General features: G+C 40.5%; 1 protein-coding gene across 1 annotated transcript; it reads right to left on the bottom strand.

Moving 5' to 3' along the window:
* Positions 1-25,285: 25,285 nt before the first annotated feature.
* GNG2 (G protein subunit gamma 2) lies at positions 25,286-159,986 on the bottom strand. Its single transcript, XM_059915702.1, has 4 exons — positions 159,911-159,986; positions 133,949-133,989; positions 51,064-51,179; positions 25,286-28,530 (listed from the first exon to the last, which is right to left on the bottom strand). Exons 3-4 carry the CDS (start codon positions 51,148-51,150, stop codon positions 28,402-28,404), a joined length of 216 nt encoding a protein of 71 aa, XP_059771685.1. The 5' UTR covers positions 51,151-51,179; positions 133,949-133,989; positions 159,911-159,986; the 3' UTR covers positions 25,286-28,401.
* Between the last annotated feature and the right edge of the window lie 90,886 nt (positions 159,987-250,872).

Raw genomic sequence — 250,872 nt, 5'->3', positions numbered from 1 at the left:
ATTCATTCATTCATTTAGTTACTATATGCCTCCTACATAATAGGTGCTCTTCTAACACTGCTAATGCAAAGACTTTTAGCAAGGTCCCTTTACGACTCGTTGGGAGTGATCCACAGGTAAACATACAACGGTAATACTGTGTGATGGTTCCAGACATCACCAGCAGCCACGGAATCTTGAAGCCAGAAACCTGGACTTATCCTTTACTCCCTCTCACTGAAGTTACAACATCCAGTAGTTCATTGATTCCTGCTGTTCTCTCTCATGTCTCTCTCAAATCCCTCATCTTCTCCCAACCCCATTGATGCTGCCTCAAATCAGGCCCTCATCATTTTTGCTTACTCTAATTGTCTGATTTCTTAGGTCCAGTCTTGCCTTCTCCAATCCATTCCCCCACACAGCAATGATACTGATTTTCTAAAACAAAAACCTGTCCATAACAGTTTAATGCTTAGTATCTTTTAGTGGGTCCTCGTTGCCTTCTAGTAATAATCAAAACTTTTATTTAACACCCTTTCGGATCCAGTCCCATCTGCTTTCAGACACTGGAGAGACAACAGTGAGCAAGACAGACCAAGCTTCTACTTTCATGAAGTTTAAAAGGCCCTTGAGGGAAAACAAGCAATAAACAGACATACAAGTATGAACTATGGCTTGAAGATGGTGAGGAATTCACCATGCAGTCAAAAGGGTAACTTGTTTTGAGGGAAGAGGACGTACAAAGGCAAGGAGTGAGCAGCAGCACAGCCCAGAGGGGCTAGAGCTTATGGGAGCTGGAGGGTAGGAGAGAATGACAGCTGATGAGACTTGGACAGAGGCAAGGACCCGATCGAGAAAGACCTTTCATGCCACACTAAGGTAAAAAGTGGGGGAAAGCAGCTTTTCAATTTTATTTTCTGGAATTGACTCTTGAGTGCAAAAAAACTAAGTTGTTTGCTCCTAACCATGTCTATTTCAGGCCCAAAGTTATCAGCCACTTGAAACTCTGGTCATCATCGCCAGGTGTGAGAAGATTGGAAGAGGATTCAGACACAGAGAAGGCTACAGGGACCACCAGACGCAAGCAGGGGTTAAAGCTAATTTTGGAAAAGACGTATAGCAGATTATAAGCATTCAACTTCTTTTTTATTTACAAACCATTTTGTCTTTTTTTCCTGCATTTGAAGGAGTCCTTTGGCCTATCTTGAATGAAGTGTCCAACAAGAAGTGAATCTTAGACCCTCCCATTTCTGAAGACTGAGCCCTCTATGTATTTACATCAAGAAGGGGAAGTCGACTTTTATTATCAAACGACCTGAACTCCAATCTAATAATTGACCAGGGGGTTGACAGGTCATTAATCCATCTGTTTAATTATTCAACAAAGTTGTTCAATATTGTCTGTGTGCCAGGCAGTCTTCTAGGTATTTTGGATGCACCTGTGAACTTTACACAGAAACCTCTGCCCTTGGAGAGCTTGCCATCTGGCAAGGGAAGATGAGCAATATAATTATAAATAAGTAAATTATTTCATATTTTAGAAGGCAGTAAGTCCTATGGGAAAGTCATAAGATAAGAGGAATAGGAGGGGAGGTGGGGACAGTGGGGGCACTGGGAAACGATGCAGCTTGCAGTTTTCAACAGGATGGTCAGGTTAGGCCTCGTTGAGAAGGTAAATGTAGAGATGTAAGGAGGTAAGGGAGTTAGCCACATGAATAAATGGGGGAAGACAGTTCTAGTACAGTACTCAGTGCAAACGAGAGATGGGGAAGGTTTATATATTTTTAAATAATTGAAAAATCAAAAGAAGACTATTTCATGACACATGACAATTATATGAAATTCGAATTTTGTGTCCCTAAATAAAGTGGTATTGGAACACAGCCACACCCATTTGCTTACTGGTTGCTCTGGTGCTATAAGCGTAGAGCTGAATGGTTATGACAGAGACACATGGCTCATAGAGCCTAGAATATTTGCAAGAGTTCATATGGTTTCAGAAATGCGGAGGTGGCAATGTCAACATTATTACCAGGCCAACGCATTATCAAGTCAGACAACAAATCAGAGATACAGGTTGCTCTTTGAAGGTTATTTTCACAACTTGCAACATGTTTTTAAAGTCTTAGCAGTTTTTACTAGACCCCTTTTTTCAAATTATTCTTCCGAAGACAATGAACAGAACAAGTTGGTAACACATGGGTATATCTACAGAAGTCTCTATCGCATAGAAAGACAAGTTGGATATTCTAATGAATGCTATCAATTTAATGCCCCGTTTGATCAGATCTTTTTTAACAAGTTGTAAATACAGAGAGGTCTTTATTCTTCCTTGGGAGAGAACATCTCCTCCATCTCTTTCTGAGACTCTTCTGTTAATTATGAAGACTTGCGCTTTTTTTTTTTTAGGTCAGGCTCTGGAATTTCATGATTTAACATTAAAATCAAAAAGCAGGCCAGTGAAGCTCAATTTTAATGGTAGAAATGGAATAGGAATGAATAGGAATTTCCTTAGTCCTATACAGGGAGCACGAAGCATTCACCTTCCATACTTGATACTCAGGAGAAAAGCTTGCCTGACAATGAAAGCAACACAAAGAAAACAGAGCCAAGAGGTAGAAAAAGACAATTCCTGAAAATGTCTTGCTTTTCAGATATGTGAGCCCATAAATTCCTTTGGGTGCTTGATCCAGGTTGGGTTAGGGTTTTGTCACTTATGATTGAAATAGTCTTAACATGAGGCCAGAGGCCAGAGAGAGTTAAAAGAAACAATCCAGAGCTGGTGGGACTCAGCATGGGTTAAGCTGGGGATGGCTTAAAGGTGACCTCGGGAATGTCACACATCAGAGAATTGAAGAATGGTGGATGCAGGCATAGAAACAGGAGCACTGGTACAAATGACCCAGCTGGGGAACATGAGGAATCAAGTTCAGGACCTACTGAGTTTGAGGTGATGGTTGATGTAAATGAGGTGATGGTTGATGTAAATGTGAAGGAAACCAGAATATGTCACCACAAAATAGGTGTACCTCTTTGACATAAAAATTATTCTGAGCTGAAGGCAATTGAGAAGCAGCAAACCCAGAAAAAGCTCCCCTTTTTTTGCCTAAAGGCGGGTTATAAATTCTCCTTTTACTAGAGATAGACTCTCATCAGCCCAGAGATGCAACAGAGAAATCTGCAAACAAACCTTACTCCATTAGTTTCCTCCCATGTATTTATCTTCCCTCCTTAGCTGGCCGCCCTTGGAAGACTAAAACTGCTCTGTCCTGTTATTTCTCTACAAATGTACTGTTCTCTGTCGAAAATGCTCTGTAAGCTGGAATTCTAAGCTGCCATTTTGAGTTACTTTTGGTTTAGGTTCTCCTGCATGTTACGTGCTGCACGTGTTAATAACTGGATTGGTTTTCTCTGGTTAATCTGTTTTTGTTGTTGTTGTTGTTACAGGGGTTTCAGCCAAGAACTCAGAGGGTAGAGGGAGAATTATTATGTGTCTTCGCTTACACCCGTGAACACTCCTGAGATTCAGGAGTGAGCTTGAGTGAGTGGTCCAGGCTAGAGATGTCAGCTGAGGAGCCGTCAGTATAAAGCTGTAGTTGAACCATGAGGATAGGCTCCCTGAGAAACCACGGAAAGAAAAGAGGGTGCTGGTGACTGCATCCTAGGAAAACCCGGTATTCATAGTTAAGTGGGAGTAAGAGGAAAAGTCACGGAAAAGTGACTTTCATGAGAAAAATGGTTGGAAGGAGAAAGAAAACCAGGAATATGTCACGTTCCAAAAGGCAGCGAGGAAAGGGTTTGGAGAAGCAGGGTTTGGAGAGGCAACGTTGGGAGCAGGGCAATGGAGACCAACGTTTGCGTGACAGAATTTTGACGAAGCTTCCCCTAAACATTATAGAAGAGCCAATTCTGAATGCTTGAAAGCAGGTAATGAATAAGGCAGAGCTTATGATCTCATATATTAACATATAAATTTAAATAATCTGCTTTCCAGATCTCCTGTGGATACTGTTATTCCCTCTTTCCTCTCCTCGACACCCCAGTGAACCCTCAGGTAGATTTGCTAACTCTCTGAATCACCCACAAAGGCTTAGTCATTTCCCTTTTTTCTAATATATTTAATTATTATTATTTTATTGAGGTGTAGTTGAACTACAATATTGTATGCTTCAGATGTATGACATAGTGATTCACAATTTTTAAAGATTATACTCCATTTATAGTTATTATTTAATATAGGCTATATTCTCTGTGATGTACACTATATCCTTGTAGCTTATTTATTTTATACATAGTAGTTCGTACCTTTTAATCCCCTACCCCTATCTTGCCTTTCCCTTCTTCCCTCTCCCCCCTGGTAACCACTGGTTTGTTCCCTATGAGTCTGTTTCTGTTTTGTTATATTCACAGTTTGTTTTATTTTTTTAGATTCCACATCTAAGTGATATCACACAGTATTTGTCTTTCTCTGTCTGACTTATTTCACTAAGCATAGTACTGGCTAAATCCTCCTTTTTTCAAATTTCTGAGAACTGGTCTCTCTCCAGGATACTAGGAGTTGGGCAGGGGTCCCTATAGTGTTGTGAAGTCAGGTTTCTCAAAGGCCCTTTGATCATCTTGTAAAGGGCATTGTCCTGACAAGTGGGCTCCAAATGCAGGCTTCATGTTGGAGCCAGACTTTGCAGGGTTCCTCTCTGCAAACCACAGCACTGGAGCTCAGCCTGCAAGCTGTAAAGAAGGGAGGAGATGGGGAACTCCTCCAGACTTGCCCTAATCCTACACTGGCTCTCAGATACGAGGACATTTTATGTAAAATTTTATTTTGATGCAGGAACACAAGATTCTCTACCTTGTACTTCAAAGTCTCACAGAACTATTCTGTGCTCAAATGACATGTAAACCCCAAGTAACTCACAGTGGGTCAATCTAGGAGGAAGTCAGACCTGGGTGAGGGTGGAGAGCATTCATTCATTCATTCATTCAGCAGATATTTATTGAGCATCTGTTCTGTACCATGCTAGATACTTGAGATATACTGATGATAAAGACAGACCTGACCTTTATCTTCATGGAACTTATAGCCCAACAGGGAGACAGAAAACAGCAACAAGGCAAAGGAGATAGAGACAAACAGAAAGGTCTCTGATTTAGACAGGGTAGTCAGAAGAGACCTCTTGAAGGTGGTGACCTTCGGGCTGAGTCATAAAATATGAGCTATTACTGGATGTCCAAATGAGAAAAAAGGCAGATAAAATAGCATGAGCCAAAAATCCCTTTGGCAGGAAGGACATGATACTGTGGAACCGAAGACAGAGCAGGGTGGAGGAGGGCATGAGCAAGGTGGATGGTGGGTATGTTTGTCTTAAGTGGGGAGGGAGTGATGGTAGGGAAAGGACAGGTGATAAAGATTCTCTTCTCAGCCTAACTTCAGCCACTGCTCCTTGGAGCCCTCTCCTCGACTAGGTCTTAAGCTTGATCTATAAAGACTTGAACAAACACTAACATATTTTCTAACAGCTCAAGGCCACATCCCTAAGATAACCCTAGCCCCCACCCCCACCCCCGCCCTGCTTAAAGTACCTACTTAAGAAAACTCAAGGCTGTCAAAAAATTTGCTGTCTGTTCTGGCCATGACCTGAGGATAAGGCCTCTGTCTCTCAGTCTCTATTGGAAGATAGTATCCTAACTTCCATAGTGGCCAGCCAGCAGACACAGCTAGTCTAATTGCACTTATACTGACTAGCGCTTTGTAATCTTGCACTTCCTTGGCAAATCCAGGTTGAGTTCCGTTCATGGTGGACTCTTTCTTGTTGCAAAATGTATTGCTGATTAAAATCTGTCCTTACCACTTTAACTAGCGTCTGACTTTGTTTATCTTTGACACAGGTCAGCAGGGCCTTGGAGGCCAAGAAATCTGGGTTTTCTTCTAAGTGCAAAGGAAAGCCACTGATGGTATTAAACAGAGGGTGACAAGCTGCGACTTGGGCTTTATGATCCTCCTGGCTGCTGGGTGGGTGGAGAATAGAATGTACCTGGTAAAGCATAAGAAACTGGGAGGCCAGTTCGGAGGCTGCTGCAGCGGTTAGGGAGCAGGGGGTGAATTTCAGAGCAGGCCGTCTGGTGTATTTTCATGTATATGAGAGGCGATTAGCTATTGCAAATTACCCTTTGCCCTCTTTTCAGCCATGTTTATGGATGATGGAGCGTCATCCCTATAAACTATTCACCCTCATACCTCCTGTTTATTACTCAGCGTTGCTGGAAGAGCTGGAGAGCCATTTGGATAATTTTTCCATTATAGTAAAATACATTCTAATGAGCAAGAGCACATTGGATAGAAAAGGAGAAATACAGCCCCTGTCAGTCAAGATATATTTCTCAGCTCTCCCATTTTGACTCTGAATTCAAACAGATTTTCCTATTTTCCAGCGAGATGCAGGCCCCAATTCCTCTCCTCGGTTCAGGAAAAGCTTTTTCTTTTAAAAAGCTCCCTGGAAAATATGGTAAATGTGCTACTACATTGGGTTTTAATAATAAGGAGGAAAAATTTTGCTTTTCACTCTCATCCCCACTTGAACACTTTGTTTCTCTTTATTTTTCATGTTTGCTGCGTCATTCTTACTGAGCTTTGGCCAATGAGAGCAGCGGCAGAAGCCTCCTGGGAATTCCATGTTCGGTGCCTAACATCCCATGCTGGGCGCGGGTGTTAGCCTCGGGGACCGGCATTCTCTCTCACCCTTTCCTCTCCAGCTGTCACCACGAAATCTCCCCAACGGTGGTGTTGGAACCTGAGACCTGACCTCACTGGTCCCACTAATGACTATGCAGGAATAAATCATTTAGGTTGTTAATGAGGGTTTGAGCTATTTCCCCAATGAACCCAACTTTCTGGCAGCCTTAGTCTTCAGAGTTCAGCAGAGTGTGTGTTTTTAAAAGTGCTGCCTTTTTCACACTCTTTCCTCATGGTCAGGAAGTATTTGGAATTTTTGTTTGTTTGTTTTTATAAATTTTATTTATTTATTTTTGGCTCTGTTGGGTCTTCGTTGCTGTGCGAGGGCTTTCTCCAATTGCGGTGAGCTGGAGCTACTCTTGGTTGCGGTGTGCGGGCTTCTCATTGCGGTGGCTTCTCTTGTTGCGGAGCACGGGCTCTAGAGCGCAGACTCAGTAGTTGTGGCGCACGGGTTTAGCTGCTCGGTGGCATGTAGGATCTTCCTGGACCAGGGCCCGAACCTGTGTCCCCTGCATTGGCAGGCCGATTCTTAACCACTGCGCCACCAGGGAAGCCCTGGAATTTGTTTTTTTTTTTTTTAAAGTACAGATCTGCTTCTGACAATGGGCCTCTGATAGCGCTCATGGGAAATAAAGTACCTGCCAGCCTGTCCAATCCAAGCATTGCTGGAGAAAATGAAATAAAACAGTTCCCAAATGTGAACCGAATTTCTGCTTGAACCTCCTTTCTGCTTGTGGTAGAAGCTCAATCACAGTCAACTTACGATATGATGAGTCCATTATGAACTCGTTTCCAAGGGTTATGCCTGAATTTGGGGGACATTCAGAAATGCCAAGGAGTGGGTGTTGGATCAGTGTCCTCACAGACCACCTCCTCCACCCCTGGTACCCCAGGATGTTCTCATTTCTGCCCAGTCTTTGGTTGTTGGTGCACAAGTCACTGCTGGCCCGCTTCATGCCCACAGCCGAGTCTCTAGGTTCTCTGTGCTGTACTGCCCTCAGTTGTTCTGGAACATCTCACTGCTCTTGCACCATCTAAGTGACAGAACTCCACTTCCATGGCCTCTGGGGCCCGGGGGACTGCAGTGCTGATCCTCTGCTGTTGCCTGTTTAACTGAGTAACTCAGCCCCATCTGCCTATGTCAGACCGCAAACCAGTGGCCCACACGTGGTCCTCAGATATGTTTTGTTTCATCTGAACTACTAAAAAATTAAAATTAGATCCAACACTTAGAAGTCAGAAGATTTCACATGTTTCAGATCCTCCTCCCATCCTTTCCTGTCTCCTTGCCTTCTCTGAGCCCACCGATAGACTTATATCACCTTTAAAAAGCCATCCCAGGGCTTCCCTGGTGGTGCAGTGGTTGAGAATCTGCCTGCCAATGCAGGGGACACAGGTTCGAGCCCCGGTCTGGGAAGATCCCACATGCTGCGGAGCAACTGGGCCCGTGAGCCACAACTACTGAGCCTGCGCGTCTGGAGCCTGTGCTCCGCAACAAGAGAGGCCGCGATAGTGAGAGGCCCGCGCACGACGATGAAGAGTGGCTCCCACTTGCTGCAACTAGAGAAAGCCCTCGCACAGAAACGAAGACCCAACACAGCCATAAATAAATAAATAAATAAATAAATAAATAAATAAATAAATAAATAAATAAATAAAATTAAAAAAAAAAAAAAGCAGAGCCACTATCAGGATTGACTTGGGAAAGGAGAACTTAAAAAAAATAAAATTAAAAAGCCATCCCCTGCAGTATGCCTCAAAATACCACTTCAAGCTTACTTTTTCCAGTTCTGCTTCACATTCGACACTTATGGAGCTAGAGACTTGACATTCCCTGAACCCCAGTGCTTCTTAAACTATTCGTGGTGAAGGACCAATTTAAAAATTTCCAATTGATTGCAATAGTAAAAAACAAAAGAGTTTAACAGTAAATGAAAAATGAAATAAAAGGACATAAACACAAGCTCAATTTTTAAAAAAGTATTACTTTGAACAGAAAATTACTCCTTCAAATTACTATATAAATTTTTTAAATGCTTACTCTCAGCTTCTCTACTGAACTCACTGTGGATCAGTAGCAGTTGTAAGCACGGCCCTGAACAACTCTCAGATTTCTCTGCTTCTGTGCCTTTGCTTATGCTGTTCCTCCACCTTGAATGCTGTGCCCATTGCTGTCCACCCTCCCTGCCTCCCCTGGCCTTCAGTACCATGCTCATCTTCTCAAGACCTCCTGATCTTTCAAGGTCCTTTCAAATGCCACCTCTGCTGGGCGGCATCTTTCCTGCTCTTTGAGGCCCCATGGAACACAGATTGACTGTCATCCTTTGGGCTTTGTATTATGATCATGGTGTACTGGTGTCATTATACCCTCGCCTGATATTCCACTTCCTGAGCTTGACGACTTTCTTTCCCATGGTACTAACACAGAGCCTTGTATCTAGTAAGCTGTCAACACATACTTGCTGATTTGATACTTCAGTTAAAAAAATAAAGATACCAGGACTTCCCTGGTGGCTCAGTGGTTAAAAATCTGCCTGCCAAAGCAGGGGACATGGGTTTGATCCCTGGTCCGGGAAGATCCCACATGCCGTGGAGCAACTAAGCCCATGCGCCACAACTACTGAGCCTGCGCTCTAGAGCCTGCGAGCCACAACTACTGAGCCCATGCACCTAGAGCCTGTGCTCCGCAACAAGAGAAGCCACCGCAATGAGAAGCCCGCGCACCGCAACGAAGAGTAGCCCCCGCTTGCCGCAACTAGAGAAAGCCTGCGCGCAGCAACGAAGACCCAATGCAGCCAAAAATAAATAAAATAAAATAAATTAATTTAAAAACAAAAGACGACAACAAAAAAAAACCCAAAAAACAAAGATGCCACTGGGTTGCTTGCATAGCATTAGTGGCAGAGGTGGGAACAAAACTCAGGCTCTTAGTTTCATTCTCAAGAATTCTCAAAAATATAGCCTTAAAACTTGAGATCTCTATTATAGAGCATCACAGAAAAATCTGATTAACAGAAGAAAACCACAGGTCTATTTATTATTGCCAAATGAAATTTGGCAACCTGAATGTCTTACTGAATTTGAATGAAGGCTCAGGCACCTTGAGGAAGCACATGAAAAGGCTCTGGAATTAAAATCCACATGTTCTTTGACCTTGGTTCACGTTCACCCAAGATTTGGTCATTCCTGATTCTCTTTCCAGCTTAAAAAAGGGGGCGGGGGAAGGACTCCAGAGGACTGAGAAATCCAAAAGGGACATTACTAAGGGGGCTGCTGGCAGGAGTTCATCCAGCCTCAGAGAGACTGTTCTTGGAAAAGAACACCCTGGAGAGCTGGAACAATGAAGGAACCAAACAGCTTGGGAGGGATAGCGAGGACGTGGAAAACCCTGCCTGCCCTTTCAGGGCCTCTTTGAAGTTGAGGGAGGTCAGACTATTTCTAGTTTTTGAAGTTTTAGGTGTGTTTTTAAAATCAAGGACCACCAAACCTTGTAAAAATTGTGGTATACGTTAAATGTTTAATGTACAGCAAATTAACTTTTTGCACATGTGCACACACACACACACACACACACACACACACACTGTCTCTCTCACAGATAAGAAGATTGCATATGTAGCCTCATGTGGAAATTTAGCTCAAAGTCTGTATGTAAGGCTGTTTGTGAGTATGAGGCCTGGGATGGGGGTTGAGGTTGGTGGTAGGAAGACCCACTTCTGACGGTTTATGGCTGATTTCCCCTCCTTTCTGCCCCAAAGAGTTCAGATATTTGCCTCCTATTCTACCTTGGGAACCATTTGCAGCCATTTTCTCTGTCTATTCAAACATTCCCTGACAATCTCATTCATTCTTAGGGTTCGAATTGCCACGTCTGCCGACTGTCAGATCTATACCCTCAGGTCTGGCCTCTCTCCTGAAGCCCAGAGCCTTGTATCCGATCTTTGTACCCAATGCCCACTGGACATTTCCATCCCTCTTGACACCTCAAACTCAATGTTTCCAAAAATAAAGCCCACTCTCTCTTCCTTTTCCTTTCATATTCCCCAATTTCTGATTCTGTGCTCCAGATCCAGTTGACCATGACAAGGCCCAGCCTGGAACTCCCTCTCACCTTTCCCCGCCATTTCCCTTTGCCCAGTTCCTGCCTACGCAGCCCTAAGATGGCATTTCCCTTACTCCGGAAAGCTGCCACTAATTCCCTGGAACAGGCTGGGCCCCTGGCCACACACTTTCATCCAACTGACCTGCTATTCTGTTTACTTACCACCATGGTCAGAAGTTAATTAATTGTGGACTTTTTCTTTTTATGACTGTTCCCACTGCTAGCAGATAAGCCCCCTGACTGTATGGGTCGTTTCTACCTTGTTCGCTGCTCTATTGCCAGGGTCTGGTATATGGTACCCAGAATGCTGTAGGCACTAAATAATTATGTATTGACCGACTGACTGAATAAATGAATCCTGTCTCTCCTCTGCTTAAAACCCTTCAAGCTGGCAGTCTTAAAGTCCCATCCGTTCAGCATGGGGTCTGAGGCCCTATATGTCTGAAGCCTGCCTACATTCCTTCCCACCCTCATTCTATTGGTCCTGTATAGTCTAGTGGGTAAGAGTTCAAGTTTTATAATCTGATGGCCTGAGTTCAGGAATCCCAGCTGTGCCACTTACTAATAATTTTCCTTGGAATATTACTAATAATTTTACTACTAATATTTTTTCTACTTACTAATAATTTTCCTTGGAATATTACTAATAATTTTACTACTAATATTTTTTCTACTTACTAATACTTTTCCCTGGGAAAATTATTAAAGCTTTCTGTGCCTCAGTCTCCTGTCTTTTTAAAATTAATTAATTAATTTAAATTTATTTATTTATTTTTGGCTGTGTTGGGCCTTTGTTGCTGTGCGCAGGCTTTCTCTAACTGCAGTGAGCAGGGGCTACTCTTTGTTGTGGTGTACTGGCTTCTCATTGCAGTGGCTTCTCCTGTTGCAGAGCACAGTCTCTAGGCACACGGGCTTCAGTAGTTGTGGCACAAGGGCTCAGTAGCTGTAGCTCGCAGGCTCTAGAGTGCATGCTCACTAGTTGTGGCGCACGGGCTGAGTTGCTCCGCGGCATGTGGGATCTTCCTGAACCAGGGCTCGAACCCGTGTCCCCTGCATTGGCAGGTGGGTTCTTAACCACTGCGCCACCAGGGAAGTCCCAGTTTCCTGTCCTTTAAATGGGAATAGTAATAGTACTTACCTGGTAGGCTGTGAAGATTAAAATTATCTTTATTCATCAACATATTACATATATGATACACATATACACGTGTATATGAATTTATATGTATCAACATATAATGCACATATATCGCATATATGTGTATGATATGTGCATATGTTAATAATATGTATACATGTATATTAATTCATTTGTTCATGTATGTGTATATATGAATTGATATGCAAAGAGCGTGTGTGTGTGTGTGTGTGTGTGTGTGTACACAGTGCTTGCAGCAGTGCCTGGCACATAGCACACTTTGTGCTATTTTCCTATCATGCCCTCCCACACTCAGTGCTTGAACCACGCTGAACCAATGTTGGTTCCGCAGTGCACCATGACCTCTCTTCTCTGCCCCTTTGCACTTGCTCCCCTCTCAGCCTGGAATAGCCTCGTATCCTCCCTCTACTTGGGGAAGTCCTCCTGGCCTTCAGGTCAGGTCACCACCTTTGGGGTGCCTTGGACCACCCTCTTTCCACCTGGTGGTGTGCAACTTCCCTCAGCGCATCATGACTCCGTGTAATCATTTCTAGTCTGCTGCCATCAGTGACTGTGAGCTCCTTGAGGGTAGGGTTTGTGTTTCATTGTTTTGTATCCTGCATCTAGCACAGTGTCCTGGCTCCAGCAGTGCTCTAGAAATATTTGTTGAACAAGTGTAAACAATCAAAATGACTTATAGGCAGGACTTGTATATACATATGTACCCATGGGCCAGTGACCCCTGTGGAGGGCCTGGGTCATCCATAGGAGAGGAAGGAGGACCCAGTGTAGGGCCATGGCACGAAGGAAGAAGCCCTTCTATTTCTGGGGTTAGAGGTTGTGTGGAAGGAACAGCGTGAACAGAGGAGTAGGTCCAGCTTTGCATGTGAATATCCTGGGCACATTCTGCTGTTCTTACCTCTGCAGTGCTCTATATGTTCTGGTTGTAGCTTTGCTCCTAATTTGACTGTGATCTTGGGAAACAAATTCTTACAACTTCAGTTCTCTCATCTATAAAACAGAGACCCAATCAACTGCCCTGACTGGGTTGATATTTATCTGCATTCCCTTCTACGGCAGAACTGACTGCTTTTGACCGTGTCTGTTCTGACTGTGCAGTGTCCATGCCTTTCTATTTGTTAATTTTTGAACATCACCCTGACCCCTAACTACATAGTAAGTATAAATGTAGGGTCACTTCCTTTTGAAGTTCATATTTACTAAATATTAGTCATTTTCATACCACTTTCTGATTTACCCTGTATTCTCATTTTACCTACACTACTTTTATGGCTAAGTATTTTTATTTAAATTTGACTCACTTTTTGCTTATACCCACTTTAGCCTTGTTCTAAACCAGAATATTCTTAAAATCATGAATTTTATAGGCATAATACACACGAAAATATATACACAACTGTTTCAGTGTGTAACATTCCCCTATATACCGTCTACCATCATCCTGGGTAAAGGTATGCACACTACCCTTTGGGGATCTCATAGACCAGTGGTTCTCAAAGATCCCTGGACCAGTACCGTCAGCGTCCCCTGGGAACTCATTAGAAATGCACATTCTCCAGCCCCACCCCAGACCTACTGAATCCGAGTCTCTGAGGGTGAGGCTAGCAATCTGTGTTTTGACAAGCCCTCCAGGTGATGTGCTCAAGATTGAGAACAGCTGTTGGAGACCTTTCTGGGCTCTCATGAGCTGATCGCTTCTACACAAGAGTCCCTAACTTAGACCCGTTCCTAAGCCTTGGCTCAGCCCTGCCTCCTTCAGGGCTATTCATCTGTCCTTGTTCAACCACTGAGACTGGAACAACCATGAGAGCACACACCTGCTTTTCCTGCAGCTCACTCAGCTGGATCCCCACAGAGGCAGCTCCTTTTGGTACAATTTCCTTCCCACTTCTATTGTTTCCCAACCTTTCAAGCATTGAGTTGATCAACTTCAGAGGAAGAAATAGGTCAAATCCTCTGTTCCATAAAAACTAATTACCTTCACTGTCCTCCTCGTTCTGTCCTGTGAGATGCGGGAGTCCTTGTTCCTCTTTGACCCAGCTTGGTCCTCCATGTGGTTGATGGCCTTCTCATCACTGGGCAGGTGGCAGGAGGCCCCAGATGTCCACAGATGCTCTAAGACACTTTCTTGTCCTTTGACAAGAGCCTCCGTCCCTGGAGGGAGAAGCATAGGACCTTGTAAGGATCTGGCTTTGCTCAGCTCCTGACACTACAGCAGAGGTACCACTGTTTCCTTCAGGGATTTTTCACTTCTGTTCTCCACTTGCACTCTCTTCTTTGCTGACTTCAGCTATTTTGTAGCTTCAGCTGTGAAGCCTAAACCTGTCTGTCCAATCCCCACCTCTCAGAGAAGCTCTAATTCTGCATTTCCCAGGCTAGCCCCATCCTCTGTACCCCATAGCCAGCAACTGCAAAGCTGAACATGTCACCTTTGCGGGGAAGGAGAAAACCTCTTCCCTCTAGCCTTCTAAATTCTCAGCTGGGGCCCTGTTACAAAAGAGATTGATTAATGAGAGAAACACAAACAAGTTTATTCACAGGTATACCTTGTGTATACGTATATGCGAGACACCCAGGAAAAAATGAGTAGCTCTCCAAGAGGTGGCTTAGAATTCAGGCTGAAATACCATCTTCACTAAAAGCAAAAAACCGGCGTGGGGAAGGCCAGTCATGGGGGCAATGACCAGGAAAAGCACGGTGGTTTGTTACGCAGATTTAAGTCCCTGCCTTCTCCATGGGTAAGAGTGTCTTGTGATTTAGGGTCACCCTTCTCTTCCTGGTACAGAGAGGGAGACACCCTTACAAATGGAGAGTTCCTTTATAAATATAAATTTCCCATACGAAAGGGTAACCTGTACTCTACTTTCAGAGCTTATCTGCTGTCTGCTGTTTTAAAAAACAATCAGCTCAAAATAATCCTTATACCAAAGGGGTACTGTCTGTGATGAATCCACCTGTTCTCTTGCATTTCCCATCTCAGCTTATGCAACCAAAGTCTACTGTATCATCGAAGCTAGAAAACCTTCTCTCTTCCTCACTCCCACATTTAAGGGGTCTTCAAGGCACGGTGATTCTACCTCTTCATCCTGAATCTTTCCTCCTCTCCATCCTGAAGCCACTTTCTTAGTTAGTGAAGGCCCTCAATCTGTTATTGTTATTACAGCTTCCGGGCTGGAGTGGAATTCTAAATAACAAGTAAAATCATTAGCACATTTAGCACTTTGCTGCTAAAGCTTTTTCAGGGGCTCCGTACCACCTCCAGGATCAAGTTCAACACCTCTGCAAATAAGGCCCTCAAGCACCCGGCCCCAGACTTCTTTTCCTGCCTTCATCCCAAAGCACACTGGACATGCTGGGAGCTTTCTGGCCTCCCGGTCTGGGAGGACTTCCCGAAGCCTCTCCTTTCTCACCATCCCTGGAATCCCAGCTCTCATGTCAACCTTGTGCAGGTTCCTTGACTTTTCCCTGCATCCAGCCAAGCCTGGGCCCTGTCCTCGGCACCATCAGGATCTCTTCAGTGAGGGCAGGGCTTCTGCAGAGGAGGATGGGGTGGTCTCTCACTCACCCTGGCCCCCTCAGGGCCCAATGCATATACTCCTGTGAAACCAGCACTCAGCAGCCTACAGAGATCAACCCTCTTCCTGACAGGTGATGGGAAGGAGAAAGCTTTCCTTGACCCTCTTAAGGTCCCTGCATGGGTCTAAAAATTAAACTGACAAAGGCAGATTAACAGGAGAAAAGCATATGAATTAAAAAAAATTTTTTACATGTACGTGAGATTCCTCACAAGAGAATGAAGACTCAAAGAAGTGACCAGAGCAGGAAGATTTTATATTTTTTAGACAAAGAAACAATACATTTGTGAAGAATTGACAAGACAAAGGAGTTTGGGCTAGGGATGGTTTAACTAGGCCAAGGTAGTCCTTATCTTCCTTAACCCTTATCTTCCTTAACAAGGATAAGTGTTAGTTTAACAAGGTTTGTTTACAGATTCCTCTGGTGCCATCTCTGGGCTGATAAGAGTCTATCTCCAGTAAAAGGAGAATTTATTTCCTGCCTTTAGGCAAAAAAATAGGGAGAGCTTTTCCTGGGTTTGCTGCTGCTTAATTGCCTTCAGCTCAAAATAATTTTTATGTCAGAGAGGCATATTTTGGGGTGACATAGTCTGGTTTCTCTCACCGTCTCCCCTATAGCTGCAGAGTGCCCACATCCAAACACAAAGAGTTATTGACACAGTTCCATTCACCCCAAACAAATCTGGAAGTCCAGAGCAGGCCCAACATTTTGTCTGAAGTCACCAGGGCCCTAAGCAAGCATGCCCACCTCCCATCCACACTAGACCTCTTAGACAACACTGGCCATCTTAAGAAGTGTGAATGAAAAATGCCACCCGCCGTATCAGTAAATGAAGGATGTTGCAGCCATCAAGCCAATACAGCCGCCCCAAAAGTGATCCCTGAGGGGACTCAGGATGGGAAAGAGCAGGATAGTGGCCCTACATAGCTAAGGTGCATATCAAAGGAATGAATTCAATGAGCCCAGACTCTCACATGTTCCCATACATAGAAAAGTGCTGAATTCATTAACTTGAGATATCTGGTTGTTTTTATATTAACAGTAATCTTTTGAAGTTCCAACTTCCTGGTCTTTGTTGCAAAAAATTATCCTGGCTTCTCCCTGACCTCTTTGGAGCAGTCCCTCAGAGCTATCTGAGAGGCTGCGTCCAGGGCTTAAGTCCTCAGTTTTGTCCACCAAATAAAACATAATTCTCAACTTTTAGGTTATGCATTTTTTTTCAGTCGACAGAACCTAGAACCCGAACTAGCGTCCCTCCTAACCTCCACAGCTTCCTGTCTACATTATGTCACTTTAATTAGCATAACTTGACTAGTCCAGAGACTCTTACCTTGGAAAAGCAGGTTGCAAACCTTTGTTTCATTGTAGAAATTTCTGGCAGGTCTCAAGTCATCAGTAGACAGTTTGCATTCCTCGACTCATCTTACCCTGTTGTATCTGCCAATCCTAACCTGTTATACCACAATCCTCTCTCAGTCCTAATCAGGCCTCTCTGATCTGCCTGTTTACCAGACCTCAAAGTCTTAATAAATCAGACCTTGCCCTTCCCTTATCAAGACACTATCAGCCTTCCTTAGGGTGGCAAACAATGAACACAGCTTTGCCATAGTAACGGGTGGTTTGAAAGCCAGCATTCATTCAACAAGGCTGTGTGTAATCTCCTGCCTAACTAGGGGATTGTTAGTTTGCATTCAACGCGAGTTTTGTTCCCTCACCAAGTTCAACGATGAATAAGTTCTATATCTTCAGATGCTAATGCCCATGTACTGTGAAAAACTTGGCCAGGCATGGAGACAGTAACCAAAATGCTTTTGTCTCTAGATCAAAACCCACCTCTGGCTTCTTCCTGGCATCAAAACCCACCTGCAGCTGTAAACGTGATGATAAGGTGCCTTCTGAGAACTGACCAGCAGAGGGTGCTCTTGAGAAAGAAGAATCCTTTGGAAGCTTCTTCCTGTCAGGGATTGGAAAATTCACACACAGGAGGCACCACTTAATTTTAATTATTGTAATTAATGGTGAATGCAAGCAGAGCTTCCTCAGGACATAAACCAGAACAGCCACGGAGTGATAGAGGTGCCAAAGGTGGGAAACCCAGAAGAAGAACCTACCCAAAGTGGTACTCAGACGAGAATTTGAAGCCTCCAGTAGGGTTTTGCCTTCTTAAAGATTCCTGCAATAACAGGATTTCCTCCCCAGTACTTCTGAAACCTGCCACATTTAGGTCATGCCACGCTGAAGTCCTTCGGAACTGCTTACTCTGGGTTTCTGAGAAATTATTCTCAATATTCAAGCAGAAAGTCACTCTAAGCCAAGAGTTGGCAAACTTTTTCTGGTACTAATAGGCATTTTCACTTTTGTAGGCCATATAGTTTCTGTCACAACTTCTCAAATCTGCTGTTGTAGCTCAAAAGCCGGTACAGAAAATACAAAATGAGTCGGCGTGGCTGTATTCTAATGAAACCTAATTTAGGGACCCTGAAATTTGGATTTTATATAATTTTCACAGGTCACAATTTTTCTTTTGTTTTTTTCAACCATTTAAAAATGCAAAAATTATTTTTAGCTTATAGGCCATACAAAACCCAGCCGGGTTTATCCCATGGACTGTGGTTTGCCAACTCCCACTCTAAGCCATCTCTCAACACAAACTTTTAACTCCATCTGTAATTTCTATATCTCTTTGAGAGAATACCCTTGTAAAGTTTTCTCCCCGGGACCATCTAGAAATATTCAGCCTCCAAGAAAGATGAAGGAACCAAACATCTCTTTGAGGTCCTGCTATGTCTGTTACTGAGCAAAGAGCTGTTGAAAATTCAGAAGTTATTAAAAACACATGATTCTCACCACAGCTACTTTTTCTGGTGTGAAATGGATTGTAAGAGCCTTTTGAGAGCAGGGTACACACCACGTTCATCTCTTTCTTACTCAGTTTAGCTCAGTGCTTGGCATCCAAGGGGACCTCAGTTGTAGGGAAAAACCTGTGCTTCAGTGGAAAGTACGCTCCTTTGAGTTATTCAGTTCTGGTTCCCAGGGGCTCTGTCCCTTTCCTTGCCTTTGAGCTATTGTATGACTCTGTGAGTTGTAGATAACTGATAGCAATGGGAAATAGCTCTTGGTTAGACAAGCAACTACGCTCTGTCTAGTGAAGGTTCAATTCGCTTCTCTCCCTCTTTGTGAAAGAGGCTAGTTTTACATCCATTTGCAAATCCACTTCAGTATTCCTGATCTGTAAATGTCTCTGCTGTTTGACTTTTCCTTTGTACCTATTGTAACACCTGCCTGGTTTCCTTATCAGCAATGAGTTAAATCAAATCTTTGACATGTGTTTATTTTACACCTGTGTGAGTCATGATTCTTTTTTTTTTTTTTTTTTTTTTGGTGGAAAATTATCTCCTAACACGCTGTTTAATTGTGAAATTGAATTCAGGAATGTTTTCCTAGAAGACATTTGAACAGCACCCAAGGGGACAACCTAAAACACTCCTATCTCCCTCTTTTGAATCAAATCATCTTCTCTCCTCAAATTCTACTCACGACTCTGCCACAAGATAGCTGCATGATTTTAAATGACGCTTAAATTTTCCCACCTGCCAAAGAAGGGGTTGGACTAGAAAACTATTGATAAGGGAGCATTTCTCAAACTTTATGGTCTAAGGACTCCTTTTCACTTTTAAAAATTATTGATAACCTCCTTGAATTATGAAGACTTTGGTTTAGGTGGATTGTATCTATTCTATTTACCATATTAGGAATTAAAACTGAAAATTTTTCTTAACATATGCATCTATTAATTCATGGAAAATAACAATAACAAACCCATTACACGTTAACATACATAACTATGTTGTCCAAAACAAAAAATGTATATAATGAGAAGAGTGGCTTTGTTTTACAATTTGCAAATCTTTTTAGTGATCAGCTTAATAGAAGAGTGCTGAATTCTCATGTGTGTTTGCATTCAATGTGCTGTGACATCGATATCATTGTAGCCTCTCAAATCTCCACTCTACATTCATGAATGAAAGTAGAAGAGGCAACATCCTAGTATTATGATAAAAATAATTTTGACCTAGCGGATCCCCTGAAAGGATCTCAGGGACCCTTAGGAGTTCCTGGAACACTCTTTGAGACCCGCTGTTGTAAAGTAAATGGAGATAACCTGCAGGTGGGAGTCGTGATTTTTTTGGTGATGGGATGTACCTGTACCTCATGCTGACCCCTTTCTTAGGGTGCCAGTTTGCTTTTGCAGGCGTTCTGGAGCAGTAAGCTTTTCCTCCCGTGTGCGTGCGGATACCAGTGCAGCAACATCTGTTGGCTCTGTGCTGGGATTCTGCATTCCGAGCTTGAGTGGGATACTGCATATTCTTGGAGTAGAGACAGGAAATCGGTTGGGGGTGGGGGAAGGAAATGAGCACCATTCTCATCCTTTCCCAAAGATGGACTGGGTGAGACCTTGAAGCTACATTTGCAAGAGCCTTTTTCCTGGGCTTCTTCCCTGACCCTTTTCTCCAGTGAAACCCCTGGAAGCCTCCACTGCCACTCAGACCCTGCTTCTGACCCTTGGAGGGTTACTGGGCTCTGAGATCACAGGGCAGCAGTTGCTAGAAAGGGAAGGGATTTTCCCCTCCCGAAAGTCCTGAAGGAAAAGAAACACTCCGACCTTCCCTGTTAAAATCACCCTTCTTGGTTTTCCTTGCGCAGGCTTCTCGATACCAGGATATATTTTCTGTGCCAGGTGAATACTTCCTAGGTACCAAATGACTACAGTGAAGAAAAGCTAAGTATTGACAAGAAAGAATTCATTGATTTCTTCATTCCAGAGAAGTGATTCAGAGGCTTGACGTTTACAAACAATCTGCTTGTTCTATAGATAAGAGCAGATTCAGAATTTTTTTAATCACCTCCCTCTGATGCACTTGCATTCTAATTTATATTATAAGATAGAAATTGGGAGTTAAGTTTTTGGAATCAAGGCAGATTTAGGTTCATGTCCTCCATCTCCCGCTTAATAGCTGTGGGAACTTGGGGAAATGTCAGCCGTTCTAAGTTTCAAATTCCTCGTCTATAAAATGGGGGTGAATTCGTTTGAGTCCCCTAATGCAGAGCCTGAATCAAGGACTTGGATGCAGGTAATTCATTGGGGCTGGTGGTGAGAGTGATCTCAGAAAGCAGAAATGTAGGAGGAAAGAAAATGAAACAGATAAGGAGGAAAAAACCAATATGATGTGTTATTGGGCTGGTTTCTATTCTGGTCAATTAAGACTCAGACCTGCCAGAGACCATCCGAGAAATCCTACAAAACGTACCCTTAAATTAGCCTCTGCAAGGTGGGCACCTCATCCCTCATTGGTTGAGGATTGCCCCTGAGGGTATTCATTCTCCCCTCCCCCCCACCCCCTCCGGGCAAGAATGAGTCTCCGCTGCAGCTATGGCTGAAATCACAAGTGGGTCACCAGATGTGACATGAGGCAACAAAGATGTTTGCTACGCGAGAGCAGTAATATCCATGTCATAGACTTATTGTGAGAATTAAATGCAATGACGTCTATGCAATGTCTAGCATCATGCTTGGCACATAGTTAAGTGCTTAATAAGTGTTCACTTTACTGTTGCTGCTGCTGCTGTTATTATTATTATCATCATCATCATGATTATTATCACTGCACTTTCTTGAATGAGAGAGACTGGGGTAAGTTTATGGTTTAGAGGACTCTAGGAATGATCATAATCTACAGCCTATCTCTTGATTTACCATGACCTATGGCCAGTTGTTATGATTATTGTGGATTATTACAGTATTTTTACTTTCTCCCTTTGTGTGTGTATGTGTGTGTGTGTTGTTGAAATTTGGGTACAAGGAGAAGGCATATTCTGTCAGTTGTGTGGGGTGGAAAAAAGTTGCTAACCATTGCTCTGGAGCAGTGCTTGCCAATAGAACTTCCTGAATGATGGGAATGCCCTATGTCCCTGCCGTCCAGTACACTAGTCACTAGCTGCACATGGCTACTGGACACTTGAACTATGGTTAGTGTGGCAGAGGAACTGAAGTTTTAATTTTATTCAATACTAGTTAATTTGAATCTAAATTTAAAAAGCCACATGGAAACAACAAGGACCTAATGTGTATCACAGGGAACCATACTCAGTATCTTGTAATAACCTACAATGGAAAAGAAACTGAAAAAGAATATATATATATATATGTATGTATAACCAAATCACTTTGCTCTACACTTAAAACTAACACAACATTGTAAATCAACTATACTTCAATTTTTTTAAAAAGTCACATGTAGACACAGTGGAGGGCAATTAGAGAAAATGTTCTCAGGGGAGAGTGGAATGGACCCCTCCCTGGGGCTAAAATTAAGGTGACGCAGTTAGCAGTGTTTCCTCTGGCCCCTGGGCCCACAGGGGCCCCCAAATCTCACTTCCAGGTTGGAAAGTGGTGGTATCTTCTAGGTCAAGGGGCTACTAGCTAAAGAGAATGCAGTCGTGGGGACATGGAGCTGGCACCAGCTAGAGAGGAGAGGCCACAGGCACCCTGCGACTTGGTCCATCACTCTGTGCACAGAGCCGACTGCTGACCATCGGGGGTGGGGGGCAGTTGGGGGTGGAGCTTCATTCTCAGGCTCACAAGACGGCTTTTATAGTTATGCCTCTGCCTTGTCCCATTTCTCTGCAGGCATTTGCCCTGTGCTCAATCCATCAATGATCATTGCTGAGTACCTCCTGTGTCCTCAAGTGCTGTGCTACACACCGAGGAGGATTAAAGAGAGGCCTGCTCAGCTGGTGCTCCCTAGAAAATGACAGTTTACCCTGGGAGACAAGATTCTCATATAAGAAGCCATTAACTCCAACGTCACCTCCTCAGGCTGGCGATCCACCTCTGCCCTTCTCCCCTCGGCTTCCTGTGTCCTAGAACTTCTCACCGTGACTGATAATTACTTTTTACTTGCATATATCCTCCACTAAACCAGGAGCTCCACAAAGGCAGGGCCCATGGTGTCTACCTTAGCACAATGCCTCAGACTCAGTCAAATACTAGATTTTTTGGTGCCGACGACAAGGGCAACAGCAGTTGAGCGAGGAAAGAGATGAGTAGTCCCTGAAGTCATTCACAGACAGCGTGGAATTCAGACTTGGCTTGAAACCGAGCGAGATTTGTTTACTTGAGGAGCTGAGTAATGGCATTCCTGAGGGGGTAACATCATAGGCAAAGGCATGGAGGTAGGGTTGAAGATCTTACATTTACAGGAGACAGGATGAATCAGAGGAGAGTTTAGAAAACAAAGTAGGAATAGTCGGGTGGATTTGACTCCCCAGGGCCTTGCCAGCCAGGCAGCTGCGTGTGGACCTGATGGGTTGATAAGAGCTCCATGAGCCAGATTACTCTGGGTGGCTGCATGTGGGGAGGCCTGAGTTACATCAATGAGTCAGGCAAGATGTGGTTGGCACCAGTTATTTTTGCCTTTAACCTTCAATCTCTGATCTCTTCAATACTGATCCTCTAGTACAAGTACTTTTGCCTTTAACCTTTAATCTCTGATCTCTTCAGTACTGATCCTCTAGTACAAGTACTTCAATTTCCTTGGAACCACTGTTCTGCCTGTGTGGCAGAGGGATCTCTATGTCCAGGTTCAGGGATGGGTGGGCACATGAACCAGATCCAGCCAATAAGAGTCTTAGGAAGTGTTTCAGGGATACAGCCAGGGACTTTTGCTGGAGCTGCCACTATCTTTCTTCTGTGATGGCTAAACTGGTGGGATGTAAGCCTGGAGCTGCAGACACCATCCTGTTGCTGCAGGGGAAGAGTCTGTCTGAGAATTAAACCAGCACAAAAGAAAGTAGAGCCAAGGAAATGAGAGAAACATCTGATGACATCATCTGAGCACCTGGATCCAGCCGAGGCTGAATTGGGATCTGTTTCTGAGCTCTTAGGTTATTAGCCAGTTTCAGCTAGATTTCTGCCACTTGCGTGCAGAGGGCTCCTGATTAATGAATGCTCAGGGGTAAGTGGGATGACTTAGAGTGGAAGGAGATGAGAGAGTGGCTACACCAGTGGGTGGACATGAGGCATTGAGGGTTTGAACCACAGAACCCTGGGGTAGAGAGAAAAGGCAGTGAGTCAAAAGGCAAGAAGGAATGATCTAGACTTTTCCTCTCTTCGAAAGTTGTGCAAGCAGGGTCTAGTGATTCTTTATCACCTCTTCCTTCACGATGCCCTTTATCTGCTCTCTTTCATTTGGCTTAGACAACTGTGTGAGGAAAGTGAATCAGGTACACTGTCCCCATTTTATAGCATGGAGAGGTTAAAGGACTTGGCCAAGGTCACATGGAACTCTGGGGCCTTGTTCCTGTTCTCCAGCTCATGCTGGCTGGGCTCTTGCTTGCCTACAGTATGAACTGAGGTCACCAGGCACCATCTTTCTGTCACCCTGGTGTGGAGGTACACCCCGCCTCTGGGCTTCTTTTATTACGGACATGGAGAAGCAGTAGGAGTTCTTACTGAGGAAGGCCCGGGAGCCCGTGACCCTCTTCATTAAAAATAAATTCTGCCTGAGTCTCCTGGTTCTAAATAGAAGAGAATGTAGATTTGGGGCAGAACCGAAGGGAAAGGGATTTCCCTTGGCAAATTATTTGCAATTTGTGGATTGGAGCTGACCCAGCTCCAATTCCCACGTCATTGTGCTGTGTAAAATGTGAGCAGCTTATTAAAGAACCAGAGCTGGAAGCAATCCTCCCCCGGGGGCACAACAGAACAGGAGCAGAGTTAAAACCCACCAGCTTCCTCCTCTCTGCGTCTCACGTCTGGGAGCTGCCGAGATTCTCAGTCGCGGGTCACGTGTTCACTCCAGAGCAGCCACTTCCTGCAGCTGTGGGAATAAGAGCCAGCATGTTGACAATTAGTTTGTGCCTTTCGTGAGGCGTGATGAAAAGCCAGCTGTCGTAAGTACTTAAATTAGTGGTCCTCAATAACATGCAACGGAGTGCACGGTCTTAAGCACCATTGCTAGCAATTCTGAGTTAGTGGGGGGCCCAGTGTCTGCCTTTTACATCGGCATTCCAGGTGATTCTGAAACAGGTGATCCAGGGATCACAGTCTGAGAAACAATGATGTAAGTGGACAAATGCACAAACTCCAAGTGGCCCCTTCACTGGAAGTTTAAAGATGCTTTTGTCGCAGGCACGAATCCTGAGAGATCCAGCATCTCCTTCTTACAAACAGGCTCTGTTACTCACTGGCATAATTTGAAGGACATACAGAAGGGTACCTTGACTGAGAAATCTCCAAGAAGCTGTGAATCTAGAGTTCTAAGCCTTTATCTTCTCTAGTACTCCTTTTAAATCACTAGCAGCTTATGGAGAACAGCATGTTTTCTGTTCAATTTTTTTTTTTTTTTGTAAAGGAGAAATCCCCATGTGGTATACCCATAACATGTTCAAGTGTAAATGCATCTCATGTATCTTCACGGTCCAGCCTGCCAGAGCCTGGACTCTTCCCCATCACCTTTCTCTGTCCCCAGGCACTGTACCAGGGAGAAAGGCTTTTAAAGAGCCTCATGTGAGTTTTTCCCTCCTTAGGTGCCTCTATTAACAAACCCCTAAAGAAAATTCATGAATTCCTATTTCCTCATCCATCTTGTTATGTGTCATCATCCTTCTCAAATTAACCATAGAATTGATGGGCGAGGTGGTCCATGGGCTTTCACAATAAAATCGACTGCATAGGAAATGAATCTGAAAATTCCATTTATTAAAACAAATACATTGTCCATGGGGGATGAAAATGTACACATCACATTCAGGTTTTTCTGCTTTAACATTTCTGTATTTCCCTCTCTTTGAAAGATACACTCCATAGATCTTATATAGGAAAAATGTGAACAATTCGAGGGCTGGGAAAACATTAATGTATACGCAACAATTCACCATTGCCAGGAGCAGCTAGAAGCAAATATTAAAAAAAAAAAAAAGTACAAAAATCCCTTAAGACAGCATGCTTCTCAAAATTCCTTTTGTAAATATGAGTACATGGAGAAATGGTTTAAAACTTTTCCTTGGTGAGCAATCTCTTTCAAATATTATTAGCAAAATTAGCCTCAGTTCAAAGTACTTATTCACATGCTCTGACTTAAATAGCACTTGGTTTAAAATGGAAAGAAAAAAAAAGAAAACAGATTTAATATTGAGGATGAGGCAAGATTGGTTTTTTTCTTAATAGAGTTTGCATTCTAAATATGAGCGTTATTATTACTGTTTAAAGAATTCCATGGCAGATTTTCATTACTACCCAATATATTATATATGTAAATTAGGGCCTTGAATAATTAAGCTAAGTTTTCCTATTAGTTACCCCTTAAGGTAAAATTATGCTGGTGAAAATGATTGTTAAATTTCTAAAAGAATTAAAACTCTTTAGAGGTATAAGTAATCAAAAGATAATTTCCCCCTTAACAAGTAAAAATACCAATAAATCAAAACTCATAGAAAAACTCTGGGATTATAATTCCCTTCTGTAGCACATGAAGTTATGAAAAAGCCAAACATTTTTCTTAAATTTAATTTCAGATGGGCTGTGTATTTTCTGCCTTCTTTCTCCTTTGATAAACAAGGGCACATGCAGTTTGGAACTTCCTTAACTTTTAATTAACAGAGCTGTATTCCTAAAAGTTTTAATTCCATTTTAATTTCTCCAAAGACCTAGCTTTACATGAAAATATAGAGTCCTTCTGAGAAAAGTAAATGGTATGGATTATGAAAAGCATCAGGGTTTTATAATGACGCCTTAATCACCACCAAAGAGTGCTTTATTCACAGTTGTTTTTATGTGACCACATATTCAATTCGTATTTCCGCACATTTTAAAAATATGGTTGGGTTTTAGCTGATTCCACAGTATTACTAAGCCAATGGTACAATACTGTAGTTTAATAAATACTCTGCCAGGGTTTTTCTCCTCTAAATCTTCTTCAGTGTCCCACTGACTGTAGCAAAATCCCAAGGTTTGAACAGAAGTATCTGGTTATAGGAGTGCATTCATACGTTTAACAATGTCTTAATATTCTCTTCCTCCTCCCCAGGCATGAGTTTTAGTTGGATGTATTTATTCTTTTACCATCATGCCCATAAAAGGAGCTAAGGAGAAAGTTTATCAAGTCTGTTTCAAGATCTGTCCTTGGCATATTACATCTTTTTATCTTCTTTTTTTCCTTCCTTTCTATCTTTTTTTTTTTTTAGTGGGAGGAAGAGAACGGAAAGAGAATAAAATTAATTCAGAAATGGTCTTTCAGGATTTCAAAGCAAACAAGGAATTGTAAGAGAGCCCACACCTGCCTGGGAATGACACAGAAAAAAGTGAGACAGACTTCCAGACCTGCAATTACTGGTGGAGGCTGGACCCACAAAGAAAAATCACTTTCAATATCATTTCTTGGGAAGAGAGAGCTCAAGCTGCAAGGAAGTTTGTAAATAAGACTCTAACAAACAAAGCAGAGAACAAAAACAAAGAAAGGATTCTATTGAAAATTTTGGTGGGTAAAAAACAAAGGTCATTTCAGGGGCAAAAAGAGCCAGAACGCTTTCTGGTGGAGCTGCTGGGGGCAGCAGCTGCCCCCTTCTCCCTAGCCCGTGAGCAGCCAGATTCTGAGAGTGGGTCTGGTCTGGAGTTGTGGGTTTATTTCTCCTGATATTTAAACAAACAAGGGCCACGTTTTTTCTTGTTAAGAACAGCACAGAAAGGCTTCTTTCAATCTACAATTTCTGTGATTCAGGGAAAAAAGGGAATTTGCTCTGACTCTTCGATAAAAGCACTTCCCAACTCAGGGTGAATCCTTGCCTCTGTCGCTTGGCGCTCCCTGTGCTGCCCTGGGTCCTGGATCAAACCAAAATGCTTTGGATTCTGGAAAATATGTTGAAGAGGTGTTGACGCCACTGTTAACTAAGGAGGTATTTTAGGCATGGCTAAGGCTCTGAAGTAATCTCAATTTTCAAGATACTGAGTTTTTCCTCCCCAGCTTCCTTTCTCTTTCGTTCTTTTTCTAAACTTTACAGTAAAACTGAATGGATGTAACATGGGGACATTTTCATGCAGTATTACTCAAAAATTGTCACAAATATATGAAAGCACCAGTCACAACACATGATTTACTTTTACTTGCAGAATCAAAGCTATCATGTACAAATGTTAGGGACAGTGATAAAAGAATACAGACAACCGGCATTTTTTGTTGTTGTTATTACCATGAGGATAAACCACGGGGAACATCTCCTTAAACCCTTTGGGTGTTCATCTTTTGAGCTCAGTCTTACAGACAAATCCAGCCCAAATCTCTTTACTACTCTAATGGGGACGGGTGGAAGGAGGGGTAGGGGAGAAGGGAGAAGGGAAAAAGAAAAAGAAAGGCACAAAGACGAAACATCAACTCCATTAAACCGAACCGTGCCTACACTGGACGACCCAGCTCGTCAAAGGGTATTCTAAAGGCAATATTCATTCCAAGAAGGTCATACATATCTGAGCTCAGTACAGCTGTCTGTTTTATTTTTTAAATATGAAGCAGAAACATAAGGTTTGGGAGGGATAGCAGGAAAGAAATGACACCGATTTTATCTTTACATACTCCCCTCCTCCAGGCAATTCTGCAGACATCAGATCTCTTAACTCGGGGTGTGGATCAGCTCTCATTCTCATAAAGGGGACCAGTTCTTTAAACATGCATAGCCTGGAGTCTTCAGGATGGTTCTCCTCCCTCTCTTTAAATGCTGTGGACTAGAAAGGCGCCCACTTTGCTAAAAACTCTACATCAGTGTCCCTGGAGCCCCGAGGCTCCTCAGGTTCCTCTTGAAGACTTAAAGGATAGCACAGAAAAACTTCTTCTCCCTAAATGGGTTCTCTGAAGCCGGAACAGGCGTCAGGAGGGGATCTTCCTTGGCATGCGCTTCACAGTAGGCCATCAAGTCTGCAGCTGCCTTGGACACCTGGAAAAGATGACAAAAACAACCAAAACTTGAGATGGGGCGTCGATGAAGGCATTGATGCAGGTGCAACGAGTCAAGGCTCAGGCCTGGGTGTCCAAACTGCCTGGGTTCAAGTGAAGCAAGATACTCATCCCCCATAAGCCTCTGTTTCCTCGTCTGCGAAGAAAGGAGCTGATGATCTTGACCTTACAGGATTGTTACAAGCAGGTCCGGGATTAGGGTGAGGTGAGGCTCTGAGGGTACAACACTGAAGGAGGCGTTCAGGGTCATGCAAATATCAACCTTGTATTTGTCCAGCCCTGAGAGTGGGTGTCTCCTTAAATTCTGTGCCCCAGGTAGGTTGCTTCCCTCGTCCTAGTCCCAGCCCTGGCTGCAAGGATTAAGTGAGGTAATTCACATAAATCATTTAGTGCCTGGAACATAGGAAGATTTCCACATAGGCTGGCCATCCTTATCATTCTGTAGTTGTGTCTCTCTGCTTCAGAAATTGTGCTAGGGATGCCTAAAGCAACGTTGATGTCCTTTTTTAACAAACACATCAGAGATATTATATACTTATACATACACACATAACCTTATACGTTATGCATTTTTAAATTTTATATATATTATGTATGATAATATATTAGTATGTTATAATTTATTACACATTATATATATTACTTCAATCAAGCATTGCACCCTTTAGGGAGTCCCACGGGGAGGCTGGTCAGTGATCTCAGTGATGCTGTAGTTTCATAACACTTCTCACAACACTTCTGTAGCTCCTTGTTGGTAGTCTTCTGGAGTACCTTCCTTTGATCAGCTTTGACAGTGGCAAATTTCCGCTACTTGAGAGGGGATTTAATTTGGGGAAGTAAACTAAAAGTTATTTGTAACCACATCCGGGGACTAGGTGGATGATGATCTATCTGGGGAATGCCACTGGGGGTCAAAAACCATAAAGTCCAGAGTCAGTTTCTTATGTGACCTCATACGTTTGCTCTGGAAATCACTCCAAACATCTTCCACATCACTGTACTACTAAAATAGCCTCTCAAAGTGACTACTGAAAGGATAATACTCTGTAAGAGTGGGAAGATTGTAGTATTTCTGAAAAGATTCACTGCCCCTCCTATATGTGGGTTATACATACCCATACAATGGCATCAGACTTGCTCTGGCCAATGAGACATGAGTAGAGGTGATGTGAGTCACTTTGGGGCAGAAGCTTCAAGAACCAATGCATAGTTTGCCTCTGCCATTTTGTCTAACTGAAATAATTTACTGTAAACCACCTTAATTGATTCAGAGGTTTTAGTAAAACATGGTGGCCATACTCTTGATTTGTTCCTTGTCCCAGGTTTGAGTTGATTAGAACTTTGTCACTTAAAGGCTTTTCAATATTATAGTTTACAGGTTGGAAATGAGAATCAATTTCATCTTCTAATCCCATAAATCTCTGAATGTTTGGACTCTATGTTCCATTTTTCTCAGACCAGATAGAGGCAATATTCCAGATAGAGGTTGCTTGAAGGTAACATGGTGTGGAGTGGTAGCTATCTGTGATGACATGTGGGTGAGAAGAAGAATGAAAAGTATATCTTTGCTATCGTAGCCTCTAAGAATCGGAGGAGAGAACCTTTTGTTACTGCAACAAAACCGAGTCTATGCTGACTGATATAAAGAGGTATAGGTACTGACATGTGTGTTAGTTTCCTCTTTCTGGCTATACAAAACCCAATCTAGGTGGCTTAAAATAACAGTAATTTATTCCCTCAGTCAGTGCTAGAGGATAGAAGGTTGAGATCAAAGTGTCCGCAGGGTTGGTCCCTACTGGAGGCTCTGATGGAGAAGCATCTGTTCCATGCTTCTCAATCAGTGTCTGGTGGTCGCTGGCACTTGGTGTACCTTGGCTTTTAGATGCATCATTCCACTTTCTGCCTCCACCTTCACATGGTATTCTCTCCTGTGTGTCTCTGTCCTCACATGGCGTTCTCCTCTTTGCCTATGTCCAAATATCTTACCCACCAGTCATCAGATTAGGCCCACCCTAATCCAGTATGACCTCAACTTAGCTTGATTACATCTACAAACACCCTACTTCCAAATAAGATTGCATTCTAAGGTTCTAGGTGGGCATCAATTTTAGGGGGTTCTCTTCAACCCAGTATAGCATATTTGTGTAAAAGTCAGTCTCACTATTTTTAAATTGTAAATCATTTTTTATTTATCTTTTTCCCAGCTCCACTGAGATATAATTCACATATAATGTTGTGTGAGTTTAAGGTATACAGTGTAATCATTTGATACACTTCTATATTGTGAAATGATTACCACAGTATGGTTAGTTAACACCCCTAACACCTCACATAATTACCTTTTCCTTTAATTGTGGTGAGAACATTTAAGAGTTACTTTCTTAGCAACTTCAAGTATGTAATTCAGTATTGTTAACTACAGTCACCACATTGTACATCAGCTCCCCAGAACTTATTCTTCTTATAACTGGAAGTTTGTATCCTTTGACTGACATCTCCCCATATCCCTCACCACCCTCAGCCCCTGACAACCACCATTCTACTCTGTTTCTCTGAGTTCAGGTTTTTTAGATTCCACATATAAGTGACGGTATTCATCTTTCTCTGTCTGACGTGTCTCACTAACATAATGCCCTCTGAGTCCACCCAAATGGCAGAATATCCTTCTTTCTCATGGCTGAATAATACTCCACTGTAAATAATACATCTTCTTTCTTCATTCATCTGCAGATGGACTTAGGTTGTTTCCATGTCTTGGCTATTGTGAATAGTGCTGCCATGAATATGCAAGTGCAGATACCTCTTTGAGATCTTGATTGGATATATATACTTATCAAATATATATATATCTCAGAAGTAGGATTGATAGATCCTATGATAGTTCTATTTTTAATTTTTTTAGGAACCTCTGTACTGTTTTCCATAGTGGTTGTACCAATTTATGTTCCCATCAATAGTACACAAGGGTTCCCTTTTCTCCACATCCTTGCCAACACTTGTTATTGCTCATCTTTTTTGGTAATAGCCATTCTAACAAGTGTAAAATGACATCTCATTGTGGTTTTAATTTGTGTTTCCCAGATTAGCGGTATTGAGCATTGTTTCACACACTTGTTGGACATTTATGTCTTCTTTGGAATAATGTCTATTCAGTTCCTCTGCCCAGTTTTAAATCAGATTGTTTGTTTGCTATTAAGTTGTATGAATTCTTTACATTAACCCTTTATCAGATACAAGGTCTGACATTTTTCTCCCATTCCATAGGTTGCTTTTTCATTTTGTTGACTCTTTCTTTTAATGTGTGGAAGCTTTTTAGTTTCATGTAGTTGCACTTATTTATTTTTGCTTTTCTTGCATGTGCTTTTGGTGTCATATCCAAGAAATCACTGCCAAGATCAATGTCAAGGAGCTTACCCTCTATGTTTTCTTCTAGGAGTTTTACAGTTTTAGATCTTATATTGAAGTCTTTGATCCATTTTGAGTTAACTTTTGTGAGTAGGATAAGGCAGGGGTCCAGTTTCACTTTGCTGCATGTGATTATCCATTTTTCCCAACACCACTTATTGAAGAGACTATCATTTTCCCATCAAGCACTCTGGCTCCTTTGTCAAATATTAGTTGATGGTATATGCTGGGGTTTATTTCTAGGTTCTTGATTCTGTTTCATTGTTTTATGTGTCTATTTTTTTTATGCCGTACTGTTTTTATTACTATAGCTTTGTAATATAGTTTGAAATCAGGGCGTGTAATGCCTCCAGCTTTGTTCCTCTTTCTCAGAATTGCTTTGGCTATTTGGAGTCTTTTGTGGTTCCATATGAATTTTATGATTTATTTTTTTATTTCTGTGAAAAATTCCATTGGAATTTTGATAGAGATTGCCTTGAATCTATAGATGGCTTTGGGTAGTATGGACATTTTACAGATGTAGAGAACAAACGTATGGACACCAAGGGGGGAAAGCCATGGGGTGGTGGGGGTGTGATGAATTGGGCGATTGGGATTGACATGTATACACTGATGTGTATAAAACTGATGACTAATAAGAACCTGCTGTATAAAATAAATAAATAAAATTCAAAAATTAAAAAAATATATTAATTCTTCTGACCCATGAACACAAGATATCTTTCCATTTATTTATGTCTTAATTTCTTTCATCAGAGTCTTATAATTTTTAGTGTACAGATCTTTCAACTCCTTGAGTAAATTTATTCCTAAGTATTTTATTTTTGAAGCTATTGTGAACGGGATTTTCTTTATTTCTTTTTCAGTTATTTCATTGTTAGTGTACAGAAACACAACTGATTTTTGTATGTTGATTTTTTATCCGGCTAATTTACTGAGTTCATTGATTAGCTCTAACAGGTTTTTTTTTTGTTTTTTGGTGAAATTTTTAGGATTTTCTCTATATAAGATCATCATCTACAAACAGAGACAATTTTACTTTTTTTGTTTCTGTTTAAATATCTTTTATTTTTTCTTCCTTGACTGTTCTGGTTAGGTCTTCCAGTACTATGTTGAATAGAGTCATGAGAGTGGGTAACCTTGTCTTATTTCTGATCTTACAGGAAAAGCTTTTAATCTTTTACCATTGAGTACAATGTCAGCTGTGGGCTTGATATATATGGACTTTATTATGTTGAGGTACGTTCCTTCTATACCCAATTTGTTGAGCGTTTTTATCATGAAAGGGTGTTGTATTTTGTTAAATTTTCTTTCTGCATCTAAATGAGATGATCATATGATTTTTATCTTTCATTCTATTAATGTGATGTATCACATTTATTGACATGCATACATTGCACTATCCTTGTATCAAGGAATAAATCCCACTCGTTTGTGGTATATGATCCTTTTAATGTGCTGTTGAATTCGGTTTGCTAATATTTTGTTGAGAATTTTAGCATTCATATTCATCAGGGATATTGGTTTACAGTTTTCTTTTCTTGTAATGTCCTTATCTGGCTTTGGTATCAGGGTAATGCTGGCCTGTAAAATAGTTTAGAAGTGTTCCCTACTCTTCAATTTTTTGGAAGAATTTGAGAAGAACTGGCATTAATTTTTTTAATGTTTGGTAGAATTCACCAGGAGAGCCATCTGGTCCTGAGATTTTCTTTATTGGGAAATTTTTGATTACTGATTCAATTTCCTTATGAGTAATTGGTCTGTTCAGGTTTTCTATTTCTTTTTTTAATAATTTTATTTATTTATTTATTTTTTATTTTTGGCTGTGTTGGGTCTTCGTTGCTGTGTGTGGGCTTCCTCTAGTTGCAGAGAGTGGGAGCTACTCTTCATTGTGGTGCACGGACTTCTCACTGTGGTGGCTTCTCTTTGTTGCAGAGCTTGGGCTCTAGGCACGCGGGCTTCAATAGTTGTGGCTCGTGGGCTCTAGAGTGCAGGCTCTGCAGTTGTGGCGCACGGGATTAGTTGCTCCGCGGCATGTGGGATCTTCCTGGACCAGGGCTTGAACCCATGTCTCCTGCATTAGCAGGCGGATTCTTAACCACTGTGCCACCAGGGAAGTCCCCAGATTTTCTATTTCTTAATGATTCAGTCTTGGTAGGTTATGTATTTCTAAAAACTTATCCATGTCTTTTAGGTTATCCAATTTGTTGCATGTGATTGTTCATAAGTAGTCTCAGGATCCTTTGTATTTCTGTGATATCAGTTGTAATGTCTCTTCTTTCATTTCCAGTTTTACTTATTTGAGTCTTTTCTTTTTTTCTTAGTCTAGCTAAAGGTTTGTCAATTTTGTTCCATCTTTTCAAAAAACACAGACCTTATATTTGCTGATTTTTTCTGTTGTTTTTCTGGTCTCTATTTCATTTATTTCTGCTCTTTGTGTTTGCTTCCTTCTGGTAATTTTGTGCTTAAGCTATTTTTTTCTAGTTCTTTGAGGTATACAGTTAGGTTGTTTATTTGAAATCATTTTTAGTTTTTTCTTAATGTAGGTGTTTATCACTGTAAACTTCCCTCTTAGAACTGCTTTTGCTGCATCCCATGCATTTTGGTATGTTTTGTTTCCTCTTTTTGTTTGTTTCAAGATTAAAAAAAGTTTTTTGTGTGTATTTCTTCTTTGATCCATTGCTGGTTGTTCACAAGTGTGTTGTTTAATTTCTGCATATTGGTGAACTTTTCAGTTTTACTCCTGTTACTGATTTCTAGTTTCATACAATTGTGATTGGAAAAGATTCTTGGTATGATTTCAAGCTTCTTAAATTTGCCAAGACTTGTTTTATGACCTATCATTTGACCTATCCTAGAGAATGTTCTGTGTGCACTTAAGAACAAGTATATTCTGTGGCGGTTGGATGTGATGTTCTGTATATGTCTGTTAGGTTAACTTGGTCTAAAGTATAGTTCAAGTTCAACATTTCCTTATTGATTTTCTGTCTGGATGATCTATCCATTGTTGAAAGTGAGGTATTAAAGTTGCCAGCTATGACTGTATTGTCTATTTCTCCCTTTAGGTCTGTTAATATTTGCTTAATGGTACTAATGGTTAATATTTGCTAAATAGGTACTCTGATTTTGGGTGTGTATATATTTATGATTATTGTATCCTTTTAATAAATTGACCTAGTTATCATTATATAATGACTTTCTTTGTCTCTTGTTACAAGTTTTGACTTAAATTCTCACTCTTTAATAGGTATTACATTGCTTATAAAAATATTTTTATTGTGTTTCTATTTTGTTCCAGACATTAAGTTTTCTTTATTGATCTACAAAATAATCCTGAGGTAGGAACTATTTTCCTCCTTTTATAGATGAAAAATTTAGGCTCAGTACATTGCATGAGTGGTTCAATGTCATATAGCAAAGTATACAGCAGAAGAAGAACTTGAACGTTAGTGTTCTGCCATTAAGCCACAGCCATCTACATACAAACTACTCAAATGCAAGGGTAGTTCCAAAGGTTGATTGAAATTCTTTGTGCATCTTTATGAAATGCTATTATGACAGAACGAAAGGAAACAGCCTGTTCTTGTCTTAGCTCCTTTAAATGAAAGCAAAGAACAGACTTTCAGAATCTCAATTATCATTTTTGGTTTTGTTTTGTTTTTTTAATTGTTTGAGCTGTAGTCATTATTATGCCAAATGGGAGCTTAGCTGCAAGCAGCAGAGACTGGACAATAGTAATATGTAAAACTTTCTTGTTAACAAGAGATCCAACAGTATCCCTACTCATCTGCAATGCTCACATACAAATATGTGGCAGGAACTGTCAAAATCTTTTTATGGTACAGAAAGTACTATACTGGGCAAAATTTAATAGCTTAGAGTTGCTCATGTCTTGTATTTGAACACTTGACTCTGAACAGTTTCCTTCTAAAAATATACCATGTGTTTTATCATGTTTCCTCAACTAGATTGCAATCTCCTGTGGGTGATGGTCCAATACAATGTCAGAATCCTAGCAGTAATTAGAACAATTGCTAATATTTATCTGCCCTTGCTACATGTCAGAACTGTGCTAACCACTTTACACACAGTATTTTATTTAATCCTTACAACAACATTATGGGTCACAAGCTATTATTATTATCCTCATTTTTAATATGTGAAGTGGAGGCTTCATTAGGTAAACATTTGCCCTAGTTCTCACAGCTCGTGAGTACCTGAGTCATGAGTCTCAGTGTTCTTGACTTGATCTTTATGAATGCTCTTTCTTTCGAACCCATAGCTTCATCCTTGTTCCTTACTTTTCAGTGAGTCACAGCAATAGTCTGCCTGGCAAATCTTCTTGCTTTCTAACTATCCCTGCTAACATTGTGCATACAGATTCTTTTACGTTTCACATTCCTAGGCCTAGTTCTTCCATGAAGATTTCACCAGTAACTCTAGGTAATCTCTCCCTTTTCCATCCTGTTGATTCTTCCTACAAAAATATCTCAAATTTGGGAGGTGATCAAGATGGCAGAGTAGGAGGACCTGGAACTTACCTCTCCCCACAAATACAACAAAAAAACACCTAAATGTGGAACAATTCTCACTGAAAACTAACTGGAAACTGGCAGAAAACTCCTGTACAACCACGGCTGAAAGAAAGATCTACACGGAATTGGGTAGGAAGGGAAGAGAAGCAATCAGGTCAGGACCTGTGGCCCAGGAAGGGAACTCAGAAGAAAAGGGAGATTATAGGGGTAGAGATCCTCCCTGGGGAGTGAATGGTTCGAGCTACATACTGTAGGCTCCAGTCCTGGGGTCTGGCACAGGGAAGACAAGCCCCCTTGGCTGACTGGAGGGCTGGGGGGACTAACACAAGGGCTGTGGGAAGGCCGGACTCTGTCTACTTGTGAGGAATGCACATACGTGCTTGATTTCTCCTGAGGCAGAGTGGAGAGGGCTGACTGAAACTGCCTGGGTGGCTGACTGGTTTCCCATGACTGCCTGGTGCTCTCCAGCTTGAGGAGTGAACGCTCCAGCCCTGCTTACTTCATGTCGTAGCTCCACACTGGAGTGAGGGCTGCCATGACAGAAAGAACTCAGCTAAGAGACACAGAGGTGGCTCAGACCTGAGGCACTGTGTGAGCAGGGTGGGGGCAGCCATTACTGGCACTCACACAGGCAGTGCATCAGAAGCAGCCTGGAACTCTGTGGCTGGACCACTGCAGCTTGTACCCTGTCAGATGCTGAGAGCCCAAGTGGGCCCCTCTTGCTCCAGCACTGCTCCCAAGGGTGCTGGTGCTGGGAGAGGGGAGAGTTCACACTTAAAGGGAACAGAGACAGCTCAAACCTGACCCTCAGAGCTTCTACTCCAGCAACTTGGGACCTGCCTGCACCCCCATTAGGGCAGTAACAGCCACTGAGCAGACAGGAAGCCCTGGCTCGCACCTGGCTCTGGCCCTAGCCTCTCCACCTCCAGCCCCACCTCCTACCAAGGTGATAGCTGCCAGCACACCCTGAGGAAAGACATGACTTGTGTTCACGTCAAATCCAGCTCTCCTACCAAAGCCATTGAGTACATGCAGACTGTATAGGGATGCTCCCAGAAAAATATCTCAAATTTGTCCCCTTATTGTCACCTCTCTTGCAACTACCCTGGTCCAAGCCTCCATCTTCTTTTCCCACAATTACTGAAATAACCTCTTAAATAAAAAATTCCAAGGGATCTTTTATAGACTGAATGTTTGTGTCCCCCCCCCCCCCCAATTCATATGTTGAAATCTAATCCCCAGTGTGATGGTGTTTGGAGTTGGGGCCTTTGTGGGGTGACTAGGTCATGAGAGTAGAGCCCTCACGAATGGAATTAGTGCTCTTATAAAAGAGACCCTGGAGAGCTCCCTTGCCCCTTTAACCATGTGAGGTCACAGAGAGAAGGTAGCCTTCTACAAATCAGAAAGCAGGCCCTTACTAGACACCACATCTACTGACACCTTGATCTTGGACTTCTAGTCTCAGAACTGTGAGAAATAAATATCTGTTGTTCATAAGCCACCTAGTGTATGGCATTCTGTTATAGTAGCTCAAATGGACTAAGACAGGATCCATGAATAGAATGCAGGGTGTGGTCTGTTAAGTTCAATGATTAAAAGAAAATTACATCTTTATTTTCACTAATCTGAAATGGAAATCTAACATTTCTTTCCATTATAGATGTAGGCAACACAATTAGCATTAACAGTTTCTGTGACTTAGTCACCAGTAAAAATCAGGTATTTTCCATCACATTACAGTTACTGCAGATATCTCAACATTTATTTATGTTCTTTTGCTTTATAAGTATAGACCCACTATTACATCCTATATAATCAGTTAATAAAGAAGTATATATATTTAGCTGTACCACAAATATTTTCTGATAAACTATATTTTAATATAATTAGTTTTCTTTGTAATTTAAAAACATTATTCTGAGAAGGAGATCATATGCTTTGGCAGACAGCCAAACAGGTCTAGGGGCAAAAAAGATTTTAAGAATCTCAGTTGTAAATAACTTCTCTACTTTTACAATTGTGCCAGGAGTAGTACTCTCCATACTACAGCTAAAAGGATATTTTTAAAATATAAATTGGCTCATATAACTCCCCTATTTAAAACTTTCAAGAGCTTCCCATTGTACTTTGTGGAAAGCCAAGACATCATAAAAACAGCCTGTGCGTCCTGCTTACTTTGGGCCTGCCATCTCTCCAATTTCATGTTGTAGCATTTTTTTCCTCCCACACAGGTCTCCTCTCTCTAAGTTCGTGAAAGCTCCAAGTTCTTTTCTGCCTCAGAGCTTCACATATACAATTCCCTGGAATGGTCTTCTCCCCATCTCCTCACCAGGCTGGCTCCTTCTCTTCCTTCAGGGGTGAAATACCATTCTTTGCAGAGTCTTTACTAACTACCTCATCCAATAATGACTTTCCTCATTAGGCTCTTTCAGAGCACCCCATTCTTTTCCTTCACAGAAAAACATTTATTACAATTTATAATTACAACCATTGTTTGTTTATGTGATGTTTGATGTTTCCCTTTTGGCATTCTGCTCTATGAAGGCAGCGATCGTATCTATTTTATTCACGACTGTGTCATCAGTGCCAGCACATAGGAAACACTCAAATAATTGTTGAAGAAGTTCTCAAATACAATCTTAATCAACAAATACTCCATTCATCTAATATTTACTGAGTACCTAATTGCCAGTCACAGTTCTGGGGGATTGGCATAATCAGGGAACAAAATAAACAAAGCTTCCTGTCCTTGTGGAACTTATGCAGTATTCTAGACTTCCAATTCTGATGATGATGGAGGAACAGCAACCAATTAAACCCTCCTGCTTTAACTTAAAAACTGAAAAAAAAAATATGTGAACAAATGTTTTTTAAACAGTAGAGAACAGGCAGCAGAGGACAGTGATCCCTGAGAGAAGGGAGGCAAGAAAAGCCCCAAGAATGTTTCAACAGTACTGCTTGAAAATGGTTTCTAGGCCACAGCACAGGGAGGGGCTACCCAAACAGATTTCATGAACCTCCTTGAGTTGAGGAGAGAGTGACAGAGTAGAAAGAGCTACACACATACACAAACAAAGAGAGAGAGAGAGAGAGAGAGAGAGAGAGAGAGAGAGAGAGTGAGAGAGAGTGAGAGAGAGTGAGAGAGAGTGAGAGAGAGTGAGAGAGCTATCTGGAGGCCTCCAGAGGATTCCTTCTGAGTCTTTAGCTAATTACTGATCAGCACATATGTGGGAGAAAACTGCTTGAGGCTGTGCAAAGAATTTCAGAAAGCATCAAGTGAAACAATCCCTGGTGATCACACAGGGCTGGAATAGTTTGTGTTTCTACTGGCTAGAGTACATAGATCTCATAACACATAGGGGATTAAGTAGAGTCTTAAAAAGGGTGTGTTCAGTAGTGGTGCCAAGTAGGCCTTGGTTAAAGGCTGTTGTGGACCCACCTATCAAAGTTTAAAAGTAAGCCTTGAATAGATCAAAATGTTTCCAAGTAACTTAATTGGACCACAGAACAAAACCCCCAAATATTTAAAGAAACAAGAAATTTCAGTATGCCACAAAATAAAATTCACAATGTCTGGAATCCAATAAAAAAAAAAATCCAGACATACAGGTAAGTAGGGGGAATAAATCTATCCCATAATGAGGAGAAAAATTAATCCAAATTGATTAATCTCATAATGAGGAGAAAAAGACCCAGAACTGACATAGATATAAAATTAATAGATAAGGATGCTGTTAAAACAGCTATTGTAAATATTTTCTATATAATCAAGAAAATAGAGGAAAGCAAAACAGGATTAAAAGAGACATGGAAGATATTAAAAAGACCCAAATCAAATTTCTAGAGATAAAAAACACACTGAATGGAATTAGCACCTGATTAGACATTGCAGAAGAAAAGATTAGTGAACTTGAAGACAATAATGGGAACTCTCCAAAGTGAAGCACAGAGAGAAAACAGACTGAAAACAATAAAAAAAAAAACCCCAAATACAAAAAACAACCCCCCGCAAAAAAACCCCAGAACACACTGAGCTAGGAGACAACTTCAAGTGGCCTAATACACATATAATTGGAGTCTCTGAGGAGAGGAGAAAGATGGTGTGTGGAGGAGAGGAAAGAAAAAATATTTGAAGACATAATAACTGAAAATTTCCAAATTTGATAAAAACTACAAACCCACAGGTTTAAGTAACTCAACAAAATCCAAATGAAAAAATATGAATCAAACTACACCAATGCACAGCGTAATCAAATTGCTTATATAGTATTTGAGTAGGAGGATGGAGACAAGAAAATGAAACATAATAAATAGCTATAGAGGATGTTAGATAGTAGTAAGTTTTATAAGAAAATGAAAAGTAGAGCAGGGTAAAAGGGATTAAGAGTGTATATATGGGTGGGGGGGCATGGAAGACAGGTTGCAATAGTTAGGCTTAATTGAGAAGGTAATCAATCTTTGAGTAAAAACTTATAAAGTTTATGGTAAGAGAAATGGGGAAACATTGATGTATTTTAAAGAAGCATTCTGGATGCTATGTTGAGAATAGGACTCTATGGGAGTAAGGGTAGAAGCGGGGATTCCTGGAGACTATTGCTGTAATCTAAGTGAGAGGTGACAGTGGTTCAGAACAGAGAAATAGCAGCAGAGGTGGTGATGAGAAGTATAATTCTGGATAAACAGCATTTGAAACTAGAATCACAGGATTTTATGATGGATTAGAGATAGTGTGTGAATAAAAAAATAAGAACTAAGGATAACTCTAAGTTTTTGGACTGATCTAATGGAAAGATGGAGTTACCATCATTTCAGCTGCAGGGAGAGAAGATTTGGGGAGGAAGACTGGGAATTCAGTTTTAGAAAGGTTGAAATTGAAATATCTGTTAATGAGATATACAATGCTGGAGTTAGAAGCAAGATTTAGACTAGAGACATAAATTTGGGACTTGAGGCCATACAGATGGTACATAAAGCCTTGGGAATGAGCAAGATCACCAAAGGAGTACATTTAGATAGAAAAGAGAGGAACAAGGATTGAACCCTGGAACAACTTCAATGTAAGAAGTTGGGGAGCCTAAAGGAACAGCAAAGGAAATTTAAAAGGAGTAGCTTGTGACAGTGGGGAGTACTGAGAGTCAAATGAAGAAAGTGCTTCAAGGCATAAGGAATCATCAACCATGTCAATAGGTCAAGTAAGATGAAAACTGAGAATGGACTACTAGATTTAGCAATTTGAGGTCATTGGTGACCTTGATGAGAGAAGCTTCAGTGGAATGGTGGAGTGAAATGGGTGTAGAGCAAATGGGGCCTCCTCCTCCTTCTTCTTTATGAACAATTCAATCTTAAAGGCTTAGGGTAGAACCAAGCAAGGTATTATAGTTTCCACAGTAGGTCAGGGGCCCGTGGTGGGATGTCAGAGCTGGAGCAATGTGAGGAGAGCATCTGTGAAGGGGGCAGCCTGGTGAGGCGTATGGGAGCCCAAGTGGGATGTGAAGGCATCTGCATCAGGGAGAGAGGTTATGGAGTGGGAGCTTGGTTCCATACATGGGAGTTGATCAAATAAGGATAAGGGGAGTCAGGTTTCTCACCAACAGTGAGGGGAGTTACAAATATGGAAAGTAGAAAGCTGGAATGAACCCTGTGGTGTAGGATAGGACCCAGTGGTGTTGATGTGAACTCATGGTTACATATACACATATTTACAGATAAAGAAATATAGATGTAAAAGTGTGTGTGTGTGCACACACATGCCCTTGTGTGCATGCGTGTGTGAATTCTCTAGCTCTGTCCACTGAGAGGACCCAGGAGCAGCAACTCTTCAGCAATGAGTACACTTAGCATCGAGATCTTGATTTCTAAATACCATTCTCAAGGGAACTAGTGCTCTTGGAGAAAAGAATGATTCCAGGGCTGGGCCAGGGAAATAACAAGAGGACCCTAGAGAATCTTTTTGTGCCGAAAACTAAGGAAGTACTCAAAGAATGAGGGAGACATTTCAAAGGACACAGTAGCCAACGATTTAGTCTGTGCCAATTTAAACATAAAAAAATTAATGATGACAGTATCAGATTATAAATCATTCAATAAAAGAGGAAACCACAAGTGCATAATAAATTTTAAAAAATAGAATGTTTGATGAGGAATGGGATAGTTATATAGCCTCAAGATCCTTCCCTCAAACTACAAATATTTATTAACTACAAAGGAAAAAAGAATACCTTTACATGGAGACACCACCTTAATCAAATAATTAAGGTTAATATCACCATTGACAATTTGAAATCATGTGCCACTGATAGAATGCAGTGAGATGGACACCCCATCAGTTCTCTGCTATTAATGTTTTGTTACTTTAATTAAATCATAAAGAAATGCAGACAAACCTAAATTGAGTGACATTCTATAAAGTAATGGCCTATAATCTTAAAAAATGTCAAGGTCATAAGAGTCAAGGAAGTCTACGGAACTGTGCCTGACAGGACAGCTAAATGCAACTCATGATTCTGAACTGGGTTCTTTTGCTCAAAGGGACATTATTGGGATGATTTGCAATACTTAAATGGGGTCTGAGGAGTAGAAGGTAGTGATGTATCAATGTTAATTATGCATGATGATTATATTATGATTATATAGAAGAATGTTTTTACTTGTAGGAAATATTAAAGTATCCAGAGGTGATAGGGCACCTGTTGACAACTTTTCTCAAATGGTTCAGGGAAAAACAAAATTCTTTGCCTTGTATTTGAAACTCTTCTGTACCTTCAAGGTTATTTCCAGAGTAAAAATATTTTTTCTAAAGAAAGGGAAAAGAGATATTAGAAACAGTGAATATGGACAACTTTCTCAAGAAGTTACGTTGCAAAGCAGAGCAAACAAATGAGGCAGTTGCTGGAGGAGGAAATGGGGGGTTCAAGAGCAGAAATTTAAATTTTATTTAAGATGGAGATATAACACTACGTTTGAATGTTGTTGGAAAGGATGAAATAGAGAACCAAAACTGGTGATTCAGAATGGGCAGTGAACTGCTGGAGCGTGTTCCTGATGAGGGAGATGAGATCTGATGTGCAGTGAAGGAATTTACTTTTGATAAGAGCAAGGATCTCCCTGGATTGAGAACTGCTGAAACCCAGCTACCCAGCAACCTCACCAAACTAGACTGGGACTGAGAACCAGGGAGTAAGGGGAGGGGGACTCTAGACAGTCCCAGTAAAAGCCACCAGATTGTGATTTTAGGCTCTGAAAAAATAGGAACCCATTCTAGGCAAATGCCCTGACAGCTTTAAGAAGAAGCAGTTGCCAGTAAGTATAAAAACCAGACCCAAGAATTTAAATGGTGAGTAAGTCTACAGCTCCGTCTTTATTACATCCTGAAATTGAAACACATCTTAAAATTAATGTTGCAAAATGCTTGCAAGCCACCAGGCCAACAAGCAGTGATAGGTCGTCACTGCCTGTGCACGTGGGCAGTTGCCTGTGTGTTAAGGGTATCAGTCATTCAATCACTCCTTCAGTTGAGTTGCCTGTACTAATGGAGCCATCAAGGGTTGACAACTTTAAATTGATGCTTAAAAGGACTTGAAAGATCACGCTGGGATCGAGGCTTAGAATGAGAAGTTATTGTGAACATCGAACATTGCCTGTCACAAGCCTGGCAAGATAGCTGAAGGCAAAAGAAACTGCCACACCTCTGGGAAGAGATCATAAGATTTTCACACTAGGAGAGATTGACCTGATATTTGTCTACAAAGATCTTTTTACTCAGGTCAAAAGCTGCTGGCTACTTTAAAGTCTTTATTTTTCTTTGAATCATTAATATGTAATTCAAGTAAGGGAAAATCAAAACATCTAGTTTGATCCTTAGTAAATGCAGAAGAAACATCCGTATTCTTTGCTATGCCTTGGAATTATACTGAAAATACAACAGGTGGAATGGTCAGCAAGATTAGGAATGCCAGAAATGGAAAGCACCATATCACCATGATGTCCCACGTCACCAGGTGCCCGCATCACTGCTGGTGGCCAAAGGTGAGCTTAAAGGATCTCTCCACTATTATTGTGAAAAGCACCCAGGATCAAACTTTGATTGTGATATAGAGAAAGTATAATTGTATGGATAAATATCTACTATTTTAAATTTGTAAAATAAAGTGAATATTCTAAATTATCTTGCCCTCCCTGTTCCTCCAAGGAGATATTAAACTGATGATACACATCAATAGGATTTTTTAAAAAAAGGAAATAGAAGAATTAATTTTCAAAACAAGCATCAAGTAAAGTACATGATATTTAATTGATAAATCTCAATAAATAAAGAAAAGACATCAAAATTATCATCCAAAATTTTTCAAGAAGGGAGAACTCCATCTGGCCTGAAAACTAGGCTATTCAGAAAACTACATTTCCTAGGGATTTTGAATTATCAAGGTTTAACAGTACTGCTTCTCTAGCTCCTAGGTATAATGCACAAGGCTAAGAATATACTTGGTGCTTAACAAATATCTACTGAATTTTAAAAATTATATCAACCCTCATAAAAATGAAGTTTTATGCTCAATTATTAATGTATGCCTGGGTTCAAATTAAATTTTTTGCTCCACTTTCAGCAAATCAAATGAATTAAGACTGGATATCTTTGAACACAACCTTTTCCTCTATAAGTCCTAGACATACTATACCTATTTTATTAACCCTGAAAATACTCTCAACTGGCCTATAAGGAAGGTTGAATCTTACTGTTCCTAATAAGTTGAATGCAAGCATTTTAGGGAAGAGATGTTAAAACTTTTGATTCAAATGCTGGAAAAGTATTTGAAAAGTCCCAAACCTAAGATGTCTGTCCACTCTCTAGAATGAAGCATGATGTCTACCTGGCTTGTTTCTCACTACAGCTTTCCCTGAAGTTCAGTTCCAATGTATTATGAGTCAATTGTCAGAAAGATGATTTACTTATTAGAAACGTTTATATTTGGTTCCATAATTACACATATTTGTCAGTTATGAAAATCAGTCTGTTCTTTTTATGTTGAACTGTTTTTGAAAGAAGGTATACTATAAATGCTGGCTACTTATAATCATACATTTGACATGAAACAATTTACCTGTCTTAAAATGATCAATTACGCCCTTCTTTTTGGTATTTCACTGAATTTTATCCTGTTACAATGAGTTTTATTTGGCCAGTGACATCATGCTTGGAATTTCCCAAACTATAAATGTAATTGGAAATGTCATGCAAAATATAGTTCCTAATGTCTTGTTATATGACACTCTTAGTCCATGAACTTAAAGCTATCCACTAACAAAAATGTTTTCTGACTGCCTGCATATCTCATCACCAAGAAGTAGACAACAAGGTCTTTGACACTGAGGACTGTGTAGTCTAGTTTGAAAAATTATCTGATGAAGGTAAAATTATTTAGTAAATTGACTAGTAAGTAGGATCAGAATGGAAAAGGAGATTCATGAGCAAGTGGGGATTTAAGCTGACCTGTAAGAGAGGAGTAAGATTTGGATAATGCCCTAGTCTAGTTGGGCTGCTGTAATAAAATACCAAAAATGGGTGGATTGTAAACAACAGAAATTGATTTCTCATAGTTCTGGAGGATGTAAAGTCTAAGATCGAGGTGCCAGCAGATTTAGTGTCTGTTGAGGGTCTTGCTTCCTGGTTCATAGATGCCTGTGTTCTTGCTATAACCTCACATGGTAGAAGGGGCAAGGGAGTTCTCTGAGTCTTTATAAGGGCACTAATTCTATTCCTGAGGGCTCTGCCTTCATGACCTAATCACTTCCCAAAGGCCCCACCTCCAAATACTATCACATTGGGTGTTAGGATTTTAACATATGAATTTTGGGAGGGACACAAACATTAGGTCTATAGGACATAGGAAAAGAATAAGAGGAAGGGTGTTCTCAGTGAGGGATCCAGAATAACCAGAGAGATGGGAATCTGCATAGCATATTCTTGAGATAGTAAGATGAGCCAGTTGGAAAGGTCTATTGGAACCATTTGGGAGAAATGAGAAATAAGTTTGACATTTTTATGTGCAATTTAAAGAGCATCCAACTAGATAAGAAGCAATCATTTCACCCAGGCTCCTGGCCTTGGCTTTCTTTTGCACTTACATCTACATTATTCATGATGTCAACAACACCCTCTGTTAAAGGGCATCCTTCTAGCTTACAATGATTCTCACCCCTCCTTAACAATCTGTCCCCTTCCCAACCATATGGGTGGGTTAGTTCCTAGGAGCCATTTTTGTGCAACGTGATTCAATTCTAGCATCAGTTGATTGAAGCTGCATGGCTCATCCGTGGTAGAACAAATATACCACTCTAGGAATATGGGAGTGAGACTAAAAGGGATGACATGAATCTATCTGTTTCTTCATGGAGCTGAAAGTATGACATGTGATCCTCGGAGCCATGGGCAGCCACCTTGTGTCTGCCATATGGAACAGGCAGCTGAGGAATCTATTCCTCCCAGGAAAAGAAAGAGGCAGATATACAGGGAGAAACAGAGGGATATCACAGAGCACGTGCAGTTCCCGCTGGCCTTCCAGCTCTCACTCCCTCTGCTTAATCAGCTACATTTCTGCTCTTAGATTCTGAGACGCCCTGTATTTTTTATAATCGATCCCTTCTTTCTGCTTAAGTCAGCTTGGGTTAGGTTTCTATTATTAGAAACCCAGAGTCCTAATATAGTGATGAATAAATAGATTTAACTGAAGTCCTACTGTCCTTTGCTTTTACACATGCTCTCTCGACTTGCGCTCTCAGGACAAGCTTTCTTTCACTGGCCTTTGCTCAACAGCAGTGTATCTTGTTGTTTTGTACATCTGAGTGTCACAGTTTCCACAACCTCTCTCTGCCTCTTTCCCCAGAGCCCTTCCCAGCTTTCTTTGGTTTCTCTTTCCTTTCTCTCCTTGAATGAAATGCTAACAAAGAAACACAGAGAGGCTGGCAGTATCATTTATACATGCCTGCGGCTTATGAACAGATAATGGGTTCATTAGCCCAAATCTCTCAGGATCTGTGATGCAAAGGGATAGGAAACAAGAAGGTTTAAAAATGAATATGCTATTCAGACCCTCCCTCTCAAGGTAGGGCCTTCTCCAGGTTATTCTGGAGGCCAAAGGAGGGATAAGGCCACCCCCTGCTTAAGGGACCCTTGACAGCTCCAATGTCAGCTGTGTCCCCTTTTCCTTGTTCTTTTTTTTTTTTAAATTATTTATTTATTTATTTTGGCTGCACCGAGTCTTACTTGTGGCACATGGGATCTTTAGACGCGGACTTCTTAGTTGTGGCATGCGGACTCTTAGTTGCGGCATGCATGCAGGATCTAGTTCCCCAACCAGGGATAGACCCTGGGCCCCCTGCATTGGGAGCACAGAGTCTTACCCACTGGACTACCAGGGAAGGCCCTCCTTTTCCTTGTTCCTTGTTGCCTCAGCTGTACTAGGCTCTGCCAGATGGACGTAAAGCCACTGCCACCTTTATAGCTTGAAGAGGTCACTACTCTAATTGGAAAATCAGAAACTTGAGATCTTCAGGGAGAAGCCCCTTCTTGCTGACGGGATCATGTACCGAAAGTAGGTGGAGAAGCCTGACCACTCAGAAGCCTGGAAGGGACTCCAAAAGGCAGATAACCAAGCCCTAAACCACCTAGCTGCCAACAGTGTCAACACAGTCGCAGTTTTACCCAAGAGCTAAACTAAAAATAATCTGACACTTCACCACAGCATGCCTGCCTGGCTCTGATGTGCAGAACAGATGCTGAGATACAGGCTGCCACTGCATTTCCAACAATTTCAGGTCTAATGGCGTCAGAGATATGAAAGTGACGATCATGTAAGAAGGCAGTCACTCATTGTTCAGCTCATTAGGCTAATGCTTTGTCGCTCTAAAACAGATAGTGATTTATTTGGTCTCTTCAGAAGCAGTATTCAAAGGGAATCAGGGTGTGGTGTTGACTTCTTTCTCATGATATTTGGTAATTATGCTTTTTGGATATCTTATTTGTGTTAATAATAGGTCTTGTTCATTTTTTTTGGTAACCTCTTACCAGACTAGGAGATCCTTGAGAGCAAGAATCATGTCTTCTTTTTCATCTAGCTCTGTATCTCTATAGAGATACAGAGATCTAACAAGGCCTGGCAATTTAGAAAGCTCTCAATAAAATATTTATTGGATAAAGGAATAAATGAATAACTGAAAAATAGCAAAAATCCAACCTAATGATGAAGGTTTGGGAAAGTGTCTTAAAGGATATAATGATTGAGTCTTCAAGGAGTCACTGGAGTTGCTAAAGCAGAAATGTAGAGAGGAGGAGAGTGAGTGTTAAAGGCATTTGAAATTGTCATCAAGGGAATTAAAAATGGTTCAATATAGCATGTGGGTGAGAGGAAGGGGATGAAGCTGAAAAGTGGGGCAGGGGTCGGAAGGATGTTGTATGCTTTGCTATAGAGTTTGAATTTCATTTTCCAGGTGATGGGAATCAAGAAAAGATCTTCAGTAAGAGAGGAAACTAATGAGGTTTTCTTGTAGAAATTTGTCTTTGGCCACATGGAGGGTAAGCGATGGCAGGGATGGAGATGGGGTTGAGACGGGATTGCAAAGATCAGCTAAGAGCGCCTTTCAATCAGTAATTCAGGTGAGAGGTGATGAAGGTCTGACGTATGGCTGAAAAGGTTGGTTTTTGTCCTGTTCTTCCCACTGTCAGCTTTTCATCGCCACCAACACCATCACACCCTCCTTCAGGATGTGGGCCTGGGGATGCTGAGTAGTAACAGAAAATGCCAACCACAATAGTGCTTTTCAAACACTTTTTTCTTCGTTCGGCCATGCCAAAAGGCAAGGTGGCATTTTCCAGAAGGTCCATGGACAGAACCAAAAAAAAGAACCGAATGACTCTTTTTGGTGCCACAATCTTTGGGCCACCTCACTCCTCTCAGCAGGTACTGTGCGCACTTGCCATATTATACTTTTTTAAAGAAAGGAAATAAAAAAGAAGAGGCAAAAAAGGAGAAGAGGAAGGTAAAAAAGGCACAGGACAGATGGTGAAGACCCTTTATCATATTCATAAATAAAGAATTAAAGCTATTGCAAGAAAGAAGAAGCTGTTTACATTTTGTGGTCCATTACCAGGACATGAATTTTACAAAGGAGATTCAGGATAGATGGAAATTTGCTCAGTTTACTTATGGAGGAAGACCAGCTCTCCCTTCATGCTCTAGGCCAGACCTGATGGGAGTTATAAGGAGCAAACCCCTTCCTATAGGACCATGGTTCCCAACCATAACTATACATTGAAATTAACTGATAATTAAAAGAAATACTGCTGCCTGAATCATACCCTAATAGATTCTAATTTAATTGGTCTACAGTGTGGTCTTAGAATTGGTCCTTTTATAAAATTCCCTGGGTGATATGAATATACAGCTGGGCTGAGAACCACTGCTATACACCAGTGGTCAGCAAAGTTTTACTCTAAAAGGCCAGAGAGAAAAAATTTTAGGGTTTGTGGGCCACAGGGTCTCTGCTGCAACTACTCTACCCTGCTGTTGTAGTGTGAAAGTAGCCACAGACAGTATGTAAACGAATGGGTGGGGCTGTGTTCTAATAAAGCTTTATTGAGAAAAACAGTCAGTGGGCTGGACTTGGCTCATGAACCATAATTTATTGACCTTTGTTTTAGAAGCACCTTCCAAAGGATGGCTGGATTGTTCAGATTGCTAAGTCAGGAATGGACAAATCTTCCAGTTTAAAAAAGGCATCTGAAAGAATGTTCTAATTTTAGTAAAATGTTGCTGAGTTCCATTTCATAAAATGCTCAGGTCTTCTGGGAAAGTGAAGCTTTGATAGTTGACATAAATTTACTTTACTACCCTGCAGTAGCTATCTGTGTGGGTTAATTTACATTGAAAATCTGCCAACAAAAGGTTTGGATTTAAAGTCCTGGCTTAATATGTTAGGTCCAACTTAAGACAAAGCTGTCAGGTTTGATCTGGGGAGTAAGAGAAAGAAAGAAGTGGAATATTAAGTTCCATGAAACCTCTATGCTGTTTGACTTCTCAGGGAGACCACGTGTGGTTTTTGCGTTCTGAAGAAAACAATCCAGTAAGGTATAAAGAAGAAAAAAAATAACATGCAGTGGTGGATCGAAGGATTAGACGTGAAGATAGACACTAAAAATTAGAAACGACATAAGGAAGGACAGAAAAAATTAAACCCAAGTGAGAAGGCGGTCTTTACAAGGTCAGAGAAGTGAACTGGTGGATTTCTACGTTTCATGGGTTTTCCAAATCCCTTGACTAGAATTCAGCCATGAGCCTAAGTTTCGTTTTGACGTCCACATGGAGAACCAGTTTTAATTTATACTATCATTTTATTCTGGAGAAATCCAGAGGAGGCAAAGACACATTAGAAAAATGAACTTTTGCCTAACCATTAAGTTTCTCTTCCACCATCACTGGTTTCATCTCTCTCCATAGAAAAGTAGCCAAATGACACATGGCTGCAAGTCATGCTCCTGACAATCAAGGCTAGCTGAGCTGTGTGGGTTACGCCATCCTCACCTTTATCCTATCGATGTTGGCTTCCATCTTCAGCTGTTCTACCAGTTTCCTGGCTTGAGCTATGCTGGCGGTGTTGTTGCTGGCCATTGGAATGCTGGGTGGGTTTTTCAGACACACTGGGAAAGAAAACAAGGAGGAAAAATGCATCAGAGAACTCTCCAGCTGCCAAATGTGCAGATTCATCATAACCGGGGGATCCCCCCAAAATGGCTATAGTCAGGCCAGGTTCCTCCAGCCATCTGCATCCCCAATCCAGCACTAAGTCTGAGTGGCAGGCAGGCCAGAAGATGAGGTTTGCTTTTCCAACTCCCTACCTCTGCCCTTCCATCCTTCTTTGGGGGAAAAAAAAGGAAGAATGTTCATCAAATCAAATAAGATATGTTGCCACATTAAGAAAGCAAGTTATTAAATTTATGTCAATTTATGAAATAAGTTCAAAATGGTAAGGGTGATAGTATGCATAATTACTGTTGTTATTTATTGGATACTGCTATTGTTAGATACTGTGTTAAGTGCCCTCAGAGGATGAGGAATGAAAGCTGAGCAGAGGCAGGAATGGTAAATTATATAATCCCTAAGGACTAAAAACACTATGTTTACCATGTTCTCTTGATGGGCTCAAATGCTGACTCTTTGGTTAACCGTAAGCACCTCAGTCTATTATACTGCAGAGACACTGCAATAGGACTTGTGGCTTTTTTGTGTTGTTTATCCAGCACCGTTTTAAATGGTCCTTTCTCTCCAGTCTATTTGAAATATGGCTTGATTCACAACCAATTACTTTACTCATAATTCTTCAGGAATAATCTATAATGTCAAGGGGTAGGCGTTGCTATGTCTAAATTGTTACTTGCATTGATGAGTAGACCAGTGGTATTCTAAATTAAGTACAACAGATTTAATACTTTTATGAATATGGAATGGAACATAAATGTTTAGAGAGTGGAGTTCTGTACCTATGTAGATGGTGAGATGGTTTCTTTGTCTCTGGCTCTACCAGACCCACTCCCATCCTTGTCCCCCAATCCCTTCAAGTCCTATCCCAATTTCATTTCTCTTCTAATTATTTCTTGACCCACCATCTCACTTTATTCTTGTTGTTCATCTCAGAAAGTACCCTATTTACTTTCAGTGCTCACTTCCCCCACATTCTCATCAGGTCTTGCTCCATGTCAAGGTGCCATATACTATTTCAGGACCGTCAATGTAAGTTTGCCCCTTGAGGTCACTGACACCCTATAGTGAAGGAATATCTGAGAGCTGCAATTTAACTAGAGTGTACGACCCAAGAAATGAGAAACATTAAACACTGCTTCAGTCACCACCAGTCATATCTTGTTCTGAAGATATTATATTAAAAACCGTGACTTCTACTAGCTTTGGGGAATATTTTTATCTAGGGATAAAGTAGGATCAGGCTACTATCTCAAAAAGGAAAGAGGACACATAGAAAACCTACAGAAAGAAAAATAACCCATAATAAGTTCAGTACATAGGTTTTTACATATCCATGAAAATCAAGAAACAATTTTTATTTTAATTACCAAAAAAGCAAAAGTCTATAAATTATCTTCTTTGGTTCTTATTTCTTGACATTTAACTCTCTGTAAACAAAGAGGTCCCTTCATGGATAGTGTTATTTTATAAAGAATACTGCAAAAGCCAGCCCAACAACATTTATAGTATAAATTGGAGGATAGTAAACTGTTCCCTCAATTTATTTTCAAAGGGTTTGGAGACAATAAAATGGGAAGGAAGACTGAAAGAATTTTGAAGCCACAAAGATCTCTGAACTCTACTTTCAAATGCTTGAAGATCAAGGGAAGGATCTTGCATGCAAAAACAAACACAAAAAAGGAGGCTTTAACAACAACTGCGATTTCATCAGCATGGTTAGGGACCTAATCATCTTAGCCCCACAGGGAAATTATGTGCCCCCAAATAAAACGGACATCTACCAGCCTTGCAAAACTTCATAGGGCCAAGATGGAGTATTGACTTACCCAGTAGAGTAGCCTAACACTTCCAGTGATCCAAAATGGAAAGAGTCATGGTCTACAGGCCCCTGGACACTGCTCTGTAAAGTTCATGTTTCCTCCAAACTAGAATTTATCACACTAGAATACAGACTATCACAGAATTTCCAAATCCTCATTGGGCCTGAGGGAGCTCTGAGAGTCTGGTCAGCTATTCTTCTGCCCTTGAATCTAAACCAGATAGTATAGTAACTTGTGGCAGAGACCACTGCTTGCTTCCAATACCCCTTTTCCTCTTCTTCATTAGTGATAACAATTTTTTTTTTTCTTTTTAACAGAGACCACAAGAACCCTGAATTTTAGTTGGGGACATTTTGCTGAAAGATGCATTCCCAGCCTCCCTTGCAGCTTGGTGTGGTGATATGACTAAGTTTTGGCCAATGAGACATAAGCAGAAGTGTCCTGAAGGGAAGGGATGTGCCCTTTGCTTCCCCTTCCTCCTGTTACTGGCCTAGAAGGTAGTCATATTGACCACAGAGCTCCATCTTAAACGTCTGGGCTACACTCCAGGAGGAGCAGGAAGGATCTGGGTCCTTACTGACACTGTAGAGCCACCATGCCAGCTGTGAACTGGCTGCCATCTATGTGAAGAGAAATAAGCACCTATCTTGTTTACACCACTATTATTAAGGGTTTCTCTACTGTTGGCTCACAGATCTGCCATTAACTGATAAAAATGACCCATTATTTTTATTTGAGTATCCAGGAAAGTCTATGTCCTAATGCCTGTTAATGTTCCCTGGAAAAAGCTGTAGCTGTCCTGAGGAGGCTGAGATGGAAAGTGTATGAGCTTTCTATTGCTGCTGTAACACCTTACTACAAATTTAGTAGCTTAAAGAATATAAATGTATCTTAACAGTTCTGGAGGTTAGAAGTCTGAAACAGGACCCACTGGGCTAAAGTTATTGGCAGGGCTTCATTCCTTCTGGAGGTCTAAAGGAAAATGTTTCCTTTCCTTACATAGTTTCTAAAGGTGTCCAGCATTCCTTGGCTCTTGGTTTTTTTCTTCATTTTCAAAACCAACAAAGGTGAGTTGACTTCTTCTCACTCTACATCACTCTAACCTCTTTGGTAGTCACTTCTCTCTCTGACTCTCCTCTGCCTCCTTCTTCCGCTTTTAAGAACCATTGTAACCACACTGGGTCCACTCTGATAATACAGGATAATCTCTGTACCTTTAGGTCAACTGATTAGCAACCTTAATTCCATTTGCAACCTTAATTCCCTTTGCCATGTAACATAACAATCTGCAGGTTCCAGGTATGGGGCCATGGACATCTTTGGGGGCCTTTATTCTACTTACGATGGAAAGAGACCTCTGTGCAGGTAGAGAAGGAAAGTGGAAAGGTGGGATGTTGAGGTGGGAAAGAAGAGGGATGGGGAAGGACGTAAGTTTAGAAACGCTGGGGAGAGAACACATAAAACCTAAATGGACTTAAGAAAAAAAAGTAGACAAAGGCTTTGGTTTGTGCTTCTACCTTTAGGAAGATCCTGTATGTTTTTCTTTTACCATATGACCCAACAAAATCTAGGGCCACTTTCAGAATCACTTAGTGCATTTTCCTCTTTTTTCACATCCGGCTGCTTTCCTGTAAAAGCAATGAAGAAATCCCCCTCCTGAAAACTGAAAGAACTGTAGAGTCCTAGACCAGTGTTCCAAAGAAGTATGTGATATTGAGATTTATAAGAAATATATATTTGGTCTTCGAACTATTCTTGGCACAGAGCTCCTAAAACCCTTGGAATCTCCTGCAGTAAGACCAATAAAGGTCTTTTGTTATGTTAATGAGGTGACTTTTGGAAAGTCCTTAGGCAACCTGAGGATGGGGGAGCTGTTTGCCAGGAGAACCAACCATGTGATTAGAGGGTTGGAACTTTCAGAACTCACCCCCAACCCCAACCTCCTGGAAGGGAAAAAGGGCTGAAGGTTGAATCAATTGCCAGTGGCCAATGATTTAATTAATCACAACTATGTAAAGAAGTCTCCATAAAACCCCAAAAGGACAGGGTTTGGAGAGCTTCCAGGTTGGTGAACACATGGAGATGCTGGAAGAGTGGCCCACCTAGAGAGGGTATGGGAGCTCTGCACCCTTTCCCCATACCTTGCCCTTTGCATCTCTTCCATCTGGCTGTTCCTGAGTTACATTCCTTTATAATAAACTGGTAACCTAGTATGTAAAATGTTTCTCTGAGTTCTGTAATAGTAAATTAATCAAAACCGAGGAAGAGGTCATGGGAATCTCTGATTTATAGCCAGTCAGTCAGAAGTACAGGTAAAAACCTGGGCTTGCAATGGGGGGCCTGAATTGTGTTTGTGGGTAGGGGGAGGAGACTGCAGTCTTGTAAGATCAACCCTTAACCTGTGGAACCTGATGCTATCCCTGGGTAGGCAATGTCAGAATTAAAGAATTAAGTTAAATTGTAGGACACTCAACTGGTGTCAGAGGATTGTTTATTGGTGTGAAGGGAACTGCCCCCCTCCACACACTGGAATTGGGTCCTGGAGCCCTACTGAAGTATGTATTTTCCTAAAAAGTGACTATGGTAAATAAGAAAAAGTTAGCTTATCTTCTAAGCTTGAAGCATTTGGACAATGCATCACACACACTCACACACATACACACACACACACACACACCTCTTTTCATCTTACAAATCTGAAACTCTGTACCCATTAAACAATAACACCCATTCCTTTCTCCCCCAGCCTGGGAAACCACCATTCTACTTTCTGTCTCTATGATTTTGATTACTCTAGGTACCTCATAGAAGTGGAATCATACAGTATTTGTCTTTACATGACTGTCCTGTTTCACTTAGCATAATGTCCTCAAAGTTCATTCATGTTGTAGCATGTGTCAGAATTTCCTTCCTTTTTAAGGCTGAATAATATTACATTCTATGCATATACCATATTTTATCAACTTATCTGTTGACAGACACTTGGGATGCTTCCACGTTTTAGCTACTGTGAGTAATGCTGCTGTGAATATGGGAGTACACATATCTCTTCAAGACTCTGCTTTCAGTTCTTTTGAGTATATACCCAGAAATGGAGTTGTTGGATCATATAAGGTAAGTCTATTTTTAATTTTTTGAGGGACAGCAATACTGTTTTCGGTAGTAGCTGTACCATTTTACATTATCACTAAAAGTGCACAAGGGTTCCAGTTTCTCCTCATGCTCATGAACACTTTCTTTTTTTTAATAGTAGTCATCCTAATGGGTGTGAGGTGGTACCTCACTGTAGTTTGATTTGCATTTCCCAAATGAGTAGTGATGTTGAGCACCTTTTCGTGTGTTCATTGGCCATTTGGATATCTTTTTTTGGAGAAAGGTCTATTCAAGCCTTTTGCCCATTTTAAAATCAGGTTTGTTGTTGTTGAGTTTTAGGAATTTTCTATATATTCTGGATACCAATCTCTAATCAGATATATGGTTTACAAATATTTTCTCCCATTCCATGGATTGCCTATTCACTCTGTTGATAGTGTACTTTGATGCACAAAAGTTTTTAATTTTCATGAAGTCCAATTTTTCTATTTTTTTCTTTTGTTGCCTGTGCCTTTGATGTTACAGCCGGGAAATCACTGCCAAATCTAAAGGTGTGAATGCTATGCTCCATTTTTTTGAAGGAGAAAAGAATATGCCACTCCAAGATATGTCACTATGGCATACTGGTTATTTTGAATTGAAGTTAGTTAAGAAAATAGCCAGTGCAAGAAGAATACTCTCACTCTCTTTGTCCCCCTGAAATCAGGAAATAAATCTCCTGTGTGAAGGCACCCTCCCTCTACCAGGAAGGTAGAAGGCATCCTTATTGCCAGAGACAGGAAATTCAGGGCCGAGAAGGCTGTATCAATAAACCTTGTTACTTCTTCAGTAATTTGCTATCCCAAGCCCAGATCCATTCATCTCGTTGATTCTTCACAAACATATTGTTTCCCTGTCTAAAAGGTATAAAAGCTGCCTGCTTTGGTCATTTCTTTGAGTCTCATTTCTTTATGGGCTCATGTATATGTACCAAATTAAATTTGTTTTTCTATTAATCTTATGTCAATTTAATTATTAGACCAGTCAACTGTTAATCTTATGTCAATTTAATTATTAGACCAGCCAACTGTTAATCTTATGTCAATTTAATTATTAGACCAGCCAAAGAATCAAGAATGGAAGAAGGGGAAATTTTCCTCCTCTCCAGTTTTGGTGCCAAAAGTAGGGCTCTGCCTGGCCTGGACACCGTTCACCCTTGGGCTGCGGCAGCTGAGAGACCCTGGGACCTCTGGTAAGTGCTGGCAGAAGGAAAGAATTCGTACCAAATCAGTCTCCCAGATCTCTGTCTGCAAGGTCTCATAGAGGGGAGAATGGTAAGAATCCTTTTCTTTTGCTAAATTCAGATTAGTAGGAGAAAATATTTTTATGAATTAGTTCCTTGGGTATGGCGACTTGTAAAGATTTGTTGTGAGTACTCTTGTTATCTATTTATTCCTTTTCTCCCAGAGATGGTCATTGTTTTCCTTTTTCTCTGCCTTTTGTGTCATTTCTCATAAGGAGAAAAACCATAGGGCAGAACACAGGCATAGGTTCTAGAAGCCTGTTGTCTGATCTGGCTTCACACATTGGTGAGTTCACGGTTCTCATCAGACTGGCATCTATTTAGACAAACTTTGCTCTGGGTCCTCTCATGTAAAAACTGGGTGAAGTTTTCCTTTCATCTTGTTCTATGTCCTGAAAGCATAACTCTATGACCAGTAAGAATATTCTCTGGTTTCTGCTAGCCGGAGAATGCAAGTAATAGCTTGCACTTGGTGGCCAGTTGAATAGACTGGATTCCAAGACATGAAGTCACAAGCAATGTTCTCTTTGTCCAACTGTGCCAGCTTTCAGGGAAGTTTGTCATAAGGGGCCTTTGTCATCTCAGCCTTCGTTGTCTTGCTAGTGCTGGAAAAGTCTCATTCTATTAATGCCTGCCTGGTGTCATAGATTAGTAGGTCTGTGACTAGAGCGGCCTCATGTTCTTGTGAGAGACCAGAGACACTGTTTGCACTATACCGTTCTTACTACCTATGACAACAATGGTCTTTGCTTTCTTAGGCTAAATCTGGAATGAAGTTTCTGGATCTTCTGAGGACTATGTCTTTTGTACTGTCCTTTGGGATGCCTCTTGCATCCATGGTTAAACTGTAAAAAAGACTTACTGGTTTGAGTAGCTATTGAGATTAATGTAAGTTCCTACTCATCAATGGCCAAAGGATCCTTTGAACTGGCAATATTTGAAAGAAAGAGATTTTTTAAGAGCGCTCTCATTCTTAACGACTGTCTTACTGCTACCTATGGAAAGACCAAATTAAAAAGAGAACACAAAGGAATATAATGTCTAGCCTTAGGGACCCTCTTAACAAGATGAAAGAACAGACATTAGGCTTAGAAAAAAAATTAAAGACCACATCCAACATAAATTCCCCCTTTAAAAAATCTGGCCCCATCTCCTCAGTAAATTCCCTTAGCTCCCCAAACTCCTCCACCTTCCCCTTCAACACCCAGCTGCCTGTTTTAACTTCCCTTTCCCTAAAAGATTTATAGAGAGCACTCGGATCTCTAGGCCTCAAGTATACAGGTTACTCATGCAAATGCTGAAAGTCGGGAAGTAAATTTAACAGATGCCCCCAGGATGGAGAGTAAGGCTTTCTTTGCTATTCCTTACAACTCCTCCTACTTTCCAGGGCTCCATAATCAGGCTCTGCCAGCTTCAGGTCTTTCTATACAATGTCCTTTGTAGAAGTATCCTGAACCCCTCTACCCAACACCACAAAGAATTCATATCCCCTGGAAAGCAACAGATCTTTTAAATTACAAAGCCCTTTATCTCCACTTTCAGAAGGTTCTACCAAATTTAAAGACATATTAAAAAGATTATTGGCCATTTACAACCCTTCTCACTGAGGAAACAGATGACCAGAATTTCTCCCAGCCCCTCCTATAAAATGGTCAATAAATGGATTAGCTGGAGGCTGATGTTTAGCAAATACTACATTTATATTATATATTAAATATTATATATTATATGCAAAGGTAGAGGCTTTCCCACCCAAGGTGAATTGGTCTAAGATTAAATTGTACACTCAGAAAAAGGAGAACATCTAAAGGCCTTTATAAAATGCTTTGTACAGACTTTTCAAAGGCATACTGCATTAAGCCCTGAAGCTCCAGAATATAGAAATCTTTTAATTTCCTCCTTAATATGAAATTTTCTCCTGAATTTAAAAAGGCAAATTCAAAATAGTGTGCCTGGGTGGGCTAATCAACCTCTAAGCATTATGATGGAAGCAGCTACCCAATTCTTTGAAGATAGATTGCAGGAGAAAAAAAGGAATTATAATCAACAATACTTGATTTGCAACTTGAATCTTCAGAAAAACAAAAGCATAGCTCTGAGAGCAGCTCAAAGTCCACTCAGACCCTTTCCCATTTGCCTTCAGGTATTTGCAGATATTATTAAAAAATCAAGACATTGGAAGTACAATTATCCTGACTTAAGAAAAAGAAGGAAAAAATTAAGTAGTAATTACCTTAGACTGCTGATAATAGATATACTCCCAAATTCCTACATTCTTTCCCTGTCCCTTGAAGATGTAAATCTTATCACGTATTTATAAAGCAAACAGCTCAAGAGGTAAATAGAACACTGCTCACAATTGCCTGAGACACAAGATAAAAAAAGGAGGGGGGAGGCTTTTAAAAATACAAACTACTATAAACTCACTTGCCTAAATCTAGTCCACATCGTTCATAAGATTACTTGTCAAGGACAAACACAAATCTTAAAAGTCTCCTGCACAAACATTAGTAAAAAGCTTTAGCCATTTAAGAGCGTAAGCTTAACTTGTTCTGTCCTACAGAGATATAATTTGAATTCAACTGTTATTTATAAACTAGTGAGTGTTATTTTATTGGACCTGATTCATGGCTAAAGTTTTAGAACAAAAGCTATAAAGTCTCTGTGTCTGTCTGTATGTTTACATATGTCTATAAATCTATGTTATGTATATGTGATATTTTTCTACCTCTGTATGGTATTGCCAAAATCATTTTGTAAATGAGCTCTATTTAACTGGCTTAAACTTAAGCTCTTATGAATTAAGCATTCGTACAACTCAGAAACATAGAAACTAACTCAAATGTTTTTCAAGTTCATGTGATGTGGGATACCCTTTGCTAAATAAATGTTAGTTTAAGTTTGTTGGTTTAATTAAAATAGACATGTCTTCAGAGTTATCAGCATTAAATATAATGCAGACATGCAACTTTTATTCTACCTGGGTTTACTAGTCAAGTAAGCTGATGTTATCTCTGTTGCAAAATTTGTAAACAAGAAAAATAACTTAAAATGATGACTGGCCACTTTGATGTCTTACGAAATTTTCATGAGTGATCTAGATATGACTGTTGGGAACAAGTGAATTAAATAAATGTAAGTGGGATAAAAAATTTTAAGTGAACTTTTCAATAATAATTATGTTTTATGATGTATACTTAAATAGTTTTCCAACTCCCTTTGGTAAATTATACCCTTAGAGTTTTGTTAAGTTAAATTAAATGATAGAAATTTATGGAATATGTAGATAATTTCCAAATAAGATAAGACACAGAAACATTAATTATTGAACATGGGTTTATCCACTTTTGGTTTCTGATTACAGAGAAACTAAAGATATTTGGATCTATTAGTAAATATTATGTACCACATTGAAAGGTTACAATACAAAGAAACATATGTTTTTAGAAATTATAAAATGTATTCATAAATTTGCCAATCCAAGAATGCTGGTATAATGTACAATTCACAACTGCTTACTTCTTGGTTTTTACTAGAAATTAAGGTTTCTACAAATTAAAAATTCTAATTAATAAATGCAATTGGAACTACTAAAAATAATAAGAAAAACATTTCTGTGCAAGAAAAGTAGGTTGTGTTTAGGGTTAAAAAAGGTATGAGGTATGAAGATGCATTTTTCTTAAGGGAAATGAAGGTAACTTTACCTTAAAGTAAGGCTGGTTATTTCACAATGGGAAAAAGAGAAACAAAGGACAAACTAAATGAGAATAGAAAGTTGGGAAGTGAGAGAGAAAGAGAGAATTTTACCTTGGGTAATGGAGCTGGCTAAAATGAATTGTTAATGTAAGGGTTTAAAAATAAGCTTTAATATCAACAGTGTGCTTATGTAAAACTAAAGTTTAATTTTCTGCTTAAAAGAGCAAGTTTTATTGAACTCTTGGTCTGCTCCTGATAAGAGATTGTGAAAGGTTTTTCTTTACCTTGTAAGTAATCTGCCTAGGAAGCAAAGATTTTATATTTTACTAAAATAATTTTCTGTGCTTCATGTTGTCTTTATCAGGTCTTTGATTACCTAACTGAGTCTTAATAATAAGAGCTAAGTTTTGCTTAAAACTATGTAACCTTCTGTGTTTGCCTTTAAAATCTTTTATCATTTTAATTAAATAATTATTGTTTCCTAATTATCTGTGATCCTATTTAGTCAAGTGTCCAAATCCTTTGATATTTTTGATGAACTTCCCCAAATCAAATTCTAAATGAAGTCTTTTGATCTGGAAGTAACTTGGGATTTTCCAGAGGTTCCCTGGAACATCTCAAAAGATTTGTTCTCTCTACTTATTAAAAAAAAGGGAGATGTTTAACTAATTAGGCTTATTTGATATGTTAAATTACATGGGAAGCATTGTCAAATTATAAGTTAACACAAGCCTGCTTTATGTTATATTTGTATAGGTATATAAGTGTTCCAGAAATTATATGAAATTCCTAGAAATTTGATATGTCCAGGTATAATGTTATCACTAGTTATTACCTTAGAATGTATGTCACAGAACTAACCAAATTTCCTTGTTAATAGCATTGTAATGAGCTTTCATTAGATCTTCAACCCTGGACATTTTAAAGTCTTTTGTCATTTATACTTACTGTTTTACTTTGATGAATTTTGCAAATGTGTTTCATCTTCGGAGAAATTCATGGAAAGGACTCTGAGAAGTACTGTGGAATACAGACTTCTGATAACTTTTAGATCATACCACTTAACTGGGTAAGGATTTATAGAACTCTAAGGAAAACTGGATTCACAAAACTGCTAACAAAAGACAAAGATCAACGAGAATTAATTATTATACATGGAACTGAATGAACTGAAGAGGATGATTATAATTTTTATGACTTTTCATTTGAGACACTGCTGGTTCTTTAATGTTTTGTTTTTCCAGATTTAAGGAAAAATTTTCCCCTTTTCTCTTAAGCTACCCATGACTTAGAGCAATTTGGTAAAAGTATACCTCTGTGGACAAAGATGAAACATTTACTTTTTCTCCCTACTTTGTCCCTCAGGAATTAAAAAACTCTCAATGAGTATTCTTATTTTCATGGCAATATAATTATTTGCATAAGTTCAATAAGCATCTGTTTTCCTTGTAACAGGACACAATTGGAAACATTCGTCCAAGGCTTTGACTGGAATGTCGTATTTGAGAGAGACATACATAGACTCAAATATGACCAGAAACCTTTAAGGAACTAAAGCTGACTTTATGGAGCCAATAAAGCGCCTTGGAAAAATCAGCCAACCCTGTTTACAGGCTTCCTGGCAGCCTTACCAGGTGAGTAAGGAACGTCACCTCCTGGCAGGTCTGGGAACCTTAGGATATTTTGCTGATTTCAAAAAGAGAAAAATGCATCCAAATCTATAGGTACTGCAAGAAAAGTCTGACAGCAAATTCTCTGCTTCGCTTCCTAGCCTAGAGAGGCTTTTAAGAGTTTAATCTGAGATTTCTTATAAAAAGTTCCAGCAAAGCAAACTTTGAAAGAGTCTCTATGGTTAATCACTAAATAATCAGGCCAAGTTTATTGAAATTAGACTTAATTTGTGAACAAGTTAGTCTTATTGTGGTTATCTTTGTTAGAAATGGAGGTAATTATAGCAAAAAGTTTTCCTCCCTTACATTTTCTTCTAAGAGTTTTATAGTTTTAGCTCTTATGCTTATGTTTTTGATCCATTTTGAGTTAATTTTTGTGTATGGTGCGAGGTAAGGGTCCAACTCTATTATTATTATTATTATTATTATTATTATTATTATTGCATGTGGATATCTAGTTTTCCCAACACCATTTGTTGAAAAGATTGTTCATTCTCTATTGAATGGTCTCATCACTGTTGTTGAAAATCATTTGACTATATATGCGAGGGTTTATTTCTGGGCTCTCTACTCTATTCCATTGGTCTATGTCTATCTTTATGCCTGTATCATAATTTTTTATTACTGTAGCTTTGCAGTGAGTTTTGAAATTATGAAGTGTGAGTCCTCCAACTTGTTCTCTTTCAAGATTCTTTTTGGCTATTCAGGGTCATTGACCTTCCACACAAATTTTAGGATGGATTTTTCTATTTCTGCAAAAATTATTGCTGGAACTTTTATACAGATTACATTGAAACTGTAGATTGCTTTGAGTAATACTGATATTTTAACAATATTAATTCTTCCAATCTATGGACATGGGATGTCTTTCTATTCACTTATGTCTTCTTAAATTTCTTTCAGCAATGTTTTGAAGTTTTTATTGTACAAGTCTTTTACCTCCTTAGTTAATTCCTAAGTATTTTATTCTTTTTCATGATATCGGAAATGGAATTGTATTCTTAATTTCCTTTCCAGCTTGTTTATCATTAGTGCATAGAAATGCTACACCACTGATTCTTTTTTTTTTTTTTTTTTTTTTTGTATAAATTTATTTATTTTTGGTTGTGTTGGGTCTTCATTTGTGTGCGAGGGCTTTCTCCAGCTGCGGCGAGCGGGGACCACTCTTCATCGCGGTGCGTGCGGGCCTCTCACTGTCGCGGCCTCTCTTGTTGCGGAGCACAGGCTCCAGACGCGCAGGCTCAGTAGTTGTGGCTCACGGGCTTAATTGCTCCGCGGCATGTGGGACCTTCCCAGACCAGGGCTCGAACCCATGTCCCCTGCATTAGCAGGCAGATTCTCAACCACTGCGCCACCAGGGAAGCCCTACACCACTGATTCTTAATGGGGAAGAGGAAGCCTTTTGCCTTCCACCCCTACCTGAGTTGCCTGAGTTGAGAGTAATTGCATGCAATGAGAAGTGTTGTTGAGGAGAGGGCATTGTACCTTGTGAACATAACGGGGCCAAGATAAAGTGTTGACAGAATCCTGTTAGATGCACAGGCTGTTTCAACAGGCAAGCACAGATAGTCTTTGCTAATGTTTCTGTTTCATTTTACATGTAACCCAAATTGGGCTGAAATTATTTTTCTAAGAGGGAAAGAAATGGTTTAAATACACTGACAACTGAAATAGCTAAAAGAAAAAGTAAAATTCTCCTAAAAAGATCATGTAGACAAAGCTTTAAAATACACACACATACAGATACAACCCTCTTAAAAATAAACAAACAAAAAAAATACCCTTTTAGTTAATAAGAAAGGGTGATTAATTTCTGGACACCACTCCCCCTGACCCCATCAGCCTAGTCTGTAGCCTGCTTTGTGATGCACTGGAGTTTACCTTTGCAGTGGCCCAGACTGGCAACCAAGTTATGGCACAGACTATGAGTGGTTACACATCTCTGAATTTGAATCAGGAGCTATAATGCTGCAGATTACTTCTTTCAGAACCCTACAGCTCTAAAAAAAAAAAAAAAAAAGAACCCTACAGCCAATATCTCATTTTAAAATTCTAAAGTCTACTCTCTGGAAATTCCAAACGGGGTTCCATTTATTCTCCAAGCCCCACACTAGAACCACCGGCAGTAGTTCTCAGCCAGGGGAGATATCACCCAGTAGGAGCCATCTGGAAATGTGCGGGGGTGGACTGGGTTATGACAATAACTAGGGGGCTACTGACATTTAGCGAGCAGAGGCAGGAACTCTGATGTCCTGCAGAATGCCAGGCAACAATGAATCATGCTGCTCAAAAGGTCCACAGGACCCTCCATGAGAAAGGACACTGAAAAAATAGCCGTAGAGCCGTGAATGAAAAATCTGCTCAAAGAAAGTACTCCATAAGAAAAGGTTCAGGGGCTTCCCTGGTGGCGCAGTGGTTGAGAATCTGCCTGCCAATGCAGGGGACATGGGTTCGAGCCCTGGTCTGGGAAGATCCCACATGCTGCGGAGCAACTAAGCCCGTGAGCCACAACTACTGAGCCTGCGCGTCTGGAGCCTGTGCTCCGCAACAAGAGAGGCCGCGATAGTGAGAGGCCCGCGCACCGCGATGAAGAGTGGCCCCCGCTCGCCGCAACTAGAGAGAGCCCTAGCACAGAAACGAAGACCCAACACAGCCATAAATAAATAAATAAATAAATAAATATTAAAAGAAAAAAGAAAAAGAAAAGGTTCAACTCACTGGGCTTTTATACTTATGTCTTATGATCCCTATTACCTTCCCAGTGATGAATAAGTGGTAAGTGCTCATAATTCTCATTAGCATTATTACGCTTTATGGATGTTTAGTCCATGTTCATTTCAAAAAAGAGCACAGTCTCTTTCTTGCAATGCGCTGGTGGAATGAGATTATGCTGAGTTATATCTACCAGTGAGGAAAAAAAAATTACAAACAACAAAAACCCCTAGAATAATTACGGAGCTTGTGTGTTAGAGATTGATGGAAGAATGTCCTAATTATCCCACCTGAATTCCCAACCCATGAATAATAACAGACGACATTTTATTCTTTTCAACTGATGAGACTTGTTCCCCATCCCCCAAAATGAGGGACACGCCTGTTATAACCATCAGATGAGTTTTCTTCTTCTAAAAATACATCCGGTATTTTAATTTCTTTCAGGAGGAACTTTTCTGTTAAGAAACCATACATTTTCTTGTCATTTAGTGTTGGGAATCAACACACCACCCCTTATTTCTGTGGCACAAAGATAAAGAAGTGTTTTGATTGAGGGATCTTTGCCTTAGAGACTGTAGGTTAATTGTGGAGGATTCCATTCTTTCCATACTTTAATGGTGTTTTTAAAGTGTGGATCCAGGCAGACTTCCCTATGGCCTTTCATTTTAATTACAACTGTGTGTTTCTCTGAACTACATTTTGATATTTGCAGTAGGGGCTGAGGGGGTTTGATTTATTTGTTTTGTATATTTCCAGGTTAGGATTACAATGGCAATAAAACAAACAATTTCTAGGTCTAGAAAACAAATTAGAGGTTTATAGTCTCCCAGTCACTTGATGATATCTTTATTATTCTCATTTGTCAGTTAGCCCTAGCATAGGTGATTGGTTAGTAGTTGCTTTTAAGTTAGAGGACTAATTCCAAACTATTCCAATTTAGAATTCTTCAGAGTTTCTACAATTAGTCACCTGGAAAAATGTCTTTGTTAACTGTTCAGACACACAACCCAAGTTTGAGCTTGGTCATTCTGCCACTCATTTTTTGATCCCTACTGCAATTTATTCTGCAACAAGTAAGTACATCATCATCAAATGGATTAGATTCTATATAGGGAGGACATTTAATATCCTTTCCTGTGACGGGCTTTCAGAGTCAGAACACTAGTAAATGTATGAACAGTGGCTGCACTGTGAATCAAATAGGAATTGTAAAATAGCCTGCCAGCTTTCAGGGTTGTTTTTTGTCAGGCATTATCCTCTAATACCAGTTGGCCATTTTGACTTGAAAATACCAAAATAGCACATTGCAATCTCTACTCCTCAGCAAACATGAATTTCCTTTTGGTTCTCCAGCCACTAGGGACATTTAAAATCCATAAGGGATTTATTTGTGAAGCTCGTTGCTTTTCCCTCAACACTTTCAAGGCCCAGGGCATCAGGAGTGGAATTCATCTTGCTCGCTCACTTTTTTCCCAATCATGTGTTTCAACAACTGGAGACGTCACAAAGATTTCTTTTGGGTGTCACAATGTCGTGGTTTCCTCACTTGCCTTTGCTCATTTTTGAGGAGCAGTGTAGAGGTTAGAGATGGAGAATAAAATGGAGAGATGGGAATAAAATGGAGAGATGGAGAGCAAGTTGGGGGAATAGGCAGGGTGTAGGGTAGGGTATGTGCACATAGGCCTAGGAACGGAAGGGCTTGCATAGGATGGACGCTGTGGAATGATCCCGGAGTCCAGGAGGCACTGGTGAGCATAGGAAGAGGGAGGGGAGCAGGGAAGGAGGCACGGGAAGGTATCCTCCCCAGGGAGCCTCAGGGAGCTCAGGGGCGGAGAGGATGCAGACAGTCAGACATCACCACCATGCTGGCTAAGGTGACGAATTTGTAAACAAAACCAAACAGGAGCCTTCCAAGTGACTTACCCCTCCTCCTGTCTCCCCTCCACATCTCTGAGTGTTTTCCATTTCCCAGAACTCGATTTTCCAGGCCTAAAGCTCTGTTCTTTCAGCAGAGGACCAGGAACTCAGACTCAAAATCAATATTAGCTTATAAATCAAGGGCTTGCCATGTGTCAGGAACTGGGCCAAGCACGTTAAAGAATTATCTTATTTAATCCTCACAACAATTGTAGGGAAGTAAGCACTGCATCCCTGGTTGGAGGAGACTTAGATTAAGTCAGAACGTGAGCGAGAAGACTGTTTCTAAAGCAAGGTCCCCAGGGAAAGATTTTTTCCTTCAGCCCATCTCAATTCATGTTTTTAGAGGCAGCAGACTGATCCTAGCTTGCAGACTATGGTATAGGTTGGCCATTTTCACAAACATAATAGCAATTTTTACTGTCTGTGTAGCTACAGGGAGAGGTAAGGCGAACGAGGGCTGATGTAGAAGCTGTACTAACCAAAAGTGCTCTGGGGGCCAAGAGGGAACAGAATGAACCAAGGGAGCAATCAATCCATTCTGTACTATTTCCATGTGGTTTGCTGGGATGGTGCCACTTACCAAATGGGAGAAAGACAAGATGATGTCTGACTTCCTCAAATCAGCATGGGAGCCGTCTAGGCTGTGTAGGTGGAGGGTAAGACACAGCAAGCTTCCCTGTCTCACTTGCTGCCAGAAACCATTCATTGAAATGACAGCTCTCCGCTTTCCAGCAAACCATTGTTTTCAAAACAACACATGTCCACAGATACAGCTTCCTCTTGGAAGGAGGATCATCGGTTAGCCACTTTTAAAGACCTTGACAAACACATAACCCTGGAAAAATGTTGACTCAAAGCCATGGATTTCACGGATTTTGTAAAAGGCCACAGGAGTGAATAGGCCATGTTGCAGCTTAAGAAATGACATGTAAGCTTTTAGTTCTTATCTGAGCCTTGGACAAGGAAATGGCTTGTGTCCACAAATGGGAGCTGGCATTTTTAGATGTTAGATGGGCCTTGTTCACTCCAAGGAAACAAGATTATTATTTTATATGGCGTATGTTGGGTTTTCTTTTCTTTTCTTTTTTTTTTAATATGGAAGCCCAGACCACGAATCAGTAGGGTTCCAACAAAAGAAAAATAATGAGCCTGTTTCCACAGAAATGGCTCTGTGAACCTACTGATGTCTAATACTCCACAACAAGAGGCAAGGCAGATCTGACAGGCAGCAGCCCTCTGCCTCTCGGTAGGAAATTACCTATCGGTTAATTAATTTCTTTAAAAAAAAAAAACACAGCTTTAATCCTAAATCCTTGGTGGATCTGAAGCCTTAGGCAGCCCCTGGAGTCCAGGAAGACTCACCTGCCCGAGCTGCCTCGCCACTGCTCAGATGGCTCCTTAGGTTTACAAAATGGTAACACCAGAAGTCCCTTGGCTGAGCTCCCCAATACAGTCCCCCCAGTAAGAATCGGACCTCCTCCATTCAGGTTAATTTTTAATCACTGTGTAGTCTGGGGATATTCCCAGTGATGCAACTGAGAGATAGTACAAAAGTAGAAAAACAGGTACTAGGAGAAGACCTGGATTCTCGTCCGGGCTGATACTCCCAGCTGTTTACAGCGGGGAAATCTTTGGATCGTTCTTGGACTCAGTGGCTCAGCTGTCGAGTGGGGATAACAACGCCCAGACTGCACCTGTGTGTCCAACATTTGTGAGTGTTTTGTAAATTCTGGAGTGCTATAGAAGGAGCAGGCATGAATAGAGAGAATGACCACCACCATTTATTGAGCAACTACTAAGCACTGTGACCTGGAAGGAACATGGAAAGGGAATCAGGGACTAAGAAAGGCAAAGGGGAAAATCTACGATCATGACTAACTGTGACTATTAATCAAGACCTTAATCATAAGCAAGAACTCAATAAACAATCCAAAGAGTGGGGGAACCTTGTTTTTTGGAGGGGGAGGATGGGTAAACTTTACCCATCTTTACATCCAATTTTGAAATTTCCAATTTGTGTTGACAACCTTAAAGAGATTTGATTTTTTGAAAATCAACTGTGATACAAAATCAGTTAACAAGGATTTATTGAACGTTTAGTGTGTGTGGCCCAGAAGCATGTGCACTTGTTACACATAGTAAGTTTCTAAGGAAACCGGCCACTGGGCGGATGTGAGCACGCTGTGGGCCACCTCAGTAATTCTAGGACGGCACTTTGTTTCATTGGGATCTTCTGGAGGGAAAGGCTCACATGCACATATAGTGTTTGAAAGGTTTTCTGTGGTCACAGAATTAAACTTGCAAGCCTAGTATCTGAGGCCGACGGGCTTCTGCCTCCGCCTCAGGCTGATTTAATTTCCTGTATGCAAAGCCAGCAGGCGTCCGTGCACACATAGCAACAATTTCCATCAAAATCTCCACTGCCTGCTCCACATCACCAGCCCTAATCGTCAGCCAAATCAGCCTGTTCTCTGTTCTCCAAACACAGTTCATCCCTCAGCAGCCACGGCTTTGCCATCTCTCTCGTCCCTCACACACATCTATATTGTATAGCCCAGCTCAAGCCTCTTTTCTGCCAAGGAATGTTCCTCGGTGACTACAGTACCCTCCTCAGCCCCTCAAGGCCACACCAGCCTACGAGCCTGTGCTATAATAATGCAAGCCATTTCTCTGGCTTTAGAAAGTACAGCATGCTGACTGGTGTTATTAATTATCTTTATTTTATCCAGCCATTGTTCTCATAAATATTTATTAAACCTGCTATTCTAGCTCCAAAAATTGCTCTAAATCTGTCTGTGTTTACTGGTTAAACAGACTCAGCTAGGTTTCATCAAGGGGCCCTTGTACTTGTTGTCTCCCCTGTTTGCAATGCTGCAAGGCCCCCAGGTGGTGCAACCCATAGCTGTTACTTTCTCCTTCTGGCCTATATTCAAACACCAAGTCTCCTCGTGATCACACTATCTAAAGGACCCCTGTCCAGTCCCTGTCATTCTCCTGCACATCACCCTGCTTATTTTCTTCAATGTATTATAATAATCTGGAATTATCGAATTAATTTATTGATGATCAGCCTCTCTCCTCCTCTAGATGTAAGCTCAGAGCAAAGACCTCGTCTGTCGTGTTCACAGTAGGCGCTCAACAAATAACTGTTAAAAGAATGAAAGTCCGCCATAGCACAGCCAGCACCCCCTAGGTCCTCAGTAAACGTTTGCTGCTTCTGAGGATGAGTACCTGGCACACAGCACCATCCATGCCCCTCACCACAGCCCCACCAAACAGATGCTCCTGGATACAGGTTGCTTACACTGGCTTTCGTTTGGTAGCGAATGGGCTTACAAAGCATGTTCCCTGAAAGGGCGCCTCCCAGACTCTTAGCTATATCTCATCTGATCTTCAAGTATCCGCACATTCTTGGGCCAAAAAAGAAGCTTGAGACCGGTGCACGTCCTTCCCTCTCACCATTTTTTGGTTGTTTTGGGCAACATCTAAATCATCAATAACTTTTCCCAGGTGCAAAGTTACACACAAACGCAGTTTGAAGGCGTAAACATCAGTCTGATACCGAGCACTCCTTGGTAGCACTGGCCCCTTGACCAATCTGTGACCACTCATCTCAGACAGAATCCCACAGCCCTGAGAACATAAACCAGAAGGGCTCATCTCCTTTTTATTAGTTGAGTTTCAGGGACGGCAGGGAGCGATTCACTTTTTTAAATGTATTTTTTTCTTATACAAGACATGCATAGCCATTATTGGAAAGCTGGAAAAAACAGAGATTCAGAAAACAAAAATTTCCTATAATCCTACCACCGAAAGACAGCCAAGTTCACCTTCACAGTAATCTTCAAGTGCCTTTCTCCCACTTGAAGTGTTTATTTTTGGTGTGTAATATCATGCGGGAAAGATAATATTAACTAATATACATAATCATTTGCTGGGTCCTGCGTAAATGCTGACCTTCTGAGATGTTTTCTCATTATCCATTCTGCAAGATTTATCCTCGCCCTCTGTCCCCCACATTCTTAAGAAAATGAAGTTATTTTAATGTTTCCCCATTACTCAAGTGTCAAATTTTATATCATGTCTTTTAAGGCTATTACACAGCTCTGATACATAGTACAGAGTCATTTTTTCTTCTTTTAATCAATATTGTTTTTAGAACTCCTGCCCTAGCTGCATAAAATAAATTGCCATACCAATATCCCTTTGATTATATGGAGTGAATAGAAGAAAAATGTAAGAAATTAAAGAGAAAGGGACAAGTTTTCTTTTACTTTGTCACAAAGTAAGGACAACTGCCCACACTGGTTCAGAAATACCCTGAGGCTGGAGGGGAGTAGAATCAAGAAAGGGACTCTTCTCCCCAGGACAGCTATTTATTTGCCATCTCCAAAGGGTGAAAGGAACTGTCTGAAATGTTGACTTGGGAATCAGTCATCTTATAGATACTATTTTTTTTAAAGTCAGATTTATCAAGGTATAATTTATACACATTAAAATTCACCCTTTTTTCATGTGCTGATAAAAGGGTTTGACAATTGTGTATATATAGTCCTGAAACCACTTCAACTGTAGATACTATTTTTAGGAGCTATTTAACCACCTTGGCGCTCACTTTATTCCTTTTCTAGCCTGCCCTCAGAATGAACACTTTTGAGACCAGTCCCCAGGTACTAAGAGCAGTTCTGAGAAAGGAAAGACTGTGAACTTAACTGGCCTTACTTAATATACCATGGAGTTCATGGCGTTTATTAAATCTCAGAGTTTAGCAGGACCCAGAAAGCTACCTTGCAGAACCCTCTACCCAAAACAGAAATCTGTTTTATAACCACTGAACTAATACACTTTAATCATTGGTGACACATGTTAAGAAAATATCTATAAACATGTGGAACCCGAGTGGCCCTATGTTTTATTTAACAAGTTTGGTCCAGCTTTGGCAACCCCTGGGGGCTCATAAAAAGGAAGGCCTCTTCAGCATTAGGGTTGAGGATTTTTCTAGGAATGAGCAAGTTAGAAAATGGCTCCTTTGCAAATTTGTGCCACTAACCCTTAAAGACAAGCTAAATATGAGACATTTGAAACCCTCTAAACCAAGACCCTAACTTCACAGATTAAAAAAAACCAAAAAAACAAAATAAACTTAAGGGCTACAGTGATTAAATGAATTGCCTTAGAAAAGGTAGCTATAACCCAGTGTTAGAATCAAGGACTTAAATCTGGGTTTAAGATACCTGGTAAGATGCACTTTTCACTGTTTCTTGAGTATTTCTAACATTTTGGTACCCCCTAAATTGGAAGCATTATTAAGGTTCAGATTTCTTACTAAATTCCCCACCTACCCCACATACCCTCCCATGCGTGGTCACCATTAGAAAAACCCTATTAGGAGAATGTGGGAGGGATCAATGAAATAAAAATAATATCCTACTCTCTCTCCTGACCCCTCAATACCCTATGGTGATCACTACCCAGCAGTGAGACATTTTAAGTTATTTAGACTAGAGGAACTGGGCTTGATTTTTCCACCTTAGTTATTTTTTGTACTATTTTTGCAAAGAATGTAAATAGCCAGCAAATGTGACTACAAGGGTTCCTTGATTAGTGAGTGAATAGTATTTGCTAAGCAGATCTCTACATTTTAATAAAATAGGTTTAATGTTATGTGGAAGGAGAAAGAGATAATTGTGTAGATTTCCAAGGAATTTTTTAGAAGCTATCTCCTTTTAGTAAATGTGTGGTGTCTTTTGATGAAAATGTGAAGGGAAAGACAAAGGGGCATGGAGGTAGCAGAGCCACACGTATGCTTAATGAGCTGTCAGTCATGGCTCTCCAAGGTACTGAACTGATGTTCATGAAGAAAATGTGAGAATCAGTGGAGGGTATTAAAGAGAGCTGTCAGTTCTGAGGCTGGAGGTCTGGATTCGAGTTTCAACATGGCTGAGTAATCATAAACAAGTCTTTTCACCCCTCTGGGCCTCAGTTTCCTTTTCTGTAAAATGAGAGGATTGAGGTGGATGACTGCTTGATTCCTTTCTAGTTCTTTTTGCTTGTTGCTCAAGAGATAATAACGTAGTTTCACTCTTGTCACTCTATCATTAAATCCCACAGCTCTGGGACTCTCTCAATGTAGTTAAGTTTCAGCCCAAATTCCAAAATTAAATGTCCAAGGGAAGCAGATAAATATGAAGAAAAGCCCTGTGACCAAGTGGACACCAGCTGCTTGAGAGAAGGGTTTCAAGCTTCCCATTCTCTCATGTTCATTTCCTGTCTTTCCAGATTACTCGCACTGCACCCTGATTCTAAGAATTCAGGACACCTATCCATTGAGTCTGCTGCCTTTTCACTGTCTCTCAAGACCCCCATGTCCTCATGTGCCACCTTACCTGGCTTATCTCCCACAGTCCATCATGTGGCCACTCCCTTTAAACAAACAGCAACTCTGCCTCTTTCTCCCTCGATCACACCAGCTGCTAAAACCCCCAACCCTGGTTGAATCCAACTCCCAATCTACCCTTGAGCAACTAAGAGTGTTGAGTAAACACATAAGCGCAAATTCACAGATATTAACTTCAAGTGGGTCCTTAGTGCTGTCCAGATTTTCTTCCACATTTCCTTAGTCAACTTCCACTGACTTTTTTCACACCTTCTCCTTTCTCCTTGAGCCTCTAATACCTCTTCTCTCTCTCCATCGTCATTCTTAGCTGGTGACCTTACTTCTTATTTCACTGAAAAGTCAGCAGCATACAGAAGAGAACGCCCTTATTCTACCATGACCAATCCCACCAACCTATGTGCATGTGCACTTCTATGCTCATAAACTCTGCCTTCTCTTCTCTTGTGATGATGAACTGCTTGTGCCCTGTTGTTTTCTCTGTGTTGGTGAGGAGTCTTCAGCCTGGGATCCCATATTTCCTTATCTATTAAAGGACTTGATCCTTGCCCTTTTTTTCTCATTTTCTCCTGCATCACCAATTTTCCTCTCCTCTTTATTGGAACAATCCCATCAGCATACAAACATGCTAAAATATCTCCCATCTTAAGAAAAACAACAATAACAAAACCTGTCCCTTGACTCTGCACGCCTTCCCCAGCAAGAAACCCATTTCTCGGCTTTCCCTTACAGATGGCCTGGAAAGCTTGTCTGGCCTCTCTGTAGATACTATTTTTCCTGCAGTTCCTTCCTGTGCTCACTCCAAATAGCCTTTCCCCCACCACTCTATAGAAACTACATTTGTCTTGGTCACCAGCAGGTCCAGCTCCCAGTTTGCCGAGCCCAATGGGCATTTCTCAGTCCTCATCTTACTTGACCTTGGTCTTAGTTTGCTATGGTTGCTGTAACAAATTACTACCAACTTCATGGCTTAAAACAGCAGAAATTTACTCTCTCCCAGTTCTGGAAGCTAGAAGTTCAAAATCAGTGCCACTAAGTGGAAATCAGGGCCATGATTTACCCTGGACTTTCCAGGAAAGAATCCATTTCTTGCCTCTTTCAGCTTCTGGTGGCTGCTGGCATTCCTTGACTTGTGGCCAAATCACCCCAATGTCTGCCTCTGTGGTCACAATGCCTCCTCCTCTTCTGTGAGTCACCTCCCTCTGCCTCTCTCTTGTAAAGATAATTATCATTGAATTTAGGATCCACCAGGATAATCTAGGATGATGACTTCATGTCAAGAACCTTAACTTAATCACATCTGCAAAGACTCTTTACCCTTATAAGGTAATAGCAGATTCCAGGGGTTAGGACTTGATATCTTTGGGGGCCATTATTCAACAACTATAACCTTCTAGCAACGTTTAACACAGTGCTTTGCTTCCTTTTCCTTAAACACTTTCTTCATTTGACTTCAGGGATGCTGCCCTTTCTTTCTTGATTGATTCATTCAGAATGGTGGTAAAAGGCACATAACAAAATCTGCCATTGTAACCATCTTTAAGTGTACAGTTTAGTAGTGTTAACTATATTCACATTGTTGTACAACAGATCCCTAGAACTTTTCCATCTTGCAAAACTGCAACTCTATGCCCACTGAACAACTCATTTCCCCCGCCCACTACCCCTTGGCAACCACAATTTTGCTTTCTGTTTCTATGAGTTTGACTACTTTAGACACCCCATGTAAGTGAAATCATACAGTATTTGTCTTTTTGTGACTGGCTTATTTCATTTAGCATAATGTCCTCAAGGTTCATCTGTATTGCAGCATGTGGAGGGATTTCCTCCTGTTTTAAGGCTAAGTAATATATCATTGTATGTTTATATCACATTTTGTTTATCCATTCATCCACTGATGAACACTTGATGAACACAGATGAATATCCATTCATCTTCACTGATGAAGAGGTGGGTTGCTTCCACCTCTTGGCTATTGTGAATAATGCTGTTATGAACATGGAAGTACAAATATCTCTTCAAGATCCTGCTTTCAATATGCCCAGAAGTGGGATTGCTGGATCATATGTTAATCTTATTTAAAAAAAATTTTTTTTAAGGGACAATACTTTATTTTTTAATTTTTATTTATTTATTTTAAAACATCTTTATTGGAGTATAATTGCTTTATAATGGTGTGTTAGTTTCTGCTTTATAACAAAGTGAATCAGTTATACATATACATATGTCCCCATATCTCTTCCCTCTTGCATCTCCCTCCCTCCCACCCTCCCTATCCCACCCCTCTAGGTGGTCACAAAGCACAGAGCTGATCTCCCTGTGCTATGCGGCTGCTTCTCCATACTGTTTTCCATAGCAGATGTACTATTTTACATTCCCACCACCAGTGCAGTGCACAAAGGTTTCAATTTCTCCACCTCCTTGCCAACACTTGTTATTTTCTTTCTTTTTTTTAATATTTTAAAGTCTTTTTTGAATTTGTTACAATATTGCTTCTGTTTTATGTTTTTTTTGGTTTTTTGGCTGCGAGGCATGTGGGATCTTAGCTCCCAGACCAGGGATCGAACCCGCATCCCCTGCATTGGAAGGCTAAGTCTTAACCACTGGACTGCCAGGGAAGTCCCATTTTCTGTCTTTCTTGATTCTTATTTTACTTTACTGTCAGTTCCATCTCAGTCTCCCTTCTTGGTTTTATTCATCTCCTCAATCCCCAGGTCTCAGTATGTTTGCACTTCCTATGTTTACATTCAATAGCCATCGCCATCCTGCCCTGCTAATCTCATTCAGACCCATGGCTGTAAGTATGATTGTTTTGCTTACACCTCTCAAATCTATATCTCAATTACTAGTTTTGCTCCTGAACTACAGACTCATATATTCAACTACCTACTCACTACAGACTCATATATTCAACTACCTACTCAATCTCTCTACTTGAATGGGCATCTCAGACTTGATATGTCCCAAACCAAATTCTTAATTTTTCTCCCCCGAGACCTGCTCCACCCACAGTGTTCCTCATGCAGTCAATGGCAGTTCCATTCTTCTGGTTGCTCAGATTAAAAACTTCGAGGACATTCTTGTTGCTTCTTTGTTTCACATCTGACCTCCAATCTCCCAGCAAATCCCTGAACTGTTCCTTCAAAATATATCCAGAATCACCCCTCTCTCCTCCCTTCCACTTCTGCCATACTGGCCTAGCCACATTTATTTCCTGCTTGAACATTTCAATATCATCCTGTCTTCCCTGATTTTGCCCTTGCTCCTTTCAGTCTTCTCTTCATGTAGCAACCAGAGTGTTTGTTAATAAAAGGTATGTCAGAATGATGTCAGTCCTCTGCCTGTAACTCTCCAATGGCTTCCCACCTCACTCAGAGTAAAAGCTCAGTCCTTTACATGGTCTACAAGAGCTGAATAATAAGCTCCATGGGCATCTCTCTGATTTCATCTTTCATCTTTTCACTCTAATACAGCTACAGTGTCTCCTTGCTGTTTCTTGAACATGGTGAGCCTACTCCTGTCCCAGGGCCTTTGCACCTCCTGACCCCTCTGGAATGCTCTTCTTATAGTTCACCTCCTCACTTTATTCAGGTGTCTGCTCAAATACCAACTTATCAGAGGCCGTCCCTGGCCTTCCTGTCTAAAAAATCACCCCTCCTTCTTACACCTCTCATTCCCCTTACCCAGTTTTATGTTCTTTCTTAGCACTTATCACCATCTGACATATTTTATCTTTATTTATTTCTATGGCTTGTATTGTCCACTAAAATATAAGCTCCCTGAGCACAGGGAATTCATCTGTTTTGATCATTACTGAATCACTGGTGCCTAGAACAGTGCCTGGCTCACAGCAGGCTTTAAATAACTATTTGCAGAATGAATGAATGAATGAGGCACCTATAATACCTTTGTCCAAAAAGTCATTTCCCAGAAGGGAGTTTGCTTTTACTGATCATTTATAGATGGGCTTTGAGAGCTTTGGTATTTTGGAACTTAAAAAAAAATTACAGGAAGTTAGCTTTAAAGCAGGTTTCCTGATGGACACTCTAAATGTTGCCTTTACCTGAAGGTTAGGGGATTTGATACTAACTTCTAGGTGATATTCCTGAGGCTTATTTGTTCCATTTAATTTTAGGACATCAATATAGAATGATAAGTACAATAGTGGAAGCTTACCTTCAAGAACTCATATTGTATTTTCCACTGTTTTGAGGAAAACACCTCTGAGGCAAACCAGAATCAGATTTGCAGATGAAGAAATAAAGAGATCAGGTGACCTGACGAAGGTCACAGATGGTGACTACAAGCCAATTCTTATGTCTCTGAGAACTAGTACTTTCACTAGAAAACCCCAGAAAATAGAATCCCTTTTCTTACTAGGTCTTTCCTATGAAAACGACTAGTTTCTTCCATGAAGCAGGGCCAAGGATGGAGCTCACATCCAGAACATTTTGCTTATGGTGGTGATGGATGGGTCAGGCTCATGGCTACTGTGTCCCCCATCACCAAGGAACAGGCAGGACAGGGCTGATCGAGCAGTTTGTGGTCCTGAAATAAAGCAAAGCTGATTCTGCTGCAGAGGAATGAAAGTGTTCAGACCGTATTTGTACAGTGTGCTAACCAAACACATCAAAGGAAGTACGCACAGAAGAGTCAGAAGAGCGATTCATGCCCAGTTAGAGAATTATTCGCTTGGCTGAGGGTTATTTACACTGTCATGCAGGTTGAGGCTAAGATAAATGGGCCACTTCACAGACAGGGGTGGTGATTAGTCATATGTGTAGAAACATATTCTGGAATTTCTAGAGATAAATGCTTTCATTACTGGCGAGTTTAAAACTAGGATGACACATTTACTTCTGGCTGGAGAGAACAGATAGTATCACCCTAGCAAATAGTTTTCCAGAGGCACTGAAACTCTGCTATGAAGACTTTCATTTATCTGTCAAACTGGCATCAGAGCAACCTACTTCAATTACTACTGCCAGCCTCATCTCTCAAAACCAGCCTCACCTCTTCCTTGTGTTTTCCACCCTACCAAGCATAGAAAGATCAAGGGATTTGGTCTTCTCTCATCCTAAGGAATATTTCCATGAAAATCACACCAAAACTGAGAGAAAAGAGAGGTAGACGTACTTTTAGTTGCAACATGTGGATGTTCATTAACCTCACCCACACTCGATTACTTTGGGCTGTAACACACAAGGCTTATATTTATGACTAATGCCTGTGTATTCTTTCTTTACCTTTTGTCTCGCTTGGAGAAACAAATTCTGCCAGAGCTCCTAGAGAATTCTGTGGTTTATGGATACTCATTTTCAGAAAGCCTGTGTGTCCTGAAAGGCTGCTTAGTGAGTGACTCTAGATTCTTAGCGCCCTCACACCTTTTCACTTCTTCGGCAAATGTTAAATGGTTCCTGCGGATGTGTGCTGCATCCACCATCGGGGAGTAGACAGGAATGGGACGAACAGAAGTGGTCAACGGCCCCATTAGAGCAGCTATTTCAAATAGTTGGAAAAGAAACAACAACTAGCCCTGTATCTACGCCAGTTCGCTTGCTGGGCCATCATTCAGGTGACCCCTGATTAGGCAAATGAGCCCAATTCATTTTACAGAGGTCTCATTAATACTCTGGCATTACAGATTCATTTGAAATTCCTGGGATTTGGTCCAAAAAACCCTAACATCAGTAATCCCACTTGCTTGTAAAATGTTTCTTACTGTAAATAAAAGTCCGTAAAAGTGACTAAAGTTATGGTCTGGTAAGAACAAAGAGAGTACATAAATTATATGAGACTGTGGTTCAGTTCCTACCGTTTACTGTGATGGTACAAAGGCTGGCAAAAGCCAAACACCCAGCAGGGACTTCAGAGGAGACTTGGTATTTCCACGAAGTGTTTTGGTGTCATGATAAAACCTTACGAATCTGGTTACACAAGGGGATCGGTTCATTATTTGCTAAGAACGCCGGAAGGCGTAGTTTCAAAAACATTGTCTTCCTTTAAGTAACAGATCATTCTTTCTCAACATCTGGGTGGCCTTATTTAACGTAACTGGGCAACTAAACAGAAATCTTGCCAGCCTTCTGGCACTAGTTTCCTTTCAAATCTCAGTATAATCAAGAGATTTCGAGCTTGCCTACTTAACGTGTCAGGCGGTACCGGGAGCCAGGGGTAGAACAGAGAACCAGACGCAACCCCAGTTTCCAAGAAGCCCACACTCTATAGGTAAAACAGACCCATAAATAGGTAGTTTCAACATGGTGTCTTGTGTGCTAAGATAGGAGAAAGCCCAGGGTATAACGGAAGCACCTAGGAAGGGTACCTAACCCATTTCTTTTCCAGAGAGAGAAAGAAAAAAAATTAGAGTTTACAGTACTACTGTGAAATACAGTGATGTGTTAAGTAAGAATTTCTCTCTAAGTAGTAAGATGGTGTTTGCCAGGGGTTGGGAGTGAGGGATATGGGGAGATGTCAGTCAAAGGGTACAAACGTCCAGCTACAAGAGCTACAAGATGAATAAGTTCTGGGAATCTAATGTACAGCATGGTGAATATAGTTCTATAGTTAACAATACTGTATTATATACTTGAAAGTTGCTAAGAGAGCAGAACTTACATGTTCTTAGTGCATACATACACACAAAAAAGGTAAGTATGTGAGGCAATGGATATGTTAACTAACATTACTGTGGTAATTACTTCTAAATATATTGCATCGCACATCTTGAACTTATACAATGTTACATGCTAATTATATCTCAATAAAGCTGGAAAAAAAAAAGAGACTCTGATACATAAAGGGTCCCCCTGGAAACAAAATAAGTACTAATATAAACTTGTTTTGTAATACCTGTGTAAGGAACATTATGATTTAATCTTGAATAATAAAACACTGAAGTACAAAAAATAATTTTTCTCTAGCTAATAAATGCAAAGCACTTGAGGGCATGCTCAATATAGAAGTATATGATTGGTCCAAGTCATATACTTAAAGGTAAACGGAACGGTCCAAGTGACAGTGAGAAAGGCAAGGAACTTAAGTTAAGTATGTGACAGAAGCTGACAGCAGAAGCAGAAAAGAAAGATGCCAACAGTCTTCTCCAGCTTTGGACATGAATTGATATTTGATCCTTGGCCACATACATGATCAAGACAAACCGAACTCGTGGAAATGCAATTTGAGCCAATGACACAAAGAATCCGACCCGCCTGACTTCAGAGGCCTGATAACTGTTTGCTGTTATTTATCCAATGGCAGCTGGGTCTTAATTGAACTAGAGACCCTGACTTACAAAAGAAAATCTGAATATGAGGAATTTTAATGCTATTAAATTGGGAAAAGGGATCAGAGGAAAGAAGAGTGGTGATTATAATTCAACATGACCTCAGCTCCAGATAAGCAGTAGACATTTGATCTCAGACAAAATTATTTCCCATGTTGCTGGACTGACTATTCACTCAGATAGAATTATCTTACCAAATGGAACCGCTAATGGTCAGGGGGGGACAAAAAATGAGAAGGCCAGCACAGCCCAGGCAGGAGGGAAGACTCTTCTCTTCATTAAAAGCCCAAGTAAAGGAATCATTGAAGTACGTTTGGCACCCTGCCCCAATTCAGACAGTCGTTATCTGCCCCAACTGGCTGCCTCTTTCTGATTGGACAAGAGCTTATGAAAGGTGCCCACACATTGAGTTATTGATTGGGCCATGAGTGAAATGAATGAGTCTGAAGATAGAGAAATATAAACATCTGGCACTTATATCCAAGTGTTTTCTCAAACTGATTACTGCCTTGGTGACTTTAATACCTAGACTATTATAAATGTTAGTCTATTTTTTATTGACTTAAAAAAATAATAGTTGGTGAAGGATAACAAAAGTAATCTTTCAGAAAGTTAGAAATCTCTGACAGGGAGCAGCATTGGAGCCACAATGCTCCTGTGTCAATGGTCATTTTGGGTCGGTCATGTGCTAGAACATGAAACTTTGGCCTACATTTCTGCCCACTGCACCCCCCTCCCCCAAATTAGTCCAAAGCTCATTCTAGAGTCAGATATAAACCCTCTGTTTTTTCCCTAACATAAGGATCTACTCTTGCCTGTAATTTCTATGATTTGTTTAGAAGGGAAGAGATGGGATATTGTTAAAAGTTAAGATCTAAAATCCACTATTTTGCTTTGCTCTTCATGACTTTTCTCTAAATAAACTTAAATGCGTCTCGGTGAAGCAGGGAGTTAGAAGCAAACATAATGTCAAACTGAGGATTTCAGAAGATTTGGAAGACAGCAAAACAAGCCAGTGCCAAGAGCAGATTTGAGAGCTCACTAAATACTAACAGATCACTTTTTTAAAAATGGACATTTTCGTTCCCTAGATCTCTGTTCTTCTCAAATCCTTATTCAACTTTGAAAACAGAAGCACAACTGGTCACTTCCTTGGAGGCTTTCCCTTTCTGGCTCTACTCTGTCCTCACCTCTCCAAGTATATTTAAGGCTTCAATGTCAAGTCTTGCAGAAGAGAACTTGAGCAGCAGGCCCCCAAGAAGGGCACGTCCTCTGGTTTTCAGAGGAGCAGACTGCGAGTGCTTGCTGTCTTCTGCACTTGGTCTGCAATGGCTATGCCATCGGTTGGGAGGAAGTACAGGGAGACACAGAATCTATCCAGTTCTATAGTCACACTACCGCCTTTCAGTTGGACCTTCTGCCCGATACGAACTGGTCAAGTTTCTTAAACACTCGGCCTCAGTTTTGTCAACTGTAAAATGGGAATATTTAAAGCATCTAGTTCTTCGGTTGCTGTGAGGTTAAAATAAGATGAGTCATATATGCACAATGCTGGAATAGTGCCCCATACATAGTACATGCTTAGAAACCTCTGGCTGTTATGAGGATGACCACCAGGGAGGAGACACAGGCTGCACCAGACAAGAGCATTGCTTATTTTGAAAGCTAAGTGGGACCAGCGTTGACCTTCAAATATTTGCACTTTGGGCAGATCCTCGCTTTGAGAAATACTATACTTAGAACTCCACAGTCTGTGTCTTGGGGGTTGCCTAACAACTGAAGATAAATGTCATCTATGGACTTTTTCCTTTATAGCAACTTGGGTCATCAGGGGCTGTTTTGACCTCAAGTTCCCTGTGCTGAACCACACAGCAGAACTTTGTTCTGGCATTTACTCACCTCTTTCCTCTTCCTTCTCTCCCCTGTGATACTTTCAAATACTGAAATCCTTCACTGAAGTAACGCTGTCGGTCTGATCTTCCTAGATGACTACTGGGAGGGCCAAAAAGTTTGTTCCGGTTTTTCCTGTTACAGGAAAAACCCGAACGAACTTTTTGGCCAACCCAATATTTCAAAATTACCTCTCCCGACACCATTCTTCTTCATCTGTTGACTAATACATTAGTAAAATGCATTACTAAGCATGATAATGTGCCACTAATCTCAACTAAAATTATTCAGAGAGATGACATATTTATTTTATCATTTACTAGAGGTCTTCCATGTACATTATGTCATTTTGACTCCATAGCTGTTCTGTGATGGCAAAGCAGGTGCTATTATGCCTATTTTCATTTAGGAAACTGGGGCTCAAGTGAATGAACTGATTTGCTCTAGTCCACAAAATTGTTAAGTGACCGTACGTTAGGAACTCACGGCTTCTGATTTGGTCTGTGAAGCTAATCAGCACAGAAAGCCAGCTGTTTAAAGTAATTCAACTTAGTAAAACTAAGATGAGAAGGACCAACAGCGTAAATCAAGAGACATATGCTTTTAAAAAGAGAGACGTGAAAAGGCTACTGAATTTACAATTACAGAATGAAGGTAGGGGCGGAAGATTTAACTATCTTTGATCAGAGAATCTTTCTGTTTTTTGCTGCCCAGTGTCTCAGGGTATCTTCTGAGGCTGAGAGAGGAGAGGAAATCTGTGCCCCTAGGGAATCTGAGCCTTTCCTTCCACAAGCAAGGGTTACATTCCATTTTTGTCTTAAATCCATATCCATTTTGCATTGTATTCCATGTTTAATGTAAAATTTTAAAAATAAGAAAGAGTGAAACTTTTACCATATTAATCCTGGTACATTTATAAAGATGCTATGAAATTCATTTAGAGTCCCACATACAAATGCCTTTTCATTTAAATCTAAATCATGTATACATAATATATAAATATATATTTTAAATATTTGCATATTTATATATAAAATTTATATAAAAATATAAAATATATTTATATAGTTTAAATATATATACAAAATATATATATTTACCAATGCAGAATGGAAAAATGAAAATGTGTATACATATGTATCATATATGTATGGGGAAAAGTGAAACTAACCATTTGATTTCACAGCTTCAAAAAAAAGTTGTGCATCACTAAACCGACCCTCTCTTTACCTCCACAGTTCCGATTCAACGTGCGGACTGTGTGATGACCTCTATGTAATTCTAACCTAAGACCGGAGACCGAGAGGGAACTCTCAGAATAGCTCCGCCTCTCCGTGGGCACCACCCTGATGGTTGCAACAGGAAACGCCGCAGGCTGGCTTACCAGGGTACCACTTTGCAGGCCTGCCACAGAAAGAAACCTTAGGTTCCAACCATTTTCTACTTAATGCCTATTATTTTCTCTGCTCAGTTGTTATTTTTAAGTAAGGGCATTTTGTGAAAAATAAAACCACCCTGTACATGGCAAACCATACAGAAAGCTATTTGGTAGAAAGGACCGCCCTGCTCAGGAAATGCGCTTTGGTCTGTTTAAAGGCAGAGCTGGTGGCTCTGGGTGACCTGGGAGAGCGTCTGCAGGGCCACGCGCACCCTTTCCTCCCCCTCCCCCTCTCCTCCCCCGCGCAGCCTTGGATGGAAATTAGCAGTTGCAGCCTGTGACTGAGCTCCATTGAGCCGTCCCACCCGCGGCTGCTCAGGAAGCACAGACCAGCAAACAGAATGAAAGGGGCCTTTATAAACAGAAGTCGGTTATTTCTTAAGCAGACTCCCACATAAAGACGTTTTTGTTTCTTACTCTTTAGGAAAAACTGAGCTCCTTCTGAACAGTCTTTGGAGAGGGAGGAGAAACCAAAGATGGGGAGGAGATGCGACACGACTGGGGACGACAGAGGGGCAGTGGGAAGCAGCAGAGACTTTTCTGAGTAAAGGCTCCCGGGTTTGGTGGATGATTGGGAGTGGGGTCTGGCTGTGTGGTCAGGGCTAAGAGGTGTTGGCTCTCACAACCGCTTGGGGTCTCCTCCCCCAGAAAGGGATCAATCTACGCAAGGACCATTTAGAAGGAATCCTAGTGCCCTGGGTCTCCAGAAAAATGTCAGGGAACTATGTTTTCTCTAAGTAGACTTAATTTCTTTTCTCTTTTTTCTCCTTTTCTTTTTATCTAAAAAGCTATATATATTTTTTTCTTGCTGCACCACGCGGCATGCGCGATCTTAGTTCCCAGCCAGGGATGGAACCTGTGCCCCCCTACAGAGGAAGCATGCAATCTTAACCACTGGACCTCCCCGGAAGTCTCTAAAAAGCTACATTTTATATTTTACAAGATTCACAAACAATTTTCTTCCCATCATACTATCCTAGTTTGTCTCTCTTTTACTAAAGAAGTATAATCTTCTAAACTATTTCAGATATCCCCCAATCTAAGGAGTATGTAGGAAGAGGCTAGAGTTTTACAGTTTGACTTATTTGGCTGTCACATGATTATACACACAAGCACACAGGAGAAAAAAGAAGAAGAAGAAGAAGATATATAGTAAAGTTTCAATTTATTCTTTATTAATTGAACATTTAATAAAAATTCAGGTACCAACTGAATCCAGGGAGTACCATTTATGAAGAAAGTGCTAAGGAAACTACTACAAAGAAAAAATGACAGGGTTTTAGAGATTTGGATGCATGAAGAAATGAAGAGAAAATGATGCTGCTTATTACAATTCTTCATTAGCTTCATTAAAACAGAGTCTCTGCAACAGACAGAAGTTAAAGCTTATAATATTTTAATGAATTTTTTCATGACTTGAAAACTCCTTCCCTAGTTTAATTTATGAGGTCTCATTATGTTGCTTAAAAAGAACAAAAACTCATTGCCTTAAGAGAATCCACATCTCGGCACCTTTGGTCACGACATTTATCTCTGCTGCTTTGTGGTCGTGGCTGCAGGTGTGAGAGCATTATGAAGTAAGCACTAGTTTAATATCCTGTACACACCTCATACCCAGAGGCTTAATTACTTGCCTGTGTCCTAAGGGAGAGGAGAGTCCCTGTGGGTATCCAACAGAGCATTCTATGGTTGTAGCTCCTATTTCAGCAGTAAGAAGTTGCCCCTTTAAACCGTGCTGAAACAAAGGGAAGTGTGATAGGAATTGTGGAAATGTAAATCTTGGTTCCTACACACTGTTCTGTTTATATGTTCACTCCAGTGGCTTGAGTATTCTGCCTCTATTGGAGTCCCATCCTTTAAGGCGGTAACTTCCTTTCAGAGGATATTAATAATAGTAACACTTAAGTACTTACTATGAGGCAGGCAGTGTTTTAAGTTCTATAATTCATTGAATTCTCACAACACTATGAGGTGGGTACTAATATTATCCTCCATTTTACATTTTTGGAAATGAATGCACAGAGAAGTTAAGAAGCTTACTCTAGGTCATGCAGCCAGTAGGTGACAGAGCTTACAATCTGGTTTCAGAGTCTGTACTTTCTATCACTATACCATACAGTCTTTCAGGACTTTGGATCTAAAAGGACCTCAGAAATTATCTCATTTCAATTCTCTCATTTTATAGAAGAAAGAATGAGATTCAATGAAGTTAGAAGACTCATCTTGGGACATACAGCAAGTTCTTGGCAAAGTCCAGAGCAGAACCAACATCACTCTAATCCTAATGAAATATGTAAATATTGTCCTCCTCTCTCTCCACCCCCATCAGCGACCCTTAGAAGAATTCAGGTCTTCCTAAGGAGATCAGTGCCCTTTTCAAGATTCCACATTGCCTTCCATGTTTCCATGACCCCAACGATTGCACTTTATCAGGCCTCTGTAAATTCATTATATCTTGGTTAAGAAAGATCAATATTGGCAGTAACACAGGAAAAATTCATGGTTGGGGCATTCTTGTTATCTTCCATTGTCTAAAAAGGATGAAAGGGAAGGAGAGACTAAGAACCATTCAATGGAGACTATTCTAAGAGCTCAAAATCCCTAATGTTCACCTGGACCCTTCCATTTATAAGTTCTATCCAAAGGAAGTCTTCCTATTGTATCTCATGGCAGCCTGTTCCCATCCTTCCGAACACTTCTGTATCATAATTTGTAAATATATATATAGTTGTGAGTTTACTTCCTATCTCCCCAGCTAGACTGTAAGCTCCATGAGGACAGGGGCCATATCTTTTTTATTTGCCTATAAATATCTAGAATCTGGTACATAATAGGTGCTCAATTAATATTTGTTAAATGAACTCACATCAAAAACTCAACAACACAGTGTTAAAAGATAATATTAGGCTGCTCCATATTTTGCCTAATAGACATCTACGCTTCAGTGCCCATTACCTTTACACAGTCAATGGACCATATCCATTACCAGGGAAGAACAGGTTCTAACAGCCAAAGTCTCAAGCAGCAGAAGCCTAGTTGGCTTACAAATCTACCTTTCATTCAGGGTCCAGGAACCCACTGAGTGGGGCTGGCTATACTGTTAAACATCAATTATCAAACTAAGTAGAAGGAAAAACCAGTCTAAAACATCTAAATTATGGGATATATTGGGAGGAAATGTACAGCTGACCCTTGAACAGCTCGGGGGTGGGGGCACCACCTCTCCTCACAGTCGAAAAATCCAAGTATAACTTATAGTCACCCCTCCATATACATGGTATCCTCTGCTCCGAATCCGAGGATTCAACCAACTACGGATCGTGTAGTACTGTATTATTTACTATCGAAAAAAATCTGCTTATAAGTGGACCCATGCAGTTTCAACCCGCATTGTTCAAGGGTCAACTGTATTACTTTTAAGTTCCAGGGTAACTTAAAGTACGTGAGCAGAGTTTTCTGCTAGATACTTCTCTGAAGACCTGCCTAAAAGACCACATAAAATAATTTGTATTTGGTATGTTCATTCTTTATATGTAAAGAGCTATTTCAAAAGACCTTAAGGATCTTCAAAAACAAATTATTCTTTTAATATTTTAAACATTACTCTTACAAGCTTGTTTACACATTACTGCATTATAATCACTTGCATTATTATCCACAAAGAAGAGGTTTGCTAAGTAAAATTAAATGTCAATCCAGTCGCTACTGGAAACAAAACAAACTGGGAATTAATGGAATTTAAATTAACAAAACTTTTACTCGAGCTGAATTATAAAAAGTTTTCTAACTTCTATTTTCTTAATGATGATATATAAAAATGTCTCCAAAAAATAACACCTTGTCTTTTAACACTCCCAAAATGAAGAAAACAGATTCAAACCAGTAGCATTAATTTTGTGCCTAAGTAACTAATCTGCTTTAGTTTCTATTCTATAGCTGAATCCAAGTAAAAGCTGTCTTATTTTTGTGCCATATATGTTAGTGCATTTATTTATTTACTTACTTATTTTGAAAAGCATAAATTATTGGAAAGAGAGCCTGCAAAACACAAGGTGAAGTGCTCTCTCATGGTGACCCTGCCAAAGATGAAGAGTTGCTCTTTTTTTTTTTTTTTTAATTATTTAATTATTTTATTTTTGGCTGTGTTGGGTCTTCGTTTCTGTGAGAGGGCTTTCTCTAGTTGTGGCAAGCGGGGGCCACTCTTCATCGCGGTGCGCGGGCCTCTCAGTATCGCGGCCTCTCTTGTTGCGGAGCACAGGCTCCAGACGCGCAGGCTCAGTAATTGTGGCTCACGGGCCCAGTTGCTCCGCGGCATGTGGGATCTTCCCAGACCAGGGCTCGAACCCGTGTCCCCTGCATTGGCAGGCAGATTCTCAACCACTGCGCCACCAGGGAAGCCCAAGAGTTGCTCTTTTATTTTTAGAAAATACCTCTGATTTGCTGTACAGTAGAAACTAACACAACATTGTAAAGCAACTACACTCCAATAAAAATTAATTTGAAAATTTTTTTTTAATTAAAAAAAAATACCTTTCAGTAAGTTGGGATTAGTTATTTTAAAAATTTAGATTCAACCCTTAGCCCTATCTCATCCAGTTGACACTGAAAAATCTGCTCTCTTTTTAAAATGAAGATAAAAGCCAACTTTGTATTTTTAAAAGTGCTCTCTCTTGGGACTAATGTCTACATAGGAACCATTAAGCAGTAGAACTGGCCGAAAACTGCTCTGTGCAGTACAGAGATAGTGCAGCTCTTCACCAACGTGCATGACTACATCTCGATGACGTGGCTAAATCTTATTAGGTCTCAACCTTGGCAGCTGCCTTTGACGCTGTCAAATAAGCTTTGGGGATCGCTCCTATCCCACTGTCTCCCGCTGTTTTTCCCCATCACTTCTGGTTCATTACCCTGTAGCTTCAGTCTTTTTCCCTTTTCTGGAGAGAAAAGTGGGGCTTGTTTGTTCATTTTTAATGTAATATAGCATGTCTGATGATTAATAAATGATCAAAGAGGGTTCCCTTTTCTCTCTCCAGCATTTGTACCACAATGTTAATTGCAGCACTATTTACAATAGCCAGGACATGGAAGCAACCTAAGTGTCCATCGACAGATGAATGGATAAAGAAGATGTGGCACATATATACAATGGAATATTACTCAGCCATAAAAGAAACGAAATTGAGTTATTTGTAGTGAGGTGGATGGACCTAGAGTCTGTCATACAGAGTGAAGTAAGTCAGAAAGAGAAAAACAGATATACCATATGCTAACACATATATATGGAATCTAAAAAAAAAAAAAATGATTCTGATGAACCTAGGGGCAGGACAGGAATAAAGACACAGACGTAGAGAATGGACTTGAGGACACGGGGAGGGGGAAGGGGAAGCTGGGACGAAGTGAGAGAGTGGCATGGACATATATACATTACCAAATGTAAAATAAATAGCTAGTGGGAAGCCGCTGAATAACACAGGGAGATCAGCTCTGTGCTTTGTGACCACCTAGAGGGGTGGGATAGGGAGGGTGGGAGGGAGATGCAAGAGGGAGGGGATATAGGGATATATGTATACATATAGCTGATTCACTTTGTTATACAGCAGAAACTAACACAACATTGTAAAGCAACTATACTCTAATAAAAATTAATTTTAAAAAATTTTAAAAATTAAGAAAAAATACCTTTCAGTAAGTTGGAATGGATAGATGTTTTAAAAATTTAGATCTAACCCATAGCCTCATCTCATCCAGGTGAAACTGAAAAATCTGCAATTATACTCCAATAAAGATGTTAAAAAATAAATAAATAAATAAATAAATAAATAATCAAAGAGATTTACTTTTGTGATTGAAATAAACATGGCTAAATAGCTCAATGGTATGGTTTTTATTTTTGTTCTAAAGCCTGATTTTTACTTTCAGGGAACAAGAAAACACCCTTGATTAATCCTAGCTACCTTTAATTAGAGGACATCAGTATGTGCAGGATTTATACCATTTGCCGGATATTAAGTAATAAAAAGACATGGTTCTAATAAACTCGGCACCAGGTTAAGTTTCTGGCTCTAACCCGCTAGAGGATGTTGAATCCTAAAGGAAGATTCCAGAGGAGACTGCAGTATGAAGGAAACCAATCACATCATCGCCGTCTGACAAATGGGATGCAATTTTCTTGTGTTTTCCTCCTGGGGCTTAGCAAGTACATCTATGGAAAAATCACCCCTTCTCCGTCACTCTTCCTGACAGTGGCTAGGTTTTGCTGGGAAGTGTTGTTACTGCTGGTATTTTGACTTCAGAGCATTTGGGGACTGTTTTCACTTTTTTTTTTTCCTTTTCACCGCGCCTCACGGCATGCGGGATCTTAGTCCCCCTACCAAGGATCAAACCCGTGCCCCCTGCAGTCTTAACCACTGGACCGCCAGGAAAGTCCCAGGACTGTTTTCACGTTGGATGGAAGAAATTTCAGAAAGGCAATATCATTTTGAAAGGGAGACGGATCAGCTGAAGTTGCACTCACATGCCTAAGGACTACCAAAGGTTTAGGGCAAGTCCGTTAGGCCAAGTCTTCCCTAGCCCGTCCCTCCTCCTTTCCAGCTACCAGCTGCTTTCTGATTTTTAGAAAATACCTTTGTATAAGTTGGGATGGATAGATATTTTAAAAATCTGCCTTACTTTTGGCAGACTCTGCCCGCCTGGTACCCAAGCAGCCCTGGCAGTGTATATAAAATCAGATCTCCAGCAATGGGTAAGGTCTGAAATAGATTTTGCTTCTTAAGCCTTATGGCCAGGGAACTGGGGAACACCTGGGCACTCAGGTAATGTTCCCTGCATTCTGCCCATTTAGTTGGGCATTCTGCCAGGCCTCAACCCCCGATGGCCAGACCTTCCTTCCTGAATCTTAATAAATGCTATTAGAATGTAGCATCGAAGCTGGCAGATGAAACCCTGACTCTATTCACTACCTGACATCCTCTGTCCATCACACGGCACCTGGGATACCTACACCAACCCGAGTGTGATCCCAGGCACCCTGCATTGTCCCCACCACACTGCAGGCAGCTGGGTCTCCCTGGGTCGCACTCTTCTGCTCCTGGCTTCCTCCCCTCTTACCGACCACCGCTGATGCTGCACCAGCTACAAATTCTGTTCTCCCAGGAGAATGTGTTTAATTTCATTAATTTCCATTTCTTTTTTTTTTTTCAGAATTATTTTGGTGGTGAAATTTAAGTACTTTAAGATGTTATAACATTGGTATCCTAGAGACTGAAATATGAAATAACAGCACAAAATAGGTCCTTGTGGGAAGCCAATGTGCAAATTTTCCCACCATGTTCTGCCATCGGTGCACTATTCTCATCTACTCCATACATCTTCAGGGGGCAATTAATGGAGATGTTCCAGCACCCACTCAATCTCTGTATTTTCTTCTGGCTAAAATAACACTAGATCTAAAACATGGCTTTCTATCTAAAATTAGCCCTTGGTTAGACACTATCAGCTACCACTCAACACAAGGAACTTTCATACAGAAATAAAATGATTATGTAGATAGAACGATGCCTGATTTTGTTAATAGAATCAATCATTCTTTACTCATTTGGTGCCTACTCTGTGTAGTATGTTGTAAAGTAGGGAACAAAGAAACAAGAAGAGGTCCTGTTCTCAAGGAATTTATCTTTGAGGTTGACTTTTATATCAGTCCCACTGTATCCTTTGTATTTCTAATGCCTCCCTCTCTGAAAAATGACAGTAATTATAGGTTATTCTTACAATAAATATTGTTGTCAATTGTCACCTACTGTCACACTCCCAGGAGAATGAAAAAGCCCAAAGGTGGTATTCTGCAGTGTGTTTCCACCTGAGAAAAGAGTATACTATTTATTTCCAAAGTTCTAAGCACATGACCTTTAATTTACATATGTAGGCAAAAATGATTATTCCATGCTAAATATGTGTACCTTTCAAAGAACTAATTCAGAGCAATGCTACTTTTTTTAAAATAGCATTTTGTCACAAAACATTTTAGAAAAACATCATTTTTTTTTGTTCAGGAGAAATTATTTTAAGGGCCTAACATTCATAGAAGAAGTTTTTCTTTTTTTTTTTTTTCAATAGAAGGTCACTTTAATCTGACTGGGGGAAAGGTGTTGGCAAGGATTGGGGTTTGCTTGAAGGGTGGTGTGAGCCCCGCTGCATACTGACAAGTCTACTACAGAAGAAAACAGGGAGCTGTTAGTATATCATATTTACCCATTTCACCCTAATTTTCCATTTATCCCAAGTTTAATTTGTTTTCCTGCTGCTTCTCTAAATCCTCCCATATCCTGAGAGCAGCTTAGGTGTCTTTTATGAATTAATTTATAAAATTATACTTTGCTCTTTTCATTTTATTTGAGGCAGTAACAGTTTACAAGGAACAAAACACACTACATTAGAAATCAGTCATAATTATTACACTCAAACACTTCCTTTTCTCTCATTAATGGAACAAAGGCACATTAAGATAAAACATAAATTTCTCAACCAAAATTTGCCATTCTTATCCATAAGCTAGTTAATGGCCTTGATAGGGCTCTTTTCCTGTAAGGATGATGCCCTTATTCTAAGAAAAGAACAAAGATGAAAGGAAGCATAGGGAACAGATAATTGAACTGATTAATATACTCAATTTCTAAACATGGCCAAAGTTTCTGAATAACAGAGGCACAACTGTGAGTACTTTGGGTTACATAGTTTCCTGACGAGGTAAAAGCAAAGCAAACTCACAAGTAGAAAGAAATGCCCCTGAAGTTAAACCCAAGGGGGAAATCAGGAAGTGACAGGCTCTTTGGCCCTTCTTGATGGCAGAGGGCAAGGCAGTAAGCCACAACAGGAAGCCATGTATATCTTTTCTCCATTTCCCCTCTCTTATTGAAAGAGCTGCCAATCATATTATCTTCAGGTTTCTTCCAAGACTATGAATATGTGAGTGACTCAGGTCAATATTAAAGACCAATTCCAACCTGTATTACACTTTAAAAAAAACAAAACAAAACACATTGTTCAAATAAAGTGTGATCAAGCTAACTAGCCCATGGGAATCTGTCCAACAAGTTTCATCTGCCAAGAGTAACATCTCTCTCTGTTACTGGACCCACCAGATCATGGCTGCAAAGGAGCTCCCTTAAACTCCTTCAGTTAGGTATTTCACTTACAAATGAATGAATGAATGAGTGATAAGCACCCGAAGTACATTACGCACATGGTCTCTTTAAAGCTTTAACTAGATAAAAACTGAGGTCATCTCATTACTCTCAGATAGTGTTACATGGGGCTTAGCACCCAAGATGATTTACCAAACTTCCTGTCAAAACAGTTTCCATTTATTCTACTTTCTTCTTCACTCTGCACCCTTAGCAGGAAGGATTCTTCAAGAAGATTCAGGGAGAAAGGATTAAGCAGGAGTTATGGTCACTGTGGTCAGTGTTTCTTTGGGTCTACCAAAGCTGCCCAAGATGGCAGTCCTCTTCCATTTTACCTTGGTCTGATATCCATTTCTTGTTGCCCAGTGACCCCTATGCAATAATGCTGCCATGTCTGGCAGCCTCTAGCTGGAATAAAAGTGGAGACAGACACAAAGAAGAACAAAAATGGAATCACTACAGCCTCAAGAAACAGAAGATGATCGCAACTTAAGTACCTTCTGCAAAAGTATATAAAAAAGCAAACAAGCAAGCAAACAAAAAACCTTGAACTTTATACTCAATACAGTGACTCCCAGTATTAAGCACATATTTGGAAATTCCTACCTAAACATGGTTCAAATAGACCTACTAAATATGGCAAATTGGGTAAAAATTTGAAATTAGGCCAGAAGGAATTTTGTGAGTCCTTTATAACATTCATTCATGCAAATTAAAAAAATATCATTTGGTTATTTGTAGACATAATATGGGCCTACGGATGAAAATATATTTGTCAAGAAACTAAATGAATTATTGGCATTGGTCTTTATTGAGGAAACCACTGGGGAGATTCTGATCTGAAAATAATCTTGAGAAAGAGAAATGTCTGAGCAAATAAGTCAAACAGTGGTCAATGCACATAACATTCTCGACCAGACTAACTGCCATCTAGAGAAGTTACCAGGCCAAGATGTTTTTGCTCAAGAGTTTTAAAGAAAGTAAGGGTGAAATTGTGGAGGTACTGGCCAAAGCACTGTTAAAAATCAGTAAATGTGAAAAATTCCTCAAAATTGGGCAAATTATTAAGGTGGTCAAGACTCATAATATTAAAAGTATGAAGAAAGCCATCAAATGTTTATTTATTAACTCCTGTTAAGATATAGGGCAGACTCTCTGGAAATTTCTCACTTTAATTTCTAAATAAAAGAAATACATCCCATTCAATGTGGTAGTTAATAGTGATAAGTATAGAAGACAAGTTACCTAGAGATACTATCTATATGACATTTATTTTTCATATAATACTGACTTTTTCCTGATTATAAAATAATATGTGTCACTTGAAAAAATCTGGAAAATTCAGAGAGGTAATATGAAAAATATAAAAAGCATCTGTAATCCCACCATGTAGAGATAAATTTTTAATGAGGTTCTTTTCATTATTTTTCACATATATGAAATGAAACACATCAAGGAAAAAATATTTCATATATATGTGCAACATTTTTGTTGATGTTGCTGGATCAGTTTCAAGGGAAAATACGGAGGACCTTGATCTTAACATTAGAGTTAAAAATATAACTTAAAGGTTGTAAACTTCACTCCCACAGTAACTTAGAGTTCTGAAGCAGTATTAACAGCCATGGGATTTATTTCTTTATCTGGAGCACTCCTTTTCCTTCTGTTGCCCCTGCCACACACAACCTCTCCAGGTCTCTGCTGGTCCTGTAGATGATGACATGGGAGAAAAGGCCACCAGCCCTTCCATTGTACAGACCCTACCAATAGCAACTGTGTTTTTTAATTCTTGCCCATAAACCTTATTTTTTTAAATATGTTTATTTTTCCCCAACTTATTGTTTTTAAATTGAAGTATAGTTGCTTTACAATTTTGTGTTAGTTTCAGGTATACAGCAGAGTGATTCAGTTATATCTTTTTTTTTTCCAGATTCTTTTCCCTTATAGATTATTAAAAAATATTGAGTATAGTTCCCTTTGCTATACAGCAGGTTCTTGTTCGTTATCTGTTTTATATATGGTAGTGTGCATACCGTATGTTAATCCCAAACTCCTATTTATCCCTCCCCGCCTTTCCCCTTTGGTAACCATAAGTTTGTTTTCTAAGTCTGTGAGTCTATTTCTGTTTTGTGTGTAAGTTCATTTGTATCATTTTTTTTTAAGATTCCACATATAAGCAATATCATATGATACACCCAGCTTATTTTTAAAAATTGGAAACATACAGAAAAGTTGAAAGAATAAAACCATATACCATCCACCTGGATTTAACAACTGTCGCTTCTGCTTTCTCTGTGTCCCCACCCACCGTTCAAAACTAGACAGCAGACATCAGTAGGCTCCATGTCTGAACATTTCATCAGTAGCTTCCCTTTGAAAGCAAAACTATAAGATTACAGGTTAAGCTAACTCCCAGCAGAGTTAATGAACTTCAGCAGTTTTACCTAAATATTTATTTTAGCCTTTCCTAGGCAATCTCCCACCTCAAGGAAATGAAACAAAACCAAGCCAGGCAACTGAGATACGGATTGCAGCATAGTATCTGGAGTAAGGATTTTAGAAAGGACTGCTCACATGATGTTCCCCTGTGTGGTGACTTTGGTCTTATATTAGAATTATTGACATATTAGAAGAAAGAATCTAGGCTGGTAACCCTGCAGGGAATAACTCTTCTCTAGAATGTCAGATTTGGTCAATCATACAATTCTGTTCTGAGAATTTCACCCCAGGGGAACTTCTTCTGGTCTGAAGAAGCCCATCAGTAATGAAAGTGGACAGGACTCAACCCACAAGAGGGGCTCTGCCCTGGCCATGGTTGCAGGTACCCCTGGACAGACCCTTGGCAGCCTTCACTAACCTGGGCAGCTGTAGCAACAGCAGGAAGTGACAGTCTCTCCCTCACCTAAGCGGGTTCAGGAGGTTTCAGTAAGGGTGTAACACTCTCAGGTCACACTCTGTATTTAGTCTGACTCACTGGAATTAAGGGATTGGGGGGTAGAGGGTGAAAAGGGCAAGAGGTGAGGGCGTGGAGAGCAGAGAGGCTCACGGTCTTGCCCAAGGTACAGGGAATTCAGCACTCTCACCTTCCTCTCCTGGCCATTTCTACCATATTTCCCCCATCCGTTCTTCCCTCTCTCCCAATAATAACGAAAGCTAACATTTATACATGGCTGAGACGCAGTGTAGGAAAGCGGTTAAGAGCTTGGACCCTGAACAGTGGTGCCAGGATCTGAGCTCAGACGGTGGATCTCCCAGGCCACTTCCTTAGCCTTTCAGCTCTGTGGCTTCCCAGGTCACAGGACACAGGGACACCAAGGTAATGCTCAGGGACTATTCCATTCTCCAGGGCTGGGGAGCATTCCCTTTCCTGCCCCATAACAGAATCTGCTCATTCACTGTCCCCATCCCAAACACACACACATGCACAGTTTTTATAAAGCCTGACATTAAAGGCATGACACCATGAAAGCAGCACACCGAGCCATAGGATACTTTTTGTTTTGCACGCTTGCAAAAGCTGAAGCTGAGCAGCTTGGTAAGTAGCACCGACAGGCCCCTGGCCCAGTTCCCAAGCGCCTGACCACATTCCCTTCTCACCCCTCAACCGCTGGACCAACCCTGAAGCTAGGAGCTCTCAACCCTACGTCTCTTTGTTAAATAATGACTCAGAACTGACTTCAGCGGCAGCAACGCATTTCAGAAGTTCAAAAACTAGAGGCCAAAGGGAGGGAAAGTAGGTTGTTCTGGAAGCTCTGCCAGCTAATTCCATGCAGACAGGTGACCCATATTATGTCAATTAAGTGCCGCTTTAGAGGCACGCTGCACTGGGCTTTTTAAAACATGGAATGTTCTAAGGTAATGTGGAGTTGGATTAAGGTTTGCTGAATGCACTAGGGCCTTTCCTCTGTAATTCAATTAATAGAATCAGAGATGGACTTTTGTTGGAATCCTCCCAGGCGGCTGAAAGGCAAAGTGGGGCACGGACTTTTAAGTCCATGAGGGCAGGAAGGTGGGCCCTGGCAAGCCTGCTCCACCCCTAGAGTGAGTGCCAAATGTAGAGCAGGTCCCAACCCGAGAGTGCTCTGCCCACGAAACCCAGGGGGACAAGGAGGGGAAGGACAGACGTGGCCAAGGGAGCTGCTGGGGCCTTCTTACCCAGCCGACATCTCTCCCCTCCAGCCCAGTGTCCATCACTTCCCCCTCCCCTCCCTATCTGCCCCTTTGAACATTTCCAGATATGTAGGCCCTGTATGCCCTGGCCCCCGGGCCCCTTCTCCAGCCTCATCCCCCTGACTATGCCTTCTACTGGCCACACTGGCTTTTTACAGTTTCTCAGAACAGCCCAATGCCTTCCCACCTCAAAGCCTTTGCAAGCATGCTATTTGTTGCTTTGTTTTCTGCCTAGCAGAGTCTCCCCTACTGACCTCAACTCATCCTTTAGATTTCCAGTGTCCTGGCTCATTCCTAGACAGAATTACAGTTTGTAACTATATTGGGGATTATTTGCTCACCGTCCAGCCCCTCCACTAGACTGACGGCTCCATGTTGATGCCTGTTTTGGGTCACGATTATATACCCAGGGCCTATGATAGCATCTGGCCCTCAGCGGGTACCCAATCGGTATTTGTTGAATGAACCCATGAATGAGTGAATGAATGGCCTCTTCAATGAATGTGAAATATTAACCTCAGCTTACACATTAGTGGCTGATATCAGTACATTACTTTTCTCAGACAGTTTGTGTGCTGTTGAAAGGATCTTGAGTCCAAGGTGTCAGGCAAAGCAACAGTGAGGTTTTCAGCAGGAATGGTGCCAGGCTGTCGGGGAGAACTGGGGAAGCTGCTTTCTACAACCCCCTTATCTTCTCGTCTATTCTATTACCACCCTCACCGATGCACGGACAGACACCTGAAGACATCAGAGTTATCTCGTTAAGGGATACACATCCCCAGTGTTCATACTCAAAGCGGAGAAGCCAAACTTGGGCTCTGGATCTATGTGCAGAAGGGCTTCTGCTACCTAGGGACCAGCCACTCATGGGCTCCTTTTCACTCTCCCTGATGGTTGCCCTGATCTCACCACAGACCTTTTCTCCCCTTCTTTTTGTCAGGTTTCTCTGCCAAGTGCAACACCATATGCCTTCCTCAAAAATCACAGCAAGCTGTAGCAAAGGGAAATAATGCTGACATTAGAAGGCAGGTGTTTTCGGTGCTTTTGTCACCACTGGAAAGAGTGTAAGTACACTATTTTTAGCAGACAACTCAGTGATATCTAGTAAATTTTTAATGCGCATACCTTTTTTACTCAAGAATTCACTTTGAAAATTTACCCTGAAGAATTCTCAAACAGCATGCAAAGATATGTGTACAAACACGATTCTTATTTTGTCAAAAAATGGGGAAAAACTTAACTGTCCGACAGTAGAAACTGGTTAGATAATCCTGATACAGTTATCCTATTTGGTACAATCATTCAATAGAATATTACGCAGCTAGTAAAAAGAATGAATTTATATCCTGACATTGAAAGAGATCTACAATATACTATTTAGCGAACAAAGTTTAAATAATTTTTATAGTGATATTTAAATGTATTTTATTAACTGTGGTTTAGAGTGTTGTATAAATATATATTGTTAACTGTAGTTTTTAGAATATGTTTTTATAGTGATATATAAATATATATTATTAACTGTGGTTATAAGGAGTTTACATGAAACTTTAAACTTCTACATTGTACACTGTTATCTATTATTTACAGGCTTTATAACCGTATATTACTTAACTATAATAAAAATCAAGTTTACATTTTAAGCCTAGATATAAAATTTGTTTTCAAAATATGGTAGATCATTATTATTAACTTGATCAAGTAGCCTTGCTTAGACTTACAAAGAATGCAGCTATCCAATCACGGTTTCTAGAAAAGCTGGTCATTTGGACCTGTGGTAGCCAGCCTCCATGAGGACCTGCCTGCAATAATTCCTGCCTCCTGGTATTCACACCCTTGTGAGACCAACAGAGTGTGGCAGAAATGATGATATGTTACTTCTAAAATCAGGTTCTAAAAGACTATAGCTTAAGTCTTGGGCTTTCTTTCTCCCAGATCCCTTGCTCCAGGGGAAACCATGTCATGAGCAATTGTACAGAGAGGCCCCTGGGGTGAGGAACTGAGGCCTCCTGCCAACAGCCACATGAATGATCCTGGAACCAGATGCTCCCGTCCAGTCAAGCCTCAGATGACTGCAGCCCCAGCTGACACCTTAATTGCAGCTTCCTGAGAGCACCTGAGCCACACACACACAGCTAAGCCACTCCCGGATGCATGACTCACAGAAACTGTTTGACAATAAACGTTTGTTGTTTGAAGACACTGTGTTTGGGTTAATTTGTTATGTAGTCATAGATAACTAATACAGGACCTGACCAACTATGTAATTTTTAGTGCCTGTTTCCCAATCTACACATATAGCCTTTTAAATTACCATCATTATGCTCTAAACTTAGTCTCACATTGGTTCCCACTTTGCACCAACCTCAAATTGGTAACGACTGGTAACTAAAGTCAGTATCGGGCATTTTGCTCTGTCCTTGGGAGGTCTCCACAATGATGAAGGGAGGGGGACTGAATCCAAGAGAGGTCACCGGAGCCTGGAACTGACTTGGTCTCAAAACTTCAAGTTGAAATCCTGTGCTTTTAAAAAGATTTCTGCCTTTTCAAACCATTACTTTATTGACTCAGGCAGTAATTCAAATGAAATGTCACAAGAGGACACTCCCAACAAAGAGAAAAGGACAGAACAGCTGAAAGAGCCGTCCATTATTTCCTTGTAAGTGAGGGTCTCTGATGAAAGAAATGAACTCCTTTCATACGTGGGTTTAATTCTGCTCAATGTCCAGTGCAGTGAGGGAAATGAGCTTTCACTGCTGTAGTCTTTTCTGCTTTTATTGTTGGTGTGTTTCCACTCAAGACCCTTATTTTCAATGGTTTTTAATCCAGTCATAAGCATCTGTTTAAGTTGTTCTAGGAATGGCTTTTATTTTCTGTTTTTAAATGGTTTGCACTTGTATTGTGTATTTCTGCATAACTGAAAAAAAACATGTGTATGAACCACCACCTCAAAAATCAATGAGAGGTTGGGAAGCATGGCCAGCATGTTCAGGGGGAACCAATCTCTCCCAAGGCACCATCAATTCGCTGCCAGCTTGGGCCAAGGAGACTTGGCAGTGGACGCCAGCCTGAGTACAATCCAGGAACTGTCATGCCTGTGCCTCTAGTGTGGCTTAGTAACAAAGTCACGGAGTCCTGCAAGGGGTTCTCCGACAGGCTGCACGTAAAATATATTCTACACATATGTGTTCTTCCGCTTTCACAAATACACGTAGATGACAGTGTGATACATCAAATGCAAATTCATTTAAAAACACTCTTCAATTAAGAGCTTTCTTAACGGACATTAAAAGTATACCTTCTATTATATAATATACTGAGATTTGTAAAATTTTATTTAAAAGAAGACTTTTCCAATTGACATGTTGAGAATCATTGTTCCAGAAATGCTACAGGAAGATAAAAAAAATTCTTGTTCTCCACTGAAATGTAACTGCATTCTGATTGTTTCACCCACTGCCTGAATGTGAAAATCTGGTACACTGACTGAAGCAACTCATGCTCCATGCATAAATTTACATTTACAGAATACACATTTTAGAAAAGAAGAAGAGCAGTTTCATTATAAAGGATGGTATATAAAATGTACCATCATAATGTCATGATTCCTACCGGGTGAAAAAATTTTGTATGAAATCGTAAAATAAGGAAAGAGGAGGAAAGAAGAAACAGAGCAAGGCCTTTGAGGGCCAGGTGTAGGAAAGGCAGGGAGTAGAAACTTCTGCCTCATATGGAAGATTCTAGAAACTTCAGTGGACCAGTGACAGCAATAATCCCTTTGTGTGTACTGTCTTAGACGGGTGAAGGAAAATGTGTCTGTATCAGGTCTCTGTCGTATTTGATGGCACCCCCTCTGTAGTTATGGGTGACCCATTTCCATGGCAAGTTCGGCTTCCATTCTTTCTGAGCTTGTCTATGGTTCAAAGTGAAAAAGTAATTTAAGTGAATCCAATTTCTCTAAATTTATTTTTATTTTATACTTTTAATCTAAAGGTGTGTTCAGAAAAACTCAGCTAGACCATGTTGACGAGGAATTCAGGGTGAAAATTTGATTGCAATTTTAACCCAGATAACTAATATTTTTATTTTAGAGCTACCTACCCACTATTGTTTTCAATTCTATGGTGAATACCCAGAAATGACAACCACAACTGTGTTAGTAAAAATTCAAAATAGTTAAAAATTGTTCTGCCAAGAAAACTCTTTAAAATGAAATATTATTGAATCTCAAATCTCTAGAAAACAATACCAGAGTTTCCTAAAGATGGGGCCACAGCAAAAGGTAAATAATTATTTTGGAACAACTACTTCCAGTCCCTGGATGATGGAGCGCCAGAAATCACAGAGAGCACAGCCTGCCTACCCCTGCACCCCTTCACACTCATGTAACAAGGAATTTATAGTGAAAGATAGTAAATAAGATGGCAAAAGAAAAACATATAGATGCAGATGTATTTGCTGGCAAGGTCTATCCAAACCATGGTGTTCTGTGTGTCCCCAGCTATCTGGGCAATCAGGTAGATGCAGAAACTGTTTGAAGACGTCTTCTATTATCAATGGGCACAAAGTGCCTTCTGAAGAATAACTTTTTAAGGAAATAAAGCTGATCAAAAACTTGCCAAGACACAAATATGGCCCTGAAAATCGTATTTGAATCTCACAATGGATGCAGAGGTAGAGCCTTTTAGAGCCTAGATTTTGGGCATCATTTGGGAACAGGCATGAGTCAAAAGGCTTGAGATTTGTTTGGTTGTTCTTTAAAAGTGACTTTTTAAAATCCCCCTCTCTCTCCTAACAGTAGAGTGAAAGGGGGGTGTACACAGAGCAGTTGCAGCAGTCCGGCAGCCCAGGCACCCACATGGATCTTGCTGGAATAGAGCTGTGGGCCAGACAGTAGATAGAGGTGGGAACAGAACACAGTTCTCTGAGCTCTTGAGTCTTCGTTATATCCAGCATGGGTCATCTGATTAGGAGTCAGGTCACAGCCACCCTGTCACTATCTGAGTTCTTCCCAACCATAGAATTGGTTGTAGTTGTCAGTTTCTAATCTCATGGGGACATAAAGAAAAATATTGGATACATCTTCTAAGGTTCTTGCCATCTCCTTAGGATTTATTGTGCAGCTCTATGCTACTCAAATAAAAATATTCTTGTTGATCTTAGAGGGAAAAAAAGGGAATAAGAAAAACTCTACAGGGCTTCCCTGGTGGCGCATTGGTTGAGAATCCACCTGCCAATTCAGGGAGCACGGGTTCAAGCCCTGGTCCGGGAAGATCCCACATGCCATGGAGCAACTAAGCCCGTGCACCACAACTACTGAGCCTGCGCTCTAGAGCCTGTGAGCCACAACTACTGAGCCCGTGTGCTGCAACTACTGGAGCCCGCACACCCTAGAGCCCGTGCTCCACGGCAAGAGAGGCCACCGCAATGAGAAGCCCGCGCACCGCAACAAAGAGTAGCCCGTGCTCTCCACAACTAGAGAAAGTCCCTGCGCAGCAGCGAAGACCCAACACAGCCAAAAATAAATAAATAAAATAAATAAATTCAAAGAACAAAACAAAACAAAAAAACCCGCATAAACATTGGTGGTGTTAAACTCCTTTTAAAAAAAAGAAAAGAAAAAGAAAAAAGAAAAACTCTACAAATGACTGAAAGCCATGGAGGTCTGGAAAGGTGTGTGCCCACTGCCATGGGGGAGTAAAAATTACAATAACCTAAAAACAGATGTCTTTTTCCATCTTACCCAAGATTTTGAATATCACTGATGATATCTGACCAGATGTGAACATGTAAGTCTATGCTCCCACTAGAACCACATACAGTCAATTCTTATTATTCATGGCAGTGTGTTCTCTAAGTTGCCACAAACAATAAATGAGCAAACACTGAAGCATTGCACCCAGGGGAAATATAGGGTTAGGTTCCTGGGACCCTCTGGTCACAACTAGTGGTCAATCAATCAACACATAACCTTGTTTTATGTGTGTTTCTGTTTATTAAGATGCCTTATCTAATATATATTGTTGATTCATTAACATTGAACTCAGGGGCAACAACACTACAATTCATGACTGAAGGAAGCTTATCTAACACATGTATTTTCTCCATAAGGCACATCACAGACTTCTTCCGCTTAGGAATGCCAGACAGCACGTCAGCACTATGCTTTGGGGAACATTTTAAATAGTATAATCACCACCAACAAAAAAAAGGGCACAATAATGTGAAAAACTTGGCACTAAATAGACCATGAAAAGAACACTTTGTTTAAAGTATGAGAGCTGAAACAAAAAGGCAGAGTGTTGCTTTGGTTTGGCCTAAGCTGGGAACATACATACACGCTGAGCAACTCAAATTTTTTCCCTCCTCTGCTTATGTCTGTGAATGACTGTGAAAGTGCCGTTGAGTTTCGATTGGGGGGTTACAAATAAATTTTAGTAAGTAGGCCAATTCACAAATATGGAATTTGCAAATAGAGGAACAACTGTATACTTCGTTCACAGAAATATTCCTGCGTACCATGAAACTGCTTTTGAACACTGTTATTACACGCCATCCTTTTGAATTTATCTGTCGTGAATCTGTGGGGAGCAATATAAATTGCAAAGAGAAAACAATCTTCAGTTTTGAGAAAATTAATTTGGGGCTAAACTTTAATGTGCTAAGAACGATCTGTAGTGATTTCTACAACAATCTATAAGGGAGGTAAATGTTTCTTTAAAATTTCTTGTTCATTCATTAGCAGAGCAGCTTAATAAAAATTACAACCCAACAGCTTTCCATCTAGATGCTCTCCACTTCCCCTCAAATTTTCATTCAATAGATGTTGCTTTGTTTTTAAACACAGCTGCAAACAGAATATGCATATTAGTTAACATTTCTTCTAAACTTCTATATGTAATATTCACGTGTATCATTTCAAATGAGTGCACAATATTCCACTGAGCTGTCGGACGTTTTTTTTTTTTTTATAATGTGAGTTGTTTTTTTAATTTTTATTTATTTATTTATTTATTTATTTTTGGCTGTGTTGGGTCTTTGTTTCTGTGTGAGGGCTTTCTCCAGTTGCGGCAAGTGGGGGCCACGCTTCAGCGTGGTGCGCGGGCCTCTCACTGTTGCGGCCTCTCTTGTTGCGGAGCACAGGCTCCAGACGCGCAGGCTCAGTAGTTGTGGCTCACGGGCCTAGTTGCTCCGCGGCATGTGGGATCTTCCCAGACCAGGACTCGAACCCGTGTCCCCTGCATCGGCAGGCAGATTCTCAACCACTGCGCCACCAAGGAAGCCCTGTCGGACGTTTTGATTGCTTCCAAGTTTTGCTATTTTAAACAGCTCTACAATAAACATTTTTAAAGAAAAGTTTTCATTTTTTAAAAAACATTGTTTTCTGAGGATAGCTCCCTAAAATGGGTGAAGAAAGTGAGCATCCCTGATTACTAGTAACTATAAATGAACTAAGTCCTTTCAGAAAGTGGTGACAAGCTTTCCTGTTTCCCCAGTGGTTCTTCCGTATTGGTTTTATTCCTTTAATTTGCTAAATTAATTGCTGTGAAATTGTATCTCATGATTGTTTTAGTTTGTATTTACTTAATCACTGGTGAGGATGAAAAGCTTTTTCATATACCGATTCAGTTATTCACTTAGTCAATTAACATTTATCAAGTCCCTACCAGACACAAGGCTTATGTCAGATACTATCCCTGCCCTTGGGGAACCTCCCCTCTGCCTGTCTTTACTTTTATACAAACTTCCTATTAAAATTCAGCCATCTGACTATTGGAGGCTGTGTCATCTTTTAAGCTTTGAATAAACACTTTACTTATTTAAATTCAGACAATAAATCTTTACCTATTATAATGCCAATATCCTCTCAATTAATTTTTTCCTTAGTTTTGATGGTTGAGTTGAATAATTTTAATTTTTAAATAGCCAGAAATGAGTCATATTCAAAATATTTAACAACTGGCAAGATAAAAATATTAATACATAACATAATAACTCAAAAATATTTAACCAAAACATATTTAACATTCCTTTTAGTTGCTGAATTAACTATATCCTAAAATATTCATAAATGATATGCTATAGAGAAAATGATTCACCAAAATAGTCTAGAAATTTCCAAATCAATTGTTAAGTTTTACAAATTGTTGTGGTGATCTTAAGTTGATGTAGCTGTCACCTAGATAAGTGATGCCCCTTTTCAAACCATAGAAGAACCACATCAATGACTTCACCATCATATTGACAGTCACGCAACCTCTGGTATCTTTGTTGCAGCTGAACATACTGCAGGCCCGTCACAACAGGCATAGACCAGGATGCCAATGCCTCCCAGAGGGCCTGTGCCAGCTCTGCCACCCCTGCAACTCTAGGCAGCCCTGGCCCAGAGGGAGGACAGCGTGCACACCTCCACTATTGCCTTCCAGACCACTCAGTGGCTTCTGGAGCCACCAGCCTCTAGCTGGCACTCCTCCCAGGTCCATTACCACCTCCATGGCCACTGGTGGGTGACATCATCAGATACCTTATAATCTCAATCAAGAGATAATTTCTCTTTACTGATATGAAAACATTATAGTATTTTAACACTCAATGCAGCTCTACCACAATGTACCAGCTGATGGTTAGCCCTGGCTACCCCATAAGAAATGTTTTACATGAAATTATTATTCAGAAATATAATTCCTGCAGATCTGACACCTGCTTAGATAACAGATCCTAAACACTCCCAAATACTCTAGACGGTCAACTTGGCAGGATGTAGGAACACATTGGAATCATCCTTAAATGCTCCACATTTGAACTCTGCATGCACTGGCTGACTATCTAACCCAAATGAACGAAACCCAAAGTCAGCTGACAAGAGCATTTAAATGCCAGGAGGTACATTTACACCATCACTTTTATTCAACTGTGAATACTGAGTTCCTCTTTCTGGCATTCAGACAACCAATAGGTCCAAATCTCTTTAAGGCCAAGTCCCTCTGGCTGGGAAGAACTTAGAACAGTGAAAGTTAAGTGACTGAGAAGTTTCTCTCTGTTATCCCCTAGACGATCTCCACCCTCTTCCAGAGAACCTGGAAAGAAGGAAACAGGATTGCTCTCTGAGACTAAAACTATTAAGTCTGTTAAGAAAAATCTTCTAAAACTCAGAAATAAGGCAGAATGATTACTGTGTACCCTTCAATGTCACACAAGAGCACTGTCTAACAAGCTCATTCAGCTTCATCTGACACTGCAGGAGAAGGACAGTTTTTTGACTCACTATTGATTAGGGCCTGACTCTGTAAAGCTAGACATTCATGTGTAGAAGCTTGATAAATTATAAATGATTTTTTTCTGGTAGACATGCATATTAGTTGATTGAAAAAATAACCCCAAAGGTTATTTCTTTATTGCCCTATAGGACATTAACCAGTTTCATATATAACTTGGTAACATTATTTCAGCACTCTTTCTCTCATTGACTATATATACTTCTTTAATCAATTTTTTCATTTGCTATTTCCTTTAATGAGTTAATGAAATCTTTGACATGTGATCACTATGTATTTGGATGAGACTCATGTTTTTAACTTTTTCAAAATTGACTTTGACAATCATAACTTAATGGGTTGCAATGGAGATTTGCAAAGACATCATCAAAGAGACAGAATTACGTACTTCCAGACAGATCTGACTAGACTGACGGCAGTGACTCGACTGAATTAATTTCATCACCTGTCAGTTAGGAAGGGGAAATGCGTGGACCAGCAATGGAAGCTTCGTAAGTAAATGTCCACCCATCTAAGCACTGCCCAAGGGAAAGTGGGCCACTTGGCAGGTACATCCCTATGTCTTCAGTAGGTAACCAGCCTGATGCCACTAACATACAAACCATATATTGAGCTCCCTTCTTTCCATTTTCATGCTCACTGAGTAACCTATTATAGGATGGTTTCTCAGGCAGGGAAATGACTCACTGGTCAGGCCAGCATGAGTAACCCAGCCAGACTGTAGCTTCATTTTTCACTGTAAATTAATAAATTGTCATTGGCATGTGGTTTTAGATTCCAGTTCTTTGTGGAACCTGACAGCGTGTATCTGTGTTGTGACTTCAATCAACTCTGGTTCGTCAACTAGATCGAGTTTCTAGGCCTGCAAGCTGTGGCCTACCCCAGACCACGTGATCCCACCAAGGGAAATGCCAGTTGGTCAGAACTCTGGTGACAGTGCTTCTCAAACTATCTGTGGTTCTGGAGACGTTTTTCGTTCATTTGTTTGTGTTTGATTTCCAGTCCCTGCGGACCAATACTTTTATAAAATGTAATAAAAACACATTACCAGGAAGATGCAATTTTTAAAAAGCCATAGAAAATGAAGGCCCAATTTTTTTTTATCACTAGATTCAATAAAATCCAAATTACTCCTCAATATAAAATTTCCTTTTAAAAGTAGAAAAGTTTCTCAATTTATGTACTTATCTCAGGTCCAGGGATTTGACTTCATTTGGGAATTTGTTAGAAATGCAAATTCTTGGGCCTCATCCCAGATCTGCTGAAGCAAAAACTCTGGGGTGGTGCCCAGCCACCTGTGTTTTAACAAGACCTGAGGTGACTGTGATGCTTGCTCGTTTTTACGAGACTCACTCACCTAGAATGAATACACATCCGAAATCACAAGCCTAAATGGCAAAGCGGCCAGGCAGGGACAAAAATGAAATTTTGACAAGATGAGGATTATAAGGAAATGTAGAGTCTCTGGCAAACTGTAGCCCCGATGTCCCACATAGAAGCATTCAAATCCAGACACACACAGATGCATACATACACACACACACACACACACACACACACAAACACCCGCCCTGGTCAAACAAAACTTCTACTGGTAAGTGTCAGACCCCTGTCTATTACCTTTTCTACATGTGGATTTATAGTAATCTCAGCCTTGATAAAATGATGAGTTGCTTTTTCCCAATAACTGTTTACACTCAGAGTATTCGATAGTAAATCCTACATATACGAAGCCTTGTTCCTGAGGTCTTTTCTGTCTTAATAATCTACGTTTCCATTTTTAATTCTGTATCACACCATTTTGAATTGTGAGACATTATAATATGTTTTAAATCATCCTTGACTATTTTTCTTTGATAGTTTGAAAATTAATTCTCACCCATTAGTTTTAAAATAATTTTGTTACAGTCCATAATGTGTCCTGTCAATATTTCAACTGCAAGTGTTAACTTGGTTAACTATTAGTTAAGTATTAGTTCACTTGGTGATGGGTTAGAAAAAAACAGCCTTTGGGTTCCCATTCCAGCTCTGCTGCTCAGTAACTCTGCGGCTTTAGGCAAGATACTGAGCCTTAGCCTATGAAATGGTAACAGCAATGCCTCCCTCAAAGTCTGCTATAAGAAATTAATAAAATGACATATGCAAATCACCTACCAATTTGCAGATGCTCCAGAATGTCACGGCCTTTTCCCTTCTTCTTATTCTCAAATATGGTAGCCCCCTTCTCTTTCCTATCCGATTAACAGTTTTCTTTATTCCACAGAAGAGAGAAACAAAGAATAAAACAATCCTGAAAGTGACAGATTTCTCCCTTTGTATTGCCTGTCTATGACCTAATTATTTTATACATAGTATTTTTACTACAAATATTTTTGGGTGAGTTGTACTATGGTCATAAAATATGACATATAATTGCTAATTTTTTGTTCTTATTGAAAGTTTCTATGTGTGGAGGTAAATAATACATTTTTATAACTCCCCGTATATCTGAGAGAAAAAATATGTATTTTCCACTGCCAACAAAAATAAAAATAGATAAATTGGATTACATCAAAATTTAAAACTTCTGTGCAGCAAAGGACACAATCAACAGAGTAAACAGGCAACACCTAAAATGGAAGAAGACATTTGTAAATCATATAAGGGGTTAATATCCAGAATCCATAAAGAACTCCTATAACTCAATAATAACTAACAACTCAACTAAGAAATGGGCAAATGACTTAATATACCTTTCTCCAAAGAAGATATAGAAATGGTCAACAAGTACATGAAAGGATGCTCAGTGTCACTAATATTTGCTTTTGCTTGTGTACTTTTACTGAGAATATAAAATGGTACAGCCGCTGTGGAAAACAGTATGGCTGTTTCACAAAAAATTAAAAATAGAACTACCATATTATCCAGCAATCCCACTTCTAAGTACATACCCAAAAGAACTGAAAGTAGAGTCTTGTAGAGATATTTGTACACCCATGCTGATATCAGCTTTATTTACAATAGCCAAGAGGTGGAAGCAAACCAAGTGTCCGTCAGTATATGAATGGATAAACAAATTGTGATACACACACACACACACACACACACACACACAATGGAATATTATTCAGACTTAAAAAGAAATTCTGACATGCTACAACATGGATAAACTTTGAGGACGTTATGCTAAGTGAAATAAGGCAGTCACAAAAAGACAAATACTGTATATAAATACACTGTATATAAATTCTTATATGAGGTACCTAGGATAGTGAAGTTCATAGAGAAAGAAAGTAGAATGGTGGTTTCCAGCGGCTGGGGGCAGGGAGGCATGGAACATTACTGTTTAATGGGTACAGAGCTTCAGTTTTGCAAGATGAAAAGAGTTCTGGAGGTGGATGGTGGTGATGATTGCACAATGAGAATGTGCTTAATATCACTGAACTGTACATTTAAAAATGGTTAAGATGATAAATTTTATGTTATGTGTATTTTACCACAATTTCAAAACAAGAAACCTCAAAAAAACCCCAAGATGTGTATTTTCCTTTCTCTACCCTTAATTTTGTCATAAATCATAATAATTCTGCCTTGCTGTTGGTACCATTCTTGCTTTAGTTCCAGCTGAGGCCTGGGCTGATCATGGCCCGAGTCCCAGGGAAGGGGCTGGTTCAGAGCCTGTGGGTTCAGCCAGAGGATGGCTGGACCTTGGCTGAGGCAAGGCCAAGCAAGAGCTGATGGGCAGAAACGTGCTGGGAGAGGGAAAAACAGTGAGTTCCCCCCAAAGAGCCTAGAAGCAAACTCTTATTTGTCAGCCAGGTGTCAGGGTCAGAAGTATGCTACAAGACAGAGGAAAGTCTCATAAACAACCTAGTCCTTGAAGATCAATTCTAGAGTAGAGACAGGTTTCCAAAAAGCTGACAAGGCACTGACAGAGATGGAGATTTTATCACAGCTACCCTTCCTCCTCTTTCTTTTCCATCTTTCCTCACAGCTGCTGAAGAATCTTAAGGTCTTTCTTAATTAGCAGTCTGGATCACCCTACCTATTTTATTTTCACCAAATCCTCATGACATTGCAGCTAGAACCTAGAAGGCAGAGTTGACAATGTCTAAGGGCTATAGAGGACTACCAAAGAAGGTAGGAGGAGGGTCCTCAAAAAATTAAAAATAGAAGTAATATGATCAAGCAATTCCACTTGTGGATATTTACCTGAAGGAAACAAAATACCAACTTGAAAAGATATCTGCACCCCCATGGTCACAGCAGCATTACTTACAATAGCAAAGACATGCAAACAACCTAAATGACCATCAATGAAGAGATAAAGAAAATGTGATACACACACACACACACAAGCACGTGTATACAATGGAATATTACTCAGCCATAAAGAAGGAAATCTTGCTATTTATGCCATCATGAATGGACCCCAAGGGCATAAGTGAAATAAGTCAGACAGAGAGGACAAATACCATACGCTCTGGCTTATATGTAGAATCTTAAAACAAAACAACCCCCCCCCCCACCACCAAATTCATAGATGGAACAGACTGGTGATTGCCAGAGGCAGTGGGGTGGGGGGACACTATGTGAAATGGGTGAAAATGGTCAAAAGGTACAAACTTCCAGTTATAGGATAAATAAGTCCTGGGGATGTAATGTATAGCATGGTGACTACAGTTAACAATACTGCATTGTGTATTTGACAGTTTCTCTTTTTTATAAATAAATAAATAAATTGATTAACTTATTTATTTATTCATTTTTGGCTGCGTTGGGTCTTTGCCACTGCACGCGAGCTTTCTCTAGTTGCAGCGAGTGGGGGCTAATCTTCGTTGCGGTGCACGGGCTTCTTATTGTGGTGGCTTCTCTTGCTGTGGAGCACGGGCTCTAGGCGCACGGGCTTCAGTAGTTGTGGCACGTGGGCACAGTAGTTGTGGCTCGTGGGCTCTAGAGCGCAGGCTCAGTCATTGTGGCGCACGGGCTTAGTTGCTCCGCAGCATGTGGGATCCTCCTGGACCAGGGCTTGAAACCGTGTCCCCTGCATTGGCAGGCAGATTCCTGCACCACCAGGGAAGTCTCTATTTGACATTGCTAAAGAGTAGATCTTAAAAGTTCTCATCCCAAGAAAAACAAATTTGTAACTGTGTGGTGATGGATGTAAACTAGACTTATCATGGTGACAATTTTGCAATATATACACATATTGAATCATTATGTTGTATGTTGTACACGCGAAACTAGTGTGTTATATATTAATTATATCTCAATTTAAATAAAAAGAAAAGAAAGCAAGGGACAGTGACCTGGCCCTAGCGACACTTGTCTGGGAAGTGCTTCCCTGTGGTGGCAGGGACTGCAAAGTTACAGAGCTGAAGGACTCTGCAATGAAATGAACATTTGTATTCAATGCACCTCTTACCATTTTTTGGTTGTTGTTATTTTTAATTCATACAAAGAACTTTCCCTGGTCCTTTGTGGCTATTTTGTTTGTTCCATTGGGCTTTTGTTAGAGCTATTATTTTCACAGTTTTTTCTTTCTTTCTTTCTTTCTTTGTTTTTTGGCCACGCCACGCAGCATATGGGATCTTAGTTCCCTGAGCAGGGATTGAACCCATGTCCCCTGCAGTGGAAGCACAGAGTCCTAACCACTGGACTGCCGGGGTAGTCCCCTCTTTCTTTTTTTAGTGAGTGATCTTTTCAGCTTTGTTTCATGTTACTTTCTTGTATTTTTCACTTTTATTAAACAGGAATGAGGAAGCAAGGAAAGAACTCTGAGGACAATCCTTATTCCTGGCCAGGTCTGTGGTGTTCCTTCCTATACTTACCCCAACACACATCTACATCAGACCCAGAAAAACCTAAATGCAGGGGCACTTTCTACCCTTAAAATTGTTCATGCAAGTCATTCAAAAGAACCACTAAGAAAGAAAGAAATTCTCTGTCCTTTCCTGTATAATTTAAATATTTCACAATCATTTGTAAGCAATAATATTAGCCTCAAAGGTTGGAATAATACCACTCCAAATTTTTCAGAATTTGAGATGTAAAAACGAGAATCTGTGGTCTCTAACATAGGTAACCACAGTTCAGAGACAATTCACTTGAGAAACCAGGGCCTTGGAGGGAAAATAAAATAAATGGAAAACAATACCCTGAGAGCAAGAACCTTCCAGAGAACATTCAGAGTGTTAAATCCACAGTCAAAGGATTGAGCCCCTTTCATACTGACCTGCCTCCCAACAACCTCATTTCAAGGCAGGACTTGGAAAGACTATTACTATTATGCAGATATTTCCCATGGTCTTCCTTTAAAACATTATTCCTTCAATACATTGTAGGACATGCAGCTGTTATAACCCTATGGGACCCTGGCCTCAAACATGGCAGGGCCAAGGACATGTTCTGTCTACCTGGTCCCAGTCAGCTCCATCTAGCCTTTAACCAAAGGAGTCCCCTGCCCTCCCAAAACCAGATAAGATGAGCAGGGCCCCAAACTATTTGGTAATCTCTTCAGGGAAATACAGACCATATTACAGACAGGCTTCTGTCCCTGGAAAGCAAATTTGATCACTGATTCCCCCACCCAATAAATTTTTCATCAAACTTCTTAATCCATCTCTCCTTCTTGAAGTGACCACTAGAGTTCTGATTCAATTGCAAACTTGGTTCCATCTGTATAACCTGCTCAACTGATACCTCTCAATTCTAACATTATCCTTTTTACATCACAGCTTCATGCTCACAACTCTCTCTGGAGTTGTGAGTGACATAACCCTGCCACATCTATCCTCATTCTTGTTAGCTACAGGAGCCATCAGCTGCATGACCTCAGGAAGTCTCTTTCCTCCCCAAGACGATCAAGCCAAGGAAACTTACACATTCCCTAACTATAAGTGAATGAATGGTTTGACTCAACTATATCCACTCCAGATAAGGCCGGATTGTCCAACTCTACTCAGTGTTAGTAAACCAGGAGGTATACAACACTTACTCCCAAATTTCAAAAGGCCAAAGCTTTTCCCTGGCCCTGAGAGCTCCTGGAATATACCCTATGATGTCAACCTTCACTCTGGGAATGATGCCCCCCCAAGGAGAAACCTCGCTCTAATACCGCCACTTGTACATTTTATCATTATTCGCTTGTTCCGTTTGTTTCTAACGGTTTCCCCCTTTATCCATTTTGTTGTGATATTCTCAGATATTATTATTCTCCCTTTCCTTATAATTTGTTTAATTAATGTATCATAGTCCTGACTTGTATTTTAATATATGACCTTTTGTTTTAAGTACATCTGTTTTATGTGGCATAATTAAATTTACATCTGTTATGATTGTTATATTTGGACCATCAGCTATCATTCTTTATTTCATCTTATTTTTGCTATTATTTATGCTTAATACATGCCATTGGTATTAATTAAACGCTGTATATATACTCCTTTCTCCTTTCTTTTGAAATATGTTTGGAAGAAAACATTGAGTAAAACTATTTTCACTTAAATCAACACACACACAACCATGACGACAATCAACAAATTCATTTTTCTGTTGTTTTCTAGTTATAGCCATGATAATAAACATCATATACTTAGGCTTTTTCTTTTTTTATATGAGTAAAAAAAAATATGAGTTATTGGCTTCAGCTCTTCCCTATCTTATCTCATTCTTAGTTTTTGGCGTGTTACTCTGAAACTTCTACTTTTCTTGGGGGTTCAGAAAGACATAAATTCAAATTCCAGCTCTATTACTTACCAAAGCGAGTTCCTTAACTTCTCTGAGACTGTTTTTTCATCTGAAACCAGGGGATCATACCACTAGGAATTTTTGAAGATTAAATGAAACAATGTATAGTAAAGAACTTGATACACAGCAGTTGCTCCCTAAATATTAGTTCCTTTCCTCTCTTCCTTTTACACTTTAGATCACAATCCCATTCTGAAATAGGATGATATGGTCAGAAGCATTGATCCCTCCTAGTTGATGTTTTTAGTCTCATATCTTGAGTTAAGGCAGCCACAATATGAAGAATTCTTGTTTTGGATCCAAAGTGTCAGTGACATTTTGGGGTTGGTGGGATATGTGAAAATCTGTCTTTAAGCTTTCCCAAATGAATGACATCTTGCCTGAATCATTTTTTTTTTTCTTAAAAAGAGCTACAGATGTTGTTTCATTTCCTTGGGGAGTTCATGTTCTCAATTGTGGCTACATCTGAAATCACTATTTGAATATTATCTGGACTTTCTTTCCAGATGTTTTAAAATTTCTTCCTCACTAAAGACTGAAGATGTTATAAGTAGTAAATGTCTTGATATCTTTCTCTGGGTGTTCATTTCCATTTATAGGCCAAGTCTTTAATCAATTCTGAAAACACTTTTACCTTAAATTGTTGATTATTCAAAATTTGTTTCTTTTCTTGGCTCAAGTACTTACTCTATTATTTTTAAGTTAAAATACTATGCTCAATTTTCTAGAAATGAGTCATTTTGATCCACCAATATTTATACACGTTTACTTAAGCCATCTAGTTTTGGATTTCATTCAGTAGTTAATAAGCATACTACCCTAATTAACTATTTAGCAATTATCGATGTAAACTCTTCACTACTAGAAATGTCCTTATTTATGGTATTGCAATTTCACTGCATGGCTTTTGCTTCATGGCCTTATATCTTCTTTCTTATCATTTAGAGTATATTTGAGTCATCTTTTTTTCTTTTACAAATTTTTTTTTTAATTTACTTATTAATTTGTTTTTGGCTGTGTTGGGTCTTTGTTGCTGCGCGTGGGCTTTCTCTAGATGCGGTGAGTGGGGGCTACTCTTCATTGCAGTGCGCGGGCTTCTCATTGTTGTGGCTTCTCTTGCTGTGGAGCACGGGCTCTAGGCGTGCGAGCTTCAGTAGTTGTGGCACATGGGCTCAGTAGTTGTGCCTCGCAGGCTCTAGAGCTCAGGCTCAGTAGTTGTGTTGCACAGGCTTAGTTGCTCCACGGCATGTGGGATCTTCCCGGACCAGGGCTCGAACCCATGTCCCCTGCACTGGCAGGTGGATTCTTAACCACTGCGCCACCAGGGAAGTCCCTATTTGAGACATTTTTTGAACTCTGACTGAGACTTTTTGCCTGTTCTGTATCAGACAATTTCAAAGTTTATTGTTCTTTTGTAATTTTGTTCTTTGGAATTGCAACATTTAAAATTTAGTTGGGTTATTTTGAAAATTCTTCTTTGATTTGCTTTTTGATTATTGAGGTTATGCTATTGAAGATGTTTGTTTGAGACATTTTCATTGGTATTTTAATGGGTTTAATATGAAGAAGGCTGTCTACACTGCTACTTAGGCTATTGGTTTCCAAGAGGTAAAAATATTTCTACTTGTAAATTCTAGTCTTTAAAAGTAAATATCGGAGTACCGTAGATATTTTTTAAATGGATGATAAATCATTATCCAATAAGTAATATTCCTCATCTATTTCATATCTTGAGGTTTTATCTTCAAATAAGCCTCTGTACAAACATAAAATTATGCTTCAGAGAAAACTGAAATGTAAATATAGTAATTAGTTTCTTCTAAGATCCCACCTTTAAATAAGTCATGTCTAATCCAGAACTAAGAGAAGAAATGACATGCCTAATGACACAAAGCTCAGAGCGCAGCCTTCGCCTGCCCCAAGTTAGCAAAGTTGGAATGAGGTCAAGTAGCACAAAGCTTTTTTTTTTTTGGCCATGTTGGGTCTTCGTGGCTATGTGCAGGCTTTCTCTAGCTGCAGCGAGTGGGGGCTACTCTTCGTTGCAGTGCACGGGCTTCCCATTGTCATGGGTTCTCTTGTTGCAGAGCATGGGCTATAGGTGCACGGGCTTCAGTAGTTGTGGCACATGGGCTCAGTAGTTGTGGTTCACGGGTTCAGTAGTTGTAGCTCGTGGGCTCAGAGCGCAGGCTCAGTAGTTGTGGCGCACAGGCTTAGTTGCTCCTCAGCATGTGGGATCTTCCTGGGCCAGGGATCGAACCCGCGTCCCCTGCATTGGCAGCCGGACTCTTAACCACTGCGCCACCAGGGAAGCCCCACAAAGCTCTTCTTTAACAGTCTTTAAGTCAGCTTATCACATCTGTCCCGGGGGATGGGACCTAGGAACTCTTCTGTATTTTAGCCTGAGAACAAGTTTTACCCTTAAGAAGAAAAGCTATTTATATTTATCTTTTATCTAGCCATTTAACCAAATTTCCAATTCCAAAAGAAAACAAAAACTCTTATATACTGAGGAATACATTTTAAAAGAAAGCTCAGTATTTATTTGAAAACCATTATAAAGTGTTTTTAAAAGATATAAAACAAGACTTGAACAGAGAGACTTCCTGGATGGAAAAAACTGAACATAAAAAAAGTTGATCCTTTCCAAATTAATATATAATTTTAATGCAGTTTTAATCAGAATCTCCACTGAGATTTTAGATTGTAACAAAATGAGTCTAAAATTTATATGGGAAAAAATGCCATATAACACCAAGAAATATTTTAAAAGAAGAGTAAAATGGGACTCAGTTGCTTTTCTATATACTAAAACCTAAACTATAACTACTGTAATCAAGATAGTATCGTATTGATACAGGAATAGAAAATAGACTCAGGAAATATAATACAAGGTATAGAAATTGATAGAAGTATATGTGGAACAATATATGACTAAGGCAGCATCTCAATTCATAGATAAAGTAAATGGTGTCATCAAACTGGTTATACATTTGAAAGAACATAAAGTTACATTCATATCTCATACCATATACAAAATATATTCTAGATGAATTTAATATATGTATTTTAAAAATAAATCAATCAAGGTATTAGAAGAAGAGTTAGAAGGATACTGGCTTGGATGGATGAAGCCTTCCTAAGATAGAAACCATAAAGGAAAAGATAGATATATGTGACTAAATATTGGGTTGGCCCAAAAGTTCATACCTTATGGAAAAACCCGAATGAACTTTTTGGCCAGCCCAATATAAAAAAAAATTGTGTATGGCAAAAGAGAATATAAACAAAATCAAAGACAAATAGTAGACTGGGAAATATATAACTGCATCATATAGAACAAACAAAATATTACTATCACTAATAAACTAAGAGCTCCCTACAAATTGAGGCATCAAATCACCTTCAAGAGGCATGAGCAAAGGATATGAAAACAATTCACAGAAGAAATGCAAAAGAACAATAAAACGTGAAAATATGCTCAACCTCACCAAAATTCAAGGGAATATAAATGAAAATAGAATATACCATTTTTCACCCAGTAGAGTAATACTCAATGATGACTACAACATAGAAAACAAGCAGTCTCGCACTTGCTAATGAAAGCCTGAACTGGTACATTTTTGGAAAGGAATCTGGCAACATACTTTAAAATTTGAGATGCATGTGTCCTTTGACTCAACCCCTTGTCCCCTCCCCTTCCCCACTTTTGGGATTCAACCAGGGTGAAGCACTGGTATATAAGGAGAGGTTAGTTAGGGGAAACACAAGCACAACCAAGGGAGACAATGTTAATTTCTCTCCACAGGGGTCAGTGGAGTGAACGCAATGCAATCATTAACATGAGTGAGTTAGAGCCACACCTATGAACTGGGTGAATGTCTGTGACATTTATCATGAAAACATAGCTGCATGGGAACGCTTACATTCGAAAAATCCTCAAAGATAGGATATGTGTGATTGAACTGTACAAAACTGCTGATATTCAACTCTTTTTGATCTAATAAAATGGCAATTTCATAAATCACAATCTAACATAAATTTTTATATATTTATGAGCATGAAAAAAATGTAGAATGATACACCCCAAGCATTAACACTGGTAACCTGCCTGGGGGTGGTAAGGGAGGAAAGGAGAAATGAACAACTTCTTCATACATCTTTGCACTGTTTTACTTGTTAAAAATTTTGTGAATTAAACATATCTAATAAATAAAAATGTAAAGAAAAAATAGAAAAGAAACAAGACTCTCAGGCTGGCTATTACCTGAAAATATATCTAGGGGCAGAATCTATAGCAATGGTCCATTTAACTTTATCAAATGTAGTGAACAAAAACCAATTTATTTCCTTGTCTCTTTCAACAAGATGGTTCAAAATAAAAACCCAACCGATTATTTGTTACCTAAAACAAATTTCAGAATTTGCAGTAAGGCTAGGAAAAACAAAAATTTAGAGAACATTAAGTATTGACAGTTGGAGCAAGAGGACTACTTGTACACTGCTAATGAAGAGTAAACTGATGTCATCACTTTCAAACAACTTGGCATCACCTAATAAAGTTGAGCATTGCATATTCTATGACCCAGCAACTGAATGCCAAAGTATATGTCCTAGAAAAACTCCTGGATGAGGACTAGGACACATGTACAGAGTGCAGCATTTTCATGAGAGCAAAAGGCTCGAAGCAACCCAAATGCCCCAAATGGGTAGAATGGATAAAATACGGTATATTTCACACAGAGGAAGAAGAATACTGATGTACTAGTTAATACTAGACAGCAGTGAAACTGAGTGAACTTTAGCTGCACACATCCACCTAGATAATCTCAAAATAAAATGTTGGGTAAAAAATCTAAGCCAGAGATAAAGTATGATTCCATTTCCAAAAGAGGTGACACTAAACAATTTAAGAAAAAGCAGGGAAATGACAAATAAAAAGTCCAGATTACAGCTTTCTAGGAAGAGGCAGAAAGGAGGAAGGGGTCTGGGAGAAGCAAACAGGAGTCTTTAACAGTGGTACTCATCAAGGGGCTGGGGTTTCCCCGGTGGTCCAGTGGTAAGGAATCCACCTGCCTTCCAGCACAGGGGATGCAGGTTCGATCCCTGGTCGGGGAACTAAGATTCCACATGCTGCTGGGCACCTAAGCCCGTGCCCCTCAACTAGAGAGAGAAAGCCAGCATGCCACAGCTAGAGAGAAGTCGGCGCGCTGCAACGAAGATCCCGAGTGCCTGAACTAAGGCCCGTCGCAGCCAAAAATTTAAAACATTTTTTAAAATAAATAAATAAATTAAATAAATATTAAAAAAAAGTGGTACTCATCAATAAAGCTACAGGGAAAAAAGACAGGGAATGTATGTATGTTTGTTTTACTAACAGTCTTTAATGTGTATATGTGTGTATACATGCACATATTCTTTGGATGTAATGGTATGTTTCACTCACGCACACATGTGCACACACAGGAAGAATCTAGGGCAATGCCTGCTCGTGCCTACAAAGCCTACCCTAGTACTGGAGAAGTCACTTAACCATCTTGCAGGTATGCTTTGCATTGTAAGTGCTTAATATATAAATGAATGGATATATTTTAGAGTAATACTCAAAGGAACAACCCTGGAAGCCATGTTCTTTCAGGGCCAGGGTAAAGTGGAAATTTCTCCCAAGCAATTTTTTTGCAGTGTACCAGAAGCCGGAGAGACTATAACAGAAAAATCCAAGATGAACACACACACTGACATAAAATTTTTCAAGTCACCTTGGGAAAACTGTATTTGTTAAGTTGCAGCACAAAACAAAGGTAACATTTCTGGGTAGAGTTACATGGGTTTTACTTTCACCCTGGGTTATCCTTTTCATCCACTTTATGATTTAAACTAAATGACACCAAAACTCAAACCTTGGCTGGTAAGATTTTCAAAAGCAGGGGGAAAAAATGCTTTTTCTTTGGCTACAAATCTTGAGTACCTAGGAAATACTGATTTATTGGGAGTAGACCAGATGGAGCTCTGTTTCCAGATATTACAATGTTGGTCCTGATTCACTGCAGTGGAGCAGCTAAAAGCCTTCTATATAAGGCGGTGTTTCACCAGGTGAAGGAAGACAATTAGAAAGGGAGGAAGTCTGTCCTTACTCTCATCCTCCACAGCTGTTGGAAATCAAAGTTGTTCCTCTAATTGAATCACTACTAATTCTAAGCTACTGGCTTCTTTCCTTTCCCAAGGATTATTTTGAATACTTGGACGTCTACTTTACTCACTCTGTTCTGTCTACTGCTGTTAGGAGTTTGGTAAATAATCTGATTTAGCTAAAATGCTTTACTGACAGGATATCCTGTATCTGGTTAACTAAGGCTAGAGGAAAGATGATTAGACAATCTGAATGCACGTTATTTTTAAAAGGAAAGGAAAAGACAAAAAAGTCAAAGTGGCTACAGGCCCTTCATCGTCTCAAGGAAACCAAAACAATATGATGCCAAACTACCTCCCCAAATATGACTTATTACAGATGCGACATTTCTACTTCCTCATGCTGGAAAGTTCCATTTTGTGCTCATGACCTGGAAATGCAGGTGCAGCATAATCAACGAGGTAAATGGCTCTAAGTTTTCTCTTTAGCAAATGAAAAATGGGAAATTAAATTAATTGCTGTTCTTGAATGCTTTTCCCTAAGCAAAGTTGCACAGATTGCTTTTTTAAATATGAGCTTTATTGAAATATAATGCACATAAAATTTTACCCTTTTAAAGTATACACAATTCAGTGATTTTTAGAAAATTCAAAATTGTGCATCCATCACCATTATTGAATTCCAGAGCATTTTCATCACCCCAAAAAGAAAATCCATAGTTTTTAGCAGTCACTCCCCATTTTCCCCTCCCCACTCCGCCCAGCTCCGGCAACCATAAATCTACGCTCTGTTTCTATGGATTTTCCTGTTCTGGACATTTCAATAAATGGAACCATATATCACATAGCCTGTTGTGCCTGGTTTCTTTCACTTAGCATAGTGTTTTCAAGATTCATCTATATTGTAGTATTGAATCAGTACTTCCTTTTTATGGCAAATAATATTCCATTGTATAGATATACCATAATTTTATCCATTCATCAATGGGCATTTGGCTTGCTAATTAATGATAAAGAACAAAAGAAAGTCTAGAAAGCAGAAGGAATTGGCCTTCAGCTCAGAAACTCAACCTAAGCCCTGGACTAAGACAATTACTGTGATATCTGCATTTATACCCCATTCTTGTAAACCATGCTATTCCTAGAGATTGTTACGAGAAATATCAGCTGTGGTAACACGGATAAGAAATTTTTTTTCTTATACTATTAGGGAGGGAAAAAGAAGGGAAACAGAATTAAAACATAATTGAGTAATATCCTTCAATAGGTGAGCAGATAAACAAATTGTGGCATACCAATATTCTAGAATACTACTCAGTAATAAAAGGAATAACATATTGATACATCCAACATGGCTGCATCATCACGTAATTCTGCTGAGCAAAGGAGGCCAGACAAAAGTGAATACATAATATATAACTGCATTTACATAAAACTCTAGAACATGCAAACTCTTCTAGAGTGACAGAAAGCAGATCAGTGGTTGCCTTAAGATGGGAAAGGGGAAGAAGAGATTGTTATTGGGCATGAGGAAACTTTTGGATGGGTTTGTTCATTACTTTGATTGTGGCTATGCTTTCATGGATGTATGCAGCCAATATTCATCAACTTTATATACATATCATTTATTGTATGTCCATTATATTTTATGTCAATTATATCTCAATAGAGCTGTAAAGAAACACTGTTTTTTAAAAAGTAAGTATACTTCCCCCAAACGAGTGTTTGAATATGTGGAAAACACTGCCTTTATTTTGCATATATGGTTTCAATTAATTTTGTAACAAGTTAAATTACTCTCATTTTACACACAAGGAAATTTGAGATTGAGAAAGCACAGAAATTTGCCAAGATGGTCACAGTCAGTACCAGGCTGAGATCTCAAAGTCCATGCCCTTTTCACTACACCTCACTGCCTCTCACTGTTTCTGTTATAGACCCAACTCTTTGTTCTGGAATCCTTGGGTCCCAGCATTTCCCAACTCAGGGAATTTTCTGGTCCACAGAAGTTTATGCTTTAGGGTGGTATTCCAAGTTTGTTTTCTTTTGCCTATCATTTTATGTTGCCACAAATACCTCTCTAATTATGGGGATTTATCCGATTCAGTTGATTGATTCATTCTCAGTGGATCAGAGTAGTTAATCTGGATTAGATCAAGGCAAGTAATACTGGTCCCTAGATCAAAGGAGTGAAAATAATTCATCTGAGATTAAAAGCAAGCTGGACAAAACGAAAAACTGGCTACTCAACCCACCAGAAGTGGACATTGCACTTCTCTGGGACAATAGTCACTCCTTTGATTATGGGAGGCCCACAAATGTGGACTATTCAGAGTTGCTCTGAGGTATCTAATTACTTTTTACCACCCCTTCCCCTAAACTTGAACTTCAAGTCGAGGTTGCCATCTAAGTCTGAGCAGGACAAGCACTAGGGTGGTTTCGTCACCTCTGTACCTCCTCCAGATCGTGCTTCATCACACAAACAAGGGAATGCTCTCCAAATGCTACCAATCGCATTTGGGTCCATTTGAATATGGACCATGAACTTGATTAAATACAATTAATGAAAAAGTGAACGTTGGTTAAAACAATTTTTTTTTTTTTGATAAGACAGCTAGATTTGGGGGAGAAAGGGGTACTATTTCTTTCATGCAAGACTTTCACAATGAAGGTTATCTGTGCTGGATACCTTTCATTTGCCCCTCCAAACCCATTCTCCATCCTGTTCTACCCGGCTCTACACCCTAGGAGACTGAACTACAGACTCAGAGGCAGGCTTCCTTGTTGTCTTCCAGTTAGGTATGGTCAATGGGGAGCATAAGCAGATAGAAGGAAAGAGGAGAAGCATTTCAAGGTATTTGTTTCCTGGCATCCCTGCCTGCAGGGTCATTATAAGCTGGCTACAGCCCTTTCCTGGAGGTCACAGCTCCACTGAGGAGGGTTCTCTCCTCCCAGCCCTCATCCCTTCCTGTCTACGGGTGGTAAAGGAGCCCTGAAAAAAGTACACTCTCCCTTGCAGTTTCCCTATACTCTGCTCACGTCCTTGTAAATATTCTCTTTATTAAGCTCTCCTAAAATTAATTGATTTGAGGATGCCAACTGTTTTCAGTACAGTTGACATTTTCTGAGGGTTAAGAGCATGCTTATCCAGAAAATGAACTTATTCCAAGTCCTCCATTTATACAAAAACACTGACATTCATGGGGTTGATATCAAGCCCAGACAAAGATAAACAATGGCTAGGTGAGATGTGGAGTGGGGTGGTCAAACAGCACTGATTCAACCTTCCTGCCTCGGTGATTTTGTAAGGCAAAGGTTTAGATTTGCAAGAACAGTGAAAGTGGTGGATATATTTCTCAGATTTTAAACTGTGAGAGATGTAAGACATTCACGTTGCTATATCATGCTTCTTTATGCTTACAGATCATGTTTCCGTGGTGACTTTGACCTTTTTGCACATGCTATTCTATTTAGATTGAGACTTTAAACCACTTTTTTTTTTGGTTTTAATGATCAAATATGAAGAAAGATATGTTTGCTACAATAAAAACTGCCTAAATGGCAAATCTAAGAAAGAGAACAAATTTCTGTTCTGTGCCATCTGTTTTCTCTCACTGAGAAATATTATCATATATAGTGAAAAATGCTGTAGAAGTGAAGTGACGCTTCCTGTGTCATGCATAAGATGTAATTTCAAGTAGATTTTGGTTACTTAGAGTTCATATATCAAAGATATAAGTCCATTAAGGTAAAAGATGGATTTTGATCCTATCTAAGCCCAAAATAACTAACCTCCCATCCCAAGAATCACCTCAACTGTATCATTCCCAAATGAAGTACTAAAAATAGAATAGCCACTTTAAGGTTGATTTTCTTTGATGATGCCAAAATGTCATTTATAAATCTGTAAAGTTCTTTTAAGTGAAAAAGCTAAAATGTTGAGATATTAATATGATGTGTTTATTTTTGTTTGGTTTGTGTTACTGTGTGTCTGTTTACCATAGATTAGGACAGGAGATAGAAAAAAGGAACTCACTGAATTAACCTGAGCCAGTGAGGTAAGATCTATCCCAGTATTTATGATGGGTATCTATTAGAACTTAAGAGTATATGAAAGGGGATACCCAAAGAAAATCTGGGAACTCTGGCAGCTTTCATTTACTTCGGCACAATACCAGATGGCTCTTACAAAGCTCTCACTTCCTATTTTCCAAATGATTGGTAATTTCATTCTTTCAACTTTTCCTAGTTCAGTGCAACATATTAATGAATAATACCATCTTGCATTTGTACAGCGTTTTACAATGTACAAAGTACTTTCCTATTCATAATCTCAACTCATCTTTACAGTAGTTCAGATATACAGTACTTCAGGGAAAATATTAAAACTCTCATTTTACAGATGAGGAAACTAAGGCCCAAAGATATCACACAGGATTCCTTTAGTAGCTACTTGGCTTAGGTTAGGTAAAAAATGGGAATATATTGGCTCACATCAACTGGATTGATGGACTCCAGTTCCCACTGGGCTATCTCTTTCCTTCCCTTTATCGCTCTGTCTCTCTCTCTCTTTTGCTCCCCCTTTGTGCGTCAGACTTTACTCTCTCAACAGACTGAAACATGGCCTTACATGATTCTTACTACCTTGAGACTAGAAGGGATGGGACCTCTCCTCCCTCCACTTGAGTTGGAAAATTCCAGAGAAAGAATCTATTGGCCCTTGCTGGGTTGCATGCCCACCCTTCAAACCAACTCCTGTAGTATGGTGATGAAATACTATGGCGTCCCCAGCTTTAGTCAAGTCCCCATCCCTCTGGCCAGTACTACCCAAACAAACAGAACAGGAATAGACATAGCCAGTGAGGAAACTGTGAGGAGGGCATACGGACTGCATTAAACAACTTGCCCAAGGAGCAGAATCAGAACAACTTCTAACTGGACCTTCAGACTGCAAGCCTCCCCTTCGCTTCCAGCCTCCCACTACAGGGACCACAGTGGTATTACCGAGCCCCTCTCTTCCTCATGGTTGCCAGTGTGGTCTGGTTCAAGGCTAGAACTTGGAAAAGACTTGATTCTCGTCCCGATCCTGTCACTCGTCAGCTGTGTTCATGGGCAAGTTACCTAACCTCTGGGAACCACAGCTTCCTCCTTTGTAAAATAAAGTAAACAATTTCTGTGTCACAGGGTCACCAAAAGGATAAAGGAAGATAACATACTCCAGATGACTTTGAAAATGATGAAGAACTACCTTAAGGTTTATTACTTACATTCTGTATGTAACTCTTACAGAAGCTAGAATTCACAGTAACAGTCTTCAGTTGTCACCCTCCCTACCACCAGCCCTCTGTTGGCATCACTTTGGTTCTGACATTTTTACTCTTTCGGTTTTAAAAAAGCACATGTCAAAAATAAGCATCAAATGGTGTCTCAAAATGAAGAGATTTGGTCCAGAAGAGAAATTTACGAACAGACGGTTTAATGGCACTTATCATACTCACATTTCAATACAGATTAACCAGGAGATGGAAAATTTCTGGAGGGCACACAAGATACTATTAACAGTGGTTATCTCTAGGGAGTGGGCTAGGAGTTGATGTTTGGAAAGAAACTTCTCTTTTTCATTTATTCCTGTGTCTACTACTTGAATTTTTTAAAATCTCACATATACATTCCTTTCATAATTAAAAAAAACTAATTAAAAAATTAAAAGCTTAGTTATCGCAGAAAAGGAATATAGTATATACCTAGAATAGTGTCTGACACTTAAAGAGCTTTCAATACATTCTGGCTTATTAATCAAACTAGGTATTTCTAGTTACCACCTATCCAACAAAGTAAAATCAACTTCACTAGAATAAAGTCCACCTCTCATCTCTGTGAATGTACATTTTCCATTAATCACATTGTGAGAAATGCTCATTACCACCTGCTGAGGATATGGTTTTAAACTCTTACACCTTCACACACCAAAACTGAAACCTACCTTCTTAACGTCCAATTATAAAACACAGTACATTTGGCTACCTCTTGACTCTATTACTGCTGTTCTTGTAAGCACATTGATTAACATCAGACAGAGCATGCTGGGGTTCTAGGAACCATTCTATCTTACAGCTGGGGCTTTGCATGATATTTTCTAAGAAATTAAAGGTTACATGGCAGCATATGCCAAAGCTAAAAGACAGATTTAAACAGCATTTAAAAAATGATGCAATGGCTATGAAGTTTGGATGCTGTGCACCAGTTAAGTGCTATACTGGTTGCCTAGTTACATCTCTGCAAAAGGCCAAAAAAGTTGTCTCTAAATCTAGAAGTAATTAAAAACCTTAAAGTTTCACCATTAAACCAATGATTATGTGTGAAACCCTATGCAGTCATCCCTTAAAATAAGTGCCCGTCAGACTTTGATCAGGTGGTAGCCTTTGGGAATGTCCAAGGAGATATTTTAATAAAAGACATTTCTATATATGAAATTTTTTACCATGCTCACATTTCATTAAAGTTACCACAACTGGACTCCTTCTGTTTTGTCATACCCAATTGCAGTCTGCTACTATAGGATATTAAAAAACTTTCCAGCCTAGTTGATATAACTTCTATCCCATGAGAGGTGGAAAAAAGTCCAGTGTTTTAAATTGTTAAACTTTAAAAAAATTTTTTTTATTGCAATCAGCTTTGCAAATTATAGGCCAGTTTATAATCCAGTAACAAAAACTATGCATCTTAATACTAACAACTAGTGTCTTAACTCTATGAAATTTCCTGATTGGTTCTGCCTGGCAGACACTTTTAAGTCCAAATATCTTCTCCCAGTAATGGGACAGGATGAACAACAATTTTGGTCTAGAAATTTAAAAACATGAGTGTATTAAAATGGATGAGACTTCCTCCAGAATTTGAAGATAGGGAGAAACAGTCTTTTTTTTTCTTCCTCTTGAAGCTCAACATTTTTTTTTTGAGGTAAAATTCACAAAACATGAAATTAATCATAAACCACTTTAAAGTGTACAATTCAACAGCATTTAGTACATTTACGATGTCATGTAGCCATCACCCCTATTTAGTTCCAAGACATTCCTATTACCCCCAAAGAAACCCTGCACCAGAGTAGCTTGGATCATTTGGATCTCCTATTTACATTTACTCTGTAATTTCTCTTTGGAAAGGAGTAAAAGAATCTGAGTTTAAACAACAGCAAAAGGATTTCATCTCCTTTCATTTCTTCTGGAGCTTGTTTGATTCACAAAAAAAAAAAACAGCTGAGGTTCAAAGCTGAAAGGAGGCTAGTCTTAACAAAATGAAACCAGGATTGAGAGTCCTAGAAGGAAGGAACCCCAAAAAGGGATTGACAAGGATATCAGAATAACTCACAATCTATCCAAGCCCTATCCTCATCAGAAACCCAGATCTTACCTCCAAGACTGATAGTACTCAATCTTTTTTTTGGAAGAAAAGAAAAAAAAGAATTGAAAGAGAATTCCTTGTACCTACCAACTAGAACAGTTTAGAAGATAGTAACGAAGCATTAAAAATATATATATATATATATTGCCAGCTCCTAAAAGTCAAAGCCTATTCTAGAGAAGCTAATGTACTGCCCTTTCAAGTACACTTACAATCTCTTTGTCCCAGTGGCTTAGAGAATAAAAATCTCCAAATGAAGGTCACAGAAATGTAAGAAATGAGGCTCCTTCTGTATTCCTGTTTTCCTAGTCTGGTTTGCTGTGGGTGAGGGCAGGGCAGAGCGTTATGGAAGCATGGAGGAAGCGCTGAGTACGAATCTTCACCCAGATGCAGCCACTTACTTACATCAGGGTAAGTAGCTCATGCTCTACCACTGGGAGTCAGAGAGCACCAACCTCTTAGAGCTGGATAAGGCTCCAAGACATGATCCTCTCCAATCCCCTCCCCTTGGGCATCAAGATAGTCTTCCTAATACTTATCTATTCTTGAACATTCTGTGCTGTCTCTTAGGGGGGGGAAAGTTCAATTTTGTTATACAAAAGGCAGGATTCGAACTAAGAGAGCACCATGCTGCTTTGGCAAACTTGTAATTTCCATACATGCTGACATGCCGAAAAAGATTCAATGAGGTTCTGTGGTCACCTCACTAAGAAAGCTATTAAAGCTGTGATCATCAGAGATGCCAGTGATACTGCGGAATTAAAAGAGTGGGCCATGAAATCTAATAACACTTTATAAATGTTGCTGGTTCTTCTGATTTGGTTTCGGGCAAACATGTATATGTAGATACAGATTTTTCCAGAGTTAGATTCACCCTTATCCTCAGCCCAAACCCTGGAGGTTACTGTCATTATTTCATTCAATCAGATTTTCTATTTTCACAATTCAACGACATGACAGTCACTTTCCGCTAGAGTTGTTTTTAGACATCTAGGCCCCCAACTGTCCCAAATTACCCAGAACTCCAGGAGTTGTAGCAGTGAAGCTCCCAAGTCCCAGGTAACCCCCCAGTCTTAGACAAATCAGGATGCTTTGTTACTCTAGAGCTAGCCCTAAGTTTGGCCTTCAGATCTGTATTGCTGACCTGTCTTGAAGTGGATAAAAAGGGGACTCGCTACAAAAATAGCTGCAACATTTAAAATCTCCATCAAAAATTTCTGGCTAGGGACCTCCCTGGTGGTGCAGTGGTTGAGAACCTGCCTGCCAGTGCAGGGGACACGGGTTCGAGCCCTGGTCTGGGAAGATCCCACATGCCGCGGAGCAACTAAGCCCGTGAGCCACAACTACTGAGCCTGCCCTCCAGAGCCCACGAGCCACAACTACTGAGCCCATGTGCCACAACTACTGAAGCCCGTGTGCCTAAAGCCTGTGCTCCACCACAAGAGAAGCCACCGCAATGAGAAGCCTGCGCACCGCAATGAAGAGTAGCCCCTGCTCGCCGCAACTAGCCCGCACACAGCAATGAAGACCCAACGCAGCCAAAAATAAATAAATAAAATATAAATAAATTTTAAAAAAATTCTGGCTATATTCTACCCTGGAGATGGTTTTTAAAAAATAACCCAGTGATCCATTTCATTCACTAGGCGAGCAATGGTTTCTTACTTTGTGGGGATGACTTACCTAATGTATAGTGGAAATTAAACCATACTTAGAAATTAGCTATAATAAATACCACTACAGTAAGGTTCTAAAATATTATGTTATTTTTCCCTCCAACTTCCACATGTTAGAGCCTAATAAATAAAGCATAATGTGACAGGCAGACATAACAGCATAAAATAAAAATCTCACATTTCTTTGGTGCCATTCAAAGACCTTGGAACCTGCACACTGTAAGCAAACTCTCCGGAGTTGGAGAAATGCCAAAAGCAGCACGCTCTCTAGAGGCCACACCCACAGTACCAGAAAGTCTGGCCAAGGAAGGAGACATTGGACTTCAACCTGTCCACTTGATCCAATGCCAAACACTCCAAGAAAACTAAAAGCCTTCAGTGCCTGTATTTACAAACAGGTTTTGCAGAGTCAAGACAAGAACTTGCTTCATCAACTTGGGAACCCTAAACCTTCTCAACCCTATATAATGAAATGTAAGATAATCCTATCTCTGCTACCTGAGGCATTTCTACCTTTCTGAACAATTAATCTCTTTTACTTTGTAGTAGGCAGAATAATAGCCCCCAAATAGGTCCATGCCCTAATCCCTGGAACCTGTGAATATATAAACTTATGTGGAAAAAGGGACTTTGAAGATATGATTAAATTAAGGACCTTGGGATGGGGAGAGTATCTTGTATTATCTAGGTGTGCCAAATCTTATCACATGGCTCCTTAAAGTCAAAGAACATTTCCTGGCTCAGTTCAGAGGAACGAATATGGTGGAAAGACATACGGAGATGCAAGGCTGTCGGCTTTGAAAATGGAGGAAAGGGGACTCGAGAATTCTTCCCTAGAGCCTCCAGAAAGGAACACAGCTCTGTCAATACTTTGCCTTTAGACCAGTGAGATCTCTACAGAACCTAACTTGCAGAACTGTAAGATAACATATCTGTATTTGGTGGATTTGTTTTAATCCACCAAGTTTGTTACAATTTGTTACAGCAGCAAACAAGAAACGAATACATCCTTCATCACTGCTGTTCAATTTGCATAATGCCTTAGCAGTATTTTGCTTTAAATCTCAATATTTGACCATTTCTTGCCTAGTGTTTAATTTGCTTCTCTGTACAGACATAAATAGATTTGGTACTAGAACAAATATGCTCAAAATCCCTCCAACAGTGCAAAACAATATTTCCTTTTACATGTCTATTTTGTTTAGTTTCTTTCTTTAGTTTTTTAGCACAGAGACCACTTACATAAGGAACTACTTTGCATAACTGAAACCAGTAATTTTGCATGAAGCAAAAATGCTTGTACGTAAGAGTAAAATGACAAATAACCTCTTTAAAGGTGTGTAACGACACAGTAGTTCTCAATGTCTCCTTAGGGCACTCTGAATACCATGATGGCTGGAAGATGCCACTGGCCTTTTGTGAGCCAAGGACAGGGATACCAAAGAATACAAGGAAGAATTGCCCCATTCAACGTGTCAGCAACCCACACTGAGAAACTCTGCTTGGATTGATTTGAAACATTTAAGTACAGTGATTAGTATGAAAGAAATCAACACCAACATCAGACAGAGAACATGAAAAACTTATTTTAAAAGCCTTCATTATTAATAATATTTGGTAGAGCGTAGGGATGGCTTAGCCCTCACCTGAAAGATATTAAGTACTTAACTCCAAAAGAACCTCACGATGGGGTCGCAAAAGCTATACATGGCATTAAAAGCACACACCCCCACAGGCCTTCCTTCTACTAAGCTCTAGACCAGAGATTCTCAATCGTGACTACACATTGTAATCACCTGGGGAGCTCTTATAAACTACAGATGTTCAGACCCCTCCCCAAGGGATTCTGACTCAAGTGGTCTGGGTAGGGTTTACATATGAGTGTTTTCAAACACTTCCCTGGAGATTCTGATGTGCACCCAGGACTGAGAATCACTGCTCTGTACCATCCATGCGCAGTCTATTGGGCATATCCATCTGGATGTGGTCACTCCACAGATTTGAATCTGTTCCTCTCTTCCTGTATCTGTAGCCCAGTTATCGTCACCCACTGAATTTCCCAAAAGAGAAATTGGGGAGTTTTTCTAAATATCCTCCTCTCCTTCATCTTCAATCAGCAATTTCATCAGTTCTCCCATATCCAGCCCATCATTTGCAAATCCAAGACGTCTACTGGTCTCCCTTCCATTAGTTGTTCTCTACTTTTTCTCCTAAGAAGGTTTTGATACTAGTAAATACTAAATATTGGCTGAATGAGTACATGGTTAAATGGCTAGCTTCTGCAAAGTAAGTTAGGTTAAAAGCAGGTTTTATTTTTTATTTGCATTTTGCTGTAGCCACTAAATAGTTGTATAAACAATTAAAAATCCAACAGCCAAATTCAAGCCATCATCATATAATCCAACGCTCCAATGGGAAAAGAAGAGAAGGGGTGGAGGTATAAATGAAACAATACTGGTCATGAGTTATAATTGTTAAAATTGAGTGATAGGGATATGGAAGTTCATTATATTATCCTCTCTATTTGCTATATGCTTGAAATTTATCAGAATGAAGTTAATTTTTAAATGGGGGGAAGGACTTCCCTGGCGGTGCAGTGGTTAAGAATCCACCTGCCAATGCAGGGGACATGGGTTCGAGCCCTGGTCTGGGAAGATCCCACACACCGTGGAGCAACTAAGCCCATGCGCCACAATCACTGAGCCTGAGCTCTAGAACCCGGGAACCACAACTACTGAGCCCTCGTGCCACAACTACTGAAGCCCACGTGCCTAGAGCCCATGCTCCACAACAAGAGAAGCCACCACAATGAGAAGCCCGCGCACCACAACGAAGAGTAGCCCCCGCTCGCTGCAACTAGAGAAAACTCATGCGTAGCAACGAAGACCCAACGCAGCCAAAAAATAAATAAATAAATAAATAAAATAAAGTAAAATAAAATGGGGGGAAGTCCACGTCAGGACTAAAGGAAACTGCATCTTGGTTGGGGAGAGAAAACACATTATCACCTGTCTCAGCAATGTGGTGACCTTTCAAGGCTACAGCTAGATTCAAATGGCTTTACTCAGTTTCAAAAGCCAAGTCTGTTTCTTCAAGAAGAAACCCCACTAGTATTAAATTGACCTTTTATTGTGACTGTTGTTGCTGCTGAAAAAGCCCTTATAATGCCTACAACCAATCTGTTAAGAACAGGGTTTACACTTCTCCGGTCTAATCTACTCTGACATCTGTCTTTCACTGTCCTCAATGGCTGCCACCAATTAATCATGTTCGGTGCCATAGAGACACATTTTGTTAAGGCAGTGACCTCAAAGACTTCCAAACTCAGGTTTTTAGAAGAAAATGGGTGAAATCTGAGTGAGAAATCTGATTTTTAACTATCATTAAGGAGAGCCATTTTTTTTCCTTTAAATCCTAAAGTCATGTCAATATTGCTAAAGACTATGAATGTTTCTTTTTTTTTTTTTTTTTTTAATAAATTTATTTTATTTATTTTTGACTGCATTGGGTCTTCGTTGCTGCTCGTGGGCCCTCTCTAGTTACAGCGAGCGGGGGCCACCCCTCGCTGCAGTGGGCGAGCCTCTCATTGAGGTGGCTTCTCTTGTTGTGGAGCACGGGCTCTAGGCACGAGGGCTTCAGTAATTGTAGCACGCGGGCTCGGTAGTTGCGGCTCAGGGGCTCCAGAGCACAGGCTCAGCAGCTGTGGCGCACGGGCCCAGCTGCTCCGCAGCACGTGGGATCTTCCTGGACCAGGGCTCGATCCCACATTCCCTGAATTGGCAGGCGGGCTCTCAACCACTGCGCCACAGGGGAAGCCCTGAATGTTTCTTTTTGATCAACATCACATGTTAAATGCTTTCATCTCTAGGCTTAAGATTTTTCTTTAACTCTTAAAGTTCTGATTAGATTTAAGATCCTAGAAGAAAATATTTCAGAATTCTTACCTCTTCAGTTCCCAAAGCCTGAGGCTCACTGGCAGATCTGGCTGTTGAGAAAGCAGAGAGGAGAATGTATTGGTTTTTTTTTAAAAAAGAAAAAGGAGAAATAACATGATACATAAAAGCTGAACAAGCAAATAAATGTTTCTGTAAATAGGGTTTGGTGGTGATGGCTGAATAGCTCAAAGGGCAGAGGGGCTCACAGGTTTACCTTTCTGAGCCAAAAAACAAACATTTTGTTAACTCTTTTTCTTTGAAGAAACATATTTGTGAAAATAGGAGTCCCTTTCTTTGTGACCTTCCCTAACCTGCAAGAAAACATGAAAATATCAAGTCGGCTTGGGAACCGAGGGCAAGCACAGTTCTTGGTGACAGAGGCTGTGTACCGGTGAGATGAGTAAGAACAAGCTTTCCTCCTGACCTAACTTGATTAGCTCCCAGCAGGACCAAAGTGCCAGATACACTCTTTCTCCAGGTGTTAGGGACAGAGGTGGGGCTCCATTCGTGTATATCTAACCCTTTAAGAGGGTAGATTGGACAAGTTAATGGTTAAAAAACATCGTTAGCATCCAAAGCTGAAGGCTGTTTAGAAGTAGAAACACCTATACCCTTAGCCACTAATGACCTTTGAGTATGCTGAACAGAGTTGGCCTAATTCTGCCTAGTGCAGAGTGTGGTTCATATCTAAGAAAGTTCCTGTCTTTACTTCTGAAAAGATATCCGGCAGCCAGCTCAAAGGGAACTGCCTAAGCCTCAGGGAATGCTTTACCATTCATATTTCGCTGTGTCTCAGAACTAAGAGTTACTTAGCATCTAGAGTATTATGACTGAGAGTGGAAATCAAATTCACGTTGGGCCCTGAGACCAAATGAACATCAGCGTCTCTAGAGATCTCCCATTGCTTAAGACTGGCACGTGTGCTAAAATCTCAGCCCAACTGATTATATTCCCAGATGACTATAAGGGACCATATGTTTTTAAATGAGCCAACATTATTAGAAAACCATTATCTCATGATTAATGACAGCAAAGGAAACAAAAACAAGCCAAGGGCAGAAAACAACCTATTTTCAGAGAATAAACCCTAGGGATAACAATGATTAGTGGGACTTGCAAAATAAGCCTTGAAGGGAGCTCTGAGTCCAGCACTCTCATACATTCTTGGGAGAGAATAAATCAACACAATCTCTCTGGAAAGCAGTTGGGCAATATTTATCAAGATCCCAAATATGTTCTCACCCATTGTCTTGGTGATGTCACTCCTTGACTTGATCCAAAAAATGCAAAGTATAGACAAAGAAGTATTACCAAGGCGTTAGAAATAGCCTAAATATTAATAACATAACCTATTAAGTAAAACAGAAAAATTCCACACGATGGAACTTGGAAACAATAAATACAAAAAATTTAAATGATGAGGAAAAATACACACGGAATAAAGTTATGCGAAAAGAGAATACAAAATTATATATAGAGTATGACCTCAGCTAATTTTCTAATATCTATATATTATATATATGCATTTTTCTAATACATTTTCATATTTTTCATATTTAATATTCTAATATATCACATACAATATTTTCTAGTAAATATTATACATATCTTTCTGCTACATATTTTTCTAGAAAAAAGATTGGAAGACGGTATGTCAAAATGTTAACAGTGTATTATCTCTTTTGTATAGAAAATGGAAGTACCAGAAATTGCTAGATATGCCCCAGTATCTGCTTTCCTCTTCTTCCATGCTTGTGATAGAATCTAAGCTAGGCACATACATGTCAAGAATAACTGCTTTTCTCAGCCTCCCTTGTTGCTAGGTGTGTGGCCATGTGACAAAGTTCAAGGGGATTGCTGCAGCAGTGATGGGTGCAACTTCTGGGTCATGCCCTCCCCTTTCCAACTTCCTCCCTTCCTACTGGTTATAGTGAGGTCCTTATGGTAGGAAGCCACTTTAGACCATAAAGCAAAGAAAATATGCTTGGAATGATGTAACAGTATGATAGGAGGAGGCTGGATACCTGGATGATCTTGTGGAGGAGAGTTACCTTACCAGCCCTGGACCACACACCTCTGGATTGTTATGTGAGAGAGAAATAACTTCTAACTTCTGTAAGCCACTGTGAAATCAGGTCTCTGTTATATGTGGTTCAACCAAAAACCTAATTAATGGAAGGGGTCAGTCTTAATTTTTTTTTTACACTTTAAGTATTTTCCAAATTTTCAATGATCACCATGAATTACTTTCACCATCAGAAAAAAAGTTTAAGTTAAGCATTGTTTACTAATCTTTAAAAAATTAAGACAGCATAGAATGAAGTTTGGGTAACATGTGACTTCTTCCCACATATGAGAGGAAAAATGAAACCCACAGTTTTGAGGAATAGTTTTTACACCATATGCCAGGGCAAAATCACACACAAACTCCCTGCATTTGCATGACCCTTTAATCAAAATCCACGGCACTTTATTTCAAGGCTTTTGAAAAATAGTTTTAATAAGGAAAAGTTGTAGAAATAAAATCTGCATGAGGAATACTCTAAAAAAACCTCTAGTCAATGTATTATACTTATCCATTTAAGAGGATACCTAGGCTTCTTAAAGTAAATCTTAAATCATTCTTAAAAACCAGTTTTGTAGGTGAACTAACTCATACCTTTAATTTAAGGGTGTTGTTTGTTCTCCGTACAGAATCATAATGAATCACTCCTCAGTAATCCCACTTTGTTGACTGTCCATCAAAAAAGCATGTATGTTGGGATTTCCCTGGTGGCGCAGTGGTTAAGAATCTGCCTGCCAATGCAGGGGACACAGGTTTGAGCCCTGGTCCAGGAAGATCCCACATGCTGTGGAGCAACTAAGCCCGTATGCCACTACACCACTATGCCACAGTAGCCCGTACGCTACTGAGCCTGTGCTCTAGAGCCCACGAGCCACAACTGCTGAGCCCACGCACCACAACTACTGAAGCCCGTGCTCCACCACAAGAGAAGCCACCGCAGTGAGAGGCCTGCGCACAGCAATGAGGAGTAGCCCCGGTTCACCGCAACTAGAGAAAGCCCGTGCGCAGCAACAAAGACCTAACGCAGCCAATAAATAAATAAATAAATGGGGGAGGGCTTCCCTGGTGGCACAGTGGTTGGGACTCTGCCTGCCAATGCAGGGGACACGGGTTCGAGCCCTGGTCTGGGAGGATCCCACATGCCGCGGAGCAACTAAGCCCATGAGCCACAGCTGCTGAACCTGCGCGTCTGGAGCCTGTGCTCCGCAACAGGAGAGGCCGTGATAGTGAGAGGCCTGTGCACCGCAATGAAGAGTGGCCCCCGCTCGCCACAACTAGAGAAAGCCCTCTCACAGAAACGAAGACCCAACACACCCAAAAATAAATTAATTAATTTTAAAAAATAATAAAATAAATAAAATAAATTAAAAAAATAAAAATAAATGGGGGAAAAAAAAAAGCACGCATGTTGATTTTACTTTCCCCTGGAGTGATGAAAGATTTGGCAGAGCTCACATAACCTCCTTGGTCTCCTCTGTGACCCAGGGGCCTATATTATAAGATGACTGTCCAAGATAAAGGAGTCATATCTACTCCATAAAATAGAGAAAAGAGACCTGGTCTACTTGGGGATCAGATCTGAAACAATGGCCTCACTAAAACCCGTCTCTAACTGTATTAGAATAATGCACTGAGGAGCGTTTAAATCTGTAATAATATTATGCCAGTGTCATTTTGGCACCTTTTAGAGGCTCACTAAAGCCCTGTGCACCTGCACACCAGACACTTACCGGGTAGATCTGAGAGACTTATATGTAATTATACAGCAGATAAAGGACCAATTTTCCCCCCTTCTTCCTGAGAGAATGCCAAATGGCCCTTTTCTCCCCTGTGAATCACAACACCCAACACTAAAACGACTAACTTATATTCAGTAACAAAGGGAGGATGCCAGAGTTTCTTCACTTCCCTCTCAGGACAACTGTGCCAGTGCATTCTCAAGAAACCCTACACTCTCTCTTGTGATAGTCAAATTGAAGCCGATAGTCAACGCTCTGAATTCTCAGTTTCTCTCCCCCTCTTCCCTTTACAAGAACATAAGCAACCCAACTCCACAGGCCTAATTACCATGGTAACACCATGCACTGTGATTATGAGTGTGTTTGTTTTTAAAATGACTCACAGATTGTTCCCCCAGAAGCCCCAGACACACAGGTTTCTGGCTGGTTTATAAAATCTATCCAAAGTTTTCTTGCAAATGTCTTGCTCTTCATAGCACAACTGGTGTGACGGCGAGAGAGTCATCAAATCAATATGCCCATCTCCTTAAGGATGAAAAAACCCCACTTGGTTCCTTAAACACTCCAAGATTAATCAATTTAAAACTCGGGTTAATAATGAAATTAATTTGAGTTTGTACACTGGAGAAAATTAATCTGTTTCTAATTTAAATAATTGAGGTAGTTCATAAGGTAGTTTTAGGGACCCAAATGAAATTATCAGGTGAAATAAAATCAGCAGTAAAACTTATCAAATAAAATAGCCTACATCGGTGCATACATGGGTGATCACATGTAAACTGTTTTAAAAGAATAAATGTAAGTCCTTTTTTTTAATTAGAAATGCATTTTCTTTTCCTTAACACTGCCTGATTGTAACAATATAACTTGATTCTAGGGTAAATGTAAGTCTTAATGCCGAGATGTTTTTAAACTAAGATCTAAAATAAAGAGATTTATTTTTAAAAAACAAACATGAAAGAGTCCAGACATTGGGAAGAACTGTGGACTACTTCCATCTATTTATCAATACGTATTATTTAAGACCCTCTATGTACTAAGCACCACTGTTTATAACTGAACATTGTAATAGGACTTAGGGAAGACTATTTTCATACTGGAGACAAAGGTCATGGGCATGGCTTAGTCCCTCATCTTCTCTCAGAAGATCCTTTGTGTCACAAGGCACCATTCTGGATGAGCTTTTAGTGAGAGGGAACATGATCCAATGATCACATCAGGCCTAGAACTGAGAGTCCTGACTTGGGCATCATGGGTAGCTCTCTCCAAAAAAAATAGATGTTGGTAATTTTGGTATATTGATTTTCCTTTGTATGAAACGGAAATAAACCCGATTTTAAAAGAAATTTAAATGAAAAATTTTATATAAATCTATATAAATTAAAATGCTTAGTACCCTGATGTTTACTTATGGTACAACATATGATAAGCAGACACACACGCATACAAAATTCATTAAAAATGACTATCTCCAGGACTCTGGGAGGGCTCATGCCAAGGAGTACTTCCCAGAACTTCTGCTGCCAGTGTCCCTGTCCTCACGGTGAGACACAGCCACCCCCCGCCTCTGCAGGAGACCCTCCAACACTAGCAGGGCTGAGGGCAGACAGCAGAAGCAAGAAGAACTACAATCCTGCAGCCTGTGGAACAAAAACCACATTCACAGAAAGACAGACAAGATGAAAAGTCAGAGGGCTATGTACCAGATGAAGGAACAAGATAAAATCCCAGAAAAACAACTAAATGAAGTGGAGATAGGCAACCTTCCAGAAAAAGAATTCAGAATAATGATAGTGAAGATGATCCAGGACCTCGGAAAAAGAATGGAGGCAAAGATTGAGAAGATGCAAGAAATGTTAAACAAAGACCTAGAAGAATTAAAGAACAAACAAACAGAGATGAACAATACAATAACTGAAATGAAAACTACACTAGAAGGAATCAATAGCAGAATAACTGAGGCAGAAGAACGGATAAGTAACCTGGAAGACAGAATGGTGGAATTCACTGCTGTGGAACAGAACAAAGAAAAAAGAATGAAAAGAAATGAAGACAGCCTAATAGACCTCTGGGACAACATTAAACGCAACAACATTCGCATTATAGGGGTCCCAGAAGGAGAAGGGGGAGAGGAAGGACCAGAGAAAATATTTGAAGAGATTATAATCGAAAACTTCCCTAACATGGGAAGTAGCCACCCAAGTCCAGGAAGCGCAGAGAGTCCCATACAGGAAAAACCCAAGGAGAAACACATTGAGACACATAGTAACAAACTGGCAAAAATTAAAGACAAAGAAAAATTATTGAAAGCAGCAAGGGAAAAACGACAAATAATATACAAGGGAACTCCCATAAGGTTAACAGCTGATTTCTCAGCAGAAACTCTGCAAGCCAGAAGGGAGTGGCATGATGTACTTAAAGTGATGAAAGCGAAGAATGTACAACCAAGATTACTCTACCTGGCAAGGATCTCATTCAGATTCGATGGAGAAATCAAAAGCTTTCCAGACAAGCAAAAGCTAAGAGAATTCAGCACCACCAAACCAGCTCTACAACAAATGCTAAAGGAACTTCTCTAAGTGGGAAACACAAGAGAAGAAAAGGAGCTACAAAAACAAACCCAAAACAATTAAGAAAATGGTCATAGGAACATACATATCGATAATTACCTTAAACGTGAATGGATTAAATGCTCCAACCAAAAGACAAAGGCTTCCTGAATGGATACAAAAACAAGACCCATGTATATGCTGTCTACAAGAGACCCACTTCAGACCTAGGGACACATACAGACTGAAAGTGAGGGGATGGAAAAAGATATTCCATGCAAATGGAAATCGAAAGAAAGTTGGAGTAGCTATACTCATATCAGATAAAATAGACTTTAAAATAAAGAATGTGACAAGAGACAAGGAAGGACACTACATAATGATCAAGAGATCAATCCAAGAAGAAGATATAACAATTATAAATATATATGCACCCAACATAGGAGCACCTCAATACATAAGGAAACTGCTAACAGATATAAAAGAGGAAATTGACAGTAACACAATAATAGTGGGGGACTTTAACACCTCACTTACACCAACGGACAGATCATCCAAAATGAAAATAAATAAAGAAACAGAAGCTTTAAATGACACTATAGACCAGATAGATTTAATTCATATAGGACATTCCATCCAAAAACAGCAGATTACACTTTCTTCTCAAGTGCGCACGGAACATTCTCCAGGATAGATCACATCTTGGGTCACAAATCAAGCCTTAGTAAATTTAAGAAAATTGAAATCATATCAAGCATCTTTTCTGAGCACAATGCTATGAGATTAGAAATCAATTACAGGGAAAAAAAACATAAAAAACACAAACACATGGAGGCTAAACAATATGTTACTAAACAACCAAGAGATCACTGAAGAAATCAAAGAGGAAATCAAAAAATACCTAGAGACAAATGACAATGAAAACAGGATGATCCAAAACCTATGGGATGCAGCAAAAGCAGTTCTAAGAGGAAACTGGTATACAAGCCTACCTCAAGAAACAAGAAAAATCTCAAATAAACAATCTAACCTTACACCTAAAGGAACTACAGAAAGAAGAACAAACAAAACACAAAGTTAGCAGAAGGAAAGAAATCATAAAGATCAAAGAAGAAATAAATGAAACAGAAACAAAGAAAACAATAGCAAAGATCAATAAAACTAAAAGCTGGTTCTTTGAGAAGATAAACAAAATTGAAAAACGATTAGCCAGACTCATCAAAAAAAAGAGGGAGAGGACTCAAATCAATAAAATCAGAAATGAAAAAGGAGAAGTTACAACAGACACTGCAGAAATACAAAGCATCTTAAGAGACTACTACAAGCAACTGTATGCCAATAAAATGGACAACCTGGGAGAAATGGACAAATTCTTAGAAAGGTATAACCTTCCAAGACTGAACCAGGAAGAAATAGAAAATAGGAACAGACCAATCACAAGTAATGAAATTGAAACTGTGATTAAAAATCTTCCAACAAACAAAAGTCCAGGACCAGATGGCTTCACAGGTGAATTCTATCAAACATTTAGAGAAGAGCTAACACCCATCCTTCTCAAACTCTTCCAAAAAATTGTGGAGGAAGGAACACTCCCAAACACATTCTATGAGGCCACCATCACCCTGATATCAAAACCAAAGATACTACAAAAAAAGAAAATTACAGACCAATATCACTGATGAATATAGATGCAAAAATCCTCAACAAAATATTAGCAAACAGAATCCAACAACACATTAAAAGGATCATACACCACAATCAAGTGGGATTTATCCCAGGGATGCAAGGATTCTTCAATATATGCAAATCAATCAATGTGATACACCATATTAACAAATTGAAGGATAAAAACAATATGATCATCTCAATAGATGCAGAAAAAGCTTTTGACAAAATTCAACACCCGTTTATGATAAAAACTCTCCAGAAAGTGGGCATAGAGGAAACCTACCTCAACATAATAAAGGCCATATATGACAAACCCACAGCAAACATCATTCTCAATGGTGAAAAACTGAAAGCATTTCCTCTAAGATCAGGAACAAGACAAGGATGTCCACTCTCACCACTATTATTCAACATAGTTTTGGAAGTCCTAGCCATGGCAATCTGAGAAGAAAAAGAAATAAAAGGAATACAAATTGGAAAAGAAGAAGTAAAACTGTCACTGTTTGCAGATGACATGATACAGTACATAGAGAATCCTAAAGATGCCACCAGAAAACTACTAGAGCTAACCAATGAATTTGGTAAAGTTGCAGGATACAAAATTAATGCACAGAAATCTCTTGCATTCCTATACACCAATGATGAAAAATCTGAAAGAGAAATTAAGGAAACACTCCCATTTACCATTGCAACAAAAAGAATAAAATACCTAGGAATAAACCTACCTAGGGAGACAAAAGACCTATGCAGAAAAGTATAAGACAGTGATGAAAGAAATTAAAGATAATACCAACAGATGGAGAGATATACCATGTTTTTGGATTGGAAGAATCAATATTGTGAAAACGACTATACTACCCAAAGCAATCTACAGATTCAATGCAATCCCTATCAAATTACCAATGGCATTTTTTACACAACTAGAACAAAAAAATCTTAAAATTTGTATGGAGACACAAAAGACCCCGAATAGCCAAAGCAGTCTTAAGGGAAAAAAATGTAGCTGGAGGAATCAGACTCCCTGACTTCAGACTATACTACAAAGCTACAGTAATCAAGACAATATGGTACTGGCACAAAAACAGAAACATAGATCAATGGAACAAGATAGAAAGCCCAGAGATATCCCATGCACCTATGGTCAACTAATCTATGACAAAGGAGGCAAGGATATACAATGGAGAAAAGACAGTCTCTTCAATAAGTGGTGCTGGGAAAATTGGACAGCTAAATGTAAAAGAATGAAATTAGAACACTCCCTAACACCATACACAAAAATAAACTCAAAATGGATAAGAGACCTACTCTAGACCTCCTAGAGTAATGGAAATAAAAACAAAAATAAACAAGTGGGACCTAATGAAACTTCAAAGCTTTTACACAGCAAAGGAAACCATAAGCAAGACGAAAAGACAACTCTCAGAATGGGAGAAAGTATTTGCAAACAAATCAACGGACAAAGGATTAATCTCTAAAATATATAAACAGCTCATGCAGCTCAATATTAAAAAAAACAAACAACCGAATCCAAAAATGGGCAGAAGACCTAAATAGACATTTCTCCAAAGAAGACATACAGATGGCCAAGAAGCACATGAAAAGCTGCTCAGCATCACTAATTATTAGAGAAATGCAAATCAAAACTACTATGAGGTATCACCTCACACCAGTTAGAATGGGCATCATCAGAAAATCTACAAACAACAAATGCTGGAGAGAGTGTGGAGAAAAGGGAACCCTCTTGCCCTGTTGGTGGGAATGTAAATTGATACAGCCACTATGGAGAACAATATGGAGGTTCCTTAAAAAACTAAAAATAGAATTACCATATGATCCAGCAATCCCACTACCGGGCATATACCCAGAGAAAACCATAATTCAAAAAGACACATGCACCCCAATGTTCATTGCAGCACTATTTACAACAGCCAGGTCATGGAAGCAACCTAAATGCCCATCGACAGACGAATGGATAAAGAAGAGGTGGTACATATATACAATGGAATATTACTCAGCCATAAAAAGAATGAAATTGAGTCATTTGTTGAGATGTGGATGGATCTAGAGACTGTCATACATTGTGAAGTAAGTCAGAAAGAGAAAAACAAATATTGTATATTAACGCATGTATGTGGAACCTAGAAAAATGGTACAGATGAACCGGTTTGCAGGGCGGAAATTGAGACACAGATGTAGAGAACAAACATACGGATACCAAGGGGGGAAAGTGGTGGGGGGGTGGGTGTGGGGGTGTGATGAATTGGGCGATTGGGATTGACATGTATACACTGACGTGTATAAAATTGATGACTAATAAGAATCTGATGTATAAAATAAATAAATAAAATTAAATTAAAAATTTTTTTTTAAAAATGACTAACTCCAAATTGCTACATATTTTATGTATTGTTACCAATAATATTTTTTTCTCTAGAGTTTGAAGGGATAACCAGAGCCTATTAGTCAGGATAGGCTAAGGTTATACTGTGGAAACAAACAACCCTCAAATCTTTTAAGACAGAAAAACTCATTTTTCACTCTCACTATGTGTCCATTGCAGGTCAGTGGATAGACCATCTCTGTGTGTCTTTATTCTAAGACCCAGGCTTAAGAGCTCAGCCACTGTTCCTGTGTTTTCACCACTGTCAATTGCCAAGGAATGTGCTCACATTCTGGCCATTATAAGCTTCCTCCTAGAGGTGACAAACATCACTTCTGCTTTCACTTCACTGATCAATGCAAGACACATGGCTACATCTAACTAAAGCAGATGGAGACCTGTAAGCCTATCATGAGTTGGGAAGGAAAACCAGAAATATTTATGCCTAAGCACATGCATTGGTGAACAAATAGTGCAAGCCTGAGACTGTCACTTAACTAAGTCAGAACACTGACGTCTGACTATGCTTAGGAAGCAGCCTTCCTCAGGTGATTCCTTACTCCAAGTTCTGAGCACCTGTGGTTCATGCTGGGCCATAATCATTTCTGCTAAAACTGGCTAAGAACCCCATGGCTAGAGCTAAAGATACTCTATTCCATCTTGTGGTAACAATAATAATTATACTAATAATAGCTACAATTCTGAATAGTTAGTTACTACATGTCAGGCACTATGTTAAATAAACATTTTACATACATTATATTATTTTCCCCTGACAATTTTGTGAAGTAGGTATTGTCATTATATCCCAATCTATAGATAAGGAAACAGAGGCACAGATAGTTCAAGCAACTTGTCCAGGACATTCTGATTCCAAACCAATGTTCTTTAACTACTATGCTCTCCTGTGTATTAAGCCTTAGAATGTTATTTTTCTATACTGTAGTATTTTCAGATTATTTTAAAACATAATAAAAAAATCAAATTTTTTTTTTGCTTAGAAATTTTCACTTTTTTTTAACTTAAGTTTTTTATTAGTTTAATTAAAAGAAAATTTGGGGACTGTTTGATATCAAGTTTTCTTTTCCCCCAATGGAAAAAAAATAATAAAACTGTTAGCGAAATTACTTTAATGCTTATATACAGTAATGTTCTCTAAACACAACCATCATTCATGAAGTTTAAAAAATAATGGCAAAGGATCCATTCAATTCTCCAAAGAAAGACTAAAATGACTGTTAATTTTTTTTTCTGTGTAAATTTTTTCACAATTTTTCTCATATGGTTCTGTGCAGATCAGATAAACACCCTTCTTAAACACAGCTCTGTTGGCAAAGCTTAGAAATGAATTTTTACTTTCCTGTTTAAAAATGCAAATATAAGAGTAGGAAGCATTCGATCATTCATTACAGAGAAGGTATTCCTACCATTAACACTTAATCTGTTACGATGAGAATGCACAGAAATACACCTAGAGGCAAGCAGTCAAAACACTGTAATGACGGCAGCTTCACTGCAATTTCCCTTTTTCACTACTGCTGCCTCACAAACGTAGTCTCTGTAATGAAATATCAGAATGAAAAGTAGGAACCATGAAGACAATGCAACAATAATAGAACTGCATGTTGCCTCTGCAGTTGGAAAGTGGAAAACTATTTTCAAAATAACTCATAATCAGAAATTTCAGAGAGTATTCTTGCTTCTCTTACATGTGCTGTAATCAACAAAATGCATACCTCTCTAGAGAAAACAGTGTTTTCCTTTAAGTCTGATAGACATCATACACAGAACCCTTGGCCTCTCTTGCTCATTTCTTGGCCCAGAGTGGATTTTATTTAGATCAAATTGATTTAAATGACGAGTCAGGAAGACTCAATTTAATTATATATATATGTATTTTACAATGCAGAAATGCAGGGCTAGTTGTCTAAATTAAATGCCATTCTTATTACTTACTAGGACCTGATGTAATTTCTTCTGGAATCATTTGTTTAGAAGGTGATTCTTTGCTTCGTCTCACAGGAGCCATTTTGTATTTTTTTCCAGGACTCTTTCTCCAGTCTACCTAGATCATCACCATCAACTAAAGCAAGCTTTCCATTTGTGTGTATATGTGTATGTTTGTTTTTCTGAAAGGAGAATGTATGGAAACACTGTTCAACTCAAAGTTGTATGATCTTGATAAGTTTTTTTAACCTTTTGGGCCTTGATATCCTCATGTATAGGATGGAAACAATAATAGTGGCAGACTCTGTTGAACACCTGATAACCATTCACCCCTTCTTCCTTGCTAATAGAGCTAGACCTTTTTTTGGAGTCTGGTGACCATGTTCTTCAGAGAGGCAGGGCTGCGCCATGGCCTCACAGGACACTTGAATTAGCCAATCACAGCAGCTCTGTCTGCCTCGCTACTAATAGGGAAGGCACATGAGTTGTGAATGTCATCTCAGAGAGGCCTTCAGGGATTACCCAACAAAGGTAAAATACCCATGACCACACCATCATACACACAATCTCTATCATTCAATCTGTTTCTATTTTAATCCCCCTCAGCACTTATCACTACCTGATATTTTCTTGTATTGTAATTTGTTTCTGTCAATGGGGTCCAATCCTGGCTGATTCTGATCTAATTAGTCTGGGTTGAGGCTGGGCCATAGGTGTTTTTTTCTAAGTACCTCTCAGTGATTTCTTATGTGCAGCTAGATCTGTAAACCACTGGTTTATGTGTTTTCCAGGTCTCTCCCAATAGAATGTAATTTCCAAGAAAACAAAGAACTGGCCTGTTTTGTTCATCCAAGTGTCCCTGGCCCCTCGAAGGACACATGGCACATTGCAGACATTCCGTTAAGACTTGTGGACAGACTGACTGTATTGTAATTCTGTCAGTATTTGTCTGTTTTCCCAGTAGTTTTTGAGCTCCTAGAATATCTAGTCCACTCTGCATAAAAAAATAAGTGACACAAGAAAGTTCATTAAACGTATGATAAACAAACTGCATTTGTGAACCCAAATGTTCTCACCAAAAACAAACAAACAAACAAACAAAAAAAGCAAAAACAAAAATCCCACAAATATATGTGAGGTGATGTATGTGTTAATTAACTAGATGGGAGGAATCCTTTCACAGTATATATGTATATCCAATCACCATGATGAACGCTTTAAATATCTTATAATTTTATTTGCCAATTACACTTCAATAAAACTGAAATTAAAAACAAACAAAAACCCAAGCTGTATTTGTGTGCTGTAAGGAAGACAAAGATGAAACTGGGTGTGGCTGCTGTCCTCAAAGAGCTTGCAAAAGAAAAAAAAAATAGCAGATTGCCATTATACACACGAGAATGCACTAATTGCTGTGATGAAAGAACAAAAGACTTCAGGGGAGATAATCCTGCAGCCTGTGGACCAAAAACCACAGTTACAGAAAGATAGAGAAGATGAAAAGGCAGAGGGCTATGTACCAGATGAAGGAACAAGAAAAAACCCCAGAAAAACAACTAAATGAAGTGGAGATAGGCAACCTTCCAGAAAAAGAATTCAGAATAATGATAGTGAAGATGATCCAGGACCTTGGAATAAGAATGGAGGCAAAGATTGAGAAGATGCAAGAAATGATTAACAAAGACCTAGAAGAATTAAAGAACAAACAAACAGAGATGACCAATACAATAACTGAAATGAAAACTACACTAGAAGGAATCAATAGCAGAATAACTGAGGCAGAAGAACGGATAAGTGACCTGGAAGACAGAATGATGGAATTCACTGCTGCGGAACAGACTAAAGAAAAAAGAATGAAAAGAAATGAAGACAGCCTAAGAGACCTCTGGGACAACATTAAACGCAACAACATTCGCATTATAGGGGTCCCAGAAGGAGAAGAGAGAGAGAAAGGACCAGAGAAAATATTTGAAGAGATTATAGTCGAAAACTTCCCTAACATGGGAAAGGAAATAGCCACCCAAGTCCAGGAAGCGCAGAGAGTCCCATACAGGATAAACCCAAGGAGAAACACGCCGAGACACATAGTAATCAAAGTGGCAAAAATTAAAGACAAAGAAAAATTATTGAAAGCAGCAAGGGAAAAACGACAAATAACATACAAGGGAACTCCCATAAGGTTAACAGCTGATTTCTCAGCAGAAACTCTGCAAGCCAGAAGGGAGTGGCATGATATACTTAAAGTGATGAAAGGGAAGAACCTACAACCAAGATTACTCTACCCGGCAAGGATCTCATTTAGATTTGATGGAGAAATCAAAAGCTTTACAGACAAGCAAAAGCTAAGAGAATTCAGCACCACCAAACCAGCTCTACCACAAATGCTAAAGGAACTTCTCTAAGTGGGAAACACAAGAGAAGAAAAGGACCTACAAAAACAAACCCAAAACAATTAAGAAAATGGTCATAGGAACATACATATCGATAATTACCTTAAACGTGAATGGATTAAATGCCCCAACCAAAAGACATAGACTGGCTGAATGGATACAAAAACAAGACCCATATATATGCTGTCTACAAGAGACCCACTTTAGACCTAGGGACACATACAGACTGAAAGTGATGGGATGGAAAAAGATATTCCATGCAAATGGAAATCAAAAGAAAGCTGGAGTAGCTATACTCATATCAGATAAAATAGACTTTAAATTAAAGAATGTTACAAGAGACAAGGAAGGACACTACATAATGATCCAGGGATCAATCCAAGAAGAAGATATAACAATTATAAATATATATGCACCCAACATAGGAGCACCTCAATACATAAGGCAACTGCTAACAGCTATAAAAGAGGAAATCGACAGTAACACAATAATAGTGGGGGACTTTAACACCTCACTTACACCAATGGACAGATCATCCAAAATGAAAATAAATAAGGAAACAGAAGCTTTAAATGACACAATAGACCAGATAGATTTAATTGATATATATCGGACATTCCATCCAAAAACAGCAGATTACACGTTCTTCTCAAGTGCGCACGGAACGTTCTCCAAGATAGATCACATCTTGGGTCACAAATCAAGCCTCAGTAAATTTAAGAAAATTGAAATCATATCAAGCATCTTTTCTGACCACAACGCTATGAGATTAGAAATGAATTACAGGGAAAAAAACGTAAAAAGGACAAACACATGGAGGCCAAACAATACGTTACTAAATAACCAAGAGATCACTGAAGAAATCAAAGAGGAAATCAAAAAATACCTAGAGACAAATGACAATGAAAACACGACGACCCAAAACCTATGGGATGCAGCAAAAGCAGTTCTAAGAGGGAAGTTTATAGCTATACAAGCCTACCTAAAGAAACAAGAAAAAGCTCAAGTAAACAATCTAACCTTACACCTCAAGAAACTAGAGAAAGAAGAACAAACAAAACCCAAAGTTAGCAGAAGGAAAGAAATCATAAAGATCAGAGCAGAAATAAATGAAATAGAAACAAAGAAAACAATAGCAAAGATCAATAAAACTAAAAGTTGGTTCTTTGAGAAGATAAACAAAATTGATAAGCCATTAGCCAGACTCATCAAGAAAAAGAGGGAGAGGACTCAAATCAATAAAATCAGAAATGAAAAAGGAGAAGTTACAACAGACACTGCAGAAATACAAAGCATCCTAAGAGACTACTACAAGCAACTTTATGCCAATAAAATGGACAACCTGGAAGAAATGGACAAATTCTTAGAAAGGTATAACCTTCCAAGACTGAACCAGGAAGAAATAGAAAATATGAACAGACCAATCACAAGTAATGAAATTGAAACTGTGATTAAAAATCTTCCAACAAACAAAAGTCCAGGACCAGATGGCTTCACAGGTGAATTCTATCAAACATTTAGAGAAGAGCTAACACCCATCCTTCTCAAACTCTTCCAAAAAATTGCAGAGGAAGGAACACTCCCAAACTCATTCTATGAGGCCACCATCACCCTGATACCAAAACGAGACAAAGACACTACAAAAAAAGAAAATTACAGACCAATATCACTGATGAATATAGATGCAAAAATCCTCAACAAAATACTAGCAAACAGAATCCAACAACACATTAAAAGGATCATACACCACGATCAAGTGGGATTTATCCCAGGGATGCAAGGATTCTTCAATATACGCAAATCAATCAATGTGATACACCATATTAACAAATTGAAGAATAAAAACCATATGATCATCTCAATAGATGCAGAAAAAGCTTTTGACAAAATTCAACACCCATTTCTGATAAAAACTCTCCAGAAAGTGGGCATAGAGGAAACCTACCTCAACATAATAAAGGCCATATATGACAAACCCACAGCAAACATCATTCTCAATGGTGAAAAACTGAAAGCATTTCCTCTAAGATCAGGAACGAGACAAGGATGTCCACTCTCACCACTATTATTCAACATAGTTTTGGAAGTCCTAGCCACGGCAATCAGAGAAGAAAAAGAAATAAAAGGAATACAAATTGGAAAAGAAGAAGTAAAACTGTCACTGTTTGCGGATGACATGATACTATACATAGAGAATCCTAAAACTGCCACCAGAAAACTGCTAGAGCTAATTAATGAATATGGTAAAGCTGCAGGATACAAAATTAATGCACAGAAATCTCTTGCATTCCTATACACTAATGATGAAAAATCTGAAAGAGAAATTATGGAAACACTCCCATTTACCATTGCAACAAAAAGAATAAAATACCTAGGAATAAACCTACCTAGGGAGACAAAAGACCTGTATGCAGAAAACTATAAGACACTGATGAAAGAAATTAAAGATGATACCAACAGATGGAGAGATATACCATGTTCTTGGTTTGGAAGAATCAACATTGTGAAAATGAGTATACTACCCAAAGCAATCTACAGATTCAATGCAATCCCTATCAAATTACCAATGGCATTTTTTACGGAGCTAGAACAAATCATCTTAAAATTTGTATGGAGACACAAAAGACCCCGAATAGGCAAAGCAGTCTTGAGGCAAAAAAATGGAGCTGGAGGAATCAGACTCCCTGACTTCAGGCTATACTACAAAGCTACAGTAATCAAGACAATATGGTACTGGCACAAAAACAGAAATATAGATCAATGGAACAAGATAGAAAGCCCAGAGATTAACCCACGCACCTATGGTCAACTAATCTATGACAAAGGAGGCAAAGATATACAATGGAGAAAAGACAGTCTCTTCAATAAGTGGTGCTGGGAAAACTGGACAGCTACATGTAAAAGAATGAAATTAGAATACTCCCTAACACCATACACAAAAATAAACTCAAAATGGATTAGAGACCTAAATATAAGACTGGACACTATAAAACTCTTAGAGGAAAACATAGGAAGAACACTCTTTGACATAAATCACAGCAAGATCTTTTTTGATCCACCTCCTAGAGTAATGGAAATAAAAACAAAAATAAACAAGTGGGACCTAATGAAACTTCAAAGCTTTTGCACAGCAAAGGAAACCATAAACAAGACGAAAAGACAACCCTCAGAATGGGAGAAAATATTTGCAAATGAATCAACGGACAAAGGATTAATCTCCAAAATATATAAACAGCTCATGCAGCTCAATATCAAAGAAACAAACACCCCAATCCAAAAATGGGCAGAAGACCTAAATAGACATTTCTCCAAAGAAGACATACAGATGGCCACGAAGCACATGAAAAGATGCTCAACATCACTAATTATTAGAGAAATGCAAATCAAAACTACAATGAGGTATCACCTCACTCCTGTTAGAATGGGCATCATCAGAAAATCTACAAACAACAAATGCTGGAGAGGGTGTGGTGAAAAGGGAACCCTCTTGCACTGTTGGTGGGAATGTAAATTGATACAGCCACTATGGAGAACAATATGGAGGTTCCTTAAAAAACTAAAAATAGAATTACCATATGACCCGGCAATCCCACTACCGGGCATATACCCAGAGAAAACCGTAATTCAAAAAGACACATGCACCCGAATGTTCATTGCAGCACTATTTACAATAGCCAGGTCATGGAAGCAACCTAAATGCCCATCAACAGACGAATGGATAAAGAAGAGGTGGTACATATATACAATGGAATATTACTCAGCCATAAAAAGGAACGAAATTGAGTCATTTGTTGAGACGTGGATGGATCTAGAGACTGTCATACAGAGTGAAGTAAGTCAGAAAGAGAAAAACAAATATCGTATATTAATGCATGTATGCGGAACCTAGAAAAATGGTACAGATGAGCCAGTTTGCAGGGCAGAAGTTGAGACACAGATGTAGAGAATGGACATATGGACACCAAGGGGGGAAAACTGTGGTGGGGTGGGGATGGTGGTGTGCTGAATTGGGCGATTGGGATTGACATGTATACACTGATGTGTATAAAACTGATGCCTAATAAGAACCTGCAGTATAAAAAAACAAACAAAACAACTAATACTAAACTTTCATTGGGTTATTTGTATGGAAACATGTTAATATAAATGTTTCAGACATTACATGAAATTTCTAAAAATCTTATATTTGTATTTGTATGGAAATATGTATGGAAATATGTTAATATAAATGTTTCAGACATTACATGAAATTTCTAAAAAAAAAAAAAAAAAAAAAAAAAGACTTCAGGGGAAGTAAAGATTGCTTTTTATTGGGAAAGGAAGAAACCAAGGAAGACTTCATGGAAGAGACAGCATTTGAACTGAGCCTTACAGGATGAATGGAATTTGTCTACGCAGAGAAGCAAGACTATAGGGGTGAAGTGTGGAAGGAGAAGCAGGAAAGTTCTTCCAGGGAGAGGCAAGAACACAAACAACAAATCAGCCCAGCTGGAGGTCAGGAGGGCTAGAACGAAGACACTGGCTATCAACATGGGAAAGATTAGATGGTGTCAAGATATGTTTCCAATGACAATGCAAAGGTCTGAGCAACTGACTCCAACTTGGTTGTTTGGTGAGGATAATAATGAAATTGGGTTTTCCTAATTGAGGGACTGAGAGAATGGGTGTCATTAATAGTCGTGGAATCAGGTGAGGAGCTGGTTTTGAGTGGGGAAAGGCAACGGCAAGCACTGATTTGGAGTCTCAGTTTCAGTGGGTTGGATGTTCTGGCAAGTTTGCAGGGTGCTCGATGTGCAAGTTTAGAGTAGGTGAGAGATCAGGATGGAGAATCAGATTTGGAACTGCCCCCCACCCCAGTGACAATGACAGAAATCATAGAAAAGGGTTTGATAAAGGAAGAGGGAGAAATTTAGTGTCAAAAGAATCAAATCTTGAGAACACTCGTATTTTGGGGAGCAGAACTTGGAGTTAATGGAGAAGTTGGGAGCCTTCAGAGAGGCATGAAGGGTGGCAGAATATGCCACTCCAAAATATGCCTCTTTGGCATAAGGATTATTTCAGGCAGATTATCATGGGAAACAGGAGACACTGGAGAAATTATGAAAACATACTAGAAGTTACATTTTTGTAAGGGAAATTTACATTATAAAGGAAATCTCAATTTGTAAGGGTGCCTCCCTCTCTGTTCCAGGAAAAGAAGGAGTGGAATCAACTTAAATATGTATATCAAATCTTACTCTTATTTACCACACTTTTCCTGGCCACCTCCCCGTAACTGCCCTCCTCCACTCCTCCTTCTCAATTTTGTCTTTAGCTCAAGATGGTATTTAAGCCTGAGTTCTAAACCTCTTCTGAGAGCTCCTCATTTTTCCCTGGTATCTCCCATGTACACATGAGGTATACAAGTTAATAAATGTCCATTTGTTTCTCTCTTATCAATCTGTCTTTTGTTACAGGCTTCTCAGAACTGAGAAAGGTGGAGGGAAAACTATTTTTCCTCCGCTACAGGTAGGAAGAAAACAAAGTTAGTAGAGGTTACCAAAGTCAAGGGGAAGCTTTGTTGGCAACCGGTTTGTTTAAATTTATATGTGTAAACTAGCATGTTTGCAGGCAAAGAGGAAAGGGCCAATAAAAAGAAGAAACCAAATGTGTAAGAAGGAGATAGAATTATTGTCAGAACATAGTCCCCTAGAAAGTAAAAGGAAATAAGTGTGCAAGTCCAGGCTTGAAAGAAAAGCTGTGCTAATTTGACCTAGGAAGGGAGGAGAAGAAAATGAATGAAGACATGAGAAATTGTGAGGTGGTAAAGAATGAGGTCGAGGAATTCCATAATATATACCTTCTCCAAATAACAGGAGGTGAGGTCACCTGTAATGAATAAAGGGAGTAGGGGCTTGGGTTTAATGGTTTTCATTGAAAATGCAGAGGGGATAGTAAAAAGTGAAATTAAAAAAAAAAAAAGGATTTCCTAAGAACAGCAATGGCCCTGCTGATGTTGCAAGGAATCTGGAGTAGAGTCCATCACTCCAGTTTCCAGAACTTCTCCTTCAGCTCTACTGCTGGGTGCCTGGGGCAGAGGATCATGGGAAGGTCTGACCCTGACAACCAGACTGGCAGGGGGACAAGGGAAGGCCAAAGAAATAGGGAGGAAGTGTCAAGTGACTGGTTTTACTAAGTCTTTCCATTAAGAGCTTGACAGTTTAACAAGAGATAAAAGGGCTGACCCTGTCTTATATCTTCACTTCTAAGAAACATGTTATTTCTAGAGTTTGAGAATTGAGCTCCCTCTTTTCTAATGTTTAAGTAAGTCCTCTAGAGATTCTGAAGATTGTCTGAACATTGACTCCTATTAAATATAATTGATTTTCTTTAACATAAGAGTTTTAAGGAACCGCATATATCTCTAACGCTTTTACCTGAAAATCTGAATCTCAATTCCACATTGGCATCTTTACATTTGTACAAATTTGAACACAGAAACATAGCATATTAACTTTAAACATTACCCTCTTCTTTTTAAACAAAAGAATATGGTCTTCCAAACAATTTTTAAAGCGACAAAGTATAATGACTTTCTCTATCCATTTGCCCTACTGTGGAGGGAAGTAAAATGGAAATTGAATTGGGAGGTGAGGTATTAGTCAACTGTGCAGCTCTAGAAAGGTAACAAATTCTGGGCCTATTTTATTATCCGTCATGGAGGGGTTGATACAGGCTAGGTTTTTTTCCCAGGTCATTTTTAGCTCTGCAATTCTATGATGTCATAGGCTGGGACAAAGTCTTAACCCAGCTCTGTAATTCCCCTCTCCCACCTGGGTCTAGTAAAGCCAGTCATGGGTCCTCCCAGTAACCACAGAATCAACAGATTTGCAAATTTTAAGAAGTTGGAGGTCATTATCCAACCTCCTAGTACACACACAGAGTGCATTACAAAAAAATTAACATACAGTCTTTCAGGAGCTCTTCAAACCATTCAAGGTCAACATCTGCACCCACACCATAAACCTCAGTTATCGCTGCTGTTCAACAGAGTCTTCCCTAATCTTTCTCCCCAGATTGCTTCAGCCCCATCCATACCCTGCCTCACTGGTTTTGGAATGGAAAGTGAAATCTGTGGTGGAAAGTGAAACACAGGATTCTTATTTTCAAAAGTGAAATTTAGATTAGAATCACATTGCATTAGTAGAAACTTCTCTCAGAATCTATTGTTGTTGTTTAACTACTATAGCCCCTTTCCAAGGTTAATCCTCTCCATTATAAAGAGTTTGAGAACAATTTAGTGTGTAGTTTCTCCTCCCTTTTTCTGAACTTGCTACCTATTGGGCACTTTTTCCCCTGCAGCTAATGAATAGAGACTAGAAAGACACTGAAGTGATGGCCCCCTCCTGGGGCCTGGCCTGCACCTGGCCAGCAGGATCACCGGTCTACAATTAGGGTTTGACTTACACTATCAGGTTCTTGATATCACTAATTATCAGGATCTATGCAGATTATCTTTCTCCTTTTGCGTTTAAAAGTTACTTTTGAGAGATGTATTTCACTTGGGCAGGGATAATACTGGTGTATGCAAGAGACTGAATACAAATATTATAATCATGATCTTTCTGACACACTATGTTAAGAGATGCTGCCATTTCAAAACGTCTCCTCGAAAACAATCCAATTAAAAAATGGGTAGAGGACTTGAATAGGCATTTCTCTAAAGGAGACATACAAATCGCCAACAGGCATGTGAAAAGACATTCAACATCACTAATCCTCAGGGAAATGCAAATTGAAACCACAAAGAGATACCAATTCACACCCACTGGGATAGTTACTGTCAAAAACAAACAAACAAAAACCCCAGGAAATAACAAATGTTGGTGAGGATGTGGAGAAATTGGGACCCTCGTGTACTGCTGTGGGAATATAAAATGGTGTAGCGGCTATGGAAAACAGTATGGCCATTCTTCAAAAAATTAAACACAGTTACCATATAATACAGCAATTACACTTCTGGGTAACTCAAAAGAAGTGAAAGCGGGGATATTTGTACACCCATGATCTATTCACAATAGCTAAAACATGGAAGTGACCCAAGTGTCCATCAACAGATTAATGGATAAAAAACTATAGTATGTATATACAATGGAATATTATTCAGCCTAAAAAAGGAAGGAAATTCCAACATATGCCATAACATGGATTAACCTTGAAGACATTTTGGCAAGTGAAATAAGAGAGTCACAAAAGGACAAATACTGTATGATTCCACTTACATGAGGTACCCAGAGTAGTCATAGACAGAAGGTAGAATGGTGGTGCCAGGGGCTCGGGGGGAGGAGGGAATGGGGAGTTACTGTTTAATGGGAACAGATTTTCAGTTTGAGAAGATGAAAAAGCTCTGGGGATGGATGGTAGTGACAGTTGCACAACAATGTCAATATACTTAATGCCACAGAGTGGCACACTTACAAATAGTTAAAATGGGAAATTTTATGTTATATATATTTCACTACAATTAAAAAAAAATGTCTCCTGAGTCTTTGAGATAGTGGCAAAGATCAAGAATACGCTAACTTTTCCCGATGCAGAAGAAAAAGTGACATCTGTGTACCTACTATGTACCAGGCAGGCACTCACAAATCACACACAAAAGCAAAAACCAAATAAAACACAACAAACAAACAAACAACAACAACAAATACCCTGATTATATACTATTAATCCTTCTTTACAGTGAAGAAAGCAAGGTTCATAACGTACCAGCAAGAACCAGTGGTAGGATTCAAAGGCAGATCTGCCTGACTCTCGAAGCCTGCATTCTTTTCACTCCACCATGCTGTTTTCTGCTACCCACAGTTGTCTTTGAAGAGGCTTTGTGCTCTGACTATAGAGCTTTTATACTTAAAAGTTGAGCCTGCCTTCTGAAGTAGGCTAAAAAAGTCAGTCAACCAAATGCATTCACTACGAGCCCACCATGAGGCCCAGGACCAACCAGGAGTCGTGTTTCCACTCTGCCGTTGGCCATATGGCAAAAAAAAAAACCACACACACACACACACAATTAAAATTTCAGTGTTGGTTGACTCCCTCAAAAGCCTGCGAACACTCTGGACCAAAGTAGTATGTCTTTTAATATTCCATATGGCCAGAAGAAGAGGAAATAGTCCCATTTTACAGGACAGGAGCTTTTTCATCTTTTTCCTAAACCTCCTGCCATCGTAGTTACTGATCTGCCGTTACTCATTCATGTTGTGCTTCAAGCTGGAATTTAATAATTAAGGGAATGTTTGGGGCTGTGCAGAAAATAGGCATCTCTTGTTTGATGTTTTCTGAAAGAGAGCAGGAGGCCTCTGGACTCCCCTGTGCCTATGAGCCAAGGTTTCATTTTCTGACTCTTGTGAAACACACAGTGAGGAGTAAAGCAGATTGTCTACACATCCTCACACAAAGCAGGGTGTTGGCATCATCTAGTGAATCCAGCCCGTAGCTGAGTAAGTACCAGAGCGTGAGCCCCATCCTCATTCATACATCCTGGACTCCCAACTTTCCATTTCATTTAATAACAGGCAGCTTGATCACAGAGCTCCAGTTAGGGCCATTCGGGATCCAAGATGCACCAGAGATCTCCCCTCTGGGAAGATGATCTTTACATATGGTTCCAGTTCCCGTATGTCTAGGAGACACACGGGAACTGGAACCATGGAATATGTGGCGTGACTTGTTTTGCCCACAGGTTTGATTAAGTTCAATGAATTTGCCAGGGGAGCTCCATGGTTTCAACACCAGCACTATTTCACCTCTTAGTCATCACACAGGTTTAGTTTCATAAGTATGCTCAGAAAATTTGACGTTTTTTTCTTTAGTACCTAAAGATTCTTATCTCTGAAAATGCGCTGCTACTCCACAAATTTGGAGAAGCCAAATCAATTTCATAAGGTGACATTAAAAAAAAAAAAAAACTAGAGCTCTTCACAATTGAGAATAATGATAAATGAGGAAGCATATACACTTTCCATGGCATATTTAGTGTTTAAAACCTACACTTTAAGAATGAGTGTCTAAATGTGACCTTTTTATTATTTTTACTCCGCTATAAGCAGTTCTTTCTTTTGAAAATTATCTCCTTTCATTGTAAAAATGCAAGACAAAACCTTTTATCAACGATCACTTATTGCTTAACCGCATTTTCTGTTGGAGACACAGCTTAATTTTTTAAATCAGGTTATGCTAGGATATTAAACCCTCCTACATATCCTGCCAAAGAAATCTCACAATCTCATTTCTAATCCGTTAGACCTATTTACTGCACTTGTATGTATCATTCACAAATATGAACAAGCCATGGCCATAGACTCTAATAAGAAGACCCATTGCTCAAGGAAATCAAAGAATAAAAATCAAGTTCTGATTTCACTATTTCGTCCATCCACAGCATATGCAGGTAAGGAAACAAACTGGCAACACTTTTACATGTTGTCCGTCACTGAGGCTAATATGCACCTTGACCTATAGATGAATAAAATCTATATAAACATAAAATCCATATATACACTGGTATCCGATTCTAGACAAGTTAAACCCACCACACTCTTTTGGGAAAGAATGCAACTTTAGGATAAGACCCACTGGTAAATGATAGCTGTTTCTGAGGTTATCCCGAAAGCAGCTGCACAGAGCAGAGGGAGGAAGACACCTTTTTTTTTTTAATGGTAAATACTGCCCCTCGAATACGCAATTCCAGCCTTTGTTAGCAAATTCTGAGTACAAAAGGATTTAACCCCCAAAACAAACAAACAAACAAACAAAAAGCCAAATCACAGTCCTTATGCTGCAAGATAGAAGCTACCCCAGTGCAATGTGTAAGAAAGATAATGCAATTAACATTTTACAACCCTCAAACAAGACTGCAACATTCAGATGATCAGCCCACAGCTTCACAGCCCCAATTGATTTCAACTGGGCTCTGCCTTCCTCCCAAGAGAACTATGCAAACAGCTTCTTAACATTTAGCGTGTTTTCCTGATGAGTCACCGAAGCTAAGCACTAATGAAGATTATTTTTTTCAAATCAAGGTGTCACGAATTTGGTCCTTCTCAAAAGCCCTGCTAACACAACCCATCCTGACCATTTCCCCCCATCCCCAGAACAATGTGTCTTTCTTCCCTTCGAAATCTGCCCTTACAACCCTAGGCGAGGGTCATTTTTCTCACTTAGCGAGGAGCAACATGAAAAGTGTTTCCTTTACCTTGGCTCCCGAGGCTGGTCTGAGACGAGTGGCTTTTCTCCTCCCTCCGAGCCGCTGTGTGCAGGCGAGCTCCGGCGCAGCCCGCCCAGCCCAGCCCAGCCCAGCCCAGCCCAGCCCAGCCCAGCCCAGCCCCGCAGTAGTAGGAGCTGCCCACGGCGCGGCAGCCACTGTGTGTATGTGTAGCAGCGGCTCCTGCAGCCCAGGGACTAGTCCCCACCCAGCTTTGTCTTCAGTCATCGGTCTTTCTACAGGAAGCAGCGCATCTCCCACTTCCTCCTCTTGCTAGCTGTGAGCTGCTTACTTCTTTCCCTCTCCTTCCATTTCAGGGCTCACGGGAGCCCTTTCCTCTTCTCCTGGGCTACCGACACCAATGTGACTACAATCCCCTTTTCCCCTTTGTTCCAAGACCCTTTGGGGCCGTCTGTTCCTTCCTTCCCCTTATTCCCTCAATTCTCTCGGCCCCCTTCCGCACAGAGTCTGCTTTCTCAGCCTGAACTTGGTCTGTTGTTGCTGCTGCTGCTGTTGTTTTGGGTGGGGGTGGGGGGTGGGATCCACAGCCCCTGGCCAGGTTCTGCCCCTGAGATCCAGCACCAGCCTCCATGGCACCTCCTGATTTACTGTGGTCCCTATCAAGGCAGTGAGCTGGGAGCTTGCAGCTTCTTGCTGCAGCATTTTTCTCTGTGGCCAACATTCCCGATGCTTCATTTCTCCAAGGTTCCACTACTGCTGAGATCTCGCTTAACCCACGTGCTCAGAAAAGAATGGCCCTGATAAGTATTCTTATGGGGCATAGGAGCTAAACCGAGTCCTGCAATGCTACCCGTGGCCTAATAGTGAAGACATATTCCCTGAAAGATTCTCAAGGGTGGGGAGGAACAAGGTAGAGCTGGACACTGGGTCTTCTCACCCCAGAAACAGAGCCCTCTTCCCCTCCACCCCACACTAGCAGGGCTAAAAGAACCCTCGTCATCCTCTTGTCTTTTCTCTTCACTTTAGGAGGTGGTGCAGTGTTAGGAATAAGGGTAGAGACTGCAGGCCAATCTGCCCACCAGTATTTGAGTCCAAGCGGTCATTACTGATTTATGAACTTGGGCAAATTAACTTCTACATGCCTCGATTTCCTCATCTGCAAAATGGAGGTGATTATAGTCATAGCCCATAGCAGAAATCTGAGGATTAAATGAAATGGTGCACAAAAGGATAATAATCATTCCTGAAACATGGGATTCATTCAATACATATCAGCTCCTATTATTTTTAGAGGAGGTGGACGCTCAGAGACGGTGAGTGACTTTGGCAGTCAGCAGCCAAACCAGGACCAGTACTTGGTTTCCCAATTCCCCACAGTAGGATATTCACCACTAAACCTCAATGCTCTTGGGACTCTGAATTTATTCAGCCTGTGAGTTATTCTTCCCCACTATGAACACAAGGTGCTTTGGGGAAGCTACAGATTAAACCCAGACTGAGGGTGGGGCTCGGGGGAATCCTTCTAGTGACCAGGCAAACACCATTAAGAAACCTCTCCTCAAGAATCAGTGCCTGGAAAGCTAATCTTCCTGGGCAACAGTTAATTCCCAGCTCTATTTTTTTTTTTTTTTTTTTTTTTATGTAAGGGCTTGCGTGCTCTTATAACTACTTTATTTATTTATTTATTTATTTATTTATTTATTTATTTATTTATTTATTTATTTATTTATTTTTGACTGTGTTGGGTCTTCGGTTCGTGCGAGGGCTTTCTCTAGTTGCGGCAAGCGGGGGCCACTCCTCATCGTGGTGCGGGGACCGCTCTTCATCGCGGTGCGCGGGCCTTTCACTATCGCGGCCCCTCCCGTTGCGGGGCACAGGCTCCAGACGCGCAGGCTCAGTAGTTGTGGCTCACGGGCCCAGCTGCTCCGTGGCATGTGGGATCTTCCCAGACCAGGGCTCGAACCCGTGTCCCCTGCATTAGCAGGCAGATTCTCAACCACTGCGCCACCAGGGAAGCCCCCCAGCTCTATTTTTTAATCCAGCCTTGCCTTACCCCTCCAGCAAGTAAACTAACAAGAAATGTTGGAAATCTAGGGTGGATGCAGGATAACTATCATCAGGGAAGTCACCAGGCCTTCCTAAGCCACCTTGAGGACTACATTACATTAGCCTGGAAGGTACAGAATTTAATTTCTATGAAATGTTCTGAGACAGTCCCCAGGATACTCTTTGTTTCGATTTGATGTTCCATAAACAGAGCTTGCTTATTTCTTACTAGAAATCTTTTATCAAAAAGGACCCTGTGGGCTTCCCTGGTGGCACAGTGGTTAAGAATCTGCCTGCCAATGCAGGGGACACGGGTTCGAGCCCTGGTCCGGGAAGATCCCACATGCCGCGGAGCAACTAAGCCTGTGAGCCACAACTACTGAATCTGCGCTCTAGAGCCCGCGAGCCACATCTACTGAGCCTGTGTGCCACAACTACTGAAACCCACGCGCCTAGAGCCCATGCTCCACAACGAGAGAAGCCACCGCAACGAGAAGCCTGTGCACCATAACCAAGAGCAGCCCCCGCTCGCCACAACTAGAGAAAACCCACGTGCAACAAAGAAGACCCAACACAGACAAAAATAAATAAATAAAATTTTAAAAAAAAGGACCCTGATGTTAACTCACTAACATCAAAAAATTACAAAGTGGATTGATTCAAGATTTAAAATGAGGAACTACTTTTGAACCACCAGTAAATAGAGTTGTAGTCGTGAAAAAGGATTGGATAACATTCCCACAACCTCCTACAACCCAATGAAGATCAGACATGGATTACCTCCAAATCAGGAATCTTGGTGCCAAAGGTTACTGGAAGCTTTTAAATGAAAATTTAAATATATATGATATCAAGTCTAAGAAAAATGAGAAGCACAATTATGAATGGTTGGAAAGATTTTGGAAACAAATCTTTGGTTAATTTTAAACTAGTGGCAGATTCTGGCATGAACTCTGGATTCAAACAGGTCCTTTCTGTTGTTTAAATCCTCTCTCACTCCCTTCTCTCTCCCTCAACCATCAGAGAGTGGCTGGTACTTATCTTTATGTCTACATAGGGAAATCTCTTTCAGACACTAAAATCTCTAGGAATTTGGCCTGCTGCCTTCTGATCTGTTCTTCCATCTCTGGCCCTTATAAAACTCTCAGTAGGTTAACCTGCCCATTGCTGGGAAGTGTCAACCAACCTCTCTTCAAAGCTAAAAGCTAGATTGTAAGATCTTTCTCTTCTTGTCATTAACCTCATTGCTTTCAACTGATTCTAATAGCTTCTTTTTCTGGAGAGAAAAGAAAAATGTGGATGTGTAGATTGGCCAAGAGAGAAGATTAATCCAGTTCAGAGCTCTTAAGACAAGCATGGTAAGTGTGCATACTGAGACTACAAAGTGTCCAGTTCTTTTTTTTTTTAAAGTGTCTATTTCTTAGGAGATATAATTACATCTCACCATGAACCACTCATGCCATCAGTAACTAAACATGAGCCTATACATAAAACAGAAGCCTGTAAAATGCTTCAACAGTCATCAGTGGCCCTGTTTGTAGGCATTGATACCTGTACTTCTTACATCTACGTGGCAGCGGAGGTCGATGGTAGTAGGGAGGCCATGATTTTGGTCTGTTATCTCTCCTGCGTTATTGAGCATTCTAGCTGGATGTTCCTTGGAGTTCTTTGATATCAACAGTCCCCAAATTATACATATTGACTTATCCAAAGCTTGTTCTCCTTTCTGTATTCTCCATTTTACTGAGTAAGGAATACAACAAACCAGTTGCCTAGAGCAGGAATATAAGAATAATATCAGAATCATCTGTCTTTGTTACCCCATGTCTGATTTAAAGTTCCTCATCCTTCATACCCGCCATGAAATTCTCTCTTCCACCAAACTCTTCCTCTCTATTACCGTGGCCATGGTCTTATTCCAACAATACTTTGGTTTTCCCTAGATGACTGCAATACTTTCTACTTTGTCCTCCTACCTCAGTCTCTCTTCTAAGCCATGCCCACTAGAAGTCCATCTCTAAAATGAAGAGGTGAGCAAGTCACTGCCCTGCTATAATTTTTCAGAATCTCCCTTCCTCATTGCTTGCAGGATACAAGGCTTAATTCCTTTGCATGGAATACAAGGCCTTCTGTAACACCACCCACCTACATCCTAAACTTCTTAGCTAACCTGTTGCAACCCTACATCCACCCGTTCTACATCCACCTCCATGGTTTCTCCTGGGGCCATGCTCTTTTCTCCTCTGCATCTTGGCATATGCTCTTCCTTTTGCCAAAAACGCCCTTATTCTTTCCTCCATTTTTCTGCTGGTGACCCCCACTTATCCCTTCAGACTCAGCTTCTCTCAAAAACGTCCCCTGACCATGCAAACAGGCGGGTCTTCCTTGCCCCATGAGTGCGCAGTGCCTTGCCTCTGTCTCCATAGAGGCACTAACTGCAGTGTTTTAACAAGTTGTTAATATGTCCACCTCACTCATTAGTATCAGCCCTTAAGGCTACGGCCAGGTTCCATTCATCTTTACTTGTCACAAACAGGCGCTTAACAGAAGTTTGTGTAATGAAAAAGCATCATTGAAAGAATTCCAAAACTGCTGTTGTTTTCCTTTGGGTGCCTGGGGAAGGGAAAAAAAAGGAAGTTTCTGATATGGGAAGTTGGTCATGGGGTAAGGAACAATGATCCCTCTATTTTTTTTCCAAATCATCTGCAGGAAGCCATGGTACATATATACCAAATTCTGAATATTTGTTCTCTAGGTAACCCTAAACAATCCTGGGGCAACTCCTGGTTTCATTTCTGCACTGAATTGCTTATAAAGAAGCACAGTCTGGCAACAAAAAGTTATTTAGAAAATAAATTTTTAAAAGAAACAGAAAAAAAAAAAAAAAGGAAAGAAAGCTATTCTTTACTTGCATTTCCAGATGCAAGGAGACTTAAAGGACACTAATTTATAAGCCAGAGATTAATTTATAAGCCAGAAACTAATTTATAAGCCAGAGACTAATTAATAAGCCAGAAACCCTTTTCACATTCCCTCCTGAATTCTCGGGTTTTTGCCACCTCACAGCTGTCCCAGAGCCTCTCATGCCAAATCCCCAGACTCTTCCTCTAATCTTGTTAAATACTGTTCCTCCCTCTGTCCTCCCCCCTTGCTTTGCTCAGCTATTTCTTTACTGTTTTGATTGACTTGCCTTCTCTGGCTAAGCCCTCCCTGCTTTTCCACCCACGTCTCAGTATGGAGTATGGGTCTCTTTCTCCCCTTCCTTATTCTATTGTCTCCAGAAGGAGCCAGCAACCAACCAGCACTGCAGCTCCTTGAGGGCATGTGTGGGCTGCGCTGGAGAGGGAATGGTGAAATGAGAATAAGAAGGTGAATTCGTATATTAATAAATCCTGTCCACTCATATGCATGAATGATACATTTAATGGCTTGCTTAATTGTTGTGCCAAATAGTCATCAAGAATAAATAAATGGAGGCTTTCCTGGTGGCACAGTGGTTAAGAATCCACCTGCCAATGCAGGGGACACAGGTTCGAGCCCTGGTCCGGGAAGATCCCACATGCCGCGGAGCAACTAAGCCCATGCGCCACAAATACCGAGGCTGCGCTCTAGAGCCTGCAAGCCACAACTACTGAGCCCGTGTGCCACAACTACTGAGCCTGTGCTCTAGAGCCCACGTGCCACGACTACTGAAGCCCACGTGCCACAACTACTGAAGCCCACGTGCCTAGAGCCCGTGCTCTGCAACGAGAAGCCACAGCAATGAAAAGCCCGCGTACCGCAACGAAGAGCAGCCCCCGCACACCGCAACTAGAGAAAGCCCGTGCAGTAACAAAGACCCAACGCAGCCAAAAATAAAATAAATTTAATAAATTTTTTAAAAAAGGAATAAATAAATGAATCATTGAGCTGTTATCTTATCACAGAAAATCCAGAATTCCAGCCATTTCTTGGATCAACTAAAAGGAATGGAAGTCTCTCTAAAGACTTCTTTTGAAAAAGAGGCATAGTCATGATCTGATCTCTGTGTCAGCACGATCATTCCCTCCCCCGAGACATCTGAGCCTGCCCCCAGCTGTTAGGGAGCCAGGGAGACTGAATCATATTTGGTTTAAAGAGAGTCAGGGGTCAGGGTGGGTAGAACTAATCTTTCTTGAAAGAGAGAGAGAGAGAGAGAGAGAGAGAAAGAGTGCCGCTGACCCTCACAAATGGGAAATGTCAGTCTCTGCTGCATAGCCCAGCACAAAAGTTAATAGGACAAGGGGTTTGCCAAGCCACGGCCACCTCTTCCTCCAGAGAAGCATGAGTTCTCCTTTCCCTTTGCCCTGGGCAGGGCTAACTAGGGGGCTAACTGGATAGTGTGAAGTTCCCCAGATTCTTCCCTCACATTGCCTGAAATGTCACCACGATTGAACTCATTTGGGTTGTTAACCCAAGTGTATATATGATTGTACTACATACATAAAGCCCTGGGGAGGTTGCCAATGATCAGTGAGTTCAAGAAATTTGCTTTCCTAACAAATACAAGAGTTGATGGGAAGGGAAGGAGGGAGGGTGTGGGCTCAGAGACAAAGGGTAGATGGAAGCCAAGGGGTGCTGGAGGAGGGCTAATCATGAAGCGGGAGGTCTTGCCGAAGAGACACTGGGTATGGAGGGACACAGAAAGGACGCACACAGGAGCTGGGGAAGGCAGTCGAATCAGAGCTGGAGACAGGCAAGAAAGAGCCATAGAGGCCTGGCTGTGGATCCAAACAGCTGTGCACAGGGAGGGTTTGGCCAGCTTAAGTAGGGACAAAGGCCAGACACTCCCTGAGTGGACACTGCCTGCTTCATGTCTGAAGTTCTGGGCTTCCCAGAAAATGTTTCAAACCCTCCACCAGTGGAAGGTAGGGCTGGACTGTCCACTAGGGTAATGAAAGAGTTTAAACCAAATGCATTCTTACCATAAAAACAAAGAGCAATTCTGCAAAATACAACTTGTCCCCTCTAAAATGTCTCCAAAGATGCATATAGAAAAGCAGGGACAACAGGAAACAAGCAACAAGATCAAGAAGAGGGAGTCAGCAATGAAGTTTGGCAGAGAACACTGTACACAAGCAAAGCCTGGGAAAAACAATCCTTTGAAAAGAATGTCAGAATTAAAGGATGCGAATCAGTGAGATTAACATCACAGGAGTAAATCATTTTGAAGTGTCTTGAAAGAAAAGCTATATGGTAATAACTCCAGTAATTTGCAGACAAGGCAGAAAGGCAAGATTTGATTTTTCTCTGCCAAATACGTTGCCAGAAAGGATGATCTATTTTGATGGTAAATAAGGTGGCAAAAGGCTGGGCAATAAAAGATGTTTGGAGACCTTCTGTCATCGTGTCTTTGGTGATTTCTCTACTGTAAAGAATATTCGTAGGTTTGCTTATGACCTTGATCTCCCCAGCTCTAGTTTTCTCGTAAGTCTTAAGTTTCTTGCTTTGGATTTTCCTGTGATAGAATTTCAGAAACAGAACCATAGGAGCTGGGGAGGGAATTGTGATGTCGAGTGTTGGGTGGTGAATCTGTCTCTACTCCCAAGTCCTCTGGAGTCTAGCTAGACTGAGTGCTGGGCTGTGGGCAGGGCTGTGTCTCTGGTCTCTGTATGCTGTGTGTGCTCAGTACATGTTTGTTAACTTTAGGGAAATCTGAACCATTAGGTCCCGTGGAAGAAAGTTATGAGTACTACTGACCACTTTGAAGATACAAGAGCATACATTTTACAGCATTTTAAGAGGAGGAGCAAACAAACCACCAAGACTGCTTAAAATATGACCCAAAATGTTTTAGGAATCAGAAAATGAGAAGAGAAGGAAAATGTGCTATTGATGCTGAAACAGGAAAGACCCTGAAATGCCAACCAAGTAAGGATATTAAACCGAGAGGCAAAATCTGTTATTTACTTAGATGGTAATGAAGGCCCAGTATATGTAGAAAGCTCTTGTGAAGGTTTGTCAGTTGATGGCTCTCCTCACAATCTGTAAACTTGGAAAGTGCATTTTCAGTAATGTGAAACATTTGCTATAACTTCCCATGAAATGTTACAAAAATGATTCAAGTTGGGCTTCCCTGGTGGCACAGTGGTTAAGAATCTGCCTGCCAATGCAGGGGACACGGGTTCGATCCCTGGTCCAGGAAGATCCCACATGCCGCGGAGCAACTAAGCCCGTGTGCCACAACTACTGAGCCTGTGCTCTAGAGCCCGCGAGCCACAACTACTGAGCCCACGAGCCACAACTACTGAAGCCCACGCGCCTAGAGCCTGTGCTCTGCAACAAGAGAAGCCACCAAAATGAGAAGCCCACGCACCGCAACGAAGAGCAGCCCCCGCTCGTTGCAACTAGAGAAAGCCCGCGCGCAGCAGCGAAGACCCAACGCAGCCAAAAATAAATAAATAAATTTAAAAAAAAAATGATTCAAGTTACTTTTGTAAGAAGTTATTCAACATTCTTTAAGTATTACTTGTATGATTACACAGGGTAATTTCAGCAGAGAAGATTTGCTGGCGTATAGTAAATGTGAAAATCTCAAATGACTGATTTGGCAAACGTAGTCAATAAATAAGATTTCTTAGCAAATTACTACTTTTACTTGTACAGTTTTCTAAAAGGAAATAGCTGGGTTAGTTGTTACCCCCGCTCCTCCACAAATCACCTATTGCTTATCCTGATTATAGCCCTTATCACACTATATTGTTCTTGTGTGTTTCCCTTTCTCCATCCTCTACCACCTGTGGAATTCTAGAACACATAGGTCATGTCCTACTCAATGCTGTATCTCTGGTACAGTGTGCAGTGCACAGCACATAGTAGGTGTGCAATAAATATTTGTTGCATATATGAATAAAGGCAAAAGCATTTCAAGTGAGGTACAGAGATTAATTTTAGGAGGAAGATTATAAGCCAAACATCTGTAGATTTATTTATAATTAAAAAAAATTACATCCTACGGTATCACGTTAGGAAGCGAGTCTGTCATTAGTTATACATTGTCATTAATGGCTTTGTTTTCAAATGAAAAGAGTGGGTTACTTGCTCAAGACCAGTGATTGTCACTGATTCTTTCCCAGCTCAAAATACTGAAATTCACCCAGACCACAGCCAAGCCATTTGTTTGCTATTAAATATTTACAGACGTTCCCCCTAACTCCCCACCACCAAATTTTTGCATCTAGAAAGTAGAGTTATACTAGCTGAAAACTGACAGCATAAATATGACTAAAAAAAAAGTCCCTTTAAAAACACTTGCTGCTCTGATATAAGCATGGGAAACTACATGACCTGAATCCTTACTTAAGGATTACATACATCAATGGTTTTATACCTGAAGAAGGTGGCAGCAATAACCTCAAATAATGCAGTCAAGAGGGAAAAAAGTTGTACTTGCCCATAACTGAGAGGACACCACTAGAGAAAAATAGGATTTCAAGGAAGAAACTAAAGTGTTCAGAATGACTGGATTTGCTTGATCGTTAGTGAGACAGACTCCCATTTTATTCTGGAATAATAGTCTAGGGAAATTCTTCAAAGACCCGCCACTTACAACAATCATCAGATGGGAAAATAAAAACACCTGTCTACCCCTAGATTTCTGGGCAGATAACTGTGTGCTTACCTTGATTAGCCAGGGTCTTGATGGTGCCTGATACATAGTAAGCACTCACTAAATCTTTGTTAAATGAATGAATGAACTTTACAAGAATTACTCGTTATTCACATTTATAATACATGTAAATGATGAGGGTTATGAAGTAGCACCACACTCTAACCAACTGAGCTGACGGCCAGGATTAGGTTAGTATTAACAAAAGATAAAAGCTGCGGGTTCTGGTACGGATGGTGTAGGTGTACCACATTACAAAAAGCAGTTACAATGAACGCTTCTGTGCAGATGTTGTGTGGAATGACAGGTATGCACACGTGGCATCAAGTCATGTCGTCTCACTACTTTGACAACCAGCTTGTCTCCTCCACTCCAAGGGAAGCTGCTTCATAACATAAGGGATCAGTTTCTCCCACTTCATATCTGGAAAGGTGTTAATGACGCACCCTCTAGGGCTGCTGGAGGAGAAAAGGCATCCTCCAGCCACTCTAGATTTGGGTACTGATGTTCCTGGGGCTGCCTTCTTCTTCTCAGGGTCAGTCAATGGGGAGAACATCGTGAACGTGGGCTCTACGTGGGGCCCAGGAGCAATGTTCTCTGCTTGCAATCTGTTCTCTTCTGACCCTCAGTAACCAGAGGTCAGCAATCTCTTTAGCCTCACAGGTGCCACAGAAGTCCCCACAGGTGCCCTTGGCAGGTTTTAGGAAAAAACAGAAGAGGGGAAATAAGGGGGAAGATTAAGAGGGAAGGGTTCATTTTTCTCATGAGAGCCATTTTGTTAAATAAGACCTCTGGGGACTTCCCTGGTGGTGCAGTGGTTAAGAATCCGCCTGCCAATGCAGGGGACATGGGTTTGAGCCCTGGTCCAGGAAGATCTCACATGCCGTGGAACAACTAAGCCCGTGCGCCACAACTACTGAGCCTGCACTCTACAACCCGCGAGCCACAACTACTGAGCCCGCGTGCCACAACTACTGAAGCCCGCATGCCTAGAGCCTGTGCTCCGCAACAAGAGAGGCCACCGTAGTGAGAAGCCTGTGCACTGCAGCAAAGAGCAGTCCTCGCTCACCGCAACTAGAGAAAGCCCGTGCACAGTGACAAAGACCCAACGCAGCCAAATAAATTAAATAAATAAATTTATAAAAAATAAATAAGACCTCTGAAAACAGAACTCAACCGAGAGCCAAATAAACAAGAGGCAGTGTAACTTACTTTTATTTTAAGAGGATAAAAATGAGAACTTGACCTTAAAATGAAGGGAAAAATACCACCACCACCAGATGAAGAGGAAGAAAAGACCAAGAGGCAACTGTGTTGCTTGTAAAACTCCCAGAGGCAAATTCTAATTCACTGAGTAGTAGTATTCTTTTGGGGGCAAAATAAACTTTCAGTTTAAAAAAGTGGGGATGTCACTGGAATTGGTCTTTTAAAAGCATTTACTTTTTATCTAAAATTGGGTATAATTTATACATTCAGCTACACCATTATTTATTGGAAGCTTATTAGGTGCCAGCAGAAAACAAAATAGTTGAAGTCTCTTATCTGAAGGAGTTTATATGAAGGTAGGGGAATCAAAAATAAAACAGTTAACAAATAGATACTTGTTATGTCAAATAGCATTAAGTCTTGAGAAGAAAAATAAAGGGGAACAGAGTGGCATACAATATTTTAAGTAGGATGGTCAGGAAGGCTACTGGTTACTCCCTGATTTCCACCTTTTCCCACTCTTTTCAATTAATTCTCCACCCTCTTTGGTTTGCTCTGGGCCTGATGGTATCTCCAAGATGGCCTCCAATTATTCTTGCCTCCTGCTATTCACAGCTTGTGTGGTCTCATCCCCTAGGTGGATCTATATGACTAATAGAATGCAGCCGAGGTGACAGTGTGTGATTTCCAAGACTGATTCATAAAAGGCCCCATAGCTTCCACCTGGGCTCTTGGATCACTCACTCTGGGGGGAAGCCAGGCACCATGTTGTATGGACACTCACGTAGCCCTGTGGAGGCCCACCTGGGGGCAGGATTTTAGGCCTCCTACCAAAAACCAGCAACAGCTTGCCAACCATGTTAAGTGAGCCACCTTGGAAATGAATCTTCCACCCCTTCAAAAAACTGACATCTTGACTGCTATCTCATGTGAGACCTGGGGCCGGAAACATCAAGATAAGCTGCTTCCGAATTCCTGACCCACAGAAACTGTAAGAGATAATAAATGTTTATTGTTTCAAGCCGCTGTGTTTTGTGGTAATTTGTGAGGCAACAATAGAGAATGTGTACAGTACTCAACTGCCTTGGACTCGGGTTTCCAGCTGTGTTTGGCCAACACACCAAAAGTGAGGTCAGTGTGTCTATTCCTACACCTTCTGCTCTGGCCCTGGTTTCCTCCCCGCAGTCACCACGGTTCCCTCTGGGCAGCCCCATGGGTCTCCAGGACTGCAGCTTTCTTAACGCTCCTGCAACGCTATTTCTTCCTTTTGCCCCTTCAAGCCTAGACGTGGCATCAAATCTTGCTGTTGGTTTCCTTAACCGTGCACACACCTCTGTAACAAGTCCCTTCATTCTTGTAAGAAATGTGTGTCTTCTATTTCCTACCAAGACTCAGGCTGATACAATGACCTCCTTGTAGGAGCCAACATTTGGAGACTTGAAGGAAGTGATGTCAGGAAGAACATTCCCACAAGTGCAAAGACCCTGGGATGAGGGAATGCTTGATGTATTCAAAGAACAGCAAGGAGGTCAGCATGGGTAGAGTAGAATGCATGAACAGGAAAGTGAAGGGGAAAGGCAGTCAGGGGCCATGTCAGGCAGCATTCTGCGGGTCACGGTTGTGTTCTGAGTGTTAGGTACCGCTGTGGGTGGGTGGGGAGTGGTCTGAACAGGGGCGTGGCATGATCTGACTTGCATTATGAGACCAGGATGTAGGTAGATACAATAGAAACTCAGAGACCAGTCAGGAGACTTTTAGAATTTACAAAGATAAGGAGGCTTGGGTATGATGAATAAAGGTTGTGAGAAGAGATTGAATTCAGGATATATTTTGAAACCAGACCTGTAAGAATTTGCTGCTAAATTGAATGTAGGAGAAGGAAGAGTAAGGAAGACTCTAAAGTGAATGATGAAGGCTGGAGCTATTTATTGAGATGAACACAAGGGAGAGTGAGTGTGAGAGTGTGAGTGTGTGTGTGAGTGTGTGTGTGTGTGTGTGTGTGTGTGTGTGTGTAGTGGGGGAGGGGCAATTTGGAGGAAGGAGGGGTGAAAATCAAGAGTTTGCTCATTTCATCTTCAAAAGAGGAAAATAGTAACATTCTGCTGTTAAAAAAAAAAAAGGAAGATGAGAGATTTTTTCCTCACTTTGCAAAGAAAAGGATCTACATTCATAGAGTAACATTCTTATCTCCTGGCCTATTAGGATATCGCCCTTAGAAGACTTTTAAGATCAAGTAGTGCATTCTCAACTTTAGTTATAAATGTGATTGGTTATAGGTCATTTCTGGCTCCCAAAGATCAGACTAGATAAATATAGGAACCAAGTCTGTTCCTGGACTCCAGGGCCCCTGTTGTCTATTATAAAACATAATCTGCCTATCGATTAAGGATCCTAATTATCATGCTTGTGAAAGATAATCTTATTGGTTAACCTCACATGACTTTTTTTAAAAATTTGAAATATGACGACCTTCAGCTCCAGAAGCAGATGTGGCAGGAAACGACTTAACAGACACTTCCGTTTTTCTTGGGACAGCACCTCCTGCCCCACTTCCTCAGTTTGGGGCTCCTTTTACCATAAAAGCAGAGCTGTGTTTCCCACCCACACCGAGATACTCACTGTCCTGCACAACATTGGCTACCTGCTTTTACTTTGCAGACCTGAAGCTTTAAAGAGAAGCTTGGGCAATTCAGTGTGGAGCTGGTGTTCACAGACCTCCCTCTACAGACTTACTAGGAGACCAGGTCAGCACCCTGAGCTCTGAGGGGAGAAGGCAACGTCCTTGGCCTACTTGTGATGTCTGCCTAACGCTCACCCACACCCGTCTATACAGGATGTTTTGTGATGCCAGGACACAGCTGTCTTGATGCCAAAAAGTATTTTTTTGTTGTTGTTGTGTTCATAATGACCTCTGTCTAAAAATTCTGTAGGCTTCCAGGAAGGGACACAGCCGACTGTGATCAAATGCACTTCTCCTCCCTGCCCCCCTCTGGTTACCATGGCAACTGTGAATGACTGATTTCCTGGTTGCCATGTAAATGCAATGGGATCCCAGCCACTGCACCACACAAAGACGTCAGTAAGAATAGTGAGAAAACAAAAATCATATCTAAAAAGACAAAGGATTTCATCTCAAGCCTTTCTCTCACACAAAGTAAAGGAAAGGAACCAATTGTAATGAGAAATGGTGCTCTTCCTGAGGTAGGAGCCGTGTCTCTCCCTCATTGGAGGGAAGACCGGAAAAAAAAAGGGGAAATCCCTCATTTGTCGCACAAGGAGTTGGCACGGTGACAGGAAGACAGATGCCATTCTCAGGTGCTAGAACCCTTCTGTAATCAGTCTGAATCCCACTGCGAGGAAATCTGAAATATTTAACTGGGGTGGAAGGATTAAGTTGAAAACAAAACAGAAAAAACAGGTTTCATGGACATTTTTTAGAACTACTCTTATTTGTATAGTTTCATAATTTTAAAATTAAGATTCTAAATGCTCTAATTTATAATATTTGCTGGATTAATTTTTATTTCTGTCTAATAACTTTGGAGAAATACAAAATACAGTTATTTTTTCTCTCTCTCTTTTTTTAAATTTGTAACACGCTGATAAAACCACATTTCAAAAATTGATTAATCCAGATTTCTATGGTTTTCATAGCCTGGGTGTTATCTGTGTTTAGTAATATCTATAAAGAGCACTAGCATATTAAAAAACACATAAAATATATTTTATACAAAAACTAAAATTGTTTACAAAACTAAAATTGTTGATAACTTATTTCCTTGACTTTTGTCATATCTTAGATTCAAATGGTTTAAAAATTAATCTATTGTTCTTTTTTAAAAAAATTTTTTTCTGCTTTTGACAAATGCTTCATATAAAGGTTTTTAAAACCTAATCAGGCAGAATTTTCATGGGTTTGCTGAACACACACAGAGAGCTACTGGTGCTTTAGTATTAGTTTTTGGCAGCTGAATCATTGAAATCATTTTTTTTTTTCTATTTTTAGCCATAAAAAAGCATGAAATCATTTCTGAATGCCTATCTTTTGGAAGGTTAGAGCTGCAATGAGCTGAAGCATGCCATGTTTTACAGATGCCAGAGAAGTAACACCAAGGGGGCTCCGGGGTACAAAGCAGACAGATCCAGGCCCGGCAACTGCCATTTCTTAATACTCTTTCTGGCATTCAACTCTGCCTCATCACAAAAGCCAGTATGTTCCAAACTGGGTCAATAGGTGTCACACAGGTTAAAAAGTTGGGGCAGGAAATTCAGAGCACAAATAATTTTGCAAAATCTTAGGTTCAATAATGTTAAACAGGTTCATTTATTGCAGAACTTCTCAGAGTTTTTGATTTGCCAATATTGAAGGTGACTCTGGAGAAAATAAATAGAATATAGAATATAGAATAGGAGGGGGCTCTAGAGAATATGATGTTTCCCAAATGTATCTGACCACTGAGCCATGTCTTCACAGAACATCTCTGGGTTCTTCAGAGCATACTTTGAGAAATGCTGGGCCTAATTTCTCTAATTGTAATTTAAAGATATATGGATTTTTAGGATTTAAAATTACAAGATTTAAAAAAGTAATTGTCTCCATATGATTATCTAATGTAGCCTGTAGCCAGATCCCTAAGAGAGCAAAGAGAAAGAAAAAGGAAAAAAAAAGAATTGAAAAAGGATCTATAATAAATTAGCTGACCTTCAGAATATTTAAACTTGAGCACAAGAGCACATATTTTCCTTTTCAAGATTTTATTGTAGCTTCCATAGGTCTAAGAGGTGAAATTCTCTAACAATAAACCCCACAAGAGCTCCCAACTGTTTTAGCAAATCTGTGTCAAAAGACAAAGAGGAATGGACATCAGAGGGACGTGAGTGATACCTCCAGGGGTGGGGAGTGGAGGGGGGATGGGGGGACAGTGGGGTCAGCTGGAAGTTGCTGTTGATTCACCTGGGAAGGAACTGCCAATGCTTAGGGTACCTTCTGGGGACTCAGTCCTCTTCAGTGGGATTTTTGGGCTCCCATCTGACCACACTGACTCTTTATACAATGATTCCCACCCACCAGCTGTGAGAAACAACGGAGTTGCCTGCAACCTCACCACTGAAGCTAAGTGACAAAGGGAACCTTTTCCTGCTTCCCCTCACTCTGATACTTTATGTAAAAGGGGGACTGTGTCAGAGAGCAGGTGCGTTCCCTGCCCTGGTCCAGCCTGCCCAGGAGAGATGGAGAAGTGACTGAAGTATTATAGGATGGAATGAAGTATCATTAAGGGAGCTTGCTGCCCAGAGGAAAGGAGAGTCGGCTGCAACATAGTAGGTAGAAGCCATCTGAAAGATAAAACAGATCCATGTTTGTACCTCACCAACTTGAGTGTCTTCAGACTGGTTGAGTAGCTGGGATAGCCTTGTAAACACTGTTGGAACACTGATGGGGGAACCCGAGAAGAAGAATCATAGGGAGGAGTCGGATTTATTTTGCCTGGGTTTCCAGGAGAGTCTTTAGAACAGATGGAGCAACGGAGACGGTGCTGAGGGCTGAGTAAGAGAAAGGGGACTTTTCAGGCTGAGGTACCTGCCTGTTCAGAGGCGTGAGGGTGGGACCGAGCCATGAGGGTTTGGTATCTGGGAGCTGATGGCCGGGGCGTGCTGGTGAAGCCCACTGTGGATTGCAGCAGTGGGCTGGGGTCGGTTTGGGAAGTACACCCATGACATTTCAACCACTCTGGGAAAAGGAGGAAGCATAGAAGAGTCTGGTCGGAGGACTGATATGATCAGGTTAGAATTTTGGTAAAACCATCCTGTGACAATGCGGGGCAGGCTTTGAAAAGGGGTAGCGTGGAAGGCTAGAGTAGACACGCAACACGTTTGAGTGGTTTCCATAGCACTAAATGGTCAAGTGTCTAGTAACGTCTGGGAGGAGATAAGAGGGAGAGAAGGGCAAGAAAGAGGAGGTGGGGAGAACTCTCAAGTACTCTCAGGGGTAAACAACCAGAGTAGATGGATGTACCTTCACCTATCCATTCAACAATTATTTGTTTGCATTAATATAAAAGCAACATCTCTTCTCTCTCTTTGCCCTGAAGACCTTCCCTATGATTGGCGGTAAGAATTGTGTTGATTAGCAGCACCTGATATAATTCAGCTAATTATAACTTACTTGGGTTGTTGGCCTCTTCTGCTTTATAATAACATGGGTGGGCCTTTTACTGTAACATCTCAGTTTGCTACTTCAGTGGCACCAAGATTAGCAGCAGAGATCTCCAGAGGAAGAGGAATTTTTTTTCTGTCTTCAATTCTGGCAAATACCTGTGCTCTGTGAAAAAGGGTCACACGTGGGCCATCCCTCTGGCAACACAGGCCAAACTGCCATCTTGTTAAATTAATTTTGGACCCTGAACAGGTCCATGACTCTTCTGGTGGGAACTCATGAAACGCCACTCCCGTGCTGGGATGGTGAGGGACCGGCTTCTCAGCATTTTGTTTAGGTGCACAGTGCCCCAGGGGTTGCTGCCAGAAAAAAACCTGCCCGCCAATCAAAGGGTCAGTTACTGACTCTGACAGCACTAGAGGATGTAGAGAGAAGAAACACAATTAACTGCTCTGGTGAAGACTGAGCAAGATGTTTGCTCTCTTACCATCTCTACAAAAATAACGCATACTAAAATCAGATTTTTAGAAAACCTAAAGACTTCAACTCCAGACTAAAAACTGTAATTGTACCTTCTTTCGTGAGCCCCTATGTCTAGACTAGATATTATCAAGACAACTGTCTCACATCCGAATAAGCTTTTAGTATCCTGGCTCTGAAGAGGAGAGTTTTTTTACAAGGACCTCAATTTCATTACTGTTTAGGTCAGAAGAGGGCAAATAAGCATGACATCATAGATTAGACAAAAAAAGGAGGGCTTTTAGGCAATGGGAAAAATAACATACAGTGGAATAAAGACTTCCTTAAGCAGAATGTTCAGAAATCAGCATGTTTCCTTTGATGGGACCTTCTGGGTGCTATGTGTGAAGAGTTAATTCATGTTCAACATCATTCTTAAATATATTTGTCGCTATTTCATGTACAATCTACTAGAAATAATCTCCTCTTTTTTTCGTGACAGAATTTGAATGATCTGCGGGCTGTCATGAGACCACTGTTGTCCTTGTACTGCCCTGAAGAAAAGCATTTCACCAAATTTGTCCCTAGCTCTGCATGCTGGAAGGTGTGTCTGTTTTTTACAATCATTTCCTAATTCCCATAGAATGATTTTCTCATTTTCCTCTCACTTCTTCCTATTCTTTTTCTTCCATGGGCCTTAATGTTTTGCTTGCTCCTTGTATTTCCTTTGAATAGTTCTGTTGAAATATTATCATGGTCTCTGAAGCCAGATTACCCAGGTTCAAATCCAGGCTCCACTGCTTATGAGCTGTGCCTCAGTGTTCTCATCTGTAAAATAGGGATAATAATAGTGCCTTCCTTATAGGAACCTTGTGAGAATTATATGAATTAGTATAGAACTTTGAGGGGCTCTTTCCTGGTGGAGCCTCTTAACATGGGGTTCCCAGACCTGGGCAAATGTCAGAATTCCCTGGGGAAATAGTTTAAAGTAGAGATTCCTGGGCCCACTGCCACTGATTCCAGTTTAGTCCGTCTGGAGAGGGGCCTGCCGCAGCTGATTCATGCACTGGCATTTAAGAGCCACTACTTAATTACAATTTTGGCTCCTGTGGTGCTGTCCTGGTCCTTCCCTCCTTTTCTCTTCAGCTTCCCCCATCTCATACTGTCTCCCATGGCAAATCTCCGATTTTGCAGAGTTTGGTTGATTTGCCCATCAGTGGTGACCCTCTAGAGCAGGGGTCCCCAACCCCTGGGCCACGGACCGGTACCGGTCTATGGCCTGTTAGGAACCGGGCCGCACAGCAGGAGGTGAGCGGCAAGTGAGTGAGCGAAGCTTCATCCGTATTTACAGCCGTTCCCATCGCTCACATTACCGCCTGAGCTCCGCGTCCTGTCACATCAGCAGTGGCATTAGATTCTCAAAGGAGTGTGAACCCTACTGTGAACTGCGCATGTAAGGGACCTAGGTTGTGCACTCGTTATGAGAATCTAATGCCTGCTGATCTGAGGTGGAGCTGAGGTGGTGAGGCTAGCGCTGGGGAGTGACTGTAAATACAGATCATCATTAGCAGAGAGGTCTGACTGCACAGAGACCATAATAAATCAATTGCTTGCAGACGCATATCAAAGCCCTATCAGTGAGCGGCAAGTGACAACAAGCTCAGGGCTCCCACTGATTCTGCATTATGGAGAGTTGTATAATTATTTCATTATATATTACAATGTAATAATAATAGAAATAAAGTGCACAATAAATGTAATGCGCTTGAATCATCCCGAAACCATCCCCTCCTCCCCCGCCAGTCCATGGAAAAATTGTCTTCCACAAAACCAGTCCCTGGTGCCAAAAAGGTTGGGGACCACTGCTCTAGAGAACCACCCATCTTCTTACTTCTTAAACCGGTTTCATATTATACATTTGTGATCCCTCCTCCCAGTCTGTCTGTGACCTTTAGGGGAAAAAAAAATGATACATGAGGGCTCCAATTAATCTACATTTGCTGCGGTGGGAGGTGATATGTTCTAGGAGTTATACACGTGTGTGACTGAACCTGGTCTCGGGGCTCCAAATACTGCAATATGGGAAAATCCTCAGGGACTTGTTTATATAATGTAACTTCTATAGAAGAAAAGGAGGTCTCACTTCTAGCTAAAAGCATAGGAGTTGTGCTAAAAGGCAGTCATTTATAGTGGTGTGAAAAATCAGACTGCTCTCCTGGATGCTTGACCTGGGGCAGAAGGGCTAACATGGCTTTCTTCTCTCTGCATCTACTCACTGGATCCAAAGCTCTGTTCAGCTCTATCCAGGAAAACTCACGGAATACGTGACAACCCAGGACCAAGGCTGAGGAGCAGAACTAAAGATGCAGAGTGTTTCAAGAGATTGGGACACAAGTGGAAGGGGGAGGACAGAAGAGGGGCATCCACGGAGGGGAGAAGTCCCTCAAGAGATTGGGAACTGGGCAGCTCCAGGGGCTGCATCCAGAGTGGGGAACCGAGACTGTGTCCAGTAAGGAGGGGCCGCTGAACAGGCTCAAGGAGCTACTGATGAAGGTAGATTTAGTGTTGAAGGTAGGCTTATTGCTAAATGCAGACTTCGTGTTGAAGGCAGATTTTGTGTGGCACATTTATAGGTGTCATAGGGGACATGACTGGTGGAAAGATGCCAACACACAGTACAGGAACTTGAAGTCTCTTAATGATAAAATCATAAAAGATAAAGAAAGTCTGGAGTCAGGTTAAGCTGAAAACAACGTGGCATGCTCTCAGACTCAGCACAGCCTTCCAAGTTCCTGGGCGACTCACCTATCAAATTTATTTTAACATGAATTTCCCGGTCCAGCATCTCATCCTGAAAATTTCAAGGCTGGACATTAATTCTTCCTTTAAGCACCCATCAGCAGCAAGACTAATAGTTACAAAGTGGTAGGAAAAAGAAAAATACAGCATTCTAGCTAAGATTTTCTACTTTGGTAAGCGTTTACATTTATTTCCAATTCTGAAAGGAAGACACTTCGGGAGCGTCATACATTTGGGTCTTTCCCTTATTGGGAAGTTGCAGGTAAGGAGCAGGAGTGGATGATCCTATTTGTCTGCCTGAAAATATTCCCCCCACCCCAGCCCATCCTCCAAAATGTTTTTGTTTAGGTACCTCTGTTTAAGTGTTTGCAGGGAAGCATGGAGCCGGGGGAAGAGGACTGGGTTGATATGCCTGAATCATCCTATCTCAAACCAGTGGTGGGTGACGCTCCAGAGCTGTGGGCAGGGGAGAGTACAGCATAAAAACCCCTCTCATTCTTTTGGAGTCTCATTTCTTAAAGCACCCCAAAGTACAACTTCCTTAGTAGTCATCATGCCATCCTCAACTCGTTCCTGACTCCTCATCTTTGCTTACGCTGTTTCCCCCTTTAATTTAGCCAAGCCCTATCTCCTCTATAAAGCCTACTTCAATTCCTCCAACTCATTCAGCTAGCCCTCTTTCAATTCTTATTCTACTCACCATCATTACGAACAAATTTTCTAAACCTTCCCAAAGGAGATTTTAGCATGTTAGTATCCAACCAAAACTCCTTCAATAAAGCCATGTTTTCAACAATGAATACATTCTGAGCATCCCACAAGGAACGCTCTGCTGTATGCCAGGGAGACACAGCCACTGTCCTACAGGCATTGTGGACTGATGGCTTATTCACACCTGGGGCTCACTAGAATTCTCAAATGGTCTACAGCGTAAACTGTAAACAATTTCAAGGCCCCCCATGATCTGTGTCCAATTTATTTTGCTAATTCTATCCCCCCATTATTCCTTTTCTTTTGGTTAAAATAAACTGGGCTACTTGCCCAGTGTGTACTAAAACTGATCTCTGGGCAATCATCTAATAGCAACAATCAGCAGCTTGGTCTTTTTCTCAGTCCTCACCTCTCTAACATCTGAAAATGGGTATCCACCCTTCACTTACCCATTCACTCACCCATTCACTCTTTAACCTCTTGTAAAATGGCTTCTGCCCACAACACCCCCTTCACACTAAAACTGATTTCCAAGTGGTCACCTTGACCTGTTAATGGCCAATCTTCCAGTAACCTGGCCTTGACTCACTTTTTTGACCCCTACCCCTGGTGCTCCTATCACCCCTATACCCCACCATAGCCTAGCCTTAGAGATTCTATCTTCCCTGTGGCTTCACTTCTATCCCTTCCCATCAGTTCTGTCCATTACCCCTAAATCATATCCTAATTTTTGATTATCTAGGCTATTTACAGTGATCTTCTAACAAACCTTCCTCTCTGCAGTCTCTTTCTCACTCTAACTGAAAAAAAAAAAAAAAAAAACCAACAAAAATAAACCCCTCTCATTTACCTATATAGCCTCGGACCTCTGAAATATTACACATAAAGAGAGCCAGGAGATACGGAGGTCTGAATATAAAAGTAATTTTCCTCCTTCTCAAGATAAAAGAAATGAGGTCAGAAGTTAGGTTTGGAGGGAATAAAAAACCTGAATGCCTAGTCTTTACTTCATATTTTCTGGGGCTTTACAACTCTTATCTGATATATTAGTTCAGTGTTCCTTCCTGCTTCCCATAAGTAATTACTGAATCTCGGCCTCAACTCTTCCCCTCAACTGAGCCCCAGGGCCATTAATAAACATCAGGTTAGCCTAGAAGCTTTCTCTTGTCTCTTTTGCTCCTTCCTCAGAGAGGGCATTAAAAAAAAAAAAAGCTGAGTCTTGCTAATAATTCCAGGAGCAAAAGCCTAATTCTACAGAGTTGACCTTCTGTTAATTTGCATTCCACCACTTTGGTGAAGACCCTGCCGACCATCAGAGTTCCCAGCTCTTTTTAGCATGGAATGTATCCTTCCCTGCTTATATACAGTAGCAGGGTGGGCATTTAGGGTATCTTTAAACCAGGCATATAATAAAGAGTTGTATAAAAGGGTTGTATACTCAGAGCATACAGGAAAATGGTTCTCTTTGGACATAGCAGAAATAAATGGAATGCCCTAAAGGGAATGAAAAAGAAAATCTATTTCCAGAACATTTGCATTCTATTAATGAACACTTCAGGCCATGTACCCAATAACTGCATTCATTACAGCCCTAGTTGTGTTCCCAGAACCCACTTAGGTGACATCCCTTATGCTTTTCTTCTTTCCCATGAAAGGGATGCTCCCAGAAAATTAAAGTGGCTTTAGCAACATCAGTGTTGAGCAGCATGTGTTTTTCCTTACGCACCACCCAGCGGCACTGGCATCTACACAGCACACGAGCACAAAGCCTTCTGCACAAGGCAGGGAAGGCTTTCTTCTGATTTGCTACCCTCTGGAGGGAGTCACATTAGCACCAAGCCAGCCTTTCATCTGCCACTTTTCCCCAGCAATTTACTCTTGTCTCCCAGCTGGTTGACAAGCTCTGTTGTCAGTCACCAGGGAAGGCCTGGCTTCCACGTGGCTGTGACCTCAGCAGGGAGCCCAGGGCAGGCAGAAGCCAGGCAAGCCCAGGGATGGAGACCATTGCATTGCTGGCACTCCTGCACTGTTGTGCAAAATCTATATGCTGATGCCAGGCAGGCTCTGGGGGATTTTCTATACATAGAAAAATACATATTTGCATCCTTCCAGTTAATAGAAAGACAAGAATCCTCTGAGGTAATTCCTGCTTTCCTTTCTCCTGTCAGCCCTTAAAACACCTTTCTTCTACCTTCTCCAAAAGCCTCAGTGTGGTATTTATTTAACACACTTTCTGAATGAAGTCAGCATTCTACAGATCTTTGTATCTGACAATTTTTTTTTTTGTCTCTTCCAATAATAGTCCAGAGAGCAAGGCCATGTTTCTAACTCAGTTGGTATTGCATGATGAGGGGGGTCTTAAAGGCATTCTGACACTCATGTTGAGTGGGACTCAAGCCAGCTACTGTAAGCCAATGAAACAGTGTATCCCATACTACCCACACGGCCACCAATATCATTATTAAAAAGGGAAACAATGGCGGGGAAGTAGTGGCAGTACTGATGTGATGGCAATTTCATTCACCATCCCAGCAGAGGGCACGCAGGAAGGATGCTGTGATGAACTGGTTATGGTGACAGGTGAGTGATATTCTGTAGAATGTGTGTTCCTGGGAGCTTTTCTAAAAATCAGTATTGCCATTCTTTATGCTCCTCAAATATCACAGACCTTGTCCCCTCTGCCTGAAATTCCACAAATAATGGTTTTCATTTTTTTGATTTAAGGCTTCCCGACTATTGCTAAAAATTCCTGAGGGTGGTACACATTCGGCTTCCTCAGCCATCTCCACCTTAGTGGAAAGAAGCAACGGCCTTTCCCTAAAAAGTAGGTTTTGAGGGAGTAAACCTTACTGTATTTATGTTCACAATCTTACCCTACTCTTGATTCTAAGAAAGACTCTTCCTGCCTCTTGCTACAGAGATAGTAGGTATCAAGAATTAGAAGACACCTGGAGAGGTTAAAATGATTTATATTAGAAAGACATTAGAAGAAATTCATGGGCCAAGAAGAACTGGAGAAGGGTTTTGAGTGGGGAAAGAAGCAGCAGTGAAAGATGATGATTTTCAGGGAATATGTAGAGGAAAAGAGAGATTTAGAGAGAAATTGTGAAATTGCTATGAAGAGCTCCAGACATGGATTTTCCATGAAGTTTTCATTAGCAAAGGCTCATCCTAAGTCCCTGGGACCCAAGTACTGTATTTACATGCCCATTTTATATTCTTCTACATACAGAGCATCCCTTCCCCCTCAAACTGTGTAAGCTTCAGAACTCATAAATCTGAACTTTGAGTGGGTCTACAGAGAAGTAAATGAGTGATGTTAAGAAAAATCTCCCAAACCTTGAAAGGCAAATGCCTTCCTTGTCATGCCAGGGTCCTGTCTAATAAGCCTTCCTAAGGGTCATCTGAATTCAGAAGGCTGGAAAGTTGTTTGACTTACTAATTCCAATTATTTATTAGAACATTTTACAATTTGTAAGGGTAGCCTTTAAACTTTGCAGAAAACTGCTAATGCAAATATTTTTGCCTACCGCTACGGAACGAATTGTCTCCACCACCCGCCCCCCACCAATTCATATGTTGAAGCTCTAACCTCTAATATGATCGTATTTGGAGATGGAACATTTGGCAGGTTATTATATTTAGATGAGGTCATGAGGGTGAGGCCCTCATTATGGGATTAGTGTCTTTATAAGAAGAGACACCAGAGAGTTCACTTTCTCTCTCTCTGCCATGTGAGGACGTAAGGAGAAAGTGGGCATCCTCAGGCCAGGAAGAGAGATCTCACACCAGAAACTAACCATGCTGACATGTGAGCTTGGACTCCAGAACTGTGAGAGAATAAACTTCTGTCGTTTAAGCTATCTAGTCTATGGTATATTGTTATGGCAGCCTGAGCTGACTAAGGCACCTACAGAGAATAATTTTTGACCTGTAGAAATGCAAATTATTTCTGAAAGTAGAAAAGAGAACCTCAAAGATAATGGTTTATTGCCCTATGGTAAATAAATTAGTTTTGTATCTAACTAACAGTCTTATTCTTACATTCATTTTTGCTTTCACTGACTATATATACATTATATTCTCTTATCATCCTTGAACTGGCTTCATCATCATTTTAATGAGTTAAAATAAAAACTTTGACCCACAATCACTATGTATTTTTATAAGAATTGTGTTTTTATTTAAATTTGAAAATAATACTTTTGACAGTGAAGAGAATCTTTAGGAATTATGCCACCTGTTGTGTAATGTATTCCACTTTGGTATCTCTTTGTGAGACTTCAGTAAAAGATTTAAATTACTTTTTGGAGAAACAGTTCTAAAATTCATATAGAACCACAGAAGACCCCAAATAACCAAAGCAAGTCTCAGAAAGAGGAACAAAGCTGGAGGCATCACACGTCTTGATTTCAAACTATATTACAAAGCGATAGTAACCAAAACAGTATGGTACCAGCATAAAGCCAGATATGTAGACCAATGGAACAAAATCAAGAGCCCAGAAATAAACCCGTACTTAAATGATCACCTAATATTTGATAAGAGAACCAAGAATACTCAGTGAAGAAAAGGCAGTTTCTTCAATAAATGGTGCTTGAAAATTGGACACTCACATTTAAAAAGATGAAACTAGACCCCTGTCTTACACCATTCACAAAAATTAACTCAAAATATATTAAAAACTTAAATATAAGACTTGAAACCATAAAACTCCTAGAAGAAAACATAGGGGGACATCTCCTTCACATTGGTCTTAGCAATGATTTTTTAAATTTGCCACCTAATCACAAGCAACAAATAAAAAATAAACAAGTGGGACTACATGAAATTAACAAGCTTCTGCACAGCCAAAGAAATGATCAACAAAATGAAAAGGCAACCTACGGAAAGGGAGAAAATATTTGCAGTCATATATCTGATAAGTGGTTAATATCCAAAATATATTTTAAAAAACTCATACAACTCCATAGCAAAAAACCAAACAATCCAATTTTAAAAACAAAGAATCTGAATAGATTTTTTCCTAAGAAGATATTCAAATGGCCAACAGGTACATGAAACAGTGCTGAACATCACTGTCATCGGGGAAATGCAAATCAAAACCACAATGAGCTGTTACCACACACCGGTTAGGATGGCTATTATCAGCAAGACAAAAGTAAGTGTTGGGCTTCCCTGGTGGCGCAGTGGTTGAGAGTCTGCCTGCCAATGCAGGGGACACGGGTTCGAGCCCTGGTCTGGGAAGATCCCACATGCCGTGGAGCAACTAGGCCCGTGAGCCACAACTACTGAGCCTGCGCGTCTGGAGCCTGTGCTCTGCAACAAGAGAGTCCGCGATAGTGAGAGGCCCGCGGACCGCGATGAAGAGTGGCCCCCACTTGCGGCAACTAGAGAGAAAGCCCTCGCACAGAAACGAAGACCCAACACAGCCAAAGATAAAAAAATATTAATGAATAAAAAAAAAACCCATTATGGTGACCAATCTTTAAAAAAAAAAAAAAAAGTAAGTGTTGAGGGTGTGGAGAAAGGGAACTTTTGTACACTGTTGGTGGAAATGTAAATTGGTACAGCCATTATGGAAAACAGTATGGAGGTTCCTCAAAAAATTAAAAATAGAACTATTATATGATCTAGCAATCCCACTTCTGGGTATATATCCGAAGGAAATTAAATCACTATGTCAAAGAGATATCTGCACCCCTGAGTTCATAGCAGCATTATTTATAATAGCCAACACATTGAAACAACCAAAGTGTCCATCAATGGATAAGGAAAATGCAGTATGTACACACACACACACACACACACACACACACACAGAGAGAGAGAAAAAGGAAATCTTGCCATTTGTTACATCATGAATAGATCTTGAGGACATTATGCTAAGTAAAATGTCAGAGAAAGACAAATACTGTATGATCTCACTTATATGTGGAATCTTAAGAAAAAACAAACCATAGATATGGAGAACAGATTTGTGGTTATCAAAAGTGGGGTGGGGGGAGGGTGAATTGTATGAAGGTGGTCAAAAGGGACAAACTTCCAGTAATAAGATAAATAAATACTGGGGATGTTATGTACAACATGCTGACTAGTTAACACCACTGTATGGTGTATTAGAAAGTTACTAAGAGAGTAGATCCTAAAAGTTCTCATCACAAAGAAGAAGAATTTTTTCGTAACTATATGAGGTGATGGATGTTAACTGATCTTATTGTGGTGATCATTTTGCAATGTACACGTATGACAAACCATTGTGCTGTACACCTTATACAGTGTTGTATGTCAATTATATCTCAACAAAACTGGAAGAAAAAAATTAATTACTTTTTGGATGTTAGATTGTGATTTCTTATGTATGTAGCACTATGTTGGCTTTGGCCATGAGGTAATTCAATTATATTAAGGCTTCTCCAGATTTTGTTAAATCTGAGTTTAGGGTAATGTTTGAAGTCCACCTCCCTACAGACCATGAGGTGAGAAGTCAAAAGCACCAGGTAGTATCTGACTGCTAGAAGGAAATTAGTTTCTCCTTTCCTTCTCTTAGGGTTATTTGTTCATGCAACATATTACTCTTTTGTGACCCTTTTTACTGCAGTACTTCTCCCTGTGGATTGTGGTTTCTGATACTGATAATCTATGTTTTATGGATCAAGGCTGCCCTTGATGTCCTTATCATCTATATTCATCCATTCACACAGAGAATATTTATTAGGCACATAATACGTGTTAGAGACTGTTCTAAGAACAACATAGCAATCTAAACAGGTAACAATTCCTATCCTGTCCTCATGGAGATTATATTATATTGGGGAACACATGCAATAAATAAACAAATAAATACAGTATGTTGGATGGTGATTAGGTGTTGGGGAAAAAAATTTCAAAGCAAAGATGGATGGGAAGTGCCAGAAAAGAGGATGAGGGGGTAAGTTGAGATATTAAGTACAGTGGTTCCTGGGAATGTGACATTTGCTGGAGTGAAACAATTTTTGGAGTTGGGGAGCTAGCAAAGCAGAGGAAGAGCATTCCAGGCAGAGGAAATAGCAAGTGCAAAGGCCTTGAGGCTAGAACATGCCTGGCACATTTGAGGACTAGCAAGGAGGTCACCGCGTGGCATGAACATAGGGGAGAGTAGTAAGACATGGGTCAGAGGAGAAAAAGGGCAGAGAAACAGATGGTGTTGTGGAGCCTTGTCAGCATTAAAATTTTTAGTTTCTGCTTTTAATGAAATGGATACTTTGGGGAAGTTTTTTAGAAGGGAGCTTTGCCATCTAATGTTTGAAAAGAATCACTGCTGTATTGAAACGACTGGAGGAGGGGCAAAAATGAAAGCAGGGAAACCAATTAAGAAGCTATTGCAATAATTCAGGTAAGAAACATTGTCAGCTTGTACCATAGTAGAAGTAACTGGAGTGATGAGAAGTGGTTAGCTTCTAAATATATATTGAAGTTTGCTGATGGATTAGACGTAGGGTCTGAAAGTGAAAGGAAGACATAGAGATGGCTCTATGATTTCTGTCTTGAGTAACTGGAAGGATAGAGTTGCTATTTACTGAGCTGGAAGAACTGTAGGAGGAACCACTGGAAGGTAAAAACAGGAGTTCCATTATGAACATGTTAAACATGAGATGCCTATTATCTATCAAGTGGAGATTTGCAATAGGCAGTTGGCATATGAGAGTGGAATACAGGTGAGAGGTCTTTGCTAGAAATATAAAATTGGAAATCATCGAGGTATTTAAAGCCATGAGAAGAGATGAGCTCAGTTAGGGAGTGAGCGTAGATGGAGAAGAGAAGAGGTCCAACCACTGAGCCCTGAAGTATCTCACTATTTAGAAGTCAGTAAGATGAAAAAGAACCAGCAAAGGACTCAGAAGGAATGGCTTATGACAGAGGAGGGAAACCGGAAAGTGTGAAATCCTGGAAGTCAAAAGAAGAAAATGCTTCAAGATGAAGGGAGTGATCAGCTATGAAATGCTACCTATCCATCCAGTAAGGTGAACGCTGAGAACTGACCGCTGGATTTTACAGTGGATGTCTCTGGTGGTCCTGATGAGAGCAGAGTTGTTGGAATGGTGGAGGGGACATCCTGATAGGTGTGAGTTTAACAGAGAATGGGAGGAGAGATTGGAGACAGTGAAGATAGACAGCTCTTTCAAGGGATTTTACTATAAAGGGGAGGAGAGGAATGGGTCAGCGGCTAGAAGGTGGTGTGGGATCAAGGTAGGGTTTTGTTTTTAAGATGGTAGGAAACAGCGGCTATGCAAACATGAGTGTGCAGTATGTGATGAGCTGGATTTAACTAGGATGCCTTGTGAGTACACTGGAGTAAGAGAGAGGCAAGGGGGATGAGAGTGTGAGGGAGTAATAATGATGAAGAGCTATGGAATCTGAGCTACATAAGAGGGAGGGAGGTCTAGAGGGTTGGAGGGATAGAGAAACAATGGTTGGATCAACAGCTTGTAGGTGTGTCAAAGAGCTGTTGGAATTAAATTGTTTTTGGATTAGGGGAGATAAACTGAAAGGTTAGCAGAGGATGATTGAGTCAGAGAGGAGAAGGGGTCATTGTTGATGGTAATGACCAGCCCAGGATATACACATGGGATGGACAGCTGAGGTGGGAGAGGCCAAGGCCACTGCAGGGCTGAGAGGCTGGGCGGGCAGGATGCAGCTCCGGGGCCAGCATGTACCTTGCTGCTTTACTGAGGTATTTACAGCTGATGTCTATTCTGACTCATCAGTCAGTGCCTTTGCCCTGTGAGTCGTTACATATTTTGAGTATTAGTCCTGTGTCCAAGGAATTGCCTGGGGACTGTGATATTCCCAAGAACCGGACAGGGGTATTTGGGGAGCACGACAGTGGGCTATGAGTCTCCGGGGAGGGAGGGTCTCTAATGACTGCCCATCAAAACATTAGGTAGGGGCTTCCCTGGTGGCGCAGTGGTTGAGAATCTGCCTGCTAATGCAGGGGACACGGGTTCGAGCCCTGGTCTGGGAAGATCCCACATGCCGCGGAGCAACTAGGCCCGTGCGCCACAACTACTGAGCCTGCGCGTCTGGAGCCTGTGCTCCGCAACGAGAGGCCGCGATAGTGAGAGGCCCGCGCACGGCGATGAAGAGTGGCCCCCACTCTCCGCAACTAGAGAAAGCCCTCGCACAGAAACGAAGACCCAACACAGCCAAGAATAAATAAATAAATAAATAAATTATTTTTTTAAAAAAACAAAACATTAGGTAGAAGGAGGAGGCTGAACCTCCACGCTGTCCCTAGCCCTGAGCCCCTGGGGATGTTCCCGAAGGGTGAGCACAGGACTACAGGGAGAGAAAAATCTGAGGAGAAGGATTTCCAGAGAAGGAAAAAAGGCCCCAAAATGGAGTACAATCAGAAACAAATTACGCCAGCTTCACAATTTAGCCTTGGACCAGCCCAAGCAACTGTATTGATCTGTAAACTAAGCTACATCTTGTGGCCGTTACAATGCCTGATTCATACCTGGATATAATTCATTCCAGAATCCCCAGTGTGGCTGTGAGTCACACAGAAATCATAAGCCAAACTACTTAGCCCAGCAAAAAGGACCTGTTTTCTTCTGCTTTTGTTAACATCTCCTTGATTGATTCCTTCCTCCTTTTCTCCTCCTGCCTCACTTATCAGTCAGAGCCAGGATAAGTACTATCTAAAAGTTTTCAAGGTTCTCCTGGTCCTGCTTTCCTTTATGATAACAATTGCACCCTGGAACCATTTTCAGGCAGGCACATCCTGCTGGGGTGAACATCCGGAGCTCTGGGGAGGGGGAAAGTTGCCCAGGTGAAAGAGTTCATCCCATACCAGGCCCCTCTACCCCCATCCACCTTGAGGCGGCTTCCCGAGGCCTATGGCTGCTCCGCCTGACACAAAGCAGCCTTGTGAAAAACTGCGGCTTTCACCACAAGGTGACTGAGCTCCCGAGACATGGGGATAGGACTGCCTGGGGCCATCAACCACAAAAGCACCAAATAATTCACGTTGAGAAAGCCAGTCATTTCTCCCAAGTACTTTTATACCAATGATCCATGGCCACTGCCCCAAAGGCAAGTAGTACCGGCCCTCCTCCCCAGCCTTTTATGCCCAAACATCAAGCTTGTATTTCCCTTTGGCAGCTTTATGCTCCCTTCTGCTCCTCCCCCCTCAGTCCCTCTCTCCAAACCCTTCACCCGTTTCCATCATGCCCTCTGAAGCCACCATTTCAGACAATAAGTGTTTCAATATTTTCTTCTCTACAGCGTTCTTCCACCATCATCAATTGAAGCCTACCTTCTCCCAAAGGTGCACATTTCCTTGCTTCCATCTCCAGTGGAGGCTGCCGTTTCTCCCACACACGCTGAGACAGGAGGCAGGGGTTGGGGGTCAGGATTCACCCGTCTCCCTGGTGCTGCTTTTCCATCCTGCGTAAACCCCATCAAAGCTTATGCCACTTGAGGTTACCATTTTCTATCCTCTATAAACAGTGAAGATCTAGACGTGTGTTGTAGATCATAGGTTTTCTCACCATGCCAAATCCTGACATAATTCTGAGGTGTTTAAACCTATCTGTGGACGACCATCCAACAGAGTAGTGTTTAGTTCCTTGAACTTTTCAAGTCTCAGAGCTGAGCTAGTTATGGTCTGGAAATGTTTAACATCAAAGGATACCAGACCTTCAAGCTCCCTCACTATGCCTGCTCTTCAAGAGACAACCAAGACCAAGATTCCTTCCTTTTCTGCTAATTCAGCGTTTGTTAAGTTTTAACAAGCATCAGAATCACCTGGAAGACTTGTTAAGCCACCGCCTGCTGAACTCCAACCCCAGATTTTCTGATTCGGTGGGTACGGGGTAGGGCTCAGGAATCTGCATCTCTAACAAGTACCAGGGTTATGCTGCTGCTGCTGGTTTGGGGACCACGCTTTGAGAACCACTCTCCTAACGTATATGCCCAGTGGTTCCCAAATTATCTTCATGTTAGAATTACCTCGGGGAACTTCAAAAAGTATGGATGTCTGTGCTTGCATCCCACGCCCCAGGATTGTGGTGTAATTCACCTGGAATGTGGCTTGGGCTGTGGAGTTTCTAAGAGATCCTCAGGTGATTCTAGGTACAGATAAGTTTGGAAATCACTGGTATCAACATCTTCTAGCCTCCCTACCACTGCTACCCATCCTGGAAGATATGGTTAATCATCCAAACTATACTTCCCACCTGAATATTCCCTCTGTATCCTTGTGTCAGCCTTCTCCCCACAAGGAACCTCAAACGTGTGTCAGTCCATTTTCCCGCTCCTCCTAAATACCAGCCATCATGTGTGGCTGGAGAAAACCACATAGCCCTCTCATTCTCTGGCTTATCCTAAGTGTCCTCATTCATTGATCTTTTAACTTAACCTTGGTTCTCTCTAGTCTCCATCTCCCTCACCTGATAATCCCAAAATTTCACGTGCTAATGCCCCTACTTGACCACTTCAGATGACTTCATCTCCTACTTCATCAAGTAAAATTGCTTTCATCAGGCACACTCTCTTTCCCTTGTATACTCCACCCAAATGACACATTTATCTGTAGCCATTTTCTTTTTATCCCTTCATCTCAGAGGATGATGCATTCCTACTCCAGTTCAAGGTCAATGCCTCCACCCTCCCACACAAATCGCCACATTTTGCTGGCCTTTAGCATGATTAACAAGGTGCTCTTTCCATACACCTTCAACCATCCCCTCCTCTGCTGGCTCTGGACCCTCTGCTTCACCTCTTACTCTCTCCAGGCTCCGACTCTCCCTCTTTTCTTTGCTGCTCTCTCATACACAATCCCAGCTCCCATTCATCAGCTCTTGCTGCCCACTAATGGCTGACTCAGGACGAGGAGTAAATTCTTCCAGATGCCTCCTGTAAAGGGTTTTGAATTTGGTATTCAGAATTCTTTATTTTTCTTTTTCTCCTCCTGCCTTGCCATGTGAAAAGGGGACTCTGCTTGCACTGTCAACACCACACTTCTCTTTATTTCTGTAACTTAACTTCTTTGCTCAGTATGCTAGACACTAATGAGAAAGCTGCCTCAGAAGCATAAAGCATTATATTAATGATACTTTTGCTTCCAGCATGTATTTAATGTTCAACAAAAGGCAGGCACATAGCTCCTGTTAGCACAAGAAACAAACCCAGCAACCCTTTGGGAAACCAATTCACATGGTGACAACTCCGGCAGAGGCAGGGGGCAGAAAATGAAGGAAAATGACAAAAACACACACAGGAAGCACAGTCCAGGAAATCCACAAGGCAACAGAAGAGTGTATGTTTTGTTTGCTCGACTATTACAGTTAAGTCAAGCTGGGTTTAGGAAGTGTTCTTGCATTGGTACTGTGGCCCAGGTGACAGATTGGGGATCCAGGGCTGGGTGATAAACAGTGAACATCTCTCACTGTGGCTTTGAAAAACCTTGACACTAATTTATAACAGAGTACTGTTGTTGCTTTTATTCTAAATACAAAGCAGGTCAGGAGGGATAACAGAGAAATCTTTGGTACTAATTTCCCTCTTAACATATATTTAAAATAATGTTAAACATTATATTTACATAAAATTACGTATTTTGCATATAATGTTAAATATATTTATACAAAAATTTTAATTTTAACATAATATAAAAACGGTTGACATCAAAAGTATGATACTTAAAGAAAAAAATGGCTAAATTAGACCTTATCAAAATTAAATACTTTTGTGCTTCAAAAGACACCATTTAGAAAATGAAAAGATAGGCCATGGACTGGGAAAATATATTTACAAATCATAGATCTGTAAAGGACTTGTAACCAGAATATGTAAAGAACTCTTATAATTCAATGATAAGAACATAATCCAATTTCTTTAATGGGCAAAAGATTTAAATAGACATTTTGTCAAAGAAGATGAATGAATGGAAATCAGAACATGAAAAGATGTTCAACATCACTGGTCACAAGGGTAATGCAAATTTAAGCCAGAAAGAGATACAATTACAAACCCACTAGAATGACTAGAATCAAAAAGACAGACAATACCATGTGTTAGTATGGATGTGGAGAAATTGAAACTTTTATGCATTGCTGGTTGGAATGTAAAATGATACAGCCACTTTGGAAAACAGTTTGGCAGTTCCTTAAAAAGTTAAACATAAACTTGCCATACAATCTAGCAATCCACTCCTGGGAATCTTTACAAGAGAAATGAAAACATGTGTCCACATAAAGACACAGATGTGAATGTTCATAGGAGCATTATTCATAACCACCCAAACTGGAAACTTAAAAAATCCATCAACTGGTGACTATGGTAAATATTCATGAACAAAATATGGTAAATCCATAAAATGGAATAATATTCAACAATTAAAATGAAAGAACTACTGATTCATGCTACCACATGGATGAACCTCGAAAACATTATTCTAAGTGATAGAGGCCAGACACAGAAGACTGTATATTGTATGTCTGATTCCATTTATATGAAGTGTTTAGAAAAGGCAAATTTATAGAAACAGAAACAGCTCTGTGGTTGCCTAGGGCTAGAGTTGGGATCTGTGATGCCTGTAAATGGGCATGAGGAAACTTTCTGAGGTGATGGACATGCTCGAAAACTAGATTATTTTAATTATACCTTGATAAAGCTAACTTTCAAAACAGTTAACAATATATAATTCTTTAAATTACCAGTGAACCAAATTTTTATTTTTAATTCCTAGAAATAAAACATGAGTAAAAACTTTCAAAGATGGTATAAGAAACAATCACCCCTTCCCCCAACCCCTGACTGTCATTTACTACACACAGAGAAAAGGCTTCCAAGAGCTGCGTTTGACCAGACTGATATGACCAACTGGCATCTACACCCAGACTGAAAAGTCTTCATTCCTCTGTCCTCACTTCCCCTTACAAAGGAAAGGAGAGCCAGAGGCCCAGACAATCCACAACTTGGATCATCATTCTTGAATAATAAGGTAGCTAACTCATTTTTTGCCAGACGCCAGTTATTTTTGCCATCATCATATATTAACTATGGTTAAAGCTTGTCTTGTTCACACTTAAAGGCCATCGAACAACATGAGCTAGATGTACCAGAGGTATTTTCTTGTCTGGGATTGTACCGAAAGGTGTAGGTGAAGCACCAGGACCATCTTCCACATTCCCTGAGCATCCTTCATGCACGGGACACTGGCGAGCCACACAACAAAGTGCAGCCTCTGCACTCAAAGAATTTGGAAGCTGGCTGGGAAAGAGAGATAAGAAATAGTTATTAGTTAACAATTAGTAAATGATAAAGAGAATACTGTAAAACCAAGTTGAAAACCTCAAAATGTAAGACAAGGAAGTTGCACTCCTTCCTTGTTCCAACTTGAACATTCGACCACTTTTTTAGAGAAAAATCTGGATAGCTGGTATATAGGCTGTGGCTGGGTAACTTAAGGAGTTGTTGTGCTTCTGTGACAACTGCTTATTTAATGATGGTTTGGGGTCTGTTTTTAAATTGTGTGAATGACAAAATTGTTTCATTTCCAAGCCAAGATCTCATCAGTAAAGCTGAGCCAAATGTATGTGTGTGTGTGTGTGTGTGTGTGTGTGTGTGTGTGTGCACAGCTGCAAAATTTTCTCTCTCTCTCTCTCTCTTTTTTGCTGATGCACTCAGTTCTGCAAAATGACAAGGCTAATATTATAAAGTCTTTCTGTTATGATGACAAAAAGGGGCGCAAGGCAAATTTCCCAGTACTGTGCATGGGCACATTAGCTTACCTTGCCCTACTAAACCAACCAGAGGCCCTTGGTGCTAGGTGCTGAACTTGAGTTTCTAACCAAAACCTGGATCTATAAACTGAAGGCAGACCACCGTCATGTGTACTGACCCTCTTGATCCACACTGTGGTACAGGGAATGGCTTCATGAGTGATTCCTTTCTTATTGGAAAGTCACCCTGACTTTTGAATAAATATATGAATTGTACATATTAATGACGGCAGCCTAGGTTTCTGCAGACCAATTTGCATTCAGCTTATATAGTGTTCCTATGGTCTTTAAAAATTTGGCAACTTGTGGAAATATGAGTCATTGTTTAACACAGGGTCAGGACTGAGGTTTGTATGAAGTGATGCAAATTAAAAATAATATCTTCTCCATCTGCTCTCTCTTCCTCCCATCTTATTGTATTCATAGACCTCCATAGAAATGGAAGTGACAACATCATACCTAGGCATTACTAAACCAATCCTTTGTGCATGTGAATGCTCCTAGGGTTAAGGGGTCCATAAGCATATTCCTGCTTTTTCTATTTGCACATGCAGCAGTCTAAAAGATATCCCCAGAAATGGGAGTCTTCCTTGTTTCCAAGACCTAACTCATACTTGGCCCTACCCTGCCCCTACCTCCTGGAATGTCATACACTTAACTCATGTTCCAAATTACATGATGAGGTTTATTTAATCAGAAACATTATCCAGACTTCCTTTTAGCAATCTTGTCCTGAAATGCAATACAATGCAAAATATAATCTTATTAAAAATTATACTTACCCAACTGCTTAACTCTGAGGAGAAAAAGATCAAGTTAGACCTTTATTTTACATGACAGGCCAAAATAAATTTAAGTGGATAAAAGCATTAGACATAACAGTCCATCAAAACATAAAAATCCTAGAAGGAAAGATGGCTAAATATTTGTCTGAATTATGGATAGGAAAGCCCTTTCTAAGGTTGTAATCGGTTGAAGAAATCATGAAGGAAAATAGTGGATTGACTACATAGACAGCAAAATCTACATATAAGTAAAATTATTAATAAAATTAAAGAGTAAACAATATGCTATATATATATATATATATATAATGGAATATTATTCAGCCATCAAAAAGAAAAATCCTGCCATTTGCAACAACATAGATGGATCTTGAGGGCATTATACTTAGTGAAATAAGTCAGACAGAGAAAGACAAATACCGTTATGATCTCATCTATATGTAGAATCTGAAAGAGCCAAACTCATAAAAACAAAGTAGAATGGTGATTGCCAGGGGCTGGGGGAGTAGGGGAAGTGGTGAGATGTTGGTCAAAGGGTACAAACTTACAGTTAGAAGATGAGTAAGTTCTGGGGATCTAATGTACAAAGACTTTAGTTAATAATACTGTATTGTACACTTGGAAGTGACTTTAGTTAATAATACTGTATTGTACACTTGGAAGTGACTTTAGTTAATAATACTGTATTGTACACTTGGAAGTTGCTAAGAGCATCTTAAATATTCTCACCACACACACAAAAAGATAATCATAAGGGGACAGAGGTGTTAACTATTATCGTGGTAATCGTTTCCCAATACATATGTATATTAAATCATCATGTTGTATACCTTAAATTTACACAATGTCATATGTCAATTATATCTCAATAAAGCTGGAAAAAATATTTAACAATATGAAAATATATATATTTGTAGTATAAAAGCAGGATTCAAAATTACAAGTGCAGTATGATTATACTTAGGCAAAAATAAATCTTACCCATAGAAGTAAAGATAAGAAAATATACCCAAATGTGACTATAGTTCAGTTGGGTGATGGGACTGTCAGTGGCTTTTTTCTCTTCTTTTCTATGTGGACCAAAATGTATCAATGAACTTTTATAGTATAAAACTATACTATAGTTTTGTCAGCCTTTTGTTGAATAATTCATGCAACAAACACTGATTTTGTAACTACTGTGTGCCAGGCCCTATGTATGCTGTTTGTTGGAGATTTCAAAACGGTAATGATAGAGTCGTCCTGGAGGAAATTACAGCCTAGTATAGGCGAGGAAGAAGGAAACACATGATTAAAATATTTATTCATAAGTTCTACAGTAGCAGAAGGGGCTGAGGCTATTGGTGCTATTGGGTCCCAGAGGCAGGGCAACTCATTCAGGCTGGCTTGGAGGGGAAGAGGCAGCAGGGCGTCTTTCACATGAGGGGTACCAAACAATGACACACTGTGATGGCAGGTTTGAAGAAAGGGTTAATATGTCACATATTCAGATGGCAACATCTTAATAATGGTGACTGTCACATAAGATGTATACCCAGAGGATTCCAGGATGACTTGCAGGTTTCTGGCTTATAGATGCTGGTGTTCTTTAGAAAGAGAGGAATCCCATTTGGAGCTTGTCCCCAGTCTTGGCCCCGTTGAGTTCAGTGTACCTGTGGGCTGGGCTGGTGGAGTTATATCATAATATGTGGAGTTTGGGAGAGAGAGCTGGGCTGGAGACAGAAGCAGAGGTTGTAGTTGTAAGGACCCAGGCAGGACACGGAGAGTAAGAAATAAAGCAGAGAGCTCTGGACAGGGCTCGGAGGGAAACAGACATTTAAAGAGTCGCCTGAGAAGAATCGCTCAAGGAACCAAACCCAGGAGAGAGTGAGTTCCAGAAGCCAAGGGAGAGACAGCTGCAGTTCATGGTGCTGAGTGCTGTGGAAAGGGCTGGAGAATAAGATCTGAAGGGCCACTTCAGGAGTCAGAACCTCTATCCAATCTGTGTATGAAGGGGAAGCAAGGCAGGAAGAGAGGCTGGAGATGGGGAAGAAGATGAAATTTGGGGAGGGTGAGGGGGGAGTGGTGACATCAGGGCATTGTAAGATCCTGGAGTGTGCTTCTAAAGGCAAGAGGAAGCCCACGTGTGCCAGAGGTTAGGGTAATGGCGTAAAGGCAAGCAAGACATAGATTCCCTGTGCTTCCCGAATTTAAGATGTTATGGGGAGACAGGCAACACCCAAGTGACTGACTAAAGAATAACTGTTTTTCTTAACCTTCTTCCAAACTTACCTCATCGTTTCAGAATGTAATCTGTCAACTGGATGGCTGCCAGCAAGAGGTGCCTGGCCATCTGAAACTTGAGCTGAGAGCCCACCCAAGCTCAGATAATGTCATCGCCAAAGAGGTCCTCGTCCCCTGCTACATTCAGCCACACCTCGGCGGCTCTGCTGCCAGACCCATTAAATGCTCTCTCTTCCCAGCCACGCTGGACCCCTGCCAAGACAATATCGTCATCCAAGAGCCTCCGATACATTTATCTGTCTTCCCAACAGAAAAAGCAGTGTCCATTTAAAGGACAAGTAGACAGAGATCTGCTCACTTCAGGTGTGCAGGTCATGATTTCTGGAAGCTTGCCTGGAGCTGAAGCAAGGCCAGTAACACAGCAGGACTGCGACACGGTGGGCGGGGGCGACCAGATGTCGGGGGTGGGGCAGGCATCCCTGATGCCCACCAGTTGCTCCTGAAGAGTTGTTCACATCCTTCTCTTGGTACTGACACTGTGCTGTGGTTCCTGAGGTGTGTTTTGTCTCCGCGTGTACATTGTAGACCCTTGTAAGACAGGGCGATTAAATCTACTTTTTCATAAATTCCAGGACACAGTACTTCTTACAGCCCATACCCCTTCCCCCTTTCTCCCTGTATTGCATCCAGACTTGATGTATGGAACTTGAGTGGCCATCTTGGGGTCAAAAAATGACAAACGTGGGGGAGGAAAAGGTCAAGAGCATCACCCAGTTTCTATCCGTGGCATCACCAAGCTGCTGAATCAATGCCAGCAGCCAGCTTATGCAGTCATTTAAGTTATGAGAGAAAAATAATTTTGGGGCCTAAGTCCCTTGTAAGTTAGGTTTTCTGTTTCCTGAAACTAAATGTAATTTACCCAGCATCCATTCCCCCACTTTCTCACTCAGAGACCCCCAACTTTATTCAGATATCCATCCTTCCTCCACACAGCTAGGCGCCCCAGGTGATGCTGATTCCATCTCCAGTTCCAGGGGTGGCATTCGTTGGCCAAGTGTAATCCCATTTCCCTTGCCAGTGTTGAGTTAAGGAGCCAATGAGACATGGGGGCTGAAATCTGTTGGGGCTTCTGGGGAATGGCTCCCATGATACAGCAGCAAGAAGATCTGTCTCTCTCTCCTTCTTGCGAATATTGCTATTGCTATGTCCAGGTTTTGTACCTGAACTGTTGTAATCACCTTGCCTCTCCCCTGAGGATGACGCCAACACAGAAGGTGGTGCGTGAAGAGACAAAAATAACCTGGATCCTCATAGACATTGCTGCTCTGCTGAATCAACCGGCCTTGAAGGCTGCCTGACCCTTGCACTTCCTGTGCTGCCACAGTGTAATTCTTTATTCTTTAATGCAGTTTGAATTGGGGGTTTTGTTACTTACTCCTGAAAGCATCTTTACAGATAATGAGGGTATTTTTTAAAGTTCTGTTTGTGATTATCTAACTCAAGCTTTTTATAAGAAAAGGTAGATAAGACTTCCCTGGTGGCGTAGTGGTTAAGAATTCGCCTGCCAATGCAGGGGACACGGGTTCGAGCCCTGGTCCGGGAAGATTCCACATGCCGCGGAGCAACTAAGCCTGTGCACCACAACTATTGAGCCTGCGCTCTTAGCCCATGAGACACAACTGCTGAGCCCAAGCGCCACAACTACTGAAGTCCATGCGCCTAGAGCCTGTGCTCTGCAACAAGAGAAGCCACCGCAATGAGAAGCCTGCACACCGCAATGAAGAGTAGCCCCTGCTTGTCACAACTAGAGAAAGCCCGCGTGCAGCAAGAAAGACCCAACGCAGTCAAAAATAAATAAATTTAAAAAAAAAAAAGAAAAAGAAAAGGTAGATAAAGCATCAGCCTGTGTATTTAGCATTTTTCCAATGTTGAATATGATGCTATTTCTTCCATCTTAAAGGTTTAGATACAGAGAATGGTTTAGATCAAAATGTATCCTGAAGCAAATGTTAATTTTATCCTGGTCAACCTGACCCAGCCAGAAGTATGCTCGGATTTATTAAACTTGTGTCCCTAACGAAGGTAGAGAAATTGAGCCAATAATCATAGATTATCTTCTCACTGGTGGGGCTTTAGGGAACAATGAGCCAATGAGAAATAACATGCTCACTTCTGTTGAGACTTGAGGAAGAGAGAACAGTGACTTGTTCCTCATAGGAGCTGGGACTGCTGCAGGTGGTATTTCCCTGATCCCCCAATCCTCTTCCAGTCCCCTCTGGGACCATAAACATGGGGACCCCTGAGAATGATCTGTGGTTGGTACAATTAATACTAATCAATTAATACTAATAATTAATTCTGGATCTCAGAGTCATTTCATCCCAAGGAGAGGAACGCCTTGAAACCTGCCAGGTTAATATACCTCGCACAGTGCCTGGCACACAAAAGGCACTCAAAACTGTGTGCTTATTGGATGAGTGAGAGAGGCCAGGCAAGAGGTACCATTTCTATATCCTCCTCTCCCCCACCTATTAATCCAATAAATTGTCTTCTCTTTGTTTAAATGTTCATTGCTAAATATAGTCGAACAATGCAGGTGGTTTAGGGAGACTTGGAGTAGCCTGTCTGAGGTCACTGAATTATTCCAGAAACATTCTGCAGTATAATGCCTCAACCCCTGAGCCAAAACTTTAAGCCAAGGACATTTTTAGAAGCTGTGAGCTAGAGCAATTGCTTCGGGACCCAGAATTTAAACACACGATGGTGGCTCTAGCCTCTAATTCTGTCGTGCTCTCAGAGACGACTGCATGAGTCTCTCACCTTTGCCCTGACAAACCCTTCCAAAAGGAACTGGAAACATTTCAGGGACATAGCCATGTCCCTCCCACTCGTGGTGAGATAGTCTGGAGACTGTGGTCCCAGATAAAGCTATCAAATGCCCACCTTGCCTTTGAGGCTCTCTGCAAGATGTGTCTTCTTAAAGGGCTTAAATCTTTTACTTATTCTAATTTGACACTTGCTTAATAAGCAGCATTTCCAGACATGTATTCCCACTTTCAACCCTGACATCATCACGGGGGACTTGAATACTTTCTCCTTTTCTCAGATATGTGCACCTTCTGTGGACGCCCAGGATCCAGCACAGTGAAGCATAATAAAGTGCTCAATACATGCTTGTGAAATTAATGAATAAATTGCATGGATAACTAGTGTGGGAGTAGACAAAGGAGACTCCTAATATATAATTACCTCACACTTAAGGCAATGTATCTGACAGAGATTCTAACTTACAAATTTGATAAAAAACAATGCAACGGGAGGGAGGATCTGAAAGCTGAAGCTGGGAGGGTGTTTAATCTTCAATATATGATCGTAAATATAAATACTGCTATTTGTTGTTTATTCTACATACTTGAATCGCTGGCATGGTATTAGGTGCTACGTATATGGCATTGCATTTCATTCTTACAATGACCTTATATAGTAAATATTATTGTTGTAATTCCTGTTCTAAAGATGAGGAATTTAGGACCCAGAGGATTAAGTAATTTTCCTCTGGTCATGCAGCTAGAAGTGGTCTATGCATGCGCTTGACTTCTTTATAACCCTGTTAGGGTGACCAGAGGTCACTTGTTAGGTTAACTCTAAGACCCTTATCAGATCTGAAAGAGGAAATAAGAGTAGAGGAAACCTGGAGTCAGGTTTACGCTGAGAAGACTTCAAAGCTGTAAAAATCTCTTTAGGCATTATTGAAATCCACATGAGCATGGGTTTGGCTAACATTTTGTCCACTTTCCAATGAGAAGTTTTCAACTCTTTCCCTATTAAAAATACCTCTAATGCTTTGACCCAAGTCAATATAAATGATAGATATGTGTATGACAAAGAAGAAGGACGGAAGGTAACTGCTTCCCCTGCACTACAGTGCTATCATGAGAGCAAGCTTGTTTAATCTTCACACAGAGATACTCAACAGCTCGGCAGCTTCGCTCAATAGAACTTGTGTGTTCCGAATTTTGTGCTAGCATTTTGTCTTGCTCCCAGAATGTCCCTTAATCCCACCACCATCGGCCTAAATCCTGCTCTTCCATTAATGTTAGCTCAAATCCGATTCACCATTCTAGCTTGCAGTGATAATTCTAAGAGTTGGCATTTATTGAGCCCTTACTATATGCCAGATCCTGTGCTAAACACTTTAATTATTACTTAATTGCCACAATAGTGCTGTGTAGGAGGAACTACTATTAACCTATAGACGAGAAAACTAAGTCACAAAGCAATTAAATAACATTCCCACCATCATATAACAAGGAATAAGTAGAAGAAGAGTCATCTCTTTTTCTTTGTTGGTCAATCATATTTTTACAAAATTGATTCCAATTTGGGGGCACTTAAAATAGATACCTTGGTGTTTCATTTATGGTCATCTTAAGGACATGAAAAGTACCTAGATTCAAGGAAATTTATCCACTCACAGTAACTAGTAGAGAAAAACTCACATGAATATATTGCATTTTGGAAACTTCTGTTTTCAAGGGATGTCTTCATTTCACAGCATTAGTACTTTTTTCATACTCAACTAATGCCCTAATTCCTCAGTGAAGCTTTACGATGCAGCTTAACAGCTGTGGAATGGTTTCGGTTTTATCACAATAGGTAGGTGTGATGCCCTGGGAAAGATTCAAACACTTTAAGACACAGTTTCTGTCACAAAAAGATTAAAATCATGATTTTGAAGACTATCTAATGACATGAATATAGTTGATAAAAGAAAAAAGTACAGTACAAAATATACAGTATCAAGCCATAATTTAAATTTAAAATATCCGCTTTAGATACATAGTTTAAAAACCATGGAAATAAGTACAATAAATGTTAAGAGTGGTTAGTTCTAAATGGTAGAGTAATATGTGGTTTTCATTTTCTTTTTTTATACTTTCTTTTATTTTCTAATTTTTCTACAATGAGCATGTAGTGCTTTTATAACCAGAAAACAACAAAAAGTCACTCCCCAGTAAAAAGAACTAAGGTTCTTTGGGGGAAATGGCTGAGCCCATGTCTAAGGCAGGAAAAGTACAAGGTGAGCCTTGACATATTGTTGTTTCAGAGAGTAAGGAAACGCTCAAAGACTAATGGGATTGTGTCAGAAGGTTCTAGGAACTGGCTCAGAGGGCTCCCACTGGCTAAATTTAGAACAATAAGAGTATCAAAAATAATAATGGGTGTAACTAATGGCAACACACTAAATGACTATGATAGAGGAAAAAAGGAAAGAAGACATGCTGGATAAGAAATGTTGATATAATGATAGTTAGAAAACTAACCATTTTGCAACTCCTAATGTAATATTTGATTAAAGCAAGAACAATCAATTGATGATAAAACTATCAGGTGAAAGGTTGCTGAGAGACTAGATAATATCATTGTACAGAGTATTTACTGCAAAGAAAAAAGATGTTCCTTTAACAAAGGAGACATTTGGCAGATCTTACCTTAGCCAAGTAATCAAACTTAACATCAGTAAGAGTGTGGCAATCTGACAGCATGTTCTCCTGATATGATGCAACACGAAGTTCACAACATCTCTGAAGTATTCTTGTCAAAAATGTTTAACCTGAATCCAATCAAGCCTTGAGACCTAGCTTTGTCTAGATCACGGGGAATTGAGGAGAAAGGGAAGTTAAGAACATCATGAGCAAACAATAAGACAAATTCAGAATATACTCTATAAGGTAATTACTAGTCTCAGATTCTTCAAAAAGTCAAAGTAATAAAAAGAGCAGAAGTATTCTTTATTTTATTTTATTTTATTTATTTATGGCTGTGTTGGGTTATTTTTGTTTTTTTTTTTTTGTTTTTTTTTTTTTTATGGCTGTGTTGGGTCTTCGTTTCTGTGCGAGGGCTTTCTTTAGTTGCGGCGAGCAGGGGCCACTCTTCATCGCGGTGCGCGGGCCTCTCACTGTCGCGGCCTCTCTTGTTGCGGAGCACAGGCTCCAGACGCGCAGGCTCAGTAGTTGTGGCTCACGGGCCCAGTTGCTCCGCGGCATGTGGGATCCTCCCGGACCAGGGCTCGAACCCGTGTCCCCTGCATTGGCAGGCAGATTCTCAACCACTGCGCCACCAGGGAAGCCCAGAAGTATTCTTTTTTTAATTTAGTATACTTTATTTTATAGAGAAGTTTTAGGTTTGCAGAAAATTTGAACAGAAAGCACAGAATTCCCATATACCCTCTTCCAATCCCTGTAATTTCTCCTATTATTAACATCTTATATTAATTTTATATTTGTTACAATTGATGAACCCATACTAATACATTATTATTAACTAAAGGCTATAGTTTACATTAGGGTTTACTATTTTCCTATTTGCGTTGTACATTCTATGGGTTTTGACAAGTGTATAAGATCACGTATCCACCATTACAGAATCATTCAGAATAGTTTCACTGCCCCCCAAAATCCTCTGTGCTCCACCTATTCATCCTTCCATCCACTCCCTAAACCCATGGCAACCACTGATCTTTTTACTGTCTCCATTGTTTTGCCTTTTCCAGAATGTCATAGAGTTGGAATCATACAGTATGTAGCCTTTTCAGATTGATTTATTTTACTTAGCAATACGCACTTAAGGTGGATTACTCTTAAAAGTTACCAAATATAGTAATGCATGAACTTAGATTTGATCACAATTTTTTAAATGGATATAAAAGACATTCTGGGGACAACTGGGGAATTTGAATATGAACAGGATATTAGAAGATATAAGAGAATTAGTAATAATTTCTCAGACATGATCATGGTGTTTTGGTTAGGTAGAAAAATGTCCTTAGTCTTAGGAGACGCTGCTGAAGTATTTAACATTAAGTATCATGATGTCTGCACTTACCTTCAAGTGCTACAACAAATATATGTGTTTGTATGTGGGGCGGGGCGGGGGGAGGCTGAGAGAGAAAATGAGAGAGAAAATATGGCAAAATATTACAATTACTGAAACTAGAAGGATATGCAGGTACTCAATGTAATATTACTTTGACTTTTGTATTTGTTTGAAATTTACCCCTTAAATATTATACTAAAGACTCTGCTTGTCTTTGGTAAAGTCCCTTTTGGGTCAGTTCTACCAGAATCATTAACTGTGTTCCTCAATGTGACTCTAAGTTAAGGAGAGCTCCTCAGTTAGTAAGGGTTCGATGCTCAGATAGGATGATTAGAAGAAACACACTGATAGTAGCCCCAGGGATTTCACAGATGTTATATTTTAGTATACTATATAAATCAATCAGTGAAAATGTTGAATGAAACCGAGAATTTCTTTGGACTTAAATTAAGTTCCCCAATAAAATCTCCTACCTGTACAATTGCTAACCAGTTAGATTTTAAAAGCATCACATAAATGCCCCAAGTCACAATCTGACCCTTTATTTTTCTTCACAGCATTAACCTCACCTGCCATATTATATACTTATTTGCTTCCTGTCTCTCTCTTCCCATTAGAATGTAAGCTTCTTGAGGTGTCAATAATCTTAATTCCTAAATTTAACTTTTCAGCAACCACTTTTGATATATCAACCACTTTATTACCAATATTTGGGATGGTACCTAGTACATGAATAGCACTCAATAAGTATATTAGTGGATATTCAGTTGTTTCCAATTTTTCACTATTATAAAATAAGGTAGCAATAATAATTCTTGTACATATGTTCTTAGGCATTTGTGTAAGAGTTTCTCTAACATATATTCCTAAGAGTTGCATTGCTGGATGAAAGGTATGTACATCTTCAAACTTACTGGATATTGCCAAAGAGTTCTCTAGAGAAAGCTAATTTTCATCTCCTATTTCTTTTCCATCATTCATTCTTTCATGTATTTATTCATTCAACAAGCCTTTATTGAGTACCTACTATATACCAGATACTATCACAGGTACTGAAGATAGAGTAGCAAACAAAACACAGCCTTCAATGAGCTTATGTTTTAAGAGTGGTAGTTCATCTTTTTTGGAGAAATGTCCATTTAGGTCTTCTGCCCATTTTTGGATTGAGTTGTTTGTTTTTTTGATATTGAGCTGCATGAGCTGCTTGTATATTTTGGAGATTAATCCTTTGTCAGTTGCTTCGTTTGCAAATATTTTCTCCCATTCTGATAGACATTTCTCCAAAGAAGATATACAGATTGCCAACAAACACATGAAGGGATACTCAACATCACTAATCATTAGAGAAATCCAAATCAAAACTACAATGAGGTATCACCTCACATCGGTCAGAATGGCCATCATCAAAAAATCTGCAAACAATGCTGGAGATGGTGTAGAGAAAAGGGAACCTTCTTGCACTGTTGGTGGGAATGTGAACTGGTACAGCCACTATGGAGAACAGTATGGAGGTTCCTTAAAAAACTAAAAATAGAACTACCATATGACCCAGCAATCCCACTACTGGGCATATACCCAGAGAAAACCATAATTCAAAAGGAGTCATGTACCATAATGTTCACTGCAGCACTATTTACAATAGCCAGGACAGGGAAGCAACCTAAGTGTCCATCGACAGATAAATGGATAAAGAAGATATGGCACATATACAATGGAATATTACTCAACCATAAAAAGAAACGAAATTGAGCTATTTGTAATGAGGTGGATGGACCCAGAGTCTGTCATACAGAGTGAAGTAAGTCAGAAAGAAAAACAAATATCATACGCTAACACATATATATGGAATCTAAAAAAAAACATGGTTCTGAAGAACCTAGGGGCAGGACAGGAATAAAGACGCAGACATAGAGAATGGACTTGAGGACATGGGGAGGGGGAACAGTAAGCTGTAATGAAGTGAGACAGTGGCATGGACATATATACACTACCAAATGTAAAATAGATAGCTAGTGGGAAGTAGCTGCATAGCACAGGGAGATCAGCTCGGTGCTTTGTGACCACCTAGAGGGGTGGGATAGGGAGGGTGGGAGGGAGACGAAAGAGGGAAGAGATATGGGGATATATGCATTCATAGAGCTGATTCACTTTGTTATACAGCAGAAAGTAACACACCATTGTAAAGCAATTATACTCCAATAAAGATGTTTAAAAAAAAAAAAAAAAGAGCGATAGTTCAGGGAGGAGGAAGACAGACAATAAACAAATAAATTTGTATGTCAGGTGGTTACAAGTATTACCAAGGAAGAGAAGGCAGGGTAAGACAGAAAGGAACTAGGTGTGCTAGTTTAGGTAGGCTGGTGTAATAATCTTGGCCCCAGGGCCAGAGCCACAGGCCCAAGTTGAGCCACAGATGGTTATTCCCAGGCCTTGAAAGCTAATGGAATGTGCTTTCCTGGATTTTATTATTGCTTAGGACATGTGATTCCCTTCTACCTTCTGTTTTCTCCCTTTTGTAGTAAATGTCTATAACCACTACCCTATGCCTGTCCCACCACTGGATTTTGGAAGCAGTTAACTTTTCTAGTTTCATCAGTCTACATGGAGAGGAATTTTGTGCCAGGAATGATTGTCCCAGAGTCTCTCCCGTCCCTTTAGATGATTTAGATGATGAGATATAGGACTTCTGAGCTGATAAAATTTAGATGAGATTTTGGTCTTGAACTGATGATTTAATGGGTTGAGACTTTTGTGAATATTGGAATGAAGTGAATGCAAGTCATCAACATAGTGATAGTATTGAACACCTTGGAACTGATTGAGATCAGCTAAGCAGTGGGTGAAGGTAAAGAGGAAAAGATGTCTAGAAACTCAGCCCTGAGATATGCCAACACTAGAGGTCATTAGGAAGAAGAGAAACTGGCAAAAAAAAAAAAAAAAAAAAAGGAAAAGCCAGTGAAGCAGGAAGAGAAGGAAGAGTAGTATTCTGAAGTAAAAGACAAGGGACCAGTACCTGAACATGTCTCAGGAAAATGATTTTCAAACTGGAATTCTCCCTCTAGCTAATTCATGCATCAAATTTGAGGATAGAAAAATCCTCAAAGATTCGCCTGTCTTCCACCCTTTCTCAGGAAGCTATTGGACAATCTGCAAGGGAGTTAACCACGAAAGAGGACAATAGGAAACCCAAGAAAAGGAGATTCATCACAGGAGAGAAGCAGAGGAAGTTCCTAAGACAACAGTGAAGGGAGAAGATGGAAATCTCAGGGAGAAAGCTGTTTTCCATAGGGGAAAATGGAATTGACAGTTATCAGATATACTCGATCAGATTTAATTAGGGAATTGAAAATGCACGTGTGTACGTGCTTGCGCGTGTGCATTTGGCGTAGGGGAGACGGGGGCATGAGCCAAGTTTTCATCTACTCTATTCTGCTGGGAAGTCAGGAGGTAATATTAATTTAATATCAATTTAAAATTGATAAATCAAACAATAGCAATTTAAGAATATTATTCACTTAAATATTGGAAGAAAGAGCTAAAGAGTTAAAAGTGGTTGCCACTGAGAAACAGGAATCAGGAGAGGTGAAGAATGGGACAATGGGCCTTAGTGTTTTATTTATAAGCCTTTAAGCGCTTATATATATACATTATATATATATTAGTAGATATATATTCTTTTTCAGATTCTTTTCCATTAGAGGTTATTACAAGATATTGAATATGGTTCCCTGTGCTATACAGTAGGTCCTAGTTGTTTATCTATTTTATATATAGTAGTGTATACATGTTAATCCCAAACTCCTAATTTATCTCTTTTAAAAACCTAATTTAAAAAAGAACGAGATATGTATTCTGTAGATCAAGTGAACAAAATTTCTTGAGAATAGTAAAATCAAGTTAGCTGAGGCCCAAGCATTGAACAGTGGGTTCCTCAAAGGGTGGGTTATCAGACATTGGTAAGCGTCGGTTTGGAAGAATAGGAGTAGGGGAAGCCTGAATAAAGTTCAAGAAAGAATGGGAGAAGAGGAAATGGACATGGCTTGTGTTTTTACAGTTTTAATGGGCTTTGATGCACAGAAGTTTTAATTCCAGTTCAGTCAAACTTACCCATTTCCTTTGCGGTTTGTACTTATTTTGTGTCCTTTTTAAGAAAGCATTCCTACATTTTCTTCCAAAAGTTATTGTCTGTGCTTTGTTATTACTTTAAAGACATAAATTTATTAATGTGAGAAACTTTATTTTAAAATAAAAAATGATGACACGAACTTTCTTTTCCCACAGTTTTCTAACTTCCTTGGACAAAAGGCCAAATCATTTTTTCTCAAAAAGAGGATAGCAATTAAATATTCCTCTTTGGGGGATGTCTCATGGCATAATTTGAAACAGCCCTCTAACAAGTTTAAGATATGGAAGTGTTCGTTGTGTTTTTATGGGGAGATGGTTCCCTTGAAGGAAAGAACAAGAAAGTATATCAGTATAGATTATCAAAAATCTTTACTCGTGGAACTACTAAATTGTAATGTAGTGTTGCAGAACTCAGTATGGTTGCTTTACCCCTTGCTACTTGAAGTGTGGTCCATGAACCAGTTGGTCAGCCTTGCCTGGGAGTTTGTTAGAAACACAGAATCTCAGGCCCCACCTCCAACCTGCTGAATTAGAGTCTGCATTTTTTTTTTAATAAATTTATTTATCTTTTTATTTTTGGCTGCATTGGGTCTTCGTTGCTGCACACAGGCTTTCTCTAGTTGCGGTGAGCGAGGGCTGGTGGCTTCTCTTGTTGCGGAGCACGGGCTCTAGGTGCACAGGCTTCAGTAGTTGTGGCACGTGGGCTCAGTAGTTGTGGCTCGTGGGCTCTAGAGCGCAGGCTCAGTAGTTGTGGCACACAGGCTTGGTTGCTCCATGGCATGTGGGATCTTCCCAGACCAGGGCTCGAACCTGTGTCCCCCACAATGTCAGGTGGATTCTTAACCACTGCACCACCAGAGAAGTCCCAGAGTCTACATTTTAACAAGGACTCCAAGTGACTCCTATGCTCGTGGAAGCTTGAGAAGTGTGGTCTTAAACCATGAGACAGAGAAGTGTGCAAAGATATATCTCCAATAATTTTCCTCTTCTGAGTGTGGTGGTCCTCAAACTTTCCTGCATGTTGAAAGCACCTGGAGAGCTTTAAACACTACTGGTGCCTGAGTCCCACTCCCAGAAATTCTGATGTGATTGGTCTGGAGTACAGTCTGGACACTGAAATTTTTTAAAGCTCCCCAGGTGAGTCTAGCGTGCACACAAAGTTGAGAAGCATAGCCCCAGAGAACCTGTAATTTAGAAATGCTTTTGGCTGCAAGTAATAGCAAGCCCGAGCAGTGGTGGCTTAAGCCAGTGGTTCTCAGACTTTGTTGCACGTTAGAGTCACTTGAGGAGATATAAAAATCCTGATGCCCAGGCTGCACCCCAAAAGATGCTGACTTAATTGTCCTGGGTGCAGTCTGGTGGTAGATATTGTCAGGCTGGTTGGGTAGCTTGGTCAGGTTAACCAGTACCCAGCTCTCTCTCCCCTCTCTCTTCCATTGAATAGAATTGTAGATGGGAGTTGCCAGCCCTCCTTGTAGCCTGGGTAGCCACATGCCTGTGTTCTTGCCAATGGAATGTGAGTAGAAGCATGTGTCACTTCTGGGCCAGCACCATACAACTTCCTAGATGTGCCCCTCCATACTCATCCCCCTCCCTCCTGGTTGGAAAGGTCATGCCCAGAATAACCTTGGAAGGCATGTGTTGAAGATGGCTCTTACCAAGGGTTCCTACATGGAGATAGGAAGAGCCACCCACCCACCTGACACTCCCAACAGGGACTGTTCTGTGAAAGAGACACAGTCATCAGAGTCTTTGCATTATGTAGGCATTTTAGCTATTTACCAAAATCAGACATCATCTTTTCTTATCTCTGTAATACCCAAGTGAGGCAAGTATCACTATGCCCATTTTACATATGAGAAAGCTAAGACATAGTCACATAGCTAGAAGGTGGCAGAGAATAGGCTTCAAACCAAGTTTGTGGTAAACAAAACCCAGGCTCTCCATCGCATACCATATATTTTCCCATGGATTTCTAAAAGCAAGAACATTTAGAGTTGGAAAAAATGAAGTCGATAGAGTCTGTAGTTAAAGCAGAAAACATCTGTGCTTTAAAAACTGAATGATTGGTTCTGCATTTGGTGACTTGGTGCTCAGTAATTTTTAACTGCATATTTTTGGCTCAGCTATCCCATCCCCCTGGCTGCTTCTTTTTCACATGTGTTCTATACGTTCACACGTCTGTTCTATATGCTGCCACTGTGTTAGCCTCCCTAAAAAACGACCTTCTCATGTCACCTCCTTTCACTTCCATCTTCAGAACCTACCAGCCAAAGTTCAAATTCCTCATCTAGTCCTAACCATACTCCTCCTACATAGGCACTCTGCTCCAGCCACATTTGCCTATCTCACTTTACCAATTCACAAATTTTCATGGGAAGAAGGAACTTTAACGTCAAGTAATTCAACAACCATCTGCAACAGCTAACTATTGCTGTGTAACAAACCTAAAACTTAGTGCCTTAAAACAATGATTTCTTATTTCTCACCATTCTGTGATTTGACTGTGTGGTTCTTCTGTTGGTCTCACTTGTGTTCACTCACATGATTCCATTTGGCTGGCAGCGAAGATGCACTGGAAGTTCCTTAAGGCCTCTCTCACATGACTAGGGGCTGTGAGCTGTCAGCTAGGGCACCTCCAGGCTCCTCCATGTGGTCCCTACCCAAGAGATGTCTCATCCTCCAGGCTCCTCCATGTGGCCTCTACAACAGGATAATCTGGACTTCCTTATATCTGGCTTCCAACTGGAGAAAGGCAGAAACTACTGGACCTTTCCAAACTTAGGCCTGTATCCTACACAATGTCACTTCTGCTACATTCTATTGGTCAAAGCGAGTCATGGGGCAGCCCAGATGGACTCCATCTCCTGAAGGGAAGAGTGGCAAAGAATCTGCGGCTATCTTTACTTCACTGTGCAGCCTCATTCCTTCTACATACCTCCTCCCCTTATCCTCCCCACCTCTACCCAATATTCCTTCTCAGCGCAGCCACATTACAGTGTTTCAGGAGTGGGCCCCAGGGCTGGACTTGCCTATGTTTGAATCTCAACTCTACCACCTACCTACTCTGTGAGCTTGAGCAAGTTACCGTACCTCTCTGTGCCTCAATTTGCTCAACCATAAATTTGGGAGGTAGGGTTGGGGGTGGATATAAATCCTACATTTAGGACTGTTGTGAGAATTAAATGAGTGAATACAAAGTGCTAGAACGGTGCCTGGCTTTGGTAAGTGCTTCATAAATGTTATCTATTGCTAGTAGTTGGTTGATCTAGTTTTTCTTTGTTGGTGCAGAACACAAAGGGGTGAGGCTGGGCCTGGGGTTTAGGCTCCAGGGCAGAGGGTGCTAGAGGAAGGGATACATACGATCCCTAAGGCACCATCCTTGCACCAAAATGCCTTGACTTAGTTGATTATGTGAGGAGTATTTTAGGCAGAAGAGGGCGTCTATGTGCTTCTTGCTCAGCTTCTGAAAGTGTTCCCCTAAGATAGAACCCCTATGTCTGTAAAGCTGAATCACACATCTAATGCCCTAAAAAGTAACCTCAAAATCATCCAAAGTTCAGCTTTCCTGGTTTAATAGTGCGTCAACTTCATCCTAGCAAACTTTGGACACCCCCAGTACTTAAATACCTTGTTTTTCACAAGGGCAGTTTTCAGATCCAAAGGAGAAGCCTACAGCGGAAGCTTGTCTGCAGGATTCGGGATGCTGGCAATTCCGATCTTGGCACACAGCACACTCAGCCCTGAGTAGCCATGATTTATAGCATCAGAGCCTGGGCAGGAAATCCAGCAGCTCCCACTACACGTGACAGAACACAGAGCCCAAAGCACACAGACCATGTGGCGAGGGGAGTGGGGCAGAGCTAGGGGAAGGAACTGGGAGCCCAGGGCAGACCTCTGTGGGCATTGCTAGCCCCTCTCTCTGACCATCAGTCATATTCTGTGCCTGTGAGTCTTATTTTTCCATTCCCATTCTTTCGCAAACGGGTTAATCATTGCTCTTACTGAGAGAGAGAGGAGGGGAAAAAATGATTTAAATTCACTGAGAGGCTGAGGGTAATCATACTAATGCATTAGCTCAGATGTTATTTCAGGACAAGATTGCTATTAGTCTGCCGTAATTCATCTGAAAGTTCTGTAGTAAGCCTTCCTGCCATTATTATTTGTTTTACAGCACAAAATATGCAAAGTGTAGTCTGAGAGATGAAAATCATATATAGAGCTTAGGCCTAAAATTCTGAAATAAATTTATTTTGTGTCCTTTTTGTCTTCAAGCTATATTTTTGAAGCATCAAATATGGATATAGCACTGTGCTAGACACTGGGAGGGGTGGGATACAGGAAAAGAGAATTAGATGTTTATTGAGTCCATAACTCTGGTCAGGCACTCTGACAATATTGGATTTCTAATGGGCCCTGGAAATCATAGACTGTCCTCAATAGCTTATAGTGTAGAAGTGGAGATGGCATGCACACACATGAATGGTAACATATTCATGTTACTCGTATTTCTTTCCAGCTTTATAGAAACATAATTAACAAATGAAAACTTGTATGTATTTAAGGTCTACAACATGATGTTTTGACATATGTATACATTTCAAAATGTTTACTACAATCAAGCTAACTGACATATCCATCACCTCATAGTTACTTTTTTTTTTTTTTTTTGGTAAGAATGATTAAAATCTACTCTCAGCAAATTTCCAGTATACAACACACTATTGTTAACTATAGTCGTGATGCTGTACATTAGCTTTCTATAGCTCATTCATCCTGCATATCTGAAACTTTCTATCCTTTGACCAACATTTCCCCATTTTCTCCACCCCTCAGTCCCTGGAAACCACCATTCTACTCTGCTTCTAAGAGTTTGACTTCTTTAGATTCTACATATAAGTGACATCATACAGTATTTGCCTTTCTGTGTCTGGCCTATTTCACTTAGCATAATGTCCACCAGGTTCAGCCATGTTGTCACAAATGACAAAAGTTCCTTCTTTTTAAAGGCTGAATAATATTAGAGCATATATATATATATATATATATATATATATATATATACACACACAACATTTTCTTTATCCATTCTTCCGTTGATAGTTACGTAGGTTGTTCCCATATCTTGGCATACTGAATAATGCTGCAATAAAATGGAAGTGCAGATATCTCTTCAAAATACTGATTTCATTTCCTTTGGATATATACCCAGAAGTGAAATTGCCAAATCTATGGCAGTTCTATTTTTAACTTTTTGAGGAACCTCCATACTGTTTTCCATAATGGCTGTACAAATTTACATTCCTACCAACAGTGTGCAAAGGTTCCCTTTTCTCAACATCCTCAATACTTATCTTTTGCCTTGTTGATAATACCTATCCTAACATGTGCGAGGTGACATCTCATAATTTTAATCTGCATATCCATGTTGATTAGCTATGTTGAGTAGTTTTCATGTACCTGTTGTCCATTTGCATGTCTTCTTTTGAGAAATGTCTATCCAGGTCATTTAACCATTTTTAAATCAGGTTATCTATTTTCTTGCTTTGAGTTGAGTTTCTTATATATTTTGGATATTAACTCCTCAGCAGGTACCGTTTGCAAATATTTTCTCCCATTTCGTAGATTTCTCTTCATTCTGTTGATTATTTCCTTTGCTGTGTAGAAGCTTTTTAGTTTGATGCACTCCTATTTGTCTATTTTTGCTTTTGTTGCCTTTGCTTTTGGGATAATATCCAAAAAAATAATTGGCCAGACTAATGTCAAGAAGATTTTTCCCTATGTTTTCTCCTAGTAGTTTTAGGTCCTGTGTTTAGGTCTTTAATCCATTTTGAGTTGACTTTTGCATATGGTGTAAGATAAGGGTACAGTTTCATTCTTCTCTATGTGGATATCCAGTTTTCCCAACACCATTTGTTGAAGAGATCATCCTTTCCCAATTGTGTATTCTTGGCACCTTTGTCAAAAATCAGTCAACTGTATATGCATGGATTTATTTCTGTGCTCCCTATTCTGTTTCAGGGGTCTAAATATCTGCTGTTATGCCTGTACCATACTGTTTTGATTACTATAGCTTTGTAGTATGTTTTGAAACCAGGGCATAGGCTGCCTCCAGCTTTGTTCTTCCTGCTCAGGATTGCTTTGGTTTAAGGCAAGAGATTAACATAAAGAAATACTTTGAGACTAACTGAATATGGATTGTAAGCGTGAGCTCCTGTGGTCATGGGAGACTTTCTCAAGGAGCAGAACCATGCCCTTCAATCTCTAGATTATTAATCTAGAGGTTGAAGAGCATGAACTCAGAGTCCGGATTCAGGGTCTGCCTTTCCCATGTACCAGCTGTGTGAATCTGGCCAAGCTACTTGGCTCCTCTGTGGTTTGGTTTCTTCATCCGTAAAATGGACATGAGTTACATCTACCTCACAGAGTGGTTGTGAAAATTAAATGAAGATAAAATACTGAGACTAACCATATCATTAGTATCATCCAAGTGCTGGTTATTAGTATTTTTTTAAATTGTTTTGATGGGCAGAGGAGAAGGAGGTGCAATAATGTCAGTCTCATGGTAGAGGATGACATAAGCCATCTGCTATAGGACAAGAGTAATTAGCACAGTGTTGGCACGGCCTCTCTCACTCTCCGTCCTTTCGCTTGCTTGGCTCTTAGAGTCAGAGAGTGTGGGAAATAGAAATGGAGGGGACACGGGATTTACTCTAGTCAATCTCGTGTATTCTCTTTGACATTTTTCAAGAGGTTGCATAGGGCTTGCATGGCTTTTCAGCTACTTTTGCCCTCTGACTGCTCTTTGTTTAGATGTACCATGAGACAGACACTGGCAAGAGGGGCTTCTGGTCATTTCCTCCTAATCTGAAGTGATCCAGCCACATCTGAACCCTCGGGGCACTTTGTCTGAACTACTTTTTTTTTGTTTTAACCCGTGCCTAGTCTGTACCATAGTGTGTTTACTTTTGCACATGTCACACGACCCTGATGAACCCCATGAGGGTTAAGGCTGGGCCTTACTTGTTTTGTATTCTGACCACAGTGCTTTAAACAGAATAGCTGCTATAAGTATCGCTGAAATAAGGAAAGGGTATTTTCTAGGGTGTGTGATAAGCCCACTACTTGAAAAAACGATTCCAACCTTAAATATTGGAGGTTTTAAGAATTTCATAATCCCGATCTTGAACAGGATTTCTGTTCATTCCAGGAACTGAAAGGGCATCTTCAATCTGAAGGTAAAATGTGACCATTTGTTTTCATGTCAGATACTGGCATCAGAGAGAAAAGCCTTGGCCAGCTTTGGGCAGGGAACAACAGCACCATGCTGGTTCCCTCCTGAAATACAGCACTTTATCAATAATGTGCTGGAGCTGGGGCTGTAATGCTATGAATGAAATTTGCATCCTAGTCAGATAGCTGTGAGCATAATTTGAAGGCAGGAACAGATATTTTAAGATCAATTGCACTTTCAGCCAGTGATGTTAAGAAACCTCTTCACTGTACAATATTTAAAAGGAAACTGATCATCCATATTGCAGTATAGAAAATAATCACGAGAGGAGAATATCCAGATAAATTTTCTTTTCAGCTATCTCTTCCAGTGGTATCACTGTATAAGAAATTCTTATCATTCAAAATAGAAGTTTAGAGAAGTAGTTGGATATTTACAGCATTTAATTCACTCCTTCCCACTAACCCCCAGGCCAGTGGGGATTAATACATGAGGAGGCAAGTTTCAGTGGGGTCAATTGAAAGGATTTCAGAGAAATAAGAGGTACAAGGTAGATACCATCAACAAAGCAGAGTGTGACCTATTTGTTAAATGCTGTTTTGGGGCTGGAGGCTACAAAACAGTGGTTTTCAATCCTGGCTGTACATTAGAGTCATTATTTTTTTTTCCTGTTTGTTTTTATTTTTACTTTTTATTGAAATATGACATATGTTCCGTGAAGTGTACTAATCTTAAGTGGAAAGCTTAATGAATTTTTACAAGGGCACTTACCTGTGTACACCGTCAGATAGGATATAGAACATTTCTAGCACCCTAGAAGCCTCCCTAGGGGTAATCGTTCTCCTGACTTCTATCACCACAGACAAATTTTGCCCATTCTCAAACTTCATATAAATAAGATCATGCAGTATACATTCTTATGCACTTTTTTTTTTTTACTGAATATAATGTCTGTGTGATTCATCAATGGTATGTATACTTATATGTTGTATGTATATTATATATGCTGTTTAGTGTTCTAATATATGAATATATCACAGTTTATTTATTCTACTGTTTGACTTCTTTTCAGGGTAAAGCAAATGGATCTGTTTATACATGCATGGAATATCTCTGGAAAAAATTTAACAGTTCCTCTGGGAAGGGAAACTGAGTGACTACAGGGCAAGGATGAGACAGAAATTCACTGTCTACATACAACTCTTTGTAGCTCTTGATTTTGTAAAATGTATTTGCTATATATATTACATATAAATTAAACATTTATTTAAAATTAAGCCCTTCGGGACTTCCTTGGTGGCACAGTGGTTAAGAATGCACCTGCCAATACAGGGGGCACGGGTTTGAGCCCTGGTCTGGGAAGATCCCACATGCTGCAGAGCAACTAAGCCCATGCGCCACAACTATTGAGCCTGCGCACTAGAGCCGTGAGTCACAACTACTGAGCCCACATGCCACAACTACAGAAGCCCACGCACCTAGAACCCACGCTCCACAGCAAGAGAAGCCACCATAATGAGACACCTGCGCACCACAACGAAGAGTAGCCCCTGCTCGCCGCAACTAGAGAAAGCCTGTGTGCAGCAACGAAGACCCAACACAGCCAAAAATAAATAAATAAATGAATAAGTAAATAACTAAATAAATAAATATTTTTTTAAAAATAACAATAAAAAAATAAAATTAAATTAAGTCTTTCTAACTTAAATATTAAACATGATACCATAAAACTCCTAGAAGAGAACATAGGCAAAACATTCTCTGACATAAATTATACCAATGTTTTCTTAGGTCAGTCTACCAAGGCAATAGAAATAAAAGCAAAAATAAACAAATGGGACCTAATCAAACTTATAAAGCTTTTGCACAGCAAAGGAAACCATAAACAAGACAAAAAGACAACCTATGGACTGGGAGAAGATATTTGGAAATGATGAGACCGACAAGGGTTTAATTTCCAAAATATACAGACAGCTCATACAACTCAATAACAATAACAACAACAACAACAAAAAAACCCCAAAAAACAAACAACCCAATCAAAAATTGGGCATAAGACCTAGATAGAAATTTCTCCAAAGAAGACATACAGATGGCCAATAGGCAAATGAAAAGATGCTCAACGTCACAAATTATTAGAGAAATGCAAATCAAAACTACAATGAGGTACCACCTCGCACTGGTCAGAATGGCCATCATTAAAAAGTCTACAAATAACAAATGCTGGAGAAGGTGTGGAGAAAAGGGAACCCTCCTACACTATTGGTGAGAATGTAAATTGGTGTAGCCACTATGAAGAACAGTATGGAGGTTCCTCAAAAAACTAAAAATAGAGTTGCCAGATGATCCAGCAATCCCACTCCTGGGCATATATCCAGACAAAACTATAATTCAAAAAGATACACGTACCCCTATGTTCACAGCAGCACTATTTACAATAGCCAAGACATGGAAACAACCTAAATGTCCATAGACAGATGAATGGATAAAGAAGATGTGGTATATATATACAATGGAATATTACTCAGCCATAAAAAAGAATTAAAGAATGCCATTTGCCACTACATGGAAGGACCCAGAGATTATCATACTAAACGAAGTAAGTTAGAAAGAGAAAGACAAACACCACATGATATTGCTTATATGTGGAATCTAAAATATGACACAAATGGATTTATCTATGAAACAGAAACAGACTCACAGACAGAGAGAACAGACTTGTGGTTGCCAAGGGGGAAAGGGAGTGGGGGAAGTTTGGATCGGGAGTTTGGGACTAGCAGATGCAAATTATTGTATATAGAATGGATAAACAACAAGGTCCTATTGTATAGCACAGGGAATTATATTAAATATCCTGTAATAAACCATAATGGAAAAGAATATGAAAAAGAATATCTATATCTATACCTGAATCACTTTGCTGTACACCAGAAGCTAACACAACATTGTAAGTCAAGTATACTTCAAAAAAAAAAAAAAAAAAAACTAAAAAAAATTTAAGTGTTTCTTGTGTCTTGACTCTGGAAATTCATTCAACTATTGACGGACACTTGGATTGCTTCCAGTTTTTGTCTATTATGAAAAAAGCTTCTGTGAATAACCTTGTACATGTCTTTTGGTGCCAAATTCTCTTGGGCACATACCTAACCGTTGAATCGCTGGGTCATAAGGAAAGTATATATTTAGCTTTAGTAGATACTGTCCAACATTTTCCAAGATGGCTATATTAATTTATAATCCTACCAGCAGTGTATGAGAGTTCCAGTTGCTCTATGTCTTCTCCAGCAGTTGGTATTGTCCAATTTAAAAAATTATAGCTTAGGGAGCATTATAAGGTACCATCCCCAGAGAGCCTTGTGTGATTCTTCTGGGGCAGGACGCATGCATTGGTACTTTTGGAAGTTCTCCCAGCTTATTCCAACGTGCAGCCAGGGCTGAGAACCACACACTAGAATGATGTCCTAAGGTGGCTGGATTTCAGAATCAGCTGGAGAAATTTAAAAGGTGTAGGTTCTTGGGTCTTACCCCAGACCTACTGAATCAGATTTTCCAAAGGAGAACCTATGATTTTAACTAGTTCCTGGAGGTGATTTGGATGCAACTAGTCTTAAGTTAGGAAACCACAGATTTAAGACATGTTTATTAAAAATTTTAGCAACCATTTTTTTCCAATTGAAAAAGTAAAAAGCAAACAAAAAATAAAAACAGTTCATTTATATAGACAATGGAAAGTAGGTCTTTCTTTCCTAACTTAGACTCCCAGTGATTCTCCATAGAGGCAACTGTATTGTTGAGTTTCATGTTTTGTGCGTATCATTCTAAAAATTTTCTGAACATATTGTATTTGTTAGGACCATTTATGTTGCAAGTGATCAAAAACTCTTTGCATACTGGCTTAAATTTTAAAAAGTAAACTTGGAGAGAATTGCTGTGTATAACTGAATAGTCCAAATTTAGCCCTGGCTTCAGGTACAGTAAGATCCAGAGACTCAAACTCTCAGTCTTGGTTTTTCACACATTTTGGCTTTTTCTTTATCATCATGCCCATTCCCTTCATGGCAGCAAAATGGCTACAGCAGTTTTTGACCTGAGAACTTCACTTCTATTCTGAATGGTCAACATATATCCTAGTAATCCCCCACTTAAGACTCACGAACAACTCTAAAATTGGAAGATTTGTATAAGCAATCCTAAAAATGGTTTCCTTCCTATTTCTATTTACCATTTGTGGCTGGTATAATAGATATTGTCTAAAACTAGAGCAGAAGTTTTATTAGTTTAAATGGATTAGTAAACAGTTTTTGGAGGGTGGTAACAATATTGGAAACTTGTGTATACCACAAACTTCCTTATATACACTTTATATTACCTGCCCATTTTTGTATCATAATGCTTTTGACAGACATAACTTATTCCAGCTGACTCTACCACTACAATTATTACTATTAATTATTATTATAAATTTGTTTAGTTTTTTTCTACCTTAACAGTGGGAATCCTCTTTTTTCTTTTTTTTCCAAACACTAATCTAGAGCTTTCCAAAAGTATTCTTGCTTTCTGATAGTTTCAAAATGTTTTCAGCCTATCTTGCTTTCCTTCCAACATCCTCCAAGGAACTCTGGCTCCTTTTAGTGGAAAAAAATGAGATGGGTCAGAAGGTGGAGTCAATGCTGCACTCTGGATGTGACTTCGACTTTGGCTGCAGGAGTGACAGCACCAAAGCAGCAACATACCATAGAGCATGGTTCTCAACGTGGGTGAATCTGTCCCCCAGGAGGCTTTTTATCCAGGGACATTTTTACTTGTCATGACTTGACAGGCGCTGGGGGTGTTTACTACTGTCGTCTAATGCATAGAGGCCAGGGATGCCACCAAAACCTCCAATACAGAGAAGAGCCACCTCCGCAGAGAATTATCTGGCTCCAAATGTCAATAGCGTTGAGGCTGAGAAACTTTGCCTAGAGCATTAGCTCATGTTGATGCTTTCAATGTACCTGTTCTTGTTCCTTCCCTTTGTTTTTATAATATTTTGTTACATACATAGGTAACTTTCCAATCCTTTTGTATATACTTTTACATACATATACATGATTTGTATATATTCCTATCAAATTTGACATTTTATGTTACATGGTATCACACCAAATCCTATATTTGAATTACAGTGCTGATGGCTTCATTTTAGGTTTTAGGGTGACTAATATGATTTACAAACAGAATACATAGTGGAAACTTCATGGGAAAGTGTGGTGGTCATGCTTTTCTTTTTCCTTCTTTCGCCCTTCCTTCTTGACCCTCAGTTCAGATGTCCAGAAATTAAATCCAAACAGTGCAGAGTCTATGATCTATTGGTTGGTACTATCCAAGAGTAGCACCAGCTGTCAGAAAAGGAAAACAAAACCCAACCTCTACTGCCCACCCTCCCGGGGCACCACGGTAATCTTTCGGGCTGGCAGCCCTAGAATGACAAGAAGAGCCCCTGTTTTGGAACCCATTTTTATATTTTCCTGTTAATAGTGCTATTTTTTCATTCCCTCCTTATTTTTCAAACATTTTTTGAAATATACTATACATACAGGAGAGTGCACATAAGTGTGTAACTCGATGAACTTTAAAAACCTGATTACATCTATGCAGCTAGCACCTAGACTGAGACCATGACTAACAACCAGAAATCCCTTTGCATTCCCTTTCAGTCTCTACCCCACACCCTCAAGCAAGAGTCTAGTAACTTCTAACAGCATAGATAAGTTTTACCAATTTTTATAGTTTCAATAAATGCAATCATACAGGATGTACTCCTTTGTGTCTGGTTTCTGCCACCCAACATTATATTCTTGAATTCATTCACATTGTTGCTGGTTAGCTGATAGATCCCTCACTCTCGGTGCTGTACGAATATGCCACACTATCCGTCCCACTGCTGAACATCTGTCCACTTGGGGTCTACTTCAAATAGTGCTGTTATAAACATTTTTTTGGTTGTTGTTATAAACATTTTTGTAAATGTCTTTTGGTGAACATGTGTAACACATGTACGCATTGCTGTTGGCTCCTAGGAGTGGAATTTCTGGGTCATAAATTAGCATATGCTTCACTTCAGTATATAATGCCAAACAGGTTTCCAAAGCAGTTGTGCCAACTTACACACCCCTCATTAATGTCAAAGAGTTCCATTTGCTCCCTATTATCACCAACACTTGATATTTTCCATCTTTTTCTTTTTAGCCATCATGGTGGGGTTATCGTGGTATTGCCACATGGTTTCGATTTGTATTTTCCTTATGATGAATGCAACTGGACATTTTTTCATACAGTGCTTGGCCATTTAGATGTCATCTTTTGTAAGACGTCAATTCCCTATCTTTTATTTTAAAAATCTTATGGTGTTTTCTCCTTCATTCTTTTTTATTTTCCTTGCTGTATAAAGACTTCCTCTTTCCTCTTGCTCTGACCCCTAGGGAGTTTTTATAACATCTGAATTTTTAGGGTAACATTCTTTCATTTTATTTTTGAGCCTGTACTAATTCACCCTTGCTTCCTTTTTTTTTTTTTTTTTTTAATGAGGAGTATTTTATTTTAATGATCAGTTGTTAGGGCACTAAAGATATAAGATAAAGGACTTCTTTTTTTCTTCAGAAACTTAAAATGTAGAAGTATAACCTACTAGGCAAAGCAAATCCTGCTCACAAGGTTTTCTTTTTGGCAGATAGATTAATTTGAAATGTGATAAAATGCATATAAAGATTTTTTAGTGAGTGCATACAAGATTACAGAATACAAGGCTACTTTCTTACTCAGAAAGCTTACATGGAATGATAGACTCATAGAACAGATTAGTAGTGCTAGAGGTGTGGGGTAGGGAGGAGAAATAGATAAAAGGGGTCAAAAGGTACAAACCTCCACTTAAAAGACAAATAACTTCTGGGAAATAAAGTACAAACATGGTGACTATAGTTAAAAACACTGAATTGTACACAGTATTTGAAAGTTGCTAAGGAAGTAGATCTTAAAAGTCTTCATAACAAGAAAAAACAAGTTGTAACTGTGTGTGGTGATGGGTGTTAATTAAACTTGTCTGTCTTAAACTAATACAATGTTACATGTCAATTACATCTCGGCTTAAGAAGAAAGAAAAGAAAATCTCTCAACTGAAATATGACAGATTTTTAAATTGTTAGAATACTTGTTTTTACTGACTTTTAATTTTTAAGTCAATAAAAGCTTCAAAATTACTTAGTGAATACGTTCATTAAAAAAGAAAAACAAACTGTTACTCTTCCCCTGCCCACATTATAGCCCAGCAGGAAAAAGCACTGAGTTCAGGCCAAAATCATAAAAACTTTCAATTAAACTAATAATTGCTGGCATGTTTCCGTTTAAATTTCCTTGCCTCATTATCTCTGATTGCTTTTCATACCATTAGGTCACTAAAGTCTGCTTTTGAGACAAAAACTATTCCTTCCCCAAAAGTCAGGGGAAAAATTAATGATAGGATGTAAGTTAATTAACACAATCATTTTGGCTTAATTATTTAAAGTCCAGTTTTATTCCTCCAGCACACCTGTCCCCTAGCTTTCAGAACCATACTGAGATCTGTAATTTTTCACTGATGAATTTATAGCTTTCACATACACAAAGAGAAGAAATAGAATCTTAAAGGCAATGCACACAAAAAGTATTGTGTCAACACATACACACCAACTTTTACACACACACACCCCTACATATTTTTAAAAGATGTCTTCTTTAATATTAACAATGGGATTTTTGTTTCCAAGTAAGCAATTTTAGTAATTCTTTTGAGACACCTTTGCTAATCATTTTTTTAACTTTATACTCTTTGAATACTGTAATTTTGTTTTTACCATTTTAACCATTTTTAAGTGTACGACTCAGTGACATTAAGTACATTCACACTTCTGTGCGACCATTACCACCATCCATCTCCAGAATTTTTTCATCTTCCTAAACTAAAACTCTGTTCCCGTTAAACAGTGACTCCCTAATACCTCCTTCTCCCACCATTCTATTCTACCTTCTGTCTCTGTGTGTTTGACTACTCTAGGTACCTCATATAAGTGGAATCATACAGTATTTGTCCTTTTGTAGCTGGCTTAATTCACTGAGCATAATGTCTTCAAGTTTCATCCCTGTTGTAGCGTGTGTCAGAATTTCCTTCCTTTTTTAAGCTAATATTCCATTGGATGTATATACCACATTTTTTAATCCATTCATCTGTTGATGGACATTTAGATGGCCTCTACCTTTTGGCTATTGCGAATAATGTTGCTATGCACATGGATGTACAAATATCTGTTTGAATCCCCGCTTTCATTTCTTTTGAAAGAAGTGAAAAGAATCCCAGAAGTGGAATTGCTGAATCCTATGGTAATACTATGTTTAATTTTTTTGAGGAACTGCCATGGTGTTTTCCACAGGGGCTAAACATTTTACATTCCCACCAGTAATACACAAGGTAAACACTGTATTTTATTTGTATTTTAAATCTATCAACTCTGAATACCTTTTGTACACATCCCATGACCCCAAGACCAGCATTTGTCTGTCTGTCTGTCGCTGTATCTATCTACATAGATATTTAGAATGGAAACATTAATTTGCAACTGGTGGAAGCACCCTGAGTCAAGAAGCAGTTTTGATTGGTGTACCTAACTGGGTCCTCTCTTGCTGGGCGTCTCTTATTCTTCTGGGTATCTGAGGGAGGTTGGGATGGGCAGATAGATCCCCTACCCAGCTCTGTAGCCAGAGGGGCAAGTCCTGGTGACACACTTAAATGCCCTGGGAGACAGAGATCTGGTCTCTCCCAGAGGGCTTTTCTATGGGTTTATAACAGTATTCTAGAGGTAGTCTCCAAACAGCACTGCCCGGAATGGCTCTTTATTTGCAATTTACATCACCTTTGACAATCTAGTTGAATTCTCCTGTTTTTCCCCCTGTTTAGTCTTCTAATTAATTTAATCATTTGTCTTTTAGTATTTTTGCCAATGCTTGTCTGGGAATTTGCCCACTGGGTTTCCTTGTACCCAGACCTTTTACACCTTGGGCAGGAAGCTGCTTTCTGAAAAACTTCCAGAAGGTGGCCTGCATTTTGATGAGTATTTGTTAGTTATAATTGTTGTGCCCATGGGAATGGCAAGAGGGTTTTTTATACCTGAAATATCTGGGCTGACAGACTTGCTTATGTTTGGTGTGTAGAACTGACTTTTGTCACTTGGGGTTGGGGAGAGGTGCAGGTAGCACAGGGGTTTATCTCACTGGAGGGAGTGGTTCTCTGGAGTTCAGCCCTCATATTTCTTTGAACTGCTACAGCCTGAAGATTCTCCTGTGGATGTTTCTCTAGCTTCCCTATACCTTCTGAAAAGACCATTTTCCAAATAGGACTGTGGCTTCTGTGAGGGGTCCCCTTCTTCACAGCCTCTAACTGGTTGGGGTCCCCTGGCACTCTTAGACCTCTTCTCCGGTCTATTTACATTCATTCCCTAGGTGATTTCTACCAGGTCCATGCATTAAATAAATCTGTAGGCTAATAACTTCCAGATATATATCTCCAGTCTTGCCCTTTCCCCAAAACTCTAAATTTGTTTATCCAGCTGCCTATATAGCCTCTCAGATTGGTTCTCTCGGAAGAATGTTGCATTGAACATACCTAAAGTCAAACTCTTTATTTTTTCCACCCAAGTAAGTGTTCACCTTCTTTCTTTTCTAGTTCAGTAAATGGTTCCATCTTTTCTGCAGTAGCTCAGGCCAAAAGTCTTGCTGTAATCTTTGACTCCTCACTCTCAACTGTTAGGTCGAATGCAATCTGCAAATCCTGCCACTTTTACTTTCAAAATACATCCTAAAGCCTACCACTTCCCCTTCTCGCCACCTTCACTGCTAACAACCTTCCCCTGTGGCCGTCACCTCCTTCCCCGATTCCTGCAATCTTCTAACTGGTCACTCTGCTTCCATGCTTGCCCCTCTATAGGCTAATCTCCATAGGGTTCCCAAGATGGATCTTTAAAAAATAGTATTCAGATCATATCACCTCTGCTCTCCTACTTCTAAGGGTTTCTTATTTTATTCCCAGAATACCAACTCAAAGTCTTTGTCACGACCTGTACGTCATGTAAGACCCTATGTGAATTGTCTCTGTCTCTGGCTGCCTCTGACATCTTACCTCTTACTGTTCTTTGCCTCCACACCTCTACTGGATCCACACTGGGCCTCTGGATGGTCCTGACACAGACCCAGCATCCCTCAAAATCTTGTAACTTGCTTTTCCCTTATAACTTTCTGGAACACTCTTCCCACACTTTTTACATGGCTCGTTTCCTCACTGTGTCCAGGTTTCTACTCATATGTCAGCTTCTCTGAGAGGCCTTTTCTCACAACCTTATGTAGAATCTCACCCTCCCAACATTACTGCAGATGGCACTATATGAAACTGCCCTTCTTGTAGGTCAAAAATGGTAGAATATTGTCAATTTCAATAGTTTTAGTGCACACATATAACATTATTGTACTTACCTGTCATCCTTTATATATTTACAGGTTTATTGTTTACTTATTGGCTTGTTTATTTATTACACTTCCTCCCCAGAAGTGTAAGTATATGGAAGGCAGTGACTTGGGTTGCTCCCCTCTAGACAGTACCTGAAACAAAGAGGCATTCACAGATCATCAGCTGTATACTTCTTCCATCTTTTGCCCTTTGATATGTTAAGCTCATGAACCTGCTCTCTGTGCAGGCACACTGGTGTTTTTGGAGGCCAATCCCTTTCACTCCTCATCAAGAGCCACACTCTTACATCCTTAGAATTTTATTTTTGAGATCCTGTCATCCTCTTATACAGTTTTCTCTTTCTGATTGTCTGGTTATGGGACTAGACTACACTTTCCTCTGAGCTTCTGAGAGCTGTATACTGACATTTAGCATTCATGTCAGAGCCTCTCCAGAATTGCTTTTCTTGGACATTTTAATCCCCCATGTGAAAGACACTCCCTGATTCCCAGCCCTCTAGGTTCCTGTATTCCTGCTTCAATAACCAGTTCTTCCTGGGAGGTCAGAATTAAATCTAGGAGGAAAGTACTTTTTGTTTCTTCCTCTTCCTCTGCAAAATGCAATTATCACCAAGACAAGGTCAAAAATATATCATATGTTCTGCTTTTATAGAAATGAGATTTCCAGTCAAAACTCAGAGCTGGTAAATTCCCATTATTGCTGTGACTTGCAATGTGCCAATTCTGTGATCTTTTTAGGAACATATTAATCAGCGCTCCATCTTACTTAGCTGAGGCTATCATATTCACTTACGGTAGGCCAGGTGCTTTCCAAACCATTTAACAGTGAGTGGAATCTTCAATAATCAGTACAGTAATGTTTAGGACTTTCCCCCAAAGATGTACCAAAAGACTGTAACTTGAGTTCCTAGTTACACTTGATTCAAACTGATTTTCGAGTGTCAATGTTAATGAAAATAATATTTAATGACACTTGTTAAAGATGGTAAGGTAGACTTTATTCAGGACCATCGTGAGGGTATAGGGACCACGGCAATGGGATTTTACAGTGGGAGAGAGAGACTGGGCTCAAGGCAAGTGGGATTTGTAGCCAAGGAGCAGGGAGCAGGGGGTCAGTGGATGGAAAATTATCCCTAAGAGGAAGCATTAGGGATAAAGGGGGTTCTGGCTAAACTGACCTAACAGGATTCTTGCTGAAAGCAGGCCAGGGTGATCAGACATTACTTGGTGGGACATCACTGAACTGATCAGATATCCAGGGTGATCAGATATCAAGGGGAGTAGAGGAATCTGGTTAAACTAACTTAGCAGGGTTCTTGGTAAAACTAGGCAGTGCACTGATGGCCTAGGAGAAGTTTCAAGAGCTTGAGTAAAGTTTGGTCAAGCAAAGAATCTTTGTCACCAGCTTGCAAATGGGGGTGGGCGTGGAGGGGAATAGCACAGAACAAAAATCAAGGGCCTGCATTTGGAGTCAGACATACTTGTTTCTGAATCTTATTGCTCCCATGTGTAGTAGTCAGAAACCAAACCAATAATTTTAACAGAAAAGAATTTAATAGTGGGAATTGGTTAAAAGGGTGTCAGAGGCCTGAAAAGGTAAAAGGAAATATTGGGGCACCAGAAAGATAGTAACTTTAGGAAGCAGTTCCTGCCCCCAAGGCTAGTGGCACAAAGAGAAGAGGATAAGGTTATTAGAACCCAGAAGCTCAGAGTAGGGCCCTTTATAACTGGGACCCAGACCTCTGGGAAGGGGGTGCCAGTCAACTGATGTTGGTATTTCTGAGGGGCTGGTTCTAGGAAGGTGGAAAATTACTGCTGCTGCTGAGGTGAAAAACCATTACTGGGGTGATGCTGAGAGTACCAGGAAGCAAGCAGGGAGAAGAAAGTCCCTTCTTCCTCATCTAGCCTTAGACTGTCCTCCTCACATGCCAAGAAAGAGCCACAGACAAAGCAGAAACGTGATTTGCAGAGTCCTAGCCTCAGCATCACAGAGCAGAGCAGAGAAGAGAGGTTTGGAAACAGAAAGAAATTGCATAATCACAAGTTTGATGGTTTTAAAGAAATGACATAACCTCTTTAAGCCACAATTCCTCTACCTATGTAATGGGGAGATATGCCTCCTCTTAAGGTTCTTGTAAGGGTTAACTGAGTGATGGGTACAGATGACTCAAGTGCGTTGTCAGTAGCTTCAGATCTGGCTATGTCCCTGACGCCTCACCTTCAACCTCACTCCAGCATCCAGAGGGTGACAAGGAAAAGGAGAAGGAAAGATGGAAAGAGGAGAGAAGAAAGAAGATGAGAAAAGAAGAAGGGGGAGGGGAGGATGGCAGAAATGTGACCAGTACACTGGGCATGTGTAGCCACTTGTACAGGTGGTTTACCACCACCAGAGAGAAGGGCCAAAGCCCTGTGGACCATCCCTGGCCTCCTTGGGAAAGCTTTTCCCACTTTGAACAAATTACATGCTCCAGAGCTTTTAATGATTCCTAGGGGTGGGTGTTATGATTTCTGCAAAATCATGGAAACTAATAACAGTAGCTGGAGGCATGTGATCATTTTCTAAGAAGTGAAGGTTCAGTGGCTTGGCAAAGGATGACAGTGGGAGGTCTTAATGAGTTAGACCACAAATTAATCCTGCCTTATTTTTCCTTTGACTGTTTTTTTTTCCCCCTGTGTCTTTGGCTAGCTCCAGCAGCTGTTCTAACTGTGTAATCAAGTCATTTCTAGGAAAGCTGAGCAGCTGGGTCAGTACTATATGTTCTAGTGATCATTGGCTGTCAGGTTGAAGCTTAAATTAATATTCTGAACAGTTATCGAATTTCGGCTGCCCCATCTTCACAGAAGCCAGCAACTGGAAATGTTACTGGTACTCAGGTTTCTACTTTCATCAACACATTCAAGGAGGGATAAAATCCAGAGCCAGCCTGATACCGCCAATAATAATTCTTAGAGTTGCTGTTGATGTGAAAAATAGATAATACTAAACGGGGTCCAAGGAACTAAAAATGTTACCATTCACTTATGTCTGCCCGAGCTGAGCAGGACGATTGTCACCCCACCATGCTGAGGTGTCTCCCTTGCCTTTAGGTCTCATTTCCTTCCTGGATAATAAACATAAAATCCCTATAATGAGACCTAAATAGACATTTCTCCAAAGAAGATATACAGATTGCCAACAAACACATGAAAGGATGCTCAACATCACTAATCATTAGAGAAATGCAAATCAAAACTACAATGAGGTATCACCTCACACCAGTCAGAATGGCCATCATCAAAAAATCTAGAAACAATAAATGCTGGAGAGGGTGTGGAGAAAAGGGAACCCTCTTGCACTGTTGGTGGGAATGTAAATTGATACAGCCACTATGGAGAACAGTATGGAGGTTCCTTAAAAAACTAAAAATAGAACTACCATACAACACAGCAATCCCACTACTGAGCATATACCCTGAGAAAACCATAATTCAAAAAGAGTCATGTACCGCAATGTTCATTGCTGCTCTATTTACAATAGCCCGGACATGGAAGCAACCTAAGTGTCCATCGACAGATGAATGGATGAAGAAGATGTGGCACATATGTACAATGGAATATTACTCAGCCATAAAAAGAAATAAAATTGAGTTATTTGTAGTGAGGTGGATGGACCTAGAGTCTGTCATACAGAGTGAAGTAAGTCAGAAAGAGAAAAACAAATACCGTATGCTAACATATATATATGGAATCTAAAAAAAAAAACAAAAAAATGGTTATGAAGAACCTAGGGGCAGGGCAGGAATAAAGACACAGACATAGAGAATGGACTTGAGGACATGGGGAGGGGGAAGGGTAAGCTGGGATGAAGTGAGAGTGGCATGGACTTATATATAGTACCATATGTAAAATAGATAGCTAGTGGGAAGCAGCCGCATAGCACAGACTTATATATAGTACCAAATGTAAAATAGATAGCTAGTGGGAAGCAGCCACATAGCACAGGGAGATCAGCTCAGTGCTTTGTGACCACCTAGAGGGGTGGGAGAGGGAGGGTGGGAGGGAGACGCAAGAGGGAGGAGATATGGGGATATATGTATATGTATAGCTGATTCACTTTGTTATAAAGCAGAAACTAGCACACCATTGCAAAGCAATTATACCCCAATAAAGATGTTTTTTAAAAAAATCCCTATAATGGGGGCTTCCCTGGTGGCACAGTGGTTAAGAATCCGCCTGCCAATGCAGGGGACACAGGTTCGAGCCCTGGTCCGGGAAGATCCCACATGCCGCGGAGCAACTAAGCCCATGCGCCACAACTACAGAGCCTGTGCTCTAGAGCCCACAACTACTGAGCCCACGTGCCACAACAACTGAAGCCCGTGCACCTAGAGCCCATGCTCTGCAACAAGAGAAGCCACCGCAATGAGAAGCCTGCGCACTGCAACGAAGAGTTGCTGCCAGCACGCAGCAACAAAGACCCAACGCAGCCAAATAAATAAATTTATTTTTTAAAAAGTAAGAAAAAAAATCCCTATAATGCAAAAGGACCACTTTCAAGAAGTGTAAATTGAAATATGCTGGCTGTATAAACTTGTGAAATTAGTTTTGCTGGTGGAAGAAATTTTAATTAAAGGGCTGCTTTGAAATAAGGAAGAGTAATAAAGCATTTTTCATTGTGTTCACGTTGGCACCAGCCACATTCACTTTAATGATCTAATTTCCATTTTTCTTATTTAATGGATGACATTAGATTCGCTTTCCCAACACGTTCATTTCCAAAAAGTTAATGAAGTCAAGCTAAGTATATATGGTAAATCGTTAGTGTTTCTGTTTAGCGCCACCAATATCCCACAGTCCTGGATTCTACTTTCTGTCTGGGGACAAGATAAGATTTATCAGAAAAATTCATACTTTTCAGACTAAATGGCTAATGTCCTTTATATTAGGAAATCAATGAAATATCAGAACTACAGAGGAAACAGTACCTTTTCCATCACCTCCAAATGAGTAAACTTGGCATGAGATTAATTTTTGTGACTTTCCATAATAAAGAACTGAACCAAAGTAATAGATTTAATGTCTGAGAGTCAAAACTTGGGAATTTAAAATTTGATGTATAGGAACCACTCAACAGGGAGTGAGGGATGGGGTTTTAAGCATTTATTGAAACAATTTTTCATGAAATCTTTTTTTTTTGAAATCTTTTTTTTAAAGGTGAGATTTTACCCACTCTCTCTTACATCAGGCTTCTTAAGGAAAGAGCACAGCTTTGGGGGTCAAAGACCTTGGTTAGTTAGTCTGCCATTTCCAGTCAAGATGAAATAACAGAGACTAGATTTACAATTCCTGCCTAAAGCAACCAAAACACTAGGAAAAAAAAAAAAAAAAACAGTGGTTTTCAAACTATGAGCATTAGGAAACAAAGGACTGTGACACTTGAGAGACAAACAACCCAATTTTTAAAATGGGCAAAAGATTTGAATAGACACCTCACTAAAGAAGATATATGAATGGCTAGTAAGCACATGAAAAGATATTTATCATCATTAGTCATCAAGGAAATGCAAGTTAAAACCACAATGAGGGCTTCCCTGGTGGCGCAGTGGTTGAGAATCTGCCTGCTAATGCAGGAGACATGGGTTTGAGCCCTGGTCTGGGAAGATCCCACATGCCGCGGAGCAACTAGGCCCATGAGCCACAACTACTGAGCCTGCACGTCTGGAGCCTGTGCTCCGCAACAAGAGAGGCCACGACACTGAAAGGCCCGCGCACCGCGATGAAGAGTGGCCCCCACTTGCCACAACTAGAGAAAGCCCTCTCACAGAAATGAAGACCCAACACAGCCATAAATAAATAAATTTAAAAATAAAAAGTAAAAAAATAAAGGCGGAAAAAAAATTAAAAAAAAAAAACCACAATGAGATATTACTACATACTTAACAGAATGTATAAAATGGGAGAGACCGACCATACCAAGTGTTGTCAAGGATGTGGAGAAACTGGAACTCTCATATGCTGCTGATCTGTAAAATGTACAACCACTCTGGGAAACAGTTTCCCTGCTTCTTAAAAACTTAAACATACACCTATCACAGAACCCAGATATTCCATTTCTGGGTATTGACCTAAAAGAAATGAAAGCCTATGTCTACTACAAGGACTGGCACGTCAATGTTCTTAGCGGCTTTATTCATAATAGCCCCCAAATAGAAATAATCCAAATTTCCATCACCAAGGGAATAAATAGATTGTGGTGTATCCATATAAGGGACTATTCTTCAACAATAAAAAAGAATGAACTAGTTAGTTTCAGATGTACAGCAAAGTGATTCAGTTATACACATATACACTCTTTTTCAGATTTTTTTCCATTATAGATTATAGGATACTGATTATAGTTCCCTGTGCTATACAGTAGGTCCTTGTTATTTATCTATTTTATATATAGTGTCAAACACATTTCTTAATCTCTCTGAACCCAAATTCCCTCAGGGGTCAAATGGAAACTCTGACAACAAGCCCCTCGCAACCACAGGGAGCTGTATCAGGTGAGACCCTGTAGTGACAGCCCTTAGAGAAGCAGTAAGTACATCAAGCAGGGAGAACATCTTGTCCTCTCCGTAGAAGACTTCATTTTCCTATTAATCCCACAGACAGTGTTCTCTCTCGAGGTCGTATCTTTTATCTTCAGTAATCAAAGGATATGCTTTTTGAAGCTAAGGTGGCTCAATCTCTTAAAACGTCTTTAGAAACAAAGTCAGATGGGGAGAAGTGAGAATACACAGGGGATTAAAAAGTAACAGCCCAGCATCTGTAGCTTTGCCGAACACTCGGGTGGAAACTGGGCTTGCCCTGTTATCAAGGGACACAATATATTCAAGCTCTCGCGCCTATGTGTGACCCTCCAATCCCCCCCTCACATTCACATGACAAAAATTATAAAAAGAAAATACATTTAAAATGTAAAGATCATATGCTTTGGAGTCACACCTGACTCATCACTCCCTGGGTGTGTGACTCCCTCTTGCTGAGCCTCACTTTCCTCACGTGTAGACCCACTATCCCATAGGATGACCATGAGGAAGAAATAGGAAAAGCACCTTGGCAGCACTTGACACAGGGGAGGTGCTCAGTACAACAGTTTCCCCAGGGTAACACATTGGATTGTGGTAGCGATTGAGTAGGAAGTTCCTGGCCCTCATTCCATTCCCTTTTCACCGTTCTCTGTTGCTAGCTCGCCTGGCTGGTCTGTGATGGGGGGGCGATTAGACACCAGGGGGCTTAGCTCAGCCTGGTGTTCTTGCCACTGTGCAAGAACACCATCACGGATCAGAATTCATTTATCAATTAGGGAAAATGGCACCAAAAGATAAAATCATATTGGTTGGGAGATCAGGAAAAATCTCTTTGGACCCTACTCCAATGCTATTCATGACCAGCTCAGCCCCCAGCGTCTCTCCACGGGTACATTCTCTGACTGCTATGGGCCCTGACCCAGAACCCTTTCCAGAGCCGTACATCTGGTAACCCCGGTGGTGCCGGACTGGGCAGGAGGCTGTGGGTGCAATGTTGTTGCTGTGGCAGCCCTCCACCACAAGATGGCACACAACTCTCTTCTTTCAGAAGAGAAAGGCTAGCAAAGCAGTGGAAGTCTGAAACCAGGCATATTTCAAATCAGACGAAAATGCATTCATTTTAAAAAGTTGCCTCCTTCCCTCTTAAAATGGTAAGGACAAATCAAAGAGCATGAAAGGAGTTCTGATAAGGCACGAAAGATGATGGGAGAAGGGGAGACTGCAGTGGGAGACCCAGGAGGGTTGCTTAGAAGCTGAAGGACTTGCCTTCTTGGTGTCTGTACTTGGTCTTGTCACCTCCCTTTTTGTCCATATTCTTGTCGAGCTCGTAACTCCAAAATGGGCTACACTTGGGGGTCTCCATCCTTGATCGAGGGTCTATTTGAGCCTTGACTAGACTTTAAAAATCCTGGATTCCTCTTCTACTCATACGAAGATCCAAGTGTGTTTCTTACTTCTTTTCCCATAATGACAAGGGCATGTTTTTCACATTTGCCCCCATGTTCTCTGCTGCTGCATATCTTTCACTTCAGACATTGTGCATTGTCGTTGTTATGCCGATACAGGGTTATGGGAGCCGATTTTAATCTCCAGCTCACCTTGGATACACCTGGCCTGGGCTGCAGTGGTCCCGCCTAGCCTCCAAGCCACGGCTCTATGTCGCCCTCTGCTGGTAGGGCGATCATCTTCTTTCCACGTCCTTCCTCCTGTCACAGCTTACGAAAGGCATGTATGGAACCTAAAGCATTGTCCTACCTCCTCAGTAGCTCATAAATCTCACTTAGCAAGCAAGAGTGTATTTTGATTGCTTAAAGTAATTCAAAGACCTGAACTTAAATCTGGTATCATCATCCTTCCTATTAAATTTTGAGGAAATGTGCTATAGGCACATAGACAAATAATTGCAATGTAAACAGGAGGGGTGGAGAGGGTAGGTGAGAGATGGTTCCCAAAGACCGAGCAGGAGTAGGTAAGTCTAGATGGGTGGAGGAGTAGGGCTGGGATGAGGAAAGACACTCTCTTTGGACAGCACTGCCTGACGGGCGGGAGGGAGGAACAGCAAAGCGCAAGCGACACCCACAGGCAGTCCCGTCCTGCTAGAGAGTGAAATGCATTGAAAAACAGCCCCTGCAATAGGCAGTTGCTAGATAGAGGGGCCTGTGTGCCATGTTAAAAGGCTGGGGTTCTGCCTCTAAGTGATGGACTGAACCACTACAGAGTTTGATGAAGGCAGTTCATATTTTAAATATATTGCTCCACCCTTAAGGCGGAGGACAGATTTAGGAAGGATTTCCCTGTGTGGAGGGAAACCAGTTCAGATGCTATGGCAGTAATTTAGGCAGGAGATTATGGTGCCCTGAACCAGGACGGTGGTAAAAGGTATAGAGATGAGCATTTAGGCCCACTCAGGAGGACCCCATCAACCAACTGAATGTGTGTGATCAAGGGTGATTCCTAAGTTTCTAGCTTATAGGAGGAAGAGTTGATCTAGAAGGAAGGTGATAAAGGTTTTGTGCACATTGACTCTGAAGTGCTCAGAGGACATTTGGGTGAGATGAACGCAGCCTGGTGGATAGACGTAGCCAAAGCTTGAGGGAGGGCCTAGGCTAGCGATACTGATTTGGGAGACAGCAACAGGTAAGTGCAGTTAAAACCAAGAGAGTGGATGAGATTGTTCTGGAATAGAGTGAAGAGGAAGAAAAGCAGCGGGTCAAGGAGTGGGTCAGTGTCAATCCCTTAACATCAATATTTAAGGGATAAGGAGCAGAAGACAAGCTATTGAAAAGAGAAGTCCACAAAGGAGACAGAGAAGGAATATTGGTCAGAGAGGCGTAAGGAGGAGCAGAAAAGTGCATTGCCATAGACACCAAATGATTAGAGACCACCCCCCCCCGCCCCCAAGGAGGGAGGATACAATGGTTTCAGAAGCAGCAGAAAGGCCCAAGGATAAAGACTGCAAACTCTCCACAGTATCTGGCGATGGGGAGGTTGTAGAAGTCACATGGCAGGGGACTGGAGAATGAACGGAAGGTGAGGATGTGGAGACGGTGAGGGCAGGTTACCTTCTGGATGGTCCTGGGTGGGCAGAGGAGGGGAGAGATGGGGTAATGGCCCATGGGCTGAACTGGATATAGGATAAAGGAAGCTTTGGGATTTTGTTTGTTTGTTTTTTGAGTACATTGTACTTTTAAAAAGTTTTTGTAGATTTAAAGGAAGTTGCAAAAACAGTACAGAGAGGTCCCATGTATCCATCACCCAGCTTCCCCCAGTAGCAACGTCTTACATTTCTGTAGTATGTATTTTCAAAGCCAGGACATTGACATTGCTACAAGCTACAGACCTTATTCAAATTTCAACAGTTTTTGCATGCACTCATACGTGTGTGTATGAATAGTTTTACACAACTTTATCATCTGCATGGATTTGTGTAACCACCACCACAGTTAAATACAGAACTGTTCCATCACCAGAAAGAGCTCCCTCATGCCCCAACCCTTGGCGACATGCATCTGTTCACCATCCCTGTAATTCTGTCATTTTGAAAACATTATACAAATGGTACCATATAGTGTGTAACATTTAAGCCTGGCTTTTTTTCATTCAGTTTTTTCCCCACGACATCAGCATTGCTGGAAGTATCAAGAGCTTGTTTCTCTTATTACTGAGGAATATTCCATCATATGGATATACCACAGTTAGTTTAGCCATTCACTCCCTGAAACACATTAGGGTTGTTTCCAGTTTGGAGCTATTAGAAATAAAGCTTCAATGAACATCACGTAGACATTTTTGTGACATGAGTTCACATTTCTCTGGCATATATGCCTAGGAATGCAACTGCTATATCACCTGGTAAGCATATGTTTCATTTTATAAGAAACTACCAAACTATTTTCCAGAAGACTGTACCATTTTGCATTCCCAACAGCAATTTACAAGAGATCCAGTTTTTCCATATTCTCACCAGCATTTGGTATTGTCGCTATTTTTTATTTGAGCTGTTCTAATAGGTGTATGATATAGGAAGCTTTTGTTGTGGTGTGTTTTATTTGTTTGTGGGTTTGTTTAGTGAAGGAGAGCCTTTGACACGTTCACGGGCTGAGTGGAAGGAACGAGCAGAGATGACGAATTGAGGGTGCAGGAGAAAGGAGGTGAGTGGACAGAGTCCTAAGGGCTGGAGGAGAAGGGGTAGAGTGATGAATGAGCTTCGATGGCCGCGTGCCTTATCCTTGGGGATGGGAGGAAAGGATGCTAGGGTGGGTGAGTGTGGAGAGATAAGTGTAAGTGAGATGTGAGAAGTGGACCCTAGCAAGAGAGCGGCAGAAACACGATTGGAGGTGGAGGCCCGGAAGGACACTGTCACCTGCTGGGTGACCACGGATTCTGGAGTCAGGCTGATGCCAGCTCCCCCACTTCCCAGCTATTTGACCTCGGGCACGTTATCTAATCTAAGGACTCCGTTTCCTCATTTATAAAATGGGCATAATAATAAATACGGGTAGGATTATGGTGAGAATTAAATAAAATTCTGTGCGCTCGGTGAATGAGAGTGACAGCAATGATGATCACGTAGTGAATCAAAGAGCTAAACGTGCCAGATAAATTCATAGTCCAAATAGTTTGATCACTTTTGGCTTAGGCGTCTTTCCACTGCCTCCTGCAAGACTGAAAATAACTTGAGGGTAGGAGCCAGACGTCCTACTTTTTTCTGTCTTCCTAGCATCCAGCTCAGTGCTTTCCTCATAGAGGGCTCTCAGTCATGTGTATTAAACACCTGAATAACTGGACTGCACGTGGTCAACCCCGCAGCAGCTCAGGGTGCTGCCTCTCAGGCCACTTCCCTTCCACTGACTCTCTGGGTCGAAATTTCTCCTCTCTCCATTTGCTGCCCTTATTACACTAACTCATCTTGCTTTGCGGTCACTGGCCGAAAGAATCATAGCTCTCTGATTTGGGCTCTATATTTCAGTTCTGGAAATGCAAAGCACATTATTATTCATCACTAAAGTCAGGTGATCTCTTTCTGTTGGTTATAAATGGCCAAGAATTAAAAAGGAAAAGGAGAGGGCAATATATCACTGGAGAGACTTCTTTAAATTACCTCTTTTTATGACCACTTGCATCCTGGGAGGGCCTGAGCTTCGGCAACTTGACGAGGTCAGTGTCCGGCCGCTGAGTGAGCCACTCCTAGACCCCGAGGGACAGAGGAAGGGCTGCCGCAGCGGTGCAGCCATTTTGCCGTCTCGCTCCATCCTCAGTGGGTTCAGGTGCGCCGGCCAGGTGAGAGGCAGAGTGGGACCTGCGCTAATGAGGAAGAGGCAGCGGCACGCATAACAACAGCCACAGGCACACCTGTGTCTGGTTGTCAGTTTGCTAACCTTGGCCACGCCCCCAACCTTAAAAAGAAGAATGTATTGTGAAAACACCCAACTTCCTGTCCTTCTCCCTCCCCCTCTCCTCCCTCCAAGGAGATGCAGAAATGCAGCTAAAATGCCGCCTAGAGATGTCTGCGGAGGGACACTGACAAGACGAGTCAACGATGGAGGCAAAACAAGGAATTTAGAAAATCCATAACCTGCGTATCACCCCTCCTCAAATCATCCCAGTCTTGGCAATCCCACCTCTTGCAAGCAGAGGTGGAGTTTGTTATAACTTTTCCTGGCATCGCAAATAGCCAAATGCTCCGGGGCCCTCCGACCAAACCCCTCGCTCTGACCACCAGGGGTCAGGCTGCAGCCAGGAACAGGCAGCGAACGCCCCAGAGCCGAGCTCCGTTCAGGTCCCCCCAGGCCCTGCCCTGCCTGCCCGCCTGGGAGCTCACCACAGCTCATCCAGCAGTGGCCTGTGGGATTCCGTTCCCATTTGTCATAGAAGCTGCCTGGAGTTGGGATAGGTCCCCAAGTGAATCAGATCATTCGCTCATTTGCATTTGTTAAGTTTGAGAACCACTCACCTAAAGAATCATGTTGGGGGGTGGTGGGGGGGGCAGTGGGAGTGTCGGGGGGAGCTTATGAAAAGGCGGATTCTGGGGGCTGCTTCTGAAGGCCCACTCTGGGGTGGAGGGGTTGCCTCCCGAGCAACTGCCTATCATGCAAACTCTTTGATAGGTTCTGACACAGACGCCGCAGAACCACACTTCGGCAGGATGCTTGAAGCCGTTGTTCCAACCCAAGAAGTCCCTAGGCGGAGCCTTCACCTTCGTGCCGTGCCCAGGACTCCGGCAGGCAGAGGACTGCCCACGTGCCCTGCCACCCCAGTGCTGTAGGCCCTCACATGTATGGTCTCTGGCACACCTGAGGCGACACAGCTGCTCCTGGCACATTAATAAACACCCAAGGTGGGATGAAGGCGGCAGGAGAGGAAGGACAGTTCATACCGCCCAGCACCCGAGGAAGACCACTGCCAGCCCACCCTGCCTTCTCCTGATGCCCCTTGTGCTCCCCCTTCCTTCCAGCTATTTCTCGGCACTGCTTTCCTTGTTTTATGCCCTTTGATGTGCCTCCCTCCTCCTCATTGCTCAGCAAAAGCATCCTGGATTTAGAGGCAGCTAAGCTAGAGAGCTCAGGATCAGGTTTGGTGTCCTCCATGGATGCTAAGACACGGTTTATAACATTAGCACCCTGATGTGCTAACAGCTTTTCAGGGAGGATGGGAGCAAACGGCAACGTCACATACGTACATCGGTTGTAAGATGCAGCGCAGGTCCAGAATCAATAAAACATGTGTCGTAGAACGGGGAAAAGTGTCTCTCTCGTTCTCATCATCTAATGCTGCTTTGTTCATTCGACTCGAATTCATGGAGCGCCTGCCTACTGGGCCAAGAACCTGTTCCAGGTGCTGTGGGTAGAGGGTTCAGCGGTGCTGATATTACGGTGTAGGGAGCAGGTAATCAAATAAGAATAATAAATGAGTTAGGGAATCAGAGAGTTGGTGATCGTGACGTTTGTTATCAGAGAACTAAATAGGGTCATGGGGTAGAGGTGTAATGGAAAGGCCAACTTCAGATAGGGTGTTCAGGGACCATTTCTGAGGAGGGGTCATGGAGCTGAGGTTGGAATGAAGAGAAAGACCAGAGGAAGACCTTTCCAGGTGGAGAGGACTTTCATGTGGTTCTACCGAACCTACCTGGCACCTTGGCCCATGGCTGCAGACCTTCCACTCATTGCTGAACTTGGCATTTATCAAGCACCTTTTCTATGCCAGGTGATGCTGGTCCCCCAGGCTGCAGTTGTGAGCAAGAAAGATGTGGTTTCCACCCTCAAGAAGTTTATAACTTGGTGCAGATTATAAAGATAAGGTTCAGCTGACCCTGAATTTCTACACTTACCATTTATCTTCTTCATCATAGAAAATCTGTTTTAGATTTTGGATTAGGATGGCCTTGATGGGGAGGGCTTTGTGACCACAAACACTAGAATCCAGTGGGGAAACCATCAAGAGCCTGAACACAGCATCTGGTGGCTCAGATAAAAAAATAAATCCAGCCACCATTCCCTGCCCATTTTTGGCCCTTTGCTCACAGTGTTCTCCTCATATTATCCCAGGGCTGTGTGATCTGGGTGAGGAGGAGACACGGGTTCCAAAAGCAGAGCTCACATCTTACAGAACTGAATTTAGTCCATTCAGGTACCATCTTTGTTTCCCCCTCTCGGTGCCGAGCACTACTCAGACCTTGGAGGCTGTCAAAGGGGAAAGAAATATTTGTCCTTGAACCTCTCAGTTGCCTTTCAGAGGTTCTCACTGAAGATGAATGATGGGAATAAAAATGGCAACAGTCTAAAGGAGAGCTTTGCTCCTGCGCCTCCCAGGAAGCACCTGCTTCTCCTATAGCACAAATTCATAACTGACAGATGCTGTCAAACCCCTGCAAAAAGCAGATTCCCCGCCCCGCGCCCCCCCCCCCCCCCCCCGGGTTTCAGAGAGTTTCTTTTGCATCTGAACAGCTAGTCAAGAAGAAAGAAGAGAAACAGCTCAAATAGAGCAAGGACTGCCTTGGAGTCATGGGCAGGAGTGGTCTGGAACCAGCTTGCACGTGGGCTCCCAGGGGTGGTGAGAAGAATGCATGTGTGCATCAAAATCCTGGGCCTTACCCCTGGAGGTTCTGATCAGCAGGTGTGGGGTGAGGCCTGGAAATATATCTGTCTTTCAAAAATGCCTCTTTGAGTCTTTCTGAGTATCACTGAGGTTCGTGAACCCTTGAACTAGGGAACAGACAGATCAACAGTCTCCTTGTTAGCTCTCCTCCCATCCTGATATCCTCTGTGTCTCCCCGCCTCCCTCAAAACCAGGCCTCAGGTTCAATCTTCTGCCCCGCTTTCGGACACTAGCCCCCAGGGGCCTGTGGCTGAAACCTGAGTCAGCCCCAGCCCCCGGCCAGGGGGAGCAATTGACTTGGGCCTGTTCAGTAGAGGCTTTGGGTTACCAGACACCCATCTGCTGGCTGTTCTCACTAAGGAAATGGGAGCCAGATCACTTTCACTGGGCATCAACCCCACGCCTCCCAGTCTGCAGGGAGGAAGGGAGACCCACCCGCCTTCTGGTGCCTTCACTACAAACAGCTCCCATGTGACTCTCCCAAGCCATTTTCATGTACATCTCAACACCTCCCAGAATAGCCTGCATGCGTTGTCAGGAAGAGACCGTGTCTGAGAACAATGGTCCCCCTCCCATTCCGCCTCCCGGGCTTGGCACCTAGGTTTCTATTCATTCGAGACAAACGTACAGCCCAGGCCTCAAAACAAAGACTGACCTCCACCCCACTGGTGTCCATTTGCCAGTCCTGTGCTCCTTAGGGTCTCTGGGAACCCAGGGTTCTATGCTAGTGACTGAAATTAGTTTTATCTCCTTAAAAAGAATTAAAAAGGAGTTTTAAAGTAATACATTTACATAATTTGACAGTCCAATGTACTATAAAGCCTCTAACAAAAAATAGCCCCTCCTTCGTTCCCTAAATGCTAATACTTTCAACTCTTGAGGTGGTTTTAGAAGAAAAATATTTACCTTCATATTTCTAAGTAACATTCTTAGAATATATGTATGCTGCTTTTCCAATTTGGAATATTATCTGTCAACTTCCTATCATGGAAGATAAGGAGAAAGCACTTTTACACACATTCACTCTGTCCCACCACCCCACCTAGAATCTCCCTCTCCTCCCAATAGTTATGTCACATTTTTGGTTAAATCAATATTATACAGTGTTTACTTTATGCTTATGCAAGTGTTAATTGTTAAGCCAGTTGTAGAATATTATGATGATATATTTTTCTTCAATATTTTTTTCTCAGAGTTAATTTCCTTTTTGTTTGCTCAGTTATTCTATATGTGTATCAAATTTTCCCACATTCCTCACAGAACTATGAAGTCCCTCTCAATATCCTGTTCTACTTGGTCAAATACATTGAGTGAGCCGTCAGTTTTATTTTCCCTCTGGAGACGCCTTTCCTAAAACCCTCCATTTTCCTGTTTCTACATGGACTGCCTGCTCCCTGAGTCTGCTGTATGGCTGACAACCTATGCCTTCCCTTTGCTTCTCTCCTGTGCTGGGTCCCATGTTCCCTGGATCTCACATCTATCTTCCTCTTAATTGACTCACTCCCCCATCCCGTGGGACCACATCCTTCAGAAGCTTTCCAAGTATGAAAATATGGGAGATAAACTTTAAAAGACTTTAATGTCTTTATTGTACTTTCATACTTGATTAATTTATTCTACAATTCTAGGTTGAAAAACATTTCCCTCAATTTTTAAAGTATTGTTCATTGTCTTCCACTTTCCTGTGTTACTGTTGAAAACACTAATTCCATTCTGTGCCCTGATTCTTATATATGACTATTTTCTTTTTCTCTCTCTTGTTCTCTACTTCCCCCTTTCTCCCTCCCTCCCTTCCTTCCTTCCATCCATCTCTCTTTCCATCCTTTTTATAAAAAAATCTATAATGTGTGGGGGCAGAGAGTATATGGGAAATCTCTGTACCTTCCCCGTAATTTTTCTGTTAACCTAAAACTGCCCCTCCCCACTCCCCAAATAAAGTCTTAAAAAAAACTCAACCAGAGGTCAGGGAGGGAACATATGGACGCTTTTAGGATCTTTTCTTTATCCCTAGTTTGTAAAATGTTATGATGATATGTTCCTGGATTGGTCTTTATTACTTATTTTATGGGCATTCTTTGCATTTTTTTCCAGTTTGGAAATGCATATCTTTCAGTTCTGAAAATTTTTCTTGTAAGATTTTCCCTTCATTTCATGTATGTACATAAGCTATCTATTGGTATGTATGCATGTATGTTAACATCTACCATTGCTGTTTTTGTTCTGCATTCTGAGAAATTTACGTTATCTTCCAACTCCCCCATTGGAACATTTATTTTGGCTATTATATTTTGAAGAGCTCTTGTAATTCTCTACATCTCTATCCATATAGCAGTCTTCTCCAATTGTCTGAGTGCACTATTTTCTATCTCTCTGAGAATATTAACAATAGGTTGTTTTTTCCAAACTTTTTTTTTACTCCCTGAGATATCTCTGTTTTTTTCTAAGAAGAATATGGACTTAAAACAAACAAAAGAAGGTAAGTCCCCTTTCCTACCTTGCCTTTAATCACTCTCCTCTTCAGAGTTACCCATAGTTTAGTTTGTTAGATGTCCTTCAAGGTCATTTTTCATGCACTTACATTTAAACATACACATATAATTATATACCTTGTTTTTTTTGTGCTACACTAATGTGCTGCATTGTGCCTTTGTTTTTGTACTTAACAGCATATGCTGAAGATCTTTTAATGTCTGTACATCTAAACTACTTATTATTTTAACCTGCTGCATACGATGCCAAAATAAGATTGTGCCAGTATTTACTTGACATTTAGATCATATTACATGTTTCTCTTTTCAAATCAATACTCAAGACTTATTTTAAAATATGTTTTTATTTCTGTAGGATAAGCATCTAGAAATAAATGGCTGGGTTGTAAGTCAGCTTTATTCAAAATTGCCTTATAATGCTAGTTTATACTCCTGTAAAAAATTATGAAAGAATCTATTTCTTCACAGTTGTACAAACACTGGATATTATCAATTGTTTTATTTTTTGCCAATTTGGTTGGCCAATTTGCCAATAGGCAAAAAAAAAATCTTAATGGTATATTAATGTTGGTTTACTTTGTTACTGGTGAAGTTGAACAGCTTTTCATGTATTTATTAGATGTTTTTTAAAATTTCTCCTTCTGTGAATTGCCCAATAATATTTTCCCCCATATTTCTACCGTGTTGTTTGTATTTTTCTTATTGATTTATAGAAGCTCTTATATACTATAGATACCAATTATTTGTTTAAAAAGTTGCAAGACGGGAATAAAGACACAGACCTACTAGAGAATGGACTTGAGGATATGGGGAGGGGGTGGGGTGAGATGTGAAAGGGTAAGAGAGTGTCATGGACATATATACACTACCAAATGTAAAATAGATAGCTAGTGGGAAGCAGCTGCATAGCACAGGGAGATCAGCTCGGTGCTTTGTGACCACCTAGAGGGGTGGGATGGGGAGGGTGGGAGGGAGGGAGATGCAAGAGGGAAGAGAAATGGGAACATATTGTATATGTATAACTGATTCACTTTGTTATAAAGCAGAAGCTAACACACCATTGTAAGGCAATTATACTTCAATAAAGATGTTTAAAAAAAAAAAAAAAGTTGCAGATATTTTCCCCCTGTATGTCTCCTACCTTTAGATGACATCTACTTTTAGACAGTATACAGGAAAGTTAAAAAAATATTTTTTGTACTCAAATTTATCAACTTTTTTTTTGTGACTTGTGACTATAGTGTTTACTTTAGGAAATGCTTCCCCCAACCCCAAGTTTATAAATACATTTTTCTCCACTGCCCTCTACTTTTATAGTTAAATTTTTTAATGTTTAGCTCTTTAATTAACTTATTTTTGTGAATGATACAAAGTTGATTCTAATTTTATTTTTCAAAAGAAACAAGCTAATTTTTCTTGCACTAACTGCTGAATAATCCACTCTTCCTCCTATGATTTGAGATGCCACCTATTTCATATACTATGTTCCTTTTTATATGTTGGTCCACTTCTGGCCTCTTTGTCTATTACACTGTTCTAGATCAGGACTGGCAAACCACAGCCTGTGGGCTAAATCCAGCGTGCTGCCTGTTTTGTAAATTAAGTTTTACTGGAACACAGCCACGCTCATTTGTTTACATATTGTCCATGGCTGCTTTCACACTACAATGGCAGAGTTGAGAAGCTGCAACACAGACCATACGGCCCACAAAGCCTAAAGTATTTATTTGGCTCTTTACAGAAAAAAGTTGCCAATCCTTGCATCAGCATTATCAATAACAGGACTTCTATAGTGTGTTTTGCAGCTGGAAAAGTAAATATGATCTTGCTGGGTCTATATTTCAAAAAATTCTTCACTATTCCTTGTAAATGTCTTTGGGTGAATTTTACATTTAATTGATTGTTGATGTGGTTGGGTTTAAATGTACCAGCTTTCTATTTGTTTTTTACTTGTCCTACTACTTCTTTGTCCCTTTTATCCTATTTGTCTGCCTTCTTTTGGGTTTAGTAATTTTTATTATTCTATTTTATCTCTCATGCTTTTATTTTAGTGGTTGCTTTGGAGTTTATAGGATATGCCTTTAGGCTATCATAATCCATCTTTAAATAATATTATACCACTTCAAATATAGTATAAGAAACTTACAACAGTATACTTTCATTCTTCTTTCCTGGTCTTTTTGCTATTATGATCATACAATTTACCTTTTACATATGTTATAAACCCCACAACACATTATTTTTAATTTTGCCTTAAATGGTCAATATTTTTAAAATTTTCAATTAGCAATTATTTTCAATTATCTTTTTAGATCTAAAATATGGAAAAAAATTGTGTTTTATATTTACCCATATACTTCCCATTTCTGGGGCTCTTCAGTGCCTGAAAGACTTCCGTGAACATTTCTTGTGCAGATCTGCTGGTGTTGAATTCTTTCAGCTACTGTAAGCCTGAAAAAATTTTAATTTCATCCTGGTTTTTGAAAGAGACTTTTGCTGGGTACAGAATTCTAACTTGACAATACTTTTCTTTCAAAATTGAAAAAGGCTTACTTTTTACACTCTGTTAGGCGGGACCAGAACAACCTTTAGTCTTGGAAAATACCCTTCTGAGTACTTTACGAGATGCCCCATGTATCACAAGGTTTTTTCACTCTCGCTGGTGGGAACACAAACTATTTCTGGCCCTATGTAAGCTCCGGGGATGGTTTTGCCCCTTTTTCGTGGTTCTTTTCCCAACCCCAGGTGCTTTCCTCAGATGTACATGCTGATTAAGTGCTCAGCTGAAAACTTGAGGGGAACCTTCTGCAGATCTCCAGAGCACGCTCTCTCCTTCTCCCCGCCCCCTGCTCTGTGCAGCTCTCTCTTCTCTGGTACTCTGTCCCTTGAACTCTAGTTACCTTGGCATCCCCAAATTCTCCACTTGCCTTCTCAGGGAGACCACTCCTCCCTCCTTTTGGCCTGGAAACACTCTCCAGGCAGTAAGCTGGGGCAGTGATAAGGCTCATCTATTTCTCTCCTTTTGGGGCTTACACTACTGCAATTACCTGTTGTTGAATGTATAAAAAACATTTTCATGCATTTTTTTGGGTTTTTAGCTGTTTAAGGTGAGAGGGTAAAACTGGTTCCGATTACCCCCTCATGGTTAAAATGTTTCATTTGGGATTTTGATTGGAACTGATGGGAAAAATTGACACACTATCGAGTCTTTCCTTTCAGGAACATGGTATATTTATTTAGGCCTTCTTTTAATTTCTCCAGTGGATTTTATGGTCTTCCACATTTATATTGATGTTGCATTTAAAGGCCCCAGTATAGGCTCCTTATATTCTCTCTTATAGCACCTTATTTATACCCTGTAGCAAATCAGGGATAGAATCTAAGACCCTGGGGCTTCTGCTTTGCTGGGAAGCTCTTACACCGATCCACTTCCTCCCATCCCTGTAGATCAGAAGGAGAGGGCCTCTGACTTGATCTTAGGTGTTGGCTTCATTCCAGCTGACTCTTTCATGATGGCAGAGCAGGGTTGAGCAGCTCTGAACTAGGGCCTGGGGTGTGCATGAGAAAACACTAGAAGCACCCTTCGTGGAACCCCAAGGTAGAAAGTAGCTTAAAGCTGCTTCATTTTGGCATGGTTTGCCTGAAGCTTTGTTTCCACGTTTATGTATAGCTGGGTATGAATGTACTCTGAGAAGAACCTGAAGACTTAACTATTGGTCTACTGGTGGGGGGGTGCTATCATCTCCATGTGGTTGTGGGGTCACTCCATCTACCTTATTTATACACTGGGCCCCTTCTTTGATAGATGATTACTAATGCACAGAAAAAAAATCATCTCTAATAATCTCTCTGGGATAAACAGGCATTTGTGGGCTAGTTAGGGAAGTTTGGGATGTGTATTCTAAATATTAAACAACCAATTTAGGAGCAAACTTGGAACATAATTCCTTCTTAAGCTGGGAGAAATCCACCTCTTGCCATAATGACAGTAATAAATTGAAGAGACTTTAACTGACGACAGTTGACACCAGATGGGTAAACGCCCACCCTAAGTAATGAGTTGGTTAATTATACCAGTGCCATGTTTATAGACCTTCGATTAATCTCTTGAGAGTATATAACTCCATCACCTACAATGGCTCATAGCAACTAAGCAGGACTTTTCAGAGCTCAGGCTCCTCCATTAAGTCAAAATGTATGTCTTAACAATCAAAGGGTTGGGTGGAATTTAGCTTACTGTTTTCATTACACCTCTGTGTGGGGATCAGCTTGTATAAAGCATCAGAGAAATGATGAGGCAAATCAAACAGCGACAGGGAGGAGATTTTAAAATATTTTACTGGTACTCACATAACCGCCACCCTCATACTTAGCCAGACTTGGTCATATTTATGTGACACCCAGGTCTCTAGTATGTGGGTGCATTCAGACTTTCTGAAACAGTGAGTTCAGTGCCTCACTCTCTGACAGCTATGTTGGCGAAAAGAAAACAATGCCACTCTCACAAAATGCAATACACCTGGACACTCTGGAGACCCAACCCATCCCATGTGTGGATCACTCTAGTTCAGGAGCAGATAACTGGTTGGTCCATATTGCTTGGGCTCACCTATAGACCACTAGGTTATAACCCTGATGCACATAAGCATCACTTGCAGAACTTTTACTAGCACCATGCCTACCGCAGACCAAATAGATCAGCAGCTCCGGTCTGGGCCCCAGGCATTGTTCTCTAGGTCATTCTAATGTGCAGCCAGGGCTGAGAACCACTGCTGGAGACTAGAGTAGTTGAAGCCATTGTGCCAGTTTTCAAAGTATTCATGCAGAGTATATTTTAATTCATAATATAAAGCAGTAATGAACTCTTTAGTTCTCTCAAGATTATTGCCAAGTATGGCAAAATTGCCTATTTCTCCAGTTTTTAGCTTTGGAGGTGACAACGGTGTGTGTGTGTGTATGTCTGTGAGACAATCCTGCTATTCTGCTTCCTACACAGCTTTTGCATCTTTTCCTTTTCCTCCCTGCTGTCTCATCCTTAGTTCAAATCGTCATCTCTCTCGTCTTGCTGCTCCCTCCCCACCCCTACCTGCACTGTTCCCATTATTTCTCTCAAACTCCAAACACATCTTTCTTATAACCCTCTTCAATGGCTCCCTGCTGTCCAGACACTCAGTGTCTTCACCTGGGCATCCAAAGCCTCTCCTGAGTAGGCTGGGGGGATCATTACTTGAACCAAAGGGTCCCTCGCAGGTCCTGAATGAGCACGGTTGTCCCCAGCTTCTAAGCCCCTGCCTGGACAGCTTGTACCTCAGCCATCCTGCCAGAAGTCCCCATTCAAGGCTCTTCTGAATAAAACCTTCTCTGATCTTGCCACCTCCCACTCCCAGCTCCTAGGTCTTCACTGCCTATGTCAAGGCAACATCTGATTACGCCTTGTGTGTGTCTGGCAGATAGTGGGTGTTCCAAAAAAAATAGCGTGTGAACAAATAAACTCCATTTATCACAGTATCAAAATTGTAAGTTTGTCTTTCCTATTAGATACTGAGCTTTCTCTGAGAACACTGGGTAACATGGTGTATGTAGTAGAAAAAGCAAAGCTTTTGGAGACGAATTTATGTTGAAAACTCTGCTCTATCACTTACTAGTGACAGGATCTTGGGCAAATTGAACTGCTTCCTCAGCTGCAAAATGAGGGTGACGACACCTTGAAGGGCTGTGAGGATTAGCCGTGACTTGTATGGTACCAGACACATAGTAGGTGCCCATATATTTCCTCCCCTTGCCTCCAACTGACACAACTTACCAGATACTCTGCAAAATTCATGAATAACACCATGCTAGAAAGCGTTTGCTTTGTATCTTATGCTTCCAAATGACCAAATGACTCAATTCTATTAAAGTTAAATGTTTGTTAGAAGACTTGAGAACATCTTCTCTCCCACCCTAGTCATCAGGGGCATATTACACCCATTACCTTATTTAATCCCCAACAGTCCTTTGAATTATTCCTGTTTTACAGCCGAGGAAGCTGGAGCAAAGACAAGACAATGGATTCCCCTTTAGGAGCAGAGCTGGGCTTTTCAGAATCCTGACTGTTGACTCTAAGTTCTGGGCTCTGTACTTTATGCCATGTTGCTCTCACATTTGGTCTTGTGAATGCATGCTTTTAAATGCAATCACTCATTTTTCTGAAATTAGAACCAATATTCCAATAACGTCTGTTGAATGGGTAAAAGTTAAAGTAGCTATTTTAATTTAAAAAATGAAAAATACTATTATATTTTTAAGAAGGAGAGTCCTTTCAGCCCCACA

This window comes from Balaenoptera ricei, chromosome 2, assembly GCF_028023285.1.
Source record: "Balaenoptera ricei isolate mBalRic1 chromosome 2, mBalRic1.hap2, whole genome shotgun sequence".
NCBI lineage: Eukaryota > Metazoa > Chordata > Mammalia > Artiodactyla > Balaenopteridae > Balaenoptera > Balaenoptera ricei.
Note: the sequence above shows the minus strand (reverse complement) of the source record. Positions and strands in the feature narration are given on the sequence as shown.

What these genes read in the sequence shown, in the direction of transcription:
- GNG2 (XM_059915702.1), bottom strand. Translation starts at nt 51,150, where the DNA reads ATGGCCAGCAACAACACCGCCAGCATAGCTCAAGCCAGGAAACTGGTA. An exon ending in CCAACATCGATAGGATAAAG is followed by an intron (nt 28,531 to 51,063) that starts GTGAGGATGGCG and finishes CATCTTTTCCAG; the next exon opens with GTGTCCAAGGCAGCTGCAGA.